This window comes from Manis pentadactyla, chromosome 4 (genome assembly GCF_030020395.1).
Source record: "Manis pentadactyla isolate mManPen7 chromosome 4, mManPen7.hap1, whole genome shotgun sequence".
Lineage (NCBI taxonomy): Eukaryota > Metazoa > Chordata > Mammalia > Pholidota > Manidae > Manis > Manis pentadactyla.
This window is the reverse complement of record NC_080022.1, coordinates 176,558,886-176,825,242: the sequence shown is the minus strand read 5'-3', so window position 1 is coordinate 176,825,242 and position 266,357 is coordinate 176,558,886. Positions and strand designations below refer to the sequence as shown.

Sequence of the window (266,357 nt, the reverse complement as noted above, 5' to 3'; positions counted from 1 at the left end):
TTATAACTAATGGCAAGTAAGTAAAAATAAGATTGCCAGTTGGTGGTGGGAGCTGCTGCTGAAGAAACATAACCAAAAGAGAGGGTACAGGCAAATTGAAACAGGCTCCATAACATAGAGCAGGTAGCTCATAAGAAAAACAGAGAAGACAGCCGTTCCCTAGAGCTCCATCATTACATGAAGTTGCTTTTACTCTGAGTTTATTTTGAGTGAGTTTCTTCCTTTCAAACACAGGAGGTAACTAAAAGCAGTTGGGAAGTACCTTATTTCTAGAAACAAGTTTGTCAAAGGAAACAGATATAAGAAAAGCAAAATTGGGGTCCCTTTCTAGGATTTCATCAAACATGAATAATCCCAAGTAGAAAGAATTATGTTTCAAGAATAAGGTGAAATATGTTTCTGCCTGAAAAGAACTGTACAGATGATGTCACACCTGTAAAATCTGCTCTATTTTCATGCATGGAAATTATAAAATAATTATGTTTTACTCCTATAAAAAGAATTAAATGAGGGTGCTTGGATTGTTTTTTTTTTTAAAAAAAAACTGGCTAATTCAGATTTTCTGGTAGATCAGCAGAGGGTTATATTCAGATTCTTTTCAGTACCATGATCTGCTATTGTCAAAATATAAAAATGTCAAATGCCTCTTCTTTCCTGATGCTAGGTCCAATTTACATCTAAATAAAAAAGCTTTTAGCATAAGACAACACCCTCCCCCACCTGTTGGACGGTTTTTGAGACAGATCTGACTGATACACCGCAATTTAATTAGAAAAGCCAACATTTTGTTAACTGGATTTGCTAAGCAATACCACTGCCTCAGCTGAAACTCTTCAGTGATTCCTTTAAAATTAAACCAGATGCACCCAAAGAAGCATGCGTGTCTTAAAACATGAGCCTCTTCAAATCTGGATCCAAATATGAATCAATTATTTGAAGTGTTCTCGGTGCGTTCTCCTCCTTCTCCTCCCCACTGCATCTTTCCTGATTCTTCAGTTTAAGGCCCAGGAAAGGTGGGTTAAAAAGTAGAATATCTCAAAGCCTCCTAAAGGGACAATCTGAGAGTCTTTCTTCCCAGATGGAGCACTGGAACCTAAAAAGCAGATGCCTAAGCTTTCAAAAGCATCTTGCCTTCCCCTTCCCTCCCATTTTGAGGCATTTGCTATTTAGCTTTCCTCTAAAAGGTGATAGTTCTCCAATTCAAACACCTGAGTTATTAATGACCTATACACACAACGGCTCCTTAACCCTGGTCCCAGCCTCCTTAATGCCTGCCACTGGGTCTCCTGCCCCTCCCCTTACTCCAAACTCCTCTCCCCTTACCCAGCCCCACTCACTGTTCACCGTCAGCCCTGGTCTAGGTTCCAGCGGATGAGATGTCTTCCTGACATCCCACGCTAGAACTCTAAAAATGTTTTCCAGTTGAACAATGGCCACCGAGGTTTCGAATGGAAACAGAAAAGTGATATTGATGTTCTTTCAGCTGCACTAAGTTTACTGCTGGTCCAAGTGAGAACCTGGTTTCCCTGAACAGCATGAGGATATATGGCCTGAGTTCAAAACAACCGACTCTCAAACTAGCTTTGGGAACACAGCTCTTCTAGAATTTAGAGATTGCATGTATATGGTATATTGTGAATAACATTTATAGATCCTAATTAAATGAACGTCAGGTAAGAAGCCTTTTTTTTTTAGATAGTGAATTTAATTTTACTGAAATTAAATCTAACTTAATTCCATAAAAAAATAATTTCTTGATCTGAAAACACTCTGTAAACTACAAAGTTCTAAACATAAGTTGCTGTTCTCTTTATTTCCAAATATTAAACTTCAGATTTAAAAATATCTAGGTATAGCTGACATTTGCCATGACAACAGCCAAAAGAAAAAATAATGTTCATCAGAGAAATGGAGGTGTTTGTGTCAGTGGCACCAGCTAGCTTGCTTCTTTCCTACTCACTTCATTACTAAGACAAAAATTAAGCAATTTATGAATCTATATACAAAAAAGTAGTCCACTAGAAGTCTAGGTTAAGAATGGGACTGATTTATTTGGAGGGCTGGTTGTGAAGGAGGGAGTTAGCTGTCCTGGTTGTCTTTAATGCACACACACCCTCATACTTACTCATACTAAACTTACCAGGGCCAACCTGGGGACATGGGAGTGGAGAGGACTTGTTCCCACATAATTGAACAGGGTCCTAGCCCAGACCCACCTGACCTTTTCCGGAGGTAGCACTTCCACCAAGAAGCTCACTAGTACCTAGCTCTATGCTGCCCCATTTGCCAGACCTAATAGAGTTTAGGGGTAGAAAGTGTTTAAGCAGCTGCAAGTCTCTTTCTCAGCCCCATTCCCAACATATTGGGACAAAATATTAAGTCACCCTCTTCCCAGGCTGACCTGGGTGTTCTACTTCAAGCCCTCATCCACTCTGCCTTCCCTGTGAACTGGTTCATGGGGGCAGCCTCTGCTTTGGTCTTTGGTGTTCATTTGGGTCCTGATATAACTCATTCTATAATCTAGTACTGTCTTTTATCTTTCTCTCTTTTTTCTTTCCTTCCTTCCTTCTTTCCTTTTACAGTGCCTATTACGTACTAGACACGAAGAGAGGCACAAAGGATACAAAAGTGAGCAAAAATGAATCTGGTCTCTTACTTTACAGTTTAGGGGATATGTAGCATATGTAATACTTATATAGTCACACAAATAAATGTGTGATTGCAACTGGACACAGGGTCAATAAAGGAAAATTACATCATGCTAGGAGAGTATATAGCACAAGGAAAAGAGGGTTGTTCATTGGATGCAGAGATCTGAAAAGTGAGTAGCAGTTAGCTGATTCAGGAGGAGCTAAAAGCATTCCCCCACAAAGGAAATAATATGCAAAGGCCCTGAGGTAGGACAGGGCAAAGCCTATTCCATGTTCTCAAGAAAAACAACATAGCTTGAGTCAGAGAAAGGGATATATGATAAGAGGTGAGCCAAGAAAGATTGGTAGAGGCTAGATCTTGCAAAGTCCTTGTGGGTAGGGTTGCCAGATTTGGCAAATAAAAATACAAGATGCCAGGTTGAATTTAATTTCAGATAAGCAATGAATGATTACATGGGATATATTTACACTAAAAAATTTTTTGTTATTTGAAATTCAACTTTACTGGGCAGCCTGTGTTTTATTCAGCAACCCTATCTATGGATCAGGTAAGGATTTGTCTTGTTCATCTTGAGAACAAGGTATTAATGGGTTTTAAGCAGGGAATGGCATAATCTGATTGGAATTTTCGATAGATCCACTAGCTACAGTTTGGAAGGGGACAGGTGGAGAGGCAGGGAAATAATAAAGCAATTACAGTGGTCCAAGGGAAGGGGGTTGAGGTAGCCATGCAGTAGGAAAGAAGTGGACAAGTTGAGTTATATTTAGAAGACAAAATCAACAGCACTTAACTGGGGTGCCACTGCTTTAGGGACCTTCCATGTGCAGGTGAATCTCCAACCTGAACCTTTGCCAGGAACTCCAAGCTCTTAGGGGCTACCCCTTATTTGACATCTCAGACTTAACAAAGCCAAATAAAACTCTAGGTCTGGCCTCTCCAAACCGCTCCCAGCAAATCTCCCCTCCCCTGCCCATCATCAGCATGTCAGAAAAGACCACCCTAATCCACTTGGTCACTCACGGCGGAAGTGCAGGACTTGTCCTTATTCCTCTCCCCCTCTCTTTGTCATCCTCAGTCCATTCGCCACCTTGTCCACTCTCTCTCCCAAATCCCATTCTGAATTTTCTCTCTCTTATTCCCACCTACCACAGGTCACCATCTTGTGCATCCAGATGAATGAATGCTAGAGCCTCAAAATTAGTCTTTCTTTTTCTACTTTTATTCACCCATGACCTATTCTCCACTCAGGAGCAAGAGTGATATTTTCAAAAAACAAATCATACCCTAGCTTAAAACTCTTCAATGACTTCTTATTGTATTTAGAAGATGCTGACTCGTCACCCTCACAGAGAGCCCTGAAAGATCAAGGACCCTGCCTTTCTCAGCCTCACTGTCTTCCATTGTCCCCTTCACCTGACTCCTTGTCCATCAGATTTCAGTGGGAAGGTCCCACCATCAAGAAGACTTTTCTTGAGCAGACTGTCTTCCCCCTTGGGAAAGAGAGCTCCCTGGGAAGGGGAGCCTCATCTGTCTCGTTCACTGCTGAATTCAGTCCCTAGGCACTCATCAATATTTGTGAAATGAAAGAATACATTGGTCCAGTTTGGATCTGGGAGACAAGGAAGAGGAAGTGTCAGTGGTTTCTGGCCAAATGTGAAGCTCTGTCCTGCTCTTGTTTCACCTTGATCCTCCTCCCAGTAACTGGAAACCACTATTGGAGGCCAGAGCCCTCCTAGGTTGTTTACTCATTCACCAGTCAGAACTTACTTTTCCAGTGCTCTGGTCACTGCTCAGGGCTCCTCTGATGCCACTTTGTACCCCTAGTGACAACAGTTTGCCCAAAGTCTTCCTGAAGATTGTTCAGTTCCTTGGACTCTATACTCTGCCCACCCATCTAAAAATTTCAGCCCAGGTTTTTCTCCCACTTCCCCATTCTGGTGCAACTAAATCACAAGTGCCTGCTTGGCTTCAAAGTCCAAATCCACCCATTGGGTTTGGGCACTCATTGGGAGGGCACTAGCATCAGATTGAAATGTATGCCCCGAATTATGACAAAAGAGCTTAGATTTTTCCTTTTTCGCTGATATTTGCTATGGGAAGCATCTTCAGAAATGTCTGCCTGAGTTCCAATTACATTGTTCAATTCATTGCTGTGATTTCAACATTTACCTCAAAGGTGTTTTGAGACTTTAGAACTGGAAAACATCTCAGAGCATCTTAGACTTTATTTAAGAACTACCACAACTTCTATCTAATATGGAGCCTTGATGGAATATATATAGGCACCATCCATTCTCTTTTCAGAATGGTTTTTCTAGAAATGTTTCCTCAGCAAAGTCCTTACTATATATATCCCACTCATGCAATGTGCATGCCACCAACTGTCAACCTTGCATGAAAAATTGATAATGGGTAACATTCTCTCTTTTGAATATGGCAGGCATCCCCTCCTACTCATTATATAATTAGACTTGCTCATTGTATATTTATCTCCTAATTCTATTCTAGGAACTGAACGTGAGAGGCAATATCGTCTTCACAGCGAGGCAGGCAAGCAGCCTAATAAATATGACAAACAATCCAGAGAGAACATCCACAGCACAGAGTAAAACGTACAGGGTCACAGCTGCCTTTGAGACTGGCTCTCAAAAGACTCTAACCAGTGATGGAGAGCCCAGCCCTGTTCCTGCTCATTGAAGTTGATTATGCATCTTGGAAGTAGTACACTATAACCCACTCCTAATTTAGGCTAGGTTGCAGAAGACCCTTAGTTTCCCTGTTACAGCTGATGTCCTTCCGAAAAGGACTGCAATCTCCTTAAACAGTTTACTAAACTTGGACTCAAAGTTAAAGACAAATATGAAAGGGCACTTTCAGCTTTCTTAACCAGTAAGTGTTACTGTGTCCTAATGGATTGAGTCCACATCTCATTTATTACAATGGCTTGCCACATAAGTGTGATTTATTTGAACAAAAATGTATTAAACTCTTTATATGAATCAAATACAATTGCTGGTGCTGCGAATACAAAAATGTAAAGTGATTCATTCAATCAAACAACACATTTTTACTGAATGCCTACTAAGTGCTAGGAAATAGGGTTGACTATCACAGACAGCTCCCCCTTCACCCTTAAGAAGCTTATGATGTAGTCAGGGAACCTAGGTAAGTGAACAAACAGTTAAATAATTACAAACTGTGATGAAAAAGAAATAGGTTGTTAAGAGAATATGGACAAAACTTGTTTTAGACAAGGTGGACAGAAGGCCTCTCTAATGATGGGGTCCTCATCACCTCTCATCTGGATAACCACAATAACTACAGCCTTCTCAGGAATGTCCCTGCTTGTGCCACATGACATCGCCCTTGCTGTTGCATGCTCTCATCGCAGCTAACTACGAGATTAGCTCCCTCTCCGCCTTCACATCATTACTCAAGGAGGCACATCCCAACTAAAATTTCACATACACACCTCCCCACTTCACTTCCCCCTTCCTAGCCTTATTTTTTTTCTCCTTGCCACTTATAAGTTATGAAGCATAATATGTATGTAATAAAACACATCTTTGTGAATTCACCTCCCAAAGTTAGAAATAGAATATTACCCATATTCTATAAATAGCTACATATTTCATGAAATCCCCAAACTATCAAAAATCAGTTCCCAATTATGCAAGAGTAAAAAAAAAAGATGAGAGAGCTCTTTATGTAGTGACAGGGAATGATCTTCAAGACATGTTGGTTAGGTGAAGCAAAAGGCAGAGCACTAGATACACTATGTTGTCATTTGCGTAAAGGGAGCAAGAGAAAACATGCATGCCACGTGGATTAAATGCAGAAGTAGATGTGAAAATCTAGTTATCTTTTATTAAGCCAGACAGTAAAGAGATTTGCAAGAAAGGAAAACAATGCCATTCTTTTCACTAAATTGTTTTTCAAATTTTTTTCATAAGTAATAAGTTTATTTTAAATGAATAAATACGTATTTCTCAATTTTTCAGTTTTAATTTCTAATACAGTACATATCAATAGATATAACCTATATAAGCAAAAGCTCTTCATGGCCCTTGATACTTTTTAAGAATGTAAAGGAAGTCACAAAGTCTGAGAACCCCTGTCTTAAAAGTTTTCAAGATGAAGAAGAGGGAAAGCACAAATTCATATTATGAGTAAGTTTTCACTGCTTATTCATTAGTACTACAAACATTTATGGGACAGGCACTACTAGTACAAATACTAGTGATAAATCCAGCATTCCTTCAAAAAAATTAACATAATGGGAGAGATGTATGAGTAACACTTGTTACAGTAACATCGGTGCTCTGGATCAAACATTTAATCCAGTTTTAGAGAGTCAAGGAAGACTTCCTGGAGGAGGACAAGTCCTGGGATCTGAAACATGAGCAGTAGGTACCCAACCAGGTTCAGTAGAGAAGCTGATTAATTGTGCTGGCAACAAAGGTAAGGTTTCACAGAGGACAAGATGTCTCTGAAACTCTCAGTAATTCTTTTCCAACTAACAAAGGGGCCCCAAATTCAAAGTCAAATTCCTTGGTCACTACGAAAAATAAAAGGCCTGTTAGTCCTTTTAAGAATTTACGGCATTTGATTCCTTCACCATACCTACATATTCTCCTTTCTCCAGTGCTATAATGTTGTGGCCATGAGGAAATGACACGTAAGGGTGAGTGGTGTGGATGCTTAATCTAAATTTTGCCGTGTGATTTAATATGGTACATGTTTGTTTAGTAATTGCCTATTTGCACAATTTATCATTAAATTTTTTAAACGTTTAATTATTGATTGGATCAGCTACATTTATCTGAGAAATCAATCTCAGAGACGACGCTTGCTAAAAATTGCCCAAGGAGACCTTCAGCTGCACCTTGTCATCAGCCAAGTCTGAAGGTCCTGTAATCTGGACTTCCGGCGGCTGCTCAGGGAACACCGGAGACCGAGACAACCCGGGAGGCCGAAAGGCAGCAGAACTGGAATCAGTGGCGCGTTCCGAGATGTATTTGGCATTTCATTTAGGAACAGCACGTTATTAAGAATTTATCTAAAGAGGTAGTTTTTTTCCTTTGACACATTGCTCCTTGAGGCTATGAGACAAGTGGAAATAAAAATCTAGTTTATTTATATTTGACCACTTGCCACGCCCATCCTTCAGTCTCTCCAGTCCTAGGCTGGAAAAGGGGCTGCAGCTTCCACTCGGAACAGGTAACCTGTTCCCCGTCCGCCCCCGCCCAGCAAGGGAAGTACATCCGGGATTCTGGGAGGCGGAGTCTAGGCGCAAACGGCACGCTCCGCCCTCCTGAAGGCGCCCGCAGCCCCCGCGCGCCCGCTCTGCCCGCCAGAGGTCGCAGACTCAGCAAACAGATTTCTCGTTTGGCTAGAGTCCTCCCAGTCGGGCTCTTAATTCTCGCGAGACAAAGCGCGAAGCCTGCCGGGAAGGATGCGCGGCAGTCAGGTTTGCCCAAAATGGCAGCCCTGGAGGGTGAATTCACGTTGTCTGCGGTACCCTTGGGTGCCGGGCCTAACGGCCTCCTAGGCGTGGAGCCGAGCGACAAGACAGACCAGTTTCTAGTGACAGACAGCGGCAAGACCGTCATCCTCTATCAGGTGAGGACGATAGACTCGAAGAGCCCCGCTGCGGTCTCGTACCCTTCTGAACGCGGAGCTGGAGCCTCGGGTTTCTCATAGCTTCAGAAAGAAATTGTCGAGCTGGCTCAGCAGAGAGCCGGCATGGCCTCCCCAGGGCGCTGAATGAGGTTTAGAATGTGATTCGGTTGTTTTCCTGAAGAGAAGCCTGTTTCCGAGTTGCAGGCGGCAGAACGTCAAAGTGCACGTGGGCTAGACTCGGCCAGGAAACCTTTGCCTCCGCTTGGGATCTCTTGGAGATGACCTTGCCAAGTTCCCCTCCGGGGATCGCTGTCACCCAGCGGCCCGCAGAAGGACTGAGCCGAGATTAGTTAGGCAGCAGAGGAGACTTGCAGCTTGGGAACAGAGGTGTATGCTCGAGTCCCTGCACTCGAGCACCTCTTTCCTTCCCTTAAGGGAAAAAAGTTGTGCAGATTCTTGTTTTGCTTTGCTTTCTTGGTAGCTTGATGGGAATCTTGATTCCCAGATCTGTTACCAACACGCTGAAGATCCTGGAGTTAAGAAATCTATACGCCCCGCCCCCTTTACATCCTTACTCAGGTTTCAACTCCCCTTCTAAGCAGCTTCGCTTTGAGTGGTAGCGTAGAAAGTAATAATTATTCCTATCTGGGCTGTTGAACGTGATTGTCCTTGTCTTTAAGAAGCTAGCTATCTTTTTTTAGGTTTTAGGAGCAGGTTGCCAACAGTTCCCTGTTACTGTTTGATGGTTTTGGCTCTTGTGATGTTGCTGTCGGTGTTTTACCTGGGCTGTCAAGTGGACAACATTTTGCATAGTAATTAACAGTTCCTGCATAGGAATACAGTGGCCGATGAGAATTAGCAGGATCCCAGCTATCCCTACCTAATTTCCTATGCCCCTGTTCAAAGTCACAATGGAGTCAGTTTTTTAAATGTGCTACTGTTTAACAGTGTTGTTAATTTACCTTTTTTTTTTTTCATTTCAGGAACTAGATTTATAAATATTTTCATTTTAACTACTCCTTTGGAGTTTTTCATATTTTTAATTGTGGTAAAATGCACATAGCATACATTTTTTCATCTTCGATTTTTAAGTGTACGTTCAGGGTATTAAGTACATTCACATTGTTGTGCAGCCATCACCACCATCTGTCCCCATCCACCACCATCACCACGAACTCTCTTCATCTTGCAAAAGTGAAACTATACCCATTAAACAGTAACTCCTTATTCCCCCAGCCTATGGCAACCACCATTCTACTTTCTGTCTTAAGTGGAATAATACAGTATTTATCTTTTTGTGACTGCGTTTTAGAAATTTGTTAAATGCTATCATTTTAATGGTTTCTTCTTTTGATTGTAAATTTAATTGCCTTTAATGTCTGAAATTGACTTGAGTATTTTATGTTATCTTAATTTTATTAGGTTTCTGATCAGAAACCCTTGGGGAGTTGGTCAGTGAAACAAGGTCAGATTATAACATGTCCAGCTGTATGCAACTTTCAAACTGGAGAGTTTATTGTTGTACATGATCATAAGGTGAGTTTTACAACTTTTTATATATACAGCATAAGTCAAATGATTTAGTAACTATTCATGTTTATGTAAATGGAATTGGAATCCTTTTTTAACTTGTATGTTTTGATTTAAAGGTTTTGAGAATATGGAATAATGAAGATGTAAATCTGGAGAAAGTATTTAAAACCACAGTAAGTCTTTAGATTTTCCAAAATATTTATTAGCTTATTGGTGAGGTGGAATAATTTGTAATATAGTTGGTTTAATACATCTGTGAAAGTGAAAATAAAGGTTATTATCAGTTTTTCATTCTAGTTATAATGTATCTTGGTAACATACCAGTTCATGAGTTAATAGCTTAGAAAATATAAACTTTATTTAAAGGTTTTAAATAATTCTGAATGATAATTTGTAGTTATTTCCATGAGTTTAGATTTTTGTGGTGTGCCCTTGGGAGAACAACTTGACTTCACTGTGCCTTTTCTTAAAATAGGTACAATAGTCCCTGCGTATTTCATGCATTATAAATTTTAAGAGTGGCATATAAGGCAATAAAAAAGAACTGTGACTAACTATGCCTTTTCTACTATGACCTGAAGTGTGTTAATTAACTTTTTCTTACTGGTAAAATGAGGATCTCAAACTAGGTTAATCTTGAGAGTTCCTTCCAGTTTTAAAAATGTCAGTATAATTGGCACATTTTAGAAGTGGCTCACAGTAGACCTGATACAAATACAATGGCTGTTGGTCCATGCGCCTTTGAAACTTCTAGCTAACTGTGCTGTCTCCTGACTTTAGTCTTTTTATCTACCTTGCACTAACATGATCCTGAATTTTACACAGTGGGGTTAGTGTCTGCAGGCTACAGTTGTAATTATGACATCAATCTTTACCCAGCACCAGAATAACTTATAACTGCATTAGTGGCTTTTTTTCTACCTCTCCCACATCCAGTTTTGGGAGACCCAGTTTGTAGCTTCACCTTCAGCATTCACAATGGAAGGATAAACCAGAAATAAACAGAAATGCTTACTTAAGAGGGGAGCAGGGGTAGGATAGACAGGATAGGAGCAAAAGTTAGACTTTGGTCTGTATTTTGTAGGTTTGACTTTGGAACCATAACTGTAAAACAAAATTGAATCAAAATGGAAACAAATTAGTCCTCAAAAATAAGCCTTCTGTAAATGTCCTTATTCTATTAGTTGGCAATTGTTTTATAATAAAGATTAAAATACTCATATGTTCTTGTAGTTGTCGGCTGAGGTATATAGGATACATTCTATACAAGGGACAGAACCTTTCGTGCTCTTCAAGGAAGGTGCAGTTCGTGGTTTAGAGGCCTTGCTTACAGAGCCACAGCAGAAAATTGAAACTGTTATTTCTGATGAAGAAGTGATTAAGTAAGTTCCAACACTTGTAAGTGATTTTTCACCAAAGTGAAAATATGTTCTGCATGTTCTTTATAACATTCTTTGTCTTGCGCAAAGGTAATTTGGTTATAAACTTAATAAAAGCAGTCTAATTAAAACTATTTAAAAGATGTTGGCCAAAATAACATCCCCCAAAGCCTTTAGGGTGGTAAGTGATTGGGTCATATGAGTCCTGTTTTAATGACACAGAACTGGACAGTCAGTTATTTGAAGATGAAATGAGTAATCCCACAAGACCAAAATCTCTGTCCTACTGCCCTGACTGCCACAGTGGGAACCCTTCCCCCTGCAGAATGTGCAGCTTGTTGGTGAAATCTTGGTAGTGCTATCAGCCCTCTGCATTCCCAGATTCTGAAGTAAAACTGGGAAAATGACTCACCCAAAAAATAGAAGGAAATTTCGTGATTTCATTTATCTAATTCCCATTATTTTATCACATTTTCTGTTCAGTTAACTTCCTGCTTCTTCAGGTCCACCTCATGCAATCTAAATTTCTAAAGGTCAAAGCAAAGACTTGTGTTTAATAAGTGAACCATGTGGACAGTGGCAGGTTCTGTCTTGGACTGCCCTGCTGAAAGCCTCTGAAGTGTGAGCAACTATGTTTAAAGCAAATATTTAGGAAAAAAAGATTAACAGGTAGAAGATCTGGGTTCTAATTGCCACTTTGCCAAAAACTGGCCATGCAGCCTTAGTTTCAAACCCTTCAGTCTCCCTGTGCCTCAGTTCTCACTGTCACTTGAGGAAGGCAGATGAAATTCTAATCTTTTCCTTAGAACACTAGTCCCAAAAGCAACTCTCAAAAAAGTAGAGGGGTGTCAAATAACTTTAAAACACTTAGCTGAAATACTGTATTCTGTCATACATACATCCCCACTACCTTGGAACTTTATAGTTTAAGTTATTATCCTCAAAGCTCTGGGAATTTCAGCAACTTGCATTTATTTTTTTTTTAGGAGAGCAAGGCAGAGGCTTTTATTTAGAGAGAAAACCAAAGGACAGAGCTCCTGGCTCAGGACAGGAGGGGACAAGAGAGCCCCAGGGTGGTGCGTTGTCTAGGGTTTTATAGGCGGTTGAGAGACAAAGGGCTAGTGATGCACACCTGCTAAGTGGTCCCAAAATGTTTCTTTGAAGAGACATTAAGTTTCTTATTAGTCTTCCTGGTTATTTACAAGAATTTTACTGCTCTGATTTCCCCCCAGGATAGCAGCTCAGCTTCCTGGTCTGGGAGCATATCACTTAAGACTGCCTGCTTTGCTTCCCAAGGTGGGCTGAGTTATTGTCTGTTTATCAAGAAACTTACTTTTTAAGTAATTGGGTTTTATTTTCAAGATGGAATCCTTCCTGTTTTTGCTACATTGTTTTGGGCTTGCTTGCTACATTGCCCAGGTTGCAAATCATTTGTTAAGGGCTGGAGGAAGAAAAGTACCACTTGGGTAAAGTCAGAAAAACAAGCTGGGCCCCCCAGCAGGCTAAAGCAAATCCCCAATGGGTTATCTTGCTTTGTTTTTTCCAGAGGACCTCACCCTACTCTGTCTAAGCCCATGGTCCCTGTCTCATTCCCCCCTCTACAGATGGAGACCCTAGCTGCTGCTAGGGGAAAGGGGGCAAGACCGCTCTGGCTGCTTCCTGCTGAGGGGGGGTGCAGTAAAGGGTGCAGTTAGGTCTCCATTACTGGTCAGTCGAGATGTCTGAGAAGATGGGCATTTTCATTCTGGGTTCCGTTTCCATCACTATTTGCAGTTTCATGACTTCAAAAGGATTTACAAGACCAGCTCCATATCATAGTAGTCCATGGGATTTCTGGGCCTGAGAGCTTGAACTAGCTTTCAGAGGTTCTGGAGTGAATCAAAGACATTTTGTGAATAATTTGGAATGTACACACAATATACAACTTTAATTATAGCACAGGTCCCACCTGTACTGCTGTTAAGATGTGTAGTGCCATTCTATTTTGTATAACTGCTTGGTGCATTAGTTTAGCTTTAGTACTAAGGCCTCTTGAGTAAAATTGGTTAAGGATTTGATATGCCAAACTACATTTTCTAAACCAAGAGATGGTATAAAAATTGGGGCTAGGTGATCATACCAATGAAAAACACTCCTAGTCCATCGTTGGAGGCTTGGGAAGTTTGCTGGGTATGGGATGTTTTTAATCCAACATTCTTGTAGCCAAGAAGAAGTTTAGTTACCACACTTACTCAGTTCACTCGTTCTTAACAACCATGCTAGATCACTGCCAAAACATTCACTAAACATGAGAAAGTCAAGCCTCTCTTCAAGCATTCTTTCTTTTGAAAGATTTAAGCCAGCTGTATTGCAGAAGATGAATTTCTGTCTCAGGGAGTCTAGTTCAAAAACCTCCCAATTTTTTAGGATAATGATGAACCCAATAAGTAGAATGGATTTCCAATAGAAGGATTTAGAAAAACAGTTTTATATTGGTAGTAGTAGTTCATGGGACTTTTGACCATTTTCCTTCCTTGTGGCAAAATAAATCTAGCTGTATAACCTTATTATATTGTATACTTCTCTCAGGGGTCAAGGCTCTCCAATCAGAGCGTTTGTGTTTAGGCCAGGCTTGTGTGCAGAAGGCAAGGCACTTTTTTTTCAGGGTTTGGGGAACAAATTGCTCCCAACTCTTTAGAATGCATGCCAGAGGCGTGTCTGGCTTTAAACTTGAAGAGGATGCTCCCATCTGGAAGAGAGAGAGAGAAAGACAGGCTGCGACACCTGGTTGGCCTTTTCTGTGCCAGTGTCCCCTCACCTTGGAGCCTGGATGATAGTGGTCAATCACCTCCTCTGCCGGGCCTGCTGGATTTAACCACTCCTTACCAGCATGGCCTGCACCTTGCCTTGATTCCCCTCTTGCCTTCCCACTCAGCAAGAGTCGCCTCAGAGCTCTGGATTTAGTGGACGTTACCAGTGTGCTCCTCCTTTATGCCTTTTAGGAGTTCTAATCCAGACCCTAATTTCTTCTGCACGGGCTTTAGCATAGTACACTTGGGATCATTTTTTTGCGAGGCCCCTGCCTGTCTGATAAGTGCAGGGAGTGTGTGACTTCTCACTGCCATGTCGGTCAGTCACAAGCCTGTTCCACTTCCCTGGGGGCTGCAGAAAAGGACATGCCGTACCCCAGGATGACTGCCTTTAAGGAAGAGAGGTCAATAGAATAGAACCATTTACATGTTGGGCTCAGGTTTCAGCTTGACTACCTCACAAACTTCATTTACTCTACACAGGAGAAAGTGGCACAGTCCCAAGAGGACTGCTTCAAATGAGGAGCAAGGGAACTTTTTCCAAGGCCAGAGATAAAATTCAAACAAAGGCTGCCATGGACAGTTATGAAGCGGGGGGTTCTATACTCTCAAACACCAGTTTCTGCCACTGCCTGGGAATTATCCTGCTAGTCACCCACTGTGAGAAATCTGACCTGTCAGACAAAGAGGTCAGGGATCATCTGCAACTCTCACATAGGCAGCAGCCTAGCCCGAGGTTCACTCAGCACCATTGGATCAATTGTTCTGAGCTGAGATCCAAGGACCACTGTCTTCTAATCTGGTCTGCCCTCAGAGTCCGCAGATTAGGAGAGGAAAGTAGGAAATTGGCTCAGCCACTCCCCAACATTCCCGTCTGGAGGCGGGGGATCAAGGAGTGGCAGACACCGGGAAACCTTTCACCTGAGACTTTAGACTGGTAGCCAACGCTAATCGTCTTTCAAGTGGCCAACAGGTGTCCAGACACATTTTTATGAGGTAAAAAGTACAGCATTTAGTCAAGAATAAGAGCGAAGCGTAGATCTTCTACCTTCATCGGGTTCCATGAAATTGGTGAAGTTAGAGGCACTCATAGAGCAGGGAAAGAAAGTAAAGAGCCTCACTGAGAGGCCAGGGTGACCTGAAAAAGCAGACTGGAAGTCAGAGAGACAGAGTCACTCCTCAGGGATACCCAGTCGGGCTGTCGGGGTCTGATTTCAGACACACCAACCTTTTGAGAAGCCGCTGAAGTGTACCCTCAGCCTAGACTCTCGCAGTTGCCCATGGCTTTCCTCAGTCCCACGCATCCAAGGAGATGCCTCTGAAAGGGAATCCTGGCCTCCCCTCAGCTGACATTCCCGGCTCCCAAGGAAGATGGGGAATCACTGAGGGAGACGCAGGGGAACCTGTCGCTGGAGACTTCGAGATCGGCAGCTGGGCTAATCCCATTTAAGTAGCTGATGAGTGCCCGATTTTGAGTGCCATAGACGGCTTCCTTGTATAAGGAAAAGAAGAAGGCAGGCAGGCTCAGATGCCAGTACTCACCTCTGAAGTTATCCTGGACGAGCCCCCAAAAATGATGCCAGGGTTCTTGTTCGTGGAGTCGAAGAATGAACTTTGCAAACACTCAAGGTAGGAGAGCAAGGCAGAGGCTTTTATTTAGAGAGAAAGCCAAAGGACAGAGCTCCTGGCTCAGGACAGGAGGGGACAAGAGAGCCCCCCAGCAACTTGCATTTAATCCAGAGATGCATTTGACACAGAAATGCCTAATTCCTTGGGGTATGTATTTTGAAACACTGAATTAAGTGTTCTCTGATGTCTCTCTGCTTCTAAAATTATTTAATAAAGAAATAATTTCTTAAATTTAAATTGATATGTTTCTCACAACTGGTGATTTGGCACTTGAAATTTTTTCTTTTTATTTTTTTAGGTGGGCAAAGTTTATCATGGTATTTAGGCATCCTGTTTTAATCTTTATTACTGAAAAAGTAAGTGATATCTTTAATTCCTGGCCCATTTTGTGACATTTCAAAATCACCTAAACTAAAAGGGGACTTTAGTATTCCTCTCAGAAGAATTTTTATTTCATATCTTTTTAAAATTCTAAAAAGGTTTAGTGCTCTTTAACATGACATGCTGATCATGTTAAATTTCACATTAACATACCCACAATTAATGAAAACATCTTTTGGGCAGGGCATTTTCCTTTTACAGTATTAAAGTCTTGCCCACTCTTTGTAAAGCATAATAGCCATGAAAGATTTATATATTTGTGTCATATTCTGATACTTTGTTTTAATCACTAAGAATTCTATAACTGGATCACCTATCATTGACTAAATTAATTCTAATTGATATAGGGTATTTATACAGCTTCAGAGATATAGTACATGAACTAAAAGCTGTCAATGTTAAAAGAGCACACATAATAGACTTTCAACCTTTCTTTTCTCCTCTATAATTCTGAAGTACAAAGTAGTAAGCTAAAAGTTCACTGAATTCAATCATGAGGAGAACGAGAGAAGTCAACTCCTAAAACATTCATGCTGCGTTGGATACATAGGCAGTGATTCAATCTTTTTAGAGATCACTAGAATTACACATTCCTAGAATCCTCCTTGTTGAACTTAATAGACTCCCACACTTTTAATCTAAGTACAGTGCTAAGCATAAATAATGTTATTGCTACTACTCCAACTACTAATGAACTTTGGGCATATAAACAGACTTATCTAGAAAGAAAAATTATCCACAGTAAATTCATAATGTCCCAATTCATTAATATATTATAAATGATGTACTAATGCATGGAACACTCTTCTCAAAGAGGTTTGACATCCCCTGCATAAAAAAATAAAATAAAATACTAAAAAGCCTATTAGCTATAAAGAAATATTTTTATAACATGTTTAATTGACAAGAGGTTTTTAAGCACCCATTGAAGTAATTAGAATGGGCAACAACTGACTTAATATTCAAATATAGTTGGGTGGAATGGGATATTTTAAAAATAAAATAACCTTTTTTTTGCAGCATGGAAATTACCTTGCTTATGTGCAAAAGTTTAACTCATGTGTCTTAAGCAAATACACACTCCTACTTGGACAAGAAGAAAAATCTGTTATACAGAGCTTTACTGCATCTGTAGATCGAACATTCATCTCTTTGATGTCATTAAGTAAGTGTTTTTCTTTAAACTTTCAGAGATTGTAAGTAGAGGAATATTATAGGATAGTGTCTTATTTTTGAATTAGTCTTAGGTTTCTCCAGTTTTCTATCGTAGCACTTTCCTTTGCAGGCTTACTTACAAGCATGTATGCCTTCACTTTTTGCACTTTGCCATGTCTGGTCATGCATTAGGTCTGGTTCTCTGCAGGTAACTTTTATGTCTTAACATTTACCATAAGCAATAAATAATAATATAAAATGGAAAATCACCTTTTATCTGTGTCATGATAAGGCCAGGTTCTTTGGTATCATAATTAACAAACCAAAAATATCTAAGGTTGGATCGAGTGGCCCTTCCATTCCTCTTTTCTAGCCTTAAGATTTAGCGTACCCTTCTTTGACCAGTGGCAGAGACAGATGGCTAAAAGGGGACTGACTGAATAGTCTTGGCCTCTGCCAGCAACATTTTACAGATTTTTTAATGCCTTGGGGTTTATCTCTATGTGATGGTCTCAAGTATAACCCTAGCCATATGCATTTAGAGGGGGGAAATACGCCTTTGTGGTATTTCCTTCCCCCTGCCCTTTATGGCTTTTTTTGAAATTGTTTTGAGAAGGTTAAAGGATGAAAAAACAAGAGCTATCTTTAGGAAGCATAAATATATTACCACAATTTAAAATCTTTATGAAGGTTTTCACCGTGCAAATGTTTGCAATAGCCATTAAGAAAAAGGTTCCCACCATTTATTATATCTAAAAGGTTATTGGAATCCACTTAATGCCTTTGCTTAAGAAGGACTGGTTTTCTTAAAGTTTAACCTGTAGGATGTATTTATTGTTAAATAAAAGTTTGTGAGTTACATTTCAGCTTATTTTGAAGTAAGGGAGTCTGAAACAAAGGGTCATAAAATCTTCATGTTACATACCTAGAACCACATGCAATTGCCAAAATTCAGTTGACCTTCAAAAAATAGCAATTTCGTATGGTTTTCAGAGTGTTAGAGTAATAATATATATAATGTATAGATCAGAATGCAAATTAATTTTTAATGAGAGATACAGCCTTTTTAGTGACCAGATTGTCTGTACTCCTGACAGTCTTCTCTCATATTTTAAGTTACTACAGGTATCTATAGTTTTTATTTCTTGCCTAGTATACTTATTGCAATTTTAATTAATACTCCTTCCTCAATATTAGTTTTATAGCATACTCTTAAGGGAAAGCCAAAATTAATGTGATTATTACATTTGTTTATTTTTCTGTCTGGTTCCTGTATCATATTGGTAATATCTTACAAACAACCTAGTACATGTAACTGTAACAGATACAGAACTGTCCTTCATCCAGTAATGAAGAACAAATACTTGTTTCCAACAGGCTCTGATGGATGTGTGTATGAAACTTTGCTACCAGTACATCCAAGTGACCCAGAAAAAAGTCAGACTGTAGTTAGATCACTGTTGCTCAAGACTGTAGTGTCTGGTAATGCTCGAAATGGTATTGCATTCACTGTCCTGGATCGAGATCATGTAGCAGTCCTGGGACCACCACTGTCAACTTCCAAGGGTAACTGAAATCCTATCAGTTAAGAAGTCCTTCAGATTTTTCCTTCAAACTATATCTTTTGGTATTCTCTGTTTTTTTCATTTATTTAGTACCACCCTAATTCATTTTCTTTATCACTATTAATATTTTTGTAGCTTTCTAATTCTTTTTGAGTATGTCTTTGATTTCATCTTGGATTGCATTATCTTTCTAAAATATTACCTGTGTCACTACCTTGCCCGTGACTAAGGTCTTATAGAAATAAAACTTGCAAGTATCTGTGCCAGCCCATATGCATTTGAACCATTGATAAGCCTTGCAGAAGATGATTGAATCCATGGCTAGGCAACATTTCACTGAATGGAAATCCAGTGGGCTTGGACTACTTAAAATTTGGGGACTATTAGTATTCTTTTTCATCTCTATGACTTCAGATCAAGGTTCTCCTCATCACCTCACCTCCTTGCTCCCAAACACCCCTCCGCACACACGGACTGGTAGCCTGTCATAAAGAACACAACTTTTCCTGGCCAGTGCTAGATTGGGGTCTCACAGCCTATACTATGAAACTCAGAATATTGTAGGGAATTCAGGGCTATCCACAGTCAATACTCTATCCATCTTTTCCAGTCTCTCCTCCTAATTATGGAGCAAGAACCCTCTGCTTTATTCAGGCCAGGCTCCCTGTTAACTGTGGACTTGCTATGCCCATCCTCACCTACATACTTTGTTCTTGAGGTTTCTCCTACCTATTAAAATAAGAGCTACTGGTTATAGCATAGCTATCCTGTGCCAGTTATTTCATTTATAGTATCTCATTATTTCGATTGTTTAATCTTTGAACAACCCAATGAGAGAACATAGAATAACTACTTGAATAACATACTACTTTAAAATCAGGTATCTGAGGTGTTAGGTCACTAGTAGAACCAGGATTCAACCCAAGCAGGTTGACTCTTAGGCCCTGTACCCCACTGCACTTAAGTCCTGGCTCTTAACCGCTTTACCATGTTGTGCTTATCGCTCATCCCCTATCCTCCCTCTTTCTGGTTCTGGCTTTACCTTGCGGAAACACAGTAATCCCTGTCAAGAGTTGTCTGCATCTCTTTCCAAACTTTAAATATGTATACAAGCAAATACTACTACTTTTTTTTTCCTTCTCTTTTTACACAGGCGGTAGCATACTGTACACACTATGGTGCACCTTATTCACTGACTTAAGATATCATAGAGATCTTTCCATATCAGCATATTTATTATTATTACTAAGACTTGATTTTTTTAGAGGAGTTTATGGTTCACAGCAAAATTGAGGGGAAGGTACACAGATATCCCCTATATCCCCACCCCCAAACCTGTCCACTTCCTGTCATGAGATATATCTTTGAGTTTTCGCGGTCATCACTGTTTTCATGCTTGTTTTTATACTTAATAAAAAAGACTTGTGTGTTTAACTGTTACTCTTCCCTGTTCTCCTTCCCCTCGCTGAGTATCATATATTTATACTTGGGATGACTTCTGAATTTTCGTGTCTTATTTTATAGAATGCCTCTCCATATGGAACACAAAATTTCAAACACTACAGACTTCAAAAGAGTTACCACAAGGGACCAATGGTCAAGTAAGTTTTTTGCACTTTGGTATTTTTTTCAAATTTCGTTGTTTTTGTGCCTGATAAATATACATAAAGGAAGAGACCTTGTAACATCATTTTGGCAATTTTTGATTAAAAAATATTTTTTCACCTGAAATATTATATTAATTTGGTTCTTGTTTTAGTAGTTTCCTTATGTTTGTCACTTTTAAAAGAATAAATTATAGCTAGTTTTACGTCAAAGGAGAACAATTAGCTGGTTAACAAAACAACTTGTTTCTAGCTGCTCTTTGGTTTGCTCTTTTTACTTTTGTATTTTGTACTGTACCTCAGGGCTGTTACTTTTCCTAATAAATTAGTCTCTTAGGCTATATGTTAAACATTTCATGGAATGACATAAGAATTATCTCCTTAAAGAATTAAAATCTAAGCCAAGCGGACTATAAACTTCCTGAGACTGAGACCCATATCTGCTTTATTCTCAGTCAAATCTTCAGCGCCTGGCAAAGATGTGCAATCAGTGTTGGTTGTTGAGAGAATGAATATCCATATGCAAATAAAATGTAAATCTAGATAGTAGGATGTTACTGATAATTGTCATTATCAATATAATTGTAAATATCAGTAGAGGATAAAGAGACTAGATTTCTCAGTGTACAATTTAATTCTAATTTATAGTTAAACAAATAATAACAAAATTAACCACTCAGAATTCCTCCACTCTGCAAACTTATTTTTTTTCCATGTTCCTTTAAGATTTTTGTTCATATACCTTATTTTTACTGTTTTATCATTGGAATCATAAGAGAAACTGTTAAATTCTTTCTTCATTGAGTGTATCATAACAGTTTACCCCTGTTAAAATAGCTTTGATAATTATGTAAATAAATGTGTAATTGTGACATTATTTATTTTAAACAACTCATTTATTTTTAGGGTGCGTATTGATCAGATTTTTATGAGTCAAGAGTATCTTTTAAATCATACTTCGTTCAGATGTGGGCAAAAAAGTGGTGTAGCCATACCAAATTTAATAAATTATATGTAAGTGATTATGCTGGAAAGTTCCTCAACTTTTTCTTGTCCCTTTTTATAACTAAGATTGCTCACACCATAAGTTATTGTTAGAAGTAATGTGGCTTTGTTGAATAAGGTCTTAGAAGAGGAAAAAATTACTAACATTTTTTTATAATATCTTCTGTAGCTCTGGTGTTATGGGGAAAATTTGTTTATGCTACATGGAAAATTTCTAACTGTGATTCCATACAAATGTGAAGTATCATCATTAGCAGGTGCTCTTGGAAAACTCAAGCATAGTCAAGATCCAGGTAGAAACTTATATGTTTGTTTTATTAAAAACCATTTTAATAATTTTCAGTGTGATATGTAGATTTCTATAGCCATCAATTTGTACAACTGTTCTCAGTGTTGAAATATGCCACAGTTCATTGACATTTTCCTTGACCCTTAATGTGTAATAGTCCACATTGCAAGTGCTGTTGGAGGCTAAGAAGCTACACTGAGTTTTGAATACCTGTGTTCTGACTTTAGGGACTGTGGGAGAGTTCCCCAGACAAAATTGTTAATTACTCCACCATCCCTGGTTTACCAGCAGACTCATCTGTTGGCCTAATATTGCTGGGCACAAAGCCTTTTACAATATCATGACTTACTAATCTGGGGTTAAACAGAATTAAATAGAACTTTAAAGCCTCAAATTATGCATGAGTGTTTATTTTTTGTTGTTCTTTGATTGGTTAGGTAATTACCACTAGGTCAAAAAATTCCAGAAATTATGTGTTTTGTTTTCTTAGACACTCACACTGTGCCTCATTTTGTAAACTGGGAAACATCTCAGGGTTGTGTACTTGGATCCCAGAATGCCGAGCAGTCAAAGAGAATTGTAAGTTTGGTAGTTGAAATAGAAATGTTAATGCAAAAAATACTAAAAAAACAGAAAAATGCAGAGTTATTTAATTACTTCAGTGACCCATATCTGTACAAATCTTAAAGCTTTGATCTTAATGACAGGGCAATTTGAATCTTGAACCCAGGAACCTGACAGTCTTTATCCAAAAATGACACACATAGTCTATAGTTCATGTTTATGGTAGGGGTGTGTGTGTTTTTAGTAAGACCCAGGTGTGAAAATAGATGATTTGTAATTAGTAATAATGCCTTCCTGAGTATAGAGGTTTTATTTTGTGTTTAAAAAACAAAAACTTTAATAAAAGTCTTAAAGATATAAAAGTTAAAAGTGTAAGTGGGCTAGTCTCTTTGGGACATTTCATACTCTTCTAAATGTGTATTGGATCTTTTGCATTGTTTTGAAATCCTAATCAATTTACTTAATTCCAGTTAAGGAGAAGAAAACTTGATGTGAACTTACAGCCAGAGGTTCTAGCATCCACACTTTTTTCAACTGTAAAGGTAAATAAAAAATAGGAGAAATAGGAAAATCAATTCAGGTGTTGGAAAAAAATCCCATCTGCTTTTCATTCTACCTTCTTTTTATGGTCATGGTTATAGCAATAGCTAACATATGTGTAGTATCTTAAGATTGTCAGAGTGACCCAGTACTTTGGCTTATTGTGATGGTGGTTGCATCGTCAGTATCTCCTTCAACTTTGCATTAAATATGTTTGTGATTTAGCCACTTAAAGATTTTGATTTCTAAACCCTTGGATTTATTTTCTTTGCAGTGTGTCTTTGTGAAGCAAACTGTAGTGTCAACTCCAGTTCATAGGAATGCATGAATACTATTAGTGATTTAAGAAAATGTTGAACTTTGAACTTTTAAGTTCAGAGTGACATTTATCAATGTACCAGACTGCGCTCTTTATTTCTGCCCTTTCAGAAAGATTCTGAAAAACACATCGAAGCAGAACTGCATAAATTTTTGGCTATTAAGCGGACACATGACTTTCATACTATTATTGGGGATATAGTAATAGGACTTCTGAGAAGATGTAAAGCAGAGCCATCATTTTATCCCCGGAATGCTCTGATGCAGCTTGTCCAAACACATGTCCTTTCTTACAGGTAAATGATTTTGTACACCAAACTTTACAGGCATAACTCTTTTTGAACTTGTTTTTTTTTTTCCATTCTAATTTTCATAATCTGAAAAATCTTACAAATTATTTGCAGTTGAGATTTTTCTTAACATATAAAAATGATTTGTGTTTCAAAATGTCCATTAATAGATGAATGAATAAAGAAGATGTGGTACATATAGACAATGGAATATCACTCAGCCATTAGAAAGGAATCCTGCCATTTGCAAGAACATAGATGGACCTAGAGAGTGTTACACTAAGTGAAATAAGATGGGCAGAGAAAGGCAAATACCCTACGATTACACTTATTTGTGGAATCTAAAAACAAAACAAAACAATGAATAAAATAGCAGTAGAGTCGTAGACTCTGAGAAGTGACTAGTGGTTACCTTAGGTGGAGGGGTTGGGGTATGTGGGGAGGGAGGGGGAGGGGGATAAAGGGGCACAAAAATTCTCAGTCATAAGTTGGTCACAGTGATGGTAGTAGAGCATGGAGAATATAGCCAATCGTTCTGTAACATCTTTTTCTGTTGACAGATAGTAACTGCACTAGTTGGGATGAGGATTTAATAATGTGGGCAACTGGTGAACCACTGTGTTGTATACTTGAAACTAATCTAAGATTGTATATCAATTGTACTTAAGTAAAAAAAATCTGTGTTCTTCTGTCTTAGCTTGTGTCCGGGCTTAATGGAGGCTGCCTTAGAAAAGGCCGACGTGCAGGTGCTGCAACTTTGTCTGCAGCAATTCCCTGACATTCCTGAGTCCATCACCTGTGCGTGCTTAAAAATTTTCTTGAGGTAAGTTAGAAGCTGATGGTCCTTTTCCTTCACTGCATTTAATCTAGTATATTACTTGATTTCTGAAACTTGTAAGTGCTTAAAAAATGAATAACCTTCCTAGTAAGTCCCATTACTGATAAGAATCATCTTGTTTCCACTTAACATGATAGCATTGGTGATGACAGTCTTCAAGGAACAGATATCAGTATGGAATCAGTTTCTGGCTACAGTGGTACTGTACAAGATGAGGAAATGGAAGAGCAAACTGAAATTCTTCAAAACGGTTTTAGTCCTGAAGAAGGTAACTGCAATAACAGTGATCAAGAATTAAATGGAAAGCCTCAGAACGCAAGAGAGACTACTTTGTGCCCTGTAATACCAAAAAGAGCAGCTCTGCTGTATCCTTTGAAACAGTTTTCCTTATATTGTCCCTTTCCAGGAATGTAGTCAAATGCCAAGCAATAAGCCAAGGAGTAATTAGATAGTTAAAGGTGTTTTTTTCTTTCTTTCAATTTCTTTCCATTTTTTTTCAGTTCCTGCTTGAAAATGGATTATATTCAGTGTTATATTCAAACAACTCACCTAAACCTGTTTTCTTATTTAAGAAGCTATACTAAGGCAGAGTCCCTGATAATTCTGAAAATTAGTATTCTGAACAAATACCAATTATAAAATAGTGAAGTACTCCGGATGATCTCTAGTGATTGGGAAAATGTTCACTGTTAGAGCTCTTCTGAAAAAGTAAAACCTTTGTGTACATTTAGAAAAAATAACTGGGGAAGGGAATTGCTCATAATATCAGTAGGAAAGCCTTTATTTATTCAAATAAGATTTTCCTTTAGTTCTAAGTAGAAACGCAATTCTTCATTCAGCATATAGTGAAACGTTTCTTCTGCCTCACTTGAAAGATATCCCAGCACAACATATCACCGTAAGTGTTCCTACAAATCCTGTAGAATTTTATTTCTGGTTTAAGTTTTGCTGCTTAACTCTAACTAGCTTTTAGGGCATTCAGAGGGTTATCAAGTTCTTTCATGTGAGTGAGAGGTTTTCCAACCCTCATGGTGCAAAATTGTGCCTAGCAGACTAGAGTGATTTTTGGTCGGCAGACCTTGGCATGTTCCTGATGTCAAACCTGAAGGCCAAGCTAATCCATCTAAGTTATAAACCAGCAGAAACCAAAAAGAATTGCTGAGAGAAGGATTATCTCTTCTCTACTTACTATTATTTACAAGTATAATAAGCTCCCTGTCCACTCCTCCCAAACCAGATGAACTCTCTCGTTGATGTCAGGGACTACGTTTTATTCTTTCTTGTGTCCCCAGTTGTCTAGCATATTTGTTTGATGTACAGTTAAATTCAGTAGCCTCTTAAAATTCTTTCCATTCTCTTTTTAGCTTTATTGAGAGAGAAAGTTTTTCTGTTAAAGTGGTAATTTGTCCTTTTTTTCCCCACTCAGCTATTTCTCCAGTATTTGTATTTCCTTTATATGAAGTGCAGTGAAAATGCTACTATGACTCTTCCTGGAATACACCCTCCAACTCTGAACCAGGTGAGGTAATTTTTTCACTTGGACCTGCTGCTGGGAAAAATCTGTTTACAAAAAGATTATAGTGTCAAAATGGAATTCAGTAACTGATTTCTCTTTGTCTCCTAGTCCATGTGAACCTCCCTCATCACCACATGCACAAGCCACTGTAATGGAAGGTGGGGAGGAGCTCTCAATTTGTCATATAGATTTTTGGAGCCATAATTTTATACTGAAGAGCCTAAATATATCTTAAGTCCCTGATTCATTATTGTGACCCTTTTCAAGAATTTACTTAGTCTTGTTGGGAGAGGATGATAATAAGTTTCCTAACAATTCTTAAGAATAAGAAAAAAAGATAAATGAAAAAATGTTGTCAGTGAATCTCATGGTAGGCCCTCTTTTAATACCATATTTGAGAAACAGTTGGAAACTTTAAAAAATAATTTATTCTGATTTAAGAATGTGTTATCCTAATTAAACACTTCAAACACTGTATTTGACTATTTTCATTTTTAAAAGTAAGTTAAAAAAATTTTAAGTAATTGATTTTTATAGTCAGAAGTTCCAACAATACCAAAGGTTATAAACAAAAAGAAAACTGTCCCTTCTCCCCTAGTCTCTCTTGAAGATAACTATTATTAAGTTTCTTTTATGTCTAGAAATTTTCTTTCTATATACTAACTTCTCTTTTTTCTATTTGAATATAGTTGATATACAATATTATATTAGTTTCAAATGTAAAACTTGTCTTTCTGACACAAAGTAGATCATAGTATGCACGCTATTCTGCAATTTGTTTTCTTCACTCAATGCTATGTTTTGGACATTTGCTGGACCAGTATTTACATATATCTGCCTCAGTCTTTTTAACCACTGCATACTGTTTCATTTTATGGAAAATCTTAGTTAATTTGTCATTCCCCTGTTGCTTGAATTTAGTTGGTTCCAGTTTTTTGCTATTATAAACAAACCTTTAGCAAGCCTATCATAGTGCATTTATGAGAAGACACTTGTTGGGTAAATTCCCGTAAGTGAAATTACTGGATAAAGGGTGTATACATTTTTAGTATAGGTCTGAGGCTTTACCCTTTGCCACTCAAGGTAACACAAGGCACTTTATTTTTTAATTTGCATTTCTTTGGTAATGAGAGTAGTGGACTGTCTTTTCTTGCCTATTTATATTACTTTTTGTGAACTGCTTAGTCAGGTTCTTTGCCCATTTTTCTATTGCATGTTCTTTCTGTCTTTTTCATTTGGCTTATAAAGAATTCTTCGTGTATTAAGGAAATTAACCTTTTTCTATCAAAAGCATTATACTTTTTCATATTACTTGTCTTTTTACTCTCTTTAGTGTAATTTTTGCCATAAATAAGTTACTAATTTTTATGCTGTCAAAGTTAATAACCTTTTCCCTTTTTGGCTTCTTTATGGCTATGTCATGCTTAAGGCCTCTCTAAGAATATAAAAGCCATCTTTTTTTTCCCTAATACATTCATGGTTTCCTTCTCTGTGTTTAACTCTCAGATACATATAAAATTTATTTTGGTGTAATGAGTTTCATAGGGATCCACTTACCTCCCCTGCCCTCCCCAAGTGGATAAACAGTTTCCTTAATGCTTTTTCATGACAGTGATATTTGCATGTTAATGATATCATTTGAAGATGTAGAACTATGTAGGATACTTTAGTGACTGTACTGTAATAATGATATTTTAGTTAATGGTAGCTCATCTATAATATACAACACCCAATTCTTGGGGCATATATATTTCAGAGGAGATGAGTGGGTTCTTTTTTTGGTAATTGCCAATAATTATTTAAAAAAATTTTTTTAATAAAAGGACAAATACTAACTCTCTCGGATTAAATAATGCTCTGGCTTTCTTTTTACTGATTAATCTTACGAAAAAAGATCTAATTATGTTTTTATGAAAGAGAAAAGAGCCCTTTTAAAATATTGCTTAGATTCCTCCATAACTAAAATATTCAGGTTTTTGTAAAGACTTAATTTTTCTTCTAAATAACTGGTATAATTACGGATTTTGTAAAATGAACCTAAAATTAAATTTAAGATCTTAACTTTCCATTTTCTGTTTATCTTCAGATTCTGGATTGGATGTGCCTACTTCTAGATGCCAATTTTACTGTTATGGTAATGATACCAGAAGCGAAAAGGCTACTGTTAAATCTTTATAAGTTTGTGAAATCCCAGGTATGTGATTATTCAATATAAACTAAGTTCTGTTTGTACCCAAGTACCACCTAAATTACAATTTATTCCTTACAATTTTTTCTTGGAATAGTTATAAGTAATCATGAAGGATTTGTTCATATGTAGATGTTATAGTAAAAGTTACTCTGAAATATTTTTCTTTAGGTATGCATATGTTCCGAGCTCAACAAGATTGAAGTAAGTTTTCGTGAGCTACAGAAATTAAATCAAGAAAAGAATAATAGAGAATTATATTCAATTGAAGTGCTAGAACTCTTCTAATATACCAGTTCTCCTTCATAGATGTTTAATTAAGCTCTTTTATGTGAATTCTTCTACTCATCCAGAAAAGCGATGTGTTTTGTTTGTAACTGTCTGTCAGTGAGAAGACAAATGTGTCATCAAGTACCTGGACCATCACTTATTGATGCTTCTAGGTTGGACTGCAGGTTTCACGTGAACCTGTTCTAGTTGTGGATATTGATGGGGAGAGGTTCTGAAAGTTTTTTAAAATACTGTAACTGAGCTGATTTTAAGTAAACTTATTTGTGTATTGATAAAGGTCTAATTTTTTACCATGTGTTTTGAACAGTTCTTTTAGAAAAAAATCACCATTGAAACAGTGATTCTAGGAAGAATTTAGTTCTGTCAGAAGCTGTCCCAGCTTATCTGTGCTCACGGGAGAGAGAAGAGGTCAGTTCCACAGCAGGGTAGGAAGGGGACCTTGTACAGGCATGTGCTTATCTTCTGCCATTTTCTTCTGTCCTTTACCTACTTCCATTTGCCTTCTTTACATACCTAGGAATTGAACAATTCCTCTTTCTATACATTGTTTCTTAGACAACCTCCATCATTAGTTGATAATTTAGGTTATAAAAATGTACTACTAAATAGTAAAGTCTCTTCTGAAAATAGTTTTGTAAATGATTGACCATAGAATTTCTCTTTTTAACTCTTTGGATTTAGGACAAGTGAAGGGATTTATGTAGAATAAAATAATGCTTTTATTTCTTGAAAGCAAACTCTATTTTATTAAAAGTTAAATCACTCTCTTAATAGGTGATGTAAAGTAACTTGAAACCTTTCTGAGCTATGAAAGGCTCTGTTTAGGAAATCATTTTGAAACCTGTTTTAACTTAAAGGGTTACGATATGTTTTTTTTTAATCCTTTAAGTTCTAGCTGTAAATATAAATTTAAGTTATTCTAGAGCCCAGATTTACAGAATCCCAATTGCTTAACCTAATTTGCCTTAGAGATGGCTTCATTTTAGGTCAGGTACTCTATATATATAAACTTTAGTTATAACTATGGCAGATAATAAACAGTTTCTCCTCTGTCATTCTTTATTTTATTTAATCCTGAGAGAAAGGAAATAAAGGTAAGAGCATGTATTAACCATCATGCTCCCTTATATAATAGGACCTTCTGCTTAAATAAAGTGATATAGTTCTTCTCAACAGAAATGAAAAATGAGGTCCCCATAGTGTATATCCATTTTGTATCTTTTTTGCTGAACCATTTAAGAATTATCTGCAGATATTCAGACATAAAATTGTGGGTTCTTAAGCTTTTTCTTAAAACTTTGAGCTATAGAACAGCAGGTCCTTTGATTTAGAGGTACATTTTTATGGGGGTTAAGATTATTCAGGATTTTTATACTTTTTAGATTCTGAGCTATTTATGATTTTGTTTATAAGAACCCATATTAATAATTATATATATTAATAAGAGGAGATAAATCTCAGATGGATTTGTGAATGCTTTCATCAAAGAAAAGGTGAGCAATTAAAATTCAGTTGCAGTCAGTTCATAGACTGATACTTTGCTCTTCATGACTCCTGATGTATTGCACTCGAATATGGTTCTGCATGGAAGCATAACTTGCCTGGTCAGAGATCAAACAAGTAGAGAGAGGCCTTTGATGGGGCAGAAGCCAGAGAGAGATTCTCTGTGCCCTTAAATTTTTCATCTTCTGTGCAGGGCCTTATAAAGTCTTTATTGTAACATTTAATAATTTGGGTTGTAAATATTATGGAAAAAAATTACTGATGCTTAAAATAAGTAGAAAATTAGGTTGCCTACAGACTAAGTCATTAAATTTAGAAATAAGGATTTTATAAGGACACAGAGACTACTTACTTTTTATTGAGGTATAATTGAGAAGAGACTTACAGTCTGAGTTCTTAAAGACAAAGACTTTGTCTTACTCTTCCTACACTCTAAGCACAAGACCACCAGCACGTAATTGCTGTTCATTAAATGGTTATTGAATAAAGTTACTGAATAATGGATCTCATCTGTCCAACTGTAGAGTAATAATTTTGAGCATTTGCAGTAGTTACTTTTTCTGAAAAGTAAATCATCTATGTTCACTACATATAGGCAGTATATTTCTTTCTACCTCTACACTTATTTTTTTAATGATAAATTTTCTCTCATTTGTTTCTGATTACTTATACTATGTCTGTATAATAAGAGAGTTCTTTAAGTTCTCCATTTAGGAAGTGATTACCTTCTATAAACTTTATATTTTTTTAGGGAAATGTGGGCTTATAGGTTATAATTACTACTTAAAATTAGGTGTTTGTTTGCTTTTTGCCTCCTTAGCCTTCCTTGTCCATATTTGGTGACTATAATTATAGTGGAGTTCATTGTGGATCATGAAAACAAAGATGGACTTTTGCCCAGCTCTTTTTTAAAAATTTTAATCCTAAAAAAAGTGGCAAGCAAAAACAATGAGCACTCATATATCCTTGACCTAAATTTACCTGTTCGTAACATTGCCACATTTCTTTTACCATTCTCTGTATTTTTTCCTTTTTTTCTGAATCATTTGAACATTACTTATAAACACCCAGATTAATCCCATAATTGAGTTTAACCCTATAAATACTTCTTGAATCCTCTAAAACAAGAGCACTATTTTACATGACCACAATGCAATTATCAAATTCAGAAAATTAAAACAGTGTTAATTTAGAATGATTATAGTCTTTATTCAGATTTATACAGTTGTTCTGGTAATGTCTTTATAGCTGGATTTTTTTCCCCTCCTAAAATCCTTTCAAGGATCATGCGCCGCATTTAGTTTTCATGTTTCTCTAATCTCCTTTAGTCTACATACTTCATTTCTGAAGAATCTAAGCCAGTTATTTCACTGACTGTCCCTCAATTTGGATTTGTCTCGTTTCCACATGATTAGATTGAGATTAAATATTTTTGGCACGAATGCTTCAGAGAAGGCACAACATCATCAGGAGGCACTGATGTGCATTGTCCCAGCATTGGTGGTGGTAAATCGGATCACTTAGTTAAGGTAGGGTTTAACTGACCGCCTCACTCTAGAGGTACCTTTCCCTTAGTACTTCATAAGTAACCTGTGTATATCTTTGACAGTATGTGAGTATCCTATTCTGGAATATTCTTCCCCAACAGTGGTTTTAGATCTACTGGTAGTTTTTGCCTGACTCAGTTACTACTTTGGTGGTTGTGGTTGCAAATTGTAAAATGGTTTTTGGCATAAATTTCACTTTAAAATGTAATGCTGTACCATATAGTAACCATTCTCATCTCTTAGGTCTGCTTTATAGCTATAGATGGATGACCACATAAATGGGTAGACCTATTTCACAGACTTAAATAGTTATAATCACTTGAGTACACAATGTGTGGTCTACTTTTTCCACTTAATATTTTCATAAAAACATGTTTTTACATAGTTAACATGTTTTGGTTCTTTAAAGTTTCAGACTTAGAATTCTAACTATAGAGCTGAAAAGGCTTACCAATGTTAAGTATCTTTCTTATCCAGTTTCCACAGCTTTGTACTAGGAGAGCTGAAATGCGACTTTAGATTATACTATTACACTTCCTTTATCATCACTATTATAATTTTGGGACACTTTTGAAAGCATTTGCAAATCACTGGAATATTTGGAATGCTTCTGTTTGCTTTGGACAAATTTCTTTAAAAAAACTTTAAAATTCTGAACATTTGTTGTAGATTGGCATAGTTTTAAATTACCTCCCCAGAGCCTTTTCATCTCTAAGAAAGCAGTGCACTGTTACTAAAGAGATTTAAATGTCTGTCTGTTAGGGTTACTCTGTTAGTTTAAGATCACATGCTAAGACTATTACCTTGATTAACACAGCCAATAATCAGATACAGTTGTGCTTTTTGTGTATTAGATATTTAATTTGTAATATATTTCAGGTCCAGGTGCTATATTCTATACTCATTCTCAGATTTAGAATGTAAAATAGTTTTGTTTTTTAAGACTGTATTTTAGCTAGTAGAACAGATATACAGATGTGTATTTACCATTTAAGCTTATAATATATTTATATTTATGATAATAAGCTAATATACATTAGATTATATAGTACTTACTGTGTGCCAGCCTAAATGCTTTACAAATATTAATTGATTTACTACCCTTAATCCTGCTTAACAATCTCATGGGGTAAAATTTGTAGTTGAGGAAATTGAGGCACAGACCAGTAAGGTAGACTTCCAAGTCCACATGGCTAGTGACTACCTAGTAACTACCCGGATTTGAACCCAGGCAGTCTACATTAGTACTCTTAATCCCCTACACCGTTCTGCTCGTAATCATTGCAATATTTGCTGCATGGCATACCTTAATTTGGTGGACTGAAGTCTTAAGACTCTTAACTCCTAATTATTGTTAATTGTATGTCAGAAAATATCTGCTTCACAGTAGTCCTCCTTGGAATATAGTTTACAGAAACACCTTGTGACAGTGAGTGCCATGTATATAATGCTTAAAAAATTACCTAATAGATTCTAAATCTCTGTTACATGAATATGCAGATCAGCAGAAAGCATTGCTCCAAGACCTAGCAAATTTTTTCATCAAACACTGAACACCTTGGGTGGTGACCATACAAGGCATGGAATCAAAATCGAGATAGTTTAAATCTGGAATAGATAAAAGTGAATTAGTCTAAGTTTAAAGATGAAAGAATGATTTGAATCAAAAACAAAAAAATTTACTGGCTTTTTATGAGGAACAAGTTAGAGATCATGGACAACTTGTTGAGTGGGAAGCCAAAAAATGTACTGCCCTTGAAGAGGAGAGAGGAGTCTCCGCAAGGTACACGTTGTTACCAAAAAGAAAGTTTTTAGAAAAATTATCTTTCCTCTCTTTAATTCCATACTCACCAAGCAATTCACACTGATTTGCTTTCCCAGAAACAGAGCCCTTAGTATGAGAGTTGATTAGATACAGTTTCTGGTAATTCTTGTAAATTAATAAATTAGAATTCTTCTCTAAAATTTAATTTTATGTGAGCCTAATTATCCTTGATTTCTTTTCATTTCTGGATGAGTTTGTGTGCTTTGGGTTTTCATTGCCAAATGTGAAATGCATCATCACGATATATTCAGACCACAGGATTTACAACCACTCTGTCTCCTGGTTTCTTTGGGTATTTCATTGTTTTATTGTTAAATGTCTTCTATTTTAAATTGTGTATCAGGTAAAGTATAATTAGTATATTAGATGTTCTATTTTACTTTAAAATGAACTTAGAGAACTTCAAGTACATACCTGAAGGAAAGCTCTTGGATTTACACAGACCATATGCACCATCCCTGCTTCATTACTAGGTTGGGTGATAGCAGATAATATGCAATAGCATAATTCTGCAGAAATGAAATTTGCACTATTTTCATCAGTTTGATTACTACATGGTTCCCTTAGGAAAACCAGGAATCTTAAGGCTTCTCTATAACCTTTGGTATAGAACTTTGAGTTTATGTGTACATTGCCTCTCAAACCAAGAAATGTACAATAAAATAATAGGATAGAAAATTAGGCCCAGGAAAGGTGGACACAAGTACGGCAGCTGCAAAAGTCAACAGAACTTTTAATACAAGCTCACAAAGACTCTACCTGATTATATGTTAAATTTTTATATGTCCCTTTTTTCTTTTATTATAGGCTATTTCAAACTTAGACTTAAGAGTATAATGAATTCCATGTATGTATCACCCAGCTTCAACATGTATCATTATTTTTCCAATCCTATTTCATCTATATCTCCACTTATTTCCCTTCCCATATTATCTCAGACATCAGGTAATTTCATCTCTAAATATTTCAGTTACTCGGTTACTTTTACAAGTTACTTAAGTCAAAACAAAAGTTTTACATATTGTGGAAATGGTTGGTAAGTCTCATGTCTTTCAGTCTATAGTTATCCTGATCATCTCTTGTTGGTTTTTTCCTTTCTTGCCTTTACTGGTTGAAAAATTAGGTCATTTGTCCTGTAAAAATTCCAGTCTGTTTTATGCTGAGTATTTCCCCATACTATCTTTTTTTATGTTCTGAATTCCTATTTCCTGTAAATTGTTATTTGGACCTAGAGACTATGTGAGATTTTGGTTTCTTTGGATTGTAATATACAATTTTAAAATAAGCTATTTAAACCTTTCAGAATACCATAAATATGAACTGTAGAAGTTTACTTATATTATTGGTGTGTGTTGGAATTGATTTGTTCAAAAACCGTATGTTCATTCCCTAAGGATCTTAAAGGAAGTTTTGTCTATATTTACACCCTTAATAGGTAGTGCTGTTTTCTGTTGTGCCCTTGATGCTTTTTATTTCTCTGAAATACCTTTATTGGCAATGCCTGATTCTATTTGCTATAAGGTGGAATGTCTCTGAAAATGTTTAAAGGGTCAGTATTTTTTTTACCAGGTGTCTAGCTGTCTACTACAAATTTTATAGTCACCTTTGTTTCAACTCTCTGCTTTTTTTTTTTTTAATTCTGCTGTAGTTTTCCTTTATATATATATATATAGTATGATAGGCCACATATAGTAGAGAAAGCCACAGGAACTTTTTAGATCATCAGTGCTTTTGAAAGATTAGAGAGCTATCTGAATGAGAGAGAGTGATACTGTAAAGGCAGTCTACCTCATAGTAAGCCTGGAGATGTGTGTATAGCATGGATTTGCATATGATGCTGCAAGTACCTTCACTGCTTGAGTTTAGCCCTCACAGTCTACAGGTAGAGAAGCTGAGAGGTTTGCTCAAGATTGCTTGCTACTTGGTCACAATGTTTGGGCTCAAATTCAAGTTCTTTTTAAAAATAAGTGTTAATAATTTTTAATTTTGTGAAAATATCCTAATACCCTGAGGAAATCTCAGTTAGGATCATAGGTGTTTCGATAAAAGGCTTAGGCCTTTCTTGCTGAGCCCCTATGCCAGGAAAAATTGGATTACAGTTCAGGAAAAAGCAAGGGATCAGCTTCTGCTTGGAGCTGTTAGCAGATGAAATATCGAGATGACACAGAGGACATGCTCATTAAATAATTACTGAATGATTGGAGCTTGGGGTAAAATAACTACAAGATGGAGGTAAGTTCTCACAAGCAAGAAGCTACGACAGGAAGGAACCATGTTTAGGTTTAGATTGATTGTTTAGACACAGAAGCAGAAAGTCAGAAGGGGAAAAGAGAAGGAACTTACCTAAGAGAGGAGATTTTCCACCTGACCCTGCCTGCGCAGGGGAAAGTGAACTTCCAAGAACTTACAGCTGTTTAGCCTATCTACTTTCCCCATAGGGATCATCAGCAAATGGACTGCATACCCACAACCCATGAGATTTTTTTTAGGGAGTTACAAAAGGCAGAAGGGTTTGTTTTTTTCTTACGCATAAAGGTGAGAAGAGGTATTGCCTTTATTCCCTCACACATATTTCTTGTGCACCTGCTAAGGGGAATACACAAAGTAGGAGAAAAATTCCTGCCTTTTATATGCTTACTATCTAGAAGAGGAGACTAAAAAGCAAAGTCAGATAACAATACAAGTTCTTCTTTGTATGCCAAATGAGTGTTCCTTGTGTATGCTTCTGGAGTCCTATGCAAGAAGTCAATAGCAGTGTTTCCCAAACTTCTGATTTCATGAATCAATAAAATTTCCAGAAGATTTGGGGATCTGAGATAGGTTGCCAGGGTTTTCTTTTACTACTTAACCTTTAAGAACAGCTCTTTACATTGCCTTAATTTTTCTCCATTCACCTCATATGTATGCTGCCTGTCACTAGACGGTCCACCTGTGGACTTGCTTTTGGAGTGACAGGTCTAGAGTATTGTCAGAGAAGGATTGGACCTAGGCTTTGTGTGGATAAAATTTATTTAGGCAGAGGTAAGTACTAAAATATTCAAAACTATAATCAATAAAATTGAAATTAGCATCCCTGATTTGCTGTGATGAATGCATTTTTCTGAAATTAATTTGCTGCTTACAACACAAACATGGTACTGAATGCTACAGCCCAGGTTTCCTTTGAGTTTGATGTAATATGTACTGCCAAAAGTCACGTGATATCTTCTACCATTGTTCTCTTTGAACAATTACGAACTTTTCATTTATACAGAAGGCCAAGGCAACATTTTCCCTTTACTTTGCACAAATGCTCTTTCATTAGCATATGCAGGTTGTAAATGTTCAATAATTAAAATGGTCATTGAGTTCAGAGGTTGACATACCTGGGTTAAATCTAGTTGACTGTAGTTTTTATGTGGCTTGTAAGCTAAGGATGGTTTTTATATTTTTCAATGGTTAAGAGAAAATATCCAAAGAGGAATAATATTTCTTAACACATGAAAATGATATGAAATTCAAATTTTGAGTGTAATATACCTGGTGGCCAGTGGGTTGTATATACATCAAGTTACAGGGCCAGGCCCTATATAATTACCCCCATACCCAAGGGAACACAAAATTAAGTAGCAAATAAAAGGCACCATGACAATTTGAGAGAGACACTACAGAAGAAAGGAAAAAATTTATATGTATTACCTTTAATGATGCTTTTTCCCTGCCTTTTGAACAAAGAGCCCCACATACTCATTTCCCCTGCAAATTACGTAACTAGGTCTCGTACTTTCCTTATTCAAAATGAGGATGATAATATCTTCCCTGTGAGATTGCTGTGAGAATGAAGTAAGATGAAAGAATCATACTACACCTGGGCTGAGATCTACAGAGCTTACAAGTACAGTAACCTTGTTGCTATACACGAAAGGGTGAGATGGGCCAGGTAAGTAAGGCTGAGAAGAGCAAGGCTCAGCAGGTTACGGAGACACAAACCTAGATGTGTAGGCAATGTAGGTATTGCTAGCGTTCTGTTCAGAGGTTTATATTTGACGAGCAGAATCAATGGCTTGATGAAGACATTGTGACAACTGGTACCTGTGGTTTTCTAGTAGGATCAGCATGAAATGGGGGGTGCCTAGTCACCTAGCCAAGATTTCTAGAAACCTAGGACTGAAGTAACCCTAACCCACCTGTGCTGGTGCCAAATACGGAGATAAATAAAAAACAATCCCAGGAGCTGAACAGACAGTTCTCCAAAGAAGAAATTCAGATGGCCAACAGACACATGCAAAGGTGCTCCACATCGCTAGTCATCAGAGAAATGCAAATTAAAACCACAATGAGATATCACCTCACACCAGTAAGGATCGCCACTATCCAAAAGACAAACAACAACAAATGTTGGCAAGGTTGTGGAGAAAGGGGAGCCCTCCTACACTGCTGGTGGGAATGTAAATTAATTCAACCATTGTGGAAAGCAGGGTGGAGGTTCCTCAAAAAACTAAAAATAGAAACACCATTTGACCCAGGAATTCCACTTCTAGGAATTTACCCTAAGAATGAAGCAGTCCAGTTTGAAAAAGACATATGCACCCCTTTGTTTATCACACCACTATTTACAATAGCCAAGAAATGGAAGCAACCTAAGTGTCCATCAGTAGATGAATGGATAAAGAAGAGGTGGTACATATACACAATGGAATATCATTCAGCCATAAGAAAACAGATCCTACCATTTGCAACAACATGGATGGAGCTAGAGGGTATTATGCTCAGTGAAATAAGCCAGGCAGAGAAAGACAAGTATCAAATGATTTCACTCATACGTGGAGTATAAGAACAAAGAAAAAGCTGAAGAAACAAAACAGCAGCAGAATCACAGAACCCAAGAATGGACTAACAGTTACCAAAGGGAAAGGGACTGGGGAGGGATGGGGGGGAGAAAGGAGGCATTATGATTAGCATGTATAATGGAGGGGCACAGGGAGGGCTGTGCAACACAGAAGATGAGTAGTGACTCTATAAGCATCTTACTACGCTGATGGACAGTGACTGTAATGAGGTTTGTGGGGGGGACTTGGTGATGGGGGGAGTCTAGTAAACATAATGTTCCTCACGTAATTGTAGATTAATGATACCAAAATTTAAAAATATAATAATAAAACAATCCCAAGTATCTTCCAGTCCTATAGGAAAGCATACATACATTGGAAGCAAAGTGGTAGAAAGCATCAAGTGTCCTAAATGCTGTGGGAGTTTTGAGGATCCCCAACTGGGGGATCATGGAAGACTTTGTGGAGGAGGCAGCAGTTGAAGTTTGCCTTATAGATGGGTAAAATTTGAAATATGGGGGTGAGAAGGAAGGACATTTGTAATGAAGAGAGTAGCAGAAACAGTCAAAATCAAGGTCAGGCTGTGTCCCAGGACAGCAAGTGGTGATTCTCTATGGCAGGATCAGCTCAGTACTGATAAATTCCTACCTACAGATTAGGGATTGTGAAATACAGATTCCACAAAGAAAGGACACTTTAAGGCACAGCCCCTCAAATCATCAAGATGAAATTGAATTTTAGTTGGAGCACTTCATCAGCTGGCTTTGCGCAGCCTTGTTCACTCCTAGTTGAGGGGTCTGCAGGCTCCCAGCCAGACACTGACATGACTGAGTGCCATGAGTTGTGATGTGTTAGTTTGATTTGCACAGTAAGTAGTCTGTAAAATGGCAAGGAAAATCAGTTCATGTTGCAGAAATATCTATTATGATGGGAGAATGTTCATGGAGAATGCTTCATCATCAGACCACTACCTCCCTAAGCAAGAAGTGGACAGAAATAGGTATCAAGGTTCTTGCTAGCCTTCTAGGGTAGAATGCTTCTCACAGGTCACAAGCTTAGAGTATAAAAGGTGGCGCTCCTCTCTCTGAGGTCACCCTCACTTTCTAAGTGAGTAACCTTTTAATATTAAACTTTCTCCAACCTTTCAGGGCACCTCTCCTTGCTGAGGCTGCCTGCTGCACTTATCTCTTTAAGTAATTAAATAAAACTTTCACTCTGCTTCAAAAAAAAAGCAGAAGGTATGTTCTGCATATTAAAATGAGGAAGGTAAGTCTGAGCAACAGAGCTCAAAACCCATCTACAGTTGGAGTTCATGGAAGAGGGATGAAGTCTGCTGATAGTATTTGATCTGGACTTTTTATGAATAAATGTGGCAAGGATGTGGGCGATGAGGCATGCATTACATTTTTGGTGTAAATATAAACTGGTGTACCCTTGTCAGAAAGCAGTTTGGCAACATCTAAATTTTTAAATGCATATACTCTCTGGCTCATCTGTTATGGGGAATTTATTCTACAGATACTGCCACATGTGCCTACAGAAAGAATTATGAACAACAATATTCATTTCTACCCTTTTTGCAGTAGGAAAAATTTGGAAATGTCCAAGAGATACTAGCTAAATAAATATGGTATGTTTGTGCAATGGTTTAATATAGTGCATTAAAAAAAAAGGCAGCTCAGCATGTAATAATAGGGAACAATCTCCAGAATATAATAGATAAAAAGCAAGGTGAAACAGTGGGTTTGCTATGATGAGTGTAAATAACAGGAGGATGTGTTTCCATGTCAGATATTGCCAGAGGACACAAAAGAAATTATAAATGGCAGTTGCCTCTGGGCAGGAGGCTTGAGTTGAGAGTGCATCTTACCTTTTACTTCTTTATACTCTTTCGTATCTTTAGAATTCGTTACTGCCCACCCCCACTCCCAACAAATAATTTTTAAGTCAGTGGTTTCCAAACCACTATCTTTGTGTTTTTTTTGGTATCATTAATCTACAATTACATGAGAAACATTATGTTTACTAGACTGCCCCCATCACCAAGTCCCCCCCACATATCCCATTACAGTCACTGTCCATCAGTGTACTAAGATGCTGTAGAATCACTACTTGCCTTCTCTGTGTTGCTCAGCCTTCCCCGTGTCCCACACGCACATTATACATGCTAATCGTAATGCCCCTTTCTCCCCACACCCCCCTTATCCCTCCCTTCCCACCCATCCTCCCCAGTCCCTTTCCCTTTGGTAATTGTTAGTTCATTCTTGGGTTCTGTGAGTCTGCTGCTGTTTTGCTCCTTCAGTTTTTTTCTTATTCTTATACTCCACAGATGAGTGAAATCATTTGGTACTTGTCTTTCTCTGCCTGGTTTATTTCACTGAGCATAATACCCTCTAGCTCCATCCATGTTGTTGCAAATGGTAGGATTTGTTTTCTTTTGGCTGAATAATATTCCATTGTGTATATGTACCACATCTTCTTTATCCATTCATCTACTGATGGACACGTAGGTTGCTTCCATTTCTTGGCTATTGTAAATAGTGCTGTGATAAACATAGGGGTACATATGTCTTTTTCAAAGTGGACTGCTTCATTCTTAGGGTAAATTCCTAGAAGTGGAATTCCTAGGTCAAATGGTATTTCTATTTTTAGTTTTTTGAGGAACCTCCATACTGCTTTCCACAATGGTTGAACTAATTTACATTCCCACCAGCAGTGTAGGAGGGTTCCCCTTTCTCCCAAACCACTATCTTATAATAGATAAAATTACTGCTTTTTAAAAAAATTGTGGGTAAATGGCATATCTCATAAACTTTATCATCTTAACCATGTTTAAGTGTACAGTTCAGTATGTTCCCATTGTTGTGTAACCAAGCTCCAGAACTTCCATCTTGCAAAACTGAAACTGTGTCCCTGCTAAACTTGCCTTTGCCTCATCCCCCAGCCCCTGGCCACCACCATTCTAATTTCTCTCATAGAATCTGTAATTACAATTTCTAATCTGTGAATTGGACTACTGTAGATACCTCATATAAGTGGAATCATACATTATTTGTCTTTTTGTGTCTGGCTTCACTTAGCATAATAACCTCAAGACTCATCCATGTGGGCATGTATCAGAACATACTTTTTTAAGGTTGAATTCCATTGTATGGACGTAACCCTGTTTTGTAAATCTAATACTCTGTTGATGTCACACGGGTGGTTCCATGTTTGACTGTTGGGCATAAAGCTGTTATAAGGGAGGAAAAACTTTCCTCTGCTTCCCAAGGTTCTCTGGCTGCAGCCCTACAAATTGAACTGGTAAAAGGTAGATTAACAGGAGAAAAACAGAGTTCATGAATTTGTACACATAGGATAACTCAGTGATGAGTGACGACAAGACAATAAGACTGAGCTCCTTGGGGTAGCAAACTGGTAAATATGTGGGGGAAACTAATGGAAAATAAGGGCTACTTAGTAAGTTTCTTATGTAGAGCCGTCTGGCATTCTCTGCGGGCCGATGAGCCTGGAGTTGTCCGCGGTGATGAAGAATTGCCCCGCCCTTCCTGCCTGTAGAGTGGGGGAAGGCAGGCAGTTCTTCCTGTGTCTTCTTTTTTTAAATTGCCTTCTGCACAAAATAATTCTTAAACCAGAGTAGAAGATTTTAGGGTGGCGTACTCTGAACCCCTTCACTGTGAGCATGAGTGTACAAATATTCCTTTGAGACCCTGCTTTCAGTTCTTTGGCTATATACCCAGAAGTGGAATTACTAGGTCATGTGGTAGTTCTATTTTTAATGTTTTGAGGAACTACCGCACTTTTCCACAGAGGCTGCACCATTTTATGTTCCCCCCAGCAGGACACCGGAGGGCCAGTTTCTCCACACCCTCGCCAACACCTGTTACCTTCTGTCTTTTCATAGTACCTCCCCCAGTGGTTGTGAGCTGTTACCTCATTGCGGTTTGGGCCTGAAAGGCCCTGAGGTGTTTCAGTTCTCAGTCCTGGTGGCACTTGCACCCCCGCCCCTCTGGCCTACACTGATTCTCAGGTGGGTTACCGCAGAAACCTCCTACACAGCCTCCCTTTTTCCATCCTCGCCCCTATAGTCTTACTTTCAACGTGGCAACTGGAGTGATCCTGTTAAGAAAATAAGACAAATTGTGTCAGTCTTCTCTCTGAAACCAAAAAGCCCGGTGTCATCCTCCCTCCCTCCCTCCCTGGTCTCATCCCCTGCTGTCCTGCTCAGTCCTGCTCTTGCAGTTGTGTACATTATTCTTTCATCCTGGAAGCTGTCTTCCCTCAACTTCTTGGGGTTTGTGCTCAAATGTTACTTCAGCAAAGCCTTCCCTGACCTCCCTATTGAAAATTATGGCCTCCCTTCTGCACCCATGACAGTACTCCCTAGTGTCTTCCCTCATTCATTTCCCCTCATTTTATGTGTTTAATCTTTTTCTTTTTTTTTTTTTTTTTTGGTCTGTCCATGTAAGCTCTGTGGGGGCAGAATTCCTGTCTTGTTCTCTGCTGAACTCCAAACATTAGGTCAGGGCCTTGGCACATGGCAGGCAGTCATTTGTTGAACAAGTAAGGAGCCTAGCAAGGGCCTCGAGATGAAGAAACGAAGCCCTTTGCCCTGAAATTGCTGACAGTGAGCCACCAGGCAGCTCTGGTGCCAGGGATCTAATTTATAAGCAGCCTTGCCAGCGGATGCCCCTTGCTGGCTAAGGGATCATCTCAGTGAAGGGAGGGGGTACTTCTGGATGTGAGGTTCCAGGGCACTTGGGAAGGTGTTCAGTTTTGTTACAGGACTTCTCCCAGAGACATTTTGTTAGGGATTAGGATGACCACCCACATAGGAGGATGGATTGTCCAGGGAGGGTTAAATCACTTGAAAGCATAACAAGTGCTTCTTCTTTAATTGAGATATAGTTGACATAATATCATAATGGTTTCACACGTACAACATTGTGATTCGACATTTATGTACATTAGAACATGCTCACTATGATAAGCGTAATTACTGTCTGTTGCCTTACCAAGTTACTTTAATACTGATTATTGAAATAATAATTACAGTAATCCTCCTCCTCTTGGTCCTTTTCACCTATTTCTCCTATCCCTTACCCCTCTCCCCTTTGGCAACCACCAGTTTGTTCTCTGTATGAGTCTGTTTCTGGGTTTTTGTTTGTTCATTTGTTTTGTTTTTTAGATTTCACATGTAAGTGAAGTCATAGGTATTTGTCTTTTCCCTGTCTGACTTATTTCACTTAGCATAATACCCTGTAGGTCCATCCACATCATTGCAAGTGGCAAGATTTCATTTTTTTTCATGGCTGAGCAATATTCCATCGTGTGTATATTCTAAATAATCTTTGTCTGTTGGTAGACACTTAGGTTGCTTACATATATTGGCTATTGCAAATAATGCTGCAATAAATATAGGGGTGCATACATGTTTTCAAATTAGTGGGTGCTTTTTCTTCAGCTAGATTCCCAGAAATGAAATTCCCAGATCATATGGAAGTTTTGATATAGGGCAGGGAGCTGAGACAAGCATCATGATTGATTTTCCAAACAAGCTGAGATACAAACAGTACAGTAAGAACAGGAGAGATTCCATCTTAACACTAAAATTCTACTTTAAAAAAGCCAGGAAATTAGGAAATAAGATTCCTCAAATATTCTTTAGCAAACAGGCAATAACTCAGCCCACCTTGTGGGCAGGGCAGGTGGTCTTGATTGATATGTTCCCAGAGGAAAGTCAATATCCTAGGGAGGAACCAGATCAATAAATTTCTTGGGCTAAATTTATTCTGCAGAATTAGCTGGGGTACTGATAATAGAAGAAAGGAAACACGGTGTCTCACTGGAGATAAGCATCTTGAGACTACTTGACAACTACACCCCTGGCCCTTTGTCACATTCCTGAAAAAATCCTTAAATAGAGGGAGCCCCCAACCAACCTTTCAGCAACTCCTCTTTGAGGATGCCCTCACTTTTTTTAAGTGTGTAACTTTAAATAAAGCTCTCATTGCTCAACTTAATTGTGTTTTGTTTCTCAGCACTTTTCCAGTGGTAAGCGTCTTTGTTTCCTTGCTATTTGATTTATTTCCAAGTCTCCACTTAGTCTCTGCTTTACACCTGGTAAGTAGGGAGACGCTGCTGAGAGCTCAGATTTGGGCCTCCGAGTTCAGCCTGGGTGACCCGGAAGGAGCTGCAGCTGCAGGAGCCTGCCTGAAAATCTCCCTACTCTCCATCCGTGCTCCGTGGCTCCCCAAATCCTGGGGTGGTAGGGGCTAGCCTCCACGCAGTGCAGATCCAAGCGGACACACGACGCCGGGTAACCCACGCTTCCGGAGCCGGCGAGGGGGACTTCCCTACGACCAGAAGGTCAGCAAGTGCGCGCTCCCTCCCTCTGCATTTTCCTGCCGTCAGCCTGCTAGGCCCCTGCCATTCGTTACTATTCTTCTTTAATAAATTACTTCTTTACCTACACTCTTCCGACCTGCTCGAGAATTCTTTCTCGTTGAGAGTCAGGAAGCCTCCTCTGTCCAGGCTGAGGTTTCCTGTGGTGCACAGGGAGAGACCTCCCAGTTGCAGCTGCCCAGCAACAATACCATTTTTAATTTTTTGAGGGAATTCCATATTTCCCGCATTGTGCACCAATGTACATTCCCACCAACAGTGCATAAGGATTCCCTTTTCTCCACATCCTTGCCAACACTTGTTACTTCCAGTCTTTTTGATAATAGCCATTCTGACTGGTATGAGGTGCTAACTCACTGGTTTTGATTTGCATTTCCCTGATGATTAATAATGCTAAGCATCTTTTCATGTATCTGTTGGCCATTTGTATGTCTTTGGAAAAACATTCATTCGGTTCATCTGCCCGTTTTTAAGTTGGATTATTTGTTTTCTTGGTATTGAGTTGTATGAGATCTTTATATATTCTGGATATTAACCCCTTATCAGATATATGATTCGCGAATATATTCTGTCCCATTCAGTAAGAGGAAGAATTCCCCTTTTGTTGGTCGTTGCCTTTGCTGTGCGGAAGCTATTTAGTTTGATGTAGTCCCTCATTTATTTTTAGAAATACTTATATGTTTCTCTTCAATTAGATGAAAATTTTAACAAACAGTATGTTAGATTTCTTAAACCTGAGTGACCTCAAAGAACAAAGCATATATTTTTAATGGGAGCCAGGATCCTGACCCCAGTTGGTTAGTTTTCTTATTAGAAGGCAGGAATCCTTCACTTCACACCCTCAGTGAGTGACTGATTGTTGGAAGGAGTGACTGGAGTGGCAATAGAAATGCAAAGAGATCTGTTAAGCGAGGTTGGTGATTCTGAATACATACCTGTGGACACTGGCCTCAGTCTTTGTAAATGCTGAGTACTCATTCAAATACAGAATACTGTGCTTTTAGCTGGGAGCTTAGAAGTACGATATTTACAGACCTGTTACGTTTGGTCACCCTTGGGGGTGTAATTCGCTTTGTTATAATGCATATAATTTAACACATATTCCCCTGGAATTAGATTCAATCTTCTGGCTGATGACCGTCACATTTTTATCTCCTGCTCTGACTTCCCCACTGATTCCCAGATTCAAATTTCCACTGCCTAATTAACATCTCCAATTAGCCAACTCCGCTTAACGTACCCAAAAAGGAATTTTTGATTTCCCCCCATACCGGTTCCTCCTGTCCTGGACTTCCTAGGGACCTTGGCGTCACACATCGCTCACCCCGCCCCATTCATCAGCAAGTCCCATCAGCATTACCTATAAAATATCTCAAACGTTCCTCCTCCCCGATGGCCATCATCTCACCTCACCATTGCAGACCAACCCCTAACTCATCTGCCCACTGTCACTCCAGCTTTGCCCCTATCCCTCCTCTCCACAACAATGAAAGTGACTCTTAAATGTACATCAGATTGGTTCACACATGCTCTTAAAAAGCTTGTACTGATGTACTGATAAGGGCAATAATGTCGATGAACCTAGGAAACATGCCCAGAATAGGCAAACCCACAGAGACAAGAGTGGTAGCGAGGGGCTGGGGATGGACTGGGTGGAGGAAGGAATAGGAAATGCACATTACAATGGTGAATTTGTTGGGTGAATTTTATCACAACTTAAAAAAAAAAGCTCAAAGGGCTTTTCCTTGCAGTCTTTAGAATCACATGCCTTGCTATATATTCCACAAAGCCCTGCATGGCCTGGCCCCTGGCTACCTCTGTTGTCCTCAGCCTGGCCCTAAGGCCTCCGCTAAGCAGCCTTGCCAAGCCCATCTCCAGCCCCACCACAGGGTTGGCTCCTTAGCATTTTGTTTCCGTCTTGGAGAGGTCTTTCCTGACTGTCCTGTCTCTGCATCAGCTCTTTGCTTCCATTACTGTGCTGATCACAATGTTATTTACTTGTTTTCTTGGGTCTTCCATTGCCCCCTTAAGTCCTACATGAGTCCCATTGGGGCAGGACCAAGTCCGTCTTGTATTCCCAGAAACTGGGCAGTGCCTGGCCCTGTGGGCAGCCTTGAAATTTACAAAGTGAATGAAAAAAATTTTTTTGACTGTGGAATAAATGAATGAATGAAGCTTTGAATGTTGATACAGGACACTTTCTTTGCACTTCTTAACAGAGAAAAATACACATACCGCCTGTGTAAGGTAGTGTGGCCAAGAATTAGGAAAAGTATGTTGTCAACTAGGTGTTTGTCAGGAGACTAACTTGTGCCTTGGGCTTAGCTAAAAGCTGCTGGTGAGACAGATCATAAAACTTGGCCTGCCCTTAGGAATATACAGCTTCTTCAGCAACCAACAGCCGCCCTTTTAGCACAAAGGCTAATTCAGGAAAAATAACAAGTGTTTATAGGCCTCTTTTTTTTTTTTTCTCCATCAAAATAACATGAGCCTTACTGAATGCTATGAAAAGAGACAGGATACTCTTAGAATAATAACTGTTTATTGACTGGACGTGTTTCATCAGAGAAACTGCTGTGCCTTGTTACTAGGAAAGCACCCAGGTCTGTGCTGAGCAAACCCCTTTCTAACCTGCTTACCTTATTTTTGGATAATGCTTTAGTTTGTCATGTGACCTTCCATGCATTAGCTCATCTTTTCTTTGAATTAACTTCTCTAGATGCTACTACTATTATTTCCACTTCACATATATGGAAACCACGGCTCCAAGAGGCCAAAAGTCTTGTGGCTTAGCTGCAGCACTAGCGTGGAATGTGTTCATCCTGTGTGACTCCGGGGAGTTACTGAGCCCCACTGTGAGCCCCCTTTTCTTGAATTCCTCCAGTCCTTCCCCATCCACCTTGGGGACTGCAGTGAGAATTAAAGGAAATAAGGCATGGGAAGTGCCTGGTTATGGACATAAGCTTTTAATCAAGATTTGCTTTTCCATTTGATGTCAAGCTGACACTGCCCTTCCACTGTGGCCTGGAGGGGACTGAGGGCCCCTTCTCTCTGCTCTGCATCTGGGTTTCCTGAGCACCTGGCACTGGAGCTGAGAGCAGGGATCTCAGGGCCAGGAAAGCCACAGACATGGGTCCTTCCAGCCGCTCCCTACGTGCTCTTCATACCACACATGTGCTCACACACACACATGCTCAGTGCAATGGAATTCCCATCTTGGACAGGGAGAGAGGAATGTATACCGAGGCCCACAATAGCCAGAAAAATAATCCAGCCTGGCCCCATTCCCAGGGTCAGGCGTCCCTGGTGTCGTCCAGACCAGAGTCCACGCCCAGGCACCTCTGACCAGCCGCCCAGGCCAGCTGCTCCACTTGTCTCCCAGAACACCCTCTCTCAGGGCAGGGTGTACACTGGCAAGACTCAGAGGGCAGGGGGTGAAGAGGCCCAGAGAAAAGAGGAGAGAAAGAAGGCCCTCTCCTTCCACCTCACAGGCTAATCCCTGAGGCCACAGCACTTCAGCCAAAACTATGTGGGGGTAGAAACTGCTCACCCCATGTCCCCAGTGGATAATGGGAAATTAGAGCAATTATGGAGCGAAAAGCAGTCCCTTAAACTCCATTACACTGTAGGTAAATTAAGGTTGTCTCTGTTCTCTACTTTGTGCAGCCATAGCAACCAGGTCTCTTTAAACTTTCATGTTTCTAGAAGCCTTGAGCCCCTTAATAAAGAGCAGCTAATCTTTTGGCATTTTCATGCTTTTATCCATGCAGAACACACCCCGCCCTGTGCCTTGGGTGTTTCCCTTTGCAGTAACTGTATACCCTGTTCCTTCACATAAAATGAGCTCAATGACTATTTTCCCCTTTAGAAACCACCAAACTATACAGTTTAGATTGTTTAAAAACAGGTTTGTAAAATTAAAAACTCTTAGACAGGTACACCTGTGTGCCTTGATTACCATGTTAATGCTGTATTTTTATTGGTTACTGCCTTGTAAATGAATCCTTGCTTGACTACAAAAGGAGGGTGGAAAGCATGGATGATTGCCTCCTCCTAATTGATACTGTTTTAAAGACAATTTTTTTATTGTAGTTGATAATACAAGTATGGTTTCAGGTATACAACAGTGATTTGGCAGTTATATACATTACTAAATGTGACAAGTGTAGTTACCATCTGCCGTCATAAGACAAGTCTAAAGTCTTTAAAATAAAAGCTTTCTACTACAAAATAAATTGCAAGTGTGTCATAGACAGGGTCAAGGGTAGCCTGTAAATTTAAAGAGACCTAAAGCCATATGTAACTCCCAGGAGAGGAAATCCCAGGGCAAAATACCTAGCTGAAACCAAAATCAAAGAAATTTTATTGCTTACAAACTGAGGTCCGGCCGGGGCAAGCTCTCTCCTTGTCTGGCAGAAGCAAGTGAAGCCTCCCCGCAACCTCTCAGGTTCCCATAAGCCCTCGGTTGCCCAGGTAATTATCCATTGATTTGGAGGTGAACTACGTCTCTCCACCCCTTAGGAACTCTTGTTGATATGGAGATGCACTAAAGCCAGGCAAGAGATTATGGAAATTCTTCTGTTTTACCCACACAATATTATCAATTGCAATATGATAACTTTATTTGGATCCCAACTTTTAAAAAGCAAACTTAAAGAATATGTAATGTGTAAAACAAAGAGAAGGTTGATTTCCAATTAGATACTTGATAAAAAAAGGAATTGTTCTTGGTTTTGTTTTAGGGGTTTTGTGTTCTCAAAAAGGAAGTCCATGTCTTTTATTAGAGATATATATTACAAAATTTATGTAAGAAATTAGGTGATTTCTCTTATTTGCTTCAAAATTATATGGGAAGTGGGAAAGTTAGGTTTAGATGAAACATGTGTACTAGTCTCTCCATATCTGTATACATTTGAAATTACTTTTCTATAATTTAAAGAAAAAATTAAATATACACACTTATTCAATCAATGCAAAATACTTTATAAATACAGTTTTTCTAGCTCATTCTACTTTGTTTGCAAACATTTGTTGAAATGGCCAGCTGGCCCAGATCTCTGACTGGGGTTGAGGCTAGTCAAATCCTGATTAGAGGTCAAGGCTTGAGAACTCTTTATTTTGTACTTCATTACTGGGTCACACCTGAATATCTCACTTTTATGAGTGTATGAAACTTCACTATAAATAGTGCTTTAATTTCATCATTTTCCCCCCTTATATTCATAATAACCCTTTGAGGAGCATGGGCACTAAAAACTCTGAAGAAACAGACAGGATGAGTTAAGTGACTTGTCCAAAATAATCTAACTCCAGGGTGTACTGGGCCTAGCTGCCTTCATGGAGTCAACCCAGTAGGAGAGGACTGAGAGTGGAGTAAATTTTTAGTAAAAGTATGTAGAAACTAGACTCAGATGGGCTTCCACGGGAGCGTGTGTTAACAGAAAGGCATTATGGGATGCCCTACCCTTTCTTTGCAAACCCCAATTCTTAGTCTCTATGGAACTTTAGGCAAGTCCCTTAAACTGTTAAGATTCAATTTCCACATCTGGACAATGGGATAGCAAGACTTGCCTTACAGGTGGCTTTGAAGCAAACTACAGTGACTAAGTGCCTGGGCACCATAAGGCTCTGTGTGAATGCTGGCTGTCATCATGAATGTGATTAGGTGTTTGGAATTTAGACTACAGCCAGTATCCTAAACAGTAGTTCTGATCCTAGTCTGTTGTTTCTCATTCAGCACATACTGAGTGCCTACTTGTGCCAGACACAGTTTTAGGTGCTGGGGATGCAAGTGTTGTCAGGCAGCTGCGTCTGGGGATGTCTCTCCCTGCGCACTAGGTGAAACCTCAACCCAGACAGGGGAGGATTCTTGACTCTAATTGAGAAAGAATTTTCAACCAGGTCAGAGGAGTGTAGGAAAGGAAGGAATTAATTAAAACAATAGTGGAAGTGAATTTCAGCAGGCATGCAGGCAGCAAAGAGCAAGGAAGAACAAAGGGAGGAAAGGGAAGTTCATTAACTCCTGCTCAGTGTAGGGCAGATCCCTTGCCAACTCCTGAAGCCAGGGTCACCTGGCATCCAGTATCCACTTGATTCTGCGTGACATGGGAGCTAAACCCCTACCGTCCCAGGACTTGGGGGAGCCACAGAGCACTGGATGGAGTGAGATAATGTTCGGAGAACTTCCCAAAGCAAAGAAAGGAGATTTTCAGGCAGGCTACTAAAGAGCATGATCGTACAGCTGCAGTCCTGTCCGGGTCACCCAGAGGACAGGAACTTGCAAGCCCAAATCAGAGATCTCGGGAGCCCTTCCCTACTTGTCTGAAATAAAACAGAGAAAGAAGACTAGTGCTTAAGTCTAGAAAATTGAATGAAATAGCAAAATAACAAAGACACTTACCACTGGAAAAGGGCAGAGACAACAGTAGTTGAGCAGCAAGAAGGCTTTATTTAAGGCAAAGTACATACTTGAAGAAGGGAGTGTGGGCAACCTCAGAGAGGAGGCACTCTTAAAGGCTTAGGATTCTGTCTTTTAAGGATTTCAAGAATGGGGAGAAAGGGCCGGGGTCATAGGCTCAACTGTGGTCTCATGATGTCTGTCTCCAGTGAGGAATATGTCACCAGCCATGCTCAGTCCTCTAGATACTCTCTTAGATAACACAAGGAATTTCTTGATCAATCCTGTTCTTCTCCAAGGTAGTGGTTACCCTCAAGCAGTGGGGACATATCATACAGGACTGCTTGCCCTGCCATAAGATAGGGTCAGTTGTTGGCTGAATACCATAAAATAATGTTAGGAATCTTAACCTCCTAACTCCCTGGTTTTTAAAATGGAATCTTAGCCTTAAGATGGAGTCCCTCCTCTTCTTACTATACTGCTTATATCTTGGCATTTTTCATCATAGGTAGGAAAAATTTATCATGATGCTTGTCCCACGTCCCTGCCCTACCTCACAACCATTGAACAAAAGCCATGGCTCCTGGATCACTCAGAGCTTACAGACTATAGGTTAGCCCCCAGAAGCTTGCTAAACACAAGAGCACCTGAAATAGAGTATTGATCATAAAGAACTCTTACCTCAGCTCTCCCTCCTGTTCACAGTGGGAAAATGCAGGCCCTGTTCTACTTCAATGGTGGGAATAGCTGTCCCCTCACCCTGCACTGCTGGAGGCTGCCTCTTTGCTTCTGTGAAGGTGAGGTGATTAGGAGCCCCAAGGAGGAGTTAGGTCAAGGAGGGTGTGTCAAATCAGGGCAAAGGAAGCTGGATGGGCATAGAACCACATTAGGCAAATTGATAGATACTTGTGGGTTGAATATTTGGAAAGGACTTAGTATGGGGAAGAATCCTCCATCTGGAAAACAAGCTCACCACCTTGTGGAAAGTGGGTGGGTCAGAGGTAAAATCCGAAAAGGTTATATTTCAAAGGTTACAAGTGTTAAGAGAGAGCAGTGGTTCCTTGAACCATTGTCCTTGGAGCATTGGAACAGGACTGTCCTTGGAAATATAGTAGGTTCATTCCTGCCATTAGCAGGTCCCAGGTAATGATTCCAGTGTCACGAATGAGTATCAACTCTGTCACAAAGGGGTATCATATGTGTTGTGGCATCTTAGAAATGCCTGCTGTTGGGGAGGAAGAAGTGTCCTCTACTTAAGGTTCGTCTAGCAGGTCTAAGAATCAAATTGACATAAGACAGATTAACAGGAGAAAAAAACAGATAAATTATATTTGTACAGGGAAGACACAGACATGGGTTCCAAAGACAGTCAGGGAGAATGAGGTACATAGGCCATCCTGAACCCAGGAAAAGTGGGTAGGGGTCTGAGACTTCAGAGGAAAAGGGAAGGTAATTCACGGGAGTATGAAGAGAGTGAATGTTTGATAATCAAATATTTGCTGGGCCACACAGTAACAATGAGGAGACACAGAAGAATTTTAGCTGGCTTTGCCACCTCCCTCCCAGTCCACCACCCCTAGTTCACATTATAATATGGCTTCTATAGTGATAGCTCTCCTCCTGGGGTATTTCCTCCATCTAAATTATTTTTATGCAGTTGGCAGGTGAGAGGTCAAAGTTTCTTTCTGATCCTTTTGGGCCTTGATGGCTTTCAGCTCAAAATAATCTGCATGTCACAGTGGGACATCCTGGGGCAGCCTGCCCTTGCTCCCTAAACTACCCTCATGTCACAGACCTTCTCTGGGTTCTGCTTCTCCCCAGATTCTCCCAGGTGGTCCTAGAGCTCCCCGAGATGCCACTCCATGTAGGGTTCTCTTTGCTGGCCACATGAGACAACCTTGGTGAGCTCCCAGTGGGACTGAGGATCAAACGGTCCCAAAATGTTCTGCTCAGAGCATTCTCCCAGTGGACATTCACTCCCAGACCTTTAGGCCGGAAGGAGTCATAGAACATATGATGAAGAATCTTTGAGAGGCTTCAGGCTATGGCTGTCTTTGCTGGAGTCACTTTCCTCATAGGAATACCTTTCCTTCCCATTGCCAACAGTTTTTTCCTTCTGACTCTCACTGAGCTAGGAAAAGCTGGAGGTTGGGCCAAGGGAGAGGACCTACAGGTGTTGCTGATGCAGGTCAGGACTTAACGGCAAATCTAGGATAGCTGCTCAGAGGACACCCAATGTGAGGGCGCTGAGCAGGGCCAAGGCCTGGGACAGGAATGAAGTCAAGACCATTGCAGCTCTGTAAGGAAGAAACAGTTCTATGTTCATGGAGCTGGGTTGAAAACCAGGGAATCAGCCTAGATGTAGGAGTCAGGACCAAGGTGGAGTCAGATACAAGAAAGTAAGAACCTTGGGAGGTGAGCTGCATCCATAGGACTACTAGATCCAGGATTTCTGCACCATCCTCCCCTGACAGCAGTCTCACTGGGCCCTTATCATCTTCTAGATGGATAATCATTCAGGTGTTTGTTGATTGGGATCTGCCATTATTAAGACACCACTTTTCATTTTACCTGCTTGTTTGATTTGGAAGTCCTCTAAATCCTTACTGTTCAAAGTATGGTCAGCAGATTGCCAAGTTGGAAATGGAGAATTCCAATGGTTGTCCTCACTCCTGACCTGCAGACTCAGAATCTGCATTTTTCACAAATATAATGGACAGAATATAATGAATGTTATATAACAGACAGATTTCTTCAGGGAGGCCCTATGTGCTCTAATGTTGTCATTTGCATACGTTGTTGTTGTGTAGTCTTTCTGGAGGACAGTTTATCAATATGCATCAAAAACCTTAAAATGTGCCTATCTTTTAATCCAACAATTGCATTTCTAGGAATTTACCAGAGAGGTGTACAAAGAGGTATGCTCATCCTAGTGTTACTTACAGTAGCAAAAAGTGTAAGCAAGCTAAATAGCCAACAACAGAGGAGTAATTTATTAGAAATCCTATGCCTACATCTCATTGGCTAGAACTGTGTCAATGACATGGCCACACCCAGCTGCAAGGGAGGTTTTGCTCTACAGCCTTTACAGCAAGGGAAGACAAGAGAGAAGACGTTGGGTGAGCCAGCCTCCAGAATCTCCCACAGCATCTTTACTGCTTCTCTGGGGCCACATTTTCTTCCATCAATGCATATGCTACATCTTTTTAGAAGTCAAATCAGACTGCATTGAGAATAGAATTGGTGACCTACAAGAGTGATCTACCTCCTGCTACTTCTTCAGCCTCCTTGTATTTCTTTCTCTTACAATCCCAGAGTGCTCCAAACATACAGATCTTTCAGCCCCATAAACACAACAAACTTTTCCCCACCTGAGCATGGCTGACTCCTTATCTCCCAAGTCTTAGCCTCTTTGTCACCTTCTCAGAAAAGCTTGTCTTGACTGCCTTATCTCAGTAAGATTGCTTTGCCTCCTCCTTACCTTGTTTTTTTTTTTTTTGGTATCATTAATATACAAGTACATGAGCAACATTGTGGTGACTAGATTCCCCCCATTATCAAGTCCCCCCCACATACCCCATTACAGTCACTGTCCATCAGTGGAGTAAGATGCTATAGAATCACTACTTGTCTTCTCTGTGTTGTACAGCGCTCCCCGTGCCCCTCCATTATGTCTGCTAATCGGAATGCCCCTTATTCTCCTCTCCCTCCCTTCCCATCTATCCTCCCTAGTCCCTTTCCCTTTGGTAACTGTTAGTCCATTCTTGGGTTCTGTGAGTCTGCTGCTGTTTTGTCCCTTCAGTTTTTGCTTGTTCTTATGCTTCACAGATGAGTGAAATCATTTGGTACTTGTCTTTCTCTGCCGGGCTTATTTCACTGAGCATAATACCCTCCAGCTCCATCCATGTTGTTGCGAATGGTAGAATTTGTTTTCTTCTTATGGCTGAATAATATTCCATTGTGTATATGTACCACATCTTCTTTATCCATTCATCTACTGATGGACAATTAGGTTGCTTCCATTTCTTGGCTATTGTAAATAGTGCTGTGATAAACATAGGGGTGCATCTGTCTTTTTCAAACTGGAGTGCTGCGTTCTTAGGGTAAATTTCTAGGAGTGGAATTCCTGGGTCAAATGGTATTTCTATTTTGAGTTTTTTGAGGAACCTCCATACTGCTTTCCACAATGGTTGAACTAATTTACATTCCCACCAGCAGTGTAGGAGGGTTTCCCTTTCTCCACATCCTTGTCAACATTTGTTGTTATTTGTCTTTTGGATGGTGTCTACCCTAACTGGTGTGCGGTGATAATTTCATTGTGGTTTTAATTTCTCTTATGATTAGCAATGTGGAGCATCTTTTCATGTGTCTGTTGGCCTTCTGAATTTCTTCTTTGGAGAACTGTCTGTTAGGCTCCTTTGCCCATTTTTTAATTGGATTCTTTGTTTTTTGTTTGTTGAGGTGCATGAGCTCTTTATATAATTTGGGTGTCAACCCCTTATCAGATATGTCATTTATGAATATATTCTCCCATACTGTAGGATGTCTTTTTGTTCTGTTGATGGTGTCCTTGCTGTGCAGAAGGTTTTTAGTTTGATATAGTCCCACTTGTTCATTTTTGCTTTTTTGTTTCCCTTGCCAGTGGAGATATGTTCATGAAGAAGTTGTTCATGTTTATATTCAAGAGCATTTTGCCTATGTTTTCTCCTAAGAGTTTTATGGTTTTGTGACTTACATTCAGGTCTTTGATCCATTTCAATGTTACTCTTGTGTATGGGGTTAGACAATGATCCAGTTTCATTCTCTTACATGTAGCTGTCCAGTTTTGCCAACACCAACTGTTGAAAAGGCTGTCATTTCCCCCATTGTATATCCATGGCTCCTTTATCGTATATTAATTGACCATATATGCTTGGGTTAATATCTGGACTCTCTATTCTGTTCCACTGGTCTATGGGTCTGTTCTTGTGCTAGTGCCAAATTGTCTTGATTACTGTGGCTTTGTAGTAGAGCTTGAAGTTGGGGAGTGAGATCCCCCCCTACTTTATTCTTCCTTCTCAGGATTGCTTTGGCTATTCGGGGTCTTTGGTGTTTCCATATGAATTTTTGAACTATTTGTTCCAGTTCATTGAAGAATGCTGTTGGTATTTTGATAGGAATTTCATTGAATCTGTAGATTGCTTTAGGCAGGATGGCCATTTTGACAACATTAATTCTTCCTAGCCAAGAGCATGGGATGAGTTCCATTTATTAGTGTCCTCTTTAATTTCTCTTAGGAGTGTCTTGTAGTTTTCAGGGTATAGGTCTTTCACTTCCTTGGTTAGTTTTTATTCCTAGGTATTTTATTCTTTCTGATGCAATTGTGAATGGAATTGTTTTTCTGATTTCTCTTTCTGCTAGTTCATCATTAGTATATAGGAAAATGCAATTGATTTCTGTGTATTAATTTTGTATCCGGCAACTTTGCTGAATTGAGATTTTAGTTCTAGTAGTTTTGGAGTGGATTCTTTAGGGTTTTTTATGTACAGTATCATGTCATCTGCAAATAGTGACAGTTTGACTTCTTCCTTACCAATCTGGATGTATTTCTTTGTGTTGTCTGATTGCCTTGGCTAGGACCTCCAGTACTATGTTGAATAAAAGTGGTGAGAGTGGGCATCCTTGTCTTGTTCCCAATCTTAGAGGAAAAGCTTTTAGCTTCTCGCTGTTAAGTATGATGTTGGCTGTGGGTTTGTCATATATGGCCTTTATTATGTTGAGGTACTTGCTCTCTATACCCATTTTATTGAGAGTTTTTATCATGAATGGATGTTGAATTTTGTCAAATGCTTTTTCAGCATCTATGGAAATGATCATGTTGTTTTTGTCCCTCTTTTTGTTGATGTGGTGGATGATGTTGATGGATTTTCGAATGTTGTACCATCCTTGCATCCCTGGGATGAATCCCATTTGATCATGGTGTATGATCCTCTAGATGTATTTTTGAATTCGGTTTGCTAATATTTTATTATTGAGTATTTTTGCATCTATATTCATCAGGGATATTGGTATGTAGTTTTCTTTTTTTGTGGTGTCTTTGCCTGGTTTTGGTAATAGAGTAATGCTGGCTTCATAGAATGAATTTGGGAGTATTCCCTCCTCTTCTGTTTTTTGGAAAACTTTAAGGAGAATGGGTATTATGTCTTCTCTAAATGTCTGATAAAATTCAGCAGTGAATCCATCTGGTTTGGGAGTTTTGTTCTTGGGTAGTTTTTTGATTACCAATTCAATTTTATTGCTGATAATTGGTCTGTTTAGATTTTCTGTTTCTTTCTGGGTCAGTCTTGGAAGGTTGTATTTTTGTCCTTATCTTGTCTTCTATCACTTCAACCTCTTCAGTTCCTTTTTACCACGTACTGCTATTTACTATTATTTATTTGCTTCATCAGGCAGGGACAGTGTCAATACAAAAGGTATTCCCAGTAACTAGTACAATGACTATACCTAGTACCTGCTCAGTAAGTATTAGCTAAATTCTTAATGAATGTATAAATGAGTAATGGTGGTGAGTACATCCATGGCCTCAGGGGTTCAAGAAACATACTAATTATTTTCTTTAAATCAAATCAATTTAAATCCTACTTCAAGCCTTTATTTCAACAGACTGATAGGAAATTCAGTCTTAGTCATGACTCGGTTTCCCTCACCTTCCGTAGCTGCTGGGAGGTTTATATGATCCCAGAGACATAGGGAAAGTCAATCCGTAATGGTTTTTGTCAAACTCTTGGGTCCATTGAAGTCTGTCAGATCTCTGTTTCTGTGCCATGTCTAGAATCCAGAAATTTTCACCATGGGGAAGGTGGGTACCCCACAGCCGAGGATCTAGCCTTCTAGCTGTAACACTTGGCCATTTTGTGGAGCACTGCCAAGGTATGAGCCCTTGGGCCCCCACCCTTGGGACCACAAGTTCTCTCTTCTTCCCTATGTGTCCCCTTCTGCCCTCAAAGTCACTCCCCTCTCTTTCTTCCTCCTTTTTAAGTTGAAGTGGTTAAGGCAGCTCACTTCTGCAGCCTTCAGCATGGCCATAGGGGTACATCTCCAATATTACATTACTTCACTCTGTTTCAAATTCTCTCATTTTTCTCATGACCAGCCAGAAAAGACAAACTCATTTGGATTCATTAATAAACTTCTTCTTCTCTACTGCATATACCACAGAGTGAAAGGGCTAATAATAATTTGTGGAAGCAGAATAGAATAGTGGGAAAAGTAGTAAATTTGAATCATAGAATACTTGTTTTAGCACCACCACAAAGTAAAAAACTTGAGCAATTCACTTCTCTGTGCTTTGATTTTCCATCTTCCAAATAAGCTAACTAAACCATTCATATTTAGCTCATGGGACTGTTGTGATAATCAAAGTTGATAACTTGCCAGCAGGTGCCTTATATGTAGCATTAATTGCCATACACATGCAAAGTTTTATTTTTCTTTATCTCAGTAACTCATTGTGGGTTAAATTGTAGTATTTTCAGAATCTCTTGCCTGGCTTTAGCGCATCTCTATATGAATAGGTTTTTCAAGGGGTGGAGAGAAGGGGTCTATCTACGTATCAATAGGTAATTACAAGGCCATGGGAGGGTTTATCTGGACGGGAGAGGTTGGATGGAGCTCTCTTCTGCTGCAGCCTGGACAAGAGAGAGGCGGGTACTGCTTGTAAGAAATAAACGGGTTTCTTATTTTCATTTCTCCCTTTGACTGATTTCGGTCTTAAAGGTATTTTGCCCTGGGGTTTCCCCTCCCTGGAGTCACACTGATTTAATCACATTGCTTTCTTAACACAGCAAATGAGTGTAGAAGACTCTGCTGTGTACAGTCACATGACAAGTGTGCAAGGTACGTAAGAAGCATGGCACTGATTAGAGAATGCCAGCTGGCCACAGTGCTTTGGTGTGCAGATGGAGCTTTTATCAGGAGCCAAAACAAAGACGGGAAGGAGCTGGTTCTGAGGCCTGAGGGACTGTTAGGGTTTGGAGCATGGGAAGATTTCCACTGATCAGAAAGACGAGTGTCACTTCTAGTAAGGAAGTTGAAACAAGGGACAAGCCTGGAAGAGCTCAAAGTCAAGGCATAGAAGGTCTGGGTAACAGGGTTATGGAATCGCAGACCCAGAGGAACTGCTTCATGAGAGCCAAACTCAATCGGTTTGCTCACAGGGTCGTGAGTCTATAGGTCAGGTCCCGGCAGAGGGACTCCAGGGTAAAGATCAAACTGCAAGCACAGAATGACTGCTCAGCACAGATATTAGCAACTGCTCTGCCCTGCACCTCACATGTATCATGTCACGTGTGGACAGCAGCCCTGTGAAGACAGGGTTGCGTCCCACGGCTGAGGAAATGGAGGGGTTCACAGACATGTGATGACTTGCTTGTGGACCCTCTACTGAGTGACTGCAGGACTGACTGACTCCAAAACTGAAGGAAATGAGCATCAGCGATGGGGAGAGAGGGCAAGTAAGGGGTGCAAAGGGAAGAAGCTGCAATCTAAGCTGATCCCATCCCTATCCCTTTCTGAAAAGGGCTCAGGGAGGAGAACCTTGCTCACTCACGGGCAGGACTGAGACCGTTCCTGACGCAGGAAACCGCTTAGAACAAATCCCAACTCACAATCATTTTGGCCCCTTTCCAGTCACGCTTAGACTGTCCACTGCAGGGAAAACCTGGAAAGTGGCAGTAAACTGGAACTTTCTATAGGCAAAGGCTATTTTGTAAGACTTGGTAACAAGATCGGGAAATGTTTATGCCATAATGTTAGGAAGAGCAGGCTATATAATTACTATTTACAAAAAAAATGCATAGAGAAATATATAGGAAAGGTAACAGGGTCTGTTAGGGTTTTTTTCCCACTTCCCAAATTTTTTATAATATATTTTAAAAATTACATTCATGAAGATTATGTGAAAACATGAATGTTTATGAGTCCGTTATGACCCTGCTCTTTGAAGAATATAGAATAGAATGATGGTGATTGTAGTTAAGAACACTGCAGTGATGTATGTACAGTGGCTGTACATAGTAAATACTCAACAAATAAGTAATCAGAGTGATGTGTGACTAGGGAGATGGTGATGACGTGGTGGGGTGAGGGGTGAAGTTTTTTCTTTGTTTGAAATTTGCTTTAATGTTACATTGGCTTCCAAAACCACAGGAAAACCCCACAAGACCCTACTAAAGATTAATTTGCTGGGATTCTTGATACATTAGATTCTAAAACAAAACGCTTGGCTGAAAATAAGCAAATGTGGGATAAGCGTGCTTTATTTTGTACATAGAGAGGTGTTCCAGCTCACCATTTCAGGAGCATAGGCGTCCATGCTGAGGAACTGCCTGGGCCTCTGCTTTCTCTTAGATACGCTCTCTATCCAAGCAGATGCCTCTGCACTATGTGGCATTCAAGCAAGAGCCTGGAGCTATAGTCTTTCTTCTGAGCTGAGCCAATGGGGCACTGGACACTGTAGATTCAGTTTTAGAGGAGACTGAATGGTCTTGTGGAAGGAACCTCTGAGTGGCCCTGGGCTGACAGCGGATGTTGGCTGGGCTGCATGGCCTACACGTAGTCCCCACAGACCTTTGGCATTTCAGAAGCAACCCTGGAGTATCTGGGATGTGGTTCCAGGAAATCTGAGGGACACAACAGCATTTAGCCCAGCTGGTGTCATCTGAAGGCAGCATCAGTGTCATGAGAGGGTCTGGCAAGGGCTGGGTCCCTGTCCAAGGCTGGTGGCGTCTGGCAGACAAGACAGGCCTTAGCAGCACTGTTCACAGCTCCAAGGAGCGGCAGCACCAAGGGGTGGCTTTAGGGGGTTTGAATCCCCACCATGAGCTCCATTAGTCCCCCTAAAGCCACTCCAAGTAGGTAAATGATTTTTCCCAGATAGCCTTCAAGACAGGCCAGCTTCCAGCTCCTTCCAACCCACTTGCTGCTCCCAAATCCCAGCTAAATGGAAATTCCAGAGCATCACTGGCTCCAGGGAGAGCTCTGGGGAAATAGGTTCCAGTTGGACAAAAGTCTTACATTTGGGAAATTATCCACTCTCTCTGAGTCTCAACTTTCCCACTGGTAAAATGGAGATAACTGCCCCCATTTCCTAGGGTTACTGAGAGAACTGGAGAAAAGAACCGTATTTCACCAATGATGAGACACTCATTTTTTTCATATATTATTTCTTAAACTGGGAAATCTTAAAATCAGTGGTATCTTATATTCAATAAATACATAAAACCAACTCTCTTCTTTGACCACACCAACTTCCCACGTCCGGAAGGGCCAGTAGCACCCACTGCTGCCTCCACTGACACACCCTGCCATGCCCGGGTTGCCAGGACCTCAGGTCTGTGCAGCAATAATGGCTGTGGCCTCTTCGGCTACAGTGGTTCCTGCAACCGCTGGCCCTTCTCATCACAATCTGCTTGTCAGCATCTAACACTCACCTCACCTGAACCCACCTGACAAGAGGGAGAGAGCCGCACAGCAACTTCAGGGAAGGTGACCTACTGGTGTCCCTGTCGGAACCCATGACAACATCTATCCATGCTGGTGCCCAGTGAACCTAAAGTACAGTTCTTACCTGGGATTTGACCTTGGAGTTAGGGTGCCTGCCTCACCCACAGACCCATGGACCTATCCTGGCCACACATGTTCTTAATCCATCTGCTAGCCTGATTCTGGACTTCTAATGTCCTGCTTACTGAACCATGGATCATTTTTCTGCTGGTTCACTGTGTGTCTGTCCCAGCTCCTGATCTCTGACCAGACTCCTCCATAACTGTTACCCTTTCCAGCTGCCCAGGCAGCTATAAGCAACCCAAGGATCTCACCCTTTGGGGAAACCAGCGTTCTTTCAGATGTCCCAGTTCTAGCCACCACACTCTCTGCTGCCCTCACCTGGTTGAGCCCCATCCTGCCCTCTAGGGTTTTCAACAGCTCCTCATTCATTAAGAGTCCTCCTTGAGTGGAAAACATTTGGCATTCCTGGCCACCACCCACAAAATGCCAACTGTCCCCGCAAGTCACTGAGGCAACCAAGAAGAAAGATACTGCCCACATACATTTCCATTGCCCTCTAGGAGAGCATTGCTGTCCCTGCTTGAGAATCGTCAGAACAAAAAGAAACTAAGTATAAAATATCCCTAAAAAAATATAGGAAGGAAAGATTTACTTAGGTTCAGTTTTCCAATGTAACCTGTGTGGGCTAGATAGTATTTCTCTGCCCTTCCAGATGATTCTCCATCATTCTCTGTCTGGTCCCTTGTCTAGCAGCTGATCTGTAAGGACCGCATAGAGGCTCCTGTGTCCCTGACTTCTGGTTGGGAGGAGCCTAGACAAAAGATCAGGGAAAGAAAAAGAATAATATCAGGGTCACTTAGGCCCTCAGCCCCCTCCCTAAGAGGTCACCTTGCTCTGGCTGTCCCTCCCCTGAAGGGTACCCACAAGGCAATCTTCTGTACACAACTTTGCTCCCAGGTTCTGGAAATCTTTCCCTCCTCTTGTCCCTTAAGCCCAGGGGAAGTCACAGTGGGGCTGTTACCAGCCCCAGGAGTACTGGGCTATCCTTTGTAGTGCCTCTATGCCATGCCTACCCTAAAAGTCCATTTGTCAATGCTCCTCGAATGATGCTAATTTGAGCATGCCATCTGTTTCCTGCTGGAACTCAAGCTCTGTGTTTTTCTGTACCATGGAACACCATTCTGGAACTGCAAGTGGGGTCACGTTTAGATTGGCTATATAGCATGGATTCCCAGTTACAGCTGTTGTTGAGGAAGGACCTCCAACTAAAAGTCTCACCTGGATATTTCTGAGTGCTCCCAGAGTGCGTGCACATGTTTACCAGCAAGCTCTGACTTCCTCCTGGAGACAGCTGCTGTGTCTTACACCCTGACTGCTTTCAGTGATAGCCAATGCCTGTGAAGATGTGAGGTCTCATCTTGCTGTTCTGTCTGATACTCAGAGTCAGGACAATGACGCATAGGCATTGCCATTTCCACAAAATGCTCACCACTGCCTCCCTCAGGCATTGCCACTTCTCTTCTAGTAGAGAAACAGAACAAACAGGATAGATAGATGATAGATAGATAGATAGATAGATAGATAGATAGATAGATAGATAGATGATAGATAGATAGATAGATAGATAGATAGATAGATAGATAGATAGATAGATAGATAGATATAGATAGATGGATGATAGATAGATAGATGATAGATAGATAGATAGATAGATAGATAGATAGATAGATAGATAGATAGATAGATATAGATAGACAGACAGGCAGATATGTTAGATAGAAAGATAGACAGGAGCAGCTGGGGAAGGGGAAGATAAAGTGCAAGAAGAACAACTGCCCAAACTGCCCAGGTAGGAGGTCCCACGTGAGGAAAGCAAAGGCTTTGCACGGAGGTAACTTCCTTCCTATCAGGCCCAGGCCAAACTGGTCCCAACCACATCCCAACATGGTACAATACAACAAAACTAAGAACTGCCCAACCACACCTCATCATGGGAAAGGACATGCGCACTGATAGGGATGGCTATATAGATGGACCCGTCAATCAAATGACCTCACCTTGTCAATCAAAGAGGCGCCTCTTGGCCAGAACGTAATGTAAAGGCCTCCCACCTAACAGACTGAGGCCTTTGTCTACTTTGACTCCCTCCACTCCTCCCTTGGAGTGTAGTCAAATAACACTCTCACTCTGCTTTGCTATTGTGTATGTGCCTTTCAATTCTTTGTTGCAGCTGGACCAAGGACCAAGGAGAACAAACTCAACCCTTAACAGATAGGAGATATGTAGATAAAGAGATTTGTTGTAAGGAATTGGCTTGTGTGATTGTGGGGGCTGGCAAGTCTGAAATCTACAGGGCAGGCTGGGCTGGAAACTCTTAAGGCTGATGCTGCAATCCCCAGACAAACTTCTCTTTCCTCAGGAAAAACTCAGTTCTGTTCTTAAGGCCTTGCAACTGATTGAATGAGGACTACCCAGATTTTCCAGGATAATCTGCTTTACTTAAACTTGATTGTAGGTGTTAATCACATCTATAGAATACCCTCACAGCAACACCTTGATTAGCGATTGATTTAATAACTGGGTATTATAGTTTAGCCAGGTTGACACATTGAACTAATCATCATGCATGGGTATCACCCATAGTGATGAGTGGGAAGCAAAAGCCGCTTTGGGTTTTCTGGCGAGCTCTTCAGTGCTGCCTTCCATGACTTGTCCACATAAACACGGGGAGCAAGGCCTCCGTCCCTACTTTACCAGCATACTTTGCCATATGGACAAAGAGAAAGGGAACATCATTCCTTCTGGTCCTTTACAGATTTTGTGCTAGAAACAACACTTCGAGATTTTGTTTGTATGTGTAGCCTAGGGACTGAGACAGCTGACCAGGGACCCTGGGTTCCAGCTGGCTGGGTCAGGGACTAGACAAGTCAGAGTGACGAGCACCGTGTCTGTAGTCTGTCACCTGAGACTTATTCTTGCGCCATACTTGTCTGCCTGAAGCTGTGCTCTCTTCGGGTGTGTTCTTCCCCGGAGATAACTCATTCTGCAGGCAGCTGGACTCCAGGCAGGCTCACCTGCCCTGGCATGCCTGCATTCCTAGACTGTAGGGGTGCAGGTGCCCCTGGGAGCCCCAATATACCCACCACCTAGGGGAAGGGGAGCTGAAAAAGAACTCCAAATGAAAATATTTCAGAAAAGAGAAGACTTGTGAAAAAGCATTCATAAAAGAATATTTTTAGTCAGAGGGGAAATAATCATAATGACAAGAGGGGCTATGCAACGATCCAGAAAGAACTGCCTTACAAAACAGCAAATGCTAGAGAGGACCTAAAAGAGCCTTGAATCAATAGTGTTAACCCTTTAAAATGTGCACCCCCCAACCCCCGCCAACACCCCCAACCTCCCTCGCTCCAGCTCCTCGGGGAGGGCCCCCCCGCCCCGTGCCCGCCTTCCTCCCAGCGATTGCGCTTTCCCATCAGCTCCGTGGCATAAGGGGTTGAGAAGTGCCGTTCAGACCTGGAATCCTCACTTAACAGATGAGCATTAGAACCATTACATTAAAAACAGGTATAAAAAGATGAATAATTAAGAGCTTGTGAATACACACACATCACATTCTCACATATACAAATTATTTGTCTTTCTGGAAGGAAGCCCAAGAAACTGTTTGCTTTTAGCTAGAAAGACAGGGGATAAGGAGGAAAGATTTTATTTTTCACTTAGCTTGTATTCGGAACCTTTCAATTCTCAAACCTGTGTAGATAGTCAATTTTTTAAAGTAGAAAATCAAGATGCCCTAACATATAGTTTAATCAATTTAACTAACATAATTTAATTTAGTACTTACTATATTTGAAATGCTTGCCATAGTTCTCTTAAGAAGGAAAAGTAAGATACATAAGACTTGAAAAGGAAAGTACATATTATTACTTTTGGCAGTCAAGATGTTTATATTCTGGAAATCAATCTAAAAATTACTGGAGTTCAGCAATGGGTTCAGTAGGATTTTAGATGATAAGAGTCCATTGCATGTGTGTAAACTAGTGGGAAAATTTAGTGAGGAGGAAAAGGGCCATAGGTAATAATAAATACAAAACAACCAGTTAGCCTTTAGGAATTAACTTCACTTTGGACACTTGAGAGCCACTCAAAGAAAATGATTTTTTCACAGAGGAGAAGTAAATTAGCTTTTATGAACCACTACTCTTTGGGAAGATAGGATATGTGAGTTATGACCCTAATTGTTGAAATGATATGGAGCTACATTGTTTTCACACTTTTTTTTAGGTGGCAGAAACCTTTTCATACAAACTCCTCCCTATTCAGAAGCCTTATATATAGGACAGTGTCATGTAATATATAATAACGAGTTGCTCTTGGACACACACCGTGAGCCAGAGTCCCATCCTCTCAGTGTCATCCCCCCAAACATCTCTGTGAAATACTGGTTAGAAACCATTAATTAATATTAGCTGACATATTTGACCTCCTACTCATGGGACTTTAAAACTAAACTGAGATTGAGCTATGAAAGATCTATCATCAATCCCACTTATCTTCAAGGTTTTGTAATAGAGTCAAAACCAACAGGTTCTAGAAGTTTATTTCCAATTATAAAAATGTGCTCTTTTCCTTCATCCTTTGGTGCATCTAACTAACACACAGTGCTTGGAAATGGCAAGTTTACCCCAAAACCTACCCAGTTGCATGGATAAAGGATTCTCTTGATGAGTGCCAGGAAAAGGACACAGAATGACAGAGAGGAAATTAAAGCCCTTTGAGAAATCAAGGTGCATAGCACAGTGTTCTCAAGAACACTTTTTTCTATCTTTTCTGTCTACTGAAAAATCAACAAAACCCATCTGAGAAGAAAAATATTGAGACAAAGAGTTTATTTACAGCAAATATGACTGATAATAGATTATTCTCATGCCATATAAAAGTTTGTGAAAATGTAGTACATCACAAAGAATAAACAGGATATCTATCTAATAGGTCTCTCAAAACAAGTGCAAAATGAAACTCTGGTCTTCTTCCTTAATCTGCCCCTCCCTAGGTTTTGCCCACATCGGTGAATCCCCACACAGTGAGTTAATAGCACATCTAGGTCCATTCTAATTGTTCAGGCTGAAACTTTGGAGTCATCCTTGAAGACACTCTTTCACACCTGCAAATCCTGTTATCTCAGTCTTCAAAGCATATCCAGAATCTGACCCCATTTTCCTGCTGTCACTGCTAGCATCTTGCTCTAAGCTGGCACTATTATCTTTCAGTTGGGTTACTGCAGTAGACTCTCTCCACTTCTGCCAGAGTGGTACCACTAAAACATAAGTCATCTCATGCCATTTCCTTGTTCAAAACCCTCCAGCGATGTCACAAGGAAGGTCATCAAGGCCCCATGCGATCAGGTCTCATTCCTCCCCCTTGCCTCTGACTTCTCCATCGCTCGCTCAATTCCAGCCACTATGGAGGTCAGCGCACCTAGATCCATTCCTGCTGCACCTCCCTTCGTCTGGAATACCTTTCTCCCACATACCAAGTTCATTTCTTCCCCTTCTTCAGGTCTCTACTTGAATATCATCTTCTGAGTAATGCCTTTATCAGAACACCCATTACTCTCCATCTCCTTTCCGTGATTTGTTTCCCTCCCTTATGTTAATCACCGTCTGACATACTCTATATTTTCCTTATTTAATCAGTATGTTTAGAATGGAAGCTCCACAAGGATAATAAGGAGTTTTATCCAATTACTTTGCTGCTCTATCCCAAGTGCCTCAGCCAGTGCCTAGCATACTCTAGGTGCCCAGTAGTAAAACAGCAAAAATGACAAACACTTAGTGAGTGTTTCCTGTGAGCTAGACATTGTTCTAATCATCCTACATATATTACCTTATCTAATCCTCATAAAAACCTTGCAGGGCAGGTGTTACCTTAATTTCCAAGATGAGGGGGGCATTAATTATACACTCAAGGTTATGTAGCCAGTAAGCACAAGACCAGATTTTGGACCCAGGAACTCTGGCTTCAGAGCCTCTGCTTTCAACCCTGGTGCTATACCAACTCTTTAAATAAGAAGTAAATATCTGTTGAGAGAATAAGGGCATTCCTGCTATGACCACCAACATAAGCCTTTGTGCACATTTCTATGTGATGGATGTAACCAATAACACGTTATTCTTCAAGATAAATAAAGAATGGAAGCAAACTCATGACACTGCTTTTATCTAGATTTATAAAATCAATATCCTCTGGTCAGAGGAGATGAACCTGAGGAAAACAAAGCATGTAAACTGCCAATTGCAAACAGACTCAGCTCTTCCATCAATAAAACATTTGAATACAACATTAGGTATCATGCTTAACAAAAAAAGTTACAAAAACCAAAGTTGGGAAAACAAGTTGCCTTAAACAATGGCTAAATTATTTTAGAGTGCAACCTAGAAATATTTGTCAAGCGCTATTCAGTCTTCTTATCCCTTGACCCATGTATTATTAGTCTGGACTCCTTTGGTTGCAAGTGATAGAAATCCAAAGCAGACTGGCTCAGACAAAAGGAATTTATCCAAAGGAGTTGATCCTGATCTAGGAGCTCAAAACATATCCCCAGGAACCTGAGTTCCTTAGCTCTCCCTGCTTCTGGCTTTGTTCCTGGGCAGCCTTCTTTCCTTGCTCTGCTGGGGAAGAAGCCATGCCAATTCCATGCTAACAAGAGCTTAATAGCTCTAGCCCTTAGAATGACTGCCAGAGTCCAGAGCAGTCCCCCAGAAGGGCTCTGATAGAATGCCTAAGTCATGTGCCCATTACTGAGCAGCCTCACATTCAGGTATGTGTCACTCTAGTTGGTAAAAGACAATGCTATGTTTTGACTAGACTGGTTCACTTCTTCCGGGTACAGGAGAAGACTACATTCCCCAGGTGCCCTCACATCTAATGGAAGCATGTGACTGATACTGACTATACGGCAGAAGAGAGGTGTGCAACTTCAGATCTGGCTCCTAAAATATGCACCTTCCCCAGTCTTCCCTGCTCTCTGCTCATCAATGGTGGATGCATGTCCCTGTCTAAAGAAGGGCCCCAGAGAACACTGAAGACTCTAAAATGAGGAGCTCACAGCTCTGAATTTCTACTTTTAGGAGAGCCTCACCATGTCCCCCTAACCCTCATCAAGCTATGATACAACCAAGAAATAAGCTCTTACTCTATTAAACCACTGAGATTTGTGGATTGTTGTTACCCATCTACCATGAACAAATTGGCTCAAATGCCCACCTGGGACAGGAGAGGTGGGGACTTTTGCTTAACAGCATATCAGAACCACGAAGCAGAGGAGGAGCTGTTCCAATAGACAGGAATGTGTATGAGGCAAAAAAGAAACAGATGAACACCTCAACTCAGTTATCTCACATTTGGGAATTAGTCCCAAGGAAATAATCCAAAAGGAAACTAAAGTAATTTGAATGAAGATGTTCATTGCAGAGCTATTTAGAGTAGCAACAGACTGGTGATGTCCCAAAAGCTCAAAACATCAAAGTGACAAAGCAAAATATGGTCTGTAAGTATAATGGACCCCACTGACACACAGAACTGTGTATAGGAAATGTTAAATGCCAAGCATGAGAGGACTGAATTCTCTACTTACTCTTCACAAGGGTGTCAGTAGCTTCAGTTCTCTGGCAACTGACCAAAGAGTGGAATCCTCAAAAGAGGAGGCCAGAATCTGAATCCTCACTGAATCTGGAGAAGGAGGCTGAGCCAAAAATTCTACAGGAGCCCCGGGGTTCACATTCATGAGAAGAGACTCAGGAAGGAACATGCAATCGAGGTTCAGAACCAGGGAGAGGAGAGAAAAGTTTGTTCAGATGAGGATCAAATTGGGGAAGTGGGGGCAAGTATCCTGAGGGTGTCAGAGGGTGCCTGGGCTCTCACAAGATGTTTAGGGCCGGCTTTGCAGGTGGCTGGGCTGGCCAAGCAAAGGGCCAGCACTGGAGCAGGCACCAGAGCTTTCCAAGTTCCCTAATGCAGGGCAGGGTTACCCTTTACTCACCCAGTGAGATGTCTTAAACTTTTCAGAGGAATTCCTGATGGGAGATGGGGCCAATAATTTATCTGCCAGCTCATACACTTTCATTAGCACCAAATATTGGAGTTGGTCCTGAGGCCAGTGGGGAATCAGTAATTTAGTATTTCCAGTACCACATGGCACACTTGCCCCCTCCCAACTTGTCCAGGCTTATTGTGGGATATGAAGGGTAGTCTGGGGTAGTGAGAGTAACTGAGGTTGGGGTGGATCCACATGAATGGAAAGCAGTGACATGGCTTTGCAAGAATTGGCATTCTATTTTCATCAAAGCCAAGTGGCTATACATATCAGGAATCACAGTACTTCTCCTTACTCAGGGAGACACTTACAGGTGGGCAGAACCCTGTGGCAAGCAAAATAATGGCTCCCCAAAGAGGTCCACATCCTGTGGATATGTTGTTACATACAAGGGGGAATTAAGGTTGCAAATGGAATTAAAGCTGCTAATCAGATGACCTTAAAACAAGGAAATTATACTGGATAATTTGGTTGGGCTCCTTTAACTCACAAGGGTCCTTTAAATGTGGAGGAAGGAGGCAGAAAAGTCAGGGTCAGTGAGAGATGTGGAGATGTTATACTGCTGGCTTTAGAGAAGGATGAAGTGGTCATGAGCACGTGGAAGGCAGGCAGCCTCTGGAAGCTGGAAAAGGCAAGGAAATGAATTCTCTAGAGTCTCAGGAAGGAACACAGCCCTGCCAACACCTTGATTTTAACTCAGTTGATTTCCCACTTCTGACCTCTAGAACTGTAACACAATAAACTTGTGTTATTTTAAACCATGCAGTTTGTGGTGTTTTGTTACAGCAGCAATAGGAAACTCATCCCCACCCTGCAGGGTAAGTGTTGTGTCATGAAGTTCTTTTGCCTGCTGCACAGAGAGACTTCTGACCTTGCACAGCCCAGCAGTTTTCAACCAGGGGTGAGCATCAGAATCACTTGGTAACTTTTACTTGTTAGTTAACTTGCTTACAATGAAATAGTTCACTGTCAAAAATATGACCCAAGTCCAACAAATGTTCACGTATGTCTACCACTTAACCAAAATCCCCAATTCTGTTTAGCATTCCTACGACTTCAAAAAAACTTGAAAAAATTGTAAAGTAAATACCAATATACACACCCTGAGATTCTGTAATTTACATTTTACTATTTGTTTTATTTCTCCACCCATCTATGCATCCATCAAACCCATCTTATTTTTCATGCATTTAAAAGTAAATTACAAATATCAGTACACTTAACCATGTATGTCATGTGTTTGTTGATAAGTTTTAAGTATTTGCAGTCAAATTCATAATACAATGAAATGCAGATAGAAAGCCTGCCATCTTGATGTGTCTGACAAATGCGTTCACCTATATACCCCAACCGTCTATCAAGATGCATAACATCACCCAACTCCTTCCCAGTCTCTGTCCCCCATCTCCCCAGAAGCTACTGCTATTCTGATATTTTCCCACATTGACTCACCTGTTCTAGAACTTCACATAAATGTAGTCAAATAGTATGTACTCTTTTGCGTCTGGCTTTCTTTACTTAACAAAATGTTCTTGGGATTTGTTTATGTTGTTGCATGTATCAGTAACTGTCACTTTATTGCCAACTAGTAGTCCCCTGTATGAAATACCAGGTTTGTTTGTTTTTTTAAGCCATTCTCCTGCTGATGGGCACCTGAAGTATTTCCAGATTTTGGCGATGACAAATAAAGCTTCCATAAACACTTTTGTACAAGTTCGTGTATGTGTGTGGTCAAGTGTTCTCATTTCTCGTGGGTAAATACACAGGATTAGATTTGCTGGGTCATAAGGTAAGGTGTATGTTTAATTTATGTGAAACTGTCACACATTTCCCCAAAGCTGTTGTGCCATTTTAAACTCCCCACTATAAATATATGTGAGCAGTCTTTCACTCTACACCCCCTTCAACATTTGGTGTTTCCAGTCTTGAATTTTAGCTATTTCAGTGGGAGCCTCAGAGTAACTCATTGTGCTTTCAGTTTGCATTTCCCGGATGACTAAATTAGGGAGAGCCCTTTTTCCTGTGCATATTGGCCATTCATCTCTCTTCCTTTGTGAAGTGTCTTTTCAAATGCCTTGCCTATTTTAAAAATCGGATTGTTTTTATTACCGAGTTTTAAGAATTTTTATATCCTGGGTACCTCTCCTTTATCAGATTTATGTTCTAAGAATACTCTCAGTCTGTGGTTCATCTATTCATTTTCTTAAAGCTGTCTTCTGATGAGCAAAATTTTAAATTTTGGTAAATCTAATTTATTGATTTTTTTCTTTTACGGTTATTGCTTTCTGGGTCCTCTGAGGAACCTTTGCCTTTGCCTATGTCCAAGTGGTAGCCTCTGATGTTCTATAGCTTTAGCTTTTAGATAAAGGTCTAGGATCCAAATTGACTTGATGTTTGTGTACAGCGGAAGGTAAGGGGTTGAAGTTTGTTTCTTTTTACCTCTGTGTGGATATTCAGCAACATTTGTTGGAGACCTTTTCCTCTCCCCACTGATGCCGGGGTTCTTGGTCATGAAGCCGAAGAATGAGCTTCACAAATGCTCAAGGTAGGAGAGCGAGGTACAGGTTTTTATTTAGAAATAAAGTGAGAGGACAGAGCTACCGGCTCACGCCAGGAGGGGACGAGAGAGTCTGTGGTTGGCTCATTGTCTAGGGGTTTTATGCGCGGTTGAGGATTTTCAGGAATGAGGGTAAAGGGCTGGGGGTGCAGACTTGTTGAGTGGTCCCAGAATGTTCATTTTTGATGAGTAATAGAAGAAATTTTCTGCTCTGATTCTTTCTCAAGATAGCAATTTCTCTCTGGGAGCATGTCAATTAAGACCGCCTACCCTGCCCCCAAGGTGGGCTGAGTTGTTACCTGTTTGCTGAAGTTGAGAATCTTACTTCTTAACTTCTTGGGCTGTTTACAGTTGGGCTTGCTTACTAAATTAGTCTTTTTCCTAGGTTACAGATTACTTGGTTAGGATCAGAGAAGGAAATGTAGCACATAGGTACGGTTAAAATAAGCTGGGCCTTTTAGCAGGCTAAGGTAAATTTTACAGTGTCATGATTTAAATTGATACAGTGAAGTCACGGGTTATGCTGAGACACTTGTCTCTATCTGTAGAACACTCAAACATTCCAGGCCAAGTTGCTGCTGGCCTTTTGAGTTTTAACTGATCTCACTGAAGGTGTCTATATTCCTAGTCTGGTATCTTTACCCTAGAGAATTAGTGTGACTCTGACTTTGCATAATGCTTATCACAGAGTTCCAATAGGGACTTCTTTGCACATTGCCACATTGTTCTGATGGTAATTATCTTGCCCTGCTTTTTCTCCAGAGGCCCACCCTACTCTGTCTAATCCCACGGTTCCTGTCTCACCACTGGGTTGCTTTTATGCCTTTGTGTCAATTATAAGTGTCTATTTCTGGCAAGACCTCTGTTTTTTAAAGGTTTCTTAAGTGATTCTGTTGTACATCCTTAGGGTGCAAGCCCTTGAGGTCCTGACCATTTGCTGGTAAGGTGGTTGGTGATTTAGAAGTTGAAGGAATGGAAGCCAGTGTAGATGTGTGCCAATGTATTTTGGACATGGGAATGTAATAAACCGTATGCAAATTCTGCAAAGTTAAGGTTGGTGGTGCAGCTGTGTTTCCTGGTGGGCAGGGAGCAGCAGAGAGAATTCCCTAGAATTTAAATGATGTATTCCACCAGAAATCCAGGGGGAATACCCAGTATAGAGGGCAAAGTGTGCCACCTTAGGGTACCCGTTTCCCACCATGGTGATGTGATGGCCAAGGACATCAAGAGCCCCTGGAGAGGTTATATTAACCCTTAGGACCATTGCTGTCTGTTCTCAACCAGCATACCTGTGACTCAAGAGATGATGGATTTTAAGGACAGTTTCCAGATTGCAGGGCCACCTAAAATCCCTTTGGACCATGTTCAGAATTTTTAATGATCCTCAGTGACATGCTGAGCAATGTCTTGTCTGATCTCAGCACTGATGTGTGGGGTCCTTCTGCCAGGGCACTGACAACTGTTCTGGCAGAATAGGATCCTGGCATTCCTTACCTTTGGGTGGACTTGGATTTCAGCCAACTGGATGATGGTCCTGGAGAATTGCTTAGACCAGCCTTGACTAAGCCAGCATGGCTGCTAAGTTCTCAGGCCATGGGGCTTCCCTGCCATCCCCAGCTATTGTGACAGGGTATCTGCTGAACAGTTTCAACTGCTCAGCTGGCAAATGTGAGAATCCAACTCTTTGAAGACTGATGAAGCATGAGCTCAGCCGAGTGGGCTCCAGGCACTGCTGGCTGCCAGGTGAAGATGAGGGGCTCCCCTCCTTGAAGGCCACCTAGCTCACTAGTAATTCTCCTTCCCCACAAGGTCACAGACTTTAGCCCTCATAGGTTTCTTCACATGGTGTCGCAGGGGAGGAATTCATGTAGGCTGCAGACAAGCTACAAGAGTTGGCTTTGAGGATGTGAGGTCAGGGGGAGTCCAAGGAAATAAAGAGTAATCTCTGAAACAAGACACACAGGCCGGTACAGGAGAATTTTCAAGGTCACTCGGGGCAAACAGGGCAGGAAAGTAGGGGATGGACCACCCAGATTCAAGAACCCCAAGAAACCCTAGGTTCTAGAATTGTCTGAAGAAGGATGCTCCCAACCCAGGAGCTTAGACTCTTTGCCCAGCACCTGGAGGATACACACTACCCAGATGGAATGTGTTCAGGTGCATCAGTCTGGCTCACAAAATTATACTTTTCAGGATTAGCCTGGAGGTGGCGCCCCTGCTGTTGGTCTGGAATCACTGAACCAAGTTTCAGGCAGGTCTAGCAAATGGACTAGGATGTCACCTAATGAAGAGGATGTCCAGAAGGCTAAGCTGGACCCTTTCACAACCCCTGGAAGAGAACAGGGGCATTGCCCCAGCCTAAGAACACTGCGATGTCTTCCAACTTCTCAAGACTTACCTCGATCGAAATCTGTTCTTAACTCCCATCCCATCAGATCGAGTGATCTGCATTTTAAATGCTACACCCCGATTTCTTTGTGAAACATTTCAAATCTCATCTTACGTGAATCCTTCTGTGACACAGCTAAACATTCTTCTAATCAAAATGCCTTCTGAGTGTTATAAGGCAAAGATACATCTGACATGTTTAAGAAAAGGATTCCAAACAGGACTAGATTGAGGACTGGTAAGACTTTTATGACTCAGTGTCCTGCAGTCCGATTTGCCCCCTCCTATTATGTTGAGCCCAGGGTCCACTAGTGGAGGGGTTGGGAAGGAGGCAGAGCTGTAGGTGGTCTGAGGCCCCTTGTTAGATCAGGGATTCAGTTCATTCATTTCTGGGCAACTGCTCTGGCCAACGGATTCAACCTGTGCACACAGGCTGAGGCATGCCTGTAAGACTGCCTTCCAGGCCTCTGTGATCTGGGTCTAGTTTTCTGAACATGACAAGGGGGAGGATGAGCAAAGCAAGGCACAGTGCTGGATAGAGACAGCTTTAAGAAAACAGTAGCCCTTGCTGAGGGCAGAGCCTATGGAATTAGGGCCAGCCTGGCTGTGGCTGCCCTTGAGGGCAATCCACTGTGTGTGCGTGTGTGTGTGCCTGTGTGTACCTGTGTGTGTGTCTTCTCAGGGCAGAGCAAAGCCAATCCTTTCCTTCCAGTCCGTGGATACACTATCTCAGCAAGGTGTGGGGGGCTTTCCCTGCAGCCTCATATTTATTTTATGCTTTTGGCATCAGCTGGCAAACGAGTCCCATGTTTCATTTACCTCCTTCTCGTCCACTAAAAAAAGGTCATTTGTTTTATGATCAAGTGCACACATATTCACTTTTGAGCAAAGCAAACAAATGTTTAATAAAATTCTGCATCTCCTCAGACATTGGCTTTATAGCTTCTTGGCTGAGAAAGAGGCTTCTGTGAGGGTGAGGAGGCAACAAAATGGCTGAAGTTACTCAGGGTAACTTCAGTTGGTCAGGAAATAAAAATATTCTGTCTCTATATTGCTCACTGAAAATGACCCTTAGGAAGACTAAACGGGGTTTAAAAAACCTGTCCTTGCTTCACTTCTTATTTGCTAGGGCTGTTCAGGGAGCAGTGAGGGCCAAAAGGAGAATATGATGGAAACCCAGTTCAGAAAAAATAAGATTTTGTTCAAATACCCACTGGAAACTAAATTTGTTCTCTACTGCCAGGCCAGCAAGGGCTGCGAACTCTTGAATGGGATGCCTGTGGTGGGGAGGATCAGAGGCAACTCTGTTTGGGTAACTGTCCTGACAAGCTAAGAAAAATGACACCGGCTGTGGTTGAAGGCTGGCAGCTGGCTGCTTCTAGGATGGGTTTTCACAGTGGCTTCGGAGGACTCAAGAATGGAGGGATAAAAATCACTGTGAATGTTTGAAGGCATAAAGACTTTATTTTCAGGCAGAGCAATACCAGCTTGAAACGTTTGTTTCAACGTCTTCCCAGTTTGTTTTTTTCTTGCCATTTGGGTTATTATTATTTTTTTAATCCTTTCATTCTCTTCACTCAGAAAGAGGTAAGTAATTGATTTCCTTATCAAGGTGCCAGGCAATGCATTTTCCACAGCTTTCAGGGCACACAGCAAATCTAAAACCATTGTCTGGCAGATGCAGCTTTCTGCTGCAATCATTTTTGTCGTCAGGTAAGCCTGCTGGCAAATGGTTTTCAAATTTTATTGGTAAGTGTTGTCTTTTACTGTCAAGTTAATGAAAACATTCTTTACTTTGCAATTGTGTTATCCAAAAAATAAGTAAGGATTTTAACAATGATCAAAATAAAGCTTGTTCGATCATCTTGAATGGTAATGAATTGGTTCCTGAAGATTAAAGAGAAAACTAGGTCAATGTAAGCAGAGTCCAAATGAGACAGAAAGCCCAGAGAGAGACAGAGAGAGAGACAGAGAGAGAAGCAGCTATGGAACAATAGACACAATAAAAGAAAAAATTATTCGAGTATAAAAATCACAAAGAAAAGCAAATCACCATTCATATTTCTCTGGGGATATATATATAAATTTTAGAAAAGGGACTAGAAACCTTACTAATTAATAATAATAGTATTAGTTGAGAGTAACTTTGTTGCTGAAATGATGAGGGTAACTTATTAAAGAAGACTTAAGGCATATCTGTAATTCCCCCTCAATCCTTGTACCACTTGTTTATTTTTTATTAATTTTTATTGATATATAATTCACATGCCATGAAATTCACCCTTTTTTTTGGTATCATTAATGTACAGTTACTTGAACAACATTATGGTTACTAGACTCCCCCTATTATCAAGTTCCCCCCACATACCCCATTACAGTCACTGTCCATCAGTGTACTAAGATGCAACAGAATCACTACTTCTCTTCTCTGTGTTGTACTGCCTTTCCTGTGTCCCCCCGACTACATTATGTGTGCTAATCATAATGCCCCTTTTCCCCCCTTATCCCTCCCTTCCCACCCTTCCTCCCCAGTCCCTTTCCATTTGGTAACTGTTAGTCCATTCTTGGGTTCTGTGAGTCTGCTGCTGTTCTGTTCCTTCAGATTTTTTCTTTGTTGTTCTACTCCACAGATGAGTGAAATCATTTGATACTTGTCTTTCTCCGCCTGCCTTATTTCACTGAGCATAATACCCTCTAGCTCCATCCATGTTGTTGCAAATGGTAGGATTTGTTTTCTTCTTATGGCTGAATAATATTCCATTGTGTATATGTACCCCATCTTCTTTATCCATTCATCTACTGATGGAAACTTAGGTTGCTTCCATTTCTGGGCTATTGTAAATAGTGCTGCAATAAACATAGGGGTGCATATGTCTTTTTCAAACTGGGCTGCTGCATTCTTAGGGTAAATTCCTAGGAGTATAATTCCTGGGTCAAATGTTATTTCTATTTTGAGTTTTTTGAGGAACCTCCATACTGCTTTCCACAATGGTTGAACTAGTTTACATTCCCACCAGCAGTATAGGAGGGTTCCCCTTTCTCCACATCCTTGCCAACATTTGTTGTTGTTTGTCTTTTGGATGGTGGCCATCCTTACTGGTGTGAGGTGATATCTCACTGTGGTTTTAATTTGCATTTCTCTGATGATTAGCGATGTGGAGCATCTTTTCATGTGTCTGTTGGCCATCTGAATTTCTTCTTTGGAGAACTGTCTGTTCAGCTACTCTGCCCATTTTTTTTTTTTGGTTTTGAAACATTTTTTTTTAATTTTGGTATCATTAATCTACAATTACAGAAAGAACATTATGTTTACTAGGATCCCCCCTTCACCAAGTCCCCCCTACATACCCCTTCACAGTCACTGTCCATCCGCGTAGTAAGATGCTGTAAAATCACTACTTGTCTTCTCTGTGTTGCACAGCCCTCCCCATGTCCCCCACACACTATACATGCTAATCGTAATGCCCTCTTTCTTTTTCCCCGCCCTTATCCCTCCCTTCCTACCCATCCTCCCCAGTCCCTTTCCCTTTGGTAACTATTAGTCCATTCTTGGGTTCTGTGATTCTGCTGCTGTTTTGTTCCTTCAGTTTCCCTTTGTTCTTATACTCCACATATGAGTGAAATCATTTGGTACTTGTCTTTCTCCACCTGGCTTATTTCACTGAGCATAATACCCTCTAGCTCCATCCATGTTGTTGCGAATGGTAGGATCTGTTTTTTTCTTATGGCTGCATAATATTCCATTGTGTATATGTACCACATCTTCTTTATCTATTCATCTACTGATGGACATTTAGGTTGCTTCCATATCCTGGCTATTGTAAACAGTGCAGCGATAAACATAGGGGTGCATCTGTCTTTTTCAAACTGGAGTGCTGCATTCTTAGGGTAAATTCCTAGGAGTGGAATTCCTGGGTCAAATGGTATTTCTATTTTGAGCATTCTGAGGAACCTCCATACTGCTTTCCACAATGGTTGAACTAATTTACATTCCCACCAGCAGTGTAGAAGGGTTCCCCTTTCTCCACAACCTCACCAACATTTGTTGTTGTTTGTCTTTTCAATGATGGCGATCCTTACTGGTATGAGGTGATATCTCATTGTGATTTTAATTTGCATTTCTCTGATGATTAGCGATGTGGAGCATCTTTTCATGTGCCTGTTGGCCATCTGAATTTCTTCTTTAGAGAACTGCCTATTCAGTTCCTCTGCCCATTTTTTAATTGGATGATTTGCTTTTTGTTTGTTGAGGCATGTGAGCTCTTTATATATTTTGGATGTCAATCCTTTATCAGATCTGTCATTTATGAATATGTTCTCCCATACTGTAGGATACCTTTTTGTTCTATTGATGGTGTCCTTTGCTGTACAGAAACTTTTTAGCTTGATATAGTCCCACTTGTTCATTTTTGCCTTTGTTTCCCTTGCCCGGGGAGATATGTTCATGAAGAAGTCACTCATGTTTATGTCCATGAGATTTTTGCCTATGTTTTTTTCTAAGAGTTTTATGGTTTCATGACTTATATTCAGATCTTTGATCCATTTTGAGTTTACTTTTGTGTATGGTGTTAGACAGTAACCCAGTTTCATTCTCTTGCATGTAGCTGTCCAGTTTTGCCAACATCAGCTGTTAAAGAGGCTGTCATTTTCCCATTGTATATCCATGGCTCCTTTATCATATATTAATTGACCATATATGCTTGTGTTTATATCTGGGATCTCTATTCTGTTCCACTGGTCTATGGGTCTGAAAATTCACCCTTTTAAATTCAGTGGTTTTCAGTAAATTCACAAGGTTGTGCAACCATCACCACTATCTAATTCCATATTATTTTCATCACCCCCAAAAAAGCCCCATGACAACTGGCAGTCATTCCCCAACCCCCCTCTCCCATCTCCTGGCAACCACTAATCTACTTTCTGTCTCTATAAATTTGCCTGTTCTGCACATTTCAAATGAATGAAATCATATAATATGTGGGCTTTTGTGTCTGCCTTCTTTCACTAAGCATAATTTAAAAAATTTAAATTTTAGTAATACTTAATTTAAATTTAAATTTTTAAGTTAAACTTTTAATAACAGAATCCATTTATCATTTAAAAGTGTATATAGTTCAGTGGCATTGAGCACATTCACACTGTTGTGCAGTCGCCACCACTGTGCGTCTCCAGAACTTTTCCATCATCCCAACTGAAACCCCGTACCCATTAAGCACTAATTTCCAGTATGCCTCCCCACGAGACCTGGGCAGCCACCATTCTAACTTTGGTCTCTGTGAATTTGACTTCTCTAGGGACCTCATATATGTGGAATCATACAATATTTGTCCTTTTGTGTCTGACTTATTTCACTTGGCATAATGTCTTCAAAGTTCATCCATGATGGAACAGGTATCATAAGTAACTTACAATTAAAGAGTGACTAATATACCACATATTTGGTTATCCATTCATCAGTTGATAGACATAGGGTTGTTTTCACTTTTTGGTGATTATGAATAATGCTACAACAAACATCATGTACAAGTTTTTGCATGAACATGTGTTTCCAATTCTCTCGGCTGTATATCTAGCAGAGGAATTACTGGGTCATATGGTAACTCGAGTTTAACCTTTTGAGGAACTGCCAAGGTATTTTCCACAGTGCTGTGCCATTTTACATTTTCACCAACAAGACATAAATGTTCCAGTTTCCCCAGATCCACCAACCCTTGTTATTTTCCTTTTTTAAAAAAAGTTACAACCAACTTACTGATGTGAAATGGTATCTCATTGTGGTTTAGGTTTGATTTTTATAATATTTTAATTTTGAAAATCAGGAGAATATACTCATTCTCATATAATTCATAAAGTAATTATTTTACAAACAAAGTATGTTGCTAATACACATTTAGATATAAAGAACAAAACACATAAAAGTTTCTGTCCCTGCATATAGGAGGTCACTCACTTAGCTAACAGAGTTAAAGGGTAAGTCAGAGATGGGCTCTGAGCTGATGTGAACTGGCAGCATTTTTCCTAGGGGGACGATGGGATGGTAGAGATTTCACCTCTGTATGCTTAGAAGACGTAACACTGGTGCTAAGGTACGAGGTGGGTACCAGAATCATTCTCATTTTGCATATGACAAAACAGAGGTCAAGAAATCTGCCCAGGATCAGAGTTGCCCCGACACATTTAGTCTTCTTACGTTTCCCAAACATGCTGGGTCCACTCGGTCCAGAATGTTCTTCCCTAGCTCTTCATATAGATGGCTTCTATAATATTTAGATTTGAGATGGAATGTCACCTCTCACAGAAGCTTTCCCTGCCCACTGTACCCAAGTAGCACTGTATATACTACCAGCATATGATAGGTGCTCAGTAAAGATTTACTGAGTGAGTAAGTGAAGGCATCCCATGGACATTCCCACCTCCCTAAATTTGCTCCCTCATTCCTGCAGTCCAGAATGGCTTGTCTGCGCGGCTCTCCCCACCCCTGACGATGTCACCTTCTGTGAGCACATACAGCATGGTCAGCCCTCACCATCAAGCGGCTCCTGTTTCTTCAATCCAGAAATAACTCCCCTCTTCACTTTCAAGCTACCAATTGATTTCTCCTTTTGCACATTCAACAAATCTCTCTTGAGTCTCGACTCCATTATGCTAGATATGTTGGAAGGAGATGAGTAAGATGCAGTTCTACCCTCAAGGGGTTCCCTCAGCTTGCAGATGGAGCAGATGTGTGAATAAACAAATACAACACAGTGGGAGAAGTGCAAAAGAGAGGCACACACGTTCGCTTGGGCAACACATAGAACTAAAAATAAAGAGATTCATATGCAAAGCTCAGGGGAGGCTCAGTAGAGCAAACAGGCAAGAGATGAAATGGCCCTGAACTAATCAAAATTCACCATCAACGTATTTTAAAAATGTATAGTGGTGCTGGTTTCAGACCTGGCTCCGTCATGCACTAGCTGTCTGACCTTGGGCAAATTGCATGACCTCTGGTTTCCAATTTCCACCTAGGGAAAATAATACCTACTCCAGAGTGGTGCTGTGAGTATTAAGTGAGATAACATTCATAATGTATACACTTCATCAATGATACTTTCAAATTACTATTGAAAAAAATTTTAACAGAAAAAAAATTCAGCACAAAGATGTTCATGAAGTGTTATTTATAATAGGAAATATTTTGAAGCAAACTCAGAATCCTCATGATGGACTATTCTACAGGCATCAGACTGGGAGAATGTACTGTAGACTCACAGATACAAAAGCACTGGACAAAGTTGTGTATGTGGTATCACCCTGGCTATGTAAATACATCCTGAAAGTCCCTGGGCCTCTCCAGCCTGTGGGTTTAAATGAGACCATGTTCACCTTGTACCACAATTTCTCCACTTCATTGACCCCACCTGCTCCTGCAGACCTCTGCAAAGGCCCTGGGGGCCCTAGGGAGTAACTAGAGCATATGGGCTCCCCCTGCCAACCCAGAGTTCATAAAATGTCTGTACTTGATATAGTGATGTCTGTGGCCACTCCTTTTCCAGGCCTTTAACCTTGCCAATACTGCACAAAGGACACCTCCCTACAGAGTGGCCAATCATCTGGCGTGCCTGGACCTAGGAGTTTCTTGGAATATGGAACTTTCAGTGCTAGAACTGGGAAAGTCCTCGGCAAATGGGGATAAGTTGGTGGCCCCATCTCACTGCGCAGGGTCCTTCCAAAGTTGCAAAAATTTGTAGATCCCCAAATGGGGGGTTGTTTTCTCGGCCAGAACCAGGCTGTGTTCCTCCCTAAATAAGGACTGATGTATTACACAGAGAACTGGGTGAGCAGAATATTTATATTTGATTTTGGGGGACTTTTAGCTCTGGTACCAGGGAAGTGAGAAAACTAATCAAAAGTTTGCTTGAGAAACAAGTGATCAGGGCACAAGTCTGACCAAGAGCTGATGGTTTGGGAAACATGAGCTGATTGGGTGGCACCTGAAGACATGGGAGTGGGCTAGAGGGTCCAGGAGGTGTGTAAGGAAATAACATCAAGCCAATAGTTGAGGGAAGCAAGTCCACGAAAGGAACTGAGGGGAGTGGCCAGAGATATAGGAGGAAAAGTAGGATTTGCTGTTGGCAGCTTTGGGTGCAGCTTCTGGGATCAGTCCTTGGCCTCCATTTGGCTATGTCTTACCCCAAAGTCAGTATCTGCAGTGATTGATTGTTCTCTATATCAGAAAATAGACTGCTCTTCCTCTTCCAGCTTCTGAAATGTACGTGAGTCCACAAGGTCTATATGAGGTGCTCCTCCTCCCTTTACTCTCTTGCATCATCATTTCATTTATCCACATGGCCACCATTTTCATCTCAGTGAGCCTGGTCCCCAAATTCTACCTCCAGTTTCAATTTCTCCAGAGCTTCAGTCCACATTTCAAACTGCCTTCTGGACATTTCCACCTTATTTTCCCATCAGGAAATGCCAAATTCAGCCTACCTAAATTTGAAACATAGCATGATGATAATCACAGACAGCTTTGAAGGGAATCACAGAAATGATCTAATCCAGACCTGCAGAGCCAGGGAGATGACATCAAGCCAACAGGGAGGGGGAAACAAGTCCACAAAATGAACTGAGGGGAGTGGCCAGAGATACAGGAGGAAAAGTAGGATTTGCGGTTGGCAGCTTTGGGTGCCTCATATAGACCTTGTGGAATCACTTACATTTCAGGAGCTGTGGCACACACTAGTGCTCAGTGAATGAGATATGAGTGGGTGAACATGTGCATCCTCCCAGCCATCAGAGTGGCCGGAGCCTCTGGACCAGTTACCTCTGTTCACTCCAGCCTCCCCCTCAGATGCCCTAAGAGAGTGGGGTCTGACAGTGAGCAGGAGACCAGCACCGGAGGCCAGATGCAGGGCACAGCACTGACTGCCTAGAGGTACTGGAGGAGTTTGTATCTCAGGTGCCAAGGAGTATGAGGGGGGTCCAGTGGGCAGGGAGGTGTGAGTGTGTGTGGGTGCACAGTGGGGGTTCTGATGCAGGCAGCTCAGAAAGGTCTGTCTTCACACACTTTTGTATTGGATAATTTTGTCTGTTGGTGGACAAATGATATCCAGACTGTGAGGTGACTCTTCTAATAGTGCCCGTGTATTCCTTAAATTAGAGCTTCCTCATTATTTTGAAACACTAGCTATGAAAAGATTTGGATCTAAAATCCACAAGACATTTTATAAGCACATTTGTTAATGAAGGAACAAGCTTAAGAATACCTTAAATATAATTTCTACTGTTGTAAGTGTTCGAATGGTCATAAAAAATGGTTTAAAATTTTTACCTGCTGCAAACAGATTGTCACTTAAAGAGATCACTGTTAACGCGTCTTCATCAGGAATTACATGAGCTATTTAAAACACACAACCAAGAATATAAAGTTAGGTACCAAGATTCAAGTTCGAGTTTCTTATTTAATAAAAAGGGGCTTTTTGGAAAGTGTTGCAACTCATTGTTTAATATCTTCTCTAATACTATGTCTTTTATTATAGTTATATTCTATAAAGAAAACATTTTCTTTTTCCACACTCAACATACCCCTCTATTCCTCTAGTTTTTGTTGGATGCTGCAATGCGAAAGGGTTGCAAAGTACTGATCAAACCCAGTCCCTTTAACTTATTTGTGAGGAACCTGGGGCTCAATCAGGGTTGAGTGACCTGTTTAAGGTCACAGAGCTAGGTCACTTCCTTCCTAAACCAGCTCATAACTGCAGCTGCATGATGCATCCCTCTTCAACTCACCCAAACCAGTCAACATGTGTTGACCTCTCTCTCTCTGTGTCATCTACATCCCCTCCCAGGTTGAAGGAGCCCCCCACATTATGGGAGCTGAGGAGCCAGGTACTCACCATCCTGGCTGGCCCTGCACTCAGGCACATACTCCCTGGGCCTTAAACTGGAAGCTGGCAGTGCTGTGGCCCAGCACCCAGTGCCAGTGCTGGTGGTATCACCAGGACAAGCTGGCAGTCATAACCATGCTTGTCCTTACTGGTTTTGTAGCCTGATTTTGGACACTTCCTGACTGCATACCTTCAGAGGCTGGCTCTTGGGAGCTCCCAGAGATTCTATGTGCTTAAAGAAGGTAGTTAAGAACCCAAATGATACAGAAATTGGAACCAGAGTGTTTGTAAGCCAGTCTCTTGGGAAAATGGAGTGGGGATGGTCTGTGACTGTCTTACTTTTTGAGGCTGATGGTAGAGAAAATACATGTAATATTGAGCTATGAAACTTCCCACAGCAACTGGTGGCAAAACAATTCAGCAAAACTACTTGTCACCTGGAATTAAAGGCAAGTCTTTAGAAGAGTGAGTGGCTGTAGCCATAAGAACATACAATGGTGTGAGGAGTTCAAGGACTGTGCGTTGCAGTACTGGACACTTGGCAGCTCTCTGTGGGTTTAGAATGCTGCATATGCCACATGTGTATGTGCTGCACCAACCTATCTTACAAGTGACCTGAAAGCTTGCTAACATTGAGCCACAGCACAGAGCAGAAGGTTCTTCAGCAGGTCCAGGCTGTAGTGCACGGAGCCCTGCTAGCTGGTCCTCAGGACCCAGTAGATCCACTGGTGCTCTGCAGACAGCCACGTGCTGGGATGCCGTGCAAAGCCTGTGGCAAAAGAGCATCGCTATGGTTGTGCTTAGAGTTTTAGAGCAGAGCCTTGGCCTCTTTGGCTAATAACTATTCTCCTTTTTAGAAATTGTTCTTAAACTGCTCCTGGTCCCTGGCAAAGATTGAAAGCCTGTCCGTGGAGTTCCAGGTGACTGTGTAACCTGTGTGGTTTACCATGAACTGAGCATCTGTCCCACTTAGGCAAGTGCCCAGTAGTGCTCCCTTGCCCAAGAGGACATGGCATATAGCAGAGCAGGCCTGAGCAGGTGCTGGAGAAGGCATGAGCATGCAACTACCAGTTGGTTTACTCCCATTTTATTGCCACGCTCCCTCAGTTCACAACCACTGCCTTATGGAAAACTCCCATGACTGGGTGACTAAGGACACAGGTGAGCTTGCTTTACAGGTATCAGCTGGGAGCAGACTGCTAAGGCGATAAAGCTGCACTTGCAAGTGGCCTTGGAAGGACAGTGGCAAAAGGCACTCCTCCCAATGGGCAGAGCTTTGAGTTGTACTCTGTGGTTCTCTTTGCCTTGAGACTATATCAATTCTTGGGCCAGGTGGTGAGACACTTAGACTGCAGACAAAGAGGTTTGGGAGAGAAGACATAAATGAACCTCTCAGAATAGACCTAGAAAGTGAGAATATTTGTGTCCTATATGAATACTTATCAAAATGTGCCCACTGCTAAAGAAGCTTTAGTAAGTTAGTGGACAAGAAGCCCCACCCTGTGGGCCAAGCTCTTTCCCCAGTCAAGTCAGTGCCTGCTTTCTGGTGTCATAAGCTCATCACAGACTTCTCCTCTGCTAGACTGACCTGGCTATCACCAATGCTGAGTGCCCCTTTGGTGGGTACAGCAAGCCATGCTCATTGGCAAGAGGTTTATACTGAGTTAGGACTTGTGTTTCCCACCAGCCATGTTTCCTACCATCATCATCCTGGGTTTATTGAAAACCTTTTTTGCTATCATGGTATCTTATGTATCATAGCATCTACTTGAGTCAGTTCAGGCTGCTATATATAGTAAACTACTATAGCCTGAGTGGCTAAAAAAAAACAGAAATTTATTTGCAATTAACAAATTACTATAGACTGGGTGACTTTTAAACAGAAATTTATTCTTATAGTTCTGGAGGCCAGAAGTCTGAGATGAGGGTGCCAGCAGGGTTGGGTTCTTGTGAGCCCTCTTCCAGGTTGCAGACTAACTTCTCATGATATCCTCACATGGTGGAGAGCAGCAAGGGGAAGCATGCTCTCCTGATCTTACCAGGGCACTAATCCCATTCATGATGACCCGGCCCTCATGACCTCAGCTGACTCAAATTACCTTTCAAAGGCCCTATCTCCTAAAGCATAACACTGGGGGTGGAGGGATAGGGTTAAACCTATGAACTTTGGGGGAAACATTTAGTCCATAACAGCATCTGACCAAGGAACTAACTTCACAGTTGAAAGAAGTTAAGAAACTGACTGTCCTATCAGATTCAGTAGTACTACTGTGGACTCCAGTGACCAGAAGTGGCTTACTTTATGGAATAGTGAAATGGCCCATGTAATACACAGCTACTTGGCCAGCTGGAAGACAACAGCTAGAGAGCTTGGAATCCATTTATACTCATAACCAGTAATTCTGGAGGTATCCATATCCTTCTCATGATTCCCTTCTCTGTTTAAATGAGCCAGTTAGTTTCTGTTGCTTACAACTGAAAACTCCAAGTAATCCAAAAATATTTCTTTGTGCTATCCATTGCTTTTTTTTTTTTCAATAGCCTTACTCCATTCTTAAGCTTGTAAACTTGAAAGGCTGTCACCATTGCTAATGTCTTTGTATGCTCTACAGCATAAAGCACTACTTCACATAGTGCAGGAAGCAGGTTGCAAACTTTTGACTCTGTGCTGTATCTAAACCACCAAACCAATCTGAAGTGTTTTTAAAAAACTGACTTAGTTGTCAGCATTTAGAAGTCAAGAGATTCCATATGAAATTCACAGTTCCACTTCTTTTGAAATATTTAAAGATCCGGCCATTTTAGGCCCACCTTCCCACAGCCGGTCTCTTCAAACAAAACACAGGCACTTGCACTTGCAAAACCCTCACTTCGCCTTCTTCATATTTACTTTCATTACTTACCTGGTCCCTGAAGGCTGCAAGTTTACCACCCTTGGCAATTCTCAACGGAATTATACTGAATCAATCTGGCAATTAATCCTTGTATTTTCATTTTAGTTTCCCATGTGGACTATCCTAACTCGATTGTAATAAGCCACTTAGTATGACAGAATCCTGTTAACTACTTTTCTTTAAATCACATTTTGGCTATCACATATTTCAATAAATATTAATATATGTTGATAAAACCTTTCTCTTATCCCCAGAGTTGACCGTGACCACCTCGAGTTGAGTACACTGATTTGGTCTGGGGGTGCCTGAAATTTCACCATCATAATCTGTCCCTGCAGCTAAGCCAAGACCTGGTCACTTCAGGTAAAGAAATTAGAATTATTTCCCGAGAACACAAACATAGATTTTGAAGTATAGGTTTTAAGCGGGAAGTCACCCTTTCTACTGCAAACGAGCAATTGGAAAGTTCTTGCTGAGCCAGTCGAGTTCCCAGCTGGGACACTGGGAAAGGTGGGGGGACACTGGCAAATAGTTTCGTTCTGGAGTTTTTCCGAGGCTTTTCGGGTGGGGATTCTATCCAACCGGTGTCAGAGCGTCTCTCCCTCCGGGTCTGGCAGCCCAGGGCGTGGTTTCTGGCGCAGCCCCCGAGCAGCTGTCATTGGGATCAACTTCGGGGCTCCAGCACCAAGCCTCTGGAGTTTCACATTTCCGGGGGCTCCTCTCCCCGCTCCCCAGTTAATTTCCCTCCGTGGCTGGTGCTGACAGTCCCCCTCGCTGGCTCGGGTCGCTTCCCTCCGCAACACCCTCTCTGGCCCTTTCAGCAACAGCTCCCCCAAGGGGGCGGAAGGGGGCTGAAGTTGGGGGTGCCCCTGCTCTCCTCTCCGAGCCGAGGAAGGGGAGACACGGGAAGGAGGCCCTACTGAGTTCGAGCTCCAGCTGGGGCTCCGCCGGGGCAGGCGTCCCGAGGCCCTCGACCCCGGGCCCTTTGCCAGGCGGGCGCCCCTCTCCCCCGCGCCGCCGGCGTCCGGCGTCCCGCCCCGCCCCGCGGAGGCGCCCCGGCTCCCCGCCCCCGCCCCGGCGCTCCCGCGCTCCCTCTAGCGGCCGCCGCGCGGGCTCGCTCCGTCCCAGGCTCGGCGGCGGCGCAGCTCACGTGACCGCGCTCCGGGCCTGCGGCCGCTGTCTGTTCCCCCAGTCACCGAGCGAGAGGGAAGAAACAAGATGGCGGCTGAAGGCGATCCGGAGCGGGGCCCCAGCAGTTCGGACTGAGCCTTCTCCCTCCACCCGCTCCCGCCGGCCGGGCCCCTCCCGCCCGGCCCCGCGGGCCTCCCCACCCGGCCGGGCGCCCGCCCCCGCCGCCCCTGCGCCCGCCCCTCCCCCTCCGCCTTCCCTTCTCCCCCCGCCGCGGCTCCGACATGAGGGGCCGGCGGGGCAGGCCGCCCAAGCAGCCCGCGGCTCCCGCTGCGGAGCGCTGCGCCCCGGCCCCGCCGCCGCCGCCGCCCGCGTCCGGACCCATCGGGGGGCTCCGCTCGCGGCACCGCGGCAGCAGCCGGGGCAGGTGGGCCGCCGCCCAGGCTGAGGTGGCGCCCAAGACGCGGCTGAGCTCGCCCCGGGGGGGCGGCAGCAGCCGGAGGAAGCCGCCGCCGCCGCCGCCGCCGCCGCCGGCCCCCCCCAGCAGCAGCGCCCCGGGCCGGGGGGGGCGAGGAGGCGGGGGCGGCAGGGCGGGGGGCGGCGGCGGCCACCCGGCCCGGAGCACCACGGCCCGCAGGGCCGTCAGCAAAGTGGTGTACGACGACCACGAGAGCGAGGAGGAGGAGGAGGAGGAGGAGGACATGGTCTCCGAGGAGGAGGAGGAGGAGGAGGAGGAGGGCGACGCCGAGGAGACCCAGGATTCCGAGGACGACGAGGAAGACGAGATGGAGGAGGATGACGAAGATTCCGATTATCCGGAGGGGATGGAAGACGACGACGACGACGCCAGCTACTGCACGGAGAGCAGCTTCAGGAGCCACAGCACGTACAGCAGCACTCCAGGTACCCGCCCGGCCCCGCGCCGCGGACCCCCTCCCCCCGCCCTCCCCCCCGTGCCCGCTCCCCCTCGGGCCTCCCCCGCCCCCGCCTCCCCCGACGGAGACAGGGGAAACGCGACGGCACGTCCAGTGGCAAAAAACTAGATTTACAAGAGGAAAGAGGCGCATTGTTCAAAATGGAGATTGCATTGTTGCAGTTTGCAGGCCGCACACTCGCTCTCTCGTTCTCCCCCCCCCACCCGTCCCCTCTTTTTCCTCTTCAAAATTTGATTGCCAGTGCAGTGTCTACACCGGGCAGGATTGAAACTTTGGCACGCAAATATCCATTGCATTCATTTTTCTTCCCTTGTTTTGGTTTAGTTTGTTGGAATGAAAGGAGTCTCTTGTTTTGCAAACCTCTTTGCACTTCTAATGTGATTTCTTAGAGATTTTTTGCTATGTATGTGTTTCTTAAAAGGGAATTAAATATTTCGACAATTTGTGACACACAGGCACACACAAAACATGCTTTTTTTCGCACCCTTAGCTGTGTGGTTTTAAAACTGTGTTAAGGAAATAGATCAGTTGGGTTAATAGAGGAGGCTTATCTGGTCCTGTATGTTTGTTTTTATTCTTGAGTGTTAATGGGCGCGTGCAACAGTTGCTGGAAAATGGCTGATTAAAAAGCAAAGCAGAAAACCAAAGAGAACCAAAACAAATTTGATAATCCAATTCAAAGTCATTTTGGTAAAATCCCAAAAAAAAGGTACCGCAGGGACATGCTTCTTACTTTGATCCCTTTGCCAGAGAAATGCCGTTTCATGTCACCTGTTGCAGAAGATGTGTAGTTGATCATGCGTACATAATTGCTGAAGACGAACTTTTGAACCAACTTCTAAGTCACACAGCAGAAGTACAGAGGGATTTGTTAAAAAATGACTTTTTCTTTTCATTCCATTTCTGAGGATAAAAATCTTCCCAGGGTCTGTAATGAATTTCTTCATGGTGACGACTCCTGTTTTCTCACATAAAGTTTATATAGGCTGGTGCTGAGATGCATTGGTTTTGTTTAGTTTTTTAAAGACACGATTGCTGATTTACTAAATTGGGCGAAAAAGCATAAGTTGGAGCAATAACCTGCAAGGTTTTTCCTTTGTTTTTGTTACTCTGGATTAACCAAATTAGAGTCCAGTTTTAAGAGCATTTACAAAGTAAAGTTAGTGAGAATATAGGATCTTAAAAAAGTAAGGTGTGTCATTTGTTTTTAAAAGAGTAGAATACTTGAAGTGGTTAAATTTATATGTTTCCATTTTTTATAAATTTTAATACTTAATTGGAGGAGTATAAGTATGAAGCCAGATGTAAACCCATCTGGAATGTCCTAAGAGCAAATAAAAAGGTAATTTCTTTGGCCTGACAGTAAGAGTTTCTGCCCGTGTTCGGGGGAGGCTGGTAGGAGAATGAAGGGAATCAATCAAGTGTCAAGTATTTATGTCTTATGTAGAAGGGACTACACACCACTTTTCATTTCTTGCCAACTCAATTTTAGTACATCTTTTATAGTAATAGTAATAGTTTAAGAAGTCACATGTGGTCCTTTCTACCAAGAGTCTAGAATTGAAAGACCCATGGAGACTGAATTACACTGTCAGAGAAAGTTTTTTCAGGTTAGACAGAGCTAAGGCATTTTAGCAGGGCAATTCAGATAACTTTAACTCCTCTTTGAAGGCCTGGCTAATAATGTTAAGGATTGATAGCTCTGTATATGCTGACTTAAATTGCAGCTTGTGGTTTCTTTAAAAAAATTGGCATTTTTATGTACTTAAATAAGATTTTGTGTTCCTTAATGACAATTTATAGAGTACCCTGTGTACACTTACCCTATTCTTTATGTGAAATTAAGGATATACTTATATTAATCTTATATCCCCTCCAGTTCTGTACAGTGTTTTGCATATAGCAGGTACTCATCAGAGATTGGTTGGATAAATGATTATGAGTAGATGAAGTTTTGATAATTCTACAGTGGGTGCCGTGATTCTTAAATATTTTGGATTTGGGAAACTAAAAATGGGTCTGATGAGATTTTGACAGACAACTTGAGCAGTGGATGTTTTTAGTAGCAGAGTTAGCGTGTTTTCAGCTATTTCATATTGCTTGCCAGGCATTGTCCTTTCTTTATGGGATGTGGTGTTAACTTGTTGGATGTTTTACTTTTTGAAAAACATTATTTCTCAAACTTATGGGAAAAGGGGTGCTACATTTTGTGTTCTAAGCTTTTAGAATATGTCTATTTGGCTAGAATGAGTAACAATGCATGACAGTGAGTGTTGAGGTTAAGCGCTAATTTCATTAGTTTTATTGTCTGAACTTCCAGACAATAAAGACTGGGAAGAAGGCTGTCAGGTAAATAGATATGTATATGTGTAGAAGAAAAAAACGTCGTGGGAGTGGTTTAAGATTCCCCAGGAGCACATAAAAATGATTAGTGGACTTGAATCCTGCTGCACTGTCAAGGCTAAAAGAGGAATATACTTTGTTAGTAATTTAGAACAATTTGATTATTTTTTGTAGACTAGAATGTTGGCTTAAATACTAACATTTCAATTTCTAGTGTAAGAAATGACTCATCTGTTCATCTGTTGAGTTTGCAGGTATCAATACTGTTGATGATGCAAAGACATTATGCTACTAGTTTAATTTTCTAGAACCATTGATTTAAAAAATGTTTATTCACTGGAGATTAAATGTTTTCTTTTTATGGAGAAAAAATTTTAATGGGTACATAAGGTACTCTTATGACATATTACTACAGGGATGACAACTAGTTAGTACAAAATTGAAATCATTTAGTTTGGCTTAAGCTGGAGGCATTTGGCTGAACAAGTCTTTATTTTTATTGTTAAAATTTAGAGTTACTTCAGCCTGTGGATTTTATGACATACTTTGCCAATACATTGAGAAGGGTTGTATAGAAAATCTGTTTTGAATAGGCATTTGGTGAAGTTCTGACAGCACCTTGAAATCAAGCATTTGCTAATTATAAAAAATTAAATCATACTTGACACCAAACTGTTCTTTGATTTAACTTGTGTAGTACTTCTGAGAATACTTAGCTGGAATTTTGAAATTTGGAACATCTGATGAATTCAGAAAGCAAAAGCCCTGATGTTATGGGAGAATTTGTGCTTTATGTCATCTAAAGGTTGTAACAGTGGAGATAAGTGGCATGCAGGCCACAGTGATCTGTAGATTTATCTGAAGCAGAATTTGTAACTGGTTTGGCAATATTTATTGCCACTAGCAGTGTTAACCAAATATCTTTTCAGTATACATGTAATTCCTGGTTGCTACAAGTGAGGTACAAAGTGCAGTGGAGATTTAAAAGAGAGCAGGGAGGGTCAAGACTTATTTGGGGGAGTTTGTGTGGGTGTATACTTCCTGGATGGGCATGTGGACAGTGAAGATGGACAGATGGAGGGAGGGAGCAGCATGAACTATGGCACTGGTTGTTAAGTGTGGGCAGTCTTAAGTAACCTGGTATATGTAGCTAGAGCCTGAGATGTGAATAGGAAATAACCTGTAAAGCCCCATTGTGGGTGGTGCCTAGAGAACCAGGCATTTGTACTTTCCCTCATCATTAGCGTAAGGATTGGAACAGATCAGTGATCCTCAGACACTTTTCACTGCTGGAACACTGGAGGGATATGCTGTATCCCCATAAGCACCGTGCAGGAGCAGGAAACAAAACCAAGTTAAATCACAGAGGTACTACTGTTAAACCAGCACTTTCCTACCAAATTGAGAGAATTACTGGAGGAGGAGGTTTCTGAAGCCCCCTTCCCTATCTGTTTCAAATCTATTTCATTTGTGGATATTGGGGAATAATCCGTATGTCTGGAAACAAGTGGAATATGATTTTGGTGGGATGTTAGGAAGTTGAGCATAGCTTCTATTCTGTAGGATGCGTTGGAAGAGGATGAGTTAGCTGGCAGGGATCTGGATGGGTTTTGTAGCCCTAGATGGAGGATCAATTCAGGAGGTACTTCAGGGTTCTCTAGGCCTTGACAACATTAGAAGTGTAGACAGAGAGAGGAATGCATCAAATAAGCCTCTCTCAGAATGGTAGTGCTTTCAGTAGCAATAGGAATTCAAGACTATAAGGGAAGTTAATGGGATCTATTTTCAGGAATCAGCACCTTAAGAGGTTAAACATGAGACTTAAAGTAAATGAGAGTGCCAAAGAGTTATTAAAAAGTCGGGCAACATGATCTGTCAGTAGTAAAGAGGTGTGTCTGAAGAACACAATAATAAATAATCTTGTGTACAGTTCACACTCATCTCCTCTTCAGGTGTATGTTTGGAAGTGGAAATACATTGAAATGTGTGCATGCAGCAGGGTTGGGGATGTAATGGCCAGGAACTCTGGTCTCTTCTGTTAGGTCCTCTCTTCCTCACAACCCTTTGTCATCCCTGTGACTGCAGATCCTTGAAGGGGGAATGCAGTGGGTAAGAAAGTGGTGGCAGTGGGGGAACAGTAATCTGGGTGACAAACAGGAGCAGATCCTAGCTAATGTTCTCTTTGCTTTGAATTGATTGCTTCCTCCCTGCTATTTAGCCAGGCTCCATTTCCACTCACTGGAGGGACCTTCCCAGGAGGTCTTCCCAGAATACTGTTGCCTCTTGGTCTCTTTTCTCTTTGCCTGCTTATAGCCATTATAGCTTCAACTTCTTCATTTAGTGCTAGTTTACACTGACCCTCATTACTCTAATTTATTTTCATGCTTTTGGTTCTTTAAAATGATAAGCTTCAGGTGGCAGAAAATATTTAAAAAAAAAAAACTTGCAAAATGCACTTTAAAAGATTAAAAGTAAAATCATATAGAAAATTTTGTCTACTGGTATAAATCAAATTTTATAAATTATTATAGATTCTTTTGATTGCTATATGATTTTTTAAAATAGTAACACATAACTAACATTTATTGGACACTTAAATTGCTGAATAATTTTCAAGCAATATTCAATGAAAATTACATTTTTAAAATAGCAGCTTTATTGAGGTATAATACATATGGCATAAAATTCACCCTTTTTGAAAGTGTGTATTTCAGTGGTTTTTAGTATATTTGCAGAGTTGTGGGACCATCAGCTCTACCTAATTCCAGAACATTTTTCTTACCCGAAGAAGAAACCCATTCCCATAGCAGGCACTGCCTATTCTCTCCCTCACCGTCTCCACCCCCTGGCAACCACTGCTTTCATTCTCTGTTGATTTGTCTTTTCTGGATGTTTCATATAAATGGAGTCATGCTTTCACTTAATGTAATGTTTTTAAGGTTCCTGCGCATCGTAGCGTGTATTAGTACTATAGTTGAATAATACTCACTATATGGATATACTACATTTTGCTTATCTATTCATAAGTTCATGGACATTCGAATTGTTTCCACTTTTGGCTATTATGGATAATGCTTCTCTGAACATTTGTGTATAAGTTTTTGTCTGAATGACATTTTTCATTTTTGGGGGTATATCATAGGAGTGGAGTTGCTGGATCATTACAAATACTGTTTTAATAGAATCATTTCAACCAGACATTTTATTTGTTAAAATAGTTTTAAAACAGTTCTCTTAGGATGAAAGAAAGCTGAGTTGCAGGTGTTCCAAAATACATGATTTTTGAGTGGCCTTAGGTCAGCTTGGAGAATTTATTCCAGAAGAATTTGTCAGAGAAAGCCCAGTGTTACGTGGTCATACCACTGATGTCCACACTATCAGATGAGGACTTACGGCAGACATTGGAGGCACCTGCACATATAAGCCCACCACAAAACTTTGGCTGTCATGGTGTGTGAGAATCTGAGGATTGTCATCCATAAGTCGTTAATGAATTCCAGAGATCTAGAGAGGTAGCAAGTAGTATAGAAATTTAAAGTGAAGAATCTGGAACCATACTTCATGGGTTTGAATCTGGGCTCTGTGATGATGGGCAGTTTGCGCAACACTCTGCTTCCTTTTCTTCATTTGTAAAATGGAGATACAGAGTACTTAATTGAGGTGTTGTGAGGCGTAAGTGGGTTAATACATGTGAAATACCTAGAACAGTGCCTGGCACGTGGGAAAGGTGCAATAAATGTTAGTTACTATTATCTGTTGATTTGTTCCTGAACTGAGGATGGAGATTCTGTGAAGATGGAGGGGCCTTACTTCCAGTGTAGTGAGGTAGTATTTTACTGTTACTGAAAGATGTCATCTGATTCCCAAGGTATAAATGTTTTGAAGACCACATTTAAGTAAAAATGTATATTACAACATTTATTTTTTCCCTTGTAAAAGAAGTATTAAATGTTTAACTTACACATTTAAAAAATTTAGTTTACCTAACATCTGATTTATTCCAGAACTGTAGTAAATAATATATTTACTTCAGTTATTTACAGTGGTCGAAGTGGAGGAGGCACTCTTGATTCTTCTAGTGCTTTCGTAGTTCCTCCATGCTGTCTTTCTCTTGTCTGTTCCTTAAGCACCAGTTTTCCATGTTTTCAAACCAGCTCATGACCCTCTCACTGTTTACCTCTTTCCCCTGAGATCGCCTCTATTTTCAAGTTGTTTTTGAAAATTGCAATGAAAAATTATAAAAGTAGTACAGATTTACTCTTTTGGGAAAATACACATAAAACAAAGATGAAAATCATCTGTTGAAAATCATCTGTAATCCCACCAAAGAGAACCACTGAGAACGTTTCTATATTTTTTTATTCCATTTTCTGTAACTTGTTTGTAATACACATATTTTTAAAAAGACATAATAGGATCATATTAAGCAGGTTGTTTTTACTTGATATACAGCAAGGTTTTCCCACATGATTGTGTGTTTACTAAAGTAGTACATGAACATAGGTAAAATAAAATAATATTTAAGGCTCATAGTGACCAAAAAGTCAGTTCCCTGCTGTACTCCTTCCCACCCTGAGCCCTGTCCAGAGGCAATGGCTTTCAATTCTTGTAGCTGCTTTCCCAGCCCCCAAATCCCTGGTATTTATCACAGTATTTTAAAGTAATGTGCTTATATATGATTTATTAATTTTAGGCATTTCTTTCTTGACTTTGTTATGGTAGATAAAGACTTAGCCTATTATAACTACCCTTTCTCCTTGTCCTCTCATTATAGTTATAGTATGAATCATGAAGAACTGATTACACTATTATAACTAAGTAAATATTATTCATGATTGAATCATGTAATGTGCTTTGGTTATGAGGGTTTTTTTTGGTAACTGTTTTCCTGAAACTAATGCCTTGTTTTTTCATTTGTTTAATATTTTGTGAACCTAGCCCAGTACACTATCAAGTCTGTAAAATATCTTACCACTTAACTACTTTCCAAACTCTGAGGTATAACAATTTTAAAGTTTTCCTTGTTGATCTCCCTTCTGCAGCCCCTGAGCATTTCTGCCCACAGCCTAGACTAGTCTGTCTACATAATCCGTTGAACATCACACTGGACCTTCTTTTACTGCTTTCCCATGTTGATTCTGTTTCTTGGGTTGTACATATTTCTTGGTTTACTTCTCTTTTTCAGCACAACCTCTGGTTGCTTCCTAAGAGTGGGTTCATGAGAAATAAACTTTCATTATTAAGTCTGAAAATGCCCTTTTCAACCCTTAATACTTGATAGTTTGGGCATAGGATCCTAAATAAATAAATCAGTTTCACTTGAAAGATTTGCTTTAGTGTGTTAAAACATCGAGTGTTGATATTGAGAAGTCTAGGGCCATTCTGATGACTTCCTTCATGTCTGACCTGTTTCTCTCCTTTCTAAAGCCTTTAGGCTCTTTTCACCGGCACCTTCACCAGCACCAGTATTCTGGCTTTGCAGTGATACCATTTCCCTTGATGGGACACTTTTTTCATTCATTGTGCTGGTATTTGGGGGGCCGTTTTAATCTGGAGACTCATGTTCTTTAGTTTTGGGGAAATTACTTCTGCTAATTTGCTAATATTTCTCCAAATTTTCTTCATTCTCTGCTTGAACTCCTAGTCAGTTAGATGTTGGATCTTCTAGACTGATCTTCCTAAGTTGCTCATCTTTTTAAATTCTTTTTATCTGTCCTTTTGGTCTGCTTCCTGGGAGACTTCTCTTTCTCTTCTAATCCTTCTATTACGTCACTTTTGATTTCAGCTGTCAGATACTTAATGTCCAAAGGCTGTTTTCTCTGCTCCTTTTCCATAGCTTCCTGTTCATTGATATAGTATCTTCTTATACTCATGAATAATTTTTAAAGAAATTATTGAAGTACAACTTACATATACACAGAAAACTCACCCTTTTTAGTCTACTGTTTTTGACTAAATTGGCAAACACACAACAGTCATGTATACCACCACTGTGAAGTAACAGAACAGTTTCATCATCTCCCTAAATTCCCTTGTGCTCCTTTAGTCAACCTCTGGCCTCCCCCTAACTTCACTGATGTATTTTTTTGTCTTTATTTCTAATAGTTCTGCCTTTAATTGAATATTATATAAATTGAATTATACTCTATGTAGCCTTTTGAGTCTGGCTTCTCTTACCTAACTTAATGCATTTGAGATTCATTCAAGGTATACTTGTATTTATAATTCCTTCCATTTTATTGCTGATTAAGTAGTTCATGATATGGATGTATCAGAATTGGTTTATTCATTCACCAGTTCAGGAACACTTGAGTTTGTTTCTGGGTTTTGGAAGTTGTAAATAAAGCAGCTATAAACTTTATAGGTTTTTGGGTAAACATAAGTTTTCATTTCTCTTTGGTAAATTCCTAGGAGTAGAATCACTGGGTTGTATGCTAAGTGTATTTCACTTAAAAAAATTTTTTTCTTTTTCATATGAAAGACTTTTTTCAAATGTCTCACGATCCTTAGTTGTTCATATTTAGGAGGGAGGTGCTGGATGGCCCTTTGTGGGGTTCATGGTTTGTCAACTGATGGATTTTGCTATGAGATAATTGGGCAGTGAGCCAGCCTTTCTTTGGTGGAACCCCAGCTATCGGTATTTTTAATTGTTTTTGTATATTTTTGTTTGTTTTTTATTTCCCTCTTATTTTATTATTTTTCTCCTATGAGCCTGTTTGGCTTCTTAAGGGAAGATTTCTTAAATCTCTTGCCTGGGGCTGGGGGCAGGGTTCTGAGAGTGTGTGTCCTGGGAAGCTGGCTGAGGGAAGGTGGCTAGGGCTTTCACTTTACAATACATACACTTCGCTAAGTTTTTCTCTTAGGACCTCTAAGCCTTCTAGTCTGATGGTCTAAGGGTCCCAGTGTCTTTAGATCCTGATCAGTCTCACTCCTCCCATCTCCTCTGAAAGTTCTTAGAATGGAATCTTCCTTTCTGTCAAGTCAGATGTCTGTTCTCTCACTTCCCATATTCCACAGATTCATTGAAATTGCTTTACTGCTTATGCCTGCTCTTTTCTTTCTTTTTCTTTTCCCTCCACTTTGAGATATAATTGATCTATAACATTGTATTCGTTCTTTGCAACATATTTATATGATATGTGTGTGCACTGCAGAATGATTACTGTTAAGTTTAGTTCACATTCATCACCTCACATAGTTTTTTAAGATCTACTCTTAGCAACTTTCAAAAATACAATATTGTTAACAGTAGTCACTATGCTGTACATTACATCCTCAGAACTTATAACTGTAAGTATGTGCCTTTCAACCATCTTTATCTGTTCCCCTCACTCCATTCCCCACCTCTGGCAACTGCCAATCTGTTTCTAAGAGTTTTGTTGTTTTAGGTTCCATATATAAGTGAGATCATACAGTATTTGGCTTTATCTGCTTAGCTCACTTCACTTAAAATAATGCCCTCAAGGTGTATCTATGTTGTTGCAAATGACAGGATTTCCTTTTTAATGGCTAAATAATACTCCCCATCTTGTGTATTATGTGTGTATGTATATATACGTACATGTTTTCTTTATTCATTCATCCATCAGTGGACACTTAGGTTATTTCCATGTCTTGACAGTTGTAAATAATGTTGTAGTGAAGATGGGGATGTCGCTCTTTCTTCGAGAAAGTGATGTCTTTCCCTTTGGATAAGTACCCAGAAGTGGAATTGCTGGATCATATGGTAGTTCTAATTTTGATTTTGTGAGGAGCCTGCATACTTTTTTCCATAGTGGGTGCACCAGTTCACCTTCTCACCAACAGTACCTAAGATTTCCCTTTGTCCAAATCCTCACCAACATTTGTTATTTCTTCTTTTTGATACTAGCCATTCTAACAGATATAATGTGCTATCTAATTGTGGTTCTTTTCTTTTTGTTCTAGTATATTTTTACTTTTTGTATTTCTTGGTTGTCAATTTAGCCTTAACAGGAAAGGGATATTAGCTCATATTACAAATTTTGTCATTTATAAACATGTCTCATTAAGTATTTCTTTACAATGTGATAAAAGATGTAAAAAATAATTTTTCTATTATTCAGTATGCAAGGTACTATGTTAAAAGTTTCAAAGAGATGCAGACATGAATAAGAAATTGTCCCTACTTTCAGGGTCTTTATTCTTTAAAAGGAATAAAAACATAATGTGTAAATAACTATAATACAGGACAGACTATGGTAAGTGCTGTGAGAAAAACAGAAAATTAAGTTAGGGAAAGAAGTCACATTCCTTGAGAGATCTGAAGCAGTGTCACGAACAAGCTTGAATTTTAGATATGCCTTATAAGTCAGGTAGGATTTCCCCAGGTGGAAGATGAATAAGAAGAGAAAGGAGGATACGAATGTAACAGGTGACAGAAAGATATATGTTCAGTGGCTACATATTTGTGGTTTGAATGTGGAGGAGGAAAGACTGACAAGAGAAGGGGAGAGTGTATTTCAGTTTGATTTGAGTAAATGCCAGTCAGAGGAATTTGTACTTACTGGGCAGTGGGAGTCATTGAATGTTTTAAAATTGGAGCATGTCATGATTAAGCTGAGTTTATGAAAAATAATCTGGCCTTGGTGTACAGGATTTATTGGAATAGGAGAAAGCTGATGTAATAAGACTTTTAAGAGCTAGGTAAGACCTCTGATATCCAATCTCTGTAATCATGATTCCTTTCATGTGTTTTAATTCATCAGTGAATGAATACTTATTGAGCTTCATTTAGATGTCCTATAGGCACATCTAAATTCAATGTTTCAAATAGAATTTGTGTTTCAGTGGCCACTCCCAGCCTCCCGTTTCCTTGCTTGATGAGTGATGACACTCATTCATGACTGAGTGACCCATCTCAGAAGTGAGGAAGTAACAAACTCCTCCCTATGCCTCATCCTCCATGTCCAGGCTTGTCACCAGGTCCTGTTCAATTCACATTGTATCTCTCTCCCAAATGCCTTTCAGCTCTCTTGTCCACCTGTGCTAGTTCCCTAAATCAGACCCTCTTCATCCCTCCCTTGGCCTGTTGAAGGAACCATCCTGCCTGCCTGGCTGATAATGGACAAAAGTCCATTCATCTCCTTTCCCATCAATCTTCCACATGCACCTGGTTCTGCTCTAAGACAACGCTGACCATGTTATGCCCTTTTGTAAAAATCTTCCGTGGAAGAATAGTTGTCTGCTTTAGTGAGGTATATGGATAGTCCATGATTTGGCTTTCGCTCTCCCTGCCAGCCCCAGTTCAGGTTCATTGATTTTTTCATTTACTGCAAAAAAAAAAGGCGAGACCAAAACCTGTTGAGTGCTTGCTATGTTCCAGGCACTGTCTGGGATGTAGCTTGTCAGGCAGTCAGATACGGCCCCTGCCCTAATGCAGCTGGGAGGGCAGCCAGTCTGTCAGTGAGAGAGATGTTTCAGATGGGAGCAAGTAAATATGACCTAGTCTGTGGGGGATCAGAGCTGACAGGCTTGAAATTAAAGTAGCCAGGTGAAGGGTGGGGAAGAGGATTCTAGGCCCGAGGATCATCATGTGCAGTGGACTGGAGGGAAAACTGAAGGATTTTCAGTAGAGAGTAATATGATCAGATGCAAGTTTTTAAAGTCCTCTGGCTGTAGAATAGAAAATGAATTGGAGTGAGATGAGAAGGGATGAAGAGAATTGGGCTGTTGAAGTAAACCAGATGACAGGTCTTGTTCTAGGTTGGTGTCAGTGGGAATAGAGAACTTAATTAATGATGGCCCACTAGTGACCAGAAGCCTTACTCATGACAGAGCTGATTAACACTTACTTTGTAAGATACATGTATTACGTACTGTAGTCTTACAGTAAAGTAAGACAATGTTTTTTCAAATTACCACAAACCTCCAAAAATTTTTCCCGTGAACTTACTGAAAAAAAAATCCGTGGCTAAGTGGATCTGCACAGTTCAAACATGTTGTTCAAGGGTCACCTGCAGTTCAAAAATAATTTAGGACTAGACTGACAGATCTTAGTGATATATTGGTTAGGTGGGGTGTGGTGAAGGAGAGAAGGGGGTCAAAGATGAACTGACTTCTAAGTCTCTCTTATTTCTCTTCTCATTCACAACTTAATTCTCATTACCTTGGATCTGATTGTAAGGAATACTGAAGTCTTTGTAGTTCTCACATACCTTATTGTTACTTGCTGTGCTGATTAACTCCTAGTCACCCATTCATCACTTTCTCCACCTTGCCTTCTCTGGTCACTATTCTCTTTTCCCCAGGTGGGGCTAAGCACCTGTACCTCTCTCTATCCACCAGGACCTTGTGCACTTATTTGTTGTCTAGTTTTTAGTTATTTGGGGATTTTCTAGGTATCTCTCTGTTACTGATCTAAGTTAATCCCACTATGTTCAGAGAATATACTTTGTATGACTTTCATTTTGTAAAACATTTTTAGAGGTTTGTTTTGTGCCCTAAAATATTGCCTGTCTAGGGGAATGTTCCAAATATACTTGGAAAGAAGGTGTATTCTGCTATTGAATGGAGTGTTCCATAGATGTCAGTGTGGTTTAAGGTGTTTGCAGTGTTAAGGTTTTCTGTAACCTTGCTGATTTTCTGTGTACTTGTTCTGTTGATTACTGAGAGAGCAGATTTGAAGTCTACCACTGTTGTTATGGATTTGCCTATGTCTCCTTGGAGTCCTGTCAGTCTTCATATATTTTGAGGCTCTATTGTTAAGTGCATGAACATTTAGGCAGGATTGTTTTGCCCTCTGGTATTCGACCCCTTTATCATTATATCTTTATTTGTTGATATACTGTACTGACATGGACTGTTAATTACCTAGCTGTCTTCTTTCTTAGAACCTGCTTTAGGGCAGGCAGGGTCTCACATTCATCTCCCTTAGTGCCTGGCTCAACCTCTGCTATGCATGCAGTAAGCAGCACAAGGAATTGTTGAACTGAGTGTACAAGTCAAAGTTTGTAGGTTATTTTCACCCTTAGTTCTGTGCTGTCCAGTACGGCAGCCACTAGCCACATAGGTGGCTATTTACGTTGACATTAAGTAAAATTCAAACATCAGTTCTTCAGTGGCACTAGCTACATTTCAGTAATCACATGTGGCTAATAGCTCCTGTATTACACCACACAGTGGTAGAACATACGGGTCATTTCATATCACGTCAGAAAGTTCTCTTGGTCTGACTGTGCTGTTGTAGTTGGTCTGCTTCTGCTATACTCTGAGAACTTATCTAACATCTCTTTTCCTCTAGACTTATTGGCTCCAAATTCTGCGTGCCCGGGTAGCCCCAGCAGTTTGGCTGTGGTCCTTGACCTTTGTTGAGACTGTTGGCTCAGCATTATTGTGTATATGTTGGTATTGAATTTCTACAATAAAACGGGGTCATCTTTGAAATGACTACCTCATTTGTTGTTCTTGGTGGTAGGGAAAGAGGCAATCAGTTAATATTTAGTTTTAGAAAATCGTGATAAAATTAAGCTAAGAGTTGTACATGTAGGACAGAAGAGAAAGGATTAAAATTCAGAGACTTTGGCTGAGAAATTTAATTTGATAACTTAGAGAATTCCTATGTTGTAAAAGTTTAAGAATTGGTGTGTGAACTGAATTGTGAGATACTAGTGCATCCCAGTGTGTCTGGGTTCTCCTGTATAAAACCTTTTCTCAGGAATCTCTGGCTAAATTATTTAACTAATAGTTTTCAGAGGAAAAGACGTCACTTTTTCTTAATGAAACTTCTCTGTTACTTAAGTGATGTTAAATTGCAATTATGGAACCTCCCAAGATGTGTTAAGAAAGTTAACAAGCTGAGACTCTTGTAGTCCTACATGTGTTTTAGAATTCATGCACTTGGGAGACTGCAGGACAAAGTGATTCATACCGAATGGTGGTGTTCAGGAGGTGCAGATTCTGTATTTCACTGTTAGGGCTCTCTGCTTCATTTCAGTATGTTAACATTGCCTCCTTTGAGGTCTGACTGTTTATAATATAATCTATTTATGGAACTTAAAAAGTATGTCAGAAATGCACATACTAATCTATGTGGAATTTCTTTTCTTGTCCTCTTTCCTTCTAATGTTTGCATATCAAGACGGTACAAGCTGCATCAAGGCTTGTCTGAGGAAATAGTTCAACACTGAAAATAACTAATATTCAAAAAGATATATCCACTCCTATGTTTATTGCAACATTTTTTTTCAATAGCCAAAATATGGAAGCAACCTAAATGTCCATCAGTAGATGAATGGATAAAGAAGCAGTACACATATGCAGTGGAGTATTATTCAGCTACAAAAAGGAACAAAATCTTGCCATTTGCAACAACAGAGACCCAGAGGGTATTATGCTAAGTAAATTAAATTAGATGAGGAAAAATACCTTATGCCTTCACTTATATGTGGAATCTAAAAAAACAAATAAACAAGCAAACCAAACAGAAACAGACTCAGGCATAGAGAACAGACTGGCCATTGCTGTGGGGGATAGAGTATAGGGGATGGGTGAAATAGGTGAAAGGGAAAAAAATTAAATGTTTGATATCTTGATCTGGGTGTTGGTTATGAGCATGTACACATGTCAAAATTGATTGGGCTGTACACTAAAGTTTGTGTTATTGTATGTACCTCAGTTGAAAAAGAAAAATAACCATATGGAAAGAAGCTGTGTAGGCCTGCTGGCAGGATTCCTGTCAGAAAAAATAAATACATAAAATAGCTAATGAAATCTTAGCCTCTCCTGTTAGTGCAGTTTTCCCTGTTCCTTTAGACATTGAAATTATTTCACACACTCCTTGAAGTATTTTTCAGTAAATTACTCTTTTCTCCAACTCATGACCATACCCTGCTTTCAGAGTTTTATGCAAAAAATTTAAAAAAACTTAAAAAGTGGCTTTACTGTAATTTCGGGTACATATTTGAACTTTCATTCTGAATTATCCAGGTGTGAATTGCCTCTAATTTCTGATCTCTGTACACTTGGAAGATTACCTTCTTCCAGACGCATTATCTTTAACTTCCCAAATAGCTTGAGTTTTGAATATTTCCCTGTGTCTTGGAAGAAACCTAACAGTGGAGGCTGTTTATGGCAAGGGTCATGAATTCAAATGCCTGCAAGGGTTCAAGTATGTAAATTAAGATTTGAAGTGTCCTTTTTTTCCTTATTAATACATAACCACATTTGCTATTAATATTTATTTGCCTTAAAGAACTAACCCTATTGAAATTTTAGTCTCTTTTCGCTTTTATAGACAGTGCTTTTCTAAATGTGCTAGAGGTGTGTCTTTAGTTGCTCAGGCTGGAGTTTCTTAGAGTGTATTCATTAAGTTAAATTTAATAGGCCAAACCAGGTTATACTTCCATTGCCTGTTGGTGTTTAAACCTTCCCTAATCTATGCTTGTGTGTTTAAAAAAATACATACATCTTTATTTTTAGATGAGATATAATTGACATATAACATTGTATTAATTTTAGGTGTACAACATGAAGATGTGATGTGTATATGTTGCAACATGATTATCATAGTAAGTTTGATTAACATTTCTATGTTATAATGGAAGGTTTTATGTGATGTTTGAAATTTGTGTTTTTTATATGTAAATGGTATAGTTAGATTAGTGTTGTGGTAATGCCTCTTTTCACCTGTAAATAGTTAAGATATATAAATGAGGCACTACTTCTGATTCATTGCAGTGTTCAGTCCTAGTTTTTACTTTTATTCTTACAGCATTCAGTTTTGCTTTCAATTTTGTGTACCTTAGTTCTGAGTTAGATCCACAGATGTGTTCAAATAGTTCATGTGTGTGTATTGCACATAATCATGCTATTCAGCACTGATGCTATATTGTATTATGTAAATAATAAAAGCCACAAACAGAGGGGGGAAAATCTATCACCATACACAGTCCCAAATTTTTTTCGCATGATAAGATTTATTCTCTTAGAGACTTTTCAAATACACAATATGATATTATCTATAGTCACCATGCTATACATTATATCCCTAGCTTTGTGTAGTTTTTAAATTAACTTTTTCCAGAATCTACCAAAGTTTACTAAGATCATGGATACAAATTAGGTCTGAAGTCTTCTCAGCAATTTATTGGTATCTGTTTTGAGAATTTTCTGGCCAAGTGGGAATAGAATTCTTTATTGCTTCTTAACTTGAATTTGACCACAGAGAAGTCTGCCGGCCTCAGTTTATTCATCCATAGAGTGTAGGCTGGACTAGATGATCTTATAGGCAAGGAATTTGCAAACATTCTTTTAAATTGACAGATAGTAAATACTTTAGGCTTTGCAGGCAGGCTGTCTCTGTTGCAACTACTCAACTCTGCTATTGTAGAATGAAAGCGGCCATAGACAATAAGTAAACAAATGGGCATGGCTGTGTTTGAATAAAACTTTACTTATAAAACAGGCTGTTTCTGGCCATAGTTTGCCACCCCCTTTTGAGCTCTTGACTTTCATTAATCTAATTTGGATAATTAGTTTAAGAAGAAAGCCTTGAATTTTAAAAATAATACTGCTGAAAGTCTAGTAAGAACTTTTTTCCCCTTTATCAGGAAAGAAATAGGAAATTTAGAAAATTCAGAAGATAACATTAGTATTTTGGTTACTCTCCTTTTGTTATCATCTTTGTATGAATGTGTGTGTATGCATATGAGTGAGTAAGCATGTGCTAAACATGTATTTTGTATAAGATTGGATAATACATAATTGGTTTTGTAAATCTTTTCACTTATACCTTTGAACCTTACTGTATCTTTGAATTGATTGTGTACAAAAATAACTGCTTTCATGGAGCTTCTAATGGCAAGCTCATGGATTTTAAGTAAATTTTTTATTTTGCCACCTATTTTTTAAAATTGTTTCTAATAGCTTACCTGTTGATTGAGCTGCATTTTCTCAGAATAAAATTGTATTATCTGCAAACACAAATCATGCAGATAACTGCTTTTCTTACGTGTACATCTCCTTTTTTTTCTTCTCAAATTGCATTGCTTGCTATCTCCAAAACACTGTTAAATATTTGTTGTGATGGTGGGCATCTTATGTGCTTTCCAAATTTAATGAGACTGATACTAATTTTTCAGTTAATTGTTAGGTTGGCTGTTCGTTTAAGACCTTGTGTTGAATGTATTCACCTATTTCTGATTTTGTTTTTTTTTAGTCAGATATGGGTATTGTGTTTTGTCACATGTCTTCTTAGCTTCTTTTGAGATGATCATATAACTTCCCATCATTGTTGGTTTGTTTTCTTTGTTACAGTCTTGATGATTAGTAATCTTCAAGCTAACATTTTTTCCTCCAGGATTTCGACTTGACTGGCATTTTTTTTTTTTAATTGAAGTACCATTGATAAGCAATCTTATGTTGGTTTCAAGTGTCCAGTACAGTCTGGTTCAACAGTTATCCATATTATTAAACCCCCTCTAGTGCGTTTACTATCTACAATGTAGAAAAATGTTACAGAATCATGGACTGATATTCTCCATGCTGTACTACTGTCTCCATGACCAGCTTATATTGTGATTGCAAATTATTGTGTACTGGCATTCTTCTAGTAACTCTGTACCTGTGACATGTTCCCCTTTGTCTTTGCCAGTTTGATCTATTGTGCTCTGTCCACTTACTCTTCTTGATTATGTTAGTTCTAGTTTGAATGGAACCTGTAGATTGTCTCTGTACTCATTACTCAGGCTTCTCCTACTTCCTCTGTAGACATCTGAATTTGCGGCCTGTGTTCCATAGAAATAATCAGTCTACTAAATCTGTTAAGGATGAAAAGAAATGTCTCAAGTCTCCTGCTACTATTCTGTTCCTATCTATTTCTCCTTGGATTTCTTATAGTTTTGATGCCAGTTTATTTGGCCTATCAGTAATCTACCATATGCCAGGCACTGTAATAAGTACTAGGCCCTAATAAAACAAAAAATGTCCATTGTGGAAGTTGCAGTCCAGTGGAGGTTTATGTTAATCAAATGAAAATATAAGTATTTTAAATGTGATAAAATACTATGAGGGAAAAGAACAGGTGCTTTGAAAGAAAGTTTTATAAGAGATACCTTTTCTTGATTTTTTGGAAGGTGTCAGTGTGGAAATGTCATTGTAGCTGAGATCTGAATGAATGAGGAGCTAGCTGACCACTTGAAAGAGTGAAAGTATTTTCGGCAGAGAACAGCTGTAGAGAAACAAAGGGCCAAGGAGGCCAGTGTGGCTGAAATAGAAAGGAGGCGTGGAGGCTGAGGTTGGAGTGGTATGTAGGGCGCTGTAGGTCTCAGGAAGGAGTTTAGATTTTTGACTCAGCTGTGGTGGGCAGTCATTGAAAGGCTTAAAGTTGGGGGCTGGCACAATCATTTATGATATAAGATAAAATGCTTATATCTTCATTGTGGACTGCATCTTTTATCATTACAAAATCTTTGTTCCATGTAGGAGTTTAAAAATTTTGCTTCAGTTAAACTTTCATAACTTCTTTTTGTTTTTATTTCCTACAGTGTGGAGTTTACTTGGGATATCCTACTGAAAATAGCTAATGGGCGTTGGAAATAATGTATCTGGAGTTTAGAAGAGAGGTCTCAGTAGAAAATCTGCTGAGGAATAAACTTTGTGAAATGCCCACATGTAAGAGAGATGTATGGCAGAGGAACAACTGGTCAAGAAATTGAGTTCTGAGTAGCAGTAGGAAGCTTGAGGAGGAGGATGTGGCCAGAGGTGCCAGATGTTTTCAGAGTGAGGTTAAGTCAAATAGGTGCTAAGTTACAGTAATTTCTATCCCAAGCATCAGTTAATGTTTTCAGATTTTGTCAGTTTTTGCAGTTAATAGAATATTCTTTATTTAATCTTAACTCTGTATTCAGACTGTAACATGATACTTCCTGTATATAGGGGAAAGATTAAAGCAAGTAGGTGAGATAGTAAAAAGAAGTAACTTTAGAACAATTTCTCTGAACTTTCTGCATTACGTAATTTTGAACTTACAGGAAAGCTGAAAGAATAGAATGGTGAACACCCAGTATGCCCTTCTTTTGGATTCACCAGTTTTTTATATTTTTGCCAAATTTGCTTTCTCTTACTCTTTTAAAATTCTTTTCATGGAACCATTTGATAGCAAGTTGCAGATATCATGGTACTTTACCTATACATACTTAAGCATACTCAAAACATTTAACATGGATGTAATATTGTATTTCGTATTTCCCCAATTGCCTTTTACTTGTGTTTTTTTCCCCCATCAAAGATTCAGTCAAGGAATGTGTACTCTTGTGTTTAGTTGGCATCTCTTTTGTTGCTTTAATCTGAAATGGTTCTGTCACTTTTGGACGGGGGAGGGTGACAGTGACACTTTTCAATTGAACAGGCCAGTTGCCTTTACAGTGTCTCACTATTTGAATTTATTTGATTGTTTCCATAGATTCGGTTTAGATACTTCTGGCAGGAGTGCTCTGTATGTGAGGTTGCGTCTTCCTCGGCCCATCTCATCAGGAGGCGTGTCATCAATTTGTCTCCCTGTTGATGATAAGTTTGATTAGTTGGTAAAAAGGTGGTGTCTCCCACATTTCTCCCTTTACAGGTAGCTTTCCCTGTTGAAAGTAATATGTAATTTGTGGGGTGATACTGTGAGAATATCCTGTTGCCAAACAGTCATTCACCTGGTGCTTTTTGCATCTTTTGGTGGGCTTTGCCTGATTTAGTTACTACATTGGTGGTTGCAAAATGATGATTTTTCTTTCTTCATTCCTCCATGTATTAGTCAACATATTAAGAGCCCTCCCTTCCCTGCTCTCTTATGAGTAGTACTGTGGATCGATGAGTTCTTTTTTTATTCATTGTGAAAAACAAATTTTTATGTCAAACTATTAGGTATTTTTGCCAGTTTAGGAATTAAAATGCTACTTAAATGTTTACTGAACTATAGTGTGGTAATAATGTTTACCTAATGCTAATGCTACTTAAATGTTTACTGAACTGTGGTGTGGTAATTTATTTGGAGAAGAAGCTAAAGATAAATGAAAGAGACTTTTGTTTCCTAAAGGCTTAAAGAAATTAAATGACTTCTTCCACTTGTGTTAAAACCAAAATTCTCTCTTTCCCTGTTTTACTTTTGTAGTGAACATTTTTCTTTAATATATGGAAAGTAACATTCAGTAATGGTTGATGAACTGTTGAATTAGGTGGCATGTAAATAAACTTTACACATATAAGAAACTTTCTTCTTAAAATAATTAGAAAATGTTTCAAACATTCAGAAAATTTGGAAAATATCCCAGCCAGATTTAATAAATATTGACATTTTTCCATATTTGTGCCAGCTCTCTCTCTCTCTAAGATAAAGCAAATGTTAGGATTTAGTTGTCATCTCCTCTCCTTTTTCCCCTCCTTTCTACTCCAGAGATAACCATTCTTCTGAAGTTGCTGCATATCATTCCAATTCATTATTTATACTTGTACTGTATATGTTGGTATGCAGGTATTGTTTGCAGGTATTATGCTTTAAAATTTTACATAGATGGTCTTTGGTATTTGTTTAACTTGCTTTTTCACCTCTTAAAAATGATTTATCCATGTTGATAAATCTAGTTCATTTGTTTTTAAATACTATGTGGTATTCCAGTGTGTTTATCCATTTCCTAATGATGAATTAGGTTATTTCCAATTTTGAGGGGGGCTTCTTTATAGCATATACTGCATGCTCTATCAATCCACATCTGTGTCCTTTCTTTTGTGTGTGTATAGATTTCTTTATTTGAAGCTTAAATCTTTATTTCAGTTTTGATGGAATTTTAATTTTGTTAGAAACCCACAAAGAATGTTTTTTTATATATTGCAATTGTTTTAAAGAAAGAGGACGGTGAATATATTTTAGCCTTGTCAACACAAGCAACCTGGTGTGATTGTTACTTGAACTTCACTCGTTATGTAGTCTTGAGAGGTATTTCTAGACCAGCGCTGTCCAATAGAACTTTTTTTGATGATAGAAATGTTTAATCTGTATACTGTCCAATACAGTATTCACTAGCCACATGTGGCTTGGCTGTGAAGTACTTAGAATGCTGGCTCATGTTAAAATTTTGGCTTTCAGGGCTCACACTTTCTAACCTTGTCACCGATCTCCTTAATCTGCTATTTCTTCCACCTGCACAAAGAACACTTATTATTTCTCAAATGCCATTTTTCTAAGAGGTTGACTCAGGTGGTTTCCAACAATAGGGGAGGAAGTCTAATGTAATACAGAGCACAAGCTTAGGAGATAGGTGGACTTGTGTTTTAGTTATAACTCTTAGTGGTGCTGGCTGTGTTAACTTGGGCAAATGATTAAGCCTTTCTGAATGCATCTTTGAAAGGAGATAGTAATACCTACTTAACAAGAGTTGATCTGACACTAAAATGAGATAAGGCATTTAAACATGCTTAGCACAATTTTTGGCGTATAAGAACCCCTCTGCAAGTTAGCTGCTGGTTTTCATACTATTATTGTCACAAAAGGATAAGGCATGAAGACAGATGGAATGTACTCACTGGAAGAGCATGACCTTGTGAGTAATAACCTTAGAACTAAACACTATTCCAGATCAAAGGGGGAATTCTTGTTACTTTTGACAAATCAGTTTCATAATTTTTAAATGATGACTAGTAATTGTATCACAGATGTCTTATTTTTGTTTTGCCCTTCATGATTTATATGTGTTATAGTAGATTGAAGAATTAGACTTATTATATCTACAGTATTAGCTTCTGATGGAAACCATCTTCCCTCACCCCCTAAACCAATATGAGTATCCGTCTTTCAGGTACCAGTTAGAAGTAGGGTACAATATTGCATTTTATCCCTTTAGCAACATACATTATATATAGAGTATGGAGTCTAGAAATCTGAAAACACTCTGCAAATATTCTTAGAATTAATACAATAAAAATCTATAGGCCAAACTTTGAAAAATTTGGTGGCATGTGGATTTTAATCTTAGCATGACTTCATTCCTGGACTTCCACCCTCTCTGCAAGTAGTTTTGCTTTTGGGTGTTGCAGGGAAAATGGAAGTTTCTATGGCCAGGACCTGACCCTGAACTACTTGATGATGTAATTGGCTTACGGCTAGGGTGATGCTTCCACACCCCTTGGCAGTTTTTGACTGAGTCACTATATGAAGAGCTGCACCCAGTGCTGTGGGCAGAGGCAGAGATGGAGGTGGATTACAGACATGCAGACTGCTGGATGCGGGTGTGATTCTAGTGCTCGACCTACTGCTGTGAGAATAAAACTGGGTATAAACCCTTCTACCCCAAGAACGTTCCATTGTCAGTTTTTGGTCTCACTGAATCCATAGTGTTACCTGCTCAGGGCTGAATCCCTTCTGCGAGACAGGTGTCATTAGTTGAACAAATACTTAAGTTACTACAATAACTAAGAGATGGTTTGTACTTCAAAGAAGTTAATGATCTGGGGGCACATGAGTAAGTACCTGTAATATAAAATGTGCTTAAGCTGTAAAAAGTGTAGAGAAACACGTCACCCAGAAACACAGGAGAGAACAGAAGAGGTAGTAACATTTGATTAGGGCCTTGGAGAAGGTCTTAAGATTGTGCCCACAATGCATATTTTAAAAACCCAGACAGGCAGTGCCACCAGCAAGTTAACACTTGGTAAGTACTATTGATCAGTTCTTTCAGAGTTCAGAGAAGAGAGCATCCCTGTAGTCCCTATTAAGTAGACTTCTATTATGGAATACAAAGGAGTGGGAAGTTTTGCCTCAACAACTGCCTGGTCATTTGAATAAAGTATCTATGCATAGTAACATAATTCATCTTTAAGGCAATAATCTGTCAGATGGGCCAGAATTCTTGTTATTGAGTTAAATTCTCTCCCTTAACCTAGACTATACTAGAAATTCATTGACAAATTCTTGTTCGTTGACTCCCCGCCCCACAATTCATGCAGACCACTTTCTGTCCTTAGCATTTCCTTTTTGTAGGCTTCTTAATGTCTTTGATTTGGCTTCAGCTTCCTTTTCTAATCATGCCTCCTGAGGCAACTTCTTCTCTTGCTTGAGTTTCCACAAAAGCCCTACTTTTCTGCTTTAGTCTTGTCAATGGGTTTCAGGCCCCAACAAGTTCACTATAGATTCAGTGTGACTAAAAAAATGACAGTGGAATTTTCTTGGGGTGAAAAGGTTTATATCCAACTTTATTCCCACGGTGGCAGGCCAGTCACTAGAATCCTGTCCACTCAGAGCAAGTCTGCATGCAGCAGGCTGGTATCTGCCCCTGGGCCTCTTTGCCCCTGTCATCTGAGTCTCTGTCCTTCGTGCTGCCACTGCTCCAGCCTCTGCTCTCCTGCAGCGGTGCAGCCTTGCAGCAGCCTAGAGCACTGGGAGGAGCTCTTTATATAGAATCAGTGGCAACATATTACCCACACATGTGTAGTGAGCAAGCCGACCAGGGCCAGGTGAGAATCCTGGCCATAGGAACTTTCACTTTCTCCATAGCTTGGTAGGGGGAATACCTAAAGCAGTAGTTTTCAAACTTGGCTGCACATCAGAATTGTCTGGGGAGAAAGATAAAAATATAGGTAACTCAGCTTCACCTGGGGTTCTGTAAATTTGGGCTGCATGTTGAAACTACTTTTAACAGCTTACCATGTGATTTTGCTGCACCTCCAGTTTTAGGGCAGACTGTTCAAGGCAGCTTCTCAAACTTTAGTGAGTGTGTAAATCACCCAAAGGTTTGAAGAAACTGCAAACCCTAATTTAGTAGGACCGGGATGGGGCCTGAACTTTTGAATTTCTCTCCAACACTGTAGATGCCAGTCACATTTTGAGTAGCAAGGCCTGAAAGTAACTTCTGGAATTAGTGAATTTCATCTGATGTGTATTAATTTTTACTCATCTGGATCTCAAGGGATGACTCTTCTAAGTTCTTGGGCAGTGGGTCCTAAAATGTGGGCCTCAGATGAGCATAATAGCATCACCTGAAATTTAGAAATGAAAATTCTGAAACTCTATCCTAGACCTGTTTAATCAGAATCAGTTCTTCAGGTAATTCTGATGTACAAAGTCTGAGGACCATTGTTCATAGAATTTTCACCATGGTCCTCTGTTACACAGTGAGAAGTAAAAACACATTTCTAACACCTGCAGATAATGCAAGGACATAATTTTCTTGTGTCATTGCATGGGTTAGCACTTCAAAACCACTAATTCATTCAATAAATGTTTGTTAAGTACCTTACTATGGATAAAGTGAAGGTTCCTGTGGCCAGGATTCTCACCTGGCCCTGGTTGGCTAGCTCATTACACATGTGTGGGCAATACTTCATTATTGACTCTATATAAAGAGCTTCGCCCAGTGCTCTGCATGACATGGTGGAGCAGCTGCAGGAGAGCAGAGACAAGACTGGAGTGGTGGCAGTGCCGAGGAAAGAGACTGAGACGGCTGCGGCGGCAGAGAGGCCCAGAGGCCCAGAGGCAGAGACCGGCCTGCTCCATGCAGATTCACTCTGAGTGGATGGGATTCTAGTGATTGACCTGCCACTGTGGAAATAAAGTTGAGTATAACCCTTTCACCCAAGCACGTTCTACTGTCATTTCTTTGGTCACATTGAATCCATAGTGAACTTGTTTGGGGCTGAAACCCACTGGCAAGAAAATTGGCATAGTTGGCAGGGTTCAGTGGTGACCAAGGAAAAAGAACAGATTGCCATTATGGAAGGAGTGTTTCAGCAGGCTGCACCTATGGATGGGCAGGCACTCGAGTGTCCCCCAGTGGACATGTGGTACTGTGAAGGGGTGGAGGACTGGGGTCCATCCCAACAGAAAGAAAATTTGTTGCTGACTGAAATGGCATCACTATGAAGTGCTGTGGAAATAGTAAAGGCCCAAGAGGAGGCAGCACAAGAAGGAGCAGAGGCCCAAGAAGGAGCAGCATGAGAAGCAGCAGTGCACAGGCTGCCAAGAGCCATGGGGCAAGAGAAGGATGTAGTGGAGCTGTCAGCCCCAGAAATGGAGGAGTGGAGGTTTGACAGACAGGTGGGGTTGGAGGCCCTGCCGGTGCCAGAGGCATCAGCCCCTCCTCAGTTGAGACCCCCACCCGGTTGAAAGCCAGAAGACTTGGCAACCACGGGTTCTTTCAGGAGAGGTGCAGCCCCCTCCTCAGTTTGTGGAGCGCTCCATGCTCTGCTTCTGTCCTCAGGCTCAAGCACAAAAGGAAATATGGTTTGCTTCTCGAAGGAAGAATTTAAGGGGCCCTGTGAAGGTCGCGAGGACCCAGATGTGGGTTGGTTTGAAAAGGTAGGAACAGACAGAAAGAAATTGCATGACTGGAGCTGCGGCAACAGTTGAGACCAGAGCAGCCATTCCAGCTGCTGAGGATGAAGCAGAAGGCAGAGATAAAGCAACAAGATCGGCCTGTGTTGTCTACAAGACTTTCTGCTGAGAGGCTGGAGAGGGTGGGTATTGTAAGGTCCACCCACGGTTCTTTCGGTTAACTCATTTGAGCAGAACTGGCTTGAATACAGCCAGGATGACCACCTGGTGGCAGTGGATCTACTCAGGCTGGAGGGTTATTATAATTTGTCATATATTTTTGTCATAATTTTTGTTATTTTTATGTTGTATTATGGAATTTGGTTACATTGCTCCAGCTTTCTCACACAGGGACCATTGCAGAGGACTGAGGGCACATAGATTGAGAGGTAAGAATCCTGGAGGGGTGAAGTATGGATAAAGTGAAGGTTCCTGTGGCTAGGATTCTCTCCTGGCCCTGGTTGACTAGCGCACACATGGCTACACATGTGTAGGCAATACGTTGTTATTGACTCTATGTAAAGAGCTCTGCCTAGTGCTCTGCGCAGCATGGTGGCACAGCCTCAAGGCTGCGGGAGAGCAGAGGTGAGACTGGAGTGGGGGCAATGCCGAGAACAGAGACTGAGATGGCTCCGGGGCAGAGGGGCCCAGAGGCAGAGACCGGCCTGCTGCATGCAGAGTGTCTCTGAGTGGACGGGATTCTAGTGATTGACCTGCCACTGTGGAAATAAAGTTGAGTATAACCCTTTCACCCCAAGAATGTTCTCCTGTCATTTCGTTGGTCACATTGAATCCATAGTGAACTTCTCTGGGTCTGAAACCCATTGGCAAGACATTACTATGTGCTGGTGACTATTCACAGAGCCAGCAAAATAGACAAAATTCTCTGCCCTTAAGGAGATTACCTTCTAGTGGTGATGTTAGCTACTAGTTCATATCCATGTATCCATCCATAAGCAACAGATAAAATTGTTTTGCGTAGTTTCATACTGTTTTTCCTTAGGTAGCAATTTTGTTTGTTTCATGCTCTTTTTAAAATTGCTCCGTTGCTGAGATATGCAGCCCTAAATGACTCAAGACTTCTCTAGAGAGTTCTGTCAAGTGAATATCACACAGTTTAACCATTCTCCTATTGATGCATATTTTGGTTGTCACCAGGTTGATTGGCTGTTTGCTTTTATAAACAATATTGAATATTCTGCATATGTATAAGGAAAGTTCTTTAGAGAAGTATTTTTCAGACTGTGGGTTGCAACCAGCATGTTTTAAAAACCGTGAGAGAATAGAATAGAAGGTATTAAAACAGGATAGAAGAGAAGATATTGGTATAGGCATAGTAAAAGCAGTGCCTTGTAGAACTTTTGTTTTGGGATATGTGTGGACTGGATTGAGATGTATAATGTATTTCTTACTTTGGGTCGTGGGCAAAACGTTTGGAGACTCTGCTCCCAGAGTTACATGTACAGCCTTAACCTGGTGACTACTGAGCTTCCCAAAGTGGTGGTACAAGTTTACAGTGGTATACTAGTGATATACTTGTGTTTCCATTCTTTTGTGTTTTTCCCAATAATTTGTTTGGTTGCATTTAAAAATTTTTGCCCATTGGTGAGTATGAAACAGCATCTCATTGTGGTTTTACTTTGCCTTTTCCTTATAACTAATAAGGCTGATGTTAATCCTTTTTTTAATATAGAAAAATTAATAATTTATCTGCTAGGTATCAAATCAGTGTTGAAAACAGTAATGAGCATATTCCTCAGTGGTATATTATAAATACGTTTCCATGAATAGTTGAATTGACTTCCTAGTACTAGTGTTTGACAGTTGAGGAACTTAAGTAGTTTAATTTTATGAGTTTTCTCTTTATATACCATAATCTGTGCTCAGTTCTGCAAACCTGAATCTTTGAATTTGGCATAATGACCTTTTTATTCATACAAGACTATCAGTAGCCATTAGTAGCATCAGCATTTTATTGATTTGAATACTAATTTTTTTTATGTTTGCATAGGTGTCTGCTCAGTATTTTTCTTTTAAAATATAATAAAAATATCTCCAAGAAATTCAGATGGCCAACAGGCACATGAAAGATGCTCCACATCACTAGTTATCAAGGAAATGCATATTAAAACCACAATGATATATCACCTCACACCAGTTAGGATGGCCAACATACAAAAGACGAGAAACAACAAATGCTGGTGAGGATGGGGAGAAAGGGGAACCCTCCTACACTGTTGGTGGGAACATAAATTAGTTCAACCATTGTGGAAAGCAGTATGGAGGTTCCTCAAAAAACTAAAAATAGAAATACCATTTGACCCAGGAATTCCACTCCTAGGAATTTACCCAAAGAAAACAAGATCCAAGATTCAGAAAGACACATGCACCCCTATGTTTATTGCAGCACTATTTACAATAGCCAAGATATGGAAGCAATCTAAGTGTCCATCAGTAAGTAGATGAATGGTTAAAGAAGGTGTGGTACATATACACAATGGAATATTATTCAGCCATAAGAAGAAAACAAATCCTACCATTTGCAACAACATGGATGGAGCTAGAGCTTATGCTCAGTGAAATAAGCCAGGCAGAGAAAGACAAATACCAAATGATTTCCCTCGTTTGTGGAGTATAACAGCGAAGCAAAACTGAAGGAACAAAACAGCAACTGACTCACAGACTTCAAGAGGGGACTAGCAGTTACCAAAGGGGAGGAGTGGGGGGGCTTGGGAGGGAGGGAGAAGGGGATTGAGGGACATTATGATTGGCACATGTGTGTGTGGGTCACGGGGAAGACAGTGTAGCACAGAGAAGACATAGTGACTGTGGCATCTTAACTACACTGATGGACAGTGACTGCAATGGGGTGGGGGGGACTTGATAATATGGGTGAATGTAGTAACCACAATGTTTTTCATGTGAAACCTTCATAAGAGTGTATATCGATGGTACTGTAATGAAAAAAATATGTGCATGTGATATTAAAAGTATATTTTTAAAAAATTAGTCTTTCTATACCTGTCCCCCAGTTCTTCTCCCCAGAAGCAACTACTTTAAAAAGAATCTGATGGGACTTCTTAGACATATATATCACTGCCCCCTTTTCTTTTTTTTTTCCCAATGTTTTTTCCCCAAATGAAATTCTGTTCATTGTTCTGTAGCCAGTTTTTTTCTCCACCTAATAACATATCTTTAAGATTTTACATTTCAGCAGGGATGGCTTTGAATTCCATTGTTTAGGTGTATCGTAATTGATCATTCATTTAAGTATTGGTATATATTTAGGTTAAAAAAACCAAACTTCAGCCTTTATAAACTGTTGCATTAAGTAGTATTGTACATATTTAGATGTATGTGTGTGTATGTCTATAGAATATATTGTGGGAGGTATTTGAAAGGGATATACTTTCAAATTTTTACCAAATTGCCTTCTAAGAAATTGAACCAATTTATACTCTCTCATTAATGCTTCAGAGTGAACTAATATTTAATGTTAACTTTCAAAAGTTCTCATCTTGTTTAGTGTGTATATAGTTGTAGTTTGGACAGAAGCTAGTTATATAGAAAATAGAACTTATTGACCTTTTTTACCATTCTTCTTTTACTTCTAAAACCAACAGGAAACTAACAAACCTTTCCTTAATATAAAGCTAAATAAACTGTTAAAAATTAGAACAATAGAATAGTTATCCAAACAATACATGAAAGCTGATACTTTAAAGTTAGACATTATATTAAATTAGGCAATATTTTTGTTACTGCCTTACAAATAGATTACTATCAGCAGTTTTTTTTTAACATTGACTGCTTTCATTGATGGTTTTAAATAGTAATTTACTGCATTTCTCATAAAAAGCATACTGCATGCAATGTCAGATAACAGTTTTAATCAGAATTTTTATTTGCAAGGGACAGAAAGCCAACATGCTCACTTAAGCAAAAGGGGAATAGTTTTGGTTTAGGTGACTGGGAAATTCAAAGGACAGGTTCCACCAGGAGTCAAAAGTTAACAGTGTTTACCTTTTACTTCTGCCTCTGTCTGTCATCCTTTTTCCCTTCTTCGTTGAGTGAGGTAGATGTGGGTTAACAGGTGGTTTCTGGCCACCTTCATGGAAAGAAAGAACTTCAGAGCAGTTCTCACTCCGCATTTGAATACAAAAATCCCAGGCAGAGACTCTGGTCTGCCCTGAGTCATGTCTCCATGCAGATGATTAGAAGATGGAAAATTGATGGGATGCCTCATCAGAATCACATGGCATGTGCAAAGGGACGTTCTGTAAAGGGAATGATGCTAGACAAATACTTATAATAAAATATGCCAAATTTTTCTTTGACATAAGAGTTGGGTATTCAGCTGAGGACATGGAATAGATAACATAACATGAAAAGGTAAATTATAATATGAGGTAGCATATGGTTCACAGAAGACTGTAAGAATTAAGAAGAGCTTGGGGGCTTTTTAGAGGAAAATTGTACCAGAGTTAAATCTTAGGGTAGTGCTATATTGTACACAAGTTGATTTCTGTCTTCTTGAGGTCACTTTTTAGCCAGGCTTCTTTGTTGTTCTTACAGTGGACTCTGAATCTAGGTCTATATCTTCTGGGTAATTGCAGAGGCCTTGCCTCTGGTCTGTTCCCACTGTCCCATTCATTTTACACACTGAAACCAGAGAAGTCTTGAACATTCTACTCTTGTCCCTGCCCTGCTCAGAAAACCTGTAACAACCCTCATTACTGCCAGAATAAAGTACACTTTAAACTCCGAAATCTAACATTTAAGGACCTTTGCCTTCTTGGTCCTAGGACTGCTTTTGCATTCTTTCCTCCTGTAATCCTTTACTTGGACTCAGAACCAGTGTTTTGCATCAACAGCAGAGCAGATCACAGGGCCTGTTTCTAGAAGCAGTTTTGTCTCATTTGCTGACTTATGTTCCTTAAACTTTCTCGTATTTCAGAGAATTCCTCTAGGTTCAGTCTTCCTTTTATTCCTTTTCTGTCATTTATACTTAAATGGATGAGTCCCAAATCATGTCCAGAATACCCTGGAATGGATTGGATTATACTCATCATGATGCTTACGAGCATGGTGATTCTGTAATTAACTGAATCTGTGAAAACTGCATCTGTGTAGATGGTGTCATTTCTGTGTAGTTGCTGATGGAAGAGGCTACTTTCTCACTTCCCACAGCAGTGTCTGGCCCAGAAGGATCTCTTGGTCTTTTTTCCACAGAAAGTAATGGGTATATTTTTACCTGGAAAATCTACTTTCCAGTGAATGAATTTTGGGGTGCATTATATAAATTAAAAGATCTTGACTTTTTATATTGTTTAGCTTGTTTTTTTTCTCCTGGTACCATGTAACCTTTTTAGTTTGCAGATGAGAGTAAGCTAGAGATGAGGAGGGTTGCAGGAGTGAAGGAGGGAGGAGGCTGGTAAGAGATTATCAGCAACTCAAAATCATGCTTAAGAAAACTTAATTATATAATTAATTGATCTTGTTAAAATTATTTCTGATATTTAAAAACACATTTCCTATTCTGTAAATATTGGCAAATGTAATTAAGAATAATAATACAGGTGCAGCAGTTTAGGGAGAAACTTGTTTCCTTCAACGGTTTTTCTTATTTATACAGCAAGGCTTATTATAATACCCTATAGGTGTGTTCCGAGGATTAAGTGAAATCTGTACGCTTGTTATGAACTAAGCTCTCCTGCTATATATTGATACATTTATATACATATATATCACATCTCATAAACTAGGAAACAAGTCTCCTAAAGTTGCTGAACTGACTGCTAAAAAAAATAGTTGTCTGTTTCTGAGGTAAGCTTCCCTTTTTTTTATTTCCTGTATTGGAATTCGACTTATCTTCACTCCTTTTTCCTCCTTCCTACTTCTTCCTTTCTGTCTCAGCCCTAATCTGTGCTTCATTGCGGAACTCCCTGTTACGTGGCTCTCAGGAATTACCTCTGGCAGAGGAAAAGGGATTCTATACCAGAGAACTGTCTGGTTGGTGAGAGGCTTATCTGTATCGCAGCTGACAGCATGTAAGATCTTTGCCTGTTACCTGATGTGGAGATAGTTTTTCTCATTTATGTTCTTGTCAGATCTTTCACAAATGCACTGTTATTTTTTTTTATTATGTTTACCTGTAAAGCTGTTAACCCCTCTAGGTAATTGAGAGCTGATTATAATTAAAAAAATTTTTTTTACTTCTAGTTAGGAATATAATGGAAAACCCTTCAGTTCAGATTTTCTGTAGACTTAAAAATTAGAGCTACGTCATTGCTTCTTGGTATTATTTTAACTCGACAATTATTGGAAAAATAGAAGTATGCCTATCTGTTTTTTGAGTTGTATGTCCAGATAGGAAAAACTGGAAAACGCTTGCTTAGTTTGTAGAAATGTATTGATTTGTAATTATCCTGTTTCTTTATTTACGCAGGTAGGCGAAAACCAAGAGTACATCGGCCTCGTTCTCCAATATTGGAAGAAAAAGACATCCCACCCCTTGAATTTCCTAGGTCATCTGAGGATTTAATGGTGCCTAATGAGCATATAATGAATGTTATCGCCATTTATGAGGTACTGCGGAACTTTGGCACTGTTTTAAGGTTATCTCCTTTTCGCTTTGAGGACTTCTGTGCAGCTCTGGTGAGTCAAGAGCAGTGCACACTTATGGCGGAGATGCACGTTGTGCTATTAAAAGCAGTTTTGCGTGAAGAAGACACTTCGAACACTACCTTTGGACCTGCTGATCTGAAAGATAGCGTTAATTCCACACTGTACTTCATAGATGGAATGACATGGCCGGAGGTGCTGCGGGTGTACTGTGAGAGCGATAAGGAGTACCATCATGTTCTTCCTTACCAAGAAGCAGAGGACTATCCTTATGGACCAGTAGAGAACAAAATCAAAGTTCTGCAATTCTTAGTCGATCAGTTTCTTACCACAAATATCGCTCGTGAGGAATTGATGTCGGAAGGGGTGATCCAGTATGATGACCATTGCAGGGTGTGTCACAAGCTTGGGGACCTGCTTTGTTGTGAGACATGTTCAGCAGTATACCATTTGGAATGTGTGAAACCACCTCTTGAGGAGGTGCCAGAGGATGAATGGCAGTGTGAAGTCTGTGTAGCACACAAGGTGCCTGGTGTGACTGACTGTGTTGCTGAAATCCAAAAAAACAAACCGTATATTCGACATGAACCTATTGGATATGACAGAAGTCGGAGGAAATACTGGTTCTTAAACCGAAGACTCATAATGTAAGTAAATCTGGTCTTAATTTTTGTTGTATTTAAAATTAAGCCAGTTTCCTCCTGATTGATATATTAGGACATGCCGCTGCTGTCATATAAACCTCTGTGATTAATAATTAATCATACAGTTAATTTCTAACTTGAAGGGATATGTATGTTAAAGCAGTTTTTTAAATTTTAAAGCAATAAGAGTGAAAAAAGGCAAAACACATGCTCTTGTATTCAGTACTTAGGAAGGAAATAGGACATTACCAGGCAGAATGCCACTGTGTGGCCTTTCTCCGTTCTATTTCGTCTGGATTACACCTTAAAGTAATCTACACACTAATTTTGCTGTTAGGATTTTCTTGCTTCTCTTTTTAGTTTTACTATATTTGTGAGTAAAATGGAGAAGTAAGAACTCACCAGCTGTCAGAGGATAGGTTAGTTCTGCCATTACTGGTTGCAGTTTCCCAGGAGAAGATGAGCCCAACAGACTCATGGTCATTGTCTGGCTTCTGCTTTCCTGAGGGTTTTCAAGAAGCTCTCAGGCAGGTCAATGGGAGATTGAAGGCAGTTTGGGAAACGAGAGGGTTTGCCCCAGTCTGGGTATTGGGCAGGGTTGTATGATGGACTTGGTTTTGAACTTCCTGTAGAAATGTGCTCTGGGGGAGTGGTTTACTTTGTATTTTCAGCTTCTAAAATCTTCAAAGCCTTCTTGCAGCTCTCAGAATTGGTCAAATCAGAAAATCTGTGGTGGGAGGAAATGAATGTTAGAGCAGGGCAAGTGGAGAAGGTAGCAGCAACTTCACCAGTATATGGTCAAGCTAAGCCAGGTGGAGATAAGTATCTTCGCCAGGTTCACCAACTCACTCGCCCTTGGTTTATAGAAGGTGGTACAGAGTAAGCATAGATCTTCAGAATTCCATGTGGTTGTCTTGCTGCAGTGCTACTATTGAGAAATCTGAATCCATTTATTGATTCTTTGCATCTGACCGGTTTGGACTACGAGGGAGCTATAGAATCTTCTCTTCGCTTCCAGTGTTGTGCAGTAGAGTGATAACGGCCCTGTGTAGGTCTGTTTTCACCCATGGGGTATTTGGTGGGCACTTTCAATCTGGCGGTGGGGTCCTTCAGTTGTGAGAACTTCTCTTGAGGACTTCCTCCTCTCCTCCTCTCTGTGGTGTTTACCTTGAGCTATTATTTTACTGAATTTTGGACTTCCTGTTTTGATCTTTTCTTTGCCTTTCTCTCCAGTTTCCCCCTTTGTCATTTTTCCTCTTGGTGGGATGTGTTTGTGTGTGTACGTAAGTGTTGCTGAATTTTTCTGTATTTTCTTATCTTGGTCTAACAGCCTTCCTATTGAGTTTTTTCTTTTCTGCTGTCAGATTTCTATTTTCCAAGGGCTCTCTTCTTAGAATTCTTCTCCTTTAAAAAAAAAATCATAATAAAGTTCTATGTTTTTTTCATGGGTATGTTTTCCTTTTTCTGAGGATATTAATGATACTTATTTTGTGTCTCTTTTCTCAGTTTCTTCCAAGTTGCTCCTTCCTGATGTTTCTTTAGGTCTTTTCCATCTTCAGATTATTAATCTTAATTTTTTGGGTAGATCTTATCAATTCTGAGTTTAACCATTGGGTGATTTTCTTAATCTGTTTTATTGGGAATCCTTGATGTCACTCATGATCTTTAGTCCTTCCTCTTGAGCTGGTCAGATGGCTCAGAGAGGCCTCTTCTGGTGTCCTGCTTGGAGTACGAGGGTCTGGCTGGCGAGCAGACGGGCTGCATTTACCATGCATACAAGCATTTACTGTGTGTGTAGCCACTCAGTGCCTTAGTTTTCTGTACAGTACCGTTGTTTGCACCAGAGCCTAGTGTTCCCTGGGCCAGAGAACCTCAGTTTTACCTCCTTTAAAGACTGAACCATTTGTGGCTTGAAGAGGGTGGATGGTCTAGGGATCTGCCCCTTAAACAACTTTTACGCAGTTCTCTGCTATAGATACTCTCCTCCTCGTTTTTCAGTGTCTTTTCAGGATTGTGATTGTTATTTCTCAGCACCAACCGTTTGGTTTGGGACTGGGCTTTCATGGCTCTGCTAAAGGAAGTTATCACCTGTCCGTTTGCTTTCTTGCTTCCAAAGTTTTTTGTTGTCTCCTATTTTCTCTGTCCTTGTGAGTTTATGTTTTTTTTTTTTTTTTGAGAGGGCATCTCTCATACTTATTGATCATATGGTTGTTAACAACAATAAAATTCTGTATAGGGGACTCAATGCACAATCATTAATCAACCCCAAGCCTAATTCTCAACAGTCTCCAATCTTCTGAAGCATATAACGAACAAGTTCTTACATGGTAAACATGTTCTTACATAGTGAATAAGTTCTTACATGGTGAACAGTGCAAGGGCAGTCATCACAGAAACTTTCAGTTTTGATCACGCATCATGAACTATAAACGATCAGGTCAAATATGATTATTCGTTTGATTTTTATACTTGATTTATATGTGAATCCCACATTTCTCCCTTATTATTATTATTATTATTATTTTTTTTTTTTTAAATAAAATTCTGAAGTGGTAGGTAGATGCAAGATAAAGGTAGAAAACATAGTTTAGTGCTGTAAGAGGGCTAATGTAGATAATCAGGTGTGTGTCTATAGACTAAGTATTAATCCAAGCTAGACAAGGGCAACAGAACATCCACGGATGCAGATTTCTCTCAAAACAGGGGGGGTAAGGTTCTAAGCCTCACCTCTGTGGATCCCCAATTTCTCACCTGATGACCCCCCTGCGACTGTGCCTGTCTTAGGTTGTTCCTCCCTTGAGGAATCTTACGCGTCTCTGGCTAACCAGTCATCTTCCGGGGCCATACAGGGAAATGTAAAGTTCGTAAGTAAGAGAGAAGCATTATTGTTTGAAAAGGTTAGCTTTTTACTTCTTTGCAGATTTATGCCCTATGGCTTCTATGCCCAGCATTTGTCTTGAGGTATCTTTACCACTTGGAAGAATTATGATACTCGGTAATTTTGATATGAGGCACGAATTCTACTTAAGGGTTGTAATTAGGAAGGAAGAAGAAAAGCTATAGAAGTAGCAGAAGGAAGAAAACATGGGAAGATTGATTATTTCTTTGACATATCTTCTTGTAGTGTAACATAAGCATGTATAGGTGTTAAACTACTAATTAAATTGTGTGTACACATTAACATAATAGGAATACAGCTACATAACCAAAGCAGACCTACAATTACCAGCCATATCCAGTGAAACCAAGAAAACCAGTTAGGCACCCTAGGCATTTGTGAAAACTTATCAATGATATGATGGATATTGTCTAACTGAATTTGAATAGTTTGAGAAAAATCAAACATATTAAAACAGCACATTCCTGGGAACTGTTCACATCCCATATGTTCTTTTAACAGTAGATAGTCTATAGTCGCAAGATTTTGGAGCGCTGCAACTTGCACTTCTCCTAATTCTTGGTTGAGTTCCAGCAGTATAGATCCAGTCAAATTTGTTGTTTTACTGTATGCACAGGCCAGCTTAGATATCTCCTTCATTCCCATGGCAAGTCCAGGAACCGGTAGGATGAATGCAGCTACAACTGCAACAGCGCCAGGATCTTTGTTGAAGTTTTTTGATGATCATCTTCTGGAATGACTCTTCCAGAGAATGTTGATGTTGGAAGTTCTTCTTCATATTGTATCTTAATTCGTTTTCTGGGTAGCCAAATTAGGCTTTGATCCTCTGTATAAACACAAACAAACCCTTTGCCCACCCTTTGATATGCCCTTTATACCATTGTGAAGAACTTATTGGAGATCACCACACAGGAACTGCTTTTTTTTTTTATTTTTTTTTTTAAGAGAAAGGAATATTATCAGAAAAATGTACTTCCATAGCTGATCATCTGACACCCTTTAAATGATGAAAAGTAAGGATATTTAAAGCATGCATTAATCAGTGATTTGCAGTTAGTTTTAACCTATCAGGGAGTAATCCCCATTTTCTTTCTTTCTTTTTTTTTTTATCATTAATCTACAATTACATGAAGAATATTATGTTTACTAGGCTCTCTCCTATACCAGGTCCTCCCCACAAACCCCTTTACAGTCACTGTCCATCAGCATAGCAAAATGTTGTAGAATCACTACTTGTCTTCTCTCTGTTGTACAGCCCTCCCCTTTCTCCCCCACCCCATTATGCATGTTAATCATAATACCCCCTTTCTTCTTCCCTCACTTATCCCTCCCTACCCACCCATCCTCCCTAGTCCCTTTCCCTTTGGTACCTGTTAGTCCATTCTTGGGTTCTGTGATTCTGCTGCTGTTTTGTTCCTTCAGTTTTTCCTTTGTTCTTATACTCCACAGATGAGTGAAATCATTTGGTATTTGTCTTTGTCCGCTTGGCTTATTTCACTGAGCATAATACCCTCTAGCTCCATCCATGTTGTTGCAAATGGTAGGATTTGTTTTCTTCTTATGGCTGAATAATACTCCATTGTGTATATGTACCACATCTTCTTTATCCATTCATCTACTGATGGACACTTAGGTTGCTTCCATTTCTTGGCTATTGTGAATAGTGCTGTGATAAACATAGGGGTGCATCTGTCTTTTTCAAACTTGAGTGCTTCATTCTTAGGGTAAATTCCTAGGAGTATAATTCCTGGGTCAAATGGTAAGTCTATTTTGAGCATTTTGAGGAACCTCCATACTGCTTTCCACAATGGTTGAACTAATTTACATTCCCACCAGCAGTGTAGGAGGGTTCCCCTTTCTCCACAACCTCGCCAACATTTGTTGTTGTTTGTCTTTTGGATGGTAGCCGTCCTTACTGGTGTGAGGTGATACCTCATTGTAGTTTTAATTTGCATTTCTCTGAAAATTAGCGATGTGGAGCATCTTTTCATGTGCCTGTTGGCCATCTGTATTTCTTTTTTGGAGAACTGTCTGTTCAGTTCCTCTGCCCATTTTTTAATTGGATTATTTGTTTTTTGTTTGTTGAGGTGGGTGAGCTCTTTATATATTTTGGATGTCAACCCTTTATCGGATCTGTCATTTACAAATATATTCTCCCATACTGTAGGGTACCTTTTTGTTCTATTGATGGTGTCTTTTGCTGTACAGAAGCTTTTCAGCTTAATATAGTCCCACTTGTTCATTTTTGCTATTGTTTTCCTTGCCCAGGGAGATATGTTCAAGAAGAGGTCACTCATGTTTATGTCTAAGAGATTTTTGCCTATGTTTTTTTCTAAGAGTTTTATGGTTTCATGACTCACATTCAGGTCTTTGATCCATTTTGAATTTACTTTTGTGTATGGGGTTAGACAATGGTCCAGTTTCATTCTCCTACATGTAGCTGTCCAGTTTTGCCAGCACCATCTGTTGAAGAGACTGTCATTTCCCCATTGTATGTCCATGGCTCCTTTATGAAATATTAATCGACCATATATGTTTGGGTTAATGTCTGGAGTCTCTAATCTGTTCCACTGGTCTGTGGCTCTGTTCTTGTGCCAGTACCAAATTGTCTTGATCACTATGGCTCTGTAGTAGAGCTTGAAGTTGGGGAGTGAGATCCCCCCTACTTTATTCTTCTTTCTCAGGATTGCTTTGGCTATTTGGGGTTTTTGGTGTTTCCATATGAATTTTTGAACTATTTGTTCCAGTTCGTTTAAGAATGTTGCTGGTAATTTGATAGGGATTGCATCAAATCTGTATATTGCTTTGGGCAGGATGGCCATTTTGACTATATTATTTCTTCCTAGCCGCGAGCATGGGATGAGTTTCCATTTGTTAGTGTCCCCTTTAATTTCTCTTAAGAATGACTTGTAGTTTTCAGGGTATAGGTCTTTCACTTTTTGGTTTTTTGGTTAGGTTTATTCCTAGGTATTTTATTCTTTTTGATGCAATTGTGAATGGAGTTGTTTTCCGGATTTCTCTTTCTGTTGGTTCATTGTTAGTGTATAGGAAAGCCACAGATTTCTGTGTGTTAATTTTGTATCCTGCAACTTTGCTGTATTCCGATATCAGTTCTAGTAGTTTTGGGGTGGAGTCTTTAGGGATTTTTATGTACAATATCATGTCATCTGCAAATAGTGACAGTTTAACTTCTTCTTTACCAATCTGGATTCCTTGTATTTCTTTGTTTTGTCTGATTGCTGTGGCTAGGACCTCTAGTACTATGTTAAATAACAGTGGGGAGAGTGGGCATCCCTGTCTTGTTCCCCATCTCAGAGGAAAAGCTTTCAGCTTCTCGCTGTTCAGTATGATGTTAGCTGTGGGTTTATCATAGATGGCCTTTATTATGTTGAGGTACTTGCCCTCTATACCTATTGTGCTGAGAGTTTTCATCACGAATGGATGTTGAACTTTGTCGAATGCTTTTTCAGCATCTATGGAGATGATCATGTGGTTTTTGTCTTTCTTTTTGTTGATGTGGTGGATGATGTTGATGGATTTTCGAATGTTGTACCATCCTTGCATCCCTAAGATGAATCCCACTTGGTCATGGTGTATGATCCTTTTGATATATTTTTGAATTCGGTTTGCTAATATTTTATTGAGTATTTTTGCATCTACGTTCATCAGGGATATTGGTCTGTAATTTTCTTTTTTGGTGGGGTCTTTGCCTGGTTTTGGTATTAGGGTGATGTTGGCTTCATAGAATGAGTTGGGGAGTATTCCCTCCTTTTCTATTTTTTGGTAAACTTTAAGGAGAATGGGTATTATGTCTTCTCTGTGTGTCTGATAAAATTCTGAGGTAAATCCATCTGGCCTGGGGGTTTTGTTCTCGGGTAGTTTTTTGATTACCGTTTCAATTTCTTTGCTTGTAATTGGTTTGTTTAACTTTGGAAGGTTGTATTTTTCTAGGAAGTTGTCCATTTCTTCTGGGTTTTCCAGCTTGTTGGCATATAGGTTTTCATAGTAGTCTTTAATAATTCTTTGTATTTCTGTGGAGTCTGTCGTGATTTTTCCATTCTCATTTCTGATTCTGCTGATTTGTGTTGATTCTCTTTTTCTCTTAATAAGTTTAACTAGAGGCTTATCTATTTTGTTTATTTTCTCAAAGAACCAGCTCTTGGTTTCATTGATTTTTGCTATTGTTTTATTCTTCTCAATTTTGTTTATTTCTTCTCTGATCTTTATTATGTCCCTCCTTCTGCTGACTTTAGGCCTCATTTGTTCTTCTTTTTCCAGTTTCGATAATTGTAATATCAGACTATTCATTTGGGATTGTTCTTCCTTCTTTAAGTATGCCTGGATTGCTATATACTTTCCTCTTAAGACTGCTTTCGCTGCATCCCACAGAAGTTGGGGCTTTGTGTTGTTGTTGTCATTTGTTTCCATATATTCCTTGATCTCTATTTTAATTTGTTCGTTGATCCATTGATTATTTAGGAGCATGTTGTTAAGCCCCCATGTGTTTGTGAACCTTTTTGTTTTCTTTATAGAATTTATTTCTAGTTTTATACCTTTGTGGTCTGAAAAGTTGGTTGGTAGAATTTCAATATTTTGGAATTAACTGAGGCTCTTTTTGTGAGCTAGTATGTGGTCTATTCTGGAAAATGTTCCATGTGCACTTGAGAAGAATGTGTATCCTGTTGCTTTTGGGTGTAGAGTTCTATAGATGTCTATTAGGTCCATCTGTTCTAGTGTGTTGTTCAGTGCCTCTGTGTCCTTACTTATTTTCTGTCTGGTGGATCTGTCCTTTGGGGTGAGTGATGTGTTGAAGTCTCCTAAAATGAATGTATTGCATTTTATTTCCTCCTTTAGTTGTGTTAGTATTTGTTTCACATATGCTAGTGCTCCTGCGTTGGGTGCATATGTATTTATAATGGTTATATCCTCTTGTTGGACTGAGCCCTTTATCATTATGTAATGTCCTTCTTTATCTCTTGTTACTTTCTTTGTTTTGAAGTCTATTTTGTCTCATACTAGTACTGCAACACCTGCTTTCTTCTCCCTGTTGTCTACATGAAATATCTCTTTCCATCCCTTGACTTTTAGTCTGTGCATGTCTTTGGGTTTGAGGTGAGTTTCTTGTAAGCAGCATATAGATGGGTCTTGCTTTTTTATCCATTCTATTACTCTGTGTCTTTTGATTGGTGCATTCAGCCCATTTACATTTAGGGTGATTATTGAAAGATATGTACTTATTGCCATTGCAGGCTTTAGATTCCTGGTTACCAAAGGTTCAAGGTTATCTTCTTTAGTATCTTACTGTCTAACTTAACTTGCTTATTGAGCTGTTATAAACACTGTCTGGTGATTCTTTTTTTCTCTCCCTTCTTATTTCTCCTCCTCCTTTCTTTATATATTGGTGTTTTTATTCTGTGCTCTTTTGTGTTTCCTTTAACTGCTTTTGTGGGTAGTTGATTTGATTTTTTGCCTTTAGTTAGTATTTGCTTGGTCTGCTTTCTTTGCTGTGATTTTGTTTTCTCTGGTGACATCTGTTTAGTCTTAGGAGTGCCCCCGTCTAGAACAGTCCCTCTAAAATACCCTGTAGAGGTGGTTTGTGGGAGGCAAATTCCCTCAACTTTTGCTTGTCTGGGAATTGTTTAATCCCTCCTTCATATTTAAATGATAATCGTGCTGGATACAGTATTCTTGGTTCAAGGCCCTTCTGTTTCATTGCATTAAATATATCATGCCATTCTCTTCTGGCCTGTAAGGTTTCTGTTGAGAAGTCTGATGATAGCCTGATGGGTTTTCCTTTATAGGTGACCTTTTTCTCTTTAGCTGCCTTTAAAACCCTTTCCTTGTCCTTGATCTTTGCCATTTTAATTATTATGTGTCTTAGTGTTGTCCTCCTTGGGTCCTTTCTGTTAGGAGTTCTGTGTATTTCCATGGTCTGTTCGATTATTTCCTCCCCCAGTTTGGGGTAGTTTTCAGCAATTATTTTTTGAAAGACACTTTATATCCCTTTTTCTCTCTCTTCTTCTTCTGGTACCCCTATAATACAGATATTGTTCTTTTGGATTGATCACACAGTTCTGTTAATATTGTTTTGTTCCTGGAGATCCTTTTATCTCTCTCTGTGTCAGCTTCTATGCGTTCCTGTTCTCTGGTTTCTATTCCATCAATGGCCTCTTACATCTTATCCATTCTGCTCATAAATCCTTCCAGAGTTTGTTTGGCTTCTGTAATCTCCTTCCAGGCGTCTATAATCTCCCTCCGGACTTCATCCCTTAGCTCTTGTATATTTCTCTGCATCTCCGTCAGCATGTTTATTATTTTTATTTTGAATTCTTTTTCAGGAAGACTGGTTAGGTCTGTCTCCTTCTCAGGTGTTGACTCTGTGATCTTTGTCTGCCTGTAATTTTGCCTTTTCATGGTGATAGAGATAGTTTGCGGAACTGGCGTGTGTGACGGCTGGAAGAACTTTCCTTGTTGGTTTGTGGCCGTCCTCTCCTGGGAGAACAGCGACCTCTAGTGGCTTGTGCTGGGCAGCTGCGTGCAGACAGGGCTTCTGATTCCTGCCCAGCTGCTATGGAGTTTATCTCCGCTGTTGCTGTGGGCGTGGCTTGCCTCCGGCCGCTGCTCCAATATGGTGAAGCCGCGTTGGAGGGGGAGCGGCCGGGGGACTGTTTATCTCCGTGAGGGGCCTCCGTGCTCCCTGCTGCCCAGGCGGTTAGAGTGCCCAGAGATCCCCAGATTCCCTGCTGTTGGACTAAGTGTCCCAGGACGCTTCCATCCGGTTTTGGGGTCCCTGTCCCTTTAAGACTTCCAAAAAGCACTCACAAAAAAAAAAAAAGCCACTCGCTTTTCTTTGTCCCCGGGCGCCGGCCTCAGGGACCCACTCACAGGTCTTGCTGTCCTGTTTCCCTAGTATCCAGGACCCCACACATGTACTGTGTCTGCGCTCTGGTCTGGATGGCTGGGGCTGGGTGTTTAGCAGTCCTGGGCTCCCTCTCCCTCCCTGCTCCGACTCCTCTCCTCCCACCAGGAGCTGGGGTGAAGGGCGTTTGGGTCCCGCCAGGCCGGGGCTTGTATCTTACCCCCTTCGCGAGGCGCTGGGTTCTTGCAGGTGTGGATGTGGTTTGGATGTTGTCCTGTGTCCTCTGGTCTCTATTCTAGGAAGAGTTGTCTTTGTTATATTTTCATAAATATATGTGGTTTTGGGAGGAGATTTCCGCTGCTCTACCCACCCCACCATCTTGGCTCCCGAGTTTATGTTTTTAAAAATAATTCTTTAGTAGTTTTAAGAGGTTTTCAAGAGGGAACAAAATGAGGTGTGGATTCAATATCTTATCTTAATGCAGAAACTGATATGAGTAACAGTATAAAGTGTTAATACATATATTTTGTGTGTTTTTTCATTTTTTTTTTTTAATCTGTGTAGTTTTTTTTCTTGACCCTATGCCTCCCAAATACCTGGTCATGGTGTGCTCATTGTACCATCTTCCTGACATTTTTTCTATGGAGGTGGTAGCATGGAGAGTTTTGTTGGCAAGTCATTATAAATGGTGAGATAAATCTAACCACATTTTGGTTTGAAGCTTAATGCTGTATTTCATTTTAAGAGGAAAGTCATTGATACTGTCTATTGCTTTTACATTCTATAGACATTCAGCAGTTAACAGGCCATATCACTCAGCCTCAAAGCTGTCCCAGAAGGGCTCAGTCAAGAGGATTGTTGGGAACAAATTAGTTTGTACGTGAAATTTATTCTGTGCTCCTGTTCTTGCATTCTTTTGCTGCTCTTCCCTATCTTGCTTTACTTCACCCTTTTAGACGTTCTTTCTCACTGCCTCTCATTTCCTTATCTGTGCTGCCCTTTTGGGCCTGAGATGCCAAGGGTGTTTTGTCCACAAGGAGATAGGCCTTGACATCTGTAAGGCTTATTACACAGTAATTAATGGTCTGTGCTTTGGTTTTTACAGACCTATAGCGGGAACTAGTTGGTGATGGACTGGTAATAGCCAACAGCAACATTTATTGAGCACTTAATATGTGTCTCATGATTTTCTAAGCATTTTATGTACATTTTTCTTTAATTCTCGCAACAACCTGATAATGTGGGTACTACTTTTGCCTGCATTTTATAAATGAAGAGACTAAAGCTCAGAAAGGTTAACTAAATTGTCCAAGACTGGCTGTTAGTGAGTGGGACCTGGAAGTTTTTTTAGAACCTATTTATAAGAATATTTTCAATAGCTAGTTTTATGCTGTAGTCTAGTTTCCAAGCCATCATCTTGAGAAGTCTGCAACATGATTTGTTTTAGCTGTTGAAGGCTATGCTTATAACTAGGGGGACAAAGATACTGAAATTGTTTTTCACATACCCACACTAGGTATTTCTGATATCTTTAAAAATTTGAGACAAAGGCACTTTCAGAAAATATAAAATAGATTACATGGCATTCTAAAAAGGTTCTTTTTCTTGATAAATCAGTATCAGTTTATAAAGCAACACAGGCTGGCTGAAGAGAAGACCCTTTAAAAGTACTTAAGTAAGTGCAAGCTTTTGAAATTATGGGTCAGAGGACTTAAGAAGTTATCTTTGAAACACCTGTGGGGTGGATTTTTGCTACATATTATTGAGGAAATAATCTGCTTTTCTAAATTAAACAGTAAAATTCTATAAGTTACATGTTTCATAATGAAACTATTCATTCAAGTTTATTTGCTTTAAAATATTTAATCATAGTTCCTAAAATTGTCCCTTTCATAAAGCATACTAAAGTATACAAAATTTAATGAAGATTTCAGACAAGGATGGTATCTTTTTTCATGCTCTGACATTTTGACTATTTCTACTTTAGTAAAGTCAAATGCAAAACTTGAACTATAATTCCTAGTGATGATAAAGTGTTCCTTGTCAATAATTCAAGTAAATCAGAAAGATTCTACATCTTTTCTAAAGTTAGATTAAAACAATTTCAGTTTAAGTGCCTCATTGTGGTAGAGTATACGTGGATCCCGGTGAAAATTTTGAAGCTATGTAAATTGCTTAGTTGGTAGGATGTGGAGATTTGGTATATACTCTTCCGGGAAGCCCAGGCAACTTAAAGTGATGAGTTGGTGGACAGTTGCCCAAGGGGAGCATACTTAAAGTCTGGGGCAGTGAACAAATTTTAATTGAAATGCCTAGTATGCAAAGTAAGTTTTCTCCTGTTGCTTTTATTTGTTTAATACTCATTTAAAAATATGTTATTTGTAATAGGTTAGTGAAGCATATATTAAAAGAAAAGTTCTTACCCATTGAGTTTGTGGCCTATCTGAGGAACCAGGGTATTGAACAAACAACTTAAGAGATTGATTTTAATTCAGTATATAAGAGCCAGTCTTTCTTAAATACTGTTTATATCCTGTCAATTCTTTGCTCTGAAGTTGAAATTTGCTTATTAATAATATAGGAATTGCCACATTAAATTAGCACCTTTTCTTGTCACTGTCCATTCTGAATAAAATTACCTTGAACATAGCAGTTTAAAACTCTAGGTTTTCATTTTCCAGGTGAACTAAATTATTCTTTTTATCCTGTGCAGCTTTCCATATGCACCTCCCCATTCTAGCTATAAGGTACCTATTTACTTGCTGGCTTAGTTACCATCAAACCTGTGCCTGTACTCCTTTTGCCCATGCCCAGTTCTGTCTACCCAGCAGCCTCCTGGACATGTTCACATAACAGGTACCTCAGACACAACATGTCTAAAACTGAATTCATCACTTTCCCCCATTACTTACCTTCATCCAGTGTTCTGTCTTAGTAAATGGGACCACCATCCTACCTGCTGCTCAAGCTAGAAACTTGGGAATAGTCTTTTGTCCTGTAGTGTTTGTTATGCCTTTTATGTCTTGAATATTGACTCCGTTTCTCTCCATTCTCACTGTCCTTACCATGATAGAAGCCAGCGTCATCTCAACTAGACTAGACATCTCAACTCATCTCCACATTGGTCTCTGTGTAACTCCCCAGTTCTGCTTTCTGTTCCCTAACTGGATGATAAATGGCCTCCTTCCCACCCAAGTTGAAAAACCTTCCATTTACTTCTATTTGTTCTTAGCAGAAAGTCCACAAGTCCCTAACTTTGTACATTTGATTCTCTTGCTTCCCACCACCCAAAACAGAAAAAATAGGCAAGCTAAAACACCAAAACCTTTTGGCTAAATTATCCTCCAAATCTCAGCTTAGTCGTGCTATTTCCTAGGGCTGTTTCTTTCCCTGAACCTCTCTCCCTCTTGCACCCTGAAACACTTCGTGTTTGTTTTTTTAACATCTGTCTCACTTGTAATTACTTGTTTTAAGGTAGGTGTCACATACTTTGTAAGATGAGGAAAATAATAGCAACTCTGCATATTGCTGGCAGTTGTTCTAAGCACTTTATGTATTTTAACTCAATTCTCAACAAAAGCATTTTGATATGAGTACTGTAACCCCATTTTTCAGATGGAGAAGTTGAGGCATAGAGAGGTTAAGTAATTTATCCAATTTATCTAATATCGCACAGCTAGGTGGTAGAATCAGGCTTCAGTCCCAGGCATTCCAGCCCCTAACCTGTTTGAGCTGCCTCACCTAGCTGTTGTCTTTAGTTGCTGAATCCCTAGCTGCATTAGTTTCCTGTGGCTGCTGTAACAAAGTACCACAAACTAGGTGGCAGTAACATTCTCTCAGAGTTCTGGAGACCAGAAGTCTAGAATCTTCTCTTGTCTTTTCCAGCTTCTAGTGCTCCCCAAAGGCTTCTTTGTCTTTTTTTTTTTCTGGCGGCATAATTCTTATACGGGCCTACGTCTACCTCTTCAAGGCAGTCTAGGCCTATTCTGTCAAGTGCCTCAAAATTCTTCCTGCCTTTTCCCATTACCCCATTGCAAAGCCACTTCCACATTTTTAGGTATTTATTACAGTAGCACCCCATTTCATGGTACCAAATCTGTGTGTTTCCCAGGGAGACCATAAGCTAATTACCATATTTAAAACAACAGGAATTTCTTCTCTCATCATTCTGGAGGCTAGAATGTCAGCAGGATTGGTTCCTTCTGGGGGCTCTCAGGGGAGATTCTGTTCTAGGCCTTTTTCCCAGCTTCCAGTGGTTGCTGGCAATCCTTGGCATTTCTAGGCTTACAGACAGATGCATCACTTGGCTCTCAGCCTCTATCTTCACATTACCTTTTCTGTGTGTGTCTGTGTCCTCTCCTCCTCTTACAAGAACACCAGTCTTTGGATTTAGGGTTTACCCTAAATCCAGAATGATTTTATCTCAAGATCCTTAGCTAAATTACATCTGCAAAGACCCTGCTTCCAAATAAGGTGACATTCTAAGGTTTCATGTAGACATGAGTTTGGGAGTGTGGGGGAGACACTAGTGAAACCACTATTAGTGTTCCTTACCCTTAGTTTCTGTGGGTTTATTTAGAAATGAAACTTGAAACTTAGTCATTTAGCTCTTACTTATCTTGCTAAGTAAAAGCCAAACAGGGTGTAAAATGTAGAAATATAATATGTATGTTTGCTCTTAATTATATTTTTGGCAAACGTTTTCATTTCATCCTTACCTCCCTTGCCATCCTGTGAGCTCCTTGAGCTAATGAGCCACTCTATAGGGAAGCCCAATCAGTTTGGGTGTGCACAGGGAACCTTGTATGTATTGTAGAGACAGAGCTGTAGAAACCGCATTCTAATCCCCAAACCAGATATACACACAAATCAATGTGTTTCTATATAGAAAAGCTGTTGTCACTTTTATAGTTAAAACAAGTAATTTTGATCATATAAACTGTGTAAATGTTCCCAAGTATACAAGTGCTCTTTGAAGACATTAGTGGTTATTGTTCACTCTCTCTTGCTACTTTATGCTTTTAATGAACTTTATCCTTTTACAGCTTCAACAAGAAAAAAATTACCAGAGTTGTGGATTATGTTTGAGCCCAATAAAATAGTTATTGGGAGCCGCATTTTTATTTATTTATTTTTTATTTTGGTATCATTAATCTACAATTACATGAGGAACATTATGTTTACTAGACTCCCCTCTTCACCAGGTCCCCCCCACATACCCCATTAGTCACTGTCCATCAGTATAGTGAGATGCTGTAAAATCACTACTTGTCTTCTCTGTGTTACACAGCCCTCCCCGTGCCCCCCACACACATTATACATGGGGATCTGCATTTTTAGAGGGGCATTGACATTTAGGGGAAGATATCAGAGTAGTAAAGACTGGAAAACATTCTCTATGAGGGATGATTAAAGTATTTGAACATGTTTTGCCTGAAAAGAAAAAACAGAGTAGATACTGTGAAAGATTTGAAGGACTGTGTGTGTGGAGGTATTGGTTTATTTCACCTAACTCTAGCAGGTAGAAAAACCAGGACTGATGGCTGGAAGTACTAGGTTTGCATCATCTCATTAAAATGAAAAACTTCCTAAAAGAGCAATTGCAATTTAGAACAGACTGCCATATGAAGCAGTGGTTCTGTTAAGAAAGACAGTCAGCTATTAGGGACTCTTTCAGTAGTCTGTGAGTTGCTTGAAAAAGTGGACAGAATGTCCACTTTTCAGCTTGAAATCTTATGCTTATAAATTGTTTTCTAACCCCCAAAGTGTTCTCATGTAGTGTTTTTCTTATTCCATTGAAATTTGTACATATTTCAGAAATAAAGAGGAAAAAGCAAACAGTTAATTCAACATCTTTACAATGGGAAATACTTACGATTGATATTTTAGAAAATAAAAAATGAAGGCTTTTCTATAGAAAACTCTTGTTCAGTCAAAGCTCATCAAGTACTTTCTGATTTTACACTCTCGCTTAGATTTTGATATGGTACTGCTTTTTGAAGTCTTTTTAAAAAATATTTTTGATGAGAGGACTCTGATGTCTTCAACACTGTAAATAGGAATAAGACCATTGTCATTACTCAGTCATTAAAAGTAAGTAGAAATACCCATCATAGAGTGAAATCTAGAGACTAAAAAATGATTTTCAGAAATTCTTGTAAAAAGCTTCTAACAGAAATATACTAATCTCAAATGTCAGCAGATGCTGATTTGAAAAAAGAATTTTAGTTAATGGGATTTTTTTGTTAATATTTTTTATCTTTACAACTTTTGATAGTTTTGATATCCTTTAATTTATCCATGATTTAATAATTCCTTTCTTCAGAATTACTGAACAGTTCATTCCAGGAATTCTGCTGAATTTTTATTAACTTACTATTTTAATAGTAACAATAATAGTTCATTTTTATTGATTACTAATGATATGCCCAGGCACTATGATAGATGCCTCATTATAATACCTGTAATTCTTACAGTGGCCCTGAAGGACAGGTACTGTTATCCTCATTTACCAATGAGGTAGATAAAATGGCTCAGAGACTGAGAGAGATTGTGTCTTGTCCATGGTCACATATTTCATAAGAGCCCAGCCCATTTAAAGCTAGATCTTTCTTAAAGCCCAGTTCTATCAGCTCTTTGAGTTTGCCTTTGAGTAGACAGAAGTTAGACTTCTTCTCATCAGGTACCTCACACACACTCCTGAATTCCTTTTGAATGAGAGAAGAAATACCATCACATGTGTTTCTCTAAACCTGGTCCTAGACATTAATTTGTTCTGTGTTTTTAGTTAGTGACCATCCCGGCTGAAGTCTCCACTTGCATTCCAAATGAATTGGACCTTCAGAGAGAGTATAAGCAGGAAAGGAAACTTCTCTTCTCTCCAGTTTGAACTTTGATCATCCCTAATAAGAGGGATGAGACATTATTGCTCGATTGAGGTGACTTCTTCAAGGACCAGAATTCAGTAGAGCATTTATACCATTTTGATGGAAATGTTTCTAAATATTGTAATGTGGGTCTGCCCAGTACCTGCCATATACAGAACACTGTTTAAATATTTCTGGTTAAAATTATGCTCATTATCTTGTTTCAGTGATGATCTTAAAGTTGATTGAAGTGTAACCAAGAGTGTACTCCGAATTTTGAGGTCCTGTTTCTGTGTGTTACATTTTTAGGTATTCTTCTTTGCTGCTATACTAATTCCTCTTTCCCCACTGCTACAAGCAAATTATTTTATCCTAACTGCTGTGGGCTAGGAAATCAAAATAATTTGAGGGTGTTCAAATAAAATAACAATAACTGGAATTTGAGTGAGACTTGAGGGATTTCGTGAGAGCAAGTATATGGAGCTTTAGTGCACAAACTTTGTGTTACATATTCTAACTTTTACTGGATAGATGGAATTGTCAGGTAAGTGCCATTGTGTCTAACATAGAAAATGTTTCTGTACCTTTTTTTAACAGAGAAGAAGATACAGAAAATGAAAATGAAAAGAAAATTTGGTACTACAGCACAAAAGTCCAGCTTGCAGAATTAATTGACTGTCTAGACAAAGATTACTGGGAAGCAGAACTCTGCAAAATTCTGGAAGAAATGCGTGAAGAAATCCATCGGCACATGGACATAACTGAAGACCTGACCAATAAGGCTCGGGGCAGTAACAAATCCTTTCTGACGGCAGCTAATGGTGAGGAAAATTTACTCATTTTACATTTTGTTAAATTTGCGGTAAACTAAAATAAACCAAGGTGTGACATCACTGTAAAATTTGAAAATTACTAAAATTTACAAGTATATATATTTTACTTTAATTCTCTGTATTTCATTTTCCCAAGAGAAACCTTGTTCATCCCGACATAAATTAGGGCTACTATGCATTTTAGTATTTTATGTCTTGCCTTGGTCATTACTAATATCCCCCAAATTGTTTTATTTTTTTATTCAAATATCTTACTAACCTTTTGGGAGTCCTATTTAAAAAAATTCTTTTTGTTTTTATTTTGGTATCATTAATATACAATTACATGAGCAACTTTGTGGTTACTAGATTCCCCCCATTGTATCAAGTCCCCACCACCTACCCTATTACAGTCACTGTCCATCAGCATAGTAAGATGCTATAGAGTCACTACTTGTCTTCTCTGTGCTATACTGCCTTCCCCATGCTCCCTTCCCCCACCCCACATTATGTGTGCCAGTCGTAATGCCCCTTATTCTCCTTGTCCCTCCCTTCCCACCCATCCTCCCCAGTCCCTTTCCCCTTGGTAACTGTTAGTCCATTCTTGGGTTCTGTGAGTCCGCTGCTGTTTTGTTCCTTCAGTTTTTTCATTATTCTTATACTCCACATATGAGTGAAATCATTTGGTACTTGTCTTTCTCCGCCTGGTTTATTTCACTGAGCATAATGCCCTCTGGCTCCATCCATGTTATTGCTAATGGTAGGATTTGTTTTCTTATGGCTGAATAACATTCCATTGTGTATATGTACCACATCTTCTTTACCCATTCATCTACTGATGGACACTTAGGTTGCTTCCATTTCTTGGCTATTGTGAATAGTGCAGTGATAAACATAGGGGTGCATCTGTCTTTTTGAAACTGGGCTGCTGCATTCTTAGGGTAAATTCCTAGAAGTAGAATTCCTGGGTCAAATGGTATTTCTATTTTTAGTTTTTTGAGGAACCTCCATACTGCTTTCCAAGTGGTTGAACTAATTTACATTCCCACCAGCAGTGTAGGAGGGTTCCCCTTTCTCCACAACCTTGCCGACATTTGTTGTTGTTTGTCTTTTGGATGGTGGCCATCCTTACTGGTGTGAGGTGATATTCTCCTTCACATATACTTTTCTGATGGTCATGCTGTCATATCTAAGTGCTGTTGCATACAAATCTTCTCTGTCTTCAGAAACTAGCAGACTTAGTTACCAAGGATTATATTAATTCATATCTAGTAGTTGGAAGTATTTTTTTATTAGATCTGTTCAGAAAAATATGTAATTTCTTCATCAGATAAATTTCAGTTGTCAGAATTTGGGGGAGGGGAGGTTGATAATCACAGTAACGTAACCCCCTCTTCAGTTCCTCCCTTCTATATTCCCTCCCTTCTATCTATGTAGATCGAATAATGAAGTTTGGTTAGTTTCAGTCAGGTTCTTCCCCTCTTAATTTCCTTTTATGAGTCATGGCATTAAAACTGACATGATATCCCTTTTTACTCTCTTCCATTTTCAGCATTTATTACAATAATGAAGAACTGTGTCCAATCACCTAAAAAGCAGTATAAAGTGCTTTTTTGTCATGTATGTTGAATTAGAAATACTTTCTAGAGTGAGTTGTCTGTGTACAAAATTGTATACATAGTATCATTAAATAATGAACAAAACCAAAATGGGAATGGATAACTAAAATGTTCAGTTGTCTGATTTAGGGGGATGTAAAACTACAAATGGTTAAAGTAGAGGAATTGGTTAATCTCATTGTGGATTAACATGTAATAGAACATTGTACATTGAAGAATTATGTGAGCTATTGTGTAAAAACAATACCTGGGTCACTGAGGTACTTAAATTTTCTTCCTCTAAATAACCAACCGGCTAAATAGACCAGGTTTTATCTGTAAAAAAGTAACCGGTTAGCATAGTAGGATTACAGTTGGTTTCCTTTTTATGTTTTTCAAATTTCATATCATAAGTGTTTTATATTTCACTGAAATTTAGCATGTAATGTGCTTTTAAAAATTAAACCTTTTGTAGTACTCAAGAACAGCAGAAAGGACTTTAAGCATTAGGCCTCAGTATGTTCTTAGAAAGTTAGGTGGCGAAAACTTGTGCACTGTCAGACTGCCTGGCATCCTGCAGTTACTGTTTTAGTGTGACGTGGAGTTTATTTAAATAAGGTAAACTGCACCTCGAAAATGGTGAGATCTAGACAAGAAATGACCTTTTTTTCTTTTTCTTTTTTGCTAAGGTGTGACCAGTTTGGTACTAGAGGAGGAGGAATTCATAAGAATTGAAAATTGATGGGGAAGAGAAAGGGAAACTAATAATTTTGAGTACTTATGTGGTCAGGTGTTCAACTAGATGTTTTACAAGCCTTTAATCCTCTCAACAACTTTGTAAGGAGTGTATTGGCAATGAGTTAACATTCAGATAGAATAAGTTCCCCATTAAAACACCAGTCTGCCACTGTTAACATTTGTTTTTTCTCTGGGAACTAAAATGTTGGCTATGTAGTCAGTTTAGGAGCACCCAGCCCACGTAAATACACAAAATAATATCTAGTGGTGTTCGTTAACTTGGGATTTTATGAGATGAAAACAGCAGAAACTACTGGGGTTCTGAAATAGCCAAGAGTAATTTGCAGTATCATCAGAGTCACAGCCCATCCTAATGACTTCACATTTTTAACCTATCAGATAGCATAAATCCTTTCAGATTTATAGTTCTCTGGTTTATATACACATATATATCCACTTGGGAAGATTTTAGTTTTATCTTGGGCATTAAATTTTTCTTTTTCATTTTTTCCATATATTTCATGAAAAATTTCAAATATACAGAGAGGCAAATTATACAGAAAAGAATTATGGATTCTGCAACTTACTATATATTTGTAACTAAATAATTTACTGTATTTGTTTTACATAGACCTTTGTGGTAGTTGTGTTTTATGATGCTTAATTTTGCTTGTCTGAAGTTTATTTTTGGAATAAATTTTTCTAATAGAGATGTTTTTTTAATTGGGTGGGTTCTTTCTGTTTTGAAATTTTCCTGCAAAGTATAGAATATACATGTTTATAAATATTCACATTTATTGTTGATCAGAAACAACCTAAACTGATTTTTTTCTTTCATTCTTTGATGTTTATCTCTCCCCCCATCTTTTTTGGTCTGTTTTTCTTATGACTCTGGGTATCATAGTTTTTTGAACCTAAGATAAGTGCATATAGACTATAAATATATGTATACTTGATAGAGTGGGTATCAAGATAGAATATTTGAAATGAGAGCCGGTGTAGAAAAATCCGAGACCTGTGGTCATCCTGCCTATGCTTGTCATCTAATTTCGGTGATCTATAGTTAGCAGGGTTTTGTTTTTTTTTTTTAATTTTGTTTTGCTCTCATTAAATGGCACTAGGAAAGTTGGGAGGAATGTACAACAATTTGGTTAGGAAAAGCTGGCAGTCAAAAATCAAGGTGGAGCTGTGTTTGAAAGTGAAAAATAATATGGCTCCAAGAAAAGCAGGTAATTGGTAACTAAATTTCCTTTTATAGATAAAAAGTTCTTTTAAGAAGAGTGACTGAGATACTTCCATTGATCAGTTTAGTATCCTTATTATTAGCAAGACTAAATGCAGTTGGGGTAAATTGGAATTGAAAGCAGTATGTATAGATAGGTAACAAGATGTAGGGAAATAACGTAAAAGGATCCTGGGATGACTTAGATGAGGAGGAGGACTGATACAGTACCATGCCTTAGGTGGTACTGTGACGACATATGCCAGTTGGAATTCTTTCATTCGGAATTTTCCTGTAGCTTGTCTTAGATGTTTATATAATCATTAGCTCCTATTCTCAGGAATTAGGAGTGGAGAGGGTGAGAGTGTGTGTGAGAAATTAACCACAACCAATCCAAATATAATCACTACTGAAAAGGTCAGTATTTTACAGTGATGATTTTACAAGGTCTTTCTAATCCCAGGAAATGCTCTAGATACCTACAGTTTAAGAAATATTGATGAAAAATTTGATTAGTGCACATGGTGTGTGTGGGGTCACAGGGAAGACAGTGTAGCGACTCTGTGGCATCTTACTACACTGATGGGCAGTGACAGCAATGGGATATGTGGGGGAACTTGATAATAAGGGGGAATGTAGTAACCACATTGTTTTTTATGTGAAACCTTCATAAGAGTGTATATCAATGATACCTTAATAAAAAAAATATTGATGAAAATTACAGTAGAGAACATTTAACCACTGGAAATGTAAACAAGTAAATTAAAAAATCCAAAAAGAAGTGTATGGGTACTAGGCATTAAAAATATTTCTTCTTGTTCACAAACTCTGTACTCTTGTTGGTAAATTTATTTCTCATGGGGGTACAGTTTAGCAATTCTGAAATTATTATGTATACTAGGATTGACCAAATAGATAGATACATTGTAGATAATGAGAAGAACCTGGTTTCTCTTGTCAGAAAAAGAAGCAACAAGGCATTGTGAATGAACCACACACATACCCCATTGCTGAGCACAGATAGTTACAGAAATAATATAGATGTGTGAGTGTGTATATATATATATATATGAGTTAGTATATGTACATGGGTTAGTATACATACATAGATTTCCTAGCTCTTTTGGCTGAGAGAGCATAGAAGCAGTGACACCCCAGTAGTAACAAGTACATCTGAATGCCTGTATCATGTCTTCTAAATAATCATTCTCCAAAAAAGAAGAATCCAGACTCCTTAGAGAGACGGTGGTTTTTTTAGGGCTAGGGCAGAGAAAATACAGGGAGCCTGGAGTATCTTGTAGCCCTGAAAAGTAAGAAAGTGCTGAGTGAATGAATAAATGAATGAATGAGATGTGTTTAAAGGATACAGAACTCATTGGCTAAAGCTGGAACAATTTGAGTAACAATATAAAAAATAATAGTGTTAGATCGTAACCCAAATAATAACTGTTAATATCCAGGAGGAGTCCACACTGACAGACCCTCTGGAGCTGTACCATGCCTTAGGATCACTCTGTCCAAGCTGAAAGACAATTATAGAGAGAGCCCTTAGGGATTTACTGACTTGAGTAACAGTTATAGGACTTCAGAGAGAAATGTTTCCAAGTGGGCCTCTGTGTTCACATTTTAAAGTAGAGGCCTAGAAGTTAAGTAGCTTACCCAGGGTTACATAGCCAATTCAAGTCAGATCTGCACTGGGTCATGAGTCTTTTTAAGTTCTGATCACTGTACCATACTAACCACTGTCGGTCTGTGTCAGCTTACAGTTTTTCCTCATACAGCAGAGGATTCATAGTTCTAATGCTTTTAACATATTAGCTTTAATCTCTAATAAACTTCTGTATGTGGCACTTGTAGTACTTTTTTATATTTGGTGTATATGTAAATAAAATTGTTTATTTGTTTTAATTATAGAAGAAATTTTGGAATCCATAAGAGCCAAAAAGGGGGACATTGATATTATTAAAAGCCCAGAAGAAATAGAAAAGGACAAGAATGAGACTGAGAATAATAACTGCAAGGATGCTGAGAAAAGTAGAGACGAGTTTGAACACCAGTCCCTTGAAAAAGACAGTGACGACGACAAGACGCCAGATGATGATCCTGAGCAAGGAAAATTTGAGGGTAAAAAAGAAAATATTTCATCAGTATTATTTATGAAGTCTCCAGTTTTATTTTCAAAATGAAAGTGAATCTTTTTTATTACAAACAAGTATTTAATTATACATTTTTGAAGAGACTAGGATACCCCCTTTGTAATGTGTAATCACTGTAATGAGTCTTTGCTATAGTGTAATCATCGGTGGCTTTGCTATAATGTTACCCCCATATCTCTGTTTATACTCCCTAATAAGGTGCCATTTCCCAATGAGGTTTGTTGGTGGAAAAAAAAACTGGTCTTATACCAGAATATACACTTTTGAATGTGATAAAGTATGTTCATTTTTATATTAATTACTTAAACATTCTTAATACATTAAATATTCTTAAACACTCTTTGGTTACCAACTGTGAAAATATCCCAGAATACAATTGCTTCAAAATGGCCATGAAATAAACGCAGATTTTTTTTGGTGACTATTCAATTTTGTAGTTGATGGAATGTGGCCACTTGTCCTAAAGCAATTTCAAAGGGTATCTTTAAAGTTTTGTTGTGCATTTTACTGTAGAGCCAACAGAAGTTGGGGATAAAGGTAACTCTGTGTCAGCAAATCTTGGCGACAACACAACAAATGCTGCTTCAGAAGAGACTAGTCCCTCTGAAGGGAGGAGTCCCGTGGGGTGTCCCTCAGAAACCCATGATAGCAGCAACATGGCAGAGAAGAAGGTGGCATCTGAGCTCCCCCCGGATGTGCCAGGTACAGAGGGCAGTGTATCGATGCCTCTGTAATGGGGGGAATCCTTCCCTTTTGTAGTAAAAGCTGAATGTCACCTAGAACTTTAAAGTATGTGTTCATTCATGCTGCTTGCTTACATAAGTGCCATCCTGATTGCTAAATTGTCACCTAACATTTGGAGTTTCACAAACATTCTTGCAGTTAGTGCTTGAAACTCATCATAATCATCATGCTTTTTAAAGTTCATTTAGCTGTTTTTGACTAATAAACTTATTTGTATATTTTTATCACCAGACCATAGTGGCAGATACTATATTTTGGTTTTAAATACTTACATACTAATGGCTACATGTTGAATGATTTGACCATTCCTATTCTGTATGTACTAATATATTACTTTTTTGTTTGCATGAGCTTATGCAGTTTTTTTTTAACCATTTCAAACCATAATGTTATAATAGAGAACCATTGTCACAAAACATTTTTTGTGAGATACATTTTGACATAAAAATGTAACTTAACCAGTAATTCATATTTTAAGCTTTTTAGAATTAAAGGTGTACTTGAAGTAAGTTATATCACAGCAAGAATGCCATTATGCTTTTTCTTTTGTCTTAAACAAAAAGGAACTTTTGTTACAGGAGCTATATGTATTTTTGAAAAACAAATTAGGAAACTCAGATGAGCAAAACAAGAAAATAAACACTGGTAATCCCACCAAAAATCAACAGTTACAGTTAACACCTTGATGAAAATCCTTAAAGATGTTTTTCCCGTTATATTGTAACAGTGTCACATACTGTCAGACTTTCAGTACTGCTGTTGTACATCTGTCCTGGGAATATGATTCTCATGTGTTGGGAAGGGGCTGGAAGATTTGTTCTAGATCTGCTTCTGCCATTAAGTTAATGTCATTTAATCTTTAAAGACCTTAGTGTACCTTTTTTGTGACATAAAGGATTTTTATAAACAGTTCTTGTGGGGACTGTTTTTAATTGTGTGTTTTATAAACAGTGCACTGTTGCTGGAAGCACCAGTTGTGGAACATGAGGCTACAGCAGGCATGTGTGTGTAGGGTCCGAAAGAATCACAGTTACTAAGTTCAGCATGTTTTGTGCTGGTGAGAGACTGGTAGCTAAGATGAAGAAAAGGCTGGAAGCTGCTATCTGGTAAAATGAATCAAGAAACAAATTTTTTTAGCCTAGGAAAGAATAGGCTTTGGTATCAAGAGGTATGTAGGGGTGGAAGTAATGTAATCGTCCTCATATATTTGAGGGGCTGAGATGTTGTGGGGAATTAGATTTATTCTTTGAAATAGAGGGTATTAAGCCAAATAAGTAGAAATAGTAACAGAGGATATTTTGACAGAATACTAACAACTTCCATTAAATTAGAATTGTAGAATTACAAATTTTTAAAAAATTTCTAGAGTTCTCCTTTCTAAATTAGAATTCCCTTTTAGAATTCCCCTGTTCAGAATTCTCTTTCACTTAGATGCATTCAATATATGTTTATCAGAGATCATTTCAGTGAGAATCCTTTACTGAATGGACTGGGGAAACTCGGAGATCCATAATTTAGTTCTGAAATTCTATGGTTAGATCTCCTGGTACTGTCCAGTTAAAATATTGTATTATTCTGACTTTTCACATATTCATGGTTAAAAGTTTGAAAGTAGTAGCCCCAAAATAATGTAAAAAAAAATCCATTTTTATTGGAGTTAGGATTACATTCTTACTAGTAAATACTTCTTAAAATGTTTATTGTCCTTTAAGATTGATTGATACTTAGTGTAAATCTCAGTTTCTACTAGCTTTATATACTAATTAGTTTTTAAATCAAACACAGTTGAGTAACAGCTATGCTTAGATTTTAACAGACCATTTGATTTTTCAGCTATTTATTACCAATTTCTTGATTTATCTGTTCTTTTGTTACTAGAATGGTTTAAGGGAGAAATTCCTATCTTAGTATCTGAGCTATATTTTTAAAGGATGCCCAATGAAATAATATATATAAAGCGCTTAGGGTAGTGCCTGACAACATGTTAACTGCTTAATAAATGTTGGGTATCATTGTTACTGCTGTATGCAGTCAGCTCTTTGGAAGAGTGAGAAAACCTAACAAGTAAAGAATAATAAAGTGGGTGAGTCCAACTGTACATTTTCTGACTCAGGAATAGTAAATCAACATAATTCTTGTAACTGGGATTCTTTGTATTTAAACTTTGCAGTTCAAATCTTTTTTTTTCATGGATATGTCATGAAAAACTGACTTAGATGAGAACCTGTACAAGAAGGTTTAAGGAAGCTCGAATGGGAGCAAATAACAATTGTCAGTAGCTGTCAACCGGGGTGGACTTGGGGTGATTATCATGAGGGTGCTGTATAGCTGAAGTTACTGTTCGTGCAAAAATTTCATAACCTGACCATTTGTTAAATCATAGTTCCCTTCACGACTAGACTAAAAACACAAAACTAAACCCAGAAACCTGATGTTCTCATACTTTTTCCAAAACCTTAAGAAAATCATTTAAAAATACACAAATTTAACGTATCACTCCAGTTTTTAAAGAGGAATTTGTTCCTTTCATAAAGTGGCTAAACATTAGCTAAATCCTGGGCTTAAAAACTTAATGACACTGGAATATACTGATGGGATATATCAGTGCCCAAAGTAGACAAAGTTAAGGCCCTTGAGTACTTACTTTCTAGTTGGCAGTTGACAGGTCTGACTAGAGTTCTGACTCTCACAGAAGACTAAAATGTGTCTCTTGGCTGCTTCTCTCTCTGTGCACTAATTTATTCCACAGATACATACTGAGTGCCTGCAATGTGCCTGGTGGTGTGCTAGGGCCTTGGGGGTGTCTGTGGACCACTCTCGTTACCACTGTTGACCGCTCTGTGTATATACCTTCAGAATGTATTTAGACACCTAATTTACTGACTAAAGATTATCCAAAGACACTGTCAGATTGGAAAGTGTTTGGTATGGAGAGATATTTTTTGGTAAAATTTTATTAAAGTGTAACGTGGCCAAGTGCACAGATACTAAGTAAACATCTTGATGGATGTTTACCAAGTGAAGACACCTGTATAGCAGCATCATGCCCCCTCCTAGCTACCCCTATTCTCACCCCAGAAAAGTATGACTTCTGTCACCACCAGTTAGTACTGCCTTTAAAAAAAAAGTATCATATAATTTGTACTTTTTGATAATCTCATTTTTTTTTTTACCTCAGTGAGAGCCATTTAGATCCTGCCCATGGCAGTAATTTGTTCTTTCTTATTGCAGTGTGATACTACATCATACAAATATGTAATGATTAATCTATCCATTTTCTATGTTGATGAATGTTTGAATGGTTTCCAGTTTGGGACTATTATGGGTAACGCTACTGTGAATATTCTTTTACATGTTTTTTATGCTCACATGTGCACATTTCTAGAGTTATAAACTTAGTTGTAGATTTCCTGGGTCATTTAACTTGTAAATTCTCGTCTTTAACCAGTTTTCCAGAGTGGTTTGTACAAGCTTGCTTACATTTCACTAACAATGTATGAGAGTTCTAGCTGCTTTATATCCTTGCCAACACTTGATGTCAGAATCATTCCCACACCTGCCTTTTCTTCATTTTAGCCATTACAGTAGAAATGTAGGGATATTTTACTGTGATTTGAACGTGCAGTTCCCTGGTGACCAAGGGCGTTGAGCACCTTTTTGTGTGTGTATCTGTGTATGCATGTATATATATGTATATATAGGCCATTTGGCTATCTTCTTTGAAATCTGTTGGTTCCTTTGTTTATTTTCTATTAAGCTGCCTCTTTTTTTGTTTGTGCTTGTTTCACAGTAGGGTAAATTCAGGCCTCTGTTCCATCTTGACTGGAAACAAAAATTCCTACATTGATTATTTAAATGTTAACCCAATCTCATATTCCTGGAGTAGATGCAACTTAGTTGCGAGGTGTCTTCATTCTTTTTTCCCTTTACGTGTTTTGCATCCAGCTTATTGATATTTTGTTTAGGACTTTTACATCTACTTTTATGGGTGAGATACTCTCATAATTTTCCATCTCTGATAATGTCCATGTCAGACTTTGGTGTCAAGATTATACTGACCTCATAAAATGCATTGGGACACATTCTCACTTCTATTGTCTGCAAGAGTTTCTGTGGGTTGGTGTTATTTATTCCTTAAATGTTTGCTGAAGCAATCTGGTCCTGGAGTTTTCATTGTGGGAAAGTTATTAATTACAGATTTAATTTCTTTCGTAGATAGCAATTCTTCATATTTTCTGTTTTCTTTATGTCAGTTTTAGTCAGTTATATTTTTCTCGGAATTACCATTTCATTTAAATTTAAAATGTTATTGGCAAATAACATCCTTTCTAATGTCTTCAGGAGCAATAGTGATGCTCTTTTTTTTCCAGAAATTGATTATCTGTCTCTCCTAATCATCTCGCAAGATTGTCAACAATTTTTATTAGTCTTTTTTACAAAGTAATTTCTGGTTTTGTTGATTGTGTTTCTTTCAGTTTATTTCTGATCATATCTTCATTATTTCCTTTTGTTTGCATTTTTATGGATTCCCCTCTGCTTTTTTTTAAAAAATCACTTTTTTGGGTATAATTGATATACAAAAAGCTGTACCTGTTTAATGTATACAACTTGATGAGTTTGGAGATAAACCCCTGTGAACCATCACCACAGTCTCTGCCATAAACACATCATCATTTCCAAAATCTGCTTATACCTTCTTTACTGTTCTTCTTTACTGTTCTTTCCTTTAGCTTTTTTCCCCCTACTTTTTTTTTGAATTTCCTTTTGTTTGTTTATTTATTTATTTTTCTTTTAAAAAAATTGATTAATTAATTAATTTTGTTGTCATTAATCTAGTTACATGAAGAATATTATGTTTACTAGGCTCCGCCCTTCACCAAGTCCCCCCTACAAACCCCATTACATTCACTGTCCATCAGCGTAGTAAGATGCTGTAGAATCACTACTTGTCTTCTCTGTGTTGCACAGCCCTCGCCATGCCCCCCCCCACATTATACATGCTAATCGTAATGTACCCTTTCTTTTTCCCCGCCCTTATCCCTCCCTTCCCACCCATCCTCCCCAGTCCCTTTCCCTTTGGTAACTGTTAGTCCATTCTTAGGTTCTATGATTCTGCTGCTGTTTTGTTCCTTCAGTCTTTCTTTGTTCCTATAGTCTTTGGGTTTGAGGTGAGTCTCTTGTAAGCAGCATAGAGATGGGTCTAGCTTTTTTATCCATTCTATTATTCTGTGTCTTTTGATTGGTGCATTCAGTCCATTTGCATTTAGGGTGATTATTGAGAGATATGTACTTATTGCCATTGCAGGCTTTAGATTCATGGTTGCCAAAGGTTCAAAGTTAGCTTCTTTAGTATCTTACTGTCTAACTTAACTCGCTTATTGAGCTATTTTAGACACTGTCTGGTTATTCTTTATTTTTCTCCCTCCTCCTCCATTCTTTATATGTTGGTTGTTTTATTCTGTGCTCTTTTGTATTTCCTTTAACTGCTTTTGTGGGTAGGTGATGTTATTTTTTGCCTTTAGTTAGTATTTGGTTGGTCTGCTTTCTTTGCTGTGATTTTATTTTCTCTGGTGACATCTATTTAGTTTTAGAAGTGCTCCCATCTAGAGCAGTCCCTCTAAAATACCCTGTAGAGGTGGTTTGTGGGAGGCAAATTCCCTCAATTTTTGCTTGTCTGGGAATTATTTAATTCCTCCTTCATATTTAAATGATAGTCATGCTGGATACAGTATCCTTGGTTCAAGGCCCTTCCTTTCATTGCATTAAGTATATCATGCCATTCTCTTCTGGCCTGTAAGGTTTCTGTTGAGAAGTCTGATGATAGCCTGATGGGTTTTCCTTTGTAGGTGACCTTTTTCCTCTCTCTAGTTGCCTTTAAAACTCTGTCCTTGTCCTTGATCTTTGCCATTTTAATTATTATGTGTCTTGGTGTTGTCCTCCTTGGATCCTTTCTGTTGGGAGTTCTGTACACTTCCATAGTCTGATCGATTATTTCCTCCCCCAGTTTGGGGAAGTTTTCAGCAATTATTTCTTCAAATACTCTTTCTATCCCTTTTTCTCTCTCTTCTTCTTCTGGTACCCCTATAATGCGGATATTGTTCCTGTTGGATTGGTCACACAGTTTTCTTAATATTGTTTCATTCCTGAAGATCCTTTTATCTCTCTCTGCGTCAGCTTCTATGCGCTCCTGTTCTCTGGTTTCTATTCCATCAATGGCCTCTTGCGTCTTATCCATTCTGTTTATAAATCCTGCCAAGATTGTTTCATTTCTGTAATCTCCCTCCGGACGTCTGTAATCTCCAAGAGCTCCTGCAAGAGTATCCTAGTTGATGCCAACTATCCTATATTTAGACAAAAGTTATAAGAAAATAATGTGTTATTTCTCCCCTACCTTGGTAAGGTAGATGCTTTGATGATTTTTAGTTTTTAGTTTTTCTGTGTCATCTGTTAAGGCTCTAAGTTTTCTTCTGTGTACTTCTGTAGCTGCATCCCACAAACTTTTATATGTCATATTGTCTATCATTCAGTTTAAAGTATTTTTTAATTTCCATTATGATTTTTTTAACCCATTGCACATTTAGAAATATATTGGTTAACAATCAAACTTTCAGAGATTTTCTAGTTATCTTTTTGTTACTGATTTCAGGTTTAACCCTCTATAGTAAGAACACTGATGATTTATTTCCTCTAAGATTTGTTGAGATTCAACATTTGGTTAATGTTGATAAGTGTCCCATGTACACTTGAAGAGGGATATGTATGTTCAGTTGTTGGATGCAGTATAGGACAGTGAGGTAAAGGTTTAGTTCTAAAGGTCAGATCTCTCTTTGCTCCTTTTTTCTACCTCTCTAAAAGATGTTTTAAAATTATTTCTATTTACTGTGGAGTTGCCTTTCCTATTTTCAGTTTTACATTATGTAGTTTGAGGCTGTGTTAACAGCACACACAATTTTTATATTTTTGTTGAATTAACTTTTTCATTGTAAATTGTCCTTTATCTTTAGTAATATTTCTAAGCTATGACTGTTTTCTCTCAGTTAGTGTTTACAGTTGTGTATCTTTTCTGGAATAAAAAGAAATTAAAAAGAATCTAAGAATTGAAAATTTCTTTAGAAATACATCTTCAGAATCTCCTTATTTATTTACTTATTTATTTTGGTATCATTAATATACAATTACATGAGCAACAGTGTGGTTACTAGATTCTCCCCATTATCAAGTTTCAGAATGTCTTTAGAAATGCATCTACTTTAGAATTTCTTTAAGATTATATGTATATCAGATCAAAGACCTGAATGTAAGTAATGAAACCATAAAACTCTGGGAGGAAAACATAGGCAAAAATCTCTTGAACATAAACATGAGTGACTTTTTCATGAACATATCTTCCCGGGCAAGGGAAACAAAAGCTAAAATGAACAAATGGAACTATATCAAGCTGAAAAGCTTCTGTACAGCAAAGGACACCACCAAGAGAATGAAAAGGCATCCTACAATATGGGAGAATATATTCATAAATGACAGATCCGATAAAGGGTTGACATCTAAAATATATAAAGAGCTCACACACCTCAACAAACAAAAAGCAAATAAACCAATTAAAAAATGGGCAGAGAAGTCAGACAGTTCTCCAATGATGAAATTCAGATGGCCCACAGATACATGAAAAGATGTTCCACATCGCTAGTCATCAGAGAAATGCAAATTAAAACCACAATGAGATACCACCTCACACCAGTAAGGATCGCCACCATCCAAAAGACAAATAACAACAAATGTTGGCGAGGATGCGGAGAAAGGGGAACCCTCCTACACTGCTGGTGGGAATGTAAATTAGTTCAACCATTGTGGAAAACAGTGTGGAGGTTCCTCAAAAAACTCAAAATAGAAATACCATTTGACCTGGGAATTCCACTTCTAGGAATTTGCCCTAAGAATGCAGCAGCCCAGTCTGAAAAAGACATATGCACCCCTATGTCTATCGCAGCACTGTTTACAATAGCCAAGATATGGAAGCAACCTAAGTGTTCATCAGTAGATGAATGGATAAAGAAGATGTGGTACATATACACAATGGAATATTATTCAGCCATAAGAAGAAAACAAATCCTACCATTAGCAACAACATGGATGGAACTAGAGGGTATTATGCTTAGTGAAATAAGCCAGGCAGAGAAAGACAAATACCAAATGAATTCACTCATATGTGGAGTATAGGAACAAAGGAAAAACTGAAGGAACAAAACAGCAGCAGACTCACAGAACCCAAGAATGGACTAGCAGTTATCAAAGGGAAAGGGACTGGGGAGGTTGGGTGGGAAGGGAGAGATAAGGGGGGTGGGGAAAGAAAAGGGGCATTAAGATTAGCATGTATAATGTGGGGGGAGGCACGGGGAGGGCTGTGCAACACAGAGAAGACAAGTAGTGATTCTATAGCATCTTACTACGCTGATGGACAGTGACTGTAATGGGGTTTGTGGGGGGGACTTGGTGATGGGGGGAGTCTAGTATACATAATGTTCCTCATGTAATTGTAGATTAATGATTCCAAAATAAAAAAATATATATGTGTGTATATCATTTCAAGCTATATCTTTTTTTTAAAATCAAATGTACATCACAGTAGTTCAACAGTATGCCCCACATCCTCCCTCCCACTGCCCCCACCTACTCCCTCCCACCTACTCCCCTTCCCCTTGGTAACCACTAGTCACTTCTCAGTGTCTATGAGTCTAATTTGTTTTGTTCCTTCTGTTTTGCTTTGTTTTTATATTCCACAAATAAGTGAAATCATTTAGTATTTGCCTTTCTCCACCTGGTATATTTCACTGAGCATAATACCCTCTAGATTCATCCATGTTGTTACAAACAGGATTTCTTTTCTTTTTACGGCTGAATAATATTTCATTGTGTATATGTACCATACACATATACCTTCTTTATCCAGTCATCTATTGATGGACACTTATGTTGTATCCAAGTCTTGGCTGTGGCAAACAGTGCAGCAATAAACATAGGGGTGTATATATCTTTTCAAATCAGGGATTTTTTTTCTTTGGGTAAATTCCTAGGAGTGGAGTTACTGGGTCAAGTGATATTTCTATTTTTCGTTTTTTGAGGAACCTCCATACTGATTTCTACAGTGGTTGCACCAATTGCAGTCCACCAACAGTGTAGGAGGGATCCCATTTCTCCTTACCCTCGCCAGCCTTTGTTATTTTTTGTCTTTTGGATAGTGGCCATTCTAACTGATGTGAGGTAGTCATCTCTATGGTTTTAATTTACGTTTCCCTGGTGATTAGTGATGTGGAGCATCTTTTCATGTGCCTGTTGGCCGTTTGTATTTCTTCTTTGGAGAAGTGTTATTTCAGGTCCTCCACCCATTTTTTGATTAGGTTATTTGTTTTTTGGGTGTTGAGGTGTATGAGTTCTTTATGTATTTTGGATGTTAACCCCTTATCAGATAAGAATATGAATCTGTTCTTCCATACTGTAGGTTGCCTTTTCGTTCTGTTGGTGGTGTCCTTTGCTGTACAGAAGCTTTTTAGTTGATGTAGTCCCAGTTGTTGATTTTTTGTTTTGTTTCACTTGCCCGAGGAGATGTGTTCAGGAAAAAGTTGCTCATGTTTATATTCAGGAGATTTTTGCCTATGTTTTCTTCTAAGAGTTTTATGGTTTCATGACTTACATTCAGGTCTTTGATCCATTTCGAGTTTACATTTGTGTATGGGGTTAGACACTAATCCAGTTTCATTCTCTTACATGTAGCTTTCCAGTTTCACCAACAACAGTTGTTGAAGAGGCTGTCATTTCTCCATTGTATGTCCATGGCTCCTTTATCAGATATTAATTGACCATAGATGTGTGGGTTTATATCTGGGCTCTCTATTCTGTTCCATTGATCTATGCATCTCTTCTTGTGCCAGTACCATATTGTTTGGATTACTGTGGCTTTGTACTAGAGCTTGAAGTCAGGGAGCATAAACCCCCCAGCTTTGTTCTTCTTTCTCAGAATTGCTTTCTTTTTTAAAATTTATTTATTTTTATTAGGGTATCATTGATATACACTCTTATGAAGGTTTCACTTGAAAAACAGTGTGGTTACTACATTCACCCATATATCGAGTCCCCCCCACCCCCACCTCATTGCAGTCACTGTCCATCAGTGTAGTAAGATGCCACAGAGTCAGTACTTGTCTTCTCTGTTCAACACTGTCTTCCCCATGACCTCCCCCACACCATGTGTACTAATCATAATACCCCTCAATCCCCTTCTCCCTTCCTCCCTACCCCTTCCCCCCCACCCCTCCCCTTTCGTAACCACTAGACTCTTCTCAGATTCTGTGGGTTTGCTGTTATTTTTAGAACAATTATTTTTAAAAAACAGAGTCAGTATTCTAAAGTGAAAAGGAAATACTATGTAAGTTATTTCCCACTTAAGACAAATTAACTTGGGACAAATTAACAAAAAAGCTGTGTATGAGTCTGTGGTAGTCCTCAGTTTATTAACACCTTGAAAGTTTTAATGGATAGAATCTGGACTCAGCTTGCTGTTAGTGGGTTCATGGTATTTTTAGATTAGAATATCTGGATAGGGGATTGATGGCTTATCTTTTATGAAGTACCATTTTCTCCCTAATAGCATAGAGTTCTTTGTATAAAGTATATTTGCATATGTATCACACACGTAGTTAGGCTCTCTTAAGTTTCTATACTAGAATTATTTTCTTAGTTAAAACCATACTTGTAGGCATATTATATGCTAAAAAAGTTTTTGTGGACAGGTCTAGAACCTAATCACTTTTTCTTATATTTCTGTGAGCAAATACACTCTGAACTCTGAGCTCATAAATGAGAGGATGTCATTATATACTATGTTATTATTTGAGAGGATGATTTTTAGACAGTTACTCTACAGTCTAGGTCTACTGCTGTAAAAGAAAAGATTAGTGAGGAATTTGATGTTGTTTGTGTGAGACATAGTTCCTTTCTTTCATATACATGCATTTTTCCAACCTTAGTTGATTGTATTACTGGCTTGTAGCTGTCATTTAAATTTTCCATTTCTGTCTTCCATATAAAATTTTGTATCATAAAAATTTTCAAACATGCATGAAAGTTAAGAGAATAGTATAATGACACTTACACACTAAAAAATTATGAAGGTTTTTGTCATACTTATTTCACCCATGCTTTTTAAAAAACTTTTTTTTTCCCTCTTTCTTCTTACTCAACTTAAAAATGTTTTCCTTCCCCCTTTGAGTTCAGGTGTACAGTATTAGATAAGTCATAATCCTTGGTAAATTGTACTCATCATTGGTCATTGCATAGTCCCCCTTAATGTTTAATTCAGGCTTAAAATGACCTTTAATGACATAACTCCTAGGAACCTCTCACCCAAAATAAAAAGCTAAGTACTGCTTTGAAACTAACTTGCATCTAATCATCTCCCAATCCCAGCCCATGCCTCCTTCTCCTCTACCTGAAGTGATTTTCACCCTGAATCCTGTTTTCACTACAATCTTCTTTCCTTTTTATAAGGGAAACCTAATTTTTAAAAATGGAGACAGTTGAAACTGGAGGTCAAAGTGATGTGTAACTCACATACTCTTGCTTCATTGAGTTTACATGATTTGCCAAAAGTGCATACTTCTCTTTTAGTTGTTTTAAACTTTAGAGCAAGTGTATTGTGTTAAGTATAGGTTATTAAGTGTAACTTTTTGGGACTTAATTTTCATCTACATTACTAATATAATGAGGTATATTGCTGGAGTTCTTTTCATATTAACTGCCTAATAATACTACTTTGTGTAATTATACCGCAGGTTATTCCTTTTCCTGTTGATGTGAATTTGGGTTGTTCCCTACTGCAGTATTTTTTTTTTATATCATTAATGTACAACTACTTGAACAACATTATAGTTACTAGACTCCCCACATTATCAAGTCCCCCCCACATACCCCATTACAGTCACTGTCCATCAGTGTAGTAAGATGCTATAGAATCATTACTTGTCTTCTCTGTATATACTGCCTTTCCCGTGTCCCCGCCTCCCTACATTATGTGTGCTAATCATAATGCCCCATTTTCCCCCTTATCCCTCCCTTCCCCCCCACCCTCCCCAGGCCCTTTCCCCTTGGTAACTGTTAGTCCATTCTTGGGTTCTGTGAGTCTGCTGCTGTTTTGCTCCTTCAGTTTTTTCTTTGTTCTTATACTCCACAGATAAGTGAAATCATTTGATACTTGTCTTTTTCTGCCTGACTTATTTTACTGAGCATAATACCCTCTAGCTCCATCCATGTTGTTGCAAATGGTAGGATTTGTTTTCTTCTTATGGTTGAATAATATTCCATTGTGTATATGTACCACATCTTCTTTATCCATTCATCTACTGATGGACACTTAGGTTGCTTCCATTTCTTGGCTATTGTAAATAGTGCTGTGATAAACATAGGGCTGCATATGTCTTTTTCAAACTGGGCTGCTGCATTCTTAGGGTAAATTCCTAGAAGTGGAATTCCTGGGTCAAATGGTATTTCTATTTTTAGTTTTTTGAGGAACCTCCATACTGCTTTCCACAATGGTTGAACTAGTTTACATTCCCACCAGCAGTGTAGGAGGGTTCCCCTTTCTCCACATCCTCTCCAACATTTGTTGTTGTTTGTCTTTTGGATGTTGGTGTGAGGTGATATCTCATTGTGGTTTTAATTTGCATTTCTCTTATGATTAGCAATGTGGAGCATCTTTTCATGTGCCTGTTGGCCATCTGAGTCTTCTTTGGAGAAGAGTCTGTTCAGCTCCTCTGCCCATTTTTTAATTGGCTTATTTGCTTTTTGTTTGTTGAGGTGCGTGAGCTCTTTATGTAATTTGGATTTCAACCCCTTATCAGATATGTCATTTATGAATATATTCTCCCATATTGTATGTAGGATGTCTTCTAGTTCTACTGATGGTGTCCTTTGCTATACAGAATATTTTTAGTTTGGTATAGTCCCACTTGTTCATTTGTGCTTTTGTTTCCCTTGCCCGGGGAGATATGTTCATGAAGAACTTGGTCATGTTTATGTCCAAGAGATTTTTGCCTATATTTTTTTCTAAGAGTTTTATGGTTTCATGACTTACATTCAGGTCTTTGATCCATTTTGAGTTTACTTTTGTGTGTGGGGTTAGACAGTAATCCAGTTTCATTTTCTTGCATGTAGCTGTCCAGTTTTGCCAACAATAGCTGTTGAAGAGGCTGTCATTTCCCCATTGTATGTCCATGGCTCCTTTAGTGTATATTAATTGACCATATATGCTTGAGTTTATATCTGGACTCTCTATTCTGTTCCACTGGTCTATGGGTCTGTTCTTGTGCCAGTACCTACTGCAGTATTTTAAGGCAAATCCTGGACGTCATGTTATATGAATCATATAATCATATTCAAAGAATATGGACATTTTCTTACAAAATTACAGTGCCATTGTCATCTTAATAAAATAGACAGTTCCTTAATACCTGCTGTTCAGTCAATTTAAACTTCCTTACTTAAAAAGTTTTATTTTTTTATTTTTATTTGCTGTGTTTGAAATAAATATAAATAAGAGCCCCATATGACATGACATTTGATTTTATATCTCTTGGGTCTCTTGGTCTAGAGCACTCTTCCCTTCCCTGACATTTTTCACTTTTACATGCTGTTGACTTGTTGGAAGAATTCTGGTGTATTCTCCTAGAATATCCCACATTCGGGATTTGTCTTGTTTCTTTCCTCTGAGTGTTTAATTTGTTTGAAAGGCTTAAGTTTATTTTTGGCAAAAGCACTACATAAGCTGTATGCTGGACACTTCACATCATATTGCATCAAAGGGCTCATGGTGTCTGTTTGTTCTAGCTTTATAAATGCTAAAATTGATCAGCGAGTTCAGGTCGTAACACTGTAAAGTTCCCTGTTGACTTCTCATTCATTGATGATCTTTCCAGAATCAGCTATTTGTAGGTTATAATATGATTTCTAATTCTAGCCTTTTTTCTATATTTTTTTAAACTGGAATTTTTCTATAAAGAATTAACCCACATTAACTGAGACTTTTTGAATCCCTTGAAATACTGTTAGAGCAGGAATAAATGCTTACTTCTCTTAAATTCTAATTTGTAGAGTCAGGAGTTGGTGTTTAGTTACATCAGTGGTGATTCATGAGTTATGGAACTTTGGGGAGGGGTGTGGTTTTCTCATTTTAAGTATCTGTTTGAACTCCTGGGTCAGTTTACTTCAGTGAGTGTAGTTGTCATTCATTTGTTTGTATTGACCAGCAGGACTTAACTTCATGCTGCCTTTTGAGTCCATCTGCCATGACCCCAGTAATATAAGATACCTTCCTTGCTGTTTGGCAGGTTAAGATGTCAGGCTTATCTTACACATTTCCTTCCCCAGACCTGGCTGGAATCAGTCATTCTTTCAAGAAGCCCTGACTCCTTTTAGTGTGAATGATTAAATACCACACTCTGGGCCCAGCAGTATGTACTGCTCTTGGGGTCTCACTGCCTCTAGGCTTTTTTGGTAGGTTGTGTTAGGAAATATATTATTATTATTTTTTTTTTTTAAAGAAAAAACCAACAGTTCATACTGACATTCTAAGTTCAGATTGAGGGTTGCATACTTAGTTTCTTTGTTTGTGTACCCTTGTATCTCTTTTCCCTTACATGGAAAACCTTAGTTCCTGGTAATAATAACTTAGTTAGGTATTTGTTTTTTCCAGATATACATGTCCATTTGTAATAATAATAATTATTAGTATCCTAATGTACATTAATAATAGTAAATTACATATTACAGTAATTTTGTATTACTGATATTACAGCTGACAGTAAGGTTACTGAATAGCATTTAAGTTTTTTTGTAGCTCTTTCCTTAGATTTCTATTGGTATGCTGGGCACTTCATATCATATTGCATCAAAGGGTTCATGGTATCATAAGGATGACAATCAAAATACTGTGTTCCAAAGTTACTAGAAATAATGTTTTTCCCCTCTGAGTGGTTTTAACAACAACTGGATATGCATTTAGGTTTATTTGTTTCAGTTTTTAGAGATTGTATTGCTAACTTTAATTTTTTTTTAATATAAAATATTTACATGATTGTAAAGTCAAACTATGTAACTGTATATGTTAGAGAATTTTCATTTCCATTCCTCCTCTAAGTCACCATTTCCTTCCTTTCCCTTTATAGGTAGGCATTTTTATTTTTTGGTTGTTCCATTTTTTGATAAATAAAAACAAAGTATGTCTATAAATTTGTATTCTTCTCCCTTTCCACACAAGTGCCATTAGCATACTATAAGTATTGTTCTGCACCTTTCTTTTTTACATTTAATCTAGGTCATTTCAGATGTAGATTATGATGATTTTCCTCTATCCCTGTCACAGAGTGTGGTATGTCATTATGTCAGCCATCTTTTATTTAACCGGTGCCCATTATTGGACATTTTGTTTGTTTCTGGTCGCTTGCCATTACAAATAATGCTGCAGTGAGTAGAGCTGTAAGTAATTTAGTGTTTTTGTCAAGTGTATTTTGGGATAGATTTCTTGGCTTGAGGTTGCTAGGTTCAGAGTAAATGCAGGTATAATTTTTCTAGGTATCATCAGTTTCCTTTTGTCACCTTTATACCATTTTGCATTCTATATAGATTTTTTTTGCATTTCTCTTTGTATTAAGTAAGCATATTTTCATATGTGTAAAGGCCATTTTTATTTATTTTGTGGCCTTTTTCATTTTCCCATTTTTCTCAGGTCGTTGGGTTTTTCTCATAAAAAATTAAGGAGTGTATTATACAGTAGAGACAGCCTTTCTGATATGTTGTCAACCAGTTTTTATTTTAAATGATTGATTTTTTTTTTTTTTTTGTAGATAATTATTTTTTATTGAAGGGTAGTTGACACAGTATTACATTAGTTTCAGGTGTACAACACAGTGATTCAACATTTATATACATGATAATTCTAGGTACCAGCTATCACCATACCAAGTTGTTACAATATTTTGACTATATTCCTTATGCTATACATTACATCCCGGTTACTTATTTATTTTACAATTGGAAGTGTGTACTTTTTTTTTTTGAGGGCATCTCTCATATTTATTGATCAAATGGTTGTTAACAACAATAAAATTCTGTATAGGGGAGTCAGTGCTCAATGCACAATCATTAATCCACCCCAAGCCTAATTTTTGTCAGTCTCCAATCTTCTGAAGCATAACGAACAAGTTCTTACATGGAGAACAAATTCTTACATAGTGAATAAGTTACATGGTGAACAGTACAAGGGCAGTCATCACAGAAACTTTCGGTTTTACTCATGCATTATGAACTATAAACAGTTCAAATATGAATACTCATTTGATTTTTATACTTGATTTATATGTGGATACCACATTTCTCTATTATTATTATTTTTAATAAAATGCTGAAGTGGTAGGTAGATACAAGATAAAGGTAGAAAACAGAGTTTAGTGTTGTAAGAGAGCACATGTAGATGATCAGGTGTGTGCCTGTAGACTATGTGTTAATCCAAGCTAGACAAGGGCAATAAAACATCCACGGATGCAGAAGATTTCTCTCAGAACAGGGGGGGTGAGGTTCTAAGCCTCACCTCTGTTGATCCCCAATTTCTCACCTGATGGCCCCCCCCTGCGACTGTGCCTGTCTTAGGTTGTTCCTCCCTTGAGGCGTCTTACCCGTCTCTGGCTAACCAGTCATCTTCCGGGGCCATACAGGGAAATGTAAAGTTGGTAAGTGAGAGAGAAGCCTTATTGTTTGAAAAGGTTAGCTTTTTACTTCTTTGCATATTTATGCCCTGTGGCTTCTATGCCCAGCATTTGTCTTGAGGTATCTTTACCACTTGGAAGAATTATGATACTCGGTAAATTTGATATGAGGCACGAATTCTATTTAAGGGTTGTAATTAGGAAGGAAGAAGAAAAGCTATAGAAGTAGCAGGCGGAAGAAAACATGGGAAGATTGATTATTTCTTTGACATATCTTCTTGTAGAGTAACTTCAGCATGTATAAATGATTGATTTTATTTTTTGATTTTTTTTTGATTTTTTTTTAAATAATTATTTTTTATTGAAGGGTAGTTGACACACAGTATTACATTACATGAGTTTCAAGTGTACAACACAGTGGTAGAACATTTATATACATAATTCTAGGTTCCAGCTATCACCCTACCAGGCTGTTACAATATCTTGACTATATTCCTTATGCTATACATTACATCCCGGTTACTAATTTATTTTACCATTGGAAGTCTGTCCTTCTTTTTTTTTTTTTTTTTTTTTTTGTGAGGGCATCTCTCATATTTATTGATCAAATGGTTGTTAACGACAATAAAATTCTGTATAGGGGAGTCAATGCTCAATGCACAATCATTATTCCACCCCAAGCCTAATTTTTGTCAGTCTCCAATCTTCTGAGGCATAACAAACAAGTTTTTACATGTAGAACAAATTCTTACATAATGAATAAGTTACATAGTGAACAGTACAAGGGCAGTCATCACAGAAACTTTCGGTTTTGCTCATGCATTGTGAACTATAAACAGTTCAAATATGAATACTCATTTGGTTTTTATACTTGATTTATATGTGGATACCACATTTCTCTCTTTATTATTATTATTTTTAATAAAATGCTGAAGTGGGAGGTAGATACAAGATAAAGGTAGAAAACATAGTTTAGTGTTGTAAGAGAGCACATGTAGATGATCAGGTGTGTGCCTATAGACTATGTGTTAATCCAAGCTAGACAAGGGCAATAAAACATCCACGGATGCAGAAGATTTCTCTCAGAACGGGGGGGTGAGGTTCTAAGCCTCACCTCTGTTGATCCCCAATTTCTCACCTGATGACCCCCCTGCGACTGTGCCTGTCTTAGGTTGTTCCTCCCTTGAGGAATCTTACCCGTCTCTGGCTAACCAGTCATCTTCTGGGGCCATACAGGGAAATGTGAAGTTGGTAAGTGAGAGAGAAGCCTTATTGTTTGAAAAGGTTAGCTTTTTACTTCTTTGCATATTTATGCCCTGTGGCTTCTATGCCCAGCATTTGTCTTGAGGTATCTTTACCACTTGGAAGAATTATGATACTCGGTAAATTTGATATGAGGCACGAATTCTATTTAAGGGTTGTAATTAGGAAGGAAGAAGAAAAGCTATAGAAGTAGCAGGCGGAAGAAAACATGGGAAGATTGATTATTTCTTTGATATATCTTCTTGTATAGTAACTTCAGCATGTATAGGTTTTAAGCTACTACTTAAATTGCACACACACATTAACATAATAGGAGTATAGTTACATAACCAAAGCATATCTGTAATTACCAGCCATCTGCAGTGAAACCAAGAAAACCAGTTAGGCACCTTAGGCATTTGTGAAAACTTATCTATGATATGGTGGATATTGTCCAACTGAGCTTGAACAGTCTGAGAGAAATCAGACAAATTAAAACAACCCATTCCTGGGGACTGTTCACATGCCATATGTTCTTTTAACAGTAAATAGTTTGTAGTTGTAAGACTTTGGAGCGCTACAATTTGCACTTCTCCAAATTCTTGGTTGAGTTCCAACTGTATAGATCCAGTCCAATTTTGTTGTTTTACTGTATGCACAGGCCAGCTTAGATATCTCCTTCCTCATTCCCATGGCAAGTCCAGGAACTGGTGGGATGAGTGCATCTACAGCTGTAGCAGTGCGTGGATCTTTGTTGGGGTTTTTTGATGATCATCTTCTGGCATGAGTCTTCCAGAGAGTGCAGATGTTGGAAGTTCTTTTTCATATCGTATCTTAGTTCATTTTCGGGGTAGCCCTATTAGGCTTTGATCCTCTGTATAAACACAAACAGACCCTTTGCCTACACTTTTATATGCCCTTTATACCCTTGTGTAGAACTCGTTGGAGGTTACCACACAGGAACTGCCCTTTTTTTTTTTTTTTTTGCTATCACTAATCTACACTTACATGACGAATATTATGTTTACTAGGCTCTCCCCTATACCAGGTCTCCCCTATAAACCCCTTTACAGTCACTGTCCATCAGCATAGCAAAATGTTGTAGAATCACTACTTGCCTTCTCTGTGTTGTACAGCCCTCCCTTTTCTCCTACCCCCCCATGCATGTTAATCTTAATACCCCCCTACTTCTCCCCCCCTTATCCCTCCCTACCCACCCATCCTCCCCAGTCCCTTTCCCTTTGGTACCTGTTAGTCCATTCTTGAGTTCTGTGATTCTGCTGCTGTTTTGTTCCTTCAGTTTTTCCTTTGTTCTTATATTCCACAGATAAGTGAAATCATTTGGTATTTCTCTTTCTCCGCTTGGCTTGTTTCACTGAGCATAATACCCTCCAGCTCCATCCATGTTGCTGCAAATGATTGGATTTGCCCTTTTCTTATAGCTGAGTAGTATTCCATTGTGTATATGTACCACATCTTCTTTATCCATTCATCTATTGATGGACATTTAGGTTGCTTCCAATTCTTGGCTATTGTAAATAGTGCTGCAATAAACATAGGGGTGCATCTGTCTTTCTCAAACTTGATTGCTGCGTTCTTAGGGTAAATTCCTAGGAGTGGAATTCCTGGGTCAAATGGTAAGTCTGTTTTGAGCATTTTGATGTACCTCCATACTGCTTTCCACAATGGTTGAACTAACTTACATTCCCACCAGCAGTGTAGGAGGGTTCCCCTTTCTCCACAGCCTCGCCAACATTTGTTGTTGTTTGTCTTTTGGATGGCAGCCATCCTTACTGGTGTGAGGTGATACCTCATTGTAGTTTTAATTTGCATTTCTCTGATAATTAGCGATGTGGAGCATCTTTTCATGTGTCTGTTGGCCATCTGTATTTCTTTTTTGGAGAACTGTCTGTTCAGTTCCTCTGCCCATTTTTTAATTGGGTTATTTGTTTTTTGTTTGTTGAGGCGTGTGAGCTCCTTATATATTCTGGACGTCAAGCCTTTATCGGATGTGTCATTTTCAAATATATTCTCCCATACTGTAGGGATCCTTCTTGTTCTATTGATGGTGTCTTTTGCTGTACAGAAGCTTTTCAGCTTAATATAGTCCCACTTACTCTAAATGATTGATTTTTAAAGAGCATCTTATTAGTGACAAAATAAAATATAAGGGAAGAAGGCTATTAATTTCTGAGCTGCTAGGCTTTCAGTTTATGGGAATGTTCATTTAGATACACTTCCAGAACTATACTCTTATGACTGTTGGTCTTAAAATCAACAATCATTTAGGCATTACCATCTAGTTAATTTGGGATCATAGAATTCAGGTAGAAAATCTTACAGATAAATAATCCTGTTTAATTCTGTTTCTATACTCTTTGAACACTTTTTGAAAAGTAAGAATATGTATTTCAGTTCAGTATCTAAAAACTGTAGTTTTGGGAACAGTTATATCACTTTGTTATTCTTCAGCTCTGGGGTATCTATTTGAAAGATTGTCTGCCTGGTACTATACACTTACATGATTACGAGTCTGATTTAGTAGACTGGGAGGCTTAAAAAATAGTTCATAGGGTGTTGCTTACAAATTTATTTTCATATATTGCATTACTCATATATGAGCAGCTTTTCTTTTTAAAATCTAGCTTTGTAATACAATCCTAAAACAAATGACTTTCCTGACAATTAGTTATTTTTTATGTGATTTCCAATGTAAAAATCAGATATTCTGTTTTTCTAGAAGAACCTAACAAGACATGTGACAGCAGTAACACTAGTGCCACCACTACCTCCATCCAGCCTAATCTGGAAAACAGTAACAGCAGCAGTGAACTAAATTCTTCCCAGAGTGAATCTGCTAAGGCAGCTGATGATCCTGAAAATGGAGAAAGAGAATCTCTTACACCTGTCTCTATTCAAGAAGAGATAGGTAAGAAAAAACTTCATCCATTTAAGCGAGCTTTTTAATTTTTAAAATTTTTAACTTTTTTAAAAGAAAAGTTTGATGGGGGTGGGAAGATTGAGATTCACTTTTCCTTTTTTTAAAATTTATTTTAAACACAAATAGCACTTGCACTCATTTTTTTGCTTAAAGAATACAGAAGCATACAGGAAAAAAACAGATCTTTTTCACACTCCCCTTCCCAAAGGTAAACACCATCAACAGTTTGATGTGTAACATTTTGTATCTTTCTCCATGCAGTTTTGTTAATGTATGTATGTTTACAAAAAGTTTTTTTTTTTAAACATAAATGGGATCATTCTGCATGATTGTTCATGGATCTTGTTTTTTTTACTCAGTGATACATTTAGGGGATCTTTTCATGTTACAAATTTAATTTGTTCTCTTTTTAACTGCTGCATGGTACTCCATAGTATGGATGAACCATAATTCATTTACTGTATTAGTGGACCTTTAGGCTGTTAACAGTTTTCTCATTATTACAAATAGTGGTGCCTTTAACATCTTCAACATGTACCTTCGTGTACTCAAGTATTTCTGGCAATATAGAAACAGGAAGTGGAATTGCTGGGTCGAATGGTAGGTACATTTTGCAAATAGTGATGGCTACTGCTTAATTGTACATTAAAAGGGATTTATATTAATCTACATACGTATATAATCACATACATAATTTAAGTAACATGTATTTCTTCATACTCTTGCCTAAATTCAACATCATCAGTATTTTTGCCAATGGTGAAAAGTATTTCATTTAAAAGTTTGCATATCTCTGCTTACTAATATGGTTGAGTTTATCTTCAGTTGTTGAACCTCCTATGAATTGCTTATTCATGTCTTTTGCTCATTTTTTCCTATTGAGTTTTGACATTTTTTTCCTTACTGAATTTTAGGAATGCTTTATGTATTATGGCTATTAATCTTTGAGTTTACCATACTTTTATAGTCATTGCTTGTTTTTAACTCTTTCTGCTGTCTTGTACAGAAATTTCTACATTTTTATGTAAATTTATCCATCTTTTTCTTTAGGGTTTCTCTGGATTTTGTGTCTTACTAAGGAAGACCATCCCTATCCCAAGAATATGCATATATTTTACAGTAATTTCATATATGTGTATAACTCGATTTTTAATCCTTCTAGAGTGTAAGTTTGTTTATGGTATGAGCTGTTATAATTACAACTTTTTCAATTGCAAGTGACCAAACCAGCTTAAACTAGCTTAAGTAAAAAGGGTGTTTAATTAGCTCATATAATAGGGAAGTCCAGCTATCATTGGGCATAACTGGAGCACCAAAACTCTTTCTGTCTTCCTCTCTTCCTCTCTCACTTTTTTGATCTGCGTATGTTTGTGTGTTAACTTCATTCTCTCCTAATACAGACAGGCTTTTTCCAAGTGGCAGGGAAGATGGCATCAGCAGTTTGTATTCATATCTTCCCCAGGTCTGTGACCCAAAGGCAAGGCCCCTACTCGTGCTCCAAATCAAAAGTCCTTGAGGAAGGAATTTGAGTGGCCTATCTTGGACATATTGTTCCCACCCCTGAGGCCAGGGCAGGCAAGGTATTATGATTGATGGCTCCAGCAAAAGTATATGAGTGGAGTGGGGTAGGAATGGTTTTCTAAAGAAAGGGATGCTGCAAGGATAGAAAAAATAAAAATCTGTAATTCCACCCTTAGGTAATTTAGCAGGCACGTGTTATTCAAAATAAAAATTACTTCCACCTAACTGACATGATGCAAAGATCGCATGCATCCACAACTGAAAAATTTTGAAAAACCTGTTTCCCAGAATTACATCTGGTGATCGTAATTGTATCTAGGATTTCTGTGTGTTGTGTATTATTTTTGATGAGGTCTGGATGTAGCTTATCTTGATCTCACAATCCATGAACCAAATTATAAATTTAACTGCCTGTAACACTCATTATCCTGCTGGTAGAGAGTGTTGTTCTGTAAATCTGGCTGCCATTGGTTTTCGGGAGGATGATTTTGGATGAAAAGTGAGAAGGACATGGGAAGACCCTCTTCTAGAGGCTTTAGCAGCCTATTTCCTGCTGGCTCTTTTTAGGGATGAGTTGCTGGGGATTGCTGTAGTTTTGAATAATAATACATCCCCATTTGGCAGGTTTGGGGTTTTTCCTGGCAGTAGCCCCCCCTGTGGATTCCCTGGGTACTCAGCTAGTACCTAATGCCCAGAAACTTGGCTCACAGTCCCTAAAGGTAACCCCCCCTTTACTTTGTCTGATTAGCAGAGCAATAGCTCTAGCCCTCAGGTGAATAAAGTCTGCCTAGGTTTCTGCTTCTGACATTAAACACTGAGCTAGCTACAAAGGATAGAGTAATCCACCCTGTTCTCTGCCTCAGGGATGCATCTAGCATCGCAGTGATTCACAACTTTATAATAGGTGGAATATGGCCTTTGAGCAATGGGTATCAGCCTTGTTCCCTTTCTCTGTACCTTCTAGTCTTAACATTAGGAAGGAATTTTCTTCTGCCTTTCCTTAGTAAGTGGCAAAGGATTGGATCATTGGCTCTAAATGGAGGGGCTTCTTTTAAAAAGTGCTGTGCCATTTCTGTGTTTGAGAAGTCCGGCCTATACCAGACAATTTCTATAAAGTCTTTATTGTAGGATTTTATGGATGGTCCCAGGAAGTAACCACTGCAGTTCATCATCTTGTAAAACTGCAGCATGGGTAGACTTGTGGTCTGAGACCCAAGAGAAAACTGTAATACTCTAACCAACTGCTTTGCTACCTACTACACATTGAAGGTTACAAGATACCCATCTTGGTTTAGTCATTGCCATGTTTTGGGGTCAAAAATCTTAAAATCCTTTCCTGGATTACTTGGTCTAGATGTAGTGACAGCCTCGGGTGCATTATTGGACCCAGGGAGCCAAGTAAGGTTACCATAGGTCTTCCTCTCATATCCCCACCAATCCCCATCTGTGATGAGCTTATGTCTCTTATTATTAAAAGTTTTCTCCATATTGTGGCATAAAAGTAGCCAGCCTCTAATTCATAGCCTTCCTGCTCACTAATACAAAAAGCTAGGCCCTTTCTCCACTTCAGATTTTAAAAATTGGGTAAGATGCTGAATGGCTTGGGCCCCATACAGCCAGTCCTGGGACTGCCATGTCTGGCCAAGCTGGGTGATGTTGCTCACTGCACAGGGCGAGATACTTGATACGCAGCCCTGGCAGAATCATATGATTGAAACAGAGAGAGGATCTTCCCAAAGGAAAGGAGTACTGAACAGATAAAATTAACAAATGTCTACTAAACTGTCTTAACTTTGTATTTTTCAAAATGGATACCCAGTTTTTTCTCTACTTAAAATGCTATCTTTTTAACACATAATATAGTAAAGTTTCCATTTGGTCTTTCATTTACCAGTGCCACACTGTCTTAATTTTGGAAACCTTCATGTTAAAAAAGGAAAAGATCTTGTTCAGCTGTCTGGCCAATGGAAATTGGATAGTTATGTGATAACTTTATGAATGTAAAGAAATTTTCAGCCAAAGTGAGATTCATGGGAAGGCAGAAATTGCTCTTTGGCAGTTCAGTTTGTCACTTTTTAAAATTAAGTTAACTGTGGAAATGGGAGAGGCCCTTGCTATATGTAAAAAAACCCATTAGTTGATTTTCACATGTGTAATTATCTGTATACAGACGAATTCCTCAGAAGAAAATTCACTTGGCATTTACATTTATAAGCCTTAAACTGTTAGATAATTAAACAGAATGTCAGTGGAAATCTTTCTAAAATTAATTATATTTTACCTTTTGTACAGAAATCCATATGGAAGGCAATATTTTATTAGTGTGCATTTTGAGTTCATATGTTTGTTACTTTTAAGTTTGTAGCAGCCCTTCCTGTTTTCTAGTAGGTGAGCTTTGAAACACATAACCTGCATGTTTGAATTTTCTGTAAAATAATAATGACTCACAGTGAAGTTCGGACATACTTTCTCTTGAATAAAATCCCCTTAAGAGTCAGTACATTTACTTTGACTATTCAAGGACTTTGTGTACTTTCTGGATCTTAGATGTGCACCAGATAGGAGTTTTGGATAAATAAAGTATTATTATTGCATATAATTTACTTACTGTTAGCAATTACTTTTGGCTTTTCATTTGGTAACAGGTGATTTCAAATCAGAGAAGTCTAATGGGGAAATAAGTGAGTCCCCTGGAGGTGGAAGAGGAGCCTCTGGTTCTACTCGAATTATTACCAGATTAAGGAATCCAGACAGCAAACTCAGTCAGTTGAAGAGCCAACAGGTGGCAGCCGCAGCCCATGAAGCAAATAAATTATTTAAGGAGGGCAAAGAGGTGTGTTCCTTCTGTTTAAAACAAAAATCTCTGAAACGTAAAGTAATTTGAGCAGAAAGTTTGTAGACCTACTTTTGAATTGTATTTTCTCATCCAAGAATGTAGTGGGTAACAAGATTAAAAGTGTTTAAGTTTATATTATGATAAGTATAGTTGTATACCTAAACTTCAGCCCATGCATAGACATACTGAAAATGTGAGTGGTATACTTTCTTACTATATGGTTTTCCTTCTTTTATTATATATAATTCTAAAGAGATAGAGGCTTCTCTTTCACATGTGGTAATGAGTAGCCCTTACCTACTTTGATGGGCTTTACTGAAGAGTCATAGATGATACAATACTGTGTTCTAACTATAAACATTTTAGGTGACCCTGCAGCTAAAGCATAGACATTTTACCTCCTTGATAGCACAGTATAATACATAGAACAGAACAGCATCCCAGCTCTGATTATAAACAAAAAGATTGAAGCTAGGCCTCAGTATTCTGTCCCTGCCCCAGCTAGCCATAGTGACAGATTAATGGCTGTGACTGTGTTGCCCAGACATGAGAATTATTTGTGGGGTAAATATGCAAGGACACACGATGTTCTTTTGTGAACATCATAGGGACTACTTTAAGGCAGTGGCTTTCAGGCTTTTTCACTTAGACATTTTCCTTAGCAACCCAGTACATACCTGAAAAGTTTCCTGAAATAGTATTTTACTTCACAATGTGGGAAGGTATTTGCTTGTGTAGTCTACTGTATTGTTTTTCACTTTTTAAAAAAGCTGAGTAAGGCGCACTATTGATTTCAGAGTCTACTACAGGATTGGGATCAATTATTTGAAAACACTATTTTAAAATAACAATTGGCTCTTTTACTAAAGCTGGAATGATAAAAAGAGCAGAAGTAAAGCTATTTCTAGGAATGTATTTTTTGGGGTATCATATATATATATAATGCCCTCCTTTTTCCCTAACCTGTACATGGTAGGATTGAGATAATGATTGGTAAATGATTGACACATGTAGTCTCATGTGTATATTTGAGATACATGAAAGTACTGAATAATGTTTGACATATAAGCAGTTAATAGAAGTTTTCTTGCAGGCGTATCTTGGTTGTTTAATTACAAACAATGAGCTTGAGCATTTAACTTCTCTTTAAATAAACTTCAAAAGTTCAGTTATGAAGATGTATCTTATTTGAAATGATAAATTACAAATTATTGAGAGACAATTGATAAAACTTACATATTTGATATGAATAATGGAGTTTTTAAATTTTTTTGGTCAGGTACTGGTAGTTAACTCTCAAGGAGAAATTTCACGGTTGAGCACGAAAAAGGAAGTGGTCATGAAAGGAAATATCAACAATTATTTCAAGTTGGGTCAAGAAGGGAAGTATCGTGTCTACCACAATCAGTACTCCACCAATTCATTTGCTTTGAATAAGCACCAGCACAGAGAAGATCATGATAAGAGAAGGCATCTTGCCCATAAATTCTGTCTGACTCCAGCAGGAGAGTTCAAATGGAATGGCTCTGTCCATGGGTCCAAAGTTCTTACCATATCTACGCTGAGACTAACTATCACCCAGCTGGAAAACAACATCCCTTCATCCTTTCTTCATCCCAACTGGGCTTCACACAGGTAAAGGAAACTAAGGTTCACTTTTTGCTGTGAATATACATTTATTGCTGTAAATATTTATCGAGTGATTGTTGCAGGTGCACACTCAAGCTTGTTGCCAGTGAATTGAATGAAGTCAGTTTAGTCCACAAAACCCTGAGGACATAAGGGATGTGAGTGCACTTCTAAGTTACTGAACCAGTGCTGGTACTTGAAAGATTTCTGGAAGGCAGAGTCTTTATCCCTTTATCTAGTCTTTATTGTGGAATCAAGTGGAAGTTAGACCAAGTTTCAGAATACTGTAGAAGGTTTAAAGAGTTGGAAGACTCACTGACTGACCTCTGGGATTTCTTCCAGCATTCAAAATTATGTTTTTATGAGGTAGAAACTAGCAGTAGCAGTGTATTCATACCTGCTTTGCCTAGAAACATGCACTCAAGGTGGAATCATCATAAATTATAACTCTTGTGCTTTTAAGACCAGCGAATGAAATGAATTTTTTCCCCTCCTGAAATCCAGGGCAAATTGGATCAAGGCAGTTCAAATGTGTAGCAAACCCAGAGAATTTGCATTGGCTTTAGCTATTTTGGAGTGTGCTGTTAAACCAGTTGTGATGCTACCAATATGGCGGGAATCTTTAGGACACACCAGGTGAGTGAGTTCTCAGCCTTGTGAATGGTGTGTTTGGCTTCCTTTTGGATATTAGTCTATTAATAATGAAAGTTACTGTATTTTAAAGGCCATATTAATTTTAACTCTTCTTGGCCTCATTTTCTCCTCTGTAAGATGTAAACATGAATGAATGGTTCTTATTTATGATGTAGGATTATAATTAAGATCAACAGAGATCAGGTATATGAAAATTGAAAATATTTCACAAAGTAAAAAGCACTCTTATTTCATAGGAAGAACAGTCATATTTTTTGACTATTCATTTTAGAAGGTTTCAGGTGTTTTTTTAGGCATCCAGTTTAGAGTTGTGTCTGGCCAAAATCATTAAGGTCCTAAATAGACCCAGAGCTGTGTGACTTTGGCAGTTAAAAAAAAAAATACTTAAATTTTGTGACTTGAATCTACTTTTTGGTTCTAAAGGATTTGTTTTTTTTTAACTTTAATTATTATTACAAGCTAACATAAGCTTATGGTAAAAAATGTAAATTATTATTCAGTGTGAAAATTAAGAACCTTTCTACCTTCCCTGCCCCTCTGCAAGGTCCACTGCAAAGGTATAAAATGTATTTTTAAAATATAAATAGGTTTTGTGCTGTTTTCCACATCTGTGTTTTACTTCATGATGAAAAGGTTCTTTTAAGAAAAGTAAATTTATACTTACTTACAGTTTTCATCCTCTGAGGATTACTCTCTGTTCTCTTTGGTGTTTTCCCCACATAAATCTTGTGAATACTTTTTTCCCTCCTATTTTGAATGTAATTGCTCCTACCAAAAGAGGCTTGCACAAATGGAGTGGATTTCATTCCTCCTAGGATTAAAAAACAGGGCTAAGTAAAGGTACTACAGACTGTGTGTGCCCTGAGAGAAGAGAGCTGAGTTGTGGCACACCTTTATTCTCTTCTTCCTGGTCACTTTTATCAAGGTACAGAAAGGAGAGAGAAGCCGTTGTGAGGCAGTACTCTGTATTTCTGTTGTTCCTTCTTGCATGTACCTCCAGACCTGCCCAGCATTCTATTCAGTGATCATCCTGAAACTTCTGTTGGTGGACCAAGCAGCCATGTCTTTGGTGACAGAGATCAATACTTTGAGAACCAAAGTTAAACTAAATATTGCTAAGTAAAACTCCAGTGCTGAAATGTAACTTAAAATGACCAAATCGGACCTTTCATAAATTTGTTTCTAAATATTAAACATTCTTATGGAAGGTAGGATTCAATTTTTTTTTAAATCAAGAGTTCTTTTTTTTCCTTTCTGGTTTGTCATTTTGACTAGTCTTCTAACATGTTACTTTTATAATATTGTATCATGAATTATAATAATATGACACATCTGGTAGTACATACAAAGAATTCTTTCTCTGTATGACAAGGTGAGATAAAAAGAACACTCTGAATTCCTAAAAAATTAGAGACCCATGATTCAGGAAAATTAGAAATTAGTAATTATTAATAAGACTTGCACTTCTTGAATTACTATGGTAAAAAACTTACAGATGACAAACTTCTAAGACTTAATCCTAAGGAAATATGTAGAAATTCTTTTTATTTATTTTAATTTTTTAATTTTTTATTAAGGTATTATTGATACACACTCTTACAAAGGTTTCACATGAAAAAACAATGTGGTTACTGCATTTACCCATCTTATCAAGTCCCCACCCATAACCCAATGCAATCACTGTCCATCAGTGCAGCAAGATGCCACAGATCCACTATGTGCCTTCTCTGTGCTACACTGTTCTCCTCCCCGTGGGAAATATCTAGAAATTCAACCAAATATTTTATTCATAAAATGTTTATTTTGATATTCAGTAAAACTTTGAGAGAAATCTAAATAGTTAACAATTGTTCAATATTCAGAAATATTGCAGAATATTTTTAAAATAATGTAAATCATCTTTTGGGGAAAATTATAAAGTCTTTGTTGAAAAACTAAAGAATATCTGAGTAAATAGAAATATGCCTCATGTTCATGCATAGAAAGACTCAGTGTCTTGACAGTGTCGGTTCTTATGTTAATGTGTAAATTAACTTGAATAGCATGATAATTATACTTGGATTTTCTATAGAATTTGACAAGGTGATTAAAACATTTATATGGAAAGGGGCAATAATAGAACATGTAAATTTTAAAGAAGTTGTAGGACTTGCCCTGCCAGATAACAAAACATTTGGTAGCTGTTATACTGTGGTATAGATGCAAAGTTGAACAAACAGACCAGTGGTACAGAATACACAGCCCAGAAAGAGACCAGCCCATGTTTGGAAATACAATACTGGGTAGAAGTAGCATTAGAAATGATGAACTATTCAATAAAAGGCAGTGAGGCAGTCAGTTACCCATACAGTGGAAAATTGGATTCCATTCTTCGTATCATATACAGTAGTCAGTTCCAGGTGGAGTCAATCCTAAATGTGAAAAACAAAACTTTAAAACTCTAAGAAGAAAATATAAGAGATTATATTTTGGGTTGTGTCTTACACAGTGTCTTATACTTTTCACAGTACAGGACTCTCCTTGGTTATTCCTAGGTTTGTTTTGTTTTGCTTTTTCCTTTTTGGATGCAGTTATAAATGTAACTGTCATTTATGAGCATGTTGTCTGTCAGATGAGAATGAGAGTACATGTGTGTCTACACATACTACCAGTAACTTTCCTTTTTTATGTTTAATATGGTAATGCATAATAAGACTATGGAATATAAGCTATAACGGGTCGTAATAAAATGAACACTTGTGAATTCACCATTTAATAAAAATAAGAACAGCCTTTTTGCATCTATTTTCCATTTACATTACTTTGCCTCTCCTGAGAGATAACCATAACTTTTAAGTTTTTGTTTTTTTTATGCTTTTCCTTTTTACTAGGTAGTGTTATCACTGATGTATATGTATCATCAGTAAACAGTGAATTGTTTCTGTTGTTTGCATTTTATAATAACGTATCATCCTAAAAGACTAAGTCATACACTAGTTGAAGGTATTTTTATTGTTTTATACTGTACTAAGAACAGGGTTAGTATCCACAATATATTCAAGAACTTCTACAGTTCAGTAGGAAAAAAGCCATTTGGTAGAGAAAAATATCAAAGGTACAAATATGATTCACAGAAGAGGGGACAAAAATAGCCAAGAAACCTGAAAAGATGCTTAGTCTCCCTGGTGAGGTAGGGAAAGTGCACATTGAAACTAGGTGCTTTATTTTACATCCATTAAATTGTCAAAAATTTAAAGAGTATTGGCAAATATGTGACATAATAGGAAGAGAATTCTGATACATTGCTGATAAAAGAACAGCTAGTAAGATAGTTACTACAGCCATTTTTAGAGAACAATTTGGTAAAGTTGAATGCAATTCTTTTAACTACCTTAGTAAAACCTTAACATGTGTATGTGATAGACATGTAGAAAGATGCTCCTTATAATATTTTGTAATGGCGAAGTTTGGTACTAGTCCCTGAATGCCCATAGTCAGGCATGTTTAAATTGTGGTGTGGTTCTATAGTGGACTACTTTACTGCACAGCAGTGAGAAACAAAAGAACAAGTGTCAACAAGATTGAATATCACAGATGTACAACAGAGGGAAAAAAACTCTTTTCCTAAAAAATACACGTAGTGTTACTCCATTTACATAAAGTTTGAAATCATGTATGCTAATATAGTGTTATAATGTTGCCTAAGGATATAGACATTTGTGGTGAAAGTTTAAAGAAATATAAGACTATCTACTCGAAACCTAAGAAATATACTTCTGAATAAATAATAAATGGTCAAAGAAAAATCATAAGGGAAACAAATACATTTTGTATGAAATGTTCATGAGAATATGACATATATTAAAATACATGGAATGCAACTATGACATGTACCCAGGAGAACTTGGTAGACTTTACTGCTTACATTAGAAAGGAAAAACTGCAAATTAACTAAGTAGGCATATATCTTAAGAAGTCAACCCAAAGAAAAGAAACATTAAGAAATATCAAATATTAAATATTAGATGAAATACAAAACAGCATACCTTAGATACTATTATAATTTATAAGCCTTTAATGAGATTTTCAAGGAGAAAATACAAATAACCAATATAAAGAACAGAAAAGGGGACTTACCAACCACTATTTCTGATTCTTTCTCACTGGTGGTAGGGATTTTTAACCTTCATGGAGTCCACTGATATAGTCTTCAGGCTTCCTACATCCACAGAGAAAGGGGCCCCCTAGGCTCCCACTTTTGGGTAGGAGAAGGATCGGGGAGGAGGAGCCCCTCCCCCAGTCTCAGTCATTGGACAGTAGGGCTTAGGCCATGCTCTTTTCTCAGGCAGGCAAAGGATTTCTGGTTCAGTTTAAGGAGTATCACTGCACCTATCAGTAAGGAGATGGGCAGGGCCAGATGACTTAAAAGGAAGTTCTTTAAATTTCAGGAAACAGATAATTCTATTTAAACTCTTCCATAAAATAGAAAAAGAAGGAAATCTTGCAGATTATTATTTCTGTTAGTATAGAATTGCTATAAAACTTAATAAATAGAAATAGACATTACTATGCTGATAGTGATTGCAATGGGGTGGTGGAGGGACTTGATAATATGGGTGAATGTAGTAACCACGATGTTGCTCATGTGAAACCTTCATAAGATTGTATATCACTGATACCTTAATAAAAACAAAAAGAAATTGACAAATGGATAACTAGAAAATTACAGCCCTGTTTCCTTTATTAATATTTATTATTGAGTAAAGAGATGTGTATTCAAGAAATCTTAAATATTAGCAAATATATTCAGGAGTAAATTTAAAAATAATAAACCACAGCTAAATTGGCTTCCTCTAGGCATGGAAGATGTGTCCATTTGTAGGAGATTATTAATACCGTGCTATTTTAAGCAGTCAAAAAAAGAAAACTGATCATTTCATTAGAGGCCAAAAAGGTGCGTGTTTACTAAGAAGCTATATGTTCATTATTTAAATTTAAAAAAAAGGAAAGTAGTAGATGAATAACTTTTTTTTTCTGTAAGGATGTATTTCAAACCAAGGCAACATTCTTTTTGTGAAACTCTTAAAACCTTCCCATTAACATTCCGGTGGAACAAATACAAAGATGCTCACTAACACTGCTATCTTTTAACTTTTCTTAAAAGTGTTAGCCAATGCAGTTTATCAAGAGAAATACAACATATATCTATAGACTATAAATGTATGTGTGTGTATAAAACATAGATTTGCCTGTATTATATGTATATAGGCAAATATAGTCATTAATATGCAGTTGATCTAATTATATACAGTTGTCCCTTGAACAGTTCAGTGGTTGGATATGCCAGTCCCCTGCTTGGTCAGAAATCCACATATAACTTTTTGCCTCCCCCAAAACTTACCTAATAAGCTTACTGTTGACTTACCAATACCATAAACTGTCAACATATTTTGTATGTTGCATGTATTATTTATTGTTTTCTTACAACAAAGTAAACTAGAGAAAAAATGTTCCATTTGTCACAAATCTCCCGAAAATTTTCCAGTGTATTTATTGAAAAAATTCTATGTATGAGTGGACCCATGCAGTTCAAACCCATGTTGTTCAAGGGTCAGCTGTATTTAGAAAACTTAGGGGGAAAAAAATTGCCTGAAACCGACAAAAGCAATATGAAAATTAAATAAGTCAGCAGTCATACTGAACAATAGGTTTTATATGTACAAACAGTAACTGTGTGGACAATACAATGGGAGTTCTGAATTAAAGTAACAAATTGAATAAACACATCTAACTTTGCCCCCTTCTGAACTCCACCAAAACTGTGTATGGCAGTGACTGCAATGGGGTGGGGGGGGACCTGATAATATGGATGGATGTAGTAACCACAGTGTTGCAAAGAGATTTTTTAAAAGCATGAACCCACAGGGATAAGGGGAACAATGAAGAATAAATTATCAGTAAAACTGTGGAAGCAGTGATGGAGGTGGACAAATGGTAACCTACCAAAGAAGGCCAAATGCCATCAACAGAGAGGAGAATTTTTACAAGCTTCAGAATGTATTGGTTATTGATAAAGTTCTATTTTTAAACCTGGCTAAATTTTACATATTTTTAAGAATTATAATGAAATAAAAGATCTCAGCAACAACAAAAATCCCTCAAACAACTAAGAATAAATTTTTTAAGAAATATGCAGGATCATGTAAAAAATCATTAAAACTTTACTGAAGATACGAAAGATACTGTGAGTAAATGAAAGGATGCATGCTTAGGTATATATTATATTTCCTAAAGCCACACATTGTGTATCTATTTAATCAGAATTATTACTTTTTTGCATTGTGAATAGGATTTTCCCTTGGGAGATAGGAAGAGTTGATCAAAGTGATACTAATACTTAATTTAGAAAAATTAATGTGCAAGAAAAGGGAGGTAGTATTACAAAAAGAAGAGAGTAGGTATTAGAGCATATTTTGGAGTTACTAATCCAAAGAATTTGCTCTACAGAAGAAGAGCAGTGTAATAGAACAGAGAATCCAGAAACCCAAATACATGTGAGGCTCCACCCATGATAGCATTGCATGTCAGAGAGGGAAGGAGAGCAGGTTTGGAAAAAAGACCACCTAGATCCCTCCCTCAACAAAATCATGCAGATAAATGAAAGATTTTTTGTTTTGTTTTAAAACACACTTTGAAAAACAACATCAAAACACTTCAATAAGGAACCATGGATTAATTTATGTTTTTGTTGTGATACTTTCTTTTTAAACAGATATAAAACCCAGATGTCATAGAGGAAAAAAGTGGATATATGTATTTAAAATTCTGAGTGGAAAAACAATAATATAATCAAACTCAAAAAACAGATGACAAACTGAGGAAAAATATTTGCACCACAAATGGAAAGTTTCCTTAATTGGCAGAGACCTTTTATAAATGAAAAGGACTAATAGTCCAGTACAGACAAGACAAAGGATTTGAACAGGCATTTGGCAGAAAAGTAAATATGAAAGGCCAGTAGACATTAAAGGAAAAAAGGTTACTTCTTTCATAATTAAAGAAATGTAAATCAAAACAGTGAGATGGTATTTCTTATCTCTCAGTTGGGTAATAATTTAGAAGTTTGGTACCAGAGCTAAGGAGTGGGGAAGCAGGGTGGCTTTATAAGTGATGACATTGTGAAGTGTACAGTTGTCAAGTGCAGTTTGGCACTGCCTGTCAGCATCTTAAGTGCAAGAACCTTTGAATGTAGCCATCTCGCCACTGGGGACTATAGGGGGACACTCCCTAAGTTCACCAACAAAGACAGAAAACGTTTTTTATTATAGCTTTGTTTGTAATACCAAAACAAATACAATACCTGGGCACCACATTGAGAATGGGGAGTGGAGTTGAATCTCAGTCCATAGTCCGGGTCCAGCTTCCAGTGGAGGAGATATGGAAGGAACACCCAGGGGGATCTGCCATTGTGGAACAGCAGCTGGAGGCTATGCAGTAACAGCCTGGTGAGGCTGCCTTCCTGGGGCCTCCTGGCTGCCAGCAGTAGCCAAGATTTATGCCCAACCAAATGGAATTGAACTCCTTTGGAGATCACCTTTTTTACTGACAAGACATGAGGATTGCCTTGATGGCAGTGAGAATAGTAGAATCTATTCTGGGATAGCTAACATCACATATAAGCTATAATACCTCCTCACTGACCTGGCATCCTCAGCAAAGTGTAGCCTTTGTTTTTTGGGGATGAAAAGGGACCTGGTTTCCCTGTGAACACCAAGAACACAATTTGGGTGCCCCACCCAGTTTGAGCTCCCAGAGTGTCACTGCACCAGTATTGGCCCCACACAGTGTACCTGGCCACTATCAATGAAGATAGCTCAGTGGCTATGCCAGACTTGACCTTTCACAGGTGTTTGAAGCTGAGCCCCAGAAACTCTGTTGAGAAGTACTATTTGCTGACTCATCTCTCCCTCCTTACTCTGGTGGGCTGAGCCTGTCAGGTTATCCACCATGCTGTGCCTGCAGAGCCTGTCCCACTCTCTGCTTCCAAGAATGATAGCAAGCCAGTGATATTTGAGTCACTAAGTTAGTCCCTGGTGAGAATACACTCCCTTTCCACTCTTCCCATCAGTTGTGAAAGAATGAAGAACGTGCTCTACTAGTTGTGTGCAGCTGAGGGGCATGAGCTCTCAGCCTGAGGGAGGCTAGGCTCTAGGGCCTTATGGTCACAGGGCACAAAGCTTTCTTGAACGTGAAGATGGATGGATGGATGGATGGATGGGTGGATGGAGGATGGATGGATGGATGGATGGATGGATGGACGGACGGACGGACGGACGGATGGGGAGATATTGGAAGAGGGATGGAGATAAAAAGAATTAAGTCCATGGATGGATTGGATGAATGGATGGATGGACGGACGGACGGATGGGGAGATATTGGAAGAGGGATGGAGATAAAAAAGAATTAAGTCCTTTCTCACATTTTTCCTGTACCTCCCCTTCTCCCAAGTTGACATAAGAGCTCTTTATCTTTATTCTTTCCACATAGCTGGTGTGCAGAATTGGCTACATCCTGGATAGGGTGTGATAAAATCAACTCTTGTACCACTAGTGCTCTGACAGACAGGAGCTCCTGTCTTCTTCATAGGTTTTTTTTTTTTTTTTTTTTTTTTTTTTTTTAGATAATTATTTTTTATTGAAGGGTAGTTGACACACAGTATTACATTACATTAGTTTCAGGTGTACAACACAGTGATTCAACATTTATATACATGATAATTCTAAGTACCAGCTATCACCATACCAAGTTGTTACAATATTTTGACTATATTCCTTATGCTATACATTACATCCCGGTTGCTTATTTATTTTACAATTGGAAGTGTGTACTTTTTCTTGGTTGTTGTTGTTAGGGCATCTCTCATTTTTATTGATCAAATGGTTGTTAACAACAATAAAATTCTGTATAGGGGAGTCAATGCTCAATGCACAATCATTAATCCACCCCAAGCCTAATTTTCGTCAGTCTCCAATCTTCTGAAGCATAACGAACAAGTTCTTACATGGAGAACAAATTCTTACATAGTGAATAAGTTACATGGTGAACAGTACAAGGGCAGTCATCACAGAAACTTTTGGTTTTGCTCATGCATTATGAACTATAAACAGTCAGTTCAAATATGAATACACATTTGATTTTTATACTTGATTTATATGTGGATACCACATTTCTCTCTTTATTATTTTTAATAAGATGCTGAAGTGGTAGGTAGATACAACATAAAGGTAGAAAACATAGTTTAGTGTTGTAAGAGAGCAAATGTAGATGATCAGGTGTGTGCCTGTAGACTATGTGTTAATCCAAGCTAGACAAGGGCAATAAAACATCCACATATGCAGAAGATTTCTCTCAGTACAGGGGGGGTGAGGTTCTAAGCCTCACCTCTGTTGATCCCCAATTTCTCACCTGATGACCCCCCAGCGACTGTGCCTGTCTTAGGTTGTTCCTCCCTTGAGGAATCTTACCCGTCTCTGGCTAACCAGTCATCTTCCGGGGCCACACAGGGAAATGTTAAGTTGGTAAGTGAGAGAGAAGCCTTATTGTTTGAAATGGTTAGCTTTTTATTTCTTTGCATATTTATGCCCTGTGGCTTCTATGCCCAGCATTTGTCTTGAGGTATCTTTACCACTTGGAGGAGTTATGATACTCGGTAAATTTGATATGAGGCACGAATTCTATTTAAGAATTCGTTGTAATTAGGAAGGAAGAAGAAAAGCTATAGAAGTAGCAGGCGGGAGAAAACATGGGAAGATTGATTATTTCTTTGACATATCTTCTTGTAGAGTAACTTCAGCATGTATATATTTTAAGCTACTACTTAAATTGCACACACACATTAACATAATAGGAGTATAGTTACATAACCAAAGCATACCTGTAATTACCAGCCATCTCCAGTGAAACCAAGAAAACCAGTTAGGCACCCTAGGCATTTGTGAAAACTTATCAATGATATGATGGTTATTATCTAACTGAATTTGAATAGTTTGAGAAAAATCAGACAAATTAAAACAACCCATTCCTGGGCACTGTTCACATCCCATATGTTCTTTTAACAGTAAATAGTCTGTAGTTGTAAGATTTTGGAGCGCTACAATTTGCACTTCTCCTAATTCTTGGTTGAGTTCCAACAGTATAGATCCAGTCAAATTTGTTGTTTTACTGTATGCACAGGCCAGCTTAGATATCTCCTTCATTCCCATGGCAAGTCCAGGAGCTGGTGGGATGAGTGCATCTACAGCTGTAGCAGTGCGTGGATCTTTGTTGGGGTTTTTTGATGATCATCTTCTGGCATGAGTCTTCCCGAGAGTGCTGATGTTGGAAGTTCTCTTTCATATCGTTTCTTAGTTCATTTTCGGGGTAGCCAAATTAGGCTTTGATCCTCTGTATAAACACAAACAGACCCTTTGCCTACACTTTTATATGTCCTTTATATTATTGTGTAGAACTCATTAGAGGTCACCACATAGGAACTGCATTTTTTTTTTTTTTTAATCATTAATCTACACTTACATGACGAATACTTACGAATACTTTGTTTACTAGGCTCTCCCCTATACCAGGTCCCCCCTATATACTCCTTTACAGTCACTGTCCATCAGCGTAGCAACCTGTTGTAGAATCACTACTTGTCTTCTCTGTGTTGTACAGCCCTCCCCTTTCTCCCACCCCGCTATGGATGCTAATCTTAATACCCCCCTACTTCTCCCCCCCTTATCCCTCCCTACCCACCCATCCTCCCCAGTCCCTTTCCCTTTGGTACCTGTTAGTCCATTCTTGAGTTCTGTGATTCTGCTGCTGTTTTGTTCCTTCAGTTTTTCCTTTGTTCTTATATTCCACAGATGAGTGAAATCATTTGGTATTTCTCTTTCTCTGCTTGGCTTGTTTCACTGAGCAAAATACCCTCCAGCTCCATCCATGTTGCTGCAAATGGTTGGATTTGCCCTTTTCTTATGGCTGAGTAGTATTCCATTGTGTATATGTACCACATCTTCTTTATCCATTCATCTATCGATGGACATTTAGGTTGCTTCCAATTCTTGGCTATTGTAAATAGTGCTGCGATAAACATAGGGGTGCACTGATCTTTCTCATACTTGATTGCTGCATTCTTAGGGTAAATTCCTAGGAGTGCAATTCCTGGGTCAAATGGTAAGTCTGTTTTGAGCATTTTGATGTACCTCCATACTGCTTTCCACAATGGTTGAACAAGTTTACATTCCCACCAGCAGTGTAGGAGGGTTCCCCTTTCTCCACAGCCTCGCCAACATTTGTTGTTGTTTGTCTTTTGGATGGCAGCCATCCTTACTGGTGTGAGGTGATACCTCATTGTAGTTTTAATTTGCATTTCTCTGATAATTAGCGATGTGGAGCATCTTTTCATGTGTCTGTTGGCCATCTGTATTTCTTTTTTGGAGAGCCGTCTGTTCAGTTCCTTTGCCCATTTTTTAATTGGGTTATTTGTTTTTTGTTTGTTGAGGCGTGTGAGCTCTTTATATATTCTGGACGTCAAGCCTTTATCGGATGTGTCATTTTCAAAGATATTCTCCCATACTGTAGGGTTTCTTTTTGTTCTATTGATGGTGTCTTTTGCTGTACAGAAGCTTTTCAGCTTAATATAGTCCCACTTGTTCATTTTTGCTGTTGTTTTCCTTGCCCGGGGAGATATGTTCAAGAAGAGGTCACTCATGTTTATGTCTAAGAGGTTTGTGCCTATGTTTTCTTCCAAGAGTTTAATGGTTTCATGACTTACATTCAGGTCTTTGATCCATTTTGAGTTTACTTTTGTATATGGGGTTAGACGATGGTCCAGTTTCATTCTCCTACATGTAGCTGTCCAGTTTTGCCAGCACCATCTGTTGAAGAGACTGTCATTTCGCCATTGTATGTCCATGGCTCCTTTATCAAATATTAATTGACCATATATGTCTGAGTTAATGTCTGGATTCTCTAGTCTGTTCCATTGGTCTGTGGCTCTGTTCTTGTGCCAGTACCAAATTGTCTTGATTACTATGGCTTTATAATAGAGCTTGAAGTTGGGGAGTGAGATCCCCCCTACTTTATTCTTCTTTCTCAGGATTGCTTTGGCTATTCGGGGTCTTTGGTGGTTCCATATGAATTTTTGAATTATTTGATCCAGTTCATTGAAGAATGTTGCTGGTAGTTTCATAGGGATTGCATCAAATCTGTATATTGCTTTGGGCAGGATGGCCATTTTGACGATATTAATTCTTCCTAGCCATGAGCATGGGATGCGTTTCCATCTGTTAGTGTCCCCTTTAATTTCTTTTAAGAGTGACTTGTAGTTTTCAGAATATAAGTCTTTCACTTCTTTGGTTAGGTTTATTCCTAGGTATTTTATTTTTTTTGATGCAATTGTGAATGGAGTTGTTTTCCTGATTTCTCTTTCTGTTGGTTCATTGTTGGTATATAGGAAAGCCACAGATTTCTGTGTGTTGATTTTGTATCCTGCAACTTTGCTGTATTCCGATATCAGTTCTAGTAGTTCTGGGGTGGAGTCTTTAGGGTTTTTTATGTACAGTATCATGTCATCTGCAAATAGTGACAGTTTGACTTCTTCTTTGCCAATCTGGATTCCTTGTATTTTTTTGTTTTGTCTGATTGCCGTGGCTAGGACCTCTAGTACAATGTTAAATAACAGTGGGGAGAGTGGGCATCCCTGTCTAGTTCCCGATCTCAGCGGAAATGCTTTCAGCTTCTCGCTATTCAATATAATGTTGGCTGTGGGTTTTTCATAGATGGCCTTTATTATGTTGAGGTACTTGCCCTCTATTCCCATTTTGCTGAGAGTTTTTATCATGAATGGATGTTGAACTTTGTCAAATGCTTTTTCAGCATCTATGGAGATGATCATGTGGTTTTTGTCTTTCTTTTTGTTGATGTGGTGGATGATATTGATGGACTTTCGAATGTTGTGCCATCCTTGCATCCCTGGGATGAATCCCACTTGGTCATGGTGTACGATGGTTTTGATGTATTTTTGAATTCGGTTTGCTAAAATTTTGTTGAGTATTTTTGCGTCTACGTTCATCAGGGATATTGGTCTATAGTTTTCTTTTTTGGTGGTGTCTTTGCCTGGTTTTGGTATTAGGGTGATGTTAGCTTCATAGAATGAGTTTGGGAGTATCCCCTCCTCTTCTGTTTCTTGGAAAACTTTAAGGAGAATGGGTATTATGTCTTCCCTGTATGTCTGATAAAATTCCGAGGTAAATCCATCTGGCCCGGGGGTTTTGTTCTTTGGTAGTTTTTTGATTACCGCTTCAATTTCGTTGCTGGTAATTGGTCTGTTTAGATTTTCTGTTTCTTTCTGGGTCAGTCTTGGAAGGTTGTATTTTTCTAGGAAGTTGTCCATTTCTCCTAGGTTTCCCAGCTTGTTAGCATATAGGTTTTCATAGTAGTCTCTAATAATTCTTTGTATTTCTGCGGGATCTGTTGTGATTTTTCCTTTCTCATTTCTGATACTGTTGATTTGTGTTGACTCTCTTTTCCTCTTAATAAGTCTGGCTAGAGGCTTATCTATTTTGTTTATTTTCTCGAAGAACCAGCTCTTGGTTTCATTGATTTTTGCTATTGTTTTATTCTTCTCAATTTTATTTATTTCTTCTCTGATCTTTATTATGTCCCTCCTTCTGCTGACCTTAGGCCTCATTTGTTCTTCTTTTTCCAATTTTGATAGTTGTGACATTAGACCGTTCATTTGGGATTGCTCTTCCTTTTTTAAATATGCTTGGAGTGCTATATACTTTCCTCTTAAGACTGCTTTTGCTGCGTCCCACAGAAGTTGGGGCTTAGTGTTGTTGTTGTCATTTGTTTCCATATATTGCTGGATCTCCATTTTGATTTGGTCATTGATCCATTGATTATTTAGGAGCGTGTTGTTTAGCCTCCATGTGTTTGTGAGCCTTTTTGCTTTCTTTGAACAGTTTATTTCTAGTTTAATGCCTTTGTGGTCTGAAAAGTTGGTTGGTAGGATTTCAATCTTTTGGAATTTACTGAGGCTCTTTTTGTGTCCTAGTATGTGGTCTATTCTGGAGAATGTTCCATGTGCACTTGAGAAGAACGTGTATCCTGTTGCTTTTGGATGTAGAGTTCTGTAGATGTCTATTAGGTCCATCTGTTCTAGTGTGTTGTTCAGTGCCTCTGTGTCCTTACTTATTTTCTGTCTGGTGGATCTGTCCTTTGGAGTGAGTGGTGTGTTGAAGTCTCCTAGAATGAATGCATTGCATTCTATTTCCTCCTTTAGTTCTGTTAATATTTGTTTCAGGTATGTTGGTGCTCCTGTATTGGGTGCATATATATTTATAATGGTTATATCCTCTTGATGGACTGAGCCCTTTATCATTATGTAATGTCCTTCTTTGTCTTTTTTTACTTTCTTTATTTTGAAGTCTGTTTTGTCTGATACCAGAATTGCAACACCTGCTTTCTTCTCTCTGTTGTTTGCTTGAAATATCTTTTTCCATCCCTTGACTTTAAGTCTGTGCGCGTCTTTGGGTTTGAGGTGAGTCTCTTGTAAGCAGCATATGGATGGATCTTGCTTTTTTATCCATTCTATTACTCTGTGTCTTTTGATTGGTGCATTCAGTCCATTTACATTTAGGGTGATTATTGAAAGGTATGAATTTATTGCCATTGCAGGCTTTAAGTTTGTGGTTACCAAAGGTTTAGGGTTAGCTTCTTTACTGTCTTACTGTCTAACTTAACTCGCTTGTTGAGCTATTATAAACACAATCTGCTGATTCTTTATTTCTCTCCCTTCTTATTCCTCCTCCTCCCTTCTTCATATGTTGGGTGTTTTGTTGTGTGCTCTTTTTAGGAGTGCTCCCATCTAGAGCAGTCCCTGTAGGATGCCCTGTAGAGGTGGTTTGTGGGAGGCAAATTCCCTCAACTTTTGCTTGTCTGGGAATTGTTTAATCCCTCCTTCATATTTAAATGATATTCGTGCTGGATACAGTAGTCTTGGTTCGAGGCCCTTCTGTTTCATTGCATTAAGTATATCATGCCATTCTCTTCTGGCCTGTAGGGTTTCTGTTGAGAAGTCTGATGATAGCCTGATGGGTTTTCCTTTGTAGGTAACCTTTTTTTTCTCTCTGGCTGCTTGTAATACTTTGTCCTTGTCTTTGATCTTTGCCATTTTAATTATTATGTGTCTTGGTGTTGCCCTCCTTGGATCCCTTGTCATGGGAGTTCTGTGTACCTCTGTGGTCTGAGAGGCCATTTCTTCCCCTAGTTTGGGGAAATTTTCAGCAATTATTTCTTCAAAGACATTTTCTATCCCCTTTTCTCTCTCTACTTCTTCTGGAATGCCTATGATTCTTAAATTATTTCTTTTATATTGATCACTCAGCTCTCTTAAAATTCTTTCATTCCTGGAGATCCTTTTATCTCTCTCTGCATCAGCTTCTCTGCGTTCCTGTTCTCTGTTTTCTAGTCCATTAATGGTCTCTTGCATCTCGTCCATTCTGTTTTGAAGTCCTTCCAGAGCTTGTTTTATTTCTGAATTCTCCTTCCTTAGTTCTTGCATATTTCTCTGCAAGTCCATCAGCATGGTTATGACTTTTGTTTTGAATTCTTTTTCAGGTAGACTGGCTAAATCTATCTCCCCAGATTCCTTCTCAGGGGAAGATGTAGCAGATGCCGAAGCTGTCTGGGTTAGTCTTGTCTGAATCATATTTTTTTGCCTTTTCATGTTGACAGGTGCTATTGACTGTCAGCTGGGAGGGCCAAAATTTTCACTTACTACTGGCCTTTCTTTACTGGGGCAACTGCGACCCCTAGTGGCTTGTGTTGGGTAATTGCGTGTAGAGTGGGTCTTTGTGTCTTGCCTGGCCGGAAGGGAGAAATTTCCCTTTCTGTGGGCGGAATTTGTCTCAGGCTGCTTCTCTGCTTTCGCAGCGCCCGGTGGGGTGATGGATGGGGGGGCTGCTTGACTGTTTGCCTCCGTGAGGGGTCTCAGAGCTGTTGCCCAGGGGGTTAGTGCACCCGGTTTTCCCTGTAATTTCCAGCTGCTGTACTGTGACCTGGGTTGTTTCCGTCAAGCTGTTAAGTCCCTGTCCCTTTAAGACTCTCAAAAAAGCCCCCGCTTCTCTTTGTCACAGGGGCATCAGCTTCAGCACCCGCTCTGAGGTCTACCCCCTGTTCTCCCAGTATCCAGGGCCCCCTGGGCATATACTGTGTCTGCGCTCTGGCCCGGATGGCTGGGGCTGGGTGTTCGGCAGTCCTGGGCTCCGTCTCCCTCCCGCTCTGCCTATTGTTCTCCCGCCGGGAGCTGGGGGGAGGGGCGCTCGCGTCCCGCAGGGCCGGGGCTTGTATCTTACCCCCTTCGCGAGGCGCTGGGTTCTCGCTGGTGTAGCTGCAGTCTGGCCACTGTCCTGCGTCTTCTGGTCTCTCTTTTAGGGCTAGTTGTGTTTGTTGTATTTTCAAAAGTATATATGTTTTTGGGAGGAGATTCCCACTGTCCTACTCACGCCGCCATGTTGGCTCCGCCCTATCCATAGGTTTTGATTAATGTCCCTGTTTATGAAATACTCTCTTTGACAAAAAATATACCCTAATCACTTTAATGTAGATCCTCCACCACAGGCTTGCCCATCTCCTTCTGATGCTGGATGCAAAGATAATCTGTTTTCCTGCTTGAAAACCCTGTGAAGACTTTAAAAACCTCCAGTGCTAGATAGAAAGACTCAGAAAATTGGTTGATAAAATAAGTGTTTTTGGTTTTGTTAGTCAAGGAAAATAGAACACATATTTTTTATATAATAAAGTATTCTTTAATTGGGAATTGGTTCAGTAACTTACAGTATGTCCATGTATTTGGTATGTTATTTAATTCTTTAAAAATCTATATCTTCTGGTATGGGAAGGTCTCCTAGTGTAGTTACTCATTGATTAAAAACTGTATTTGTACTTGTAATATATCCTTTGTTTTATTTGTAATATAATATCCTTTTTGTGTAAATATAATGGTGTATATGTGAAATGTTTCAGGAATAAGTCATAAATGAGTGTATTTTATGAGCAGACAGAGGGGATGGAGAGCAGGCTTTGTTTTGGCCTTCTTGTACTATTTGACTTGTCCTGTTAGGGAATTATACATCTACTACTTAATTTTCTGTGTTGGGGATGTCTGGGTTGTGGGATTATATATAGCTAACCACTCTTTCTTTTTGTCTTCCTAATTTTTAGTACTGTATTTTTATCTTCATTTTTCAAAGTTAAATGTAATTTTGCCTTTCTATTCATACATTTCTTAGGTTACACAGGATGACATCAATTGAAAGAGAAGAAAAGGAGAAAGTCAAAAAGAAAGAGAAAAAACAAGAAGAAGAAGAAACAATGCAACAAGCTACATGGGTAAAATACACATTTCCAGTTAAACATCAGGTAATTTTTACTATGACCTTTTGAAATAGTATTAGCCTTTCTGAGACTTTTATTCAACTTTGAATACTTAACTGCTTTGTTTTACTTGTCACACAATCTTTTAATTAACGTAGTTGGAAGTGAAGTAAATCTTTTTGGCAATTTTATAAGCTTAGATTTATCTTAGACTATAGGTGGGTTATTCAACCAACTTATTGAAATTGTGTTACATTTTTCATATGAGAGGGTAGTATTCAGTTTTTTTCATAAATCTTTGAATCTTGGTGAAAATACTATTGGTAAACCTAATTTGCCTGACTGTTGATCTTGTTTGGTAAAAAGTATAAAACCACACATATTTTATAAACCTTCTCATTCTTGTTAATTGGGGTGTTTTCATTTACACCAGGTTTGGAAACAAAAAGGAGAGGAATACAGAGTAACGGGATACGGTGGTTGGAGCTGGATTAGTAAAACTCACGTTTATAGGTTTGTTCCTAAATTGCCAGGCAATACTAATGTGAATTACAGAAAGCCATTGGAAGGAAGTAAGTAACTGAAGTTATGTTTTTATCTAATCGTTTCTGATTTATATTATGTCTTTTAAATTTGTAGTCTATTGACCATATTTTGAGTAAGTGTTTCTTCTGTGGGGAAAATCTAGTAATCACAGTGTTGCTCATGTAATTGTGTATTAATGATACCAAAAAAAGTGTTTCTTCTGCAATTTTAATAGAATGTATGAAATTACTAATGTAGTTTATTAATAGCAAACTCTAAAAATGTTTAAGGTAGCTTTAGTCACAGGATTTTGATATCTAGGATTCAGTTAAAGAATAGAATAGTGGTAAGCAGTTTGTAATGTATGTAATTGTTGAATCATATACATTATATACATTTTATAATGTGTGTAATTGTTAAATATCTTGTATACCTGCAACCAATATATTGCTATATATCAACTATACATCAATTAAAAAAATAAACACAAAGAAAGATAATAGCATAGAACTTAGTAGAAAAGAAAAAAGTCCTGAGCCACTTAATTATTTTTCTAAAATCTTAAATTCAGTACTGTTGACTTCTTGGAGAACCACCTATCTGGTAACCTCAGTGTCATAGCACTTAACAAAACCAGAAAGGAAGTGATAGGGGCTTCCATAACACTTTCATAAGTGAGGTAGTAACTCAGTTTATGCTGTTGGCTAACAACTTTAGTATTTAGAAACACAGAATTCTGGAGGTGAACTGCCCTTTAAGAGAAGCATGTATTCTGAAACTTGTGCAACATGAGAAAATGGTTTCATGAAGATGCTAAGAGATACACAGTTCACACGGATAGAGAATGATAGGAACCTGGCTGGAGCCATTGGCTCCTTTCATTGCCTCTTTTGCACTCTGCTTTGGTGTCTCTCCTTTGTTATCTAAGCAATTTTGAAAAGCAAATCTGTTTTCTATGCGGTATAATTCGCTACTTTATGGTGTGTTATGTTCTTTCCTATGAAGCCTATGCTATAGTGCCAAATAAGTACTACGTACATACCTAGCTAACTAATTTGGCTTCCTCTGATTGGTTCTGGGGAATCTGGGCTGGTAAATATTTGAAACTCTTAATGTGGGAAAGTTATCATTGGATTACCTTTTAACAGAAAAAACATATATTTTATAATGTTCACTAGAATTTACTTTATTGGGAGTTAGGAGTATCTTACAATAACAGATTCTCAATGAATATTTTTATTATTATCTGATTATATTAAAGCAAAATATCCATTATATTCCAAAAGATGGTTACAGTTTTTTATTAATCATTTTGTTGCTCCAGTTAGCCATGAAGCACTTGGAATTATAGAGAGTCTTTGCTTAATTGTGCCTGACTTGGATAATAAAATCCAGGTTATGAATGAGCAAAATATTTAGGCTTTTGCAGATTTATTTCCTATCCACTTGCATTAGCATAGGGTTTTCCGTTGTACAAGTGTTAGACCCTTATGTAGTCAGGTACCACGTTGGTCTTCTAGCATCTTTTGAGCCTTTCCACCCAGGGGGTAGTGGGGAGGACAGCAGCATTGCACATCATTAGCTTAGTTTCAGTACAGAGTAGGAATTAGAATAGAGATAACAGTAACCACTGATTTATAATTTCAGAACTATTGGCCCCCTGTAATAATGACTAATGTAGCCTGAACAAACGAGGGGCACAAAGTATTGAAATCAGAGAAATGCAGTTCCGGGAGCACTGGACTTAGCATCAGAAGACCGGAGTGTTCACCTTGTTTGGCTGCTGACTGTGTCCCTGATCTCTAACTTCTGATCTGACTCAGACTGTATGCCTTTGTTTGGCACATTAAAGCTTCAATAAAGAATACTAATTAATGTGCAAGGATTAATAAAGGATATTAATTAATATTCTTTATGTCAAGGAGCCCTTTAGTGGGGGGAAAGACCCAAACATTTTATAATTGTCTATTTTATGTATCAGGATTCTTACAGCTTACAGATGGGGCTGCTGCTGTCATATCAAGTTCATTTTCAGCAGCTTGAAACCATTGAAAAAATACTGCCCAGTTCTGTAATAACTCAAGAAGCATTGAATAAGGAGAGTGTCTATTTAGTTTTCATCATTTTTTTGCCTGTGGGGTCCAGTACATCCTATACATATCCTGTCACCCTTTTCTATGAGTCTTTTCTTACCAGTCTCCTGCCGTCTTTTTTCTTTTGGAAAATTTGAAACTACACCAAAAGAATAGAAATGAATTCCCATGTAACTATCATTCAGCTTCAACAGTTACCAAATTCTATCATTCTTCTTTCAGTTGCCACTGACCAGTTTGTTTCCTGAGTTTTTTCCCTGTATTTAAAGCAAATTCCCGAAATCATGTTACTTATGAAAAGTAGTTCAGTATGTATCTCTAACAGAAATGGACATTTTTTTCCGTAACCACCACGCCATTAACACATTCAAAAAATTACTGATATTTAACATAACCATTTGATTCTCAGTTCACATTCCAGTTGTCCCACTTGTCTCAGAGATGCTGTTTTACTGTTGACAGTAAGTCAGGTCCAGATAAGGGCACACGTTGCATTTGATTATTTCTCTCAAGTCTCTCTTATTCTGTGATATAGACTTAAGTATTTTTCACTGGAGTCCATGGATAAACTTCCAAGGCTATCCACACATCCACTGAAATTGGTTTTTTAAGAAGTGTATGTACGTACTTTTTTCTCGATAGGGGATCACAGCTGTGATCTAATGGCTTTCCTATTAGATCATAGTTTATATAATTTTCATGGTTCTTTAACATAAAGTATGGCAGAAGTCACTGATGCAGATTTCTGGAGTCATTGAATAGGTTGAAATAGTCTCATAAGTGAAGGCTTCTAAAGAACATATAAAACACAATATTCCTCTTATGCTTTAGGTCAGCCGATCATGTAAGAAAGTATAGGATCTTCAACTTTTGGTTTTTTGATTTGGTTTTGTTTTTAATAAAAAAATGAAATATAAATTCTTGGAAAATACTTGATAATTTCCACTAAACTATATTTATTAAATTGCTAATATTTGATATACCTATAATTGCTATATGCTCAATTCTTTTTAGCCAAAAATAATATGGATGAAAATATGGATGAATTAGATAGAAGAAAAAGTCCAAAAAAAATAAGAACAGAGTCTGAATCTGAAGAAGGCGAGGTAAAAGACTCAGATGCTGCAAAAGGAGCAGACCAAAGTGAAATGGACATTTCAAAGGTTACTGAGAAGGACCAAGGTAAGGAGAGCCAAGGGTGGAGGGCAGCCTGGGGTGATAAGAATGCACTGGAACTAGTTCTTACATCAGGAAAGGTACTACATTGTCTTTTTCTGATAACAGCTTTATTGAAGCATAATTCATATGCCATATAAATCATCCATTTAAAGTGTATAATTCAGTGGTTTTTAGTATTACACAGAGTTGTTCACTCATCACTACAGTCAGTTTTAGAACATTTTCATCCCAAAAAGGGAAAACTCATACCCATTAGCAGTCAGTCCCAATCCTTCCTAAGTACCCCCACCGCACCAGTGCACTTTCTGTCTTTATGAATTTGCTTATTTGGGACATACATATAAATGGAGTCATATACTGTGTGGTCCTTTGTGACTGACATTGTTCACTTGGCATGATGTTTTCAAGGATTATCCATGTTTTGGCATGTATCAATATTCCTTCATTTCTTTTTATTTTTGGGTAGTACTCTGTGGTATGGATATGCCACATTTTGTTTGTCCATTCTTCAGTTGATGTACATTTGGGTTGTTTCTACTTTTTGGCTATTATGAATAATGCTAATTTGAACATTTGTGTACAACTTATTTTGTGGACATATGCTTTCACTTCTCTTGGGCAAATACCTAGGAGTGAAATTGCTGAGTCTTGGGATAACTGTGTTCAATCTTTTGAGGAACTTACACTGTCTTTTGTGAAAAGTCACTTTTTAAAAACTAGATGAGATAGATAATGCATGAGCCTTAGCATATTTTATAACTACACTGAACACTATAAAATGCACTATACAAAATTTTACATGAAGGTTACATGCAGCAATAGTTGTTGCCTACTAAGTAATTTTTCATTTTTGCATTCCATCATTTTTAGATACTAAGAATCAGAATATTTGTATATGTGCAATGTATGTGTTTTTTAACCTTTTATAAAGTTTAGCCCTGTCCATTGACCTACTTTAATCACGTATCAGGAACTTTGAAATATATGGATATTTATATTTAAAGCTCTTGAGTGAAAATAAAATCTGGGAGTTTCTAAAATAAAATGGTAATGAATTCTACACTTCAGACTAAAAGTTACACTTATATAAATGTCTTTGTTTCACAGATGTAAAAGAAGTCTTAGATTCTGACACTGATAAATCCATTAAGGAAGAACCAATGGAAGTGGACGATGATGTGAAAACAGAATCACACATAAATTGTCAGGAAAGTCCTCGAGTAGATGTGGTCAATGTGAGTGAGGGTTTTCATCTAAGGACTAGTTATAAAAAGAAAATTAAATCATCTAAACTAGATGGACTTCTTGAAAGGAGAATTAAACAGTTTACACTGGAAGAGAAACAACGTCTTGAAAAAATTAAGTTGGAGGGTGGAATTAAGGGTCTAGGAAAGACCTCTCCAAGTTCTTTGAAAAGTCTTTCTGAGTCACCACTAATAAAATCAAAAGAAGGGTGTCACAGTGACTTGCTTAGACAAGAACAAAGCCCTAATATAAGTAACGATAAATCTGAAGACTTGATTCAGGGATGTTCACACAGTAATTCCTCAATTCTTGGTATTGGTGATCCTAATCATGCAACAAACAAACTCTATCCAAAAGATCCAGTGTTAGATGATGTCTCCATTCAGAGCCCAGAAACTAACTGTCAGAAACAAAATTCTGTTGGAAATGACATAGATGAAAGTATCTCTGAACTTACTGGTAAAGGCCAGGGACCCAGTAAAATTAAAACAAAAGGAAGTGGTTTTCTCATTGATGACTCTAAACTAGCCAGTGCAGATGAAATTGGTACTTTGATCTATAAAAACAAAAAACCATTCATACAGGAGGATAATGACACCATTGTTTCTCCATCCCAGAGCCCTTCACTTCCGTCAGTACCTAAAGGTACTGATGATAGAGATATCCCATCTCTGTCAAAAGCAATGGACTTTGAAGGAAAACTAGGATGTGACTCTGAATATAATAGCACTTTGGAAAATAGTTCTGATACTATGTCTATTCAAGATAGCAGTGAAGAAGATATGATTGTTCAGAATAGCAATGAAAGTATTTCTGAACAGTTCATAACTCAAGAAGAAGGTATTGAAGGCTTGGAACAGTTGAAACATGAGTTTGTTTCAGATAATTCCACTGGAAACTGTGATGAAAGGCTGCAGAGTAAGGTAACTGAAGCAAATGGTAAAAAACCAAGTCCAGAACAGAAATTAGAGGAGAGACCAGTTAATAAATGTATTGATCAAATAAATCTAAAAAGTAGCACTGACAAAAAGAATAATGAAAATCGAGAGTCTGAAAAGAAAGGACAGAAAACAGGTACCTTTCAAATAAATGGAAAAGATAGTAAACCCAAAGTATATTTGAAAGGTGAATGCTTGAAAGAAATCTCACAGAGTAAAGTAGTAAGTGGTGATGTTGAACCAAAGGTTAATAATATAAATAAAATAATTCCTGAAAATATTAAATGTTTGACTGTTAAAGAATCTGCTGTAAAACCATTCATGAATGGTGATGTTATCATGGAAGATTTTAATGAAAAAAACAACTTAGAAACAAAATCATGTCTACTGAGATCTTCAGGTACTGAAGTTAACTACCAAGGTGGCCTAGAGACTCTGCTGGCAGCCAGAGAGTCGGAGAGTGCGCGGACTGCCACGCCTCCACCGTCCTGTTCAGAAAGCAGTTCAGTAGATCAAGTAGAAGATATGGAAATTGAAACCTCAGAAGTTAAGAAAGTTACTCCATCACCTATTACTTCTGGAGAGGAATCTAACCTGAGTAATGATTTTATTGATGAAAATGGTCTGCCCACCAACAAAGATGAAAATGTCAATGGAGAATCTAAAAGAAAAACAGTCATCACAGAAGTCACCACCATGACATCCACAGTGGCCACAGAATCAAAAACTGTGATCAAGGTAGCAAAAGGTGATAAGCAATCCGTGGTCTCTTCCTCAGAAAATAGTGCCAAATCCACTGTTACAACCACCACTACAACCGTAACAAAGCTTTCCACACCCTCCACAGACAGCAGCATGGACATCATTTCTGTGAAGGAGCAGAGCAGAACTGTGGTCACCACGACAGTGACGGACTCCCTGACCACTGCAGGGGGCACCCTGGTCACGTCCATGACTGTGAGCAAAGAGTATTCCACGAGAGACAAAGTGAAACTCATGAAATTTTCAAGACCCAAAAAGACTCGTTCAGGTACAGCTCTGCCATCCTATAGAAAGTTTATCACCAAGAGCAGCAAGAAGAGCATATTTGTTTTGCCTAATGATGACTTAAGAAAACTGGCCCGAAAAGGAGGAATCAGAGAAGTCCCTTATTTTAATTACAATGCAAAACCTGCCTTGGACATATGGCCATATCCTTCTCCTAGACCAACTTTTGGTATCACTTGGAGGTATGTACTTTAAAATGTATTTGGGGAAGGGACAAAGTTTTGGAAGAAATCAACTAATAAGAACATCTCATTTTCTTTAAAAAAAATGAGATAGTAGAGATAAGACTGGAAACCGTGCATTTATTTTTATTTACTTATTTATTTATTTTTTGTAAACTTGTGTATTTAATGGGCAAAGTTAATAATGGAAAAAAGATACAAGCAGTTTTGAATTCGGCCAGCTGGTAGGTACAAGGTTTACTTAAAGAGAAATGTTTGAGTAATGAAAATGTAAGAGAATCCTTTAAAATGCAATTGAATTTTACTTCTCACAAAGTAGAAGAAACATATCAAACAGTTAGTTGTTTTGGTGGTTGAATTTTCCAAGTTATTGCCATGTGTTTGCTCTGGGAATGAGATTATTACACAACTGGGTGAACACCAACTTTCTGGATTGTGTGTATTTCATTTCTTTCAGGTAATTCACAAAAACATAAGATAAAGGAAACATGCCTATAAATCACACAGGATTCATCGTAATGTAGAAATCTTCCTAGTATAATTTACTTGCATGATAATTTACTTGCATTTGTTTCTGGGGTTTTCTGTTATTTATGTGAGAAAAGGTAGTCTTTGAGATTCCTTGTTTTTTTTATTTAACCCAGAAATAGTTTTAATTTAAAATTTTCTGGGCATTAAGCTTTGAGGATGAGTAGTAAGTATGTATTGTTGACATATGTAAGATTATATAGCTTTATGTTCGGAAAGAATCTTAGAAATTGCCTTTTTATAGATGTGTAATAATTTGCCTCTGGCCGCAGAAGGACAGTTAGTAATAGTGCCTGGTTTTCCTAAATCCCAGTCTAGTACTTTATCTGCTGTATCACATTTCACATATTTGTCCTTGCTTTGTCCTTTTTCACGTCCTTGTCTTTTTATCTCTTCACCCTTACAACTGGAAAGGATGGGACATAAACATTGAAAATGTAAGAGTTCTCTGGGACAGGCTGAAAATCAGAAACAATAGTAGTCACAGTGAAGAGTTTGCTAGGATCCGGAAAGTGGTTATTTCAGCGAGTTACTGAGCAGACTCCATTTCACTTTAGGCTTCATTTCTGTGTGTCTTTAATATGGTCCCAGTTTCTTTAAGTTAAAATCATACATTTTGTTTGTTTCCTTTATACTACAATTACCTAGTATTATAGAAGACCAAAAAAGGAATGTAAATGAGTACCCTCTGTAAAGGAATTAATTAATAAATATGACCAATCGTAGTTGGTTTGACCAAGTTTTTTATAACTCATCTTTTGATTTGAATTAAAATATCATCACTCCATTACACATTCAATAGAGACAGCTGAAAAGTACAATTTCTCTGCAGGGCCTGCAATGAAGGATTTGCAGAATCCTGCAGGGAATCAAGGAACTCTTCATTACAGTTCATGGATTTGTAGGATTACTCTGCACTTTTCTGCTTTCTTCATTGAGAGCGGTCCCAAAATGTATCCTTGACTGTCCTGCAGGTAACTTCTTTCCCACTGGAAAAGTTACTGTGTACAAATACTTTAATTAAAATGACCTGGCAATTGTGGAGGCCGACCTTTCTGCTTTTTTCTGTTCTGTAATGGAAGGTAGGCTCAACCGGGAAGCACTTTTCTCTGAACCATTTCTGACCAAGTTGCTCAGGGCCCTTTTCTGCACGGCTGGGTTCCAGGAGCCTTGTATTGTTGTTATGTTTTAATATGCACTGTGGACACAATTTCTATCTGTTTAGTTAATTTCTCATTTCCTAATGGAGGGAAATACCTTCCTGTACATTTTAAAAAGATAATGCCTCAGATATATGCTAACATCTTAATTTGCTGAATTTGAGAGAAAATATAATCCCTTCTATCTAACCTGAGGCACAGGTAAATATGTAAATTATTCTTGACTTTAGAATTTTTAAAAAATATACTGCTATAAAAACCATTCAAGTGAAATGCATTTTTATACTTACACTTGAATATAATGTCTGATGCTTAGAATAGGAGCTAAGAATGCTAAAGGCTCATGTTTGATCTTCATTAATTTAATGTTAAGACTGAGAAGTATTGAAAAAGGGAAACGTCTCATCTACTCGTTAGGGCCTCTTTTTCCCTCCACAGCCCATTTCCTTACTCCCTTTTCCCTAGGCCCTGATTCTTTGTTTCATTATCACTTTAACTCAGAGTGCTGCTGGAGGATCCCCTGCCAGAGGATCTGCTTAAGAGGCAGATCTGTCCTGTGAATAACTGACTGAGCCCAGCAGGCATTAAAGGGGGCGTGTTAACTATTGCAGGGCTTGGAGGGGGAAAGCTCATGTCGCCTATACACTGCATTTATGAGACGTACTTCCCTCTACAACCCATCCCATACTGGATGAATTTCAGAGGCAGTATATAGATAGATGGTCTTTAATGCTCTTCTTCAATCCTTCCATTGGGAGCAGCACCTTCTGGCTCTGCCTTTCTCTCTCGTGCCAGCTTCCTCGCTTGCTGCACCTCTGCACCCCTTCCCTCCAGACTTAGCACACTGAATGTGGTTTCTGGGAAGAAGTGAATGCTCTTGTACACTTCCCTCGTAAGCATATGTGTGCCCCTTGCCTTGAGTCAGCCATCCCCACATCCTTGTCCTATGAGACTCAAGCAAAGCACCCATCCCCCTTCCTGCACCAGATCAGATGTCCCTCCCTTGTGCTTTTCTGTGTTAGAGCTCCTAAGGACAAAAGAACAGATTATAATTCATCTCTGTGTCCCCAGCTCCTTACATTTAGTCTAACACATAGAAGGCACTCATATTTTTTGAATGAGTAAATGAATGAACAGGCTGATAATGCCTGTGGTGTGTTCCTCAACAGGTGTTGTTTCCATTGTAAAATAGAGGTGCTTTAAAGTTGTTTGACTGTAGAGAGTGATTGGAGGGAGAATAGAGAGAATGAGAAAAAACTGCTCTTTCCAAATAAATATTCATTTGCTTCCCCCATAGCCCCAAGTTCCCTAGGCATTTCCATAGCATGTGATCTGAAAGTGACACACACCTTCCCATCTCAGGACATCCCTGCACTAGTTAACAATGGCCCTCTAATTTAAGGATTGTTCTTTCCAGATCAGAGGATTCATAGGCTGATAGCACAGTGAAGAAAATAATGGTGTCACAGGTAGAAATGGGAAGTTAAGAAGTTGGAGCTTTTTCCCTTTCTTACATTGTTCATTTTTCAACTCAATATTAAGAATAGAAAGCATTGCTTTTCAAATACTAATTGTGTTAAGATTTACCTTCTGCCTCTGTTAGAGGAGGAAGTTACTTTAGTTCTATAGGTTTTCTCCGCACTGCAGTCAACCAGTATATTCATTTAAGTATGTGGAAATGTCAAAAATTTAATTACACAAAGACCATTAACAGAATTGACAGCCTAGGACTACTTTAAAATGTTTTTTGGTTAATTCCATTTTTGGACATGATACCCATTGTAGTTGTGAATTCTTTTTGAGATGTGTTTTTAGTGTTATCTTTAAAGGAACATCTAAAATGTTTAGTAACTTTGCACACAGTGCTTAGGAAAAAAATCTGAACACACAGATTCCTTTCTTTCCTGATGAGCAATTAATACAGTACTGTCCTTTTTTATTAGTCATTTTATTGTAGGATTCCCAAACTACACTAATATGGTATTAAAGTGTTAATAGTATTAGCACTATTCATCATCTAGTAGTAGTTCATATTTTGCAGAACCACCATTCAGATAACAGAATTTTCTGTCAGTTGAGAAGGTCTCATTGAATTCGTGAGGTCCTTTTATTTTTGTTTTCCTTTTTGAGAGTATATAAACATGTTCAGCTTGTTTCAGTAAAAATCATTTAAGATTTTACCCTTCTTCAAAACTCTTTTATCACCTTGAGTAACACAATTATCTTCTTGCTCTCCTTCATAATTTGTCTAACATGTTTTGGAATTAGATTGAATTTATAAAATCTTCATAAATGGTTGCCATGTCAATCTTAACTCAGAAACAAGCTTCTTTTATACTTCATATGGCATTTCAAATGATTACAGACCCTTTTAAAGTTGTTAAATGCATGTTATGCCTAGGAACAAAAAAGTTACTTTATTAAAGGACATAATAATAGCCAGAATGCTTATCTTAGAAAACCATATGATAAATATTGAAGTCATGATGAGGACAAGAAATCATCCTTCCGTTTAATAGAATGTGTGTGTGCATGTGTGTGCATATATATACACATAAGTGGCTTTTCTTGGGTTTTTCTTTCAGGTATAGACTTCAGACTGTGAAGTCCTTAGCCGGAGTGAGCCTTATGTTAAGGTTACTATGGGCAAGTCTGAGATGGGATGACATGGCAGCCAAGGCTCCTCCAGGAGGAGGAACTACACGCACAGGTAAGAGTTTTATATTTTCTGGTTTAAAAGAGAAAATCACTTCGCAGCTCACTTAGTTTTAAGCACATCTGTAATACATTAAAATGTAATGCTTGTGTTTTAAAAATACAGCTTTGCTAAAGTTTGGCAGCCCTAAAATCCTGGGGGCCGGGAAGGGGGGTTCAAATTATAAGGTAAGTCACTTATGTGTGAACCAGTCTGGATTTTTAAGAGATATTTATTATTACAGAGTATACATAATTTAAACTGGGACATCTGGAACCCTGTGCCTTGCTGCTTCTCTCCTAGAGTTTTTATATTTTGACTGAATTTTGTCACTAGGCACTAAGCTGCCCCCGAATAGCATTTTGCTCAGTTTACAAATTGTCAGTGAGGAAGAAACTCAGTGTTATTGCAGTCTAGCAATGATCCTGTGGGCATCAGTTAAATGTTGCCAAAAGTTTATTCCATGTATGTCTTTTTTAAAGCACCAGATGTTGTACCTTTTTAGTCTCAATATTTTAGGTGGTTTTTAATACTGTGTGAATTAAATCACCATAGAAACATCTGAAACTGAAATCACAACAACAGAAATAATTAAGAGGCGAGATGTTGGTCCTTATGGCATTCGATCTGAATATTGTATCAGGAAAATCATTTGTCCGATTGGAGTTCCAGAAGCACCAAAAGGTAAGAAATAGAAAGAATTCTATTCTTTCATTATTGACTTTTAGCCATGTCTTTTATGAATTGAAATTTGATTGTAATTTTTTTCTTAACTCATTATTCAACTTTGAAAATGATATTTTTTCATTATAAATAATTATATTTTTTAAGTGATATTTAAGTAGTAAATATAGCAAGATTCCACTAGGTGCACACTGATACCTACAGGCATTGTGCCAAGCACAAAAAGGATACAAAGAGCTATAATAATACATCTTATAACTAAGATGTGGAGAGTGATTGACATCAGGCCATCAGCTCCAAGAGAGCAGCCATCAAGTTGGTCTGGATTGTTGTAGTCCCCACACCCATGCAGAATCTGACACAGAAGTAGTCAACAAAGATCTGTGGACTCAAGGAGTAAAACTACTGTGAAATACTGAAGTGCTCCAGGGAGAAATAATCTAAGACACATAAAGAGTTACTCAGGAACATTTATAGAGCACCTATATGATAGGTACTAGGTGGGAAATATTTAGAAGAATGAAATCCAGCTCCTATTCTCCAGGCAGCAAAGAAAAGATTACAGTATTGTAATGCTATATGTTAAAATCAAAACTATTAATCCTAAAGAGAGTTCAGTTAAGATGTCCAGGTTAGAAAAAAATCAATAATTTTATTTTATATATGATAAAAATACCTGTTAAGAAATGGGTAAAAGGAAAGTGCTGTCCTTAGAAACATTCTACTTACAGAAGTTGATTGTCTCACAATGTTTAAATTTATATTTTAAATTTTGATTGATTAACTCAAAAGTGCATGTTGGAGAGTAAATGACTAAGGAGGGCCTTTTACAAAAAAACATAAGAATACCTGTCCTGGTAAATGATGAAATACTAGGATAATTAAAACATTGTTGTCCTGGAACAGAAATAGTTCAGTTGGTAGGCAGAGATACCGAAGGACAGGGGTGTTCCTGACCAGTGTTCAGCCTTCAGTGCAAACCACTGGTGTCTCCTTGAATCACTTGTCCTTACCACTTTGTACAGCCCAGGTCCTGCCGGTATTTCAGTTTCCTTCTGCCACTTTCCTGTTCCCTGAACATAATGGAAAGGTTCAGTGCTTGTCTCTCCCTACTTTTTAGTTTTAAATCTTATCATTAGGAGGTTTTATCTATTCTTAATGGTTTCACATCCCTTCTTTGTAACTCTCAAATCCCCCTTTTCAGTGCTGTGATGGGTGATACAGATCGGCAGAGTTATGCATACTTAGCCCAACTGTGTGGGAGGATGGGCCTTTTGGAAGATGTGTCTGTCCATGTTGAGGTCTGAAGGATGATAGTCGTTAATCAAATGAGAGGAAGAGGAGCTAGGAATAGTGTTCCAGGTAGAGGAACAAGCTGTGTAAAGGCCCATTAGGCCTTTCGTATCAGGGGCCAGCAAACCATGACTCATAAGCCTTGATTCACCAACTGCTTTTTGTTAATAAAGTTTGATTAGAGCACAGCCATACTTACCCACTTATGTGTTGTCTTTGCACTTTTCATAATAGAAAGGCAGAGTTGAATATTTGTAACAGATTCCAGTTGCATCTTGTCCATGTAGTCTAAAGTATTTACCATCTGGCCCTTTAAGAAAAAGTTTGTCAACACCCTGCTTTTCATAATGTAAGTGGAGGTGCCAGACGTACTGTGAAGCTAAATTGCTAAAAGTACTCTTATTTCTCTTCCAAAGAAACACCTACACCTCAGAGGAAAGGCCTTCGATCAAGTGCATTGCGGCCAAAGAGACCAGAAACGCCCAAGCAAACTGGCCCTGTTATTATTGAAACTTGGGTAGCAGAAGAAGAGTTGGAATTATGGGAGATTAGGGCATTTGCTGAGAGGTAAGGAAATGGTTATCATGTGATCATGTATTTGAAGATTTTATCACTTAAGAATTAAAGAATTACCCCTTTAATAGTTAATACAGTATCAGTATGTCTTAGTTAATTTTACTCCAGCTTTTGCTTTTAAGAGCTAGCTGTGTATCATTTATTAAAGTCCTGTTTCTAATTTTAATGTGTTATCCATTTGTCAGTTTCTGATGATCTTAATTTAAATGTTTTTTTAATCAAAATAATTTCATTACTCAAAAAAATCATATTACCTTTGAGTAATATGAAAAGTCAACCAGATTTCCCTTAATATTGGATACCAGATGCCTGATAGCACAGGTTCTGATAAGTTCCTCCTTTTTTCCTGCAGAGTGGAGAAAGAAAAGGCACAAGCAGTTGAACAACAGGCTAAGGTTAGTGAACAGAAGAAGGCAGAGGACTTCAAGGCCCAAATGGAGGCTCACCTGAAACAGCAGCGGTTGGCTGCCCAGCAGGTGGGGGAGTTGGTACTAGTCCCACCTGGCAACAGATTGACATTTTTAGCCAAATACACACACACACACAAAGCACACTAATTATATATTCATGTGGTTTTATTTTTAAGTGTTTCTCACATATGTCTTTATTTTCACTAATTAAGCTCTCTGGATATACCAAAATGTGGTTTTGCAAAAAGTGTATGGATTGAGAGAAAAATGTAATAAGTTTCTCTTATTCACTACCTTTAGTATGTAGTAGACAGTTTCTAAAGGTAATTTTTTCCTGCAAAATTAGTGTGTAAAATCTCTCATTTATGAAAAAGCCAATTGTACTAAAACCCTGTAAGAGTTTGTTGTAATTGATAAAGCTACTGATGATTTCCTAGCATTTCCACACTGTAAATAATGCACCATATGTACCTGAATATTAGGGGTCCATGTAAAAGATGATACTTCATTTTCTATTAAGAAGGTACCATAAAAGTTTTAAACCAACTTGAATGTATAAACTTTCAGGATATAGATGAAATAGATAAATACCTGTTTATGATATCATTAACCTAGTTACACATAACTATTTAAAAATTATGTATTACACAAACCAAAGTATTCATTTTAAACTACTTTTTTCCCCTCACATTTTATATACACTTTTTTCATTTCTATATTTTAAATCAGTTTACTGTAGGTCATTTTCTTTACTAACAAAGTTTGAAATAATAGCAGCTTTTTGGATTCTGTCATGTCTACCTGTCCATTTATAGAAAAACTGTCTAGTTTTTTCGTTTTATGGATGTGTTTTGTCATCTCTATAGTATAAACTAGTGTCTTACTTCAAAATTTATTTTGATTGCTTATTTACAAAGATAGTCAACGTTTCTAATTTTGAAGGCATACCCTCAGGAAATTACTACTAAATGTGTGTTCAGTTGCTTTGCCTCCTTTTCTTGACTGATCCAATAAGATCACATCTCTCAGTCTTCAAAACTAAAATCCTTTTCTTTTGAAGAATGAGAAATTATGTAAAATACGTTACATTATATTCAGGCATATAAAATGTGTACAAAAGTAGGCCTAAAGATTGGCCGTAATGTCATTGGTGAGCAGTTTACAATGGCAGAAGATAATTCAGCATTGGCATTTGATCTTAGTACACACATCTCTGCTCCACCATTACCTAGCTCTGTGACCTGGGTCAGTTACGCAACCTCTCTGAGTTTCATAGTTTCTTCATCTTTAAATTCACAATACTGCCACTTTATTGGATTGATCTGAGCATTAAATAAGGTAATGAAGGTGAAGCATCTGCTGCCAGGTTTGTGGTCAGTGCTCACCTGTTGTTTTTACATTTGTAAGCTTACACTGTCACGTGGGTTAGCTGTCAGGCTGTGTCAGCATCTGTTACATAACATATACGAATTTTCTTCAGTAACTCTAGTCTGATTAGGTTATACCTCTCTATAAATACTAGTCTGAAGTGTTTTTCCTATAAAAATGTTTGAACTAAACAAAACAAAATGTTTGAACTGAGTGATATAAGAAGTCTAGAAAAATTGTTTTATAATTTTCAGCTTGATTGCATGTTTGCCTACTTGAATAGTGATGTTTAAGTATTAACATGTTCTTTATGATTGGATAAATTAACATTAGAGTAAATTGGAAATGTTTACAGTTCTCTATTTGCTGTCTGCTCCAAATCCACTGCTGAGAAGTAAGGTGTTCCTGTCTCCAGGAAGACTACCCATGTCTCTTATTTTAAGTCACGAAGCTTAGACTTTTGTTCAGGCTGGAAAATTTGATTGTTTTTTTATTTTTTGTTATGAAAAACTTACTACTTCTAATAAAATATATGTGATTTGGAGTCATAAATATTGCCTTCATCAAAAAATTAAATTCAAAGGTAAATTTATAGGGGGCATATTTTCAGGAGTAAACCATTTTAGAAATTTGGTATAGTTCCCTAGATTGGGAGAAACTGTGGCTGGACTTCTCGCATTGTTTTTATTTAGAACTATTTTGGTTCATGTTTTCTCTCCTTGACTCTTCTAGAAACGATTGGAACAACAGAAGCCTACAGTAATTGCAGCTTCCACTACTTCCCCAACAAACAATACAACTAGTACCATCTCTCCAGCACAGAAAGTTATGGTGGCCCCCATCAGTGGCTCAGTTACAACTGGAACTAAAATGGTACTAACCACTAAAGTTGGATCTCCAGCTACAGTTACATTCCAGCAGAACAAGAACTTCCACCAGACCTTTGCTACGTGGGTTAAGCAAGGCCAGTCAAATTCAGGTACACCACTGTGATTAAATAAAAGGTTGTTTTCATTCAAGAGAAAGAAATGCTAAGCCTTTACCTACTGAAATGAAACATTTCTGTAGAAAATTATTTTTCTTCTACAGCTGATTAAGCAAATAAGCTGTAACAGTTGGTTTGTTACAGATAATAATTCATAATATTACATTAGCAAAACTCCTCTCTTACATTATATCCCTTTCAACATTTAGTTCACTTACTTGGAGTGGAGAGGAATGACTTTCTTAAAAATACAAAATGAGCTACATTTCATGCATTGGTGCCCTTCCTAGAAGTCACTACGTTGCTGGTTATTTTAAATCTAAAGCTTATTAAATGTCTTATACCCCATTAGCCACCAGCACAGCTGCCACATCTGCTACAACCATTGCCAGCACAGGTCAGACGTTCCAAATTACAGGCAATCCAGTCACTATGGCAGGAAAAGTAATTACCAAACTGCCACTTCCTGCAAACAGCAAGATTGTCGCTGTAAATGTGCCAGCAACACAAGGAGGTAAGGGAAATGTGAAGTTGTAATTCACATTTGCCAGATCATACTGTTACCATTATTTTTCATTTCCTTTTCACTGATTTCAGTCCTTGGATCTCACATTCTGTGTAGCCCACTATAAAACCCTGCCACACGTAGTTTCTTCTCAGAAACCAAGCAATGCCTGATCCTTTCTATTAAAAGGGCAGGTCATTAATTACTTCTTCATCTTTTTTTTTTTTTAAGGTGTTGTTCAAGTACAGCAGAAAGTCCTGGGTATCATTCCATCAAGTACAGGTACAAGTCAGCAGACCTTTACTTCATTCCAGCCCAGGACAGCAACAGTCACAATCAGGCCCAATACCTCGGGCTCTGGAGGAACCACAAGCACTTCACAAGTAAGAATTTCTTACAGGCTAGGTTAGTTCTGAAGTATTAACCACACCAGGTTGAACTTTTTAGAATGGCCTCTTCCAGGATTAATCCAGCTTCTAGTTTTTTTTTGCTTTTTACTTACTCTGTGACAAATTACTGGTATTTTAAAAACCTATTGATTATATTTCTAAATAAAAATGATACATGAAGTGTTAATTCTTAACATTTAGCTAATAGAACATTAGTATAGTTTATGAATCATAAGAATTGCTTTCTAGGATTTTATAAAGAAAATTCCTTTGTATGAAACAATGGACAGTGCTGACCCACCCAAGGAAACTGGCTGTGCAGCTAAGATATAGAATGAAAAATACAATCCATAACACTGTACTAGTTTGTTACCAGTTGATATGCACATACATTAGATACATCATTTCTTTGGCACTAGTATTTTGGAAAAGGTTTAAAGTTTTGCAGACTTGAAAATGTTCTGAACCTAACTATAAAACTGAAAATCACATGCTCTGTAGTATGTTAAAACTATGAGAGAATGTTGGTTTCTGATCTTACTCTTTTCTCTGGGCTACAGATATGGATTAGATCTCAGGGGAAATAGGACTCAGCATTTTCCTGTGAGCAACTGTGGTGGTTATAGAACAGAGCTTTGCTGTGTCTTGTTTATTCCTTTCAGTCTATAGGCTGTTGTTGGTATCAATGACACAGATATGATCTCATTTAAATTAAATTTTCTTCCCTCAAAATTTCTCTCTGATGCTTAATTTCAAAATAATATCCAAAAACCTCTGTCATTTCTGTAGACAGGTTTATCAATACAGAATTTTTAAAGATCTGTTGTTCTAAGTCCATGGTGCTTTAGTTTTTTAAAAACATTTTAATTTATTGTCCTTTCTGTCGTTTATAGGTAATCACAGGGCCTCAGATCCGCCCTGGTATGACGGTGATTAGAACACCACTCCAACAGTCAACATTAGGAAAGGCAATTATTCGAACACCTGTGATGGTACAGCCAGGTATTGATCCATCCAGTATTATAATTTTACATCTAAACACCTAGTCTAGGAAGTCTGTAGTACTCTGTATTTGGCACTCTGTATGCTAGAAAATACCAATTGGAGTTAAGACTTCGAAGCATACTAAGTTTCTATTCCATTGTGGGAAGCATCCATTGACATTATTTCACTTCTGGCATTGCCAGTAAGAGAAAAGTAGATCTAAGTATGCTTAATAAAAATGCTTTTGAAATCTGTAATAAATGGAATATATATATTCAAATCATTGGAGGAAAGAGAACGAAAGAAAACAATCTGTGTGGCAAAAGATGGAGGTAAAATCAAGGAATCAACTAAGAAACATTTAACCACAACGTAAAATAAGATTACAGAGGCACTGTTAGCCCTTCATTAGTGTGAATGGGATGAGGCTCCTGTATTAAAAGTTGAAGACTGTACAGATTGAGTACAAAAAAAAAAAAACCAGCTATATGTTTATGAGAAACATACCAAACATCAAATTACCACAAATGGTAAAAAATAAAAAGATGGGAAAAAATAAATAAAGTCCATAAAAAGAAGTGGGTTGGAGTTGTAGGACACAGATAACCCTACTCTTATCAGAGTAGATTTCAATGTTAAAAAAATAAGAAAAACATATAGGACAAAGTGAGTCATAAAGCAAAAAACTGTCTGAAATCTAGGAGGAATTAACAGAAGCATAGTAAACCAGAAATAGACTGTGTCAACGTTTTTACCTTTGAGAATAACACATTGATTTTAGATAGTTACAGGCTATTTGTACAAAAATGAATGAGTCATAAGTGAAACTGATGAATTCCACAAAGTAGAATGCATATATAGGTCACATTCATTATAGTAAAGCTAGATAGAAGTCAATACTAAGATACTATACTTAGAAATTTTCAAATGTATGTTGTCATAAGTAACTTTCAGATTAAATAAATATCAAATGTGTAATTACAAACATTACTAAATAGCAAGTAAGCCATGCTGGCAAAGCTGAACTCAGAGGCAAATTAATTCATTCAACAAATATTTGAGCACATACTCTAGGCAGTTGAAATACATTGGTGAGCAAAACAGTCAAGTCCATATTCTTAAATCAAAAGTTAGAAAAATGTAAATACATAGGTAGTAATTAGAAACAGAAAAGGCCATTATTAAAATAAACCATTCTTTAGCAAGTCTATTCTTGAGAACAGGGAACGAAATGCTAGTTTACAGAATTAGGAATGACAAAGTGCTATAAAAATAGGATGAATGTCTTTAAATCAAAGGAGAAGTGTGTAAAGATATCCTTGTAGTAAAACTTCGAGAATTCTCACTGTCCATACTCAGGAACTAAGTCTATTTGAATAACGAGACATAATTATATACTATGGTTATAAATTTCAAGTTTCAGCAGTTCACACCAAGGAAAGAAACTTGGTATGTTGCCATAGAATTACCAATTACCTACAAACAAGAATTCCAGACTTGTGGTTTTATGGGTAAAATTCTTTGAAATAGTTAAGAAATAATTTCTTATAGAAAACATTTCCAGAGCATGGGGGTGAGAAAAGATTAAATCTTACCCATTCCTCTTCTGAGTTTGTGAGTTTTAATTTGAAAAACAGTTTTTTTTAAAGCAGTTTTAAGCAAGATTTACCTCAGAAAAAGTGTAATTCATTATTTCAGTTGCTACAGAGGCAACTAACAAAATTCAGTACCTATTCCTATTTTAAAATAGCCATCAGTTACTGAACATTTTTCTAAAGAAGACATGCAGATGGCCAACAGACACATGAAAAAGATGCTCCACATCGCTAATGATCAGGGAAATGCAAATCAAAACCACAATGAGAGATCACCTCATTCACACCTGTCAGAATGGCCACTATCCAAAAGAAGAAATAACTAGTATTGGCAAGGATGTGAAGAAAAAAGAACCCTCCTACACTGTTGGTAGGAATGTAAATTGGTGCAGCCACTATGGAAAGCAGTATGGAGGTTCCTCAAAAAACTAAAAACAGAAATGCTATATGACCAACTCCTCCTCTAGGAATTTACCCAAAGAAAACAAAATCTCTGATTCAAAAAGATGTATGAACCCTCATATTTTATTGCCACATTATTTACAATAGCCAAGATAGGGAAGCAACCTAAGTGTCCATCAATAGATGAATGGATAAAAACGTGTGGTACATATACACAATGGAATATTATTCAGCCATAAGAAAGAAATCCTGCCATTTGTGGCAACATGGATGGAGCTAGAGGGTGTAAATGCTAAGTGAAATAAGCCAGGTGGAGAAAGACAAACACCATATGATTTCACTTATTTGTGGAATATAAAAACAAAATGAACACAATACCAGTAGTCTCATAGACACTGTCAAGTGTCTGGTGGTTACCATGGCGGCAGTGTTAGAGGGGGTAGGGAGGGTGAAGGGGATGAAAGGATACAAATTCTCAATCATAAGTTATCACAGGGATAGTAGTACAGCATGGAAAATAGAGCCAATGATTCTGTAACACCTTACTATGGTGACAGATAGTAACTGCACTTAGTGGGGGTGAGGATTTAATAATGTGGGTAATTGTTGAACCACTGTGTTGTATACTTAAAACCAGTATAAGGTTGTATATCAGCTATACTTATATATATATATATATATATATATATGTATAAATAAATTTTTAAAAGTCATTTAAGCAGTAACTAAAAGGGAAGATTAAAGGAGAAAAAAATTCATAAATGATAATATACTTAGAAAACTGAAAAAGTATTTGAAAGATGTATAGAACCCTAATGTCTTATGTAGCTGCAGTTACATGTTTGACTGGTATATGTGAATCTATAGCTTCACATATGAATGTGTTTGGTGTTTCACAGGGAAAAGCAAGGTGGGGAGAGTGATAGGAATTGTGGTAGAGAAGTAGAGGGTGGGTGGATATGTGCACTGTGTCTGTGTGCAGATAAACTTACCCCTATTCCTACTATCACAGTAGCCTTTTCCAAAGTGGTATCCACAGACTCTTGGGATGTAAAAAAAAAAAAAATTTTTTTTGTTTTAATTTTTGACTTTGCATTTTGATGATAATCCAAAAACAAATTGACCATGTATAGGTGGTGATGATTTGAATGACCATCTGAATGACCAATCAGTACCAACCCTTTTATCCATCTCTGTTTATGGTGACACCATATCAGTAACAGGTGATCAACTAAAAAGCACTTGACCACACACACTGTACTATTCTCCATTTCACCTTGAAAAACAAGTGGATGAGAAAAACCAAGAAAAATTTAGAAGAAGGTCTAATGGTGGAGAACTTACACTTCCAGTTGTTAAAGCTTATTATAAACCCCTCGAATTAGAGCATGATACCAATAGGAGCAATTAAAGAGCAATATGTGATAATTTGCCATATGACAAATGTGTCATTTTGAATCAGGAAGGAAAGATGAGACTTACCAGTAAATGATGGTGGACTAGTCAGTTGTAGTTTGAGGGGAAATAGACCCAAGAGCATACTTTGGATGGTAGATCTGATTAGAGCAGGCAGGAAGATTTTTAAAGCAATAGTTAAAGCCCCTCCACCCACCAAAAAAGCCTAGAGGCTTAAAAATAAAAAAGCAGACAGCAACATAGGAAAAATACGTATTTGTAATTTATATCTTTAATCTATAAAAAGCTATAAATAAGTAGAAAAAGTAGAGGAGTGAACAGTGGAGAGAAAATTCACAAATGAAGTATAACACGTTGACAGTTTTAGTGCTGACCATCTATGTAATTGAAGAAAGTCAGAGACCATGCTTCTAGGATACTATTGCTGATTGCTGAAATAGCTGACTTCAGTGATAGCATCTAGGATTGGCAAGGGTTCAATGAAATGGGCCTTCAGGTGGTGAGAGTATGAATTGGTACACACTTCCTAAAATTCAATTTATACTATGTTCCTATCATGAACTCAGTGATTTGGGAGGGAGTTTATTCTAAGGAAATAATTAGAAGCAGATAAAAATGTATAAGCAAGGATTTTACCATGGAATTATTTAAAAAAACAAAAAAGACAAAATATTCTAAGTGTCAAAATAGCTCAATTTTGTACATATGCAATAATGCTAAACACCAGCCATTAAAAGAAATACATGTATTCACCTAAGGAAAAAAGACAAGAAATGAATATAAACTTGAGAAACGTGATGCTATCCGCTAAATTAATAATAGATTACAACGATGTAAATATACAGTGAGCTACCAAATAAGTACTCTAAGCAACCACTCCAGAAGGGAAAAAATTCTACCTGCTTTTTCTTTCAGTTTCAGGAAGTTATGAGAAATGGAAATTTTTAGAAGACTAAATACGTTCCAGTTAAACTTCATTCACTCAGTGGTTGTTTACTGAGCAATAACTTGGATGCGTTCTCTGAGCTCTTTGCCCTAGTATTGACTATACAGCAATCCTTGCCGTCCTGGTTCTCCCAGATCCTCTGGCAAATATAAGAAAAGCTCATTTACAATTGTAATTGGTCCAGATCTGTATGTTTTGTTTACAATTCATATGAATTAACTATATATTAGATTTTTTTAAAAGTATTTCTAAGGAGAGGCGGCCTTAAAAATGGCATGTTTTACATACTCTCTCTTGTCTTCTTGCTGCCATTTGGCTTTTGACCTGGGAAGCATACTAATTAAATTTTTTTCACTCTACCACGGATAGCAGGGCCTGGAGAATGGTTGTCGTTGAGCTGAGTGAAACCAGGCTCACTGACAGCTAGGTGGGTCCCTTGGGTGTGAGCCTATGCATTCTTGGGCTATCACATGCCATGTCTTCCTGAAAATTGAAAAGAACACATTCACCTGGAGCGTTGAACAGTATTTCAGCTAAGAATACCGCTAAGGGCATGTAAGCATGCGTAATGTTCCCTGTTGCATAGGTACTCCTCAGCAAGTGATGACTCAGATCGTCAGGGGGCAGCCTGTTTCCACTGCACTCTCTACCCCTACTGCAGTTTCCTCAACACCTGGGCAGAAAGGATTGACTCCAGGAACTTCCACTGCAAATTTACCGTCTTCAACCTCACAGTCCCCTCGCCCGCAACAAGGACAGGTGAAGCTTACCATGGCTCAACTCACTCAGTTAACGCAGGGCCATGTAAGTAATGTGACTTCATTTTAACTTACTTATTTTTGGTGTAGGTTTAAAAACATGTATTTTCAGAAGTTTAAAGTGTACTTAACACTAAGAAATGGCTGCTTCCTAGAGTCAAACAGAAAGACTTATTAAAGGAAAGATGATAAACCTCAGTCATCTAGAGTCCTTTGACCAGAAGCTGTAACAGTGAGACAGATATCCCTTTTAACCAAAATTTTATAGTTGTCCAATTTCCATGGGAAAAAAAAAAATTTAAATACATTAGGCTGCTTCCTTGCAATATTCAACGTTGTCATCAGTTCCTCCAGTAGTAATCAATAGATTGAATGCAGTTTGTCAGAATCCCAAGAGATATTTTTGTGGAATGTGACAAGCTGATTTTTAAAATATATATGGCAGTGCAAAGGATCAAGAATAGCTAAAACACTTCTGAAGAACAGGAGGATTTTACACTTTGTGATAACCTGATACCAAAGCTTAATTTTATAATGCTTCACTAATTAATACAGTAAGCTACTGACACAAGGATAGACCAGCAGAACAATAGAGAATGCAGAAAGTAACCCCTGCATGTGTGAATATTTGTTTATATGATAGAGATGGCATTGCAGATCACTGAGGAAAAAACAGAGTTTTTGGTAAATGGTGCTGGGATGATTGAGTATATATGGGAAACCGTGAAATTGGACCACTACCTCACTTATAACTTCAGTTCCAGGAGGATAAAAGGGTTAACTGAATGGTAAAGCTGTAATACTTTCAGAAACTAAGAAGATAATTCTTACAACCTTAGAATAGGAAAGAAAGGCTTTCTTAAACACACAAAAAACACCATAAGGGAAGAGATTTATAAATTCAGCCTACATTAAAAATAAAAACTTAAGATCATCAGACCTTATAAAAGAAGGTGAAAAGAAAGAGAGAAGGTGTAAATACAACTAAGGACTATTATCCAGAACATATGAAGAACTACTACAAATCAAGAAGGAAAAACCCAGTAGCTCAGTGGGAAAAAGAGTAAACTTAATGAGGAAAGAGAAAATCTAAATATTTTTTTTTAACCTGCGGAACTTTTATTAGTAATGAGGAAAATGTATATTAAAACCATATACCTAGGAGATTGGCGTAAGTTAAAATGTTGGACAAGTCGAGTTAGCAAAGACATGAGGCAGAATGAACTCTCTTGTACAACTGGTAGTAGTTTAAATTAATTGAGCCATTTTGGAAAACTTCTAGACATTATCTAGCAAAGTTGAGGTAGGCATGCCCCAGACCCTACTGGCTTTCATTTTAGGTATATTTGCTAGAGAAATTCTTGTTCAGGTAAGCACCAGGATAATGGACATGAATATTCATAACAGCTTTGCTCATAAGAGTCAAAAACTGAGAACAACCCTAATGTCTTTCTATAATCAATTTGATGAATTGTGGTACATTGCTATAGCAATGAAAAAAAAAACCACAGCCCCACAGAACTGCATTGTTGAGCTAAAGAAGTAAGTGACAAGCATACGCTGTGATTTCATTTGCATAAAGCTCAGAGACAGGTAACACTAGCTATATTGTGTTAGAGATACAGGGTTACTGCATTGCCTGCCTGGACGGGGCACCATTCCCATGATACTCCTCTTGGATGGTGCTCCTAAAGCTGTGAACCTGTGGCCCTATGAAAATCTACAACTAAGAAACAGCCCTATGAAGTAATGCAGTGTTAATCATAGTAGTTATCAAAACAGTGAGAGAAGTGATTGCCTCTAGAGGAAAAAAAGAAAGGGATTTAAGATCAGAGCAAGTCACATGGGGGCTTCTTGGATACTGGCAATGATGATCTGAGTGCTGGTTTTATAGATGTTCACTTTATAATTATTCCTTAAGCTGGTGTTTTATGTATTTGTTAATGTGCACAAAAGTATGTTTTAGAAAAGCATAAGGGATTCATGAGTAAAGTAAATGGAGCTTAGTATTAATACATGGAACTTTGTGGCATCAGTTTTAGCTGCTGGGATTTTGGCATGGGTTGCGTTTAGTTTTGCTTTCTAACTCTCTGCCTTGTTCCTGGTAGTTAAGGTTGTTGCATTAGTAAGTCCTGGACGGAAGAGGCAGTACACAAGGAATTATTAGTTCCTAGTTCCCATTTTGATAAACTACTCAAACATTAGAGACTCTCCCAACTTGGTATTTGCATTCCATGTCTAACCCTAAGCTTTTTATATTTTAGTACACGTAAATATACACCATAGGTAATTTGGTACATAATTGAAAAAACTGAACCTAGGAGACCCAGGTTCCACATTTTATCTCACCTGTAACTTAGTCTCTAAATACAGGCAAGGGACTTGAACTTTCTAACCTAAGTTTTTAACTGGTAATAAGATTATAGTAGTATTTTTCTCTCCCTACTCCACAAAGTCGGAAGTCCATTGTTAGAATCAAGTGAGGCAGTATGTATAAAGATGCTTTGAAAATTGTAAAATAATATGAACATAAGGTGGTTTAAATCAGAATTTTGTGGAGACATGAGTCATTTAGTTCAATGCCCTTCTTTTGCGGACTAGGAGGTTTGGACATGGAGAGGTAATGCTGCTTGTAGACAGACATCTCATGGGGCTGGAGCTCTGGTAGTTAGTTCATAGGTTTTTTTCCAATAAACATCACTGTTCTTAAATATTCTTATTTTAGTTATCTAAATTCCTTCTGGTGCTGTTCTTTAGACATCCAAATATATATTTTCGTTATATTAAAGGATCTTTTCACCATAAATTAGTATACTTAGAGGTTGATGCTTTGAACACTGTTTACATGTTATGTGTTTTATCCATAGGGTGGCAACCAAGGTTTGACAGTAGTAATTCAAGGACAAGGTCAAACTACTGGACAACTGCAGTTGATACCTCAAGGGGTGACTATACTTCCAGGTCCAGGACAGCAGCTAATGCAAGCTGCGATGCCAAATGGTACTGTTCAGCGATTCCTCTTCACCCCGTTGGCCACAACAGCCTCAACAGCCAGCACCAGCACCACCGCAGTTTCCACTACAGCAGCAGGTAGGAGGTGGGGGTGATCACGTGCTGTGTGTGACTACCACCTGTTGGTGGGCTAGCTGAGGGGGCAGGAGGACCAGTGCTTACTTTTGGGAGGATGTACCTTAAGCCAATGGGCTTAACAACTGACTGGTCAACCTCACAAGAGCTTGATAAGATCTCATTCTTACAGGCTCCTTAGCACCCCATCTCCCCAGGAAAAAATATAGAGAGGTGAGGGTCTCAGCAAAAAGTAATGGGTATCATGATGATATGCCACACTTACTCCTTGCTGTGCCTTATAGGCACTGACTGAGGCAGTGAGGGTGGACATATCCAGCTCATAGCCTACACTTGAGAGAGCTACAGGTCCAGATCCACTTTGTTAGCCTCCTGCTACAAGCTGCTCTCATCATACTATAGGAGAAATGAGGGTTTAGCATTAGCCGACACCAGAAGATCTGGCAGATTTCCCAAGACCACACCTTGCTTTAGAAACTGGTGCTCTGCAGAGTTAGCAAAATATGTAGAGGGTGGCCACGAAACAAGTCCCATACTTGGGGGGACTTGTTAGCAGATTCCTAACCCAAGTGTGTCTAAATGGAGTGTTTAGAAGACATCAGTCTTCTGTACAGAAATGCAACATTCTCACCTTTAGAAAATTCCATTCAAATTCTTCTTTAACCATGGTCTTACATTCTAGAGTAATAGAAATATTTGGTCTTTCCTTTTCACAGGTACAAGTGAACAAAGACAGAGTAAATCATCCCCCCCAACACAGACACAGGTGCAACAAGCCAGAAACCTGCCACCAGCTCAGTCATCGAGTGTGAGTCCTCCAGAAACCCAGCCACAGACTGCTCAGCCTTCTGCTCAGCCCCAGCCCCAAACTCAGCCCCAGTCCCCGGCTCAGCCTGAAGTTCAGACTCAGCCCGAAGTTCAGACCCCAACAACTGTGGCATCCCATGTCCCTCCTGAAGCACAGGCCACCCAGACACAGTCATCCAGACCCCAAGGTGCAGTACAGAGTCAGCCTCAAAGTAATGTCCAAGGACAGTCGCCTGCTCGCGTCCAGAGTCCACCACAGTCCCGAATACGTCCATCAACTCCATCCCAAGTGTCTCCCGGACAGCAATCCCAGGTTCAGACTACAGCCTCACAACCGATTCCAATTCAGCCACATACATCTCTTCAGATACCTCCCCAGGGCCAGCCACAGTCACAACCCCAGGTACAGTCTTCAACTCAAACTCTTTCATCAGGACAAACGTTAAGTCAAGTTACTGTTACATCCCCATCCTGTCCTCAGCTCCAAACACAGCAGCCACAGCCCCAAGTCATTGCTGTGCCTCAGCTGCAACAAGTCCAGGTGCTCTCTCAGATCCAGTCGCAGGTTGTGGCTCAGATACAGGCTCAGCAAGGTGGTGTGCCCCAGCAAATCAAACTCCAGTTACCTATTCAAATTCAGCAAAGCAGTCCTGTGCAGACTCACCAGATTCAGAATGTGGTTACAGTGCAGGCAGCCAGTGTGCAAGAGCAGTTGCAAAGGGTTCAGCAACTCAGGGATCAGCAGCAAAAGAAGAAACAGCAACAGATAGAAATTAAGCGGGAACACACTCTCCAAGCTTCTAATCAAAGTGAAATCATTCAGAAACAGGTAAAGTTACTAAGTAAAAGCAGCATGTTCAGTAGTTTGAATTATTGTGCTGTGCAGTAGACTTAGTGTTGGTTGTGTTAGGTTTCCTAAATGAGACCAAATCATTAATGTTTTGATTTAGAAGCAGCACTGGATTGAGCAAAAAATACTGAATGACTACTGTGGTTTGAACTGTTGGTTGTATATAAACAATCAGTGCTTATTAGAAAAACTACCTGTATTTTGGAAGAACTGAGATGGGAAGAATGGTGTTAGGAGTTTAAGTATCATTAAGACAAAACTTAAAGGTGTACATTTTAAAGCCACTTCAGGCATCATAGCACTTTGTTTGAAGTTATCTACAGTTATCAATCCCTAGTTTGCATGTAGACTAAGCAAACTATAGATAAACTATAAACTTGTTTGCCTTTCTAGCCACACTTTCATAAGAAAGTTTTAGATACTGTTACTCCATAGCTGAAATGAAAAGTGGCACTAGACAGCATTTTAGCAAAGTGAGGCAATTCAGGTGCGTAAAATTAGGCTACCTCAATGAAGTCGTGTGTGTGACATCCTGTAGCATCACTGAAGGAAACTGCGTCCACAGCGTCCTCACGAGTCAGGAGTTTGAGTGTGGATTTCAGGTGTCCAACTCGTGAGACCTCATTCAGGTCCTGGGTCTCCCATTCACTCCGTTGCACTCACTCAATCTCGCCTGAACTATATCTTCATTAAAACTCCCTCCCTTTCCAGCCACACAAGTTTATTGTAATGATAAATGAGGTCATCTATGTAGAAGCACTTATTTTATTTTTTATTGAAATACATTTGGCACAAAACATTGTGTAAATTCCTGGTACAACATGTTGGTTTGATACATTTATATTATTGTCATTGTAGTGATAATTAGCACCTCTGTCATGTCACATAAGTATCATTTCTTTTCAGTAGTTGGAATAATTAAGACCTAGTCTCTCAGCAAGGTGGATGATTATTATAATACAACTCTGTTGTTAGAAGGGATTTTAAAGGTGTATGGTTCTTACAGACGTAAATATTATAAAACTATTGTCAAAATATAGTATGTTCAAGTGCATTATTGCCCAGATTTTAGTGCCATATAGTCTATAAATTGAGAATTATTTCATTATCTGTCTTTAATCTCTGTACAGTGTGGTACAGAGAGGGGTGGTATCTTTGAAGTTAATGCTTGACAAGACAGCGTAATGTTAAGAAACATGACCTTTGGAGAATGATAACCAGGTTACAATCTCAACTTTTCTACTTATTTAATCTCAAATAATTTAATTTCTTTATGTCTCAGTATCTTATTTATAAAATTATCCCTACCTTTATCAGTGTCATAAGGAACAAATAAGGTAATACCAAATAATTACCTAGCACAGTGTCCAGTACATGGTAAGCACACAGGCCATATAATAGCTCTAATTTTATTTGTATTATGATATAAAATTCTTACAATTTCTTTGGGAAACATACATGTACTCAGATTTCTTCTATTGTTATCTGTGTACCAACTTGTGGTCATGATAAAATGCACGCTTTTGGATTTTGTTCTGTCCTGAAGGTGGTGATGAAGCATAATGCTGTAATAGAACATTTAAAGCAGAAAAAGACCATGACTCCAGCTGAAAGAGAAGAGAATCAAAGGTAGGGAGACATGTTTACAACCCAGTAACACATGGTCTCATTATAGATCAGTCTGTCGTCTTTAGCATGTTCATGCACAGGAGTTCTGAGTTTATATTTTATTTTGATTAAAGTTCATTAGATGAGAACACTTGGCACTACTAGGTGCTCATAACTAGTTTGAATCACTCTTTGAGGCTTTCCAGTCACAGAAAGTTTGTTTATTAATTGTAGAGCCATAGAAAAATCCTGTCTTAAGCCTCTCAGAATGAAATGCCCAGCATTACATAGGCTGTGTATTTCTCTCTAGAATGATTGTCTGTAACCAGGTGATGAAGTATATTTTGGATAAGATAGATAAAGAAGAAAAGCAGGCAGCAAAGAAACGGAAGCGTGAAGAGAGTGTGGAACAGAAACGTAGCAAGCAGAATGCTACCAAGCTCTCTGCACTGCTCTTCAAACACAAAGAGCAGCTCAAAGCCGAAATACTGAAAAAGAGAGCACTCCTGGACAAAGATCTACAAATTGAAGTGCAGGTAAGAAGGTGCTTCGTTTCCTTCTGTGTCTAGTGGTTAGCATCTAATTTTATTCTTTTTTCCCTTGAAATTTTGGTTAAGCTTAAAATTTCAACTTATTTTCTAGAACTCACATTTACATACATGGTGTAAAAAAGCAGTGAGGCACATGTCTTTTGAAGCAAGAGAGATTTTATATCTAAATTTATATTGCAGTCTCTAAACTTAGCCACTCTAAGAGGTTAGTCTATTGATTCAAACATTTGAGAACTCTCTTGGGAGTAAGTCTCAAGACTTACTACCTGCAACATAGTCTCTCCAAAAAGCCATATGGAGCCAAGTTTCATGAGACAGGTAAACAAGAGAAACTGAAAAATTATACTGAAAGAATGAAAAATAAAATGTGCCCAATTAAGTAGCACTACGTTTCTTCCTTGACTTGTAACTAAACCTATAGGCATTGCTAATCCTCTGCTTGCCTTGGGGAATTTAATTGAAAAATGAAAGAAAGTATCTATTTATACATATTTAAGCAGCCTTTTAAAAGAGAAATAGGCTATTGGAAGCATACCTAAAAGTGCCTTGTATATTCTAAGAAGGTGAGAAATACTAAGAAATATTGGTCAACCCATCAACTAACATTACACATAATTCTGAGACATTAGAGGTCTTCCCACTAAAGTTAAGAAACCAGATGCCAAAAATCAACATTATTATGTAACATCTCTGGCAATTCGATTTAATGTGTTAAGCAAAAAAAGAATAAATAGTTATTGTGCATGATGTGATTATTGTATCAAAAACCCCAAAAGAGAAATTATTAATAGTTATGGTAGTTATGGTCAGGTAGTTACTTACTAGAAAAAAGACTGCAGCCATTATCAAAGTGTGATTAAAGAGCCAATTCATAGTAGTAACAGAATATGTAAAATACTACCTTCCACCTTGAATTAAGATACAATTCAGATTTAAAAATTTAATGTAAAAAAAAAGAAAACCACAGAAATGATAGAAGAAAACATGATTGTCATTTTGGTAGTCTTGGATTGGGGAAAACCACTCCTAAGTGTTAAAATTCCAAATGCCACAAAGGAAAAAGATTTGATGACATGAGAAGAAAACATTAGGAAAATTAATACCATAAAGACTCTGAAAACCAATAATAAACACGAAAAGAAAATTTGTAACATTTATGGCAGAGTTAGTATTCCTACAATTCAAAGACCTCTTAAGTCAATAAGAAAGAGATGAACATTTAACTAGATGAGGGGAATCCTTTCACAACTTTCATGTATATCAAATCACTACGGTGTACACTTTAAATATCGTACAGTTTTGTCAATTATACCTCAATAAAGCTGAAGTAAAGAAAAAAAGAATACCCTAGTAGAAAATGTGTAAAACACATAAGCAATTTTCAAGCTAACTACTAATGCAAGAAATGAAGATACTATTTTTCTAGAGAAAGTATCATGGCATGTATCAGAGGACTCTAAAATGTGGATACTCTTTGATCCGTTTCACTTCTAGAATTCATCTGCAGAAGAATGAGGCAAAATAACACTAGCAAGGATATAATGAATGTTAATAATAACAAAAATTTGGAGTCAGCTTAAAGTCCACTAAGATTGGTAATCAGTGTTTCTCAACAGGAGCACTTGAGGTCCTTTCAACAGGTCAGCTTTTTACACCCTGCAGGATATTTATCACTGGGTACTGAATGCTAGCTAGTAACACCCCTTTCATTGGAGCAATCCAAACAAATGACCTTGTCACTTCGACATACATTCTCACTCTCTAGAGGTACCTGTATCACACTCAGCTGAGAACCACTGGATTAAATACATTTTGGACTGTCCACCCAGTGGGTGGCCATTTAACAAAATGGTGATTGTAGGATTGTGCTTTTTTGTTTTTAATTCTTTGAGGGAATTCTCAGTGATAAATGCTTGAGTGAAAAATTCAAGTTGCAGAATAGTATATACATATATATATATATATATATTATGTGATATATCCGTTCACTTCACTCAACAGATTGTTTTCTTAACATGTTCTGTCACATACTGTTTCTATTCCCTGTTATGTACTAGTCAAGAAATATTTATAGTCTGTATCCACCACAGATTAATAAATTGGACTTGTACTTTCAGATGTCTTTCAAAGCAGTTACCTTGGTCAACAAATAATAATAATCTGTAAGTCCACCCCCTTCAAAGATAAACATTTAAAATAATTTTAGAATATATCTTATATATTATTTTTAATATATGCATTCATATATAAACACATTTTATACAAAGCAGAATCACACTGGAGGCAGCATATACTGAACATTTTTCTGCATTCAATATACCTTGTCACCATTTTTAAAATGTTATTACTGCAGCAAATACTATATTATACAGTGAGTGGTACTCTTTTTGACAGTATATTACTTAACCTAATGAGGAAGAAAAATTATACTTAAAGAAAATACTCAGCATTGTTTTAACTAGTAGATTATTGCTAAGATAATTTGCTTGGAAGGTCAACATTCAAATGTATGAGTACTAGTATAGTCTTAAAATTTTTAATTTTATTTTTTATTTTCAAGGTATGTGATTGGTCCTTTATTACATATGTATTGGTCCTTGTCTTTTTTTGAAATAGCCTTTATTTTTTTAGAGCAGTTTTAAGTTTACAGGAAAACTATGCCAAAAGTAGAGAGTTCTCCTGTACTTCCCCAGACTCCCAGTTTTCCCCTGTTAACATGTTGCATTAGTGTGGCACATCTGTTACAGTTGATGAGCCAGTATTGATTGACACATTATTACTAACTGAAGTCCATAATTTACACTGTTTCACTCCTTCTGTTGTGCAGTGCTGTTTGTCATGAATCCATGTTATATACAGAATAAAGAATCATATCATTAAAATAAAATACAGAGTAGTTTTCACTGCCCTAAAAATGTTCTATGTTCCACCTTTACAGCACATCCCATCCCTCTCTGCTTGTCTTTTTGATAAAATAATTTCTAACTCATTTTTTAAGTAGAACATACACATTCTGACTATCTCAAATATAGATGTGTTACAAAGTTTTCATCAAATTGTTCTATAAAATTTCTCTTGGAGTGACTTCAGATTCCGTTATTGATCTTGTTAGTTGTCTCTTGTCACATTACGTGTTTTCATTTGGTCTTGATTTTGGTATTTTAAGGGTTATGCTTTTGTTCCCTCTCTTGAAGCTCAGTGTAGACCAGCCAACCCTTAGCATCAAGTAGGGAGCCTGCTTTTGCTACCCCCTCACATGAAGCATGCTGATCCCCTTCTCCCTGCAGAAATAGTAATGTTGGACTGCCATGTCCTGATTCTGAATCTGGAGCCCAGCAGGCCTGCAGTGTTAGCCCTGTTCGTGGTTTTATACTTCCATTCCAGAGACATACATATATCTTATTCAGGCATGGCTATGTCCTTTCAATTTCTGCTTTTGTTTTTTTTGTTATCATTAATCTACAATTACATGAAGAACATTATGTTTACTAGGCTGTCCTCTTCACCAAGTCCCCCCCACATACCTCTTCACAGTCACTGTCCATCAGCATAAAATGTTGTAGAATCACTACTTGTCGTCTTCTCTGTGTTGCACAGCCCTCCCCTTTCCCTCACCCCCCACATTATACATGCTAATCATAATACCCCCTTTCTTCTTCCCCACCCTTATCCCTCCCTACCCTCCCATTCTCCCCAGTCCCTTTCCCTTTGGTAACTGTTAGTCCCTTCTTGGGTTCTGTGATTCTGCTGCTGTTTTGTTCCTTCAGTTTTTCCTTTGTTCTTATACTCCACAGATGAGTGAAATCATTTGGTATTTGTCTTTGTCCACTTGGCTTATTTCACTGAGCATAATACCCTCTAGCTCCATCCATGTTGTTGCAAATGGTAGGATTTGTTTTCTTCTTATGGCTGAATAATATTCCATTGTGTATCTGTACCACATGTTCTTTATCCATTCATCTACTGATGGACACTTAGGTTGCTTCCATTTCTTGGCTATTGTAAATAGTGCTGCGATAAACACAGGGATGCATCTGTCTTTTTCAAACTTGAGTGCTGCATTCTTAGGGTAAATTCCTAGAAGTGGAACTCCTGGGTCAAATGGTAAGTCTATTTTGAGCATTTTGAGGAACCTCCATACTGCTTTCCACAATGGTTGAACTAATTTACATTCCCACCAGCAGTGTAGGAGAGTTCCCCTTTCTCCACAACCTCGCCAACATTTGTTGTTGTTTGTCTTTTGGATGGTAGCCATCCTTACTGGTGTGAGGTGATACCTCATTGTAGTTTTAATTTGCATTTCTCTGATAACTAGCGATGTGGAGCATCTTTTCATGTGTCTTTTGGCCATCTGAATTTCTTCTCCTCTGCCCATTTTTTAATTGGATTATTTGCTTTTTGTTTGTTGAGGTGTGTGAGCTCTTTATGTATTTTGGATGTCAAGCCTTTATCGGATCTGTCATTTACGAATATATTCTCCCATACTGTAGGGTACCTTTATGTTCTATTGATGGTGTCCTTTGCTGTACAGAAGCTTTTCAGCTTGATATAGTCCCATTTGTTCATTTTTGCTTTTGTTTTCCTTGCCCGGGGAGATATGTTCATGAAGAAGTCGCTAATGTTTATGTCCAAGAGATTTTTGCCTATGTTTTTTTCTAAGAATTTTATGGTTTCATGACTTACATTCAGGTCTTTGATCCATTTTGAATTTACTTTTGTGTATGGGGTTAGACAATGATCCAGTTTCATTCTCCTACATGTAGCTGTCCAGTTTTGCCAGCACCATCTATTGAAGAGACTGTCATTTCCCCATTGTATGTCCATGGCTCCTTTATCGAATATTAATTGACCATATATGTTTGGGTTAATGTTTGGAGTCTCTATTCTATTCCACTGGTCTGTGGCTCTGTTCTTGTGCCAGTACCAAATTGTCTTGATTACTATGGCTTTGTAGTAGAGCTTGAAGTTGGAGAGTGTGATCCCCCCCACCTTATTCTTCTTTCTCAGGATTGCTTTGGCTATTCGGGGTCTTTGGTGTTGCCGTATGAATTTTTGAACTATTTGTTCCAGTTCGTTGAAGAATGTTGTTGGTAATTTGATAGGGATTGCATCAAATCTGTATATTGCTTTAGGCAGGATGGCCATTTTGACTATATTAATTCTTCCTAGCCAGGAGCATGGGATGAGTTTCCATTTGTTAGTGTCCTCTTTAATTTCTCTTAAGAGTGTCTTACAGTTTTCAGGGTATAGGTCTTTCACTTATTTGGTTAGGTTTATTCCTAGGTATTTTATTCTTTTTGATGCAATTGTGAATGGAATTGTTTTCCTGATTTCTCTTTCTTTTGGTGCATTGTTAATGTATAGGAAAGCCACAGATTTCTGTGTGTTAATTTTGTATCCTGCAACTTTGCTGTATTCCAATATCAGTTCTAGTAGTTTTGGAGTGGAGTCTTTAGGGTTTTCTATGTACAACATCATGTCATCTGCAAATAGTGACAGTTCAACTTCTTCTTTACCAATCTGGATTCCTTGTATTTCTTTGTTTTGTCTAATTGCGGAGGCTAGGACTTCCAGTGATTTGTTAAATAACAGTGGGGAGAGTGGGCATCCCTGTCTTGTTCCCCATCTCAGAGGAAAAGCTTTCAGCTTCTCGCTATTCAGTATGATGTTAGCTGTGGGTTTATCATATATGGCCTTTATTATGTTGAGGTACTTGCCCTCTATATCCATTTTGCTGAGAGTTTTTATCATGAATGGATGTTGAATTTTGTTGAATGCTTTTTCAGCATCTATGGAGATGATCATATGGTTTTTGTCGTTTTTGTTTATGTGGTGGATGATGTTGATGGATTTTTGAATCTTGTACAATCCTTGCATCCCTGGGATGATTCCCACTTGGTCGTGGTATATGATCCTTTTGATATATTTTTGAATTCGGTTTGCTAATATTTTATTGAGTATTTTTGCATCTACGTTCATCAGGGATATTGGTCTGTAATTTTCTTTTTTGGTGGGGTCTTTGCCTGGTTTTGGTATTAGGGTGATGTTGGCTTCATAGAATGAGTTTGGGAGTATTCCCTCCTTTTCTATTTTTTGGAAAACTTTAAGGAGAATGGGTATTATATCTTCTCTGTATGTCTGATAAAATTCCGAGGTAAATCCGTCTGGTCCGGGGGTTTTGTTCTTGGGTAGTTTTTTGATTACCACTTCAATTTCTTTGCTCGTAATTGGTTTGTTTAACTTTTGTGTTTCTTCCTTGGTCAGTCTTGGAAGGTTGTATTTTTCTAGGAAGTTGTCCATTTCTTCTAGGTTTTCCAGCTTGTTAGCATATAGTTTTCTGTAGTATTCTCTAATAATTCTTTGTATTTCTGTGGAGTCTGTCATGATTTTTTCCATTTTTGTTTCTGATTCTGTTGATTTGTGTTGATTCTCTTTTTCTCTTAATAAGTTTGGCTAGAGGCTTATCTATTTTGTTTATTTTCTCAAAGAACCAGCTCTTGGTTTCATTGATTTTTTTTCTGTTGTTTTATTCTTCTCAATTTTGTTTATTTCTTCTCTGATCTTTATTATGTCCCTCCTTCTGCTGACTTTAGGCCTCATTTGTTCTTCTTTTTCCAGTTTCGATAATTGTGATGTTAGACTATTCATTTGGGTTTGTTCTTCCTTCTTTAAGTATGCCTGGATTGCTATATACTTTCCTCTTAAGACTGCTTTCGCTGCTTCCCACAGAAGTTGGGGCTTTGTGTTGTTGTTGTCATTTGTTTCCATATATTCCTTGATCTCTATTTTAATTTGTTCGTTGATCCATTGATTATTTAGGAGCATGTTGTTAAGCCTCCATGTGTTTGAGCCTTTTTGTTTTCTTTGTACAATTTATTTCTAGTTTTATACCTTTGTGGTCTGAAAAGTTGGTTGGTAGAATTTCAGTCTTTTTGAATTTACTGAGGCTCTTTTTGTGGGCTAGTATGTGGTCTATTCTGGAGAATGTTCCATGTGCACTTGAGAAGAATGTGTAGCCTGTTGCTTTTGGATGTAGAGTTCTATAGATGTCTGTTAGGTCCATCTGTTCTAGTGTGTTGTTCAGTGCCTCTGTGTCCTTACTTATTTTCTGTCCGGTGAAACTGTCCTTTGGGGTGAGTGTCATGTTGAAGTCTCCTAAAATGAATGCATTGCATTCTGTTTCCTCCTTTAGTTTTGTTAGTATTTGTTTCACATATGCTGGTGCTCCTGTGTTGGGTGCATATGTATTTATAATGGTTATATCCTCTTGTTGGACTGAGCCCTTTATCATAATGTAATGTCCTTCTTTATCTCTTGTTACTTTCTTTGTTTTGAAGTCTATTTTGTCTCATACTAGTACTGCAACACCTGCTTTCTTCTCCCTGTTGTTTGCATGAAATATCTTTTTCCATCCCTTGACTTTTAGTCTGTGCATGTCTTTGGGTTTGAGGTGAGTTTTAAAAGAATGTAGATGGGTCTTGCTTTTTTATCCATTCTGTTACTCTGTGTCTTTTGATTGGTGCATTCAGTCCATTTATATTTAGGGTGACTATTGAAAGATATGTACTTATTGCCATTGCAGGCTTTAGATTTGTGGTTACTAAAGGTTCAAGGTTATCTTCTTTAGTATCTTAATGTCTAACAACTCGCTTATTGAGCTGTTATAAACACTGTCTGGTGATTCTTTATTTCTCTCCCTTCTTATTCCTCCTCCTCCATTCTTCATATGTTGGTTGTTTTATTCTGTGCTCTTTTGTGGGTAGTTGGTTTAATTTTTTACCTTTAGTTAGTATTTGGTTGGTCTGCTTTCTTTGCTGTGATTTTATTTTCTCTGGTGACATCTGTTTAGTCTTAGGAGTGCTCCCGTCTAGAACAGTCCCTCTAAAATACCCTGTAGAGGTATTTCCCTCAACTTTTGCTTGTCTGGGAATTGTTTAATCCCTCCTTCATATTTAAATGATAATCGTGCTGGATACAGTATTCTTGGTTCAAGGCCCTTCTGTTTCATTGCATTAAATATATCATGCCATTCTCTTCTGGCCTGTAAGGTTTCTGTTGAGAAGTCTGATGATAGCCTGATGGGTTTTCCTTTGTAGGTGAACTTTTTTCTCTCTCTAGCTGCCTTTAAAACTCTGTCCTTGTCCTTGATCTTTGCCATTTTAATTATTATGTGTCTTGGTGTTGTCCTCTTTGGGTCCCTTCTGTTGGGAGTTCTGTGTACTTCCGTTGTCTGATTGATTATTTCCTCCCCCAGTTTGGGGAAGTTTTCAGCAATTATTTCTTCAGAGACACTTTCTATCCATTTTTCTCTCTCTTCTTCTTCTGGTGCCCCTATAATGCGGATATTGTTCCTTTTGGATTGGTCACACAGTTCTTTTAATATTCTTTCATTCCTGGAGATCCTTTTATCTCTCTCTGCGTCAGCTTCTATACGTTCCTGTTCTCTGGTTTCTGTTCCATCAATGGCCTCTTGCATCTTATCCATTCTGCTTATAAATTCTTCCAGAGATTGCTTCATTTCTGTAATCTCCCTCCAGACGTCATCCCTTAGCTCTTGTATATTTCTCTGCAGCTCCGTCAGCATGGTTATGACCTTTATTTTGAATTCTTTTTCAGGAAGACTGGTTAGGTCTTTCTCCTTCTCAGGGGTTGACTCTGTGATTTTGGTCTGTCTCAAATTCTGCCTTTTCATGGCGATAGAGATAGTTTGCCAAGCTGGTGCAAGTGACGGCTGGGAAAACGTCCCTTGTTGGTTTGTGGCCTTCCTCTCCCCCTTTGCGAAGCGCTGGGTTCTCGTGTGGATGTAGTCTGGCCTGTTTTCCTGTGTCTTCTGGTCTCTCATTTAGGAAGTGTTGTTTTGTTGCATTTTCAAAAATATATGTGGTGTTGGGGAGGAGATTTCTGCTGCTCTACTCACGCGCAATATTGGCTCCACCTCCAATTTCTGCTTTTTTATATCTTATTATTGGTATATTTTTGAAAGGGGGATCAAAGTGTGTTCCCACTACACTGTCATATCATTATGTTATAAATACGTCATATTAGTTAGGGTGATGAAACTCAAGATTTACTTTCTCCCTGGGAAAAAGTTCAGACTTTATTTTTAAATAGAGAAGAGCTGTTCAGTAGTCAAACAGCTTCTCTCCTCCTTTACAAGACTGTCTATATTCCAGACAGAGAAAATAGATTCATTAAACCAGGACTGTTTGGGTTTATTTGTTAGAATTTTAGACACTTGCTCATCTTTCTTTCAGACCTCTTTGAAGATAACTAGCAGCTTTCTACTTGTTTGTAATCTTCATTTTCTATTTCTAGTTAACTTTAACTGGGTTTAAGGTATAGTATACAGAATCATTTAAATTCATTCACATTAGGCCAAACTGTGGAGCTACTTCAAGGGAGATAAGGTAGCGTCCTCTGGCCGGCTTGTGTGTTTACGGAAGTCGAATGATAGTCTTGTATTGTCTTTAACTGACAACAGGAGGAGCTCAAGAGAGACCTGAAAATTAAGAAAGAAAAAGAGGTGTTGCAGGCCACAGCAGTAGCTGTCAGCTCCCCCGCACTGCCGCCTGTGCCTCCCACGCCTCCGGCCCCTCCGCCTTCGCCTCCACCTCCACCTCCCCCGCAGCACCCGGGCCCCCTGCCCACAGCCACAGCCTTGGCCACGCTGCCTACAGCTTCCCAGAAGAGGAAGCGGGAAGAGGAAAGAGACTCAAGCTCCAAGTCCAAGAAGAAGAAAATGATCTCTACTACCTCAAAGGAAACTAAGAAGGACACAAAGCTTTACTGTATCTGTAAAACGCCTTATGATGAATCTAAGTGAGTAGATCTTAATGAGCTCTAGTTTATTTTATTAAAAGCTTAGCTGTTACATTTCCTGTTTTGAAGAAAATGAGTATATTGGTAGCAGCATAAATGAAAATAGTTAAAAGTAAGGGTAATAATGTTTCAGCTGTGGTCTTGCATCTGATAGTAACCTTGACACTAGAAAATCAAAAATTTGTTATTTCACGTGTTCATGGTTAATGTTTGTCCTTCATCATATTCTTTTTCTGTCAAAAGCAAGCTTTCTGTTGCTCCTTTGCTTTTCCTCTTCTCTCTGGATTAACTCCAGATCACCCAGTAATGCTCTCTGGAGGAGGTACATTATTACTGCTGCCCAAAGTTGAGAGCGTCCTTTCTGCAATCCGTTCACAACCTTATGATTACATCAAATCCTAGAGACTAACCCGGATATGAATGGTGGAAGAGGTTTCAAGTTTGAGTGGCTTGGTTTTTTGTTTAATTTTAAGCAGTTCTGTATTATTTGTATTGCAATACTGTAACTTTATATTATTTTTTTCAACGTTCCCACTTTCTTATTGGGGACAAAAGTCAAAAAATGCAAAATGTTCTTTTCACCTATTGCTCAAGTACGACACTCAAAAATTTGGTAAGCACAGTAGCTGGAAGCTGTTTTTGACTTTTGTGACTTGTATTTAGTGATAGATACAAGATTTTAGATATCCATAAGTGTAGTTTCATTTTTAAATCATTATTATCATTCAAATAAGTATTTAGCTTCCAATTTGAGCATTTAAACGTAGGCCAACTTTTTAAAGTCAAAATTAACCACACTACTTTTTACAGTACCAAAAAGTTTATTTCACGATGCTAAAAAATATGATCATTTAGTATTATGCCTAATGTCTACCTTAAGTGGATGCTTAACCAATCTATAAAATAAAATTGTGGCCTCTTTAGTGATGCTTAAGGTGCAACAGTGAAGCTGCTTTGGTGGTGCTATTCATATTATAACCTGTTTGCAAGTGCCAGGTCAAAATTTTTTGTTGGTAGATTTAGCTCTGTATTGAATTAAACACAGATCATTTTAGGCATCTTCCCTTTTAAGTTTCATACTTCATTGGAAATTATACATAATATAAAATGCAGAACCTAATATTAACTGATTTTTCCTTTAGTCTAATACAGGTGTGCCTCCTTTTAAGCATAATATACTAGATGATTTGTAGAACAAAACAGAACATGATTTACTTGAATTACAAAAAGCTCTGTTAATGGAACTGCTTTAAATAGCAAGTAGTGTTTGCCCTATTAAGATATTTAAATCACAGAAATTCACTTCACACAAAACTTTTTTATAATACCTAACTCGCATAAAATGAGGCACACACGTACACATGCTTTTTCTCGTGAGATTGCCTTAGTATTTGTGGATATTTCATATTTTTCAGTTTGTCATTTATTAACATTTCAGTATACCAGGTTCATTCACTCCCTGTTCTAGTTGGGATGAGTTAGTGTTTTTTAAGGAGTATTTTGTAATCTCTTGTACCAAACTAGGCTGTTTGGGAATGTAGTGAGAGCAACTGAAACTTTAAATTCAAGTCCTGAGCTTACTCCAGAGCACACAGCCTACCATCTGGTGAAGGCCCCCACTGTGGCAGTGAAAATCATGCAGGAGTCATAATTCAAAAGAAAAGAGTCAGTAGTAATAGGATATACCCACAACCATCTATTATTATTCCTTTATATTCATCAAGCAGGTTAGTTTGAAGCTTGGGGACTAGGTGAATCTACCAAGAAACACCTTGGTAGAATCAAGGCCCGCAGTTCCCTGTGATGCATGCGAATTCGTGCTGACTTTGGCATCGCGTTCCTACCCAGCACCTGTCAGCACATGTAGATATGCTATGTGTTTGTCATAGAAATACTTTTCATTTTAGGATCTAATTAAATAATTACAGAAGCCTTGAGGGTTAACTGAGTGAGGGTACCCACAGTTAAACACTCACACGGCCCTACCCTGTATTGTAGAACCTCTCACTGTTTTGCATAAATCCTTACATCACTCTCCACACCATGTATCCCTGGGTTGGAATTGAAGCAGTTCTTACCAGTTAATTAACCTGGCCACTCTCTACATTGTCACGCATATTAACTGAGAAACTGGCCCATCTCAAAATCTGTTAAAATTAGATTAAATTCCAATGTTTATTTAGAAAACTTGGTAGAAATTGAACTACTGCATTACCTTCCTTAGTTTTCTTCTTCATATCATATTTTGACCATTTATCTTCTACACCTGGCTGACCTGCATGTTCCTTGTAGTGTAACTTCTACTTGGTGTTTGCGCTTTGCTTTGTTTTCAAATTTAAATTGAGATACATTTTCAAACCTATCTAAGAAATAGCCCTGATTTGAAATGGCTTCTGTGGCATAGGTTTGACAGATGTAAGTCTTTGATACTTTGGCTTTGGTTTTTGTGCCTGTACAGTTTTACACACATTCATTAAGAGGGAGACATTACCATCAGTGTGTTGTTTATTTTTTCAAATTCCAGTATGTTTTTAAAGACCCATATTTCACTAAACAGTGATTTGTTGGAATCGATGTGAGTGACTTTATGTTTCCACACTTGATACAGCGTCAGAAGCTGCAGGGTGACAGGTAGCATGGTTGTTTCAGGATGTTTAGCTGACTCACTGAAGAAAGTTACCTGTCAGAAAGTGAATCAGGACAGGAAAGACAGACTTAAGTACCATGCAGCTCAAAATGACAATTACATTGTCATTTTCATTGTGAATACTTTTAGGTTCTATATTGGCTGTGATCTTTGTACTAACTGGTATCATGGAGAATGTGTTGGCATCACAGAAAAGGAGGCTAAGAAAATGGATGTGTACATCTGTAATGATTGTAAACGGGCACAAGAGGGCAGCAGTGAGGAATTGTACTGTATCTGCAGAACACCTTATGATGAGTCACAGTGAGTTCTGATAAGAGCATCATATTTAATAATTTAGGAAGCCAAATTGCTCTGACTGGTTATTTATTTTAAAATAAAAAGAAAGATAATTTTCTGCATATATTATACACTTACATTACAAATTCCTTTCCAGTTTTTTTTCTCTTCTTCCCTCTTTACCTCCCCTTCAGAATTTATGTTGCTCCATAGCAAATGTTTGAGATGCATTGGGAAAAATGTGGTTTAATGGTAGACTTGATTCTTCAATATGTAACATAGAAATTAATGAGATTAAAACAGCGTGACTTGTTTGGACCTTATCAGTGTTTGAAATGGTGCTTTATTGGAGGTTAGATAAACACTAATTTGGGTACAAGCTCTGAGACTCTGTTACTAGTTCATAGGATTTTGAACTCCCAGTTGGGTGGCCAGTATCTGCTTCCCATTTGCTACGGTATCGGTTGAAAGATTTTTGGCTTTATTTTGTTTTGAGCTTTAAAGTCAATTAAATGTTCTACATTCTTCTTTATATTGGGTCTCCAATATTATACTGTGTTCCTAATAAATGTTTAATGCTTGTTCTTAACATCAGAAGTACTAAATTAACACATTGGAATGTCAATCTTCAAAAGTACTAAAACAGTTAAATGTCCCAGGGTTAGACTATTTTCAGATGCATGTTTTATTACTTTCTAAAGTAAGTTGTAAGTAATGTGATCCCATCTGTTTTGAACTCACATTTCCATTTCGGATCTTCCAGATTTTATATCGGCTGTGATCGGTGTCAGAATTGGTACCATGGGCGCTGCGTTGGCATCTTGCAGAGTGAGGCAGAGCTCATTGATGAGTATGTCTGTCCACAGTGCCAGTCGACAGAGGATGCCATGACAGTGCTCACGCCACTAACAGAGAAAGATTATGAGGGTTTGAAGAGAGTGCTGCGTTCTTTACAGGTGAGAAACCACTCTTGTGCAGCGTTTGAAGAAGAAATCAACCAGCATAGCTTTGGAAACACTTGGAGGGTTTGCACTTTGCAATCTTAGAGTACATGATTATTACTGACTCCCAGCCAGCCTAGAAGTGCTCCACAGACTGTGGTCCTTCACATGCCAGTGCCCTGGGGCTTGCCACATCCACACACTGGTGTGTGTTTGGCTCAGCTGGTGTTTGGCTAAATAACTCACTTTTTTAACTTAAGTTTTATTTTTAAAGGAAACTTTATCTCACCACCATAAATTGAAAAATAGTTTTATTAAATTCTAATGAGATACAAATGTTTAAAGCTGTGAGCCAAAGGCTTCCTTCCCTTATTAAAAATAAGACAAAAATGGGGATGGCTTACAAGATTAGCAAGTGTTAGAGATGTATTCAAGACACAGGAGTGCTAGGCTGACACTTTCTTCTGTTCTAATCATAATTACAAGAATCCAAAGAGCTGAAAGAGAACAGACGTCTCAGTGTATGATTGAAGTTATTTAACATCACATCTCTGCCACCTCATTACCAGCAATGGTAACCATTCCACACTTTGAACCCTGCGCTCACACCCATTTCACTACATATGTGATTCTAATGCCAGCATCACTCAGTGCCCAGATTGTCATGTGGGACCAGAGCACAGATTTCTTGGCTCCTAAGCTAGAGCCCCCCCACACACACACAGCAGGGTCCTCAGACCATTCTTTGAGAACCTCTATTACAGAGTATACTTATCTGAGATAATTTGTGACTAGAGCAAAGCACATCTAAGTGTAAATAATTTTATCTATTAACTCAAATGGAAAACTTGAATTCGTTTTTCCACCTAATAACAGTGATACTTTTTTTTTCTCTGTAGGCCCATAAGATGGCCTGGCCTTTCCTTGAACCAGTGGATCCCAATGATGCACCAGATTATTACGGTGTTATTAAGGAACCTATGGGTAAGTGCTTGAGTTGATTCTGGAGTGTTTCAGAAGTCTCAGCAGACATTTCATTTATTGTCCATAAAATTGATGCATCATGAGGATGTGTTGAGCAGGGTTGGTGGGAGTATAAGTTGGTGTGATAACTTGTAGGACAAACTGGGAGTGTGCATTAAAGTTTGAATGTGCATACCCTTGGACCCAGCAATTTCATTTCTTAGGATTTACATATGTACAAATATGTTGTTCATCAAAGCAGTGTTTATAGTTGCAAAAAACTGGAAATGAAACAGCTATCGGTAGAGGAATAGCTAAATGAAATGATACGTAAGCAGAGTTACATAAAAGAACAAATGAAGTCAGTGAGGCGGATCTGTCTGAGCCTCTCATCCCTCCCTGTCACCTATTCATCTGTCCTGAAGGAGAGTTGAATTTGAATGCCCCACAGTAGAGATTCAAGAGAAGTCAGAAAAAAATGATGTTAACAGCTAAAAGTAATTGTATTAAGATGAACGACTTTGGGTGATTATATTAAAATAGTTTATCTGCGAAAGAAAGTAACAAAAATTAAAACAGATGAAAGCTTCCAAAACTTCTAAAAGATTAGCTTCAGCTGATTAAAGAACTATTCCACAAGCCATCTAAGTATTTTTTAAATGGGAGCAGTTTTAATGTATTTGAAAATTGTTGAAAGAGTAGATCTTAAAAGTTCTCATCACAAGAAAAAACGGTGTTTTACTTTGTTTGGTAATGGATGTTAACGAAACTTACTATGGCGACCATTTTGCAGTGTATACACATATCAAATCATTATGTTGTATACTTAGAACTAATACAATGTTATATATTAATTACATTTCGGTTTTAAAAATTAGGAGGCATTTGTGTTTAATGGCAACTTCAAAGAGAGGTAACATGAAGAGGATATAAATGAGGCTTAGCTAAAACAATATTTGAGAAATAAATATAAATAAATAAGTAGTCATTACCTCTATTCTGATGTTGAAAATACAAAAAAGCTGATCCTTGTACATGTTTCAGATTTATATCATCTCCTTTTAGAAAGTACCCTGGAGGTGCTTCTGTAGGTAGGTAGGTAGGTAGATAGTTCTACTTCTAAAAATAACACAAGTTAACTATAGAAAATTTAGGAAATAAGGAAAAGTTAAGATAAAACACACCTTTCATATTTTCCTCACTGAACTCCATTACATTTTAGTGTGTTCATGCATGCATGTGTGTATCTTAAAATTAAGATCATGTAATCTGTTTGGCAAGCTTCTTCCTATGCTATTTATCTTCAATAACATGAAATCCTATAACGGAAAATACCTTATTTAATCAAGATTCTTTTCTCAAAGAGATAGATTGTTTTTTGGGTTTTTTTTTAATTTTTTGATACCACCAAAGTAAACATCATCTTATGTAGGTAGGAATGTGCATAAAGATAATATAGATCTCCAAGACATATTTTTGAAAGAAAAATGAAAGTTATAGAATAAAAACTAGGTTTTAAGCAGTAAACAATTATATATTTTCTAAGGGTACATAAATGTGTTTAGAAATGCATAGAAATTGTAAAGGTGGGACTAAATTGAGAATACTTTCTTTTGGGGGTATGAGGGAACCAGTAAGATCAGCAGCCTTTATTTTCTTAAATAGAAATAGGACTAAAAGTGTTCTATAGCATGCTTTGTAAACTTGTCAGTACCTTCTTCACATAGCTGTGGTATAGATACATCATTTTTAATTGCATGAAGTTAAGATAATTTAGCCACACACACCCGTCCCCCACCTATTAATGAATTTTCAGTTGTGTGCGTTACTGCTACTATAAACAACACATGTGAACACCTTTGTTCATGTGTCTGCCTGTGCCGATTTGTTTTCTTAGGGAAAATACTTAGAATTTCTGGGTCAGAGGGTATGTATACTTTTTAGGCTTTTGATAAATATTTTCAAATTGCACCAGCAAATTGAACCAGTTTCTTCTAACAGTGCATATCTGTACCCTTCTCTCCACACTGATACTATTATAGCACTGGTACTATTACTCTTTTGAGGGGACATTTTTTCTTGAAAATATTTCCTTCAAAATACGTCAGTGACGAATGCAGGTATTACTGCAGTGTAGAGAGTAAAATGTAAAGGTGACTGCCACCCTCACACCCTCCCATGGCAGTAACCTCTGTTAATCGTCTGATGATGTAAAGTTTAATTTCTACAAATTCAGACAAAGAATGTGGCTCTCTGGCGTTGTGTGACCTCATTGAACTAGTGATGTATTTACTGTTTGAACTTTGTGTGTGTAAATTTCCTGTTCATATATTTTGCCCACTTTTTTCCTGGGAATTCATACTGTGTCAGTGTTTTTCAGGGCTGTTTATCTACTAAGGACATTTAAAAATTTTAATGTCTGATTTCTGTGGCGGGGGACATTGATAGTTTGTAACATTTTTGGATTCATATCTATTAATCATTTTGAATTCTGCTTTTGGAGTCATGCTTTTAGTCTTTCCCCCTACCCCAGATAGATAGATATTCATCTGTATGTTCTCCTATTAGGTTTTTTTTTTAAGGAATTCCTAAGTAAGGTGTAATCAAAACATGTCCAAGCACTACTCACGTACTTTTATTAAAATTAGTCTGGCATCAAGTACCCAGAACTTAAGTATAAAAATGATAATATCCTGGTGTGATGTGTTAAATATTCACTCCTTCCGTACAGCTTATATAACCTATACAAGTCAGTGTGCCTAAGTTTTGTTTGGAACTTAATTAGGCTGAGTGCATTTTTTCAGTTCTTGTTTACACTTTTCCCCCACCTACATAAATGGAACTGAGTATCAAAGGTGTGTATGTGTGTGTGTGTTAAAATATATATAACAAAGTTTGCCATTTCAAATATTTTTATATGCACAGTTCAGTGATTAATTACATTTACAATGTTGTGTTTTTTAGTATGGTTTATGGTTTTGATTTTTGTCCTTAAATTTTAATCCACTTAGATTTATTTTGGCACGTAGTGTGAAGTAGGATTTTTTTCTTCAGATATGTAGGAAGTTGCCTCAACCCAGTTTATTAATGAATTCTTCTTTCCTCTGCTTATTTGAAACAGTGTCTTCAACATACATGAAATTCTTATGCTAAAAACAGGTCCATTCCTATTTTGAATTCAGTTCCATTAATTTTTGTGTCATCCTATACAGTGTCACATTTTTCATTATCAAAGGTTGGCAATATTTTTTAATGTTTTTTAGATATTCTTGAACTTTTACTTTTGGATAAACTTTAAAATCGTTTTCTCAAATTCTAAAATAATAATTGAGATTTAGTTTGGACTGTGTTACCTATCAACCTATCAGTCCTAGGTTGATTTGAGATTACTGGCCTTTTTACTCCCCCTCATTTTTATGTACAATTGTATATAGAGTTTTCCTTCAAACGCAATGTCCTCCTGGGACCTAAAGTTTTTGCAGGTGGGTGGAACTTAGTATATTTCAAAGCAGTTAACCTGTTTACCACCCTAATGCTTTTTGCCGTTTCTGCATACTACCTGTACTACTACATACTAAGATTTTTATTCACATGAGCTAATATTTTTCCCTTCAATTTATTTTAAGTAGATGCTTTATATCATTACCACCGTAAGTGATGAATCAATATCACTTGTCACCAAGATAATGTAACAATAAAAATTAGTAAAACAAAATGATGTAATTAAAGTCTAATACAAGGATCACAAAACCACAGAGATTTTGTTCTCAGTTCTGGATTCCCTTCTTTCTGTACATGTAACATACTTCACTGCTTGTATCGGAAATACATTACACTTAGGTGTGTATTGGTCATGCTGGTGTAGTTTTCTTTATTTCAAGCTAGCTGAATAAAGAGCTGTTCTCTGTAGTGAAATGAAATCTGTAAAAGAGCCTTCTTAGCAGTAGCCTAAAACATTTATATTTTAGATGCGTCAGTCAAAAACAAAACTGGAGAAGCGTTCCTGTTTTCTTCATGAATCGATAAATAGCCTCCATTGGTGGACCAGCTTGGTCCAATACTGCTTAGGCAGGAAACACATGTTCTTGTTAGCACTGCAGGCTGTATTCACGTTGGAACAATCTTAAAGCTTTGAAATGTTTTACATTTTGTGTTTTCAAGACCTTGCCACCATGGAAGAAAGAGTACAAAGACGATATTATGAAAAGCTGACGGAATTTGTGGCAGATATGACCAAAATTTTTGATAACTGTCGTTACTACAATCCAAGTGACTCCCCTTTTTACCAGTGTGCAGAAGTTCTTGAATCATTCTTTGTACAGAAATTGAAAGGATTCAAGGCTAGCAGGTGAGCACATGTGTTCAGTGTTCTGAATTAGTTCATCTTCTCAAACTGTTTTAAACCGCCTTGTCTAAGGAATCAGCCAATGCAGTTCATGGTAAAATTGAACCTTGCAATCAAGACTCTTAAAAAAAAATTACGATACACTGCCAAGGACAAGTGGACAGACTCAATAATGAGAAATTTCTGAGTTTATGATCTTAAAATTAATATCATTCTTTAAAATTCAAAAAACATTTACAGAATCCAAGATGCTATATTAAATGCCATGGAGCACATACATACAAAGACAGTAGTAAGACAGAGCTCTTGCTGTCGTTGAGTTTATGGAAGTATAAAAATTACTCTTCTGTAGCATAAAGGGAAGACCATGAAGGGAGGATTCAAGCACTTTCTCCATAATTTATGTTTGTCATATCTTTGAAGTCATAAAATACTTTCTTTCTCTGGGTATTTTTCCATGTGGGCAAAACTAAAACTAGACTTCTAAATCTACAGACCTTTTCTTTGACTTTCCAGTAACATAAAAGCATCATGGAACTTTGCATGATATTCAGGTACTATGACCTCCATGGCTTCTCTTGTGAACCTTAGGTGCTCTTCTCAAACCCATGACTTTCTTCTTTCCAGCATAGACCCGTTTTCCATTCCTGTCGTAGTTGCTCCCACTCTGTAGCCCATGAGATTCATTGCTCACTATCCCTCATCCACCAGCCTACATACTCAGTCCTCCCTAGGTAATCAGATTAGGTAGATCTTGGTTGGTTTGAGGCCTGGCATCTCTGTTATCCAGTGAACCCCTCCACCAGGACTCTGCATACCAAAGTGTAAGAATCAGTGCTGTACCCATTGATTTTCCTCTACCCAGTAATCTCTGGGGTGTTTTGTCTCTTTCCTCCTGTAGCAAGATACTTCAAGAACTGTGTTGCAGAGTCAGTTTACATAAACTAAAAGTGAAAGACAACCCTAATGAAAGTATCCAGTTACTATAGTCAAATAAAGGAGACCAGGTTGGTAGGAAGGCAAGCAGACTATAGACCAAGAACCAAGAGACTTTACAAAATCTCTAAAACTTTCCAATTTTTTTTTAACTTTTTTTTTTTAATTTTGTTATCATTAATCTACAATTACATGAAGAACATTATGTTTACTAGGCTCTCCCCTTCACCAAGTCCCCCCTAAAAACCCCATTACAGTCACTGTCCATCAGCGTAGTAAGATGCTGTAGAGTCACTACTTGTCTTCTCGGTGTTGCACAGCCCTCCCCGTGCCCCCCGCCCCCACATGCTAATCGTAATGCCCTCTTTCTTTTTCCCCGCCCTTATCCCTCCCTACCATCCCATTCTCCCCAGTCCCTTTCCCTTTGGTAACTGTTAGTCCCCTTCTTGGGTTCTGTGTAAAACTTTCCAATTTTTATCATCCCATATCTGTTAAACTATTTGCTATAAAACTTAAAATGAAAGCAGATTTACTCAACATGATGGAATCCCCAGGAAAATAATGGATTAAAAAGGGATAAACTCAGAGTAGTGAAAGAGTATAGTAGAAGTTACTGATGAGATTTCAACAGATTCTGGAATACAGAAAGCAGATAGAAAAGGATTAACTGATTAAGCCAGGCAAAGCACAGCCCAGACTCCTAGAGGTTCTTCAGAAGAGATGAGGGACCCCAGAAAGCCTCCAACATGGAGATTCCAAAATATAATAGAAGGCAAGAGAGAAGGAAAAGAGATGGGTTAATCAAAGGTCTGTGCATGGCCTAGTCATCCCCCCCCAAACACTGTGCAGACCTGTGTAGGAGCCCAGAGACCTCGAAGAACACTGGGTTCTTCCCTAAAGAAATGTAATAAACTATTCACAGAAAATTAGACAAAAGAGATTTGGACCCAAAGTAAAATCCTTTGACCTCTGAAAGGTTGGGACCCTAGTCCCCTCACCCTAAAGTTCTAGCTCTCAACAGGGATAATTTATCCACCCCCATCCCCCAAGGAATATTTTACAATGCCTGGGGACATTGTTGTCTGTGACACCTAGAGGTGGGAAGTACTGGCATCTGGTGGGCAGAGGCCAGAAATGATGCTGAACATCCCGTGGTGCACAGGACAGCCCCCCACAACAGAGAGCTATGCATCCCTGACATGTCAGTAGTGCTGAGATTGAGAAACCCCCGTGTAAAGCAAAACCTGCCAGTCAGTAAGCCCTACTCATATACCAGGGCTCCGAAGGCACCTATCTGGTCTGTTAACTTACTCTTTTTAAGTGTGAACAGACAGCCAGGGCCAGCCAGATGTGTAAAGAAAGACTGCAGTGTAAGAGAAAAGTCACAGTCTAGCAGAAAGATTACAGAGACAACAAAAGAGAACTTTAAAAAAAACGAAACAAGCCTCCAAGCCATATCTTGAGAGAAATTTTAGAACATACTTCATCAGAAAAAGATGGTGTACAAGGTATAGAAATAAAGAACCACCAGGAAAAGAGTGACTGGAAATAATTTAAGCTTATTATAATCAGTGAAACTCCCAATGTAAAGAACAAAAAGATGAAAAATAAGAAAGAAAGTGTAATAGAGTATTGAGTATTCACTTAATGGAAATTCCAGAAAAAAAAGAAGACAAAGGAGAGGATATTATCAAAAGACTAATAACGAGAAAAATTTCCTGAGCTGATGAGAGGCACGAGACTTCAAATCCAAGCCAAATAAATTCATTCATCAAATGGTTACTGAGACCCTGCTGTGTCACAGATATTGAATATAGCAGTGAATAAAATAAAGCTCCTGTTTTATATGGAGCTTACATATTTGTGGGGCAAGGAGACAGGGTGGGGGTTGGAGGAGTGGGGTCTGGCATGGAGGACAATTAATAAGCAAACATAATAAGCCAGCTGGCCAAGTGGAAAAGGGTCCATCCTGCATATCCATCACTGTAAACTCTCCAGATGCTAAGGATAAAAGAAGCTCTTGGGAGCATTTATAGAGGATAGAACAGACAACCTATAAAGTAATAAGAATTAAGTTGGATTAAGTTGGTATCCGACTTGTCGTGGAGTGCTGGAGGATTATGGAGGAGTAAATCCAAAAGTTTGAAGAGAAATTATTTTCATTCTAGAAGTCTCTGTCCAGCCAAGCAATTAAGTGTAGAGGCAGAATAAATACATTCCGGTCATGTAAGAACTCAGAAAGGCCCCCTTCCCATGTATCCTTTCTTAGCTATTTATCTTGAGATGTACACTAGCAAAATAAAGAAGCAAATCAAGAAAACACAAGGTCTTGGATCCAGGAAGCAAGAGGTTCAGGAAAGCAGTAAGAAACTCACTCTGACTCAGGGTGACATTGGTACAGCAGGCCTATGAAGCAAGCGGTCCACAGTGGAGCAGAACAGAGCATTCCCAAGAGGGGATGGGGAGGAATGACTCAGACATTAGATAACTTGTCTAAGAGTATAAGGGGGAAAGTGAAAGGCAGAAGCTCCATGAAAGAACAAAAAGTTGCATAGGAGTGCTAAGAATGCCCACCCTCTTAGCAAAGGAGTAGGTGCTACAGAGAAAATACCTACGTAGTACTAATGTAAACACTGTATTGATTGTCAACTTTTAGAATCAGCTTATAGACAAAGCACAGAAATACTTAATTTAAGATTATAGGGAAATAAAACTTGACTGAAGAAGGGAAGTGGGAAAATGGTTACATGACCTCAGCGGTCATTTGCCGTAACTGGATTTAAACAGTACAAAGCAGATAGCATTTTAAGAAATCTAGCTTCTTAAGACCTTAAAGTTCAAAGTAGTTGATCCTAGGGAGCTTGGACTTCAGGTAGAGTAAAGATAGGACAGAGGACCACAACTGAAAGGTGCCTCCCAGCTTTTTTATTTATGTCTCGTGCAGTTAGTCCTCCGATTTAATTTCTAAAACCCTTTTTTTAAACTGGAAAGGCTTTGGCCTTTGGTGGTAACTATGAAGTGGAAGCCGAGAGGGTTTGAATCCCACCCCTCTGCTGCCAGGCTCGCAGGCAGTGCGTGGAGTGGGAGTGATGGCTGCTGCCGAAGGATAGGTGGCCCCGGGGCCGGGTCTGCCCGGCAGGGGGCGCTGAAGAGAGCTGGCCGCCTGTGTTACTCTGCGTAGGTTTTTATTAAATTTGAGCTTATGTATTTTTCATTAGAGAATATGGGAGCTGAATAAGAAGTTTGCTCAATTCTGCTTAAATAAATAAAAATGAAATGTGAGGAGATACTAGGGAATTTTCGTTGATTTCCAGATTTAAGGCAGAATGAAATATATATGTGAACAGTCATATTATTTATTTATGGATTTCTAGCATTTCCTTTGCCATATTTTCCCCATTTTTAATTTATTATCTCCAGCATTGTTTGCACATTATTTTCATTACTGTACTTTATTATAATTCATCATTTATACCATCCATGTCCTTTCTTTTCTTACAGATTGTGATATCTTTAGTCTGAATTTTTAACTGGAATCAGAACTGGATGTTGGGTCACTCTTTCTTTTATTGTACCACATAATTACCTAATTCAAAACTGCCCCAAAAAAGTTCGGTTTAGTTAATATAATTTTTTAATGTTAAAAAAGATGTATAGTAGTAAACAGTTTATCCTAGCAGCCATGTTGAACAATGTATCTAAAAATTGTAAACTCCTGGAATACTGTATTTATATACACTATTGCAAAAGAAAATACTTTGACTTAGTCCTGGTAATTGTACAGTAATTTGGTTTACTAACAAAAGTTGTGAATAAAGCTGTGAAACTAGAAAGGAGACTTTCTGGACTTTAATAGAAAAATGTGACTTCAATACTACTGTTTTTCTTATTTAGCATAAATTTTTCCCTTCATATTCCACACATCAGTGTAAATACACACACACACACACACACACACACACACACACACATCTTTTAGCGCAATGGAAACACTTGTGTAAATGTCTCAATTTGTCCCCTTGGCTAAAATGTTGTACACTTTATTAGACAAACATATATATACATATTTTTTTAATAATGGCTTTTTCCAGTGACCATTTAGTACACAGTGAAAATTTTTAGTATTATAGGTTAAAAATTTCTTACTTGTTTTTGTATATTGCTTGCCGAGGGTGAATGAAATAACATGGCTGCTTCCCCCAGACAGACTGACCTTGGCACCCACATAAAGAAAGCATCATTGTTTTAAAAAGTGAAGGGTGCTTAATTGTTCCCTTTTCTCTATATTCTGTAGGTCTCATAACAACAAACTGCAGTCAACAGCTTCTTAAAGTTCAGCGTGTTAATCTAACATAAAACACAGCAAGAATCTGGTTGTCTGAACTATTTTAAATTAAGGAGCCAGATGTTTTTAGTCAGGTTATCCTGACAAGACTTGACCTAAACTTCGTTTTTATTGGTCATAACAGTCCAATTATATTCTTGGCCAATTTTGTCCAACGGACAAGGGAAAAGCAAAGTCAACGACACCATTATCTTGTCAAGATCAAATGGTTTTACTATTGTGGCAGAAGCGGGAAAACTTTGTTTATTGAAAAAAAGAAAAAAGAAAGCAAGAAAAAAAGATATTATGGGGTCAAGTATAACTCCATGGAAATGCCACGTCTGCTCTTCAGTGAAGAAGCTGGTTTAGAGTCTCACAGAAAACTTTTGACTGTATTTATTTATTGTTGCAAAAAAGACGCTTTTTTATTGCTGCCCTCATTTGTCAGCTAATTATTTTTTCTTATAAAATCCAGTCCCAGTTACATGTAAGCCACTCTGTATCTTATCATGATTCCTGTAGGTAAAAGTACAAGATGACCTCTAGATGTCTTTTCTTTCTATGAAAGGAGCTGCTATGTACACATGTGCACACATACACACACACACACACACACACACAACTGGGAATCAACAATGAGTTTATTGTTCATGGTAGATAAAAATTAAGCTTTCATAAAGGTTGGGTTAAGTGGTCCTGGACTACAGACTCTGTTGCCTTGACTATAACCGTACAGTTTGTCATTTACTCTGCACCAGGCTAAAATGAGTAAAATCTATTTGAAGGTATCTTGTTTGTAAACATTTGTCAGATTCTAATTTTTTTCTTTTTGTATTAAAATTCAACTATGGATGTATATGAAACAAAATAAATGGAGATAATTTTTCTCCCACAGACGGTGTCTTTGTGCGCTAATGATGCCTGTAAGCCTCTGAGGGGAAAGGGAGGGCTGCAAGGTAAATAAAAGGCAGAAAAATCTAGTTGTACTTGGGTTTCCAGGATGGTAGTGGCCCTTCATTTTATTGAATTCCCAGCCCATTGTCATCACTTTGAAGAAAAATCTTCAGGGGTGCCAATCCTGTTGCATCGATTGATCATACTAATAAAAGAAGGTAATGTGACAAAATACATATTGCCTTCATCTGTACTTTATATGATACTAGGCAAATTCCTAGTTTTAGACAGCTACTTAATATTTTATGAAGGGCATCTTTTAGATGACTCCATCCTTTTTGTATTTTTTTGTTTGTTGGTTGAGTTGTTTGGGGTTTTTTTACTGCATAAGAAAAAGGTAGTGTAAGCAGAGGGACAAAGTGGGAATAACAAAAGAAGGTGTATTTTGCATGTTTTTCCTTTTGGTGTTCTAACCTTACACATTGTGTAACTGCATTGTAAAAATAGCTTCTGTAACATCTGCCATAGTTGGTATATGCAGCTTTGCAAAAGTTTTACTAGATTTTGCACTAATTCAGATTAGCTTTGTCCCACCAAGTTCTGGAATTTATCTAGTTATGTTTTTTAAGTTTCCTTCTGTTGAATCTTCACCCTGCTATGCAAAACCTTTCCCAGACATTAGTTTCTTAAAAATGTTGCTCCAGCTCCCAATTCTTTCTTATTACAGACTCAGGTGTACAGGTTAGTCTGGGTTAATTTTATCTAATGAAGCCCATTCCTTTTTGTACATAAAAATGTCACACCTATGCTTACAAACTAAAGAGACTAATTGCTCAATATGAAAACAAAAGTTTTTGCTTACAATATTAACATGGAAGTAGTCAAATAGAAACAGGTTATTTTGTCCTTCTACTTTTAAAAAATGTTAGATATTGTATGTGCTGTGCTGATGCAAGAATCATACATTTTAATGAATTATAAAACTAATTCTGCATCTCATGTCACAGTATTTCTGTACTATTTATTCACATATACATAAATAGATATAGAGATAAATGGGCTTCATCATTTAAAACTTGTTGCAGCAAGAACTTTCCTAACTAGGCAATAGATGCTATGTTTTTAACAGATTGTGGCAAATTCTAAACAGTAATTCCTTTTGTACGTAATAGGACATTTCATCCTAGAAAAATAAAGTAATGTTTTTGACATTGGATTTGGTGCAGTTTCTAAATGAAACAGTGGTTGGTTGGTTGATATATTTTTTGTGCTGTTGGCATTGTCAAATTGTACCAAAAAGGTAAATTTTATAGGAATCCTCAGACCAGGAAGATGTTAATTCCATATGTGTATTTAATAGTATAAAGCCTTTTGCAATTTCTATCAGTATAGAAATACATAGACGTTTTATAGTTTTATCAATACAGAGCTTTAGTCTTTCAAAAGTGATTTTTGAAAAGCATACATTCTTACTGCATACTGAGCTTCAATAGCTGCTTTTCTATGAGTATTCTTTGACAAGCTTTTAAGATACACATATTACAGATATTTTGCTTTCCATAATCCAAGTAATAACAGAAGGTACATTTGTGATACTGTTAGGATTTTTCTACCCAGTCTTTGGGCTTGTAAATACATTTAATTTGCATCAGTACATTTCCCTGATCAAAAGTATTTTCAGTGCTTATGTTTCATCTGCCAACTTCACAGTTCTTGAAACTATTTCATAAAAAATATTTTCATAATACTGGCAAGGTTTTTCTCTCCTATCCAAATTCTGCAGGATTTGTATTTTAGTTAATGTCCTGCAGTAGGTTAAAAAGTTGTGGACTTTCAGAGATATTTTCTAACGTAAAAATTACCTTTTTATATCTCAAATGGCCTGGAATGTTAAAGACACTGAGATTTGCTGGTGTTTGTATACCTTCCTAAAATCTGCAAACAGAAGTTCTTTCCCTGTTTCTATTCTTTTCTGTTAGGCAAACTCCCTGCATCTTTTTGTGTTTCTGATATTAAAGAGCCAATCTGGTGACTTAAATGTGTGCTTACAGGCTGAGCTAGACAAGGCTACATGACTATTGTAGCACTCTTCTCATGATTGAGGCTATTACCCATAATTCTCAGATTTCTAGTCCTGAAAATGAGAATGGTTGGTATCTCATGGGCAAAGTAATGTCTTAAAAGCACTTGGGGGGTCAAAGGCAGCCATGAATATTTTTAATTTGAAATATTCTGAGGTACTTCTGGTACTTAGATACTGAAAAAAAAATCTTAGAACACACCTCACTTAATCCAGTTTGGACCGAAATCAACTGAAGAATTGTTACGTTTTTTAAATGATAAAGTCCTGTACTTGAAATCGAGGTTATACATCGTAGGCAGTTGGCATATACATGTGTTTGATCAACCTTAAAAATATTAAGAGAAATATAAACAGTGCCAAAGATACCTTCTTATTTTTAAAGTAAAAACTAGTACCAAAAAAAGTATATGTTTTATAGACCTTTATCTACCAAAAGAATTCGATGAATGGATGCTACTGAATTGCTCTGAAAGGCAACAGACTGTTTTATTGATGAGAGACTATAACGTGTGCATGTAGTCTAGTCTTTGAAACACAACCCCATGTATGAAGAAAAATCTATCAGGATTAGAGGATTAGGAACTACAATGAATCTGTTAATTGAAGGTCTTCATAAAATTAGGGATTATATCAAAGGTACTGACTGAATTTTGAAAATGGGATGCTTCTTAGCCTGTTTTGTTACTCTGGAATTACCAGTCTGTTCCTCACTGTCTTCTGTGTACATGCTGGCACCGACCACTGATTGCCTCCAGGCAACACATATTCTTGAACGATGGCCTTAATTTTAATGAGGCAGTTTCTAAAAATCTGGCCTGCCTGCTTGTGTTTGCCAGGGTGTGAGTACTAACTGTGTGACCTCCAAGTATCACACAGGTCACACAGTTCTGGTGATTTTTAAGTTAACAGAACTTTTCAGAAACAGTATTATCAGTCTAATCAAACCCTAACCCTCAGGCTTCTGTGAAAGTGTTTTTCCTCTCTTTTAAAGCAGAGCTATTTATAACTCTTTATGCTCTTAACATCTAACCATCCAATACTTTATCTTTTTGGCCAATTTGTAGTTTTCCCCACCATGTTACTTAAAATCACCACTAAATCTTTTGCTATGTAAAAATTCAGCTTTGATTTTTGTGGCTGGTGCTACTGAATGTTTCTTTTAATTTTTATCTTAAAACTAACCCAGAAGTTCTTCATTCACTGCATACGCTGCTGCCAATAGTTCATGTAATGGTGCAGTTGACTTCCAAGAAGCAATTCTAGAACGGCTTTTAGTGAATTTGGGCAAGACTCATTTTTGGAAAATTCTCTAAAAATCAGTGATGCTTTACCATAGAATACTCAGAACCTCTCAACTTTTATCTCACCTCTGCCTCCAATTTGGGACAAAGGTAACAGTATTTGCCCATCACAATCAGTTTCAGGTCTTAGGCTGTCCCCGTGAATTCTCTATTGTCCTAAATGCCCTTTACATATATAGTGTTTCTGGGTAGCCATTGAAGACTGTGTACCAGGGCAGCCTACAGACATATTGTGAACTCCCTGAGCGCATCTCCTATGAGACCAAATAGGCTGTTTTTCTCTCTCTAGGGCAGTTCTTATCTTTCCTTAAGCAGTAATCTTCAACCATAGATTATCGGTGTCTCAGTGTTTTGAATTAACTGAAGCAGAGCTTGATCTTCTGGAAAAAAAAACTTAATGTCTTTGCGTTCTCATGTATAAAATCGATATTAAATTCAGCTCGTGATTTAGCCGCCTTTAAACCAGCTGGAAAGTGTTTAAAATTCGCATGCTTGCAAGCTGTCACTGAATATTAGTCCCAGGGTTTGGGGAGTATGAGAAAGGCTCTTTCCCAAACCTTTGGAGCTCAATGAGGCTAAAAAAACAGGTGCATCCAAGATCTGATTTCAAGGCAAGATTTACTGCTTTACAAACACAAACATGATACTTGGTCTTAATAGAAAAATGACATTAGATACACCCAGAATATGCTTAGCATTGGAATAGCTGCCAGGTTGGTACAAAATAAACGTTTTTAGGAGCAGGGAGGAGCAAAAATAAACTATCTCACGTTTTGGTGTATCAGGAACACTTGTTTGAATATCATTTTGCTTGAACTAAGCCCTTTAGTACTCTTTAATTGTAAAACTTTAATACTCGTCTTGGTTTCTGACCCTAGTGTTTGATCTAAATGACATTTCATATGTCTGACTAGTGCACTTAACTGTTATGTACAGAATTTTAAATGTGATGGTTTTAGTATGAAATTTGGTTTGATACGTGATATAAACTATTCAGAGTTGTATATTTAAAACCAAATGTTTTTTGTGAACTATTTCTACTGAAGAATGTATTTAAATTAAAATAATTAAAAATAAACAACATGAAGCAGTGATCTGTTAACTAGACAGGTCAGTTATCTGAGCAGTGACTAACTGGCCCTGTAGTTGAATAACTGCCACAGAGCTCAGAAGCATACCATTTAAGAAGCATTTTGTAAATAAGTGACAATTTAAGATTAGAACCAGAACTATGCAACTAGTTCATAAGGGAGCCGTGTGCCCTATTCTAAAGGAAGATCCCATTACACGAAGATAGACCTTTCCTGTCTTGTCGCTGAATTCCCAGTCTTATATGATCCAGAAATGCCTGGATGGTAGGTTTCAAATGCACTGGGTATGAATTGCACCTTGAACTTGCCCATCCCTTTTTCGGTTAAATCTTTTCACATAGCTGCTGCTGCTCCTGAGCAGCCCATCTCCTGGTCGGAGGCGTCCTCTCAGGACCTGGAGCAGAGCTGTAGGGAGCTGGCGTCTCTTATGGTAGATGTGGCCCATCACAATATACCTGCTTCCTGCAAAAAAAAACACAAACAAACAAAATATAAATTCATGTCTTTTAAATGCCACTGAAACAATAAGAAAACGTAGTAAGATCTTTAAGAAATGCCTAAGCTTGAATCTAATTCTGTTGCTGCACATGTTGAATCTCAAGACATTTAACCCTCAGACAACAGGTGGAAACAGTCTAGTTACTTTTAGACAATAACGAGATGATCAGCCTGTAAACAGTCAACATTACGGAACTAATGTCCTAATAACAATGTAACCGCAGGATTTTCCAAAGCACATCTCTAGAAAGACGTGGGAGTGGGTATGGCCCCTTATCCCTGCCACCTTAAGAAAAGGTCTTTTTCTAAACTCGGTTTAGACAGAATCCCTTATGCATCGCTTCTGGCTACTGTGCTTGTCATTCACTCCCGTCAACATATTTACCGCGTGCCTGTTTTAAGCCAATCCATGCTGTTTCCACCTTTAATCGGAGGCAGGCGGGAGTGGTGGTGGTGGAGTGGGGGGCGCTGTTGGATCTTAAACCAGAGTAGCCGAAATAAAACCTGTCGTCTAGATTCTATTCCTTTTGGAATACCCCTCCTCCCCAAAAAAGGTACTGGGATGACCGACACCGGGCTGCGGCATCCACATTACAAATGGTGGCATAAAGAGCGTAAATAATAAAGTGGTCGGTTAGGTCAGTTTCAATACCAGGTTTAAATTCTGGACAGGGCTTATTGCAACTGGAGGCGTCTAGGGCTAATATGTGGACTCGGAAGAAAAACCCGTCCGGAGTGATGTACAGGCGGTTCATCTTGTACAGCCCGTCCCGGTCCACCAGCAGAGTCACCAGCCGGATCCCTATGCCGAGCACGTCCACATCATGCACGATTCCGTTCACTGCTGCTTTCAAAAAACAAAGAGTTTGGAGAAATGCATAACGCTCATTTCCTCCTCCTTTCCCCAGTGCGTTTTTAACATCACGAGAGTCCACACGGGTCTGGGGCTGCAGGATCGAATGGGTGGGTTTCTCTAGGGTTTGGCTTAGGGACGTCCGCGTGCACAGCCCGGCGCTCTCAGCTCGGAAAGGCTCGCCTCACCGCCGGGGCCCTGCAGCCCGGCCCGGGAGGGACTGCGGGGCGGGGCTCACCGAATTCGCTCGCGCAGAAGGACTCGTGCTCGTCCAGGTCCGCCCTGCAGGAGCGCGCGCAGGGCTCGGCGGCGGGCTCCGCATCCCTCCGCGGTGGCGCGGGAAGCGGGGGCGGCGCGGCGGCGCGCGGTCTGTTGGGGTGGGCGGGGCCGGTGGAAGCCTCGGCGGCGCGCTCAGGCGGCCTCGCCGCCGGGAAACGCAGGGACCGGGCGCGCGCGCGCCTCGGGGAGTCCTCCGGCGCGGGCACGCGGCGCGGCGACGCGCGGTTCTCAGCCTGCGCGAGGCGCGGGCTTGGCGGGCCAGCGGGCGCGCGCACGGCCTCCCGGAAGCCGACCCTGTTCTCCGCGAGCGGCGGGGGCTTCCGGCGCCGCGGGTCAGACCAGAAGCGGGGAGCGGCCTCGGCCGAATGCGGCCGCCGCGGGGCCTCGGGGGCTGAGTGCGCCCGGGGCCCTGGCGTCTCTTCCGCGCTCGGGCCGCCGCCGGGGTCGGGTTTCCTGTTGTGCGGCGGCGAGGCTGTCGGGAGAGAAGAGGGGAAGCCGTCAGGGGTGGAGAGGCCGGGAAGGGAGGCCAGGGTGGGAGGGGAGAGGCCGCGAGCGGAGGGGGGGTGAGGGGCGGGAGGCTGGGGCGGCCGAGAGGGGCGGGACGGCGGCGAGAAGGGACGGGCTGCGGCGGGCAGGGGAGGCCGAGGAGATGGGCACAGTGTGAACTTAGCCAGCACCTGTGAGGAGAGACTCGGAGGCCTGGAGACCTGGGGGTGGAGGGAGAACGGGAGTGGGGAAGAGAGGCGCCCTGCGCAAGGGGAGGGAAGGCGCCTGTGGAGCACAGGTTTCCTAGGCTCCAGGGGAAGTCGGAGATGAGGGTCTTTGCCCCTCCGAGAATGAGGCCAACTAATGTTTCTCCACAGAACATTTCATTTTGTTAAGGAATTTTTTCCAAATCTGTAGCTTTTAGAAATACAACAACCTGTTTGTTCTAGGACTAAACATAACTGACAACTTTAGTTAAATAGCAAACTGTTTTTGCTCTTTCATATATATATATATATATATATACATCCGCCTTTTTGCTATGTACAGTTTGTTGAGAAAGTGCCGAGAGCAAACCCCAGGGGGAAAGTTCTCATATTACAGGTTCTCCTAATTGTTTGAGCACCCCTGACAACAGAACTATTTGGTTTTCCCATCCGTGTTTACACTGTCATCTTGGTCTCTGCAGAATCCAGCATTTGTGAGTGGATTTTTATCTGGCTTCTTGGACACCACTTCTTAGTAAACCACAGCTAAGAAAGATTTCTAAAGCATGGCTGGGAGGCAAGGGCCCCTGGTTCAGCGTAAAAAGCGCACACACCCCTTCCTTGGTGGAGGAAAAAACCCTAAATGGTAGGGCATGAAAACAAATTTTTTAAATTAGTAATGCTTTTCCCATCTCTGCAGACAGGTGAGTGAGCAAGCTTCAGTCAGCTTGGAAGCTGGGCAGCTTTTCATGCCCAGTTACACAATATCACCTCCCCGTGTGCCTGGGTCCCAGTGCACTCCAAACAGGCACAAAAACTTTTTTCCCCCGTCGTCGTCTTTTCCTGTTGTTTTAACAGCTGATTTTTGGCATTTCTCTCCTCTTGCATTGAAGTTTGGTCTGCCCATTTGCAGCTCTTGCAACACTTCATTTCAAGTGACTTATTTTGCCAAATTGACAATCTCCTTTAAAATCAGCTTTCACCCAGCAGTAATAGCTGGTTATAGTTCGTGTTTTCGCAGAGGTTGATTCCGACTCATTATGTTCAATGTTGTCCCATACACAGCTGAATAAAGTCCTGGTGGATATCCAATTCCTGTCAACTGTTGACCTCACAACTGCTTCCCCATTGATATCGCCATCTGTTGTCATGGGAAAGATTGTCTGATATTTGGGTTAAATGCCACTGAAGTCATTCAATTTCCATGTGGAAAAATAACCCAAAGTAAATTGCCCTGTGAGGTGCGGAAGCTATTTTTCCCAGAGATAGTGAACGGAGCAGAACATCCACATAAAAGCAAAACAAAAACACCTCCCCGCAGAGAATCCCTTCTTTCTTAATTCCCTCAGTAACTTATTTTCATTTCATGCATGATTTTGTGTGTGGTTTGGAGACCCAAGTGTCCCGAGGCCATTCGTTGCGGCTGCGGGGAGCGCGGAGAAATACCCGGTGTCGGCTCCCCTCGCCTTGGGCGCCCGCGGGTCACGGGCCCCGCCGCGTCCTGCGAGCCCGGCCTGCGCGGCTCCCGAGAGCGCGCCACGACCCCTTTTGACACTTTCCCTCCTCTGCGATGGAGCAACTACTTAACATGCAAAGTTTTCTCCAGCCTGCCCGGCTCGCTCGAGATCATTTCAGTAGCTGAACTGGCTTCTTTCCGAAAAGGCTGCCAGGACACCCAAAATCTTGGGGACACTTTTTGCCTCCTTTCGAACAAGAACACGGACCTGGAGTCTCCTCTCTTGCAAACTCTGACCCCATTCTCGTCCCGCCCTTCCTCACGCCCCCTCCCCAGACAGCCCACCCCCACCCCACCCCGGATCCCAGCTCCTCTCCAGGGCTCAGCATTTCATCCTCTTACCTTTTCTTTCCGCCACTGGGGCTTCGGGAGATGATCCAACGATCAAACAGAGCAGCCAGAACGCTCTAGCTGTCATTTTTGTAGACACAGTTCCCAGGCTCTAAAACTGAGCCTGGGCTTTTGCTCTTTCGCTCCCCCCACCCCTTCTCCACACCCCCACCCCCGTTCATGCTAATGAGGGGCAGCCTTTGGGGAAACGGGAATCACTCACTGAACAGACCATTGGAACAAAACTGAGCTGCAGGGATTTCTCCCACTTCCGAAAGGACAAACACATGGCCTCCCAAAGTGCCTCTGCGAATCTCTTCCCTGCGATCTGCGAGCAAAGGTAACATCAAATCCTCAACATGAACCCCGTGTGGATTTGCCGGCTGGGGTCGGGGAAGGACAGGGTGGGGTGGCAAGTGGAGAAAATGAGGGTGTTGAGGGGCTGAGGGACAGGGTGGGAGAGAATGAGTGATAGGAAGTTTTTTCTAAGTTAAGTCAACAACAAATAGAATCAGTGCTTAAGATGGCTTGGGCTTGTGGAAGGAAGGGGATTCCAAGAAATGACAGAAATTCATCCCAGAATGTGTTGGGGATTCTAAGAAAAACCAAGTCATTGCATCCTTCTTAGATTTGGTTAAAGTATTTTACTATATATACAATACTTATATTCTAGAACCAGAAGGAAAACTAAACTTGAGCAAAATAGCTTTTCTTCTCTCTCCCTCCCTCCTCCCCCCCACTCTCTCTCTCTATTGAAATTGGTGTCTAGGTGGCTAGATTCGTCAAGCCCTTACCGAGTGTCTTTTACTCACCGGGCGCTAGGCGCTAGGGCACAAAGATGAGTAAACACCTTCCCAGCTCTCTAGTGATGGCTCATCTCAAGAAAGGTGGATTTCTTTTTTCTTTCTAAGAAAAATAAACTCACTCACTGCTTAGTTCTCAATTATTGAAACAGCTCTCTGTATTAGTCCTGAGTTAAGGACTCTCTTTCTTAGACTGAACAGAAACGGCATTCACCAAAGAGGGAAATAAGCTCACCATAGTAAACCCACAATCTTACCAATGTGTCTCTCATCTCAGCCTCAAATCCAAAAGGCAGGGAAAATGTATGGAGATAAAGGCATTTCATTCCAAGCATATGAGCCAACAGTGGGATGCAGCTGCTAAAGGAAACAAAATATTTGCTGCACTAATATCTGATGTCTCAAAAATAATCGTGCTAGTGGACTGATCAGATTCAGGGTTTGGTGAGGGGAGAATCATGTTTTCAAGAAAGGCACTGGAAAGCTGGAAGACCAATAGGGAGTGAGAGGGCTGGACTGATCCATCATATTCAAGCTCTTTTGAAGGAACTGAGGATAGGCAGCCTAGGCACACAAAAACACTTGGTGTATTTTGTGAAACAACCAGTAGATAGGATTTCTGAAGTGACAGGTTTAACTTCAGTTTAAGAAAGAATATTCTAACAACGAAGATGTCCAAGAAAGCAGACAGCTTTGAAGAATTATGACAGTGAAGCTCCTGGCCATTGGGGACATCTGAAGAAAACATCATTCAGGGATACTGCAGAGCAGTTTCCTAAATTACGTGTATTGTGGTTTGAAGGAGATAGTGAGGTAAACGTGTTTATCTAGAGAAGACCTGGCTGTCTAATGACAGGCTGACAGTACGTTGAAGGGGCTCACTATGTTCTGTAGTCTGGTCCTCAGCTTTGCTGAGCTTGAAACTCAATTATATCAGTGGGTCAGATTTGTGGGACTGACTCATATTAACCAAACTAATAAAAATCAGATATATAAACCAGAAGACATTTATTAATTTATAATAGAGAGGATGTAGCGAAGGTGATTCAGAGGTCTAATTACTAACCAGAAAGTTGCCTAATGAGCACTAAATGGAATTGCAGCTGAAGGTGGGCTGATCTTCCTCATTCAAGTTTTAGAGAAGCAATTCTCTATTTCCTCCCAAATAGTAAATCTCTCCCGTTACTGCAGGACTGTGTACACCAGCGTCAGTGTCTCCAGACCGTGGCCAGGAGCAGATGAGCACTGTGAAGTGCATGCTCTTGGGGCCCAATTTATAACTGTCCTCAGATCCCCTTCTTTCACATACTCTTCAAGTCGAGTGGAATAAAATTCATTAGGTTTAAGCTTCCTCAGTTAAAACCACATCTCGGACATACCTGCTTGAGATTATATTCAAGTCACCAGATCCAATTTGGGGTGTTCCCGAAAATCTTCTGTCGCAGGAATGTTGTGAATGCCCTGAAGCCCACACCCTGAAATGTTAGAGGCAGAGAGCTGGCGGACTGGTTCCCATGGGCTCCTAGAGCTCCTAGAAGCTACTGGGGTGGCACCAGTCTGGAAGAACTTGCCAGGTCCAGTGCTGGGCCTGAGGTAGCAACTGGCTTGCAGGTTCACCACACTAATGGTGGAAAGCACAGAGAACTCGAAGAAACTGACTGATGTAAGCCAGAGTGTAACTTTATTAATTTACAAGAATTCGACTAAGGCAGACCAGCATGCTCCTGTCAGTCTGGCTAGCATTATCTTTCTATAAACAAGTCACAGGGAAAGCTAAGTGATCATCAGGGTGCTTGGTAATATAAACCCGAGCAGGGGGAGTTCATCATTGGACTGGAGTGTTTAACAGTATTGGTCTCTCACAGCCTAACGTGTCTGTCTCCTCAACAGGTATATACATCTCTCAGGCGGAAGAATCTAAGTCTAATTGCCTTCTCCCCAGCCAATTTCTGGTGTTTTAAGGGTATATTTCTGCTTAGCAAATATTTATTGAGCATCTACACGTGTTGTATAATAAAGCATTTGTGCCAGGTGTCTGGCATGGAGCTTCTAAAACCCTTGGAATTTTCCTAAAGTGATAGAAGTGGCTTAGTTACTCATGAGTTCCCTGGATCACATCTGCGCTTCAGGATGGGAGCGGGTCACCAGAAAGACCCACCAAGAGATTAGAGGATCAGGGCTTTGAGGCACCTCCAGAGAGGGGAGAGAGGCTGGCAATTGGGTTCAGTTGGATGACCAATGACTTAACCCTTCATGCCTGCTTACCGAAGCCCCCAGGACAGCTCAGTGCAGCTGCCTGCCTGGTGACCACACAGATGTGCTCGGAGGGTGATCCACAGGGAGAGAACACTGAAGCCGTGTATTTAAGACTCTCCTAGATCTCATCCTATATGTCTCTTTATTTGAATGGTCCTGATTTGTATCCTTTATAATAAAACTGTGATTGTAAGTATAGCACTTTCCTAAGTTTTGTGAGTTGTTGTAAAAAATTATCAGACCTAAGGGGGATGGTGAGAACCCCCAGATTTGTAGCCAGTTGGTCTGAAATGAGAGCAGTCTTGTGGTGGCTCTTGAAGTAGCATAGTCTGTACTAACACTAGGTGGTTAGTGCCAGAATTGAGTTGCAGTCCATCAGTTGGTATCCGAATTGTATACATTTATATCCAGCTTTTTAAAAAATTGAAATATACTTGATAGAAGTATCCAATTTTATTCAATTACAACTGTTAAAATATTATTACAAACTCTTCGTGAATGTAAAATCTCCTAATTGCGTAATAATATGCTCTCACTTAGACAAGCCATAATTTGTAAATATGGTAGTTCATTTTCAATTCTTATTATTGCAAAACTTCCTGTGTCCCATCAGCAGAGGAATGGATGTATTTGCTGTATTGGAATACTGTAAGAGCAGAGTGTCTCAACCTCAGCTCTAGTCACATTTGGGGCAAGGTAATTCTTCATTGTGCATTGTAGATGTTGACCAGTATCCCTGGCCTTGTCCACTGGACACCAGGAGCACCCCACACCTCCAGTTGTGACAATCTAAACTGTCTCCAGACATTGTCAGATGTCTCCTGGGGATGAATTGTGGATCATATTCATTACTACAAAACCACAAAAATAAATGAGCTACAATTACAAAAGCGAAGTAAAGATGAATCTCATAAAGATGAGCTCAAGTAAAAGAAGTCCAACACAAAAGACTATATACTATACAATTTCATTTCTATAAGGTTCACATATAGGTAAAGCTAATCCATGGAGTTAAAAGTCAGGTTATCCTTGTTAGAAACTAGTGACTGGAAAGAGTATGGAGGGGGAGGTTCTGTGGTATTGAAGTGTTCTGTAGCTTGTTCTATAGACCTATTAATTTCTGATACCTTAAATAAGAAATGTTACTAGTTTACATAGTCAAATCTGTTGGTTATATTTTGTGATATCTTCTGTCCCTTTATGAAAGCCTTTAAGATATATACAAGTAATATATCTTCATTGCAGAATAATACAGGAGAAAAATTATTTTAATCAACTATAATCCTATTGTCTAGAAATAACCACAATAAATATTTTTGGTGTATTGCTTCCAGACTTGTTTCTACACATATGTGTACATGTAAATATGTTACATAATTTCTTCATATAAAGGTGAGATCATGGTGTTTAGATATTTTACAACATGGTTTTAAAGTCTTGAATATTCAATCCTTCTATTTCAATAAATACAGAATTTCATCATTATTTTATTTTATTTTATTTTATCCAGATTACCAATATATTTTTTATTAAGGTATTATTGATATACATTCTTACGAAGTTTTTACATGAAAAACAATGTGGTCACTACATTCACCCATATTATCAAGTCCCGCCCCCATACCCCATTGCTGTCACTGTCCATCTGTGTCACTGTCCATCAGTGTAGTAAGATGCCACAGAGTCACTATTTACCTTCTCTGTGCTACACTGTCTTCCCCATGATCCCCCCCACACCATGTGTGCCAATCATAATACCCTCAATCCCCTTCTCCCTCCCTCCTCACCCGCTGTCCCCACCCCTCCCCTTTGGTAACTGCAGTCCCTTCTTGGAGTCTGAGTCGGCTGCTGTTTTGTTCCTTCAGTTCTGCTTCGTTGTTACACTCCACAAATGAGGGAAATCATTTGGTACTTGTCCTTCTCACCTGGCTCATCATCATTTTAATGACTGAATTCCTAGATATTGTGTTGCTAAGTCAAAGGGCATGATAATTTCAATATTTTTGGTACATATTGCTGAATTGACTGCCCCGCCCACACACACCAGACACGTTGTATCAGTTTAACACTAACAATCAATGTAGGTACGAAATAATGTCTATTTCTCTACACTGGAATGATGAATCATCATTATTTGATATCCTTCCTGTTCTGAAGAGTTTTCTAAAAAGATTTTTTGTTTTAATTCGCTTTTTTTTGATTGTTGATGATATTGTGTATTTTTTCATTGATTTATTGGCCATTTGGATTTCTTCTTTTGTTAACTGCCTGTTCATATTGTCTATTAAGATGTCTTAGGATGTTCATATTTTCCTTTATAATTTTAAGAGCTATTTATAGCCTAAGAATTTTAACTCTTTGCCCATTATTTATATTGCAAACACTTGCTCATAGAATTTTGTTGATATTTAACCATTAAGCTATTTTTTGCCCATTCAACTTTGAAATTTTATGTAGTTGAATACGTGAATTTTTTGTTAGCAATGTTCCTAGTGTCTTTTGTGTCATACTTAGATTTTCTCCAACTTGAAATTATATATATATACTAACCTATATTTTTTTGTGCTTATAGTTAAATCCTTATTATACCTGGAATTTATTTTAGTAATATTTTTATTATATTATATTATTATATTATTTTAGAAATATTAATCTTAAGAATCTAATTTTATTTTTTCTCAAATAACTAGAAACTTGTCTAATCTAATTGATACATAAATCTATCCTTGCCTAAATATGAAATGTCACCTTTAACATAGTATTATTTTCTAATAAATTCAGATCTATTTCTAGACTTTCAACTCTGCTGTGTTCCTCCCTCTGTCTATTCCCATGCCTATGCCCCTATTGGGACATTGTTATAATTATCATGATGTTAAATCTCTGTTTTTAAAAATTGTTCCGTCTATTATAGTGGAGTTTTTTTTTAAAGTGAACTTTAAAATCATTCTGCTAAATAAAAAAAATCCTGGTGAATTTCTTGAATTTGCATTAATGTATAGATTAATTTGGAAAGGAATTGACAACTTTTCTGTATTGTCTTTCTGTCCGTGAAAATGATATATCTCTTCATTTCTTTGAGTCTTCTTTTCCCTTTGTCAGAATATTATAATTTTCTTCAACTAAGCTCTAAACATGTCTTATTAAATTTACTTCCTGAGTATTTTATGTTTTTGATGTAATGTGTAGCCCCCTCCTACATTGTAGCAGGACTGGCCTGAGTGAGTATATATAATATATACTTGCAAGGCTAGGTTACAGTACTCTCATCCTGGATGCATTCACTCTCTCTTTTAGATTATTTACTTTGGGGGAAGCCAGCTGCCATGCTGGAAGGATACTCAGGCAGTCTATGAGAGGCCCAGAGGACAAGGAGCTTCAGCCAAGAGCCAGTAAGAAACTGAGGCCTGCCAACAACCAGTAAGTGAACTTGAAAGCAGATCCTCTCCCAACTGAGCCTTCAGATGAGACTGCAGCCCCAGCCCACAGCTGGACTAAAACCTGAGAGACCTGAGCAGAACCACCCAGCTAATCTTCTCCCAGATTCCCAGGCCACAGAGGGTGTGATTAATAAATGTCTGCTGTTTCAAGCTGCTCATTTTGAGGTAATTTGTCTTGCAATAGTTAAAAGGGGCAGCCTCAGCTTTCAATTGAACACAATCATCTTGGTGTTTCCTGTCCAAACACCTCTCCCTTGGACACTAGGACCTCTGGGCCCACTGAGTTCCAGATCACCAGCAAAGAAAGCAAAAAATTATTCCTGTGAATTATTAGGGGTCATAGTAGGAGGGGCCACTTCCCTTTCCTCTCCTCGGTTCCTGGACCCATGCGTTCTGGCAATATCTAAGTTCAGGAATGGTGGTGCTGGCAGAAGCCCTGCAGGCAGGGAAGGCAAATATAATGCCCAGAACACGGGTTTGTCCCTGTGAGGAGGAGGCGCCTTCCACACACCCCAGCCTTGTCATGGCAAACGAGGCATTATTGTTTTGCCTCTCAGGGTGCGACCCTCTCCTTGGAGACGAGCCCTCTGCTGGCCTTTCCTAACATCTGCGGTCAGGAGCGTCCTCTCCAATCCTCCCTCCTCTACCTCTGCTGGAATTTTATTGAGGAATTTCAGATGTCTCCTGAGCTTCTCATCCCTCTTGCTGCTTTTGTGGGATTTCTGAGGGGAGTAGAGAAAAACGTCAACTTCACTGTAGTTTTAATACTGGAATTTGGTTCATCATAACGTATAATTCTGAAAGTCAATGTTATTGGATTGTATTTTAATATTAATTCTAATGTATTTTCTGACATTCTAAGTGAGTTTTCAAAATTTGGACTAATAGAATACTAATAAATATTTGTATTTATTCAAGCCTTTAAAAATTAAAATTCCTAAGCAATCCAGTACAAAAAGAGGCAAAACTAATCAATGCTGTTAGAAATAAGGCTACTGGTCACCCTGGAACAGATAGTGAGGAGGTCAAGGGGGCTTCAGTGAGTCATGTCCTGTTTCTTGATCTGAGTACTGGTTATAGAAGTGTGTTCAGTTTGTGAACATAATTTCACTGCACGCTTATGATATGTGATTTTCCTGTGTGTATGTTACTCATTGATAGCACTTATTTTTTTAACACAAAAGTAGAACAGCCTCTAATTAAAAATAAATCATGATTCTATTACACACCTGATATTTATTTGGCTTAAAATGAAAAGAAGAATTTTATGCAAAAACTTCAAATATCTGAATTTAGCCATATTCATCCATTTATTAATGATTCTCTTTGATCCTAGGTATATCTTTCTGTGGAAAAAATGGGTTTCTCAAATAATTAGGTCCGTAGTCATAGAAGGATAGTGGGGACAAATGGCAATGATGGTAGTAGTGATGGCATCTTGACCAGGTGTTTCTGGCTCTGAGAGTCACTGCGCTTCCAGCTTCTTGCCTTTTGGGGGCCACTGGTGTGTCCTTGATTCATGCTGGTCCCCAAGCCTGGTCTTCCAGCTTCACCCTCCCAGTCAGTGAGCGCCTCCCTTGCCGCAGGACTTTCTAATGAATTATCATTTGCTTTGCTTAGGTTGGGCTGGTTTGTTTCCACTGCTGCAACCAGAGGGAACTAGCAAACGTGATTGGGACGTTGTTTTGGGAACCAAGAAAAAGAGGTTTCCCAGAAGCCTGGGAAGAGAACGTGTTTCAAGCAGGAAGTATGAGTTTCAAACTTCAGAGTGAGGTCAGGTGAGATAAGGACTGAAAGGTGTTTCTTAAATTAAGGGTGGGTGCACGGAGACCACCGCTGAAGCAGTGTGGCTGCTTGGAGAGAGTGCACCCAGGACTCCTGTGAGGTGCCCAGGACCAAGGGTGAGCTTTTTAAGGCGTGGAGAAACTACAGAATGTTTTTGGAATCAGAGGAAAGAGCCAGGAGAGAAACAAGCTGAAGGCACAGGCAAGAGGGGAATTAATGGGCTTACACCTTTTGAATGTTTACTAAGTGCCAGAGAAGTTTTCTTAGAACAGAGGGGGTGGGTTTAGAGAGGAGGACTGGCCTAGGACTAGAAGAGGCACAGTCTCCATCCAGTACAGGAAAGGAGGAAAATAGGGGAATGACAGAGATGAGGGAAGAGAAAAATGTGGAATTTACCTTTAGTGACCTGAATTTTGGGTATTCAGTAGACACTCAGTAAATGTTTGCCGATTTCAGGTGAAGGAACCAGGGTGAGTGAGCCACACCTCTACCAGAGAAAAGGAACTGGCTGGGTTGAAGGAGGGAATTTTGTGGGAACACCAGTGAGTGTGCTGGAGGCCTGAGCAGGGCAGGCAGAAGCCCAAAGGGCAGAGAACCTGTTCAGAGCTTGTCCTGCCCAGTGGGTAAGGGATAGGCATTCTGCTATGAGAGCAATCTTACTTTTGGGGACCAGAGAGACATTGTCACTGTTCATTGTCCCCAAATGCTGCCTACAGGAATGCAAGGACCTAATATGGCCACCGACTCTGGGATCCCAGAAATAGAGCTGGAAATTATCCCCTGATTTTCATTATTAAAGTGCTCTAATTTAAAAATTCAGCACTACATCCATAATCTTAGAAAGGTGGGTAAGGGGATCAGTTAAGTTTTTCCATTGGTTGTTTAGTTTGCTTTTTTTAAATGAACTTCTAATTTTGGAATAATTTCAGACATATAAAAGTTGCAAAGATAAAACAGAGGGCTCCCGTATGCCCTTCACACAGTTTCTCCTAGTATTAACATCTTACATTATCATGTACATTTGTCATAACTAAGAAACCAACATTGGTACATTACTGTAACCAAAGTCCAGAGTCTATTCTGGTTCCACTAGTTTTTCACAATAACGCCCCTTTTCTATTTCAGGCTCAAATCCAAGATACCAAATTGCATTCAGTTGATTTTAAAGAGTAGGAATTAACTCAGTGATAATCCTCTTGTCCAAGATTTGAGAGAAAAGTTTAAACTTTTCAAGCTAGTCGAACGGTCTGAAAAGCTTGAACTTTGATTGCATTTCTTTTATTACACTAATTGGCAAGCCAAACCCACACCCACACCAAAACAACCTACATCCTCACTATAATTCGTCTTTTGTGATACTTTAGGGACAGAAGCCATCAATTATGTTTGCTATATTTCTACGTTGAAACAGCACAATTGCTTTTCTATAAATTCTCCTTATACTGGAAACCAGTATGTTTGGAGCCAGCACGGTTGGATCTGCTCAAATACTCCTTGGGGTAAGGATAGGGAGAAAGTTTTGCATGTGTGGATGCCCATCGTGAAGCTCAGCTTGACAAGGTAGAAAAAGAGGTGATTCCATCTGCCCAGTTAGCAGTTCCTGCTTCCTAGCGTTTTTTTCCTTTTAAAAGTCGGTATAAGTTTAAGCAAGACTGAAGAAGCCCTGTTTTGGATGAAATCTCAGCTTCCACTTGCAAGGTCTCATCTTGCAGAGTTTTCAAAACGTGGGAACGCATTTCCTAATTTGTAACCACTGTCCATCCTTGAAATCGCTTGTAGAGACGCGAAACCACCACATTTGAAAATCTACTTTTGCTGTTCTCAGTTCTCAACATAGCCCTTTTCTCCATCAAAACTAAGCTCTTTGCGACCCAGATGGGACTCGAACCCACAATCCCCAGCTCCGGAGGCTGATGCCTTATCCATTAGGCCACTGGGTCACTACAAGATCCGGTTTTTCGCACCATCTCCTTATGCGATGCCATCATCGCGCCCCGCCCCCGGGCTCCGCGACCCCGCGTCGGACCGCCTGTGACTTGGGGGCCGCCCCCAGCAGCGGCAGCGCGCGCCTGCGCCCTTTTAAGTTTCCCCAACTCCCGCGTGCTTGCGCGTGGCTCTCCGCGCCGCTTTGCTCCAGTAGTCCGGCACCCTCTTCCGAGTTTTTCTCGTGAAGTCCTTTGCCCTGGATCAGTAGCCGATGAGGCAAACTTGGAGAAGTTTAAACAAAATTCCAATACCTGTCCTCCGTCCATTCGAATTCTGTTAGCTGGTTCGGGCCCGTGCGTCTGCATTTCACTAAGTTCCCGTGGACCTTGCTCTGCCGTGGGCGTTAGGAGCCACTCGCAGAGCCTGAGGTCTTCTCGCACCTCTGCCCCACCCCCCACGCCAACCTCTGGTACCTTACAGCCCCCTCCTTCCTTCTGTTCCCGAATTTATTCAACACACATTAATCTGATAACCTATTATGTGCTGGGGATTGTTGGGTTTTTGGGTGGACAGGCTTCAAATCTGCCCTCCTCTCCTACATCCACTTTCCTCCCCGTGCCTCCCTTTTCCTCCGACTTAAAGGAAAAATTAATATAATAAGATCCCTAAATACAAAATAATACGGATTTTTTTTTGTTTTTATCGTAAAGCTAGGTCTTGGGACA

At 38.7% G+C, this 266,357-nt stretch overlaps 3 protein-coding genes, 1 long non-coding RNA gene and 1 other non-coding gene across 20 annotated transcripts; 3 read left to right on the top strand and 2 right to left on the bottom strand.

The window, feature by feature from the left end:
- The first annotated feature begins 8,086 nt into the window (after positions 1-8,086).
- Positions 8,087-34,365, top strand: NOL11 (nucleolar protein 11). The gene is made up of 18 exons (XM_036899828.2): positions 8,087-8,274; positions 9,697-9,810; positions 9,924-9,980; positions 11,041-11,189; positions 15,903-15,960; positions 17,006-17,150; positions 18,518-18,706; positions 20,230-20,306; positions 21,484-21,607; positions 22,094-22,182; positions 22,638-22,709; positions 23,137-23,321; positions 24,013-24,138; positions 24,291-24,518; positions 24,973-25,051; positions 25,580-25,672; positions 27,756-27,863; positions 28,029-34,365. The coding sequence occupies exons 1-18, from the start codon at positions 8,134-8,136 to the stop codon at positions 28,143-28,145; spliced, it is 2,151 nt and encodes a 716-aa protein (XP_036755723.1). The 5' UTR covers positions 8,087-8,133; the 3' UTR covers positions 28,146-34,365.
- Positions 34,366-88,199: 53,834 nt separating this feature from the next.
- On the top strand, positions 88,200-246,779 carry BPTF (bromodomain PHD finger transcription factor). 16 transcript variants are annotated; one of them, XM_036899862.2, is made up of 32 exons: positions 88,200-89,015; positions 121,144-121,966; positions 139,185-139,408; positions 144,872-145,081; positions 145,627-145,815; positions 166,591-166,776; positions 170,955-171,142; positions 172,425-172,780; positions 173,279-173,410; positions 190,741-190,870; positions 191,259-191,397; positions 194,458-194,625; positions 195,730-198,034; positions 202,308-202,432; positions 202,973-203,101; positions 204,811-204,961; positions 205,323-205,446; positions 207,481-207,727; positions 208,086-208,247; positions 208,470-208,621; positions 209,521-209,629; positions 214,557-214,774; positions 217,596-217,818; positions 218,532-219,451; positions 221,019-221,101; positions 221,391-221,616; positions 231,113-231,450; positions 234,227-234,400; positions 235,140-235,332; positions 236,217-236,301; positions 240,442-240,628; positions 245,856-246,779. In XM_036899862.2, exons 1-32 carry the CDS (start codon positions 88,397-88,399, stop codon positions 245,890-245,892), a joined length of 9,552 nt encoding a protein of 3,183 aa, XP_036755757.2. In that variant the 5' UTR covers positions 88,200-88,396; the 3' UTR covers positions 245,893-246,779. The 16 variants fall into 16 exon arrangements, with proteins under 16 accessions (XP_036755757.2, XP_036755760.2, XP_036755759.2 ...); XM_036899865.2 differs by having other exon boundaries at positions 166,588-166,776; positions 205,323-205,365; XM_036899864.2 differs by having other exon boundaries at positions 166,588-166,776; positions 214,632-214,774.
- Positions 246,780-248,109: 1,330 nt separating this feature from the next.
- C4H17orf58 (chromosome 4 C17orf58 homolog) lies at positions 248,110-255,572 on the bottom strand. The gene is made up of 4 exons (XM_036899877.2): positions 255,435-255,572; positions 252,844-253,356; positions 252,405-252,596; positions 248,110-251,716 (listed from the first exon to the last, which is right to left on the bottom strand). Exons 1-4 carry the CDS (start codon positions 255,508-255,510, stop codon positions 251,526-251,528), a joined length of 972 nt encoding a protein of 323 aa, XP_036755772.1. The 5' UTR covers positions 255,511-255,572; the 3' UTR covers positions 248,110-251,525.
- Positions 255,573-255,628: 56 nt separating this feature from the next.
- Positions 255,629-262,077, top strand: LOC130683596 (uncharacterized). The gene is made up of 2 exons (XR_008997422.1): positions 255,629-255,762; positions 261,779-262,077. It is a non-coding gene; the product is annotated as an uncharacterized LOC130683596 (long non-coding RNA).
- Positions 262,078-265,573: 3,496 nt separating this feature from the next.
- Positions 265,574-265,646, bottom strand: TRNAR-CCG (transfer RNA arginine (anticodon CCG)). Its single transcript has one exon. It is a non-coding gene; the product is annotated as a tRNA-Arg (tRNA).
- Between the last annotated feature and the right edge of the window lie 711 nt (positions 265,647-266,357).

What these genes read in the sequence shown, in the direction of transcription:
- NOL11 (XM_036899828.2), top strand. Translation starts at nt 8,134, where the DNA reads ATGGCAGCCCTGGAGGGTGAATTCACGTTGTCTGCGGTACCCTTGGGT. An exon ending in CATCTCTTTGATGTCATTAA is followed by an intron (nt 17,151 to 18,517) that starts GTAAGTGTTTTT and finishes TGTTTCCAACAG; the next exon opens with GCTCTGATGGATGTGTGTAT. An exon ending in TGCTTAAAAATTTTCTTGAG is followed by an intron (nt 24,139 to 24,290) that starts GTAAGTTAGAAG and finishes TTAACATGATAG; the next exon opens with CATTGGTGATGACAGTCTTC.
- BPTF (XM_036899861.2), top strand. Translation starts at nt 88,397, where the DNA reads ATGAGGGGCCGGCGGGGCAGGCCGCCCAAGCAGCCCGCGGCTCCCGCT. An exon ending in TATTTAAGGAGGGCAAAGAG is followed by an intron (nt 171,143 to 172,424) that starts GTGTGTTCCTTC and finishes TTTTTTGGTCAG; the next exon opens with GTACTGGTAGTTAACTCTCA. An exon ending in CAGAAAGCCATTGGAAGGAA is followed by an intron (nt 191,398 to 194,457) that starts GTAAGTAACTGA and finishes AATTCTTTTTAG; the next exon opens with CCAAAAATAATATGGATGAA.
- C4H17orf58 (XM_036899877.2), bottom strand. Translation starts at nt 255,510, where the DNA reads ATGACAGCTAGAGCGTTCTGGCTGCTCTGTTTGATCGTTGGATCATCT. An exon ending in CCCAGTGGCGGAAAGAAAAG is followed by an intron (nt 253,357 to 255,434) that starts GTAAGAGGATGA and finishes CTCTCCCGACAG; the next exon opens with CCTCGCCGCCGCACAACAGG. An exon ending in CTGTCCAGAATTTAAACCTG is followed by an intron (nt 251,717 to 252,404) that starts GTATTGAAACTG and finishes TTTTTTTTGCAG; the next exon opens with GAAGCAGGTATATTGTGATG.